Raw genomic sequence first — 255971 nt, forward strand, 5'->3', positions numbered from 1 at the left:
GGTAAAACAATTCTCCAACAGAGAAGACAGTACTCCAAAATATGTAGGTGGCAGAATGACATCAGTGACACATGATGACAAGTGAACCTACTGATAGAGGTGTAATTGATCTTTATCAGTACAGAAACAAAGTCCAAAAAAGAAAAGCTGCACTCATCAACATTTTTAATTGAAAAATGATTAAATGATGTAGTGTGGAAGGTGTAGTGACAAACTGACAGAGAATTATCACCGGAATCTGCATTTCCCTCAGCAGCATTGAGCATTTTAGTGTCTTTCAGTTCATTGTTTTGGTTTTCCAACTGACAACTTCACTGTTTTGGTTCAGTCTCTTGTTTTGTGACCTAGTAAGCAGTTGTTGTCAATGAAAAAGTATTAATAAACCTATTGTACAATATCTTTACACCACTTAATGGCGGACAAAGAAAGTTGGCAACTAGCTGGTAAATATCGTGAAGCATTTCACAGTTAAAGAGACAGATGTCGCTCAAGAATTGGTGAAGACCAAAAGACAGTTAGAGGGAGTGTGAATTTTGGACTAACTTTTGTGGCCAGAAACATATCTTAGAATAAATGCTGACTTTGCTCCTTGCCTGCTGGATTGTGTTTGCTAACAAGGTGGTGATATGTCAACGTTGTGTTTAAAGCCTGTTTTGCTGCCCCCAAGTGTAACTTGCAACTGTGCAACTTTAATACGATTCTGGTCTTATGACATAAATTGGCCTGGTAACATTACCAGCAGGAAGTTTAGGGTTTGTTCATGTCTGACGCCATGATCCACATCAAACCATATAATAATCCGTCCGTCCTTCAAGCTCAATGAAACTTGTCTATGAGGACAGTTTCAGTTCATCTACGTGACAAATACCTCCAGCTGCAACCACTCAAAGTAGTGTATGACCGGACAGAAAATCTGGGTTACAGCCTCGCCTTCTACTCATGTATTGTAACCAAACACCCTCCAAAGCTCAAACTCTCAATGGTCCCATGTATGAAAGGGAAGACCACACTGGGAAGGTGTTGTGGGAATGGGACACAAGAGTTCTTGTAAATTCCAATCCACCAAGGAATTCACCATAGATTTGCAGATTAAAACTTCTAAGAGGTCCACTTAAAGTTCCCCTGGAGCACAACAGGGGTGAGCGAGTATGATACTTATATGTCAGACAAGCTGGTGGCCATTCACTCCGCAGGGTCACAGGATCTCATGGTAGAGAGGCTGGAGGGAGAGTGAGAGGCCCAGCATAAACTGCAGCCAGAGGATTTGAGCCATGACTGTAGGAAGGGTCTGGGGCTGAGTCAGAATGACTCAGGGTGCCAGTCAAACCTAGAAACCTCATGTGTTATTACAGCTCTTTTAGAAAGTGTTAGTTGAGAGAAAATCTTGACACCATACACAGTGGACTCTGTGTGTGGTTATTCTATTAGCACTGTATGGCTGGCTTAGACATTGTTACTTTATCCATGCTATCAACAGTGCTAACGTGTGGATGTTTCCCATGTTTACCATCTTAGTTTAGCTTGTTAGCATGCTAATAGTTGCTAATTGGCACTATTTGAAGCACTGCATAGACTGGTGAGAATGCCATTTTGCAGGTTGGATCATAAACCAAAGTATTAGACAAATGGAGACTTGTTAATCTGTGCTGGAAGAAAAGTGGCGCTGGTGATCACCCAAGTCATTAGGACTTATCCTCTTGGGACCGTGAATGTTGGTACGAAATTTAATGGCAGTCCACAGTCTACTGACAGACTGCCATCCTTAGACCCATGCTGCTAGTGTGGCTAAAAAAAGTTGATCAATTCCAAGTATTCATGACAGGTGAAGGGCTCATCCTCCAACACTTGTCCAATCAAATCTCATCTGTCTCGCACCGCCTCATGAAAACAAGCGAGAAGACATTTATGTTATCTCGCATGGCAGTGATTTATATGTCAACATATATGATGTACCACTCTAAAGGTGACTGGGGCATCTTATAGTTACATCTTCTCCCCATTACTTGACAGATTACAAAGCCAAAGCACTGTACCTAACCCTCTGGGCTGTTTGAACTCACTGAACCCTTTAACATTCAAGCAGGACTGCTTACAGCCATAAGAAGAAGGAGGGGACTCATGTATCATTGTGTTGCTATTTTGCAGCCGTGATGACTCTGGGGGTTCTCTGACAGAAAGAAGAAGACTGCAGGAGACCTGACAGTGTCAAAACACATTATTATAGTGCCTGCAAGGAAAACAGCAACTGGACCGGACCTCACAGAGAGAGAGAGAAAACACAGACTGAGAGAGGAGAAAGGCTAAAGAGAAAAGGACAGAGACAGAGAAAGATAAAGGCCAGGGTGGAAGAGGAAAACATGAATAAAGACAAAAAATGTTTTTGTAAAGTAGCCCTGGGAATCAGCTCTGATCTCCTGTAAGATGAGTTACTCTTTCTGTTGGACTCCTCTGATCATTTCTGAACTCTTTCTACAGAGGTCCTAACAAATGAAGAGCGTGAAGTGAGAAACAAAAGCACTTGAGTCCCTCTGGATGGCAGTAATGGAAAAGAGTAATCATCTCTGACTATTATGTCTTCAATATGCTGTACAGCTGTCTGTTTCAAAAGAAAATCATTGTGTTGCGCCTGTTAATCATTTTTGGTTCATTTTCTGAAACGTTTTGGTTTGTTCACATCTCTTTGTCTTTGTCTCATGTTTTTTGTCATATTTTGCCTGCTTCTGTTAAAAAAAACAAAAAAACGGTTGACCTCATCTGTTCTGAGTTTGAAACAGGCCATTCATTAGTGTATGTGTTGCTTAACCTCCATGCTAAATGCTCCATATTTCCACTGTTTAGTAGATGTCTGAATGGCTTTGAAACTCTTTCAACTGTCAGTATGCATTTCCATTATGCCCCCTCACCCACCCCAACTCCTCACCACTACCCCCACCCCTTGGCCTGGATCTGAAAAGTATGGCTCAGTCCACCACCCCGTGCTCATAGATAAGCTGTGCAAAGATGATAACCACCACTGTACACTTGGGGAAAAATCCCTGAGTACACCCCGGTGACTTGTAATCAGGTGTGCCGCACGCTGTCCACTCGACATGCACTCAACTCTTTCTGTCACACTCCACATTCAGCCCCGTGTCACCATCAGCCTCGTATTGCCTGCTGCCAGTTAGGTCACCTCCAAACCGTCAGTCACACCCATCTACATCCCAGAAACACCTCCTCGCCTCCACAGCAGCAGGGTGTAAATCAGCCGGCTGCCTGTGCTGCAGAGGGGAGGCACGAGAAGCAACAGGAGTGGGTGACAGAGAGAGGTCATCTAATCTGTGGGACAGATCCCACACCCCCCTTCCTTCCACCATCTGATAGGGCTGGAGATGACTGGACCACCTGAAGCTGTATCCACAAACTGGGATCACAATCATCACAGCAGGGACTACAGTGTAGGAGAGAGTGAAGCTGGCGCCCCTACTGCTGTACTTTCCCAGAGATCTGTGACTCAGAACATCATTAGCACACACACACTACAGTTATTAAGGCCCTGCAAAACGCTTTTCACTGCCCCACCTTTTCCCTCTGCTTGCTCTGTTCAGAGACTCATGCAAAGTTACCAACACCCAGGCACATGGCATAACAGATCATGCTCTTGTTTTGGAGACCACGATACAAAACAAATCTAATTAGCTTTGTTTGGACCTAATTTTGCACTTATTTGAACATACATACAAAGACAAAATGATGGATGATCTGACTGTGGTGTTTGATGTCACACTTAACAATTGGTTGGCTTAACAAGAGGTTGTTCCAAATACCACATTCATGCAATGTTTGACACAGGGCATATGCTCAAAGTGAGTCTAATGAGGGTGTATTCTAGTTTGGTGCCAGTCATTGTATCGTTTACTGCTGCCCCTGAGAGGAAGACAGGCTTCTTTCATGATCCACTATAGCATTTACACATCTAATTACTAGTATAGATAGAGAGGCCCTCTGAGAGAAGCCCCGTTTGAAAGCCCATCGCTCAGGCATATAGGTCAGTGCTGCTGAGCCACAGTCTCAGCAAGTGAATGGAAACCGAGGCTCTCCAAGGTCCTGGTCTGATCTGTCGTCAACCAGCAGTGGGTGTCCAGCCAGCGGTCAGCGGGTCGACCCATTTGACAAGAGCTTTAAGGAGGGGATGGAACGAGAGAGGGTGGGGGCAGAGCAGGAGGACAAGAGCCGAGTTGTGTTGCAAGGGCTGATTATGCGTGCTGCAGGGCTGGTTTCCTGGATGTTGTGTTTGTGTTGGAGCGGGTGGCTCCAGGCAGATGTTGCAAATGAAGGAGGTGCTGTTGTGTGTTGACATTGTGGAGAAAATCATCCCAGATGACATCTGATTGGTGTTTGAAGAGGAAATGATTCCAGTGACAGTGCAGAAAAATCCCTGATACTGGATCATCTACACACTTTTGACATGTTATATCTTGCATTAATTGCTTTCCAGTAATTCTTAGTAGTTGCTCAGAGTTGGCAGCAACCTTCATGTAAAGCAGCAAGTGTTACTATCACACTTGACAGGTTCTGAAACATGAATGATCTGTCACCTGGGGAAAAATGTCTGCTTTGTTTCTTACTCACTTGTGCAGCAGGAAAATGGAACAAACATAATTTCATATATATTTGAAGCAGTGTTGTTACCTCCGTATTTTTAGTACCAGTGGCACTGTCACATTCAGCCTCCAGCTGTGCCCTCTGCCCCCCATGTAGACCATCCATCTGCCAATATAAGCACACAAACACCGCTCCAACAAACATCAGATGACCTTTTACCCTCCTAAAGCCACCTGCATACACAATCTAACACCTACAAACACAAGTGAGCACACACTCATGCACACACAAGAGGCCGAGCTGTCGAGTGATATACGACCTGGATAATGCCTGATACGTTTGATTAGGAGGCTTTGACAGACTTTATGACTGTATTGTTGACCTGAGATAGAGAACAAATGGCACAGTGGTGACAAGAGCCTTACTGTAAATGCACTGTAATATGACATTACTAATATATTCTCATTCCTTTGCTGTGGTTTTATAAACTTTTATCGGCTAAATTCAGAGGGGGTCTAACCACGTTTACTGGCATATGATTAAATTTCATAAATTCTATCATGGTCTGCCCTGGATTGAGTAGTTCATGTCGTACTTTATGGGTGATTTCAACTATTTTAACAACTATATCCGCTCTTAAATTGGCAAGTTGCCCTTAAAATCGCACAACGTTTCTCCAAATCACAGAATATGAAGCAGAAAAGGGAACTTGCATTCAAGGCACTCAAAGTTGCATCATTGCGCAACCCGGAGACGAGTAGCGAGCTGAGATAATTCAGTTCAAACACGCCCTCCTTTCGCTTCTTGTGACTGGTCGGCTCCTGTGTCACTCAAGGGTGGGGGGGGGGGTACGCCGCTAATTTCTATATGCCTGTATGTCAAATTAGGACTCAGATTGCGTCCTGGTGTGTGGCTGTCAGCAGCAGCAGCAGCAGCAGCAGCAGCAGCAGCAGCAGCGAGCCTCTCTGGGATTTCTGCGTGTGTTTCAGTCAGATGAGACGCTCGGGACGTGCGTGTACCTGCGCACACTGAGCCACTGCCTGTGGATATTTGCTGCCGCTCAAGACGCGTCCGCGCACTTCACACCCGCAATACTTCTGCTCCCGAAGCGAGCTGCTGCGTTATAAAGAGCGCGCCCGAGGGAAGACCCATCACCAAACTTTTAAAGGAGACTTTGCAACTTTGGCAGCATCCAGTCGTGTGCACCGCTGTGAGTTCATGTGGCTTACTGTTTGACAGAAGCGGGAACATTTCTCTGGGAAACTCACTGAAGGCTTTTGAAACATGTTCGGCAAGTGCTGCGTTGTGATACTGAACGTCCTCTTTCTGGTGCGGGCGCTCTCGGCTCATGAGTGCACGCCGTGTGATCTGCGGACTTGTCCAGTCAAAGCCCCGCACGGCTGCGAGGGTGGCCGGACCTTGGCCAGGGATCCGTGCGGATGCTGTGACCAGTGCACCCGGCTGGAGTGGGAGCCCTGCGGCGGACGAGACTGGACGCACGGCTACTGCGCCTTGGGGCTGACCTGCGCCTCCGTAAACAGAACCGGAGCTGCCACAATCCCTGAGATTGGAGTATGTAAAGGTAGGTGAAAGTGTGTCGTCTGAACTTTATTAAAATGCTGTTAATATTTTTTTTTTTTTTTTTTTTTTTTAGCAAATCATAGGTATTGGCCACCTCAAAAGAGAGGGAACATTTTAAATGCTGTTGATGGGTGTGTGACAAAAAAACTGGAGGCAACCGTCCCTTTCCTTAAATTGGCTTGAGGCATCACTATTCAGCTGTCAGTCCAGCGCTGCCTGCAGTGACTGTGTCGCTGCTTACCTTGTCTCTGGCTGCCTGGAGCAGCTCCCCAGGTCTGAGGGGCTCTTGACTGCCAGGAGAGGAGTCATGTTCTTCCCCTCAAAGCTTCATTCACTCTCAGCTCAGAGGCACGACAATAAGTTTGGCAGCAGTGATTTGGCACCAGGTTACACTTCAACTCTAGTGGGTCCCGTGCTTTTTGTTTTACAGCTCAAAGAGATATTTCTAAGAAGGCAGTGAATTGAGGTGCACCAATGGTGTGACCAACAATGATGACTGAGTATTTAAACTTGGAAGACACTAATTTGATAAATAAGCTGCCCTTTTGTTCTCTGTATTGTTTTGTGTGTGTGTGTGTGTGTGTGTGTGTGTGTCAGAGCTGTATTGGTTTGACAGCATGATTACAAAAGTTCCCAGCAGATTTTCCTGTGAATCCACAGCACTGTGCTCTTCTGGGCTGTTATACTGTGGATGTGCTCATTTTATGCACTATTTGAGCGACTTTCTGAACTTCAAAGAGATGCGCAGGGTGTCAGGTTCTGCACAGTGAGTGAAGTAAGTAGCAATGGCCTTCCCCTGAGGAGCAAATAACCAGGAGGACCCCGCCCCCCAGCCCTTCCACCTGCACTCTGTCCAGCCTGTTTTGGGATGATTGAAGAAGACTGACAGAACTGTAGGAGAGCAGCTCTCAGTGGGTGTCTGGATCCCCTGACCCTGCCCTCCCATCATCCATCCATGGGGTGGTCTGAGTCAGGGCTCCATGAGAGTTTACCAGGGGTCTGCAGCCCCAGGCCATCCCAGGAGACGCTGCTGCTGATTGTGCCCTGTGTACAGGTTAGGCTGGCGTCTGGAGGACATCTCTGCAAATTAACAGCTTTGGACCAAGTAGGAGGCCTAATGGCTCCTCTGATTGAGTCGTGCCTCTGGTCCTGTGACTCCAGGGGCCTCAGAACATGCTGCTGACCCCTAAATCAGATACATACACACACAACCTTAATATCCCAGAGGGTCTAGGTGGGGGTAAATCAACACCTCCCAGTGTGTTTTCAAGGACCACAGTAGGCAGGCTGCTGGAGGCTGATCCCAGATTTCCCTCCTCTAGCTGCAAGGGTCTTAAAGTGATTAGACCCGCAATCAGGAGTAGGGGGTAAATGTTTCCGCTTTCTGATCCCCTGCCTCTGCTCACAGTTTTGATTTTCTGGGTGGTCAGAATCTCTTAGTGTGGGGATGCAGCAACCTCAAAACACAGGTGACATGTTGCATATTATATGAGAGGAATAGCTTGGTAATGCGTCCGCAGTCAGTTTTTATTCTGTTATTGTTCATTGGCTTGACAAGATTGAAAAACATATTGGAAACAACAGTTATAACCACTCAGGGCTCCTGCTGCCAAGGGGGAATCTGCAATAGTCATTGCATGTTGAGTTTTCCAGACTTGGAAATGTTATGTAAGAAACCGATATCAAAAAGGAATTGGAAATGAACTGTTAACCCTGTTTTTTTACACTGGGGAAGTATTTAATTCCATAATTTGTTTCCAGTAATCTAAATGCTTTTGAAAGTGAAAAACCAAAAATAACTGCATGAGGCCCCTAGCTTGCCAAGAACAATACCTGGGATATTCATATCAAATTTTCTCATGAAAGGAGTTTGGCATTAGAACACAGAAGCTGACAAAATATGTTAAAAAAAGTCGATAAAATGTAGTGGTTTCAGGTTGTGAGTTGTATCTTTTTCTTTTTGCTATTGTCTCCTGAGCCATCCAGGCACCTGTTTTCTGAGCGAGACCTTGGCTTTTCACCTTATTGCATCTGCCTCAGCAATCAGCCTGTCAGTCAGGTGAAATCATTCAGTCTTCGCAGCTAAATGATTTGTTGTGATGTTCTCATTGTTTTTCTTTGTCAGGCTTCCCACACCAAGTTTCCCCAATCTCCAGAGGCACTTAACATACCACGTAACAAGAGTGTCTGTCTTATAGGGACGCTATGTCCACTGCACTCCTTCACATGCCTACTACTTCTCCCTTCCTCTGGTATTATCTAATGTTTCAAAGACTTCCTTTTTAGCTCGCTATCAGCCAGAGGGCCTCTAGAGGTCAGCTTTCCCATCCTGGCTCTGGATGCCAAGACAAGCAGTCTCAGTGGCTGAGAGAGGAGTCCCCCTGGGATGAAGCCACAGACCTTGGCTAGAGTCATGCCAGGCCAGAGAGTAGATAACCAGGGTAGACCAGATCAGACCAGGGCTAAAGGGTACAAGGCTGAGACAGACCAGCTCAGAACAAACTTGGCCCACTGGGGTCAAGCTAAAATTAGTTAATGAGACAGTGTTTTCAGTGCTCAGGCTTTCGTTAATTGTTTTGACTCCTACCTTGTGCCAGAGTTAGCACCCCACACAGACTACCTTCATCTCAAATGAAAATACCCTCCCAGGCACAGGAAAGCCTCAGGATGGAAAAAATGTGGAGGTGAGGATCATTTTAAGGTGAGAGGAAATCACAGGGAAAGTTTTGGTGCCGCTTATTGAAAAGGCTTCTTGTGCTTTGCCAGTCTCACTGACTGTCTGGGAGAGCTATTAACGGCACCCACTGGCTCAGGTTAGAGGTAGAATAACCTTCATGTCTTTCATTGGCTGCTGTTTACCATATGGCTGGTAAGCATCCTGCATCACCCAGGAGTCATCCACATTATTAACCCCGAGTTGGGGAAAGTGTTTCCAAAGATTCTTGCTTTTGCAGTCATATTGAACAGTGAAATTTATTACAGCGAGAGTCTGGGGCTGGTTGCACAAAACATCTTAAGTTTTCTACTTATTTTGTTTTCTGCTTATCCATAGCTGAAGGAGTTACTTAAGGGTGTTGCACAGAATCTCTTAAAAGGTTTCTTAAGTTAAGTAATTTACAGCAAGAAAATTTTACTGTTTCCATGGAGACTGTTTGTTTCCTGGCATTGGCTTGTGATACCTGTTATCACTTTTGGGATTAAAGGAGTATGCTACTATTTCATCTTCTTGTTGACGGGAGCTTCACATTTCTCAGCAGACGGATGGTGAATGACCCGGCACACCACTAGACGGTCAGACAAGTCATAAATTGACTGCAGGGCAAATCTGTAATGTAGAATCAACTCCTCATCATTAAGGATGTCCATTGGTTTCTCCCACTCTTCTTGGGATGCGTTCATATTCTTGACTGATCACCATAAACTTAGTCATGTTGTAGTTAAGATAGACTCAGAGGTACCTTAGTTTTTTTTTCCTTAGTTGGGTTGCAAAGGTCTTTTGTGCAACAGTTTAACTGACTTTAATGATTCCTTAAGTGTAAGATCAAGATAATTGCTTAAGGAGAAGACTTAAGGGTGTTTTGTGCAACCATTTTTATTTTAAGGAAACCTTAACTCAGACCTTAAGGAAAATCTTAACATAAGGTGTTTTGTGCAACTGGCCCCTGACTTTTTCCCATAGTGGAATATCTGTTTTAAATTAATATGGATCAACAGATGTGATTTATTATGATTTACAGCGCTCAATTCTTTCCGATCCCTTTGGGTCATCCCGTTACTGTTTTTCCGACCCCTAACTGACAATGAAAAGGGTTCTTGTTGTATGAGGCTTTATTTCAGGAAGGATCATGACAGTAGTCAGGTAAATATACTATGAAGTGTTCATGTTTATCTTGGACAGTTAAACCTTTTCCTCTTGTGCATTGTTCTGGTGCGTAGCTGTTTGGAGAAGAAAGCCAGAGTATTATGATAAGCTCCAATCACGCTTCCACACTGTTGATTTGAGGCCTGGGACCTAAATGCTTGGGAAGGGGTTACTCTGTGTTACAGTTGGTCTCATCCTGTTTACTCTGCTGCCACTCTTACTGCTCTTGAACAGAAGGAGGGTAATTTGGGGGTATACGAGTGTTTATTTATGTATGAATGTGAAAGGAATACTATGAGTGATGTGTATGTTGGGGCCCTTTAATCCCAAGGTTTTGGCAGTTATTCAGCTCACATGGCACTAACATTATACCTTTATACAATTCTTCTTGTTGTAAAGTTTCGTCCCAGTTGAGCTAAGTCTCGAGGTGCCACCTCAGGAGGTTAGGCTCACAAGGCCAAGGAACAACATGTGGGTATGGTGCAAGTGGCGTTGGTACAGAAGAGGCGTTTCGGTAACCAGCAGAGATGGAAACCCTGGGAGGGCCCCATGCTGTGGAACAAAAGCAAACAAATGGGCTCAATGGCTCAAGTAGTGTGGTACAATGAGGAGGGAGGAGAGATGGCAGCCCTGACATACACTGGTCAGTTCAGTAACTGTTGTGTCAGGGCAATGTGTTGCAACTGAGGCTGTAAGCTGGCTAAACCTTCAGCACTTTTGGGAAACAAATCTCCGCTTCTGGCACATTTTGCCTTGTGATTACACTTCACCTTCAACTTTGTCCAGTGCCTGTTTAAGGCGAGTGAAGTGGACAAGCACATCCAAGTGAGAAGTTGATGTTCTTTCCCTATCCTAACATTATCACTTCGGTCACCCACAGTCCTCCCTGACCATCCAGAGGCAGGCCTCGAGGACGAGCGCTGTCCCCTTGTGACCGGCTGCGACAGAGCTGGAGGACAGTGTGTGTGTGATGCCCGTCACTCCTGCTTGGGCTCGTTCACCCACCCAGACCAAGAAACCTGCATGAAGGCCACTAAGTCAGGTGAGCCCCTCTCTTTCCATCTCACACACTGACACACACGTGTTGACACACAGATGCGTGCACACACACAAGCACAGAAAGGGGGGGGGATAATGCTGTCCATTGAGAGGAGCTAATCCGTAACAGATGTGGCTCTGAGGTGACTAATGCTACTTACATATCATAGTGATGACACACATGCTAAGGCTTTGTCTAGTGGTTCCCCACTCACCCTTCAGTGGTGCCATTGTATGTGACTCACTGATGACTGTGGTTTGTGTGTGTGTGTGTGTGTGTGTGTGTATATATGTGTGTATATGTGTGTGTGTGTTCATGGCTGAATTTCAGAGGGTCGGAAACACGAGCACCGGGAAAGACACAGAGAGAAGTATGTGGGACCATCCAACCCGGCCTGCATGTTCTCTGGGTGTAACCTGACCGCTGAGGGCTGTGTGTGCGAGTCTCAGAGCTGCCACCACCACTTCACCTACATCAACCGCAGCCAGTGCCAGGAAGCCGCAGGTAACCTTCAAATGACCTGCAACTGGAAGTGACAACCACAGTGATTCTACTCAGCTCATATAGAGGTTTATACCTGAGTCTGACATAGATTCCTGCAACTACAAAGTTACTTTTACATCACAGGATTTTATCTTTCTCTATGCTTAATACAAACAGTGCGCTACAGCTTTTGCCCTTCTCTTGTACAAATCACCTCTGAGGGGAACATTCCTTATGTCCCAGCTTGTTATGTCTGAGGGGAAGCATATTGTCACTGACCAATGAAAACCTTGTGAGCCTAAAGTTAGTCAGCTTTAATTTTAAACAAAGGGGTCCTTTAAAGTTCATGTGCTAAAAATTGTGTGTGAATCTCTTCTGTCGTTCTATCTGAATATTTGCGTGGAACCACAAAGCTTAATGTGGACAGCACTTCCCATTGTAACAGAGGGTGGGAAATGAAATGGAGGAGGAGGAGGAGGAGGAAGAGGGAGAGAAACAGATCAATAGCACAAGGTTGATGTCATGAAAAAGAAAACAAGGCAGAAAGATGTAGAGAGTGAAAAAGAGACGGTGTGAAGATGATGGACGGTGTAACAAAAAGAGAGAAGGTCTCCATGTAAATGTATAGAGTGTGAATGCTTGCCCCACACTAGAGGGGGGGGGGTCCTTTTCAATGAACTGCGAGAACAGAGGAATGTGTGATTACCTCCACTCTCAGCCGGTTGCCTGATTGACACTTTTCAGTGAAAGATGTTATTGGCACAGTGAGTTTGGTTTCCTCATTTGGATTGTGAGGTGTCTGGTAGATAGGCAGGCGTTAAGTGTAGGCTGCCTCCTGAGTGACATTTGAAAAATAGAACAGGATTGCCTCGGAGTGAACTCAGTGAACCACTGTGTATGCTGGGTAAACCTCATTTTACTCAACGCAGCTTTTTGAAGAGTGGGAAACTTTATTGAATTCGGGAGGAAAACAGTTTGAAGCTGTAGTGAAGATTAAGTCCAAAGCATGTGACCGCGCCTGCTTGTGTTTTTCTCCACGTCACTCTCCTTTAGGTTCCCCCTCTTTGCAATTTGCTGACATTTCAATTGAAGAAGAGATTGAGATTATTTAGTCTGAAAATAACCCAGAGGTTATTACAGAACATTTACGGCCCAGCTGTGTGGATTCTTGTTCTGAAGTAAATCCCACGGAAAGTGTGTTCATCAAACATTATATTGTTTAGACGTATCATCATTGAAGTCTAGTGTTCCAATGAAAGACTCACTGTGAGTCTGTGTTTTGCAACTGCCTCATCTCGGAGTCTGAGCCCGATGGATGACAGTTTAAACTCACACCAGTGAAAACTGTAAACAACATTTTTCAGCAGCTTATGAGTTCTCACCACAGCACACACCCACCCCTTTCTGATGGCCCCTCATTAAGCGAGAGACCAGGATGTGTGTGTCTGTTATGTCTGTTGAGTATGCATGTGCAATGTGGAACGGTGCTACACATGCGCACGCTCACATGTGTTTTCTATACCATGGCACGCGTCAGTGCGTGTGTGTGTGTGTGTTTAAATGAGCATCTGAGCCTGCGTGTCTGCATCTGTGTTTGCGCATGTGTCTGCGTGTGATAATTATCTTGTTTGTCTAGATGTCTCGGCAGAGATTTTTCCTTTTGTCTGTCATCAGCAGGAGCTTCCTCTGCCAGCAGACTGGGACTCTGCAGTTAGGAAGGATCTTCTTCGCTCACTCCTGCAGGACTCCATGGTGACGGTGTCCATCAACCCCTTGTTTTCTTCAGGCGCAAGCTAGTAATTAAGATCTGTGTTAACCTGCCCTGCTAGAGCTCGACAGTAAATATCCTCTTAACTCTGCCTGCACTTATCTTCTGTCTTATCACTTGAAGAAACCTTTTTCAGACATCACCCAGACCTTGGATTCTCTTCTTCTTCTTGAGGCTCACACATGGATGTAGTTTGGCCTTTCACTTTCCCTCTGACTCACTCAGCGGTCTTGTCACTTCATCCCTCCGCTGTGACTCACAGTGCTCTGTTAAAACTCAACATCATTTCTGTTTCGTCACCGCTGGTGCTTGATCGCCTAAAATTGCCGCTCCTGGTTTTAGTGGGATATTGTTCTCTGCTGGTATACAAGACGCTGATGTAATTTGGTGGCAAACGTTCAGTCAGAAGCAACATGGTGCGCCAGACATATCACCCACATGTCAAGGAGTAAAGAGGATGTGATAAGTGAAGGAGAGGGAGGGGGAAGGCAGACGCCGGAAGATAGGAAATCACAACAGAGGGCAAACATTTTGTTGAGGTATTTGTGTCAAGTACAGGCCCCAGACTGTTGGAAGGGTGGTGTTTGGTAATTTTACACTCTGGGATGGTTTACATATTTCATTCATGATAAGACCCCTAACGGCTTTTTTGGAGGAATTCCCTTGCTGTTGCTCACTGACGGGAACAATCAACAGCGGTCTTCAGCAGACAGGGAGGTGGTGCCTGCTATGATGTAACGCCACAAACCGACTTGTTCCCACAAATCTACTTGCCCACCTATGCCACCTCTCTCCTCTCCTCCCTCTACCCTTGTGAAAGGACTGTTAGTTCTGCTTGGCTGCAGCCTCTTTGTGGCAGGGCTATTACTGGCCGAGCCAGACCGCCACAGGCTGGAAGGGGTGCGAGACGTCTCAGTGCCGTGTGTGTTTGTGTGTGTGTGTGCGCTGTCTGCTGTGCGGAAGCTGTGGCCCCTGTTGTACTCTCCAAGCTGCTTGTTTCCCAGTGTGTGCGTATTTGTATGTGTGTGGGTAGTGATTTCAAAGAGGAAACAAAACTCTTGTGTGGTAATCAAGACAAAGAATTTCCCTTAAAGGCATGTTGGGATCGCTGTCATCCCACTCAAGACTCATGGTCAGCCGCGAACCAAACCAGCCAGCATTAGGCCAGCAGGGAAAGCCAACACACACACAAAGCCTCAGAACATTCCTCCATGTCCGGCTCTAACCTTCAGTCCATTCACTAAATCAAGGCTGAAAACCCCAGTTTATTGACCCAACCATGACCATTAATAAATCAAAAACACCTCCACTGCAACTCAGGCCAACTCCTGTTGTTCACAGACACATTTCTCCTATCATCAGTTATTCTTTTCCCTTTCCCCCTCAAAGGGAACCGATCCATATGGCCAGAATCCATATGTAACTCAACTGCCTCTTCCAGAATTTATGGAACAGCTGTCCTCACCCCAGCTCTCCCATAGAGTGTTTTCTACATTTGCTACAGATTATTTTTTTGAGGTAGTCTCCTCTGAGGGACAGTACACGTGACAATTGTTTAGTTTTGCTGTCCAGAGCTTTATGTATAGTACCCTGGAGCAGAGTACGTCCATATGCGTTCTGTGCCAGATACAGTGATGAGAGACCATGCCCTGTAGCCTGATAGAGGTCCCTCGCGCTCTCTGTCATTGGCCTAATCTTATTGGCCATCTGACGTTAAGGAAAGGGTGTGTTTCAATGGAATGCACACATGCTAAGTACACTCGCTATGCACACGCACAAACACATTCACGAAAGCATCTATGTGCAAATGTGCACCTACACGTGGACACTTCTCATTACCTCACCCAAACATGCTCATTCACAGCTGCAGCGGCGTTGCTCAGGACACTGAGATCACGTTTTTCATCTGCAAATATTTCACCAAGGAGGGAGACAGCAAGGCGTGCAGGCAGCAGATGCAGGCCGGCCGGCCGCCGCATGCCTACCGCCCAGACTACCTCAACCTTCTGACCGTGGTGTGAAGTTCCCACCGAGTGTTTCTCCTTCCAGGTGACCCTGTCTGTGCCTTTTGGTCTGGACCTCCTCCCAGACCTGCTCCGCAGTTCTCACACACGCTCACACACACACTGAACAATGGCGACTTTCTCAGCTGTAACTGCTGGCGGGCGCTGGGCCAGGCCCCCACAGCTTATGTGAGAGGACGGCCCTGATGTGTCCCCTCGCAGAGCAACTTTATAAAACCTGAGGACAGACCAGAAACCCACGGAGGGCAGCTGGACTGAGACAGCTTTGTTCTCCTCTGACTTGCTTCCAAAGTCAGTCGTTGAACAGAACTCACATTGTGCGCTTTTTCCATGAGTAAACTCAGGCTGTCAACACAGCGTCCTCTGCCTGGCTGAGCCGCTCTGGTTCGGAGAAAGACTGCGCTCCTTGTATCCGAGCTTAAAGGGAAGAAAAAACCCATTTAGAGAGGAGGTGTTTTTCTTTCTTCAATGAGCTGCTCAGATGCCAGAAATATGCATTGTTTACAATAGAAACTATTCTGTGGTAATGAAGCAATTTCCGTGTGCCATCTCTTCCAGACCAGCGTCAGGTGTGTGTGTGTATTGTTGCAGGTTGTACATTGAGGTCAAAGGCTTTCCATTCTTTGCTATCTTACAGTTGTACAAGAGCACATGTTCCCTAATCTGCAGAGAGAATTTATCAAGCATACCAAATCAGGCCTTTTGTGTTTGTGCAAGCTGGAGTATGGCCACCATTGTGATATGAAGATTGGTTCTGTGGTTGCTGACTCACTAATTACAGCCATTTTATGCTCTGCGATAGAACCCAAACAGCACAGGATAAAACCCATTTGCTGCTGACTTTTTCCATCCTCTCTGTCTGCCTATTGTGCTTCTAAATGTGCCCGCTAGAAAATTATATTAATTGGACCTGCAAGGGGCTGGACCATTTCCACGGATGGATACAATTCTATTCATTTGAATGACAATGGTATGTCTTGCCAGCTGCTTTTCCCAGCGCACTCTAACCCCAGCCATTATCACAACTGAAAGAGTAATCAGCTTTCTCTGGGACACATACAATACATAGAAAGTGTTTTTCAGTGCAGAACGTTGTGCGAGATCGTCCCAGAGCATTTTCTACGGCTTTAAGCAGTGTGAGGTTTTCATATGCAAAACCAGTCTTCAACTGAGCAGCAGACTGCGTTAGACTTTATTGGAAATAAAACATTTGCTAATCAGTGCTTCCAACTGAAGTTTATTTAACTCCAGCATAGGACTTAGGCCAAGAACCGTTAAAAGGGTTGTAGCCTCCCTTAATTCAGCGGTTTTTCCCTCATTTTCTATGACACTATTCAGCCACGAAGTTTATCAATGAGAGCTTTGTGGTGGCCCTCACTGTTCCCAGGTCGCTTGAGTAAACAGTACAGTGCAGATACCTCACACTCTTGCTCTATTTATCCAGAGCCAGAAAAATTCAAGGTTTCCCTTATCCTCAATTTCATCTGTCAGAAATCTTACCCCCACCCCCCAAAAGAGAGCATTCACAGTCTTACAGCCCCTCTTCTCAGTGTTTATTCTAGGTCAGGTAGACATCAAATGGCTACTTAACTACAATCCCAGCAGAGCATCAGGTTAGACCAGAGAGTTCGTCCTCTAAAGCTGGAACGGATGAGAGGTACAAAAGGTACCGCTCTGTTAAATTGAGGACTTGAAAAGGCAAAGCTAATATCAGGGGATCAAAAGTCTGGACCCCAAACTGCTCACCAGTTCAGTTTCCCCATCTGGTGGCAAAACTAAGAGGGATCCACTTACAGACCTTCAAATGTCAGGGATGAGGTACATCCTCCCAGAGACTTGTGTTGCACAGCAGAGCCAGCACCAGTCTGGTAAGACCATCAACAAAACTCAGCTTCTGGAAACACCACCAAAAACCCCAGCAGTGTTATGCAACCCCAGCTCTGTCCTCAAAAACCATATGTATGCAAATATTGAAGTATTCCACACAACAAAATCATAATCCACTTAATTTAATGTTCTTATAAGGCATTTGTTGACATGTTTCCTCCTTTATATGTTGTTGTATGATTCAAACTAGACTAGACTAGTGAATTTCCCCACTGTGGGACTAATAAAGGCTATCTTATCTTATCTTAAACTAGTCAATGCTGCCTTTGCATTCATCCCCTCAGCCATCAATGTGCTGTGTGTGTGTGTGTGTGTGTGTGTGTGTGTGTGTGTGTGTGTGTGTGTGTGTGTGTGTGTGTGTGTGTTCTTTCAACAGGGAATCTGGGAAATGACTTAGTGATTGACCATTATAGGACAGGACGCGGGTCTGCTCTCCACAGTCTTTCTCCGCTGCCTGCACTGTATACATTACAGTGACACTGAGAACCAAAATAAACACGTCCCTTTGGTTTGGGTAATCCAATCTTTGTAAGGTAGCTACTGTTCTCATACAATGTCTGTACAGAGGGGCGCTCCACTTTTCTTTTCCTGAACAGGCTCCAAAATACACCCCTGAACCCCTTGCCCAGATTTCCAGTACCCCTGCACCTCTTTCCCACCTAACAAGGGGTATCTGAGCTATTATGTTGGCTCTGGCAAATGAATAGACAAACACATCCTGGTATGCTAAGTGAAGGGGAGATTCTAAACTGGCAAGAAGAAAGGCCCTGTTGAAAGTTGGCTGGTATTAATGACTGGTTTTAGAGCGTGAGGGGCTGTTTGGATTGTGAGCCAGGCTGGGTGGGATCAGAGGCGCATAGACAGGATATGCAGAGAGCCTTGTCGTGTCTAGAGCGCCGCTCTCACTTCTCTGACAGGATGCTGTAAAGCTGTCACGCACTGAAGTGGGGAACTGATGACTGTGCACAGAGTTTGTGTTGGGTGACTGTGTGAACTCAGCTTTTGGGCCGTAACACGAGTAGCGCTGTTCAACTGACACTACGAGGAGGTGGCAGCCCTCACACACACAGACACACACAGACACACACGCAACCCCTCCTTCCTCTAGGTGAACAGTGTGGGCACTGTCAGAGCCCAGAGCAGTTGAAAGTGGCGTTATAGAAGAAAGTAAAGACGGCAAACCTGTGTTAATGGTTTTTTTGCGGGTTTTTTTTTGCATGTTCTGTTTGCTGCATACCCGCCTATATGTCACTGTCAACATGCATCCATATCTGTGTGTTTCAGAGGAGCTGAGGTGTGCTGGGGTGACATGTCCTGCCCTGCAGGTGCCCTCCTGCCCCCACGGTTCAGTCCTGACCAAGAGTTACACGCCCCCTGCTGGTTGCTGTCCTTCCATACCTCCCCAGTGCACTTGCGACCTCCGTGCCTGCCACAAGCCCCAGTGCCCGAGCGGACAGCGAGCCATGCCACTCAGCCAGGCCAGCGGTCAGCCAGGAGACTGCTGCGATGTCTTTGAGTGCCAGAAAGGTGATTACACTGAACTCCACAATACACATTCTGTTTCGATTGGTCTCCCGCTGGGGGTAGCAGTAGCACAGTTGGTGTAAGATTCATCGCCTTTGAGGAGGCAATTATTTTCCACAGAGTAAGGCTTTCCTCCCTGCTGACCAAATGTCCACAGATGAAAAGGAAAGTTGCTGATTGGATAATTACTGTTGGGCTGTTTATCAGGCTTGGCTGGTGCCTCCTGGGGGGGGCATGTTTCCAAGACATTTTTTCAGGGGTGTAGCCACAAAAATTTATATTGCTTAAAGGGATATTAAATATAATGGGTCTTTCTAAGCAGGTTGCTGGTCTGCAATGTGTTTGTGCACCATTTTCTTACCAGGTGAGAAAGAGACAGAAGAAACACAGGGAAGGAGAGGCGAGAGAGAGCAGATGTTGAACGTACACACACAGGGAGACTTCAGCGCTCTCTGTCGTGGCCCAGAGGCAACCAGGAGAGTCAGGAAGGCAGGGAGGGGACCTGTGGTATTGGTCTGTTTACTCTGCGCTCCCAACAAATATTCGCTGTTTTACCAACAGAACAAATTCCCATTCTGGCCCCTCCACATGTATAAATGAGTGCCGTGTCCCGGAATTAATGGACTTAACGAGCGCAGTGACCAGAAAAGTGCTTAGGCTACGAATTTGCTCAACAGAAGTGCAGTGTCAAAGGGTTCCTGTCTGGTCACACATCCAAAGGGAAAAGGTTCAACAGTTCATTGATGGGAATGCTTTTTATGTGCTCCAGTCTGCCAGTGGGGAGGGTAATCGAGTCCGGCAGGCCAGCGGGGGCTGAATGGCAGCCGTGGGGGCCATGGGATCAGTGTTTTGATAACAAGTGTCTGCTGCTCTTTGGGCCTGGGGCTTGATGCCTTTTGTGCTGCCCCCACTGTCTGTTAGACTTGCATGACTGCGTGCCGTGTCAAGCTCCACAGACAGGGACATGGACAAGGACATGCATTGGGCACCCTAGTCACCTCCCTAGTCCTGCAGCGCCCCCCCCCCCAAAGTACTCGCTACAAATACTGTAACTTACCCATACATGTTGTTTTCAAATACCATACCTATCCTGTAATGGAAGGCTCTTTAACACGGGCTCCCATTGTCTCTGAGTGTCAGGCTTGGACTGATTAAATTGTTTCCATTGCCCACTTGGCGATGGGCTCGTATTTAGCCAGGGTCAGTGTGTGCAGTGACAATAAGCTCCACCTGTGTGTTTTGGCCTCCATCGACAATAGACTCTTTCCACTGTTGGCTAGAGAGCAGCTGTATCTGGGTGGCAGAGCAAACCTGGCAGCACCGTGCTGACCTCACGTCATCTGATGTTACAGATGAGCCTGATGTTGATCAACACTTTCGCTGGCACATACTCTGCCCTGGATACAGAGCAGGTTCAGCAACGCATATGGTCCTTTGAGATTTACGCCAGTGTTGAGCAACAAGGCTGAGATCACCACTCTAATCATTCTCCAGGAGCTCAGCTTGAGTTTATTGTAAACACACAACAGCAGTGTCCTTGTTCATTGATGAATGGTTGTATTAGTGACATAAGTTAAACTCACATTCTCAACTGATAGTCTGAACTGATCAACCGCATCGCTGTAAAGTTGATTTTAATGAATCCCATCATTATTAATCTGTAGGCGTAAGTCCTGTCTCCCTCTGTGGTTCTGCTTTATTTGCCTGTAAACCACAAAAAGCGCCAGCATGACAGTCCATTATGAATGATTTAGCCAGGCTTAGGGTCAATGTTTTATGGTCCATCCATCTCCACATCCAATCCTCATCTCAATTTAGAGAAGACTGAACATCACAAAGCATGACTGGAATTTAGACTCAGTGCCGCAAGTTGTTTTAGGGATTACCATTAACAAACACTGCGGAAATCACATGTGAGCATCCCCTCATGTGACTTCCTATTGCTTCTGTGAGCGTTAAAAAACGTTGCCGTGCCTTTTGATTTCGGCCAGCTAAAGTGCTTATTGCATTTTCTCTGCTTGGTTTTGCTGCACGCAAAGCATGGCGGCAGGAATACTGAACGAGAGGGGGGGAAAGATTGAAAGAATGGAGCAGAGAGAGCGAGGAAGAGAATAAAAGATGAACAAATCCCCACTCTGCTTTCAACTCCGTTGGCCCACCTGCTTTGTATTAGGCTGCAGCGCTGGTTGTCGGGAGGCATGGGGTCACCGGCGCAGACGCTCAAAGGTATGGCATACAGATGCCGCCGTAACCTCTGCACTTATTTCTAGAAACCACTCTGCCCCACATCTGGTTGCATCTGTGCAATACATTTACTGGCTTAACTAGTGTAGCTACTCCTCCATGAGCCTGGAGACGTTCTTACATAACCACATTGCCTCACTTCCCTCATGCTGGAGTGTGTTTGATGAGAAGTTACTGTGTGGTTTTTAAGATCTTATAATCTTAAGCCACCCCAAGCCTCTGTGGTACATTTGAACATGTGATGTAGCATAACCATTGAGATGTTGCGCTGTAATCTTCCTGTTACTTTGGCCACAAAACCAGCATCATTCATTTCAAATGATTGATCACATTTGTTTCATTTTATAGGAATTGCAGCTGAGGATTATAGCTATTTTTTAGCTTTTGTCTTTGTTTTTCTCTTTTCCACACACAGAAACAAACACACACACACACACACACACACACACACACACACTCTCACACACTCTCATTCACTCAAACACCTCAAATGTGCAATGAGCAGGTCAATGTATTCCCGTACGTGTTCTGGCTTTACTGGGCCAGTTTTGCACACCCAAGATCAGAACTCGGTTTTTGGACGGTGCTGTAACTAAGCTCATTTTATTTCTTAATAGGTTTAATGCAGTTAAAAAAAGGTTCTAAGAGCCTGAATTCTTTTGGAAAAGGCAAGCCAGAGCGCTGATTCTCTCCACCTGCCACCAGCACACTGAGCCCAGATTCTGCCAAAATCCTCAGACCCACTACTGTTTTCTTTTACTTGACACTGCAAGAGTCCAGCGCCTTTTCAAGACTTGATAGATCCCTGTGAAATCCCTGCTCATGGACTTGGCCTCATTGTCTGATAAATGCCATTCCACCTCACAGGCTTAACTTCAGCCGTCAGTGTCTACCCCGGCACCATTTGGTTCAGATAAACATTTCCATCGATAGCAGAGGATGAAGGGATGTTGATGAATTTGTAATTGATTGTATACAGTAGCGACAGCCTCTCACTGATCAAGCTTGGCACTTGTGGTGAAAAGTGCATTTTTCTGTCAAATAGTCATGAGGAGGCAGATCTGGTGTTCACACCTGACAGGGCACAGTGCCCTCAGAGTATGTTAAGCATTATCATCCCCACGTGCTGTTTAGTTTAAGGTTGACAAGGCATCTGTTTGATTCTTCTTTTCCTGTCCTTCTCCTTAGTCTCTCCCAAGTGCGTCCACAATGGGAAGGAGTTCTCCGAGGGAGAGGTGTACCGCATGGACCCCTGCTGGCTGTGTCAGTGCAGAGGAGGAATCTCCTTCTGCTCCAAGGCAGAGTGCGCTGAGCTGGACTGTGAAAACTTCTACATTCCTGAGGGCGAGTGTTGCCCCGTCTGTATAGGTACATGTTTGCTTTATTGTTTTGCTAAGATATGGCGACTTTGTTTTTCATTTTGCCCAACATGACACAGTTAAAATTTGGAGATTCTTATTTACAATTACAGTTTTTGGGGTTTAAGCCACTGGTGATGTGGCATACAGGAGGCCTGTGTGGTTAGTTGCCAGTGTGGAAAGCTGATGCAGGAGAGGGAAAAGTGAAATCAAAATCCACCTTGCCTGACACTTACCTCCAATAACCCTACATTAATGGCTTCCTCATATAACCAGCTTCCACAGTTGTTAACACACCTGGCATACAAGAGGCACACTAAAGAGCCAGCCAAGGATTCATTTCCACTGGGGAAACCTAAGAGCATAAAAACCTTCTTTTAGAGTGTACAGCTTGGCTTTGTAATATCTGGCTCTGGCTTAATAGTGGGGACCCACTTGCAAAAACACATGTGCTCAAAGCCAGGTAGGGAGCTCCGATATGTGCACTTTTGGATTGTTAAAAAAATGTTGCAGCGCATATGGTGACCACATTACAGTCTGCCAGAGGGCTGTGGATGGAGACGGTAGCCAGCTTTGGCCTCTGCCTGCGTGGCTACACTCCATCGGGCGCATGAGAGAGAGGGAAGAAGACAAAGAGCAAGGCTGCAGAGGAGATCATGTTAGGTCAGTGTTGGAGGTACACCTGGAATGTGCAGGCGTTTAGATGGTATGGAATGCTTTCATCTTTTCTTATGGAAGGCTGCTGGTACTTTCTGCACGGCTCAGTGCAGAGAACATTGGCTGGAATAGTTAAAGTCTGGATTAAGAGATGTACCTGGTTGTGATTATACTTGAAGCTGCACTAATTAATAGTTCAGTATTACAATAGATCGGTGTGCAGGGGGTTGCTTGTAATGATAAACCCATAGGGATTTATCACTTCTCTGTAGCTCCCCTCACCTCTGCAGAGCACTGTAGCATCTAATGATTTTGGTTTTGCAGCCCACAACTTTAGTGCTTTGGTTGATTTTTACCCCATAGCATTGTTTACAGCAGGGTTAGGCAGCTGTTTTTAAAAAAAAAAAAAAAAAGCTTTGTATGCCACATGCCCAGCGCCAAATATCAGACAAAGTTAGCATTTAGCAGCTAGAGAGCCGGATGTTTCTCTTATGAGTTGATGGAGACCAAAAACGGAGCTAAAAGGAAAGTGAATGTTGGGTTTTGATTTATCGGGTGGCCAGAAACACAAGACCAAATAAATGCTAATTTTGCTATATGTCTGTGAGACGGGTAGATGTCAAGACATGCTAACATACTGACCATAACAAATTTAACAATGCCCTGTCCTTTGTGGCCCAAAAAAAATCAATGATTTCAGGTTTATTTAAGAAGTGACATACCAAAAGAAACCTGGTAGTCATCTATTACGTCAAGCTATGGCAATTTTTTCAATTGGGAATGTGATAGCATCTTTTGTACAAATGACTTAGCCTGTGAAAACACTTGTGGAGAGGATTTGTCAAGTCTTTGAGAATTAATTAAGTCTAATCTCGATTTGGGCTTAAAATATTTTTTGACAGAAAGTAAACTAAAAGAAGATATCGAGTTGCATTGCGGGAAATGTAGGGTTCAAGATAGTTGGAGTAGAGGTGGGATTTAAAAAGAAAACCTCTACTGCATCAGTTTCAGTCTTGAATCTTACAGGTCTCTCACCTTCATGGAAGTAAAAGGCTAAAATCCTGGAGTGACCCTTTAAAGTTTCATTATATGGGTCATGGTACAACATGTGAGGTGTGCACAGTGAGAGAGAGTGAATAGGAGAGAGAAAGAGAGATCCTGTTCAGGTTAATCGCAGCCAGATGGGTGGAACTCAAGCAGCCAAAACTCAGCTGGGATCAGATGGGGCAAATAGGACTCCAATGAATGTGCAACGTATACAGCACCTTTTCTCCCTCTGAGAGACGTTCAATAAACCACACTGGACACGTAAAAGCACTGAAACATCGACATACCTTCCTTTGTTTCACACTGACAGCCAGAGAAAATGTTGAGACCACCTTCTAACTTCTGTTGCCAATAAACGGTGTAACAAAAACAATTAAAACAGTTAAGATGGAAAAAAAAAAGGCTTCCACAAGGCTTCATCAGGCGTGATACATCACCTCATGCTGAGCACAGATTGGCTTTTAAACTGTCAAACTTTATGGTCTGTACTAATGGCTACAGATCTAAAAAGTGCTTTCTTTGCTTTGGAGTGAGATTTGTGGTATCAAACAGTGACCGAGCCGTTGACCTTAGTGGTCACAGCTGAAACTCTCATGGATGAGTTCAGGCTTTTAGCTAAAGGGTGAGTGGACACCGTGGAGACCAGCAGTTATGAATGTCAACACCCTCGCTGTGTTTCCAATTATTAAATCTCTCTCAGTACAACAGCGATATCCCAAACCTCATCTGTCTCATTTCAACTTTAATTCCTACATATGTTGTTGCGAAGTCCGGGACCTCTCCCCACTTATGAATGTAAATAAGTCGTCTAAATTCAAACACATTCTCTCCATAGCTCTTGGTGACAAGCCAGTTTCAATATCAGGTTAGCTCCCTCATGGAGTATCCTGCTTCCTTCAGCTCTACTCTCACTGGGTCTCCAGTTAATTCAGTTACAGTAGAAAGTGTTGTGTATGTATACATTGGACTGCAGCTTTGGGTTTAACTCCCAGTCATGGTAGCCAAACCAAACTATACATGTGACTTCATGTGGCTAAGATTCAGATCAAGGATTCTCCTCTTCTCTCAATTTATTCTTTAACCCACAATGTTGTATGTCTCTTTCCTTCCTCTCAGATGTGGAGTTACTGTCGATGGACAGCACTAAGGCCAGCTGCTGGGTGAATAATAAGCTCAGAGCTCATGAGGAGCAGTGGAAAGAGGACGACTGCACCTTCTGCCAGTGTGTGGATGGAGAACCGCACTGCACAGCTATGGCCTGCAAACAGAGCTGCCAAAACCCCGTCAAGATCCCTGGAGAGTGCTGCCCTTTCTGTGAAGGTAGAGAGACTTGTGTTGGCATTCAACCCCTAAAATGTATATTTATCACATGCAATGTATCAGTCATATCTATATGAAGTGCACACTAGCCCACATACCACATGTAGGAAGCTCCTGCAGCTTCACTACAGAGGCCATGTCGCCATGGGCTCATTAAAGAGGAGGCCACAGAGCATTCTTCAAGCTGCAGGGTTCTTTGTGTTCCTTTATTACCCTTGCCCGCCAAAATGAGACCCACCTGTGTGTGTGTGTGTGTGTGTGTGTGTGTGTGAAGCTGCGGTGTGCTTTTAACGCAGGAGGCAGCATAATTGAAGTGGATCCTTTTTTTTGTGAGCGTAATTAGTTTCGGCTCGTTGGGCTGCTCCTCCCACTGAACGTGGCGAGAGATGTTTGATGGGAATAGCTATGTTGCGCGCGCGCGCGCGCGCGTGTGTGTGTGTGTCCTCATTTATTGTGGCTTCTCAATAAAACTGGCCCTGATTCATGACGGTCTGGGCAGTGTCAGAGTCTGACTTCAGTCCAGGGGACGCAGTATGAACGTCACTGGTAGTCCCAGAGCTAAATGATTGGACACATTCAACTTATTAATGGGAAACGGTTCCACACAATAAGCTGGAGAGGTATAATCCCCCTTACAGTGCGACCCACCCTGGTGTAATTGCTCTACATTTATCTGTAATTACTGTTTACTCCAAAATAAGAGCAGTGTAAATAAGTAGCTATTACAGTTGGCACAAGAAGCATAGATGAGGTATTACACCTGAGGGGATCTTAGCACAAGCCAGACAGAATTCATAACACAATTGTTTGTTCTTTGTTACGGACCTTGACTACTGTGGCTCTCACCCTCCATCTTCTCTTTTGTTCACCAGAGCCTTCGTATGAAACTGTTAGCCCCATGCTCTGTCCTCCCCTGGAAAACTGCTCGCTAGCAGGGAATGAATGCCCCTATGGCTTCCAGCAAGACAAAAATGGATGTCTGCTCTGCCAGTGTCTCAACAGTAAGTTGACTTTCCTCACTCTATGTTGGACCCGAAGGGTTAAAGTTTCAGGGTGGACATGATAAATTTCCTTAGACATGCAGCTTCTTGCAGTTTTACATTAAAGTGTTGGACGTACAACACTGTATTTACCTGTTTGCTAATGCTGATGTAAAAAAAAAAAAAAGAATGGCCAGCTCTTGGTTTTGACATGTTCGTATTCTTCACCACATGTTTGCATCCGTGGCTACAGTCTCTGTCAAGGGTCTGTGTCACAGGAATGTTCCGGTGAGCAGCCCCATAGCAACTCATGCCTTTTGATGGATTGTTGTCCCCATGATCAGATGACCTCTGCCTCAACTCTTTCAGATGACTCCTGCCCTGAACTGGGAAAATACTGTTCCCTGCAATGCCCAATGGGATACGAGAGGGATGATTTTGGCTGTGAGGTGTGTGAGTGCAGCATCCCCATGTCCAGGTGCCGACCTCTGACCTGCACTAAAACCTGCCCTTATGGATATGTGTAAGTACACCGTGTGACCCTGTGGGTTTCTCATCCCTCAAGTATAGCTGCACTCATTTATCATCTGTGTTTTCAGCCTGTTTAAAGGCATCTGTGGCTGTCAGTGACATGACATGCAGCTACATGAACTGTACACTCTGCTCTTATGTACTCATGAGACAGAGAAATCTAAGCAGATACTACACTTTGGAAATTTAGTTATGACAGTGAGAAGTGATCATAATGAACGATGTACAATGTTACATGTACCAGCACCTATGTGTTAAACAGGCTTGTTTTCCCGAAGTCACCTCTGCTGCTATGGTTGAATAAGTACAATACAGCAGGGAGTACAATACTTATACTATCAAGTGATGCCCAGAGGCCAGTGCCTATTGAGTAAAGCTCAAATGGAAGCACAACAGTCTATTGCAACAGTAGTTTGGCACCAAGGATCAAAGTGCCTACCTTGGTGGCCAATCCCCGGCCTTTATATCTGTGTCTGCGAGTGTGTGCGCATGTTTGTGTGAGAGTAATTCACTGTGCGGTCCACACTGGCCTCTCAGCCCCCCTGCAACTCCTCTCCTCCTAATCCCATTTAACCCAATCAAACATCTGGAAGTGCTCTCTACTGGGATGCTTGGTCCCCAGGCACCACTCTTGTTTCATAAATCATCACCCCGTCTCAAAACAACGATCAAAAACACATCACGACAAAAGCAGCCTTTATGAAACGTATACAGTTGGGATTCTTCTGGTATCTCAACCATGCTCTCTGGAGCCACGGCTCAAGATGGGCCTGATACGTCTGCATAGGATGCCAGAGGAGAGAGGAGAAAGGAGACGATCCTGCGGGGAAAAGAGGAGCGGGAAGTCCAGGCTTTATCCTTCGTAAGCAGTTGTTTAAGTCCACCCTCAGAAGTCTGAAATCCTCTAAGAGCTTGCCAGCCTTCCAATGCAGATCTGTCTTCTCAGACAGGAACACTGCATGCAGCCACCACAAAGAAACAAAAGGCACAAAGGATCACTGTGTTCATACTGGTTGTATTGATGACATCCTGTGAGTACTGTAATGTACATATCCAGAACTGAAGGCGCAGGAACCTTGTAAAGTCTGTTGGAGCATTGTGCTGAACACTCCTCTTGTGTTAACAGTCTGAATGAAGGACATTCTCAGGGCTGTTCTTACGACTGAAGTTGTGTTTTTATGGGACATTGGTGTGTTTTCCATCCTTCATAGCTCAAAATCATCACTGTGACCACACGGGTCATGAATGGCATTCTTCTGGCCATCACGGTTGCGGCACACTGGAAATTGTGCAGAGCCAGCAGTCCCAGGGCCAGGGGCCCCGGAGCCTCCCCAAGCCCCTCTATCCCCCTGGAGCCCAAAGCGCTGCTTGGCATTCCACACACCATCTTTAAACAAAGCCTTGCTCTAAGGTCGCAGCACTCTGTGTCTCTGTATTTGTACAGTGAGGCACTGGCCAACCCCTCGCGATGTTGTTTCAAAAGCTGTTATTGCTGTTTCAGCATAGGTAGGGTCCTCTGTTTGCTGAGCCTGACATGCTCCGTCCACTTTATGAGACACAGCACCGCCCACGGGGTCGAGGGCTCCTTTTATGTACGTCACCCTGGAAGATGAAGATTAATTGAGTAATTACCCAGGCCAAATAAGGCCACTGCTTCTTAAAATGGGTATCATCACTTACCTGGAGAGGGAGACGGAAAGCGAGGCTGAGTGAGGATGAACGAGAAGGAGAGAAGTATAGATACAGGTCATTCTTTCATCTGGGTTTTGACAGTCCATCAACCTGCAGCTCATCCATGTTTTATTAGGCACATAATTGGATCCAACTGGTCTATTTCCAGCCTCTTCTTCGGCTCCGTATGTGAGGATAACGCTGCTTTGTCTGACTTCTGGTCTCAAGTTTCTTTTCTGGTCAGCTTAGTAAAATAATCACTTTATTGTTTTAGACATCAGCCTTCAGCTTACAGATGACCATAAGAATGCACTGTCTCTCTCTTTTTCTGTGCTTTTCTGTTCTCCCCAATCAACATACCTACATTTGTTCCTATCTGGCCCCTGCTTTTGTGTGCTTTTATATGTCCGCCAAAGGCTTTTGGACCAGTAAGGATGGCAACAGGGTGAATTGAAAGCATCTGAATTGGCTTTAGATTTCTTCTTTTGGAGTCTTTTGGGTTGGTATGATGTGCAAACCACAGGGATCTCACGTGTTGGCCTTTTATTTGGCCCTCTTCAAAGGCAGCTAGTACAGAGAGGGGAAAGCAGGTCCAGATGTTGATTATACCAGGCTTGAGCATCTGGGTCTCTGTATCACAACACCATGTTGTTCCGTAGACCTCTCTTCATCTAGCAGGCATCGCCAATGTGAGGCCAATTTTGACAAACATGCTCTTCAAATAATTGAGTTTAATGTGTGTGTGCTTCATCGTGTGTGTGTTTGTTGCTGCGCAGGAGGAACAAACATGGCTGTGAGATGTGCCGCTGTGTCAAGTGTCCCCCCTTCACCTGTGACAAGCACTGCAGTGACGGCTACCGACAGAACCGGAAGGGCTGCTCCATCTGCATGTGTAAAGGTAACAGAGCTTTATTCAGCTTTCACAGTTACACAGTTTCCACTTTTCACAGAAATGTTCTCATCAGATTTGTGTATGTGTATGTATATATTCATGGTCTCCAGAGAATGAGCCTTGCATACTGTTGCGAGCTCTTGACCTTTCATGTACCACCAGACCGTAACACACATTCATAGATTATTGTGACATTTACTGACCATGCTCCCTAAAGGATAAACCTCATCACAATATACTTTGGCGGTTTAAAGGGCAGAGGATGGAAGAGATTGTTGAATTTCTGCCACTAAGCCGCAGCTTTGATTTCCTGTGACCTTTTGCTGCTCTGCTGTGGAGACTTTTATGTCTGCTTGTTTGGGTTCTTGTCTGTGTTTAGCTTTATGCAGGGGCTGTGTGCGCAGCTCTAATTAGATTCCCTCAACCCTTAAGTTTGAAGCAAGTATGCAGATGCCGTATTTATGCTCCGCCACATTTTATGCGATGTGTTTATTTGGCCAGTTTAGCTGTATTATAAATATATCAGGCTCAAATATACTCATGGTTTTCTTGTATATTGACTGCAGCTCCACAAACAAAGGGACATACACAGACCAGTACCGCCTGCAAATAAACCGCTGTTTACCTGATTTTGAAACTCTCGAATCATTCTCTCTGTAGACTCTAAAAATATTTAAGGATAGGAAACTTTTTTTGGATGTTTTTTGTCTGTGTGCATATTTGAGCCATGCTGAGTTTAACACCTAGTTATTGGCAACTTGGGCTCTTCATAAAGCGTATATGTCCCTCGTCTATAGCTCTTTGGTTTTTTGACAAATGTTGTGGGAAAATTACTATTTTTATTTGTTGGATGAAGTATAAATTGATTATTGGGGATATAATACACAATAAAAGAAGATCAAATATTCCTGACTGGTAAATTCTCTAGTATATGGGACCATAACCACTGAGCTCTCACTTTAGCCTCTAATGAAACTGGACCTATATTGAAACTGGAATAATATTGACCGTTCTCACTGTGAAGTTTAAACATAATTCATGATATTTCCATTGTGACTTTACACTCTCTTCTTGCTGTAACAGGCTTCTCTTTCTTTTTGAATTTTATTCACAGCTATTCCACAAATCCTTTGCCCGTCTGCAGTAATGTCTGTGCTTTCATGTTTGTGTCTCCAGAAAGTGGTCATGTCCCAAGCACCACTGCCCCAGCCCCGACGCCCAACTATTGCCTCACCTCCAATGGGCACCGATACGAGGAAGGTGATGGCTGGCACGATGGCTGTCGTGACTGCTACTGCCACTCTGGACGGGAGATGTGCGTGCTCATTTCATGCCCTGTACCCAGCTGTTCTCATCCAGTTGTCAGGCCTGACCAGTGCTGTCCTACATGTGAGGGTATGTCTCTGAGATTCAAACATGACTTTGTTTCATATCCAGTATTTCCTGGTTTTTACAAATTGGGTCATAGCTTCTTAGTTTTGGTTTCATTCCTAATCAGTAATAATACACTGTACTCACCAAGTTAATACTGGAAATACAGTGAAGGAAGTCTGATGGGGCAAGAGACACAAGATGGTCAGACAGGTTTTGAACAATCCTCCAGGCTAGTTGTACTTATTTTAAAGAGTAAATGAAGAGGAATGCTACAATTACTCCCCAAGCTGTTCATTAAAACATCCACTCCAGTTTACAGACTGACTTTATGGTTCCCCTACTGACCATACACGTCGTAGTTGCTCTCACACTGTTTTCTCGTGCATTGAGTGATTATGCCATCATTACGTCTGCACTCACTTTCATGACTTCTTGAAATCAATCCTGCCATGCTCCAACATCTCAGCATTTACACCTTGCGAGTGCAGTGTTGCCATAACTTATAAAAATGAGGTCCAGAGGTAAGAAAATAATTCTCAAGTTTTAGTAAAGTGGAATAATCCTTTAAGAGGATAACTGAATCCAGTATCAACATTCAATACATCCTTTAGTTTAAATTCAAATAACGCTCAATTACTTCTTCAGAATTAGTTGCAGTTTGGTCACATGCTTGCGTCCACACACACACACACACACATCTGGCACGACGGAGTACACAGTCACCTAAACAGCTCATTCAGCCTGAGAGCTTTGGATCAGTAGTTGGCTTTTGGGCCTCAGACATGCTGGACACTTGAACTCGCAAACACACAGTCTCTGTCTGTTTCTCTAAAAATGGAAGGCACACTGATCCACACCCACACTTTTTTATCCACAACCCTCTAACTCATGCAGGATATTTATGGAGGAGTGACTCAGTTGGCTGTTCAAATATTTAGGAGTGAAAGAATGTCTACAACTTTCAGAAGCTACGCACACTTTGCAGTCAGGGGACAACAGGCTAACTCTTTGCAGATGTCTGCTGCTCAACTGGACAGAGATGTTTTCAAATAAGTTAGTGTCAAAACACAACTTGGACACCACCCTGCGCTGCCCGAGGCTTCTCTTTAATGGATAGAGGTCTCTCATGCGTCCTCTTCCCAGTAATCTATGACTGTGTTTACTCTCCGAAGATCTTTGTTTCCCTTCATCGTGTAACATGTATTGTTAAGAGCTAGATGAATGAATACATGTTTGTTTGGCACTGAAATCAGGCCACAATGTGAATTTGATAACAGAACACACACATGACTGTATCCACTCCCCCCCCTCCCCATCCTCTGTTACTGTAGATGAGTCGGGCAGTGGTCAGCCAGAGGGGATGGACATGGTGGTGTGCAGAGCACCTGGGGGGGAATTTTACGTGGAGGGGGAGACCTGGAACCTGGACGAGTGCACGCGCTGCACCTGCAGGAAGGGACGTGTCCTGTGCGACACTGAAGTGTGTCCCCCGGCTCTCTGCCAGACGCCAACCAGGAACAAGGACACCTGTTGCCACGTATGCCCAGGTAACATAAAAGTACAGGCTGTAGGAAAGAAGGGGTCTAAACATTTTGGGCTAATGAAGGGGTTGTCAGAAATTGGTGTAGTAGGAGGAGACTTATAAAGTTGTTTTAATGTGCTATCAGCATGTGGCTTTGGAAGGTCTTGCATGTTGCACTCTGTCGGGCAGTTTTATGTCAGGCCCACAGGCTCATAAAGAAACCAGCCAGGACCGGTTGGGTTTACATAGCGATCCTCCAGGCAGGCAGTAGCACATGTGGACTGCTTTCACCCAGCGGCCCACACCGGAGGTTCATCTAACTCTAACTTTTTGCAGGAAAGGGAAGAATGTAACCAATCTCACTTCATTTGTGCCGTTCTGACGGATATGGGAATACACTCTGACACAAATATCAAGGCAAACACAAAACCACACGCATATTTTATTTACAACTGCACCCAAACACTCAAGCCTCTCTCATACACTTAAAAACAACATATCCCAAGCACTCCCAAGCATGAGGCCCACAAATCAGCAATGCATGACTGCGTCTGAGAGCTGCTCCTTGGGAATGCCGGCCAGCCTTATCGCTGCATCTCCCCTTCACAAAAGCAGACTGTCAGAGGCCAGCCTTTGATATATGTATGGGCCTGGTCACCAGGAATGTGGAAATAAGACACATCTCGCTGACAGGCCCTATGATGTATGGGTACAGTAGGGTAATGCAGTGTGTACATGCTAATTAAGTCTTTGGTCATGAGAAAGGCCGTAGATCTCAGGCCTGCGCGGATCTGATGAAAGAGAAAGATAAGGTCTGAGGCTCAGCTGACATCTGCCATATGGAGCCGCTTATGTTTGTGTTTAACATACAGTAAAGCATCTTATCTGTAAAGGCCCAGTAACATCTGTGGATTCAGATGTTATACAGCAGGGTTGAATGCAGGAGTCATGTCCATGGATGTTATATACAAGTCAGACTAAGTTTGGTTTTTCCTTTGGAAATACTCTACAAGTTAAACTGTATCTCTAACTTTACATCACCAGGTTCTATTATCAGCTAAAAAAAAAGGGGGGGGCTGGGAAACAGCTGTATAACTCTTGTGTATTTTCACCATTAACCTTATTTCTACCTGTGTGCAACCACAGAGGAGACGCTGAGCCCCTTGCTGCCAGTCAACAACAGCCAGCAGGAGTACTGCATAACCAGCGATGGCGACGTGCTGCTGGCTGGAGACTCCTGGAAGGCGAACGCCTGCACCAGCTGCACCTGCAACAACGGCACCATTCAGTGTTTCTCTCAGCGCTGTCCGGCTGCCAACTGCAGGGTGCCCGTCTTACGCAAGGGCCAGTGCTGCCCACACTGTCTCGGTGAGTATTTTGGTGCGTCTCAGTAAAGAGAAAGCCGCCTTGTGCTGAAGTATTTTTATTGTACTAAAAATAAATGAAAAATACACATACTAAAATGTGGTTTATGTAACGCTTCCACATGCTGAGAAGAGCTGTCAAAGTTGTGCAGAACTACCATTCTCATTCTTTATATAACAAATGGTACCAGTGGAACAAGGCGCAGCCTGTCGTTGGGAAAGTTATAATTCATAATGCTGCATGTCAAAAAGAGGGAGTAACTGGGAAAATGCCGGACTCAATGTGTGTGTATGTGTTTGTTCATTAGACCGAGCCACTCTGGCGCTACATAGGCAAACACGACCATTCGCAACAACATTCCATGTGACATACACACACAGTCCACTCAGAGCGAAAACATTCCTCGAGCATCCGCACATTCACACGTGTTTCCTGTCCCCGGCTGAATCGGCCCGCAACAACTCTCTCTGTGGCGGCACAGGAAGGCAAAGCTCCATGTCAGCTTTTCCTATAGAGGAAAACCTTAGCATAGGCTCCCATTGTTCACCCTGACATGAAGCCGTTTCCCCGGGCCTTTTGTTTTTGTTATTTTCCCAGTGGAAAACAGAGCTTTTTGCGTAATGCCTTTACAAAGCGGTAGAGTGGAAGTTAAGAGGACAGTTCCTATAAACACAGCTTATCAATTGAGACACCAGGGAGTTCATACACTGACTCACAGTGAGATATGTTTATACACCAGTCACACTGGTCATAGTGATGTTGGATGTTAATCCTGTCCTGAACAGAAATTACAACGTCTGTGCCGGTGATGGTGTCTACCAATGCCCCCAAGACGACGGTTACTGCTACAGTGGAGAGTGCAGTGTGGGTCACCACTGTCACTGTACCGCCCATCATCGCTGACACAGGTACCTGCTTATTACATCACCACCCAGTGGGCCATCCCTCCTCACAGATATCCAGTTAATGTCTTCATTACTCCCCTCCCTACTCCCGTTCACACACTGTATTAGTAACTCCATCCGAGTTATTTGGCATCATTGCTATACTCTCCCTGCCAATCCCTGTGAGTGTTTATACTAATGGAGGGTGTTTGAATTGCCTTGATAAATCAGTTAAATGTAAACTAACTAAAGCAATAATGATAAATGGACATTTGGGAAACATGAGCTCTCTTGAAACCTCCAGCATTAATGTTTCAGGGTTGGGCACTGAGCTGGGATACTAAGCAAAGAAATAAGCTGTTTCGAATTTAGATTTAGTAAATTGGCAGGATAAAATAATATTGGAAATGAGGGGAAAAGCTTTTAGTGCTTGGGTGGATTTTCAGTATCAATGCTGTCTGTGTCCCGCAGATGAGCCAGGTTTGGGCGAGAATTACCCCAACCAAACAGAGATGGCCCTCATCTACCAATCAGCTGCCTGGATCCTGGCAGGTCTCCTCCTGGCCATCATCATCTTCCTCATCGTGGCGTTACTCATCAACAAGAAAAAGAAGTGGGTGCAGATGTCCTGCTACAGTGCGCCAAAGAAGGTGAGAATAAATTATGCAGACTCCCTCTTTATAAATAGCAGTGAGTGCAGCGCTGATGTGTGGATGGGTCAGGGAGAGCTTTGCTTGATCTTCCACCTTCTGTCACAGCCAGTGTTAAACCTGTCATCATGGTAGGATTAATGCAGTTTTCCTTTGCCTTGTGCTTTCAGCTGGAACAAGGTCATGTCTGTCATAAAATTTAATAACTCTACCATGATATCAGATTGTAGTATGGACTGTACAGAAGTCTTATTTTACCAAGAGAAAGCTAACATGAATTAGCAAGCTTACCTGCTGCCTAAACGTGCAGCATGAACAGGCTTCACTCTGAAACTAGTTGTCTTATCCCCCCCCCACTTAGACGGTGATCCTAAAGAAGCATGTAAACAAGAACTCAGTGGTGTACATGGAGCCCTCCAAGGAGAACAAATTTCAGAACGTGAAGAACGACTGCGGCATCATCCACTTCTCTCCAGAAATGAGCTCCCCCTGCGTGGACAAGATGACCATCCCCAGGGCCAAGCTGAGCATGGGCAACAACTGGACGTCGCGCTAGAAAACACACCACTCAGACTCTGCAGATCGGAGCTGTCCGGCACCTCCCACTCTCTCTTAACTGCTGTATCCGAGGTGATTCACGTGACTGTGCACAAACCTCGGGCACCGCCACGTTCCCACCCTTTTCTCTGTGTGACAGTAAAACCCGAGGACGCTCTGCAAGAGACGAAGCAAAGTGACCTCTGTTTCTTTTTATCATGTGTCCATATTCTTCTGTGTCTTGGGCGGAGTGAGGCGTCGGGAGGTGGATGGACGGGTGGACATGTAAAGGACACAGCCACTCTGGGCTCTGCTTTAAAACAGAGGAGGAGGCAGCCAGAGCGGCTCCTCTATCAGAATCAGACTTTGATTGTGAACAGTGTCATATTATTGCTTAATATTGCCTCCTTTGAAACTGGAACTTGGAGGCAGTAAGAGGAGCATAAAGAGCTTTAGGACAGGGGTTTGGGCTGCAGTTTAAAGGGGACAGAGAGGATACTGCCCCCCCTGAGTGCAGCAGTGCTTCATGGATGTAATCATCATCATCAGTAGCAATGAGGCCAAAGGAACTGATAATTCAGCAGCCAAATCAAGTCAACAGGCTTTATGTAGACCCCCAGATCCAAACCCCTGCTTTAGAATGTGTGGTTTCCATCTTAGTTTTTGTATATTTCTACAGTATTTGAACTAGTTGTAGTGTTGTTCTTGGCCACCTCCTTTTTTTTTTTTTTTTATCATGGGTGTCTCCATGGGGGCCAGATTGAATTATTTTGAAAATGCCCATCTAAACATTCCCCACCATCAGGATGTTCAGGAAGGACACGCTTCCAATATAATAGCCTTGTTTCTACCTTCAAATGAGCCGAGTCATTCCATCCAGAAAACCCCAACAATTGTGCGAAAGGAAATATGTGAATTCGCTCTCTAAACTGGTCCGCAATTCAGCAGCTCATCGTCCTGAACTTTCCACTCAGCCTCATCTGACCTGGGCTCCTCCAGAAGGAATCAGCCCTTGTCAGTTGTTAGAATTCATCATCTCAAAAAAATCACAATTGAGTTGAAGCTGAAGCGGAGTGATGTTCATCCAGGATGAATGTCATTTTACTGACAGTAGAGGAGGCAAAGTGGTGCCAGACGCTTCATCTGGACCTGTGTGGAATGGCTTTGATACCATGCCATGCCTCACTTCATTACTTTGTTCACAGCTCTGTGTGTGTGTGTGTGTGTGTGTGTGTGTGTGTGTGTGTGTGTGTGTGTGTGTGTGTGTGTGTGTGGTGGAGCTTCTGTTCACACAAAATGTTAGTGATGGTTAGTAATCATTCTTTTTAAAGCCTTAATTCTATAGCCTTAATGCATTTTCTTTGTTATCTTGTTTTCATTTAATAACTGTGTTAGGCCATATCAAGAAATCAAAACAGTAATTTATTCACCCATTTTTAAGATGAACAGATTATGTTGTTCAGTGCCACTGATGGTTCTCTTCATATACCGGTGAATTATGAGATGTTGAGTTTAAGGGGAGCCTGTTTGTAACTGTACATAATGGTACATATTACAACATCAGAGCATGTTAAAGAGACGTAGCACTTTTCTTTGGAGCCAGTGTTTTTAAGAAAGCCCACTGTAAGATTCTTGAAGGGATAAAGGCCCTAATCAGGGATTTGACAGGCATATAAAGCACACCACTTAAACCACTCAAGTGAACACGCTGTTGCAGCTAGAGGCTCCGCACCAATCTGATCAGTGCGGAGAAGGATGGAATCTGAGCAGCGTTACGAAACACACTGAGGTTTCATAGGAAAAAAGGTTTTGGATCAGAGTTGTCAATCCATTGCCAGTTTCTCAATACAAAGACCATTCTGATGCCAAAATTGGTTGGAGACCAATTAATATTGAAGTGTTTTAGTAACAGTAGATTTGTCTGTCTGATTCATGACCATGTGCTTTAAAATGAAGAGGTGACTGTAAAAGCTTACGCAATTCTTTGTTCTTCTATGTGTTTAAAAAAAAAAAGTAGTTTAAATTAGTAGAACAGAAGAGTACCTTATTTATTTTTTCACATAGCTTTATTTATTAATACTAAACTATAGTTTGAGATTTTTTTTTTTCCTTTTTGAAAAATGAACTTTTGGTAGCCAAAGCTGCTGTACATTGTAGACCATTTACCATTTCTATCTGCTATATTCTATACAACCTTATTTATTTCACTGTTGCAGATCCTGTAAATATGTTTCCTAGATGAACTGTAACATTTACACTTATTTTGAAAAATAAATGTGTGAACCAAAGTGGCCCACAGTGATTATACTGTAACTGGGTTGGAGCAGCAAGTCCCCTTAAGTGCAGTGATGTCATCCAACATGGCATCTGTTCGTGGTTTTTACGTCACTCGCACATTTTCAGACTCATGCACATCTGGTTCTGGACTTCTGCTCCAAATGGGAATTTGTCTTCTCTCAGTTTCTTTAAATCTGATCATTTTCTCTTGCTTACTGTGGTTGTTCTCTTATCTCAGTAGCACAAGCAGATGTGTTTAGTGTTGGTGGCTTGTTTCTTGGGGGGGGGGGGCACTCACAGATTTGAGCCCTAGCAAAGAGCAAGTAGACCTCATCTATCCAATGGGCTAATAAAACACCGGAAAACACAAAGACAACCAGCCAAAGCTGGAAACCTGGATAATCCTGAGTGCAGACTGCACTGTTGTTTTGACTTGTCCGTCAAAGCTCGCTCATAAACTTCAAGGTGAGGAAGCTTCTCCGGAAGGATCAATTAAGCAAACAGTAGGGTGAGTTTCCCAGAACTTGACAATGTAAAATCGTGCAAATCCTACAAGGCTTTGAAAGTAAAGTGAGCAATAACTGAATTCATAAGTATGAGTTGCAATAAGGAGATGCTGATTATATAAATAACACTGTGTATATATAGAGGTACATGTATTATGTAGACCATTAATCATCAGCATCCTCAGAGTGAAAACAGCTGTTGTACTCATGCATGTTTAAAACACACACATCACATCACAGCATGTGGAAAAAACTTATTTATTCTTACTATCCATCTTGTTGCTAATTAGAAATGTAAAACTTGTATTGACACTTAATCTTCAATAAAAAGCCCTTTCTTTTTCAAATTCTGCAGTTCTATTAAGGCAAAGTCCGGTAAACCTCTTTTTTACTTTTGTCTTAAGGAGACCACAAAAGACTGGAACTATGGGAAAGTTATGGAGTTTGGGTTGAATAGCTCCGTTTTATTCAACATGGTTTAAAAAAAAAATGTCTTTGGGGCTCATACTTTCCAAATGAAAAATATATGATTCAGTCTTCAAGGAGATTCTGTAGATCCAGGAGTGAAATCAGTCTCTGGAAGTCTGCTGAGCCTTGAGCAAAACTGGATGTCTCCCAGTTAAGTAGAACACCTTGGTTTTCACAGAAGGATTTTGTAGTAGTCGTCCTTGTAGCTGTACAGGACCACCACAGCCACCCTGCAAGAAGACATATGTCAATTTAAAGATTTAAAACAACAAAAAAACAGACTTGTGGAGGATGTCCAAATAGAACATCTCAAAATTAGGGCAATGAAATTTGGCTGGGAAGGTTTCCAAAATCTGGATTTCTGATTCCGTGGGTCAGTCCTGTTGAGACAGAACAGGATTCAACTCTGTCTAGAGAGAAAGTACCAAACCTCAGTGTAGAAAAGAAGATTAAGGTTAGGGTTAAAATCTAAAAAAATATTTTTGTGATAAAGTCAAAATTACTCCATTTATTTTTATTCTCACTTACTCTCCAGTTTTTAGCCAGGCTACTGTAGTGGCTGTGGTGATGGTGATGTCTGTTGGTTGGCGAGTCCACTACTTTGGTCCAGACTGAAATATCTCAATGACTTATTAAATTATTGTTAAAGTGTAATCGCTTTGTGGACAACTCGACTCTTCATCTATCAGCATCATCAGGTGAACAATTTGATTTGTCCACTACTTTGGTTTATGTGCAAATACCTGCAAAACTAATGACAATCATCAGCCTCAGCTTTACTCTTTGTTTAGTGCTAAGTAGCAAATGTTAGCATGCTCACACCCTAAGGTGATGAACATTGTAGACATTATACCTCCTAAACATCGGAATGTTAGCGTTGTCAATGTGAGTCGTGTTAGCATTTAGTTAGCGGTGCCTAATGCCATGTTTATGTCACACTGGACTTATAGTAATATTGACCTTCCAACTTCCAAGTGCAAACAGCCTTCACAACAACATCCGAGTTTTAATTACAACTGAGAAAGGAGGATTTTTTTGAAACTCTTTTATACATTTTACTTGGCACACACAAAAGAAAAAACAAAACAAATATGGATATGTCACATCAGTAAAAGTGTTGTCACTGTTGACCAGAATTAAATGGAAACTGAATAGATATGATGTTCTATTAACAATATTTCAATCCTCACACAACCAACTCTAACCATTCACTCATCCTGATTATGTGAAGATTCACAACACAGGACTCTTTTCCATTTGATGTGAATGTGGCACAAGCAAAATACTACCATGACAGTTTAAACGGTATTGGAGATGATGAGCTGGCAGGCAGCAGCTTATGGTATTGTTGTCAGGTTGTGCACGCAGGTCTTGCCCGCTGCAGTTCTGGCTGAAGTGGAAACTCACTGAGTACGAAGCCCTTGGGATGAGTTTAGTTTACAACCTTACTGCAGCCAAGTGACTACACAGGCCCTTCAGCTCACTCATCTGGCCGCAGTTGCCTTTGCCCCACATTTGACGAAAACAACCAAACATATAAAAACAAATGCTGAATATACCCATTGTTGCCTCCATGACGCTCATTTATCAGTAAATACCCCCCCCCCCTCTCATTGGCAAATCAAACACACAGCAGAGACAGGAAATTAAAACCAACTGCTCTGGAGAGGGAGATGAGAAGCCAGAAAGAGAGGCTTTGAATTTTTTCTTTTTTGTTACCATCTCATTCATGAAAGAAAATCCGCTGAATCCCTCACAGGGTTGCTCTCTATGGGCATTCACTAGCATCACAACAGCAGAAGCTCAAACACTGAGGATTTAGCCTGGGATTTGAAAAAACATTTCGCTTGGGACTATTAACCGCTCCATCCACAACCGCAGTAGTGGAAGACATTAACCCCCCCCCCCTGCAATCTCAGTGTCAATCAACTTGGGTGTTAAGACGCAGATATCAGACGACCAAACAAGGAAAATCCTTCTCAAGATTTCACCTCAGGAAATGGGATCAACTGAGGATTTAATGTGCTGCAAGGCGATAGTTATCCGTCTAACAGCTCTCTTTGAAGGGCTGACTGTCACTGTTACACCTGGAGTGTGTGGGCTTGGTGGGAGCACTGGAGTGGCAGCTGCCCATAAAAGGAAGTTTGCCTCTAAGTGGTCTTTAATGTATTTCACTGTTTGCCTCAGGTTTCATTTTAATAAAAACAAGTCAGAAGTGGCAGGAAATGTGGGAGTGAGCCGAGAGGTGAGGCTGTGGGTTTCTGGCTCATCTTCCACGAGGGCTCCAGCTGAGACGAGACGTCTATAACTGTTTGTTCGGAAAATGTATCAAGTTCCTGTTATTTCTTTACCTTTGAGGGGGAAAAAAAAGTTAAATACAAAACATTTGACGCTAAAGCTGAGCACGTGAAAAAGGAAAGTGCAATCTTCACTTTTGGATTTCTGTCCTTCATTTCCTCATTTTGAATTGTCTGATTTGTTCGAGACTGATTCAAGTGTTCTTACATATTAAAATCATTTCTTTCATTAATTAAAATCCTGAACTATCTCAAGAACTATTAGATGGATTGCCACATCATTTTGTACGGACAGTCATGGTCCCTGAACAATAAATCCTACTGACTTTGGTGACGACTGACTCACATCTTTGAGGTTTTGAGTGAAATGTCTTGATAACTTTTGGATGGATTACAGTCAAACTTGATTCAGATATTCCTGTTCCCCAAAATATGACTTGAGTTGTTATAACCTCGGTGATGCAATTTTAATTTGTCCATTGTTCAGCTTTGTGTGCAAATGTTAGCATGCAAAAACATCAAACTGTCAGCCTGTTAACATGTGGCTGTAGTCTCTCAGTTTTATAGCTAGCTTCGCTTGGCAAGAAACATAACTAAATGTGCAAGAATTTCTTGCCCCGAAATCACACATGCCAACGCACCTTTTCATAATTTTGTAATGGTGGATCTCATCACAGATGGATTTTAGGTAGCGCTGCTTTGGGAGACGAGACAGCAGAGTCTTCACGCTGCTGTTGAACTGCTCTTCACTGTCAAACTAGAAAATAAAGAGAAAGAGCAGAGTTTAAAACAACAGCGTGAGCAAGAGTGAAGGATATGTGACTCACTGAAATTGAACAAAGCCCAGTGTAATTTTGATTTAACTGTCAGGAATTGTGGCGACTATCCAACAATATGCCTCGCGAGCTGTCATTTTCTACATGTTTGTTCAGTCTGCCGAATCAAAAAGCAGACTGCATTTCGTAAGAATGAATGGAGTTCTTCATCTGCAGAGTATATTTTTGCATGTCAAGTGCAGCAGTGCAGTGAGGCTACAAAGCTTCAGTAGGTTTATAGATTTCCTTGGTTCCTTGTGTGACTTGGTGTAATTTGCCATATCTAAACCAGGCCTTTCCTGCACGCCTGGCTATACACACTGTGTATTGTCATGCGTTTTATACACCAAAAGTGTTTTCTTTAACACGTGCTATGAGGTACTGACTATATAGGTGGCCCATTCATTTATTGAGTGGAGGCTTTTTCTTATATAACAGCAGTGTTAAGAGCATTTTCTTCATGTTTCTCATATAATTAAAGTTTTTTTTTAACCTATGTTAAAGGGAACCCAGATTTTTATGAGTGCAGTGTTGGTCAGGAGTTTGGAATGTGAATATTAACACCCTCTTAAGCGTGCGTTTTGTTAACCGTATTGCATGTGTGTGTTGCATATGTTAGCCTTGTTAAAGGAGTGCAAGTTAGAGCCTCTAATAGGTCTCCCTGGCCATGGAAAAAGGGCCGGGGTGTTCCCTCACGCCACTCCTCATCAGACAGGACTGTAAGGAAGGAGACGGGATCCCCTCTTCCTGTCTCGAATCCTGACCTCTGTTGGCCGTTCTTTCCACTTCTCCCCCTCCCTCCTCCCACCCTTCATTACAATGCAGCTTTTTATTAACTCTGCAGTGTTCTTGATGAAGCCAGTAGGGCACTGACCTCCAGAGACAGGAAGTTGATCAATGTTTCCTTCAGCAGGTCCACCTGTGGGATATAAAAAACAAAAAAATAAGCAGGGTGACACAAAAACACAATGGACCCTTATCTCACGCTGCAACAATCCCACAAACCGTACAGAACAACAACATATTACGCATTTTGATAGGAAGTGGTCACATCACAGTGGAGCACTGCGTTCATGATCAAACTAAAAATATCAACCTTTGCACCCGCTGCCCAACAGGTTGTGTAATTCTTTCAACACAAGATAATCCAGGCCTCTCTAGCATCAGAAAATTACTCATAATTCAGCTTTCACAAAGCTCTCACAAGGCCTGAAAGCACTCCATGTCCCTTTTCCAGGAAGGGACTAACGGCCTCCAGGGTTTATCATTGGCAAATGAATACTGTTGTGTTCCATTCTGACGGATAGACACCAAGGCTCGTGACGTGTGCTGACATGCACCGACGAAGAATTACAGGCCTGTGTGACTGCCTACTGGAATCAAGGTGATGATGCCTGTTATGTTTCAATAACTCGATGCAATCCAGACTCCAACAGGGATGACAAATGTATTTGGAATATGTTGCAATATGGTAAATAACACAAGCAGGGATGATTTACATTGAGAATATCTGACCATAAATCTACAGTGCAACCACAAATAAACTCAATATGGCAGCCATTTACATCGCCTGAAATGACACGCTGACTGCCTCCTGTTTAGTGTGCATTGTTCTGTAGCCAGTAGAATGGATTCACAGCCATCTTACCTCCAGCTAGGGATTTTAGCGCAAGGCAAATAACTATAAAAGGGCTGCTCCCGGTGATGTTTACAGTTTTAGCTATCAAAAGCCCTTTTTCTCGCTCTGTGATTTCACACATGAATTCATGAGATAAGGTGGGAAAGCCAAAAAAAAAAGGGGAGTGGGATTGGGAGGGATAAAGGGGTAAACAAACAAATGACTTACCGCCAGAACCTCAATGTCATTGCTCTTGTTCTGCAAATTGCTACCAAGATTCTTTAATCTGGTTTGGATCTGGAAAAGAGAGATTTAGAGAAAAACAAAGGAAAAGAGTGGGAAAAAAATAATGATTGTTCCCATGATCAAAATAAAGCAGCAGGAAAAAAAAATCTTCACAAGCATTTTATAAGCAAACAACTGGCCCAGCCTCAAGTTTACAGGCACCATATTCTTTATGGCAAATGCTTAAATGTTTAGTACAGACACGCAGAGACACAAAGCACAGAGTGACTACTGCTCTGCAGAGAGACTACATAGCAAGTGCTGGGTATCCTGCATAACAGCTTTGCCTTAGTGGACTCCAATAAAGTAGAGTGCAGGTATAACAATACAACCTTTCTTCATATCTAACACAAACCTTTAATTGCTTAAGTTTAAATTGAGTTTTCACTTTACAGGCCTATGACTGAAACTGAGAGAGAGTAACATTTTTATAACAAAGTGTTGCAGTGTTTACTTCTTTTGTGATGTTCACTGTCAGTTTAAGATATTTCATAGACTTTTTGCCAGCCTTGTCTGAATGGCAAAAGTTATTTTGGATAACCACACCGAGACAGTGTTAGGATGATGGTTGGGATGAGGCATTTAGTTGTGATGATTGAGATTAGGGTAAGGGGCTAGGGTATGCATTGTGTCAATGAGCGTTCTCAAAGCTATAGAGAGACCAACGTGTGTTGTGTGTTTTGTGTGTGTTTTGTGTGTGTGCGCATCACAAACCTGAGTCTCATAGCGTCGTCTAGTACTGGAGGAAACCTTCTCCGGGCTGATGACGTTCACATTCATGTTCATGGTGCTGCTGCTCCCGTGCTGCTCTGAAGAGCCTGGACACCAAATAAAGGACCATTTCCACATTTTATCCAACTATAAGACTTTTTACATTTCCAGTTAACAGTTAATCACACCTAAAAGTCATGACAATAATGAAAATTGCTCAACACTTAAAATGGAACAGTTTGTTGGCTACCTGTGTGTTTGTGCCAGACGTGGTGTGAAATCTAACACTTGAGCTTATTCTTTTATTTGTTCCTCCCTTTGCGTAACAAATCAGTTAAATGCCAGAGGTCTAAATGCAACTCTAGCATCAGTCCTACTTTACAGATACCACATTCATTACAGAGTTCTCTACTCGTAATATAACACTTTAACTACATGGAGCGCTTTGGTGGAGTCAAAGCACAACTGTACAAAAACAGAGGGGGGACTGTTTTCACGCTGCACTAAGGCTTTGAGGTTACAAATATACAGCATATAGGAGCTGACTGTAAAGAGGAGGCTGGTAATCAGACGGGGCTGAATACAGTACCTGTGGTGTTGAGCAGTGATCCTTTGGGGTTCTGAAGAGACATGCTTTCAGAGATTTCTCTGCAGGAGCACAAGGACAACATTTATAAGAACAACCCCTTGACGTGTTCCTATCATTCAACTGAGCGGTACATTTAAACAAAATTTCTTTACCTGATGTTTCTCTCCTCACAGAATTTCGTCCGACATTTCTGAATGATGTGGTCCACCAAGTCCGACTCAGGAATCCGTTTCTCAGACTGTCTGTCCTTCTCGAAGGATTTCACCTGAAGACAGAAGATTTATTTAACATGCGCTTCTGTACACAACCTTCCCTCTAAACAGTTTGGAAAGCACAGTGATCTGCTTTGCTACTAGCGAAGAAAGGCTGTTTCTTTAGTGAAGAAAAGCTGTTTATTTGTTTTATTTGGTCAAAGAATTTCTGGACAGGATTGAACGATACTTTGCTGTATTGACAGGCTGGTTTACCTTCACATAGTTTCCCTCCTTGTCAGACACCAGGGCCATACAGGTGATGCCAGAAAGCCTGCAGTGGTCCAACAACGTCTCCTGAGACTGAACACACGAAATGACAAAAGGCTGAATTACACACACAAGCACACTTTGAGTGTTTTTTTTGTAAGCTTTCTCTGCTGTTGAACATGGTTTCTTTTCACAAATGGTCATGTGATTGTCACATGACAAGAGCTTTGGCAATTACTGCATTTACAAGACAAGAGGGGTTAATACGCCCTCTGAGCAGCGCTGCGTCGTCAGGGCAGATTGGAGGCGACAGTGAGTTGCTATGTGAAAGTGACGAGATGGGCCAGGGCTAACCGGTTAGCATGCTAACTTCAGTAGAAGAAAAGACATGGTAGAGAGAAGAATTAACATTGGTGTTGTTTTCCACAGCTGGAGACAACTCTTAATGAATAAAAGAATGAAGTTTGATGCTGAACTCGCAACATGTCCTCTAAACTGGTAAGTAAACAGCTGTTAATGCTAACGTTAGCTATGTAGCAATAGCAAAACTTACAAATAGCTGAAATAGGTGTATCATATTTTTTGACTACATACATAAGAATATTCATAGTGACAATACACTACACACATGAGCCATTCAGTGGAGTCTAGAGAGTCCTGCTAGAGTCCTGCTGCACAGGCTTAATAATGAACTTTCCTCCAGGTTTCAGAGCTGGATTTTTGAGAAACTCAAACTGCTGATAGCTTGCAGCCCTCATACAAGTTATACAGTGTTTCTTCCATTGATGACCAATAAAAGAATCACAAGTTAAGCTCGAAAACATTACATGCATTACAAGCTACAGGAATTTTATGATTAAAGTGTCACGGTTGCACATCAGATTGTGACTGATATGGTTGCTGAAAGAGCGAGAAAAAAGGCATGGTTGAGATACCACTCTCCTAAAGCATGAAAGTTAAAGAAATCATTTAAAGAAACTATATGTAACTTTTAGAAAACCCTTGTTATTAATGACACTGGTGGTCATTAAGTGAACTGCAGTCAGCATCATGTTGCTCGCGGTTGCACGCAGTCTGTAGTTAGGCATAAGCGAGCACTGAGACAAAGATAATCATAAACTATACAGACGATGGTTGTGGGATGAAGAACGTCAGACTGGATATAATGTACATCAAATCTACAAAGTAACAGGTCCAAAGGACCCTGTTCTGTGCTGGGAGCCGGTTGTTCATTATTATTAGCAGACTCCATTTCTAAGCAAACGTTAGCTGGTGGCTAGGCACTCGAGAGGAAGCATAAACATCACATCCTGGTTTTACCCAGAAAATGAATCCCGAGTTCTTTACAGAGAAATTAGTCCACAGGCTGTTAGAGGTAACCAAGAAAGTCAGGGAAGTTACGCTACATCTGCGCTACACTGAAAAAGTGATTAAAACATGTAAATTGCTTCACATTCTTGCGGATGGTACCTTTAAATATGAGGGCTTGTTCTGGGGGAATGCTGAAAAATTCCGCTATAGCAGTAATCATTCAGTTTAAGTAGAGTTTAGCTTGGAACAAAAAGAGTGTGTGCACAGTGTTAAGGCTCACAACCAAAGCCAATGTGTATTCAGGTAATGCATTCAACCATGACAGTGTGTATGTACAGTATGTACATGTTTGGCTCAGCCCAATTTGTTCTCATTAACTTCACTTTGGGTCCTCTGCAAGAGGAGCTCATGGTGGGACAGAACAAACACTGCAGTGTACCACAAGTGTGTGTATGTGTGCCAGTTTGCCACACCATCATGTAAACCTTAACACTTCCTCTTCTCCTACAACTTACTCATTGACAGAACAAATTAAGTCAACGGGAAGTCACTGCCTGGAAGCTGATGGGCAGCTCTGGGCCGTGCGCCTTAGCTGACCGCATGTGGAAGGTCTTTGCCATATTTGGCTAATAAAAGCTAAAAGAGTGGAACCGTCTCCTGAGGATGAATTAAAGCTGCAGATTCCGTCTGTTAAGAGGCCAGCATGTGAAAGGTGTTAACAAAAAGTCTAGCGAGGAGGTCCGAACAAGGCGTTCTCACCGATCTCGCCACTGGTCAAAGCACTGGCCTGCATACATAATCAAGAATGCACACAAACACCATTGACAGTTTAGAACTTAATGCTGCTTGTTTTCAGCCGAACCCAACCTTTCCTAATTGCTCTTAAGGGCTCAGGGGGAAAGAAGGCAGCCAATCACATTTGTCCTGGGCCAGAACAAAAGACAATGAAGACCATTAAAGCAAACACTTACCCACTGAAGAAGTGGAGAGTTAAAACAACAAGAGGTTATTAAGAGTAAAGGGAGGCAAAAACAAGGAGTATTAAAATGTGGGCACGGGACTATGCCAGCAGGGGTGTTTTACACAAACACACACAAACAGAGCTGAGATCAGTTTGTCACATAAACATGAAGAATGTGACAGAGGCATGGCATCTGGAGTTTTAGACCAGAGGATAAATAAGTTCACTTTGAAGGGACAGATCTCAGCTTGTTTCTTCTCTAATTACAGCACCATTTACGCAAACAAGAGCTCTACAAATAACTTTATTGGAAGCTTGTCTAACAGATGATGTTGTGTTGTTCAAAGTAAACACAACCGCAGCTCATTCTCTGGGATGTTCACTGTTTCTGATGCTGTCACGATAAGTCTGTTGCTGACAGACGAGGGGCTTTTTCCCTCCAAGAACAGAAGTCAGGTGTTGCCCTCTGTGGGTGGGATGAGGTTACTACAGGGGGGGGGGAGTTGTTGCTATTCAGGGATCTACAAACTCACAAACATGATTGAGTTTACACATGCAACAAACACGAGGGCTCAGTTACATAATCATTAGCAACACAAACTCAATGAAATCCTTCTGCTTGAACTACTGCATGTAGAGTGCTGCTCTATGTAAGTCCACTTTGTGGATTTTTTTTCCTTTCACAAGTCCGGAAACAACAGAAAGGGAGTGACTTAGTGAGCGGTGGACTCTGCTTCCTTTAGCTGAGATATATTTAGGCTTTGGCCTTAAGGGCTCTTACTTAACTAGGTTTTAAGAAGCTGCAATGCATTTCTACTGCATTATTCCTCATATACATGTTGACTGTCTGCATTCTGTGATATTTTTAATCATGCTTTTGTCACCACAAATGTTGCTCCATCTTTTGGCCAATCAGTGACAAGAAAAAAACCCAAAGATTTCAGCCTTTATGGCTAATGATTTCACACTATTGCAAAGATCTAAAGGAGGTGTTAACGTACTAAGGAAAAAAGTGATGCAGCAGTAATGGAAACAAAGAAAAAGCCTGCTAGGAAGTGAAAATAGCTGCAAATAATGCAGGTTTTTATGACTTCAAGGAAACACATGATACATTTTGGCACATAGCACAGAATGTAAACATAACTTTGTTAATAAGAAAACTTCATAGAGCACCTTTCAATCAAAACCGACACCAGTCAGACAGTGAATGCAGGACTAACCTGTGAGACATCGTAGGCGATGTCTGCAGAGACGCCAGTGCTCCACAGCTTCTGGACAACGCTGATGGCTTTGGACATTGAAGAATGTCCCACTGGGACCACGAGGGCATCGCAGGAGCTCACTGATGGCTGACATAGAGACAAAAACAGTCAAATAATGAAAGGTGTCGTGAACTCGAGTAAAATAGCATGTTTGTAATAAATGAGCCATTTCAAGGTTTGTCTCCCTCTTCAAACTATGTGCAGTTTTCACATTCTGAATCTGGAATATAGATTATGATACATCTCCAATAATAACTCTGCGGCGTCAAGATTTGCAGTGATCATAGTTATTAACATGTTTCTAAAAGTGGCTGTGTGGCGACCGCCTGCTGTAATAAGGCATCATTAAATATGAAACTCTGTCTGCTGCTCCTTCATTACAATAATCAAGAATGTCAGATCTCAGCATGTATGTGTGTGTGTGTGTGTGTGTGTGTGTGTGTGTGTGTGTGTGTGTGTGTGTGTGCCTCTCTCTTACTGGCTCCTCCATGTTGGCCATAGCAGCACAGACTTTGTCCAGGGCCACACTGGCCCCTACTGCAGAGGGGACTGGTGCTGTGGAAGCCGGCCCTCTGAACTCCAGGATCTAGCAGCAGCAGGCAGAACAAACCACATAAAGATACCACTGCAACTGCATCACCAACACTCCATCATATGGAATTAATGTAATACAGACAGAAGACCTATATTTGAGGTGGAAAAAAATATGGTTGACATACAGTACACGCATACGTGGAAGGAAAGGTTTTGACCACATTTTTTTAAATAATAGCTGTGGATTTCTGTCATGACTTGCAGCCAGTTTAATGTGGAATTTGGATGAATGGCTGTAAAAACCTACCAAGTGGTCGTAGCGTCCTCCAGCAGCCAGTATATCTGGTACAGTACGCTTGCGTTTCCTGATGAAAGCCACAAACTGGAAGATGACCCCAGAGTGGTGCTGCACCTTGTACACTAAGCCTAAGTTGACCACCACCTACAAAGGGGGATACGTCTGCGTTAAAAGGAGAGAAAATGAACATGTTTAACCTGCATTTATTCTGAATTTAACAATCACCTGCAGTTTAACTCCAAGTCTGCGCAGAAGCACCGTGAGCTCCTCCAGGTCCTTGAGGCCCTGCTTGGCCAGCTGGGTGACGGCGGTCTTATGTTTGGTGAGTGATGTCAGCAGTGGCGCCAGGTCCTGCAGATTTCCCTTCTGCTCTATGTACTTGTACAGTGTCTGCAACTGGACACAACAGAGGAGAGGAGAGATTTTGACGTTTATGAGCGAGTACAAGTGTGCTGTGGCACGACTGATTGTTTTTACAGAAGGTTCATGCACCCGGTGGACACTCACGCTGTTGGTTGACAGTGAAAAGTTGTAGAACTTTGCCTCCACCTCACGTTTGGTCAGCTTTTCATTCTAAAGCAAATACACAAAAAAAGGTCATAGAAATGTTATACTACCATATTTGGGGAAAGAAATACACTACTGTATATGTTTAAATAAGGATATCAACAACAGACACACAATGTGCACAACATCTGTGATGCACATGTGACCTGCACTGACCATGGCATCACACAGAATGCTGTAGGCCTGGCTCAGTTTGTCCTCAGGGACCCCGCTGTGGAGCAGGATGGCCTTCAACAAGCTGGTGTGGTTCAGGTAAATGTTATAGTTCCTTTCCTGCCATGACAAAACACACGCAAACACACCTTTAACCCACTCAGTTGCAATTATCAACAATACCAAGAACACTACTGCACAACGAGCACCTCAGTGAATAATGACTGCTGTGTCCGGCTGCCCTCTCATAAAGTCTGACTCACATATCCTTACAAGCTTTCACACGAAGAGCTGGGTGGTGGAGAGGATCTGTGAGAGATGAACTAGAGGCTAGACCCAAGGTTGACTGGGTTCGTGCGACATGCACAGGAATGCTGTGACTGGAGACTGACGCAGCACTGGGATGTGTGGACAGGAAATGGATTGTACTGGGAGGCAGGGAAGGAAGTGGACAGAGCTGCTCGTAACAGATTCACTATGTAAATAATAAATACAGTGTAAATCTGTCAGGGTTACACAGACTTTGGTATGTTAGGAATGTGAGAGGGAAGTAAAAAGGGAAAAAACAACAACAGCACTGGGTGCAATGATGGCATCCGTAGGAAAATAAAGAACAATGATGCATCCAGCCCATCAACACATTCTTCTGTTTAAGCGAATCAAGACGGGGCAGCGGAGCACAAACTGTCAGTTCACCGGATAATTTTCAGGTACAGGCCGTTCATGTGTGTAACCTGAAGTGCAGGGAATTCCTGGACTATTTCAGAGATGGTGTAAATAGTCTCAGCATCAGGGAGCAAGCTGTTGGTGACGGGTGTGATGATGTCAAAGGCACACTCCAGAAGCTCCCTTGGGTGAGCACGATCCAGCTTCTTGGGGCGGAACACGCGTTCGATGCTGTACCTACAGCAAGATGATGAAGAGAAACACATTACACATTGTGTTTATTCTCAATATGAATGTCAGGTTTCTCAAGAGATTCAGAAAATGGATCATTTTAAGTGATGATCTTGGTATGTGCTCTGTTCAAAACCTGCTCATGCATATACAGTGAATTTGTCAGGGTTTTTCAAAGTAATCAAAAAGGCACACAAGTGATGCTATAGTTAATCCAACTAGCCCTATTGGTGATAACGCTAAAGAACTTTTATTTGGTGGACATTGGACTTTGTATTCTCCAACAACACTGAAGAAACTTCATGATTGTAACTACTTACATTAAAAGATTTTTTTAAGCAAAAAGAAAAGAAAAAAACGCAACACAGTATTGAATTTAGCCACAGTTGCACAATTTCCATTTCATACAGTAAAACATACAGTGTCATTCATAAGTAAGTTACATAATGAACTTGTTTGCAAAGGACTGTGTAGGCCATTTCGAGAAGAGCAAATACCATGCAAATGGTGCTTATCATCACTAATGCATAAATAAAGCATGACATGAATATCTCTTAAGTCATAGAACTTTACCTTTTCAGATGTGTTATATTATTGCGGGTGACAAATCTTGCAAACGCCATCTAAGGTGAAAGGAGGGTTGAGACATAGGGTACACTTGTATAATGACAGTGAAGTCAGAGCATACCAGGCTGTAATCAATCACAGTGTGGAAACAACCATTTAGTCCTCAGGGTTTCCCGAGGTAGCAGGATCTTAAGGTGGCTGCTGATTGCAGCCTCACACTACATGTGTGTTTGCATTTGCTGATGCAAATAGTTGGATAATTAGAGCTTGTGTGCAAGTGCGGAGACGCACACCTGCATGTGTGTCGTATGTGTATGCATGTGTGTTGGGCTCACGCGAAGGTCATAGGGCAGTGTAACCAGCATTCCACTGTGGTCCATGAAGCAGGCCATCTCGCTGCCATCGTACAGCTTCCTGTTTCTGGGGAGGAGCAGTGGTGTCTGGAGACGCACTGCACCTGAAGACAAACACTGTGCATCACTGCAACATCTGCATACGATAACATAACCCTCACCCTGAAAGAACTGATGCATGTGAGCAGATACAAAGCGAGAATAAATAAATAAGTGCAGCTGGACATCATCAGCAGTGTGTGCACAAAAATAACACTTGCACCTGCACAGAATCTAAGCTGCCCAACAGTGCACCTATTGTTTAGCTGCCACTCGGTAGAGCAGATGTTGGGGTCCTTAAAAACAGGCTTAGAGCAGGTCAGGAGTACAAATGGTTTGCAGCAAAGGCTCATGTTCTCATACACACACACACACACACACACACACACACACTAAACAAGCGCAGTGTACTCACCATGCTTCTTGAAGATCCTGGTGATTGTTTCATACACATGCTGCTGCAATTTGGCACTGTTGAAGCTGAAGCTACCCTGGAGGGAGACCAAACAAACACTCTCTGTTAGGGATCAGGAGACATTGATTAAGCACTAACAGGCCTTCTGCTGCTCTGTTATATACAGACCAGATGCACGCAGCGGTTGGTGCAGCCATTCATATGACTGCAGTGACATCTAAAGGCAGAAGTGGGAAAGAGTCAGGTATAATTCTCTCAGATTGGTACCCAAACCACTAGAACTGAGATTAGTGAGTGTGAATTTAACAATAATTAACTGTGGTTCTATAGGTGCCCACCCACACACTCAAATAAACTCAAGCAGCAAGAAGATGATGCAGTCTTACCTGTGTCTCTGAAGTCAGTGGCACATTAAATAAATTCTATTTTTACCAAAATCAAGTGAAACCCTACATTTTCAAAGTGGTCAGACACATAACCTTGGCTTCTGGTTTTGTGTAAAATATGTGCAATATAACAGAAAAATGCTCTTGAATTAGTTCTGCAGCAGACATCCACAAGTCAAACCTCTCAATAATCTAGTTTTTAACACCAAATAAATCATACATGCTTTATTAAAATACATTTAAAACACTCCTAACGGTCCTATGTCGAGCATGGGGGAACAATAAATGGAGGAACAATAAAAGAAAATGGAGGAACAATAAAAGAAAAAACACTATCAAAAGCATGGTCAACTCAAACAACAGCCATACCTTATGAAGGTCTATGTCGTAGGTGTAATCCATGACTGGTGAGGTGTTCTGAGCAAACAGCTGGCTCACCATGGTACGGTAGGCCTTGCCGTTGATATTGGCCATAGTGTGCTGCAACACCTCGTGCAGCTCTGACTCCTCCATCTGAAGCGGAGGCAGCAGATCACTCTTCAGTAGCTCCTGGGTGGTGGGCCGCAGGGCTGGGTCGTGGTTCAACAGCCACTGTATCACTTTCCTCTGATAGACCCGGAGAAAAAAAGACACAAGGAGATATTCTACTGTTAGATTTGAATTTTAGGGAGGGAGAAAGATTGCTATCAGTTGCATGCTATAGCCATTCCTCACCTGAGTCCCTTGCTCATATGCAGTGAAGTCCTCAGGGAAGATGATGGACTCCTGCAGCATGAAAAAAGATGAGGTGAGTAAGACGCCCTGCACATCCTAAAGTACTTCCCCTGTTTATTTCTAGCTCTGATACTGGACGCACCATACGTAGCTGGCTCAGGACAGAGATGCGCTCAGCCCCGGTGGTCATGGGCCTGTAGGACATCTCAAAGAGGATGATTCCCAGGCTAAACAGGTCAACTTTCTGAGGACAGAATAGTAAAAAAATAAGCATTAAAAAAATTAAGGTGGTGTTAACTACAGAACAAACAGAAGTCACACAGAGGCAAATCTGCAAGGTTAAAATATACTGTATTTTGCCAGGTAACTCTGTGGTTATCAACTGATAACTAGATCAAAATTTTAAATTCATACCTGGTTGTAGGTGGCTTTAGTATTTCCTTGAACCTCCGGACTGACGTAGAGGGCAGTCCCAACCATGCCTGTCATGTTACCTGTAGACAGTGATGCAAAGGTAACACAAAGCATTGAAACATCCATCTCATGCACCACAGTTATCAAAGATCAGTGTTACGTGCTGAAACTCTCTGCACCTGTTGGGTCCGGTTTGGGCATCACTGCAGAACCACTCTCCTCCACTTCAAATTTACCTGCAGCCTGAGAGACATAAACATTTTCTCACAGGTTTATTAAATCCTCATCATTGTCTTTCTACATCTTTACAGTTTGGATAAATATAAAGAGAATCAATGATACAAAGCCACACAGTTTCAATGCTACACAGAAATCCATCACATTAACAGCTTCACCCAGCCTGTCAGCAGGCTAAAGCTGTTAGCTGCATACCACACTAGCAGGGTGGTCTGTAGCCAGGCCGAAGTCTCCAATCTTCACATGGTCCTGAGAGTCAAGGAAGATGTTGACAGGCTTCAAGTCCCTGTGAATCATCCCCTTTTGGAGAAGAACCAAAAAGAGCTGTGCTTGGTCATGGGTCATAAATTCGTGGCTTCTTTCTTGGTAATGTTTATGTCACTGGTTTACTGTACCTGCTCGTGGATGTAAGCGAGGCCGTCCAGTATTTCCCTGAACAGCCTCCATAACCGATTGTGGTCCTGATGCAGGCCGTGGTCTATCGTGTCTCTTAAAGTGCTCTTTTCACAGTATTCCATCTGTTGGGAACAGAACACATGATTTATATGTGGAGCAGAGACCTCTTGTGGTAAAAATTGAGCACTGAGGCGAAGCTTACTTGTATGTACAAGTAATATGGTATGAGGAGAGTTCGATCTGAGCCTGCGCTCTCCGTTGTTTCAGTCACTGGCCTTTTGCTCGGCTCAAGCTGAGGAAAGACACGTTGATGTTTTATTACACTGTGAAAAATGCAGACACTAACAAAGACAAACAAGAAAATAAATAATAAAGGGTCAATATTCAAACATGCAACACCTCATCTAGGCTTTCATCGCCATTGGAAAAGATGATGTCACTCCTCGAGTCACTATCTGATGGCCTAAATGCAAAGAAAAAAAGAAAAAAAAACAACAAGAAAAGTGGTGAATGAAAGATTTGAGCAGGAGCAAGTGTCAACATCAAAAAAAAAAAAAAACTCACAAAAAGGAGGCACCAAACACATCCTCTTCATCATCATCATCATCCTCATCATCACTAGACTGGTGTCCGCCACACTTGGCACTGGAGGATCTCTCGATGGAGGTGGACCACTCCACAGAGCTCGACAGGACCGGAGGCGGTGCAATATCCTCCACGTTGTCAGGGAGGCCGAGTTCGTTGAGGCGCTGCGGAGGATCTCTGCCCTGTGGAGGCTTGTCGGCCCCGCTCTGAGGCTCGGAGCTGTCGGTGTTGGTCAGCACCCCTGTGGAGGGCGTCTCGTGCCGCTCGATCCATGCATTGTAGTAGCGGACGATATTCTCATGGTTAAGGCGCGAGAGCAGCGTCACCTCGCCCTTGATCCGTCTGAACTGCTTACTGGCTGGGTTGACCTGAATGCGCTTCACTGCGTAGTAACAACCATCCAGTTTGTTCTGAACCTGGAGGAGCAGGAGAGGGAAAGAGTGACAAAGCGGACACTATGAAATCACAGCCAGCTGTCTCGCCAGTGTTATGTCATCTCACAATAAAGCTGTTGTAGGTATAAAGGTCGGGACCTTAATTACAGCACCAAAGGCTCCTTTTCCCAGAAGCTGCAGCTCCTCAAACTCATTGAAGTAACGTGAAAACTGCCTCTGCACCCCGGAGCTGAATGGAGCATTGAGGATGTGACTCCGTGGAATGACTGATGATGCAAAGTCCACAGCGAGATCTGAGATGACATTAAAAAAAGTTATGGAATATTGGATTGTCTCTTAAGAGTTGGTATTCTTATCGTGAAAAATTCAAGCTCGGCATTCATCATCGGCACGAATATTCTCCGCAACGATGAACGCATTAGTTGCTTGGACGCCTAATATTGAAAACAGTTAATTAGCTGCTGTTCTAGTAAATACTGCTTAACCAAAATGTTAGTTTTCGTAGAAACCTGCACTTGACTTGTTTGTTGAAGTCTAGGTCACATAGAATCCTTTTGCTTGGTCTTTTTTTTTTTTTTTTGGTGCTTGACCTATTTTCAAAGGTGTCTCTAGTATTTTGTCCACCTCATTTACATATTGTACATGGAGGTGTGGTTAATCACCTTCTGGGCTGGCATCCTGGTACTGTGGCAGGTTTTTAGGTGAGGGAGGCTTGAGGAAGGAGTGGTCCAGCAGCTGCTGGGCTGTCCAGCGTTCAGCATCATTCAGGCACACACACCTATAACACAGAGACACATGCAGTACAATGGACAGTTCCACTGGACAGTAGCCTCTGGCACTGATCTGGAATAAGCTCTTCTGTTGTGCTAATCCACACTGTGCTTGTGGTCTGCTGACAACACAAAGCAGACACACTGCATCTGATGATCTGAATGAGACCAACATGTTAGGTTGTTGGAGTGAAGCCTGTAATGAAAACTATGTATTAAAAAGAAACCATTTTTAAACAGCCAGCAATGTTAGCAGTCAGACAGCCTATAAAACACTCTGACCTAAAGGAACAAACCAGTCTTGTTGCGTGTTTAGCCTATTTACAACTAATCACATTTGTTTCAAATTACTGCGAACCACTTTCCAAGGCATAGTCCTCGTTTTGAATGTATTTTTCCTCCCTTCCAGGCACTCACTGCTTTCCATTCATTTCTGTGCCCTATGAAGATCAACTATGTGACCATTTTGAAAATTGATTCATTGGTAAAGTCATTTTTCAAGCCAGAATCCCAAACATATGGTGGTTCCAGGTTCTCACATTTGACAATTTGCTGCTTTTCTTGGTCTTACATTGTGGTAGGTGGAATAAGTGTCAAACAAGACACTTAATGATGTCACCATGGGGTCTAGGATATTATTATTATTAATCTGTTAATTGAGAAAATAATTGGCTGATTTATCAACAATGAAAACAATCATTGGTTGCTGCCCTATGAAATTACTTTCAGACTTTTTAAACCAAAACAAAAAGTACATTTAACAATAACATGATTGTAGACACGGCTGCCTGGAGGCCAAACAAAACAGATTTGGAGAATGCTCAGCACTAATGCGAAGTATACAGTACATGATTTACAGTAAACAGATAAAACTCTAGTAAAGTCATATAAGAAGCTGGCGAGGTGTCCCATCCATACATACTTGTGGAGGAAGTCCTGGAAGTCGGCAGGCAGGCTGGCTGGCACCGTCACTGGATACTCCTTCACTTCTTTGCCCTGACTCAGAGCGAGCAGCATCAGCCCCAGGTTCCACACGTCCCCCTTTTTGCCCGTTTTCGACGGCATCGCTGTGACCTCAGAGAAACGCACATGGGCTTGCTCGAAAACGTCCTCTTTGCAGATATCAGCAAATCTCTTCGATAGGCTGTAATCAGTCAGTCGAACGTTGCCCTCTGAATCCAACAGCACACTGGAGGCCCCCAGCTGCTTGTGGACGACAGAGTTGGAGTGAAGGTAGTCGAGAGCTGCGAGCAGCTGCGCCGTGTAATGGCAGAGTTTATCCAAAGGGACCGGGGTGTGGTTGAGCAGACTTTGGTTCAAGTTGATCCCAGAAACATGCTCCACCAGCAGGTTAATCATCAGGCAGTCCTCCTTCTCAGTAGAGCTCAGTGCCATGTAGTGCACCAAGTTTGGGTGATCCAGTTTCAGGAGGGAGTTGAACTCATTTTCTGCCCCGTGGATCTACACAGGAATTCAGATTGTAATTTGTGACAGTTTTGCGCAACTATATATATAATATATGGCTTTCAGGTGTAACAGACCAACTTGCCTGCTTTTTGCAGTTCTCAATCTTTCCTTTCTCCTGGGTGGTGAAGAACTTGCCCATCTTCTTGTTCCAGCGCAGCGACCATTCGTAGATGACCACAAAGTCTCCTGAGTTTGCCTCAAATCCATAATAGATGCTCCGGCCGAGTCTCTCGCTTACACCTGTCAGAAATATGAAGACACATACCAATGTACCAAGCAAGATGCCAGCAGCCATATTAGGCCACTTTGCACCATAATATCTACATCATATCAGGCAGCTCTCACCTAAAGTTTTCCCTCTGTGGACAACAAGTTCTCCAAAAGTGCTGCTGTTGAAGTGAAGAAGCTCCTGTGAGCGATGGTTGTCTTCATTAAATGTGTCGCGCCTGGTGAAACAGGACCATCTCTAAGCGTTATTATAATATTTCTTGAACATGAGAAGCATTTTACTGTACTTGGAATGCGCTCAGGTAGCTCGCTGTGTACCTGTGGCGTGTGCTTGAGGTAGTCCGCCGGCGGTTACCGACTCCTTTCTTAGCTTCAGTAAATTCAGAAGGAACTCCTGGGCTGGGCGGGCTCTTCCCTAACAGGGATGAGTTAGCAGAGACTGGCTGCTCCATAGTCTCAAGGCGCTCCTGTGAATATTAATGCCACAGAAAAGGACCATTACAACTACAAATTTGCAAGCTTCACTGCTTTTCTATGGAGAAACTGTGTGACTCAGGCACCTGTTTGGCCATTTCCTTTCTTCTCTTTTCCTCTCGCTTCTCCTCCTCTCTTCTTTGGATTTCAGCCATAATCTCTTTTTCCTACAAAAAGTGAAAAATACCTCAGTCAACATCCTGTTTAACCAGAACATCTGTAGGCAGTTGCAGGTTCAGTTATTTCAGGAGATACAAACAGGACGCATGATGTGTCATAGCATCAGTATTTATAAATAAAAGAAAACTAGGTTAAAAAGACACCAAAATTAATCCCATGTCAGTTTTTTTTCCAAAGAAATTATGACAAAGTGTGCAGCAGAATTATATTATTCTGTATTTTTATTTTTTATTTTTCATTAATTAGCTCATGTATTCTGCTACTTATGTGATAGTGACTTCAGCGATCGTGTAATGATTGGGTTTAAGTTGCACAGAAAGATGAGATAAACTGTGCTGCTCCCGGAGGAGTAAATTCAAGATCCTTTGTGAATGTGCCTGACAAATCCCTTAGAAGTAAAATTAGCACACAGCCCCTGATAAAACTAATCCAGCATGAACAGCTCTCTGTGTCTCTTCCTAACCATCTCCTCCTCCTGTCTGCGCCGCTGGTCTATCCTCTGCTGCTCCTCCAGGGCTCGTTTCTCCTGCTGCCTCCGCTGGTTCTTCAGCATCTCCTCGTGGAAGGAGCGCGATGGAGGCTTGTTGTGCTCACTCAGGAAGCCCTGGATGCAGTCCGCTAGCTCGTAAATCATCACCTGGGTGGACAGGTACAGAGGTTAATAGTAATAGTCTGTGTGTATATGTGTGTCTGTGCTTGTGTGTGTATGTGTATCCTCACCTCCCCACATCGCATCGCTGCCATCTTGGTGATTTTACTCTGAAGGGTCTGGAGGTTTTCGTTTGAGAGGCCTTTGGCATTCTTCAGCTCCAGCTCCGGAGGCCTGTCAGTGCCCCAGGATATTATGTTACCAAGACTGAATGATCACCAGTAAACACTGAGGTAACATTTAGAGCTCCACCCTGGATCTTTGTACTGACTGTGCCTGGATTACCAACAGGCACTTGAACATTAAGAGGCTCAGTTTTTTAGAAAAATATGCAGCATCTTTCGCACTGCCTTTATAATCATGCAAGGCTTTGGGGATAAAACCAAAATAAATTGTTTACTGGGTATACGCAGATTATAATATAAGTTAATTTATTTGCGGTAGAGCTGTCAATGACTTTCCTTCAAGCCATACTTTATGTAATGTGTTCATACATGTTTTTTTTTTTTTACAAAATTGTGCTTTATCTTCTAGTCTAAACCAGGGGCTCCCTGGCTTGTAAATAAAAAATGTATTCAAGCAGCCTTACAAGTATTTTTGCCTGATTGTCTAAAATCGTCTAAAACTAACAAAACTCAGATATGAATCTGATTAAAGAAAAAGTTAACAAGTGTTTAGTGCTTGACAGTTGTTGATATTGTGAGCTGCAGCCACATTTTGGTCAGCACCATTCCTAGACACCTAACTGCCTGGAATAACCGGTATTACATTAAATTTGATTTATAGATTAGATTACAGTGATAAGATTCCTCTGAAATTGGTCCGGTGTCATAAAACAGAAAAACTGTTTCACATACAAGAGACAAAATAAAGATCTATGGCTAAATGGTGTCAGTTTATTTCTAGTGTTAGAACATGTGAGTGCAAAACTCTTTTGAAACTACACCTTCATTAATTTATAGATAAACATCAGCAGTGTAATTTTAATGCTTCAGAGCTGTTGTGTTTTATCGTCTTTATTCCATCAATTCAGTTTCTACAAATGTGAATTTGGAGCTTTTGGGGGCAACTTCATTACAGAAAGATTAATAGTGAAAGGGCCTTTTTTCAGTTCAATTTTTGGAGCTGCTGGTCACTATGAGCATTGGGGCCTCGCAAAGCAGTGGCAATAATGGCCTTAGAGAATTCATGGCAAAGGTCAGGGGGTCAGTACTCACATATCTGGGTATGTAGGAGGACATTTGACCTGCAAGTCCAAAGTCACATAGCTTTCCTGCCCATTGTTCAGCCCGTTGGGCCGCAGGCAGAGGTGCACCTCTGGAGGCCTCTTAACCTGAAAGTAAAGCCAACCAATCCTCACTGTCGATCACTTCAGTTTAATTCGGGTAGCAGTGGCGTATACGTCAACTAACACCCACCATCACCTCACTACAACACAACGCTAAAATCTCTGGCTACCTTCCACGGATCCCTGCTCCGCAGATCCTGGAAGTCATCTCCAAAGATAGAGGCGAGGGCTTCTAGCTCATTTTCCTGCTGGACTGTGTAGTCGTCTGTCCCATCTGCTGGAGTGTGCTGACTGCTCATTCTTCTGCCTCAGCTACATGGCAGTCCTCCTGTCCCGTCACTCTCACACAGCCGTTCACAGAAGCAGGAAGAAGCTCCGCCGCTGCTCTCCCCGCCGCCCTCCGTCTCTCCGCGGACTCAAACTTCAGCAGACACGAACAACTCGCAGTTATTAACTACTCAGTGGCCACCAGGTTAACACAAGGGGCGACCATAACATTGCTGCTGCAAGTGGCGCATGGCTGTTGCTGAAGCAAGAGGGTTGTGTCGCAGTTGAAACGTCATCACGTTGCTAGCGTTTTTCCAAAATGGCCGCTAGATGGCGGAAATGAGTGAGGGATTATACATCCTTGCTTCAGACCTTTAGCCAAAGCAAAGATACTCTATACATTATTATTATTATTATTATTATCATTATTACTATTATTCTCAGCTGTCTCTGGCCAAAGTCTAAACGCCACACTGCGGAAATACACCAAAAATCCTGTAGTAAAAATGTTCTTCTGGTAAAAGTAAGTATGACTGACAAAATGTAGCCTACCTCTGGTATGAAAAGAAAAGTACCCAACTCAGTAACTGTGAGTACTAAATTATATTATTTATCATATATAATATAAAGCATTTCCCCTTTGTTTAAGTATCTTGTGTTATATATATAAATATGTATGTAGAGGAGTACAATATTTACATCTGTAGTGCAGTGAAATTATAAAGTGGCACCAAAAGTAACTGCTTAAGTAAAGTAACTTGAACTAAAGTCAAGTTACTTTAGTTCTCTACTTAAGTAAATGAACTCTGGCTCTTCTTCATACAAAATAAAAGAAATATTGATCATGCATCAGTGAGAGGGTCAAAGGTCAAGATTAATGAATGTTAGTACTGTAGCAGTTGTAGTGCTAACATTCATCAATCCTGGCCGTAGCTAGCTATTATAAGGGTATATAAATGTATAACAAATAAATATATAACAACCAGAGATGACATGGGCTTAAAATGCAATGTGATATTGCGAGTACTAGAGGAAGCACACTGCCAAACAGGAAATGTTGTAGCCCTTTGTGTAAGATGTATAATGAACAGACCGTGCCATCTGATTTGTGAAGGCTGCATGAAAATGTTGTCATGACTTAAAAGTACAATTTCATGTTAATTCACTTGTTGTCTTCAGGGTGTTAAAGTGGACTGCAAACTTTGCAATATGCAACATCCCGCAAAGGCTCCATTGAGTTGAGCAGGTTATATTGGCACAGTGGAGCAGTGGGGGAGAACAACATTACGAAGCCTCTATGCACATCTCATCAGGATGGTCATCTAGCCTTCGCAGGACATATATACACAAAATATATATTGGTCATCTAGGAGCCAAATAAGGGCATATTAGACTAAGCAGGTTTATTACCCATGTCATTCTGCTTTGGTTTTGCTGTGACAAATGTCTCAGTGATGCAGTAGATTTATTGCAATTGTGGGTCTAGAACTACCAATTTTGGAATAAGAACGTTCAGTTTTCTGAGGACTAAACAATGGTTGAAATCCAAACAGAAGAGGCCAACATAGGCTATCTTTTAACCTTTACTCCCTAGTGTGTTTCAAAGTCTTGGATCCTAAAATTTCCTACAATGCAACCAACAACACCTTTACTCACTATGTAGTAAATGTAGTTGGTGTAGTGTGTAGTACACGCAATCTTTCAGACCCACACCCTCAGTTTGTAATCAGACTTTCAGTTTTTATAGTCTCCATGCCTGAATTCAAATAGTCCTCATGACATCAACAGGACTATTTTTGTTAGACCTGACAAAACTCTTCCAGAGACAAATAAGACACTTTTCAATGGCATCTTTATCTACAAAGCCTCAGAGAGAACACTGTCTCTCACTGTTGCTTGGTAGAAAAGCCTGATCATGAATCAGACCTCTTTTTTCATGTATCAAAACAGCATTAATCCAATCTATTAAAGTCTTCTTTGTCTAGCAAATAACTATGAGATACTTAAGCTGTACCCAGCTTCTATCTGTGGTGATAGAGAGGAAATATAACTATAAATAGGTCTCTGCTGGGGCAGTGTGGAGCAGAAGAATGCTCTCACATACCTTCAGCTATGATATAACCAAACATATCATGTACTACTTTTCTACATCTGAGTCATTCTTCCTCAGCTTAAAGCCTGAATCATTACATTGATTTTGTCATTACAAATACATGATCTGCATTCCCTCTGATCTGACCATATATGATATTTTCTTTAGGAGTGATGCAGTATTAACAAATCATTTGTCAAATGTTTGTATAATTCCTGCATAGATGTGAGTATTACCTCATAAGGTACAGTGTACATCAAGGAAAATATACAGTTAAGTGGGTGGCACAAATATGGAGTTCCTCTTTGCAAACTCACAGCTCGTGAACCTAAGTGGCTGCACATTAATGACTCTCCTGCTCACCATAACCCTACAAGGAGACAGCTGGGCCAATCAGCACGTAGCACTGACGCCGACAGGCCACTCAGACAGCCAGATCAGACGCAGAGCCCGGTTGGCATTACCATCAGCTGTTCCACATGTTGAGGAGGCTCAGCTCACATACCAGCCGCGTGGTTCACAGACATATACTATGTTTTCATCTCCTTAACAAGACACCAGTGATGCTGTCCTGACTAGGTCATCATAGAGGGCCTTCTTAGTGGTTATGAGTGTAGCAGAAAGGTATGACATATGTGTTGCTTTTAGGCATCAGAAGAACAGAAATTGCAGTATTTTAAAACACTTATTGCTTTATAGTAACACTGTGTCTTGATCCTGACGTGTTATCTAAGGGGTATAAAGAAATTATACTGCCACACACATGCAAGCATACCTTTATGAAGTTACATATTTCAAAAGCTCACAAAATATGCTTTAATCTTTAAAAATGCAGAGTACTCATTATGGTGCTTTCAGAAATGGTATTAATATTAATGTTGCTTTATAAGATTAAACAATAAAATGAATACTCAGAATGAATACAGATTCCTATATAAGATCCCCCACACTTCCTCTTTTTTTGTTGAGAGCTATTGATAATGTTCCATCACATTATTGTCTCAACTTCTTTATTCCCTGCCAATATTTCATTAAACCTATGTCAGTGATGTGTTGTATCTGTAAAGATGCCCCATCCATGTATGTAAAACACACTTCTGGCTTGTTGATTTTTACTGGCAGCTCTTATTTGGACTTGTGTGAACCCCCGGCTCCGCCCCAGGTCCCTAGAACCAGTCCGGGTCTTATTTAAGGGGCTCTCCTCACTCTCAGCCTTTGTCCCAGTGGAAGCATCCATCTACAAGTGCACCTTGGTGAGTACATTTCACAGCCTGCTTCACTGTGTTCATCTGTGTCATTTGTGCTGTTCAATTTCCTGCATTTTGATACTCAGATCAATGAATGGATGCCGTAACTTCAGCTGATTAATGGTTTTCTCAGGTTGGGATTTCTAACTGAACTCGTGGATTATAGTTAAAACTGGAGTTACCAGCTATACTGGTTTGATTGCTGGGTGGATGTTGAAATTAACACTGTAATTATACGGTGATGTGATTTTCTGTGGTAAATATACTTCATGCTATGTTAAGAGTCTGTGGGAAAGCAGAGACAGATCTATGTATATCTCAAACAAAGCAGTGTTCAGCAGTGCTCAAAAACTCAGGAGAAGTTGGTCACATTCACTTAAGCTCCGATGAATGAAGTTGCAGGGGCACACCAGCCGCATAGTAAAACAAATGTTTCGCAGTGTGCAGACAGATGGGTGCTGCCTGGCTCTTTGACGACCTCTCTCAGACCTGAAATAGCAGGAGATCCATGTGTCAGTTGTTTCACTCGGTTAAGCACAGTGGGGGTGCTGAGCTTAAAATAGATGACAGGTCTCTCTGTTATGCCCCTTTTTGGTGCTACCTCAGCAGCTCTGAGAAGGCCCGGGAACAATCACGTCTGTGGAGATATGTTATCAGTAGATGTACAACAAGGCTAGGACCAAAATAGCATCCAAAGCCATGTCTTATTAGCTCTCTATAGATAGCACCCATTGAAGTGGGTTGTGTTAGTGTTTGAAAGTGATAATGCCTTAAGAACAGTTAAGAGAGTGTTGGCAGGCTGCGGATTACAGCTAATACATATAATAATCATGTGAGTGATTGATTGATTATGTCACTAACTCTTCCTGATACAGCAGGTGGGCACATCATTAGCCACTCCAAGTGTCTGTAATCGTTCAATTATAACAAGCCTTTGTGCTATGTATTCTATGTTGGGCAGTTTAGTCAGCTGTTCTTAACACCCAGCCTAAACCATCTCTCCTTGTGTTTTCACCCCCCCCCCCTCCCCCAAATTTTAGACCACCGCAGTAAAACCTAATCATGTGTGACGACGACGAGACTACCGCTCTTGTGTGCGACAACGGCTCTGGCTTGGTCAAGGCTGGATTTGCCGGAGATGACGCTCCCCGTGCTGTCTTCCCTTCCATTGTTGGAAGGCCCCGCCACCAGGTACGCTTAAATTTGTCACACAAAATCCTATACTTTATGTTATGAGTAACAAAAAGTAAGAGTAGCTTCATATATCTTATGTTGCTCTGATGCTTCTTCCCTCAGGGTGTGATGGTGGGTATGGGTCAGAAGGACAGCTATGTAGGTGACGAGGCCCAGAGCAAGAGGGGTATCCTGACTCTTAAGTACCCCATCGAGCATGGCATCATCACCAACTGGGATGATATGGAGAAGGTGTGTGTTGACAGTGAGATTCATTTACAACATTCATGGCAGCTCAAGCCGTCACATTCTTGAGAATTCACAGCCACCATCATAAAGGCTGCTTTATTTTTAGATTTGATGCTTTATTTAAAGACCTGGTTGTTATTTACTCAGTCAGTCCAGAGTTGCTTCCATCCTGACATCAGCTGTTGTTTTTGTCAGATCTGGCACCACACCTTTTACAATGAGCTGCGCGTTGCCCCCGAGGAGCACCCCACCCTGCTCACTGAGGCCCCCCTGAACCCCAAAGCCAACAGGGAGAAGATGACTCAGGTACATTTGAGTCAGTCTCTCTGCTCTGTTTTCACATACATGTTCTTGGTTTAAGACACACATTTGACATTTGACTTGCTTTTTCTTGCAGATCATGTTTGAGACCTTCAACGTTCCTGCCATGTATGTGGCCATCCAGGCTGTGCTGTCCCTGTATGCCTCTGGCCGTACCACCGGTCAGTACACTGCAGACTTTTTGCATGTGCCCAATTAAGTCTGTGGTCAATTATGCAACAATCTAAAATGAGAAGAAATTGCATCTCCTGCAAGGGAGACACTCCTCAGCATTGACACTCTGAATGTGCCAATCATCTGGATAGATTCCTGTCTCATTGTGAAGGGGAGGTGTTAATCCCTCTCCACCAGGGTGTATGCCCAGTGATGTCAACAGCATTGTATAGTTTATGATGTGAGACATAGCTGAAGAGGGCGGACTTGTATTTAACTGTTAACTGTCAGCCCTGTGCAGGCATTTATAGCTAACTGCTCCTTTTCTGCTGGCTAAAGGTATTGTGCTGGACTCTGGTGATGGTGTGACCCACAATGTCCCCATCTATGAGGGTTATGCTCTGCCACACGCCATCATGCGTCTGGATCTGGCCGGTCGTGACCTGACTGACTACCTGATGAAGATCCTGACTGAGCGTGGCTACTCCTTTGTCACAACTGGTAGGTCTATGCTTGCGTGATTATTTAGTTTAATGTGTATATGAGAGGTGTGCGAGTGTTGTTTCTCAATGCGTGAACTTTCTGCCCCTTAGCTGAGCGTGAGATCGTGCGTGACATCAAGGAGAAGCTGTGCTATGTGGCTCTTGACTTTGAGAATGAGATGGCCACCGCTGCCTCCTCTTCCTCTCTGGAAAAGAGCTATGAACTGCCCGACGGTCAGGTCATCACCATTGGTAACGAGCGTTTCCGTTGCCCAGAGACCCTCTTCCAGCCTTCTTTCATTGGTGAGTCATTGATTACATTTCTTTTTTTGTTCTGAGACATACAATATTTTGTCTCTGTGACAAAGCTCATCTGTTTTGCTTGTCCTCTACCAGGTATGGAGTCTGCTGGTATCCATGAGACCGCCTACAACAGCATCATGAAATGTGACATTGACATCCGTAAGGACCTGTACGCCAACAATGTGCTGTCTGGTGGTACCACCATGTACCCTGGTATTGCTGATCGTATGCAGAAGGAGATCACAGCCCTGGCCCCAAGCACCATGAAGATCAAGGTGAGAGAACTACAAATGTTATTAGTCATGAAGTTAATTTATCAAGTGAATCAACAATCAGTAAAACTTAAATTGTGTTTATTTCCTGCCTAGATCATTGCTCCACCTGAGAGGAAATACTCTGTCTGGATCGGTGGTTCCATCCTGGCTTCCCTGTCCACCTTCCAGCAGATGTGGATCAGCAAGCAGGAGTACGATGAGGCCGGCCCCTCCATTGTTCACAGGAAATGCTTCTAAACACACAATCAACCTCCTTTTGTCCATGCATTTGTACGTTGTTGTCTCCTGTATATATATGTGTATGTTCTATTGTAATAAAGATAAGCCCTTGTGAGAGTATCTCCTGTACTTTTTTTTTAACAGAAAGAAAATGTGAGCAGGGATTGGTGTGGCATTTTAGGTGCAGCTGGAAAATAAATTAGTGATAATTCGGAAGCATGTTCCAGGAAGGTGGTTTACAAAATCAAATATAAAACTTATATTTAGTTCATTTTGCAAATGAAGTTAGACAGCATGACTTTCTTTAAGCCAGAACAGAGGAACTTTGTGAAGCCAGTTTTAGGTTAAACCTTTTGCACAATACACAGTTGCTTCACAGTATTTGGTGTTGCAGTCCGTTGTATTATTTAATTTGGCGGTCCTATCTGCGAGGATTGGACCTGGACATCTTACATTTTCAGTCCATTGCAGTCCTCTCATTTAATTTTAAGGGAATATCGTTTAAAGGATACTGTTATATTTCATTTAATATGAGAAGGTGTACACAGAGATAAACCTCATGTGTCATTAAGTGCACAAAAACAGCCTGAGGGGAAATAATTAAGCTGATAATTAGAACCTAATCAAACCTTGGTGTATGGCTGTTAAAATGCACAGAACACGGTATGTGCAGTACAGTTGCATAATTGTGTATGTATGCGTTTACTATTTTAAAAGTGCGACTAATTCAAATTACAGAGTGAACCGGTTAACAAGAAGTGTCCAGTTGAACATTTATCTGGCTCAAAAGAAACCACCCCGCCCAGTGAGGCTGCGCTGGGTTATAAAACACACGCCCGAGGGAATGTTGTTCGCTTCCAGCCAATCAGAGCGCAGAGCGCAGGGAGCGCCGCTGTTTGAATGCTGTGCGGAAACAGACAGCCCCGCAACCGATCCGACGAGTGAGCCGCAGCACAATGCAGTTAGCTAGCTGAAGGATTTAACTTGGTGTATTTCGTGCATCTTAACGTCTCTGAAGAGGTAAACAGCAATTTTAAGTCGCCGACACCGAGAAGCTGTTTCGTGTTTTTGTTTTTTTTTTCTATTTAGGCTCGTTAATGAGCGAAAGTGACTTGCTAACCTAGCTGACTAACATTAGCTAGCTAACTGCATTGCAACCGGAGCATGAATTTACCTATGAAATAGCCGCTCCATAATGTATCGCTGGGCAAGTCTTTAACTTTGTAGTTGATTCTGTTGATGGTTTAGTTGGTAGACCGCCGTGGAAATCAAGCGTCTTGTGAGCTGTTAAAATCCACGAGAGGATGAGTTAGCACCAGAGGTTTGAAGGAAGTGATAAAGATCGAGAGGCTCGGGTCCGGACGGAGCTGAAACTGTCAGTTTAATTTCCTTACGGAAGAGAGTGAACGGATTGTTGCAAGGTTAATTTGAAAGTACAAGATAGACTGGTAAAATGAAAGTCATGGAGAAAAATGTGATGCGTTTAGTGGCCGTGCAGCACCTCCGCACAGCGTACGGAATAAAGACAAAGAACTGGAACAAAAACAAAGCAGCCAGCTGTAAATCGACAGTCACCAACTCGGTAAGTTTAAAGAAAACACATTACCAATGTATTGTACGATTAACTTGTGTTTCATTTGCAATGACTGTGAAACTTTGGACTGTTATTGCTCAAATCCACAAGAGTATCAGCCTTGGATATACTATTGTTTAGTCTAGTCTGTGGAGCCTAATTAGCATATTACTGAAAGCACGACCCCACTGATGAGACCCATTTGTTCGCATGCTGTTGTCACCCATGTCAGTCACTACAGACGCTTTGTTTGGCTGTTCCCGTGATTATTCACACCATAAATTTCCTTTCCAGCAATAGAAAACTAGGTCCAACAAGACACAAAAAAGGCAATGTTTTCTCCTAAATCTTTATGGCACTCGCTGTGATCTCTTTTGGACATTTAGAAAATGTATTCATGTGATTGAGACAGCGTAGTTTAAACTCTACAGGATATGCCATACTGAATTTACAAGCAATTCATTCGAAAATAACCACCGAAGACCCTGTTTCTTCCTGTATCCTGTACCCGTAATTGACTCACAGGAGTCACAAGATTTGTTGCAAGACTGACTTTTCAAATGAGCATTCAGCTTCTGCAGCTTCACCTTCCGTGGGGAGAAAAAAACAGCCCCAAACTTAAGCTCAGTGTGAAGAAAGAACTTAAATGAATGAAGTGATTGTGCTACACTGAAAAACACTGAGCACATTCAGATAATTGAGATCAAAAGCCAACATAAAGTGGGTTTTGCAGCTTTTACTGCTGTTCTCTTAAACATATTAATGTTTGGCATCCAGCCATTGCATGCAGCCATGAAAAATAGTAGAAACCAGAGTAGCCCCTGACATGTCACTTATTATTTTAATGAAAATGGAGAGATTTTTACATAGATCAATACATAAAGGCTATGATGCTGCTGATACGTTATTAATCAACAGCTAACAACTAATTCTGCCTCACTTTTTAAAATCTAAAATTGAGCAGAATTCATGTTTAATATTTTTTTTGTTTGATTGTTCCCCCAGACAAAGATTTTTGGGGTATCCCTGGAGAACTTACCGTACTATAATATGGAATGCGGGAGCGTGCCAAGGCAAGTGGCCATACCTATTTACTTGAGTTGGCAAGTTCTTTGAAGCCATCTCTACAATTTATACTGACATTTCTCTGCCTTCCTAGCTTTCTGGTTGACGCATGTATGAAGCTGCTGGCACATGTCGACACAGAGGGCCTGTTCAGAAAATCAGGCTCTGTCGTTCGCCTGAAAGCACTCAGGGTGAGTGATGGCTGAAGTTGACCTCGCTTTCATTGATGGAACTTGACCCAGGGGACCGTCTTAACACAGAGCTGTCTTCTGTCTGTCCAGGCAAAACTGGATGCGGGTGAGGAGTGCCTGTCCACTGCACTTCCCTGTGATGTAGCTGGTCTATTGAAGCAGTTCTTCAGGGAGCTGCCAGAGCCTGTGCTGCCCACAGAGCTGCAAGAGGCCTTCCTCAAGGCCCAGCAGCTCCCCACCGAGGAGGACAGGACGTCTGCCACCATGCTTCTGTCCTGTGTACTGCCCGACAGAAACCTTTGTGTTCTGCGTCACTTTTTCGACTTCCTCCATAATGTGTCTAAGAGGTGCTATAAATACCTTTAACTTAATTAGTTTATTGTTACATTTAGCATATTTTGTTTGGATTATTTACAGGCATCTATCAATCGTTTTAGATTAAAAAATAATAATAACAATTTATTCACGTTTAGTTTTCATATTTACTTAACTGTTTTTTCTTTTTCCTTGCTTAATCACAGGAGTGCAGAGAATAAAATGGATAGCAATAACTTGTCTGTGATATTGGCTCCTAACCTCCTTCACTCTGGAGATGGCACAGAGAAGATGAATGCCAACACTGAGAAGCGTCTCAAGCTACAGGCAGCTGTAGTACACTGCTTCATAGAGAATGCCCACAACTTCGGTAGGAGTTCAACCATATCACCTGCACCTTTTCTGTGCGTTGGTCTACACTGTTGCTTCAAACCACTAAAATGTTTGTTTGTTTGTGGCAGGTGTGTTACCACAGTTCCTTCTAGCAAAGGTTCCAGCCATGATGGGCTGTGAGGCAGGGGTTCTGTCCCCCACTCATGACGAGCTTGAGGAGCTGGACTTTAACTCAGGGATGAAAAGGAGACACAGGCGCAGCTTCGGAGGTAAGACTACATCATCGGAGATTTAATTTTCTGGTGAAAGTTATAACATGCAACTTCCTTCCATTGAGACAAAAAAACCTGCCTCTCAGCTGACCAGCTTTACTTTACATCCAGTTAAAAGCCACGACCCAGCTCAAAACAGCCCATTACTCATAGAGGCAGCAGTATTTTTGGAGTCCTGTATTGTAGAGGCTTATTTTGACGCAGCTTTAGACAGTCAATACTGTTTTAAATATTTTGGTTTGTCTCACATTTCAGATATGGTCAATGGTGCTCTGAATAAGATAAAAACTAATAGAACACCCACACATGCCACCCAGTCAGACAGTCTTGGTATGTACTGTGGTCAGATGAGATAACTGTATGTTGCTTGTCATGTGGCACGATGATTGTAATACACCTGCAATGTTCTTTAAAACGATAAGCTTGCTGTTCTTCAAACAAAAGCAAACTCTTTATTTCAAACAGAATTAAGCTTCTAAAATGCATAAATTGACTTTGATTAGCAGCTGCCTAGATAACAAACAATTGTTATTTAAATAGGAAATCATGCTTGTCTTTATCGGCTTTTGTTGTCTTTGCCTGCCTGCCTGTCATCTGCATGAATCTGCTAATTTCTCTCAGTGCATTGGCTCAAAATCATCTTTGGAATGATCTCAAATGTAAAAGAGCAAATACAACATATTCAGACATTAATTCTTTCGTGATTTTTGCCAGTCTTTTCTTCCGCAACGCCTGTGATTGCAACACCGACATCCAAGCGAAAGCTTCCTTCGGAATCCGGTCACTCTTTTGGATTCTCAAACAAGAAACGTAGATCTGTCAAAAAGAACCTTGGGATAGATTTACTTCCCAATACATTGTTCAGCGGAGTCTCCACTCCTGGATCAGGTAGTGATGAAGGTTTGATCAAATGGGCATCAACTATTCTGTTATCTCTAAAGCTTGTGGTTAAGTTAGCGTGTTTTTTTCCTTTTATATATTCTAGCGTACAGTGCCTCAGGGGTCTTGGACTCCTCCCAGAATGCCCTGTCCTCAGCAGGGAGGTCCAGAAGGCAGCCAGCTACCTCTGTAAGAAGGAAGAGTCGACGACTTAGTAACAGACATGCTGTCAGCAGGTACGCACTTTCTTTGTCTCACTGGGAGATTTGACATAAGTGATGCCATAAAATGCACAGTGCCACACAACCATGTATTTTCCACAGGTCCTGCATTTCTCTTTTAAAAGGTTAATTTAAAGAGAGATGAGACTTGGGAAAATATTAGCCTAAAAGCTATTGGGTATTCTTGACTTACCTTAATGATATTTGAATTCATTTCCTTTTCAGAGTTGAATCTGGAAAAGCTGGCTGCTTTTCTCCTAAAGTCGGCAAAAAAGAAGCACCACGCAAGTCTCTGCGCTTACGTTTTAGCCTGGGGAAGAGCAGCAAAGAGGCTGTAAGTGTGGTTGCCCGATAGACTTCACATTCCACTTCTGTGGTTCACAGATAAACGGTGAAAGACAGTGTGACCAAGTGCATTCAGGCATTTTCTGCAGTTAATTATACTAAAATTAAATAATGCGTTTGCACTTAGGGTGTGATGTTTAGGTAAACTGGTGCACAGTAGCACTTTCTTATTGTGTGACATTCAACGTTTACTTTTAGTAGCTAACACATTTAACTAACGTATGCATGGGTGTGAAAACAAATCTGTTTTTTCAGAACTTCTACATTTGTAATATTAAGATAAATGAGTTGTGTTCATACTTGTATGGTACAAAGTCATAGGATATTTCAGTGCTTTCAAGTGTTAAGCACTCAGGTGAAAGAATGTTATTATATACTATAAAGTATATACAGAGACAATATTGTAACCTGTTTTGGGTTCAGTGGGTGAACTGTTAAAGGTTTAAGGTGCGTAACTTTCTAATGCTCTATAGTTATATGTATATTCTTGCCTTTAATAAAAAGTTGTTGACCAACACATCCAATATCTTGTTTCTTCTGAGTGATTTTTATCATCCTCTGAAGAACTAACCACAAAAGTCATGGAATTAACATATTAATGGTAACATTTTGGGTAACATCTGCAGGGTCCTTTTTAACAAAAATAATAATCTAAAGCTTAACCCTCCTTGAACTTTCTTTCATCTTTCATTTCTCATTCCATGGTGGTGATAAAGGGATCTGAGTCCATTGGCTGGCGACTTGCCACTCAGGAGAGCACCACCAGTTTTCGTTTCACCAAAGAGACAGAGTTCAGTCCATCAGTTCTCCCTAGAAAAACTGAAAGCAAGAGTAAGTATCCACTAAGGAAACTAAAATTGTTCCTAATTGAAACTTTTTTCATTCCACTGTAATGTCATAAAGTACAAAAAAGGGTACACTGTAGTTGTTTTGAGTTAAAATATTTGTTAATGTCCCACTTGTTTTCATAGGCACCAAGCACATCAGTAAGTCTGAGGACAACTTGCTGACCCCCCAGTGTGGCACAAGTGCCCACCAGACCTCATGGAGTGGGGAGACCCCTGTAGGAGCCCAGGCTTTCAGCGGAGGGTCTTTCACAGATACGCCCATGAACATGTGCCTGAAGAGCAACTACATGTCGGAGCCAGCAATTGTCGTATCCAAGTCCCCAGCTATGAGCAGCCTTCCCAAGAAGCTGTGTTGTGCTTCCAGCGCCGAGAGCCTTGAGAGTGAGAGCTCACTGATCACTGAACCCCCGAGCCAAACCGGTTGCACCCTGCTGAATATCAAGAAGGCCGTCACAGAGTCGGGCAGAGACGTCCAGGCTGTTGTACAGAACTCCTTTACTGGAGCAAATAAGGCAGAGTCATCAGACAACGTCCTAGTCGCTCCACCGGGGACTCCTCCAGTCAAAGTTTCGTTTGTGGACACTCAAGCCTCCAGTTTCCCAACGCAGCAGAGCCTTCTGGCTAGTGAACAGAACCTTACCTTTGGCCAGATTGAAATTGCGGCTTTGTCTCCTTTGCATATTGATAGTATCATATTTGAATCTGGTGCATACTGTAGTCCAGCAGTAAAGGCTTATAAAAGTTCTCTTAGTGCAGCTCCGATCAGTAGCCTTAACAGCTCCATGGTGGGAGACAGCGAAAGTGAGGCAGAGCAGGTGAACTGCAGCAGGCTGATCGATGCACTGGACATCCAGAGTCCTGCTCACTTCACACTGGGTGTCACTTCTGGGCAACAGTCCACTCCATACAAGCTGGGCCTTGAACCCAAGCATGAGCTTGGTACACCTCCAAGAGTTGGTACTGAAATCAGCACGGTACATGAAAAAGATTACTTTTCCCCAGAGATTGGTACCAAAGCTCAAAACCAACAACCCCTCTCCCCATGCAGCTGGCAGACTGAAAAGTACCGGGTGGCGGATCACATTCAACACTTCAACAAGCTCACCCTTCATTCTCCCAGAGGCTCCAAGGCCAAACACATCAGGTCACCTCTCAAGTTCCAGCGCACCCCTGTACGTCAGACTGTCCGCAGGATGAACTCTCTTCTGGAAGATAGCAGGAGACCCACAAGAACTGCAAAACTCACCCCCAGCCCGAGCACTCAAGTGGTGAAGGCAGTGAGCCTGGAGAGCGGCCTCTCCCCTCACCCACAGCTTCAGCCTCGCCAAGGTGAGCCACAAGTGGGACGGGCCCGCAGCATGTGCCCCATCAAGAAACCACCTCCAGTCCCACCCAAAAAGCCAAGCACCTTGGCCCGTAAACCCAAGCCCTGTGCTTTAGGCGACGTGACCAACAAGGTCCAGCCAAAGACCAAAGTGGACTCTTGTGTCCCTGATCCATCAGGGGCTCAGAAGCCTCTTGTGCAGCAGGTTACAGAGAAAGACATGAACCATTACAGGGGTTCACCCAGAAACCCTCTCAACCAAGCACGCCTGCTGTCTGCCACCAAGCCTGTAGATTTATAGTTCTTATTCCTTTTGCCTTTTCTGTTTCCCCTTACTATGCAGATCTCTGTCTGGTAAAAGTACATGACATTAAACATTCCAACTTATTTTCAGGGTTTTAATTTATTTTTAGTTACAGTAGGTGCTGTTTGTGTTGTGTAAGGTTCTTATTGGGAGATGTCAAAATGCCTTATTTGTTTTACTCTAGTAAAACAGGTTTAGAAAACAAATATTGACACATATCAGCCAACAAGATTATGTTAATTAGAGATTAGACTGTAGTGTTGAGGCCAAATGATGTGATGTGATTGATGGTATGACTGGAAATATTTTGATCAAGTCTTATGCTTTTATTTATGCATTTTGTATCTAATCCTTAGGTAGATGTTTACTGTTCACTGATATTGAAGATGTCTTTTATTACAGAACATTGCCTCACTGTTTTTGTCATGAAAAGAGAACATGCACCTTTTGTTGGGTTTTATGAAAGAAAAACAAAAGCCAAGCAGTATTGATCAAATCATCTGTCTGTTGCAGTCCATTGATTTCAACACCATCAAACAGTACAATGCTTTGCCATGTGAACTGCTTCAGAGCAATAAAATCAAACAACTTATGTAACTTTCTGTTTGGTGAGCTCATCTGTTTGGAGAAATTATTGGCATTTGTTGGAGCCACAAGGGGGCGTCCTACAATCACTTCTCAGAGCAGAGCAGACTGACATGTTCAGTCACACTGTCACAGGGCTCGGGGGTTGATTTTTTTTTTTTTTCCATCACCATGAATGTGAAATGACTGCAGACTGGAAATAATGTACTCCTTAACTGTTTTTTCAGCATTCCTTTGAACAGAATTGGTTCTGGCACATTTGAAAAAGTTTAATTAGCATCTCTGGAGATTCCTTCACAATGTGGACATCTGGACTAACAGAGGAAAATAAACTCCCTGCTACTAGTTAAAAGGGTCAGTGCACTATGTCAACCATCTTAAAACTTATGTTGACATGAAAGAAGTTGGCTTTTTATTTTTATTTTTTTCATGTAAAGAATCTGAAAAGTTTCAAGTGATGGGGTGAAGGTCAAAATCATCCCTTGAGATTTCTTCTTCTCAGCCCGTCGGGAGGCTCTCCTGCTCTCCCTGTCTGTCCGTCCCTGCTCTCAGGTCACATACAGCAGACTACATAATGCTGTGTGAAGTAGAGGAGCTCATGGCGTGAAAAGATGATGCAGTGTTCGGTCACCACGTTTTTATACTTCTCTGAAACAGCAGGAATTATATAAATATTTATCGGGGAAATCCAGCAAGGGACGATGTTTAAATTAGAGGTTAATAAAAGTGCGGGGACATTTGATGTTTGGAGTGAAGGTTGTACTCCTGAGCCAACGGCATTGTGGGTACTAGAGTTTAACTTTCCAGATTATCGTAAACGGTTCAAACAAATCCGTTTTTCCACTTATCTCTAATTTAAAAAAAAAATGTTTTAGTTCTCTTCCTTATATAAGTGTAACAGATGGCTTCACATTCATTGTAATAAAACATTTAATAATGTTTTATAGGCCTTAATCCACTGATTTTGATTTGCCAGGTTGTGAAAAAGCAGGTTAGCCGCTGTTCGTTGTACTTCAGCTGGACTCTTTTCTTTTTGATCGTTATTTAGTTTATGAAGCAGAGACTCTGGTGGAACATTAACCTTGTAAAATATCAGAATTACCAGTTTACAATGTTAGGTTTATTTATTTAAGAGAAAGTGCAAGTATTTATTAACAAATTACCAACATTTCGACCTGCCTTATAACCAAACAGAGAGGTTAAGTGTGATCCAGAGGGGTTTTCCACAACCTGGCAACCGCAAAAAAATACTCTTGTTAGTGGCTTTAACTGGTTTATAAAGACTTGGTAAATGCTAAATAGTCAACAAAAATACTGTTCGTTACAATTTATAGTGCTTCATTAGAAAGCAATATCAATAAAAAAATAAAAGGACTGACTTCACGGATAACTCATTTGCGGAGCAGCCTAATTACTTTTTGCGTAAGGAAACGTGCAATGGAAGCGTAAATCCGCGAAATCCCCAATCTTCTGTTCGTAAGCAGAGGATGTCCCTTTTTATTTATTACGCAAATACGAGTCTAGTTTCCGTCGAGCCTGTGTGTGCTTCAGAAAGGCCTGAAACAATGACTTCATGAAAGGAGACAGCGTCTCAGCGAAATCACTTGTGCTCATTATTTAAATGAAGGTTTGAGAACAGCAGCCGATGAGCGCTGGCTCAGTGATGTCTGTCTATAATAAGTCCGCCCCGACTGTAAATGCTGTCTGCGCTGAGGATTCACAGGTGTGCTGTAATGTGACCGTCACCTTTTCTGACTGAGTTCACTCTCAGATCTGCTCGCCTGTCCGTGTTTCTGCTCGACGCCCCGTTTCAGTTTTAAAATGCTGATATATTGCACAGTATTATCACCACGCTCCTTGTGATGGAAAAAAAAAAAAAAAAAAAATTCAACTGTTTTACTTTTTCCATGTGCGCATAAACTTCAGGTCTGTCCGCTCTCAGCTCGCCCCCTCCTCCTCCTCCTCCTCCTCCTCCTCCCCTGCCTGCCCTCGCTGTTTCTCGGTTGTCTGTTTCCTTGAAGCGAGTTCAGAGAAGTGTTGAGGGGGCGGATAGTTTTGATTTTCTCTACATCGTGCTTAGCCAATAATGTAGAGGGAACTGTTGTGCACATCTCAGCTGGCAGACATTTAAAAGGGAGACAGTCCGGCGCTGGAGCAATTTGTATTAAACCCCCCTGGCCCCTGTCTATGGAGCGGTTAGTCTCCCACCCATCCACAGTCCCACCAGTGTACAGTCGACAGCAGTAGGTGCCTATCACCTCGAAAGGTGCCTTAGAGGACTGACAGGATCAGATCATTGCGCTTGTTGCAGCGGAGGCTCGAACAGGTGAGTGAATTTGGACTATTTCTGATCGCAAGATCCACGCTGCTTCCTTTTTAAAAAAAAAACAAACAAAAACAAAACTGTGTTTAGGTTTATTGATTACAGAAATGACAAGACTAACTGCTTGTTATCCACTGTTGTACATGTGTGGATGCGTAGTTGGTTTATTAAACATATGAGGTAGCTTTTGCTTTGGCTAAATATGGTAGTATTCTTTTGCGTAATAGATACTGTGCAGCTAAAAACATGTGAGCATAATTGTAATTATATATTTATATTTCTTCCTCAGATATCTAGACTGAGGTAATGCAGCTACATGGTGATTTTGTTTTTGAGCTTCAGCTTTGTTTTGCATGTGGTTAAAAGAAAGAAAAGAGCTCTTGTGCGTTTTTACGCAGCGTAAAAGCTTTGACAGCTGCGCCTAACCCGTCCCGAGTTGAAACGGTGTAGGTGATGAATTATTTTCTCCTTCTCCCAAAGGATGGCCAGCTCGACGCGTATCTTTTGCAGTATGGTTTTCATCATTGGGCTGATATCCTCTCCCGTGGATTCAAAAAGAAATCGAGGTTCACAAGGCGCCATTCCTCATCCTGACAAAAACAACCCAAACGAATCGGAGCAGCAACCGCAGCCTCCGCAGGCGGGCTCCGGGTCCCGCCAGAGGCAGGGCTCATCCTCACCGGCCGATGAGGTGCTGGAGTCCAGCCAGGAAGCTTTGCATGTGACGGAGCGCCAGTATTTGAAACGGGACTGGTGCAAGACGCAGCCGCTTAAACAGACCATCCACGAGGAGGGCTGCGTCAGCCGCACCATCATCAACCGATTCTGCTACGGACAGTGCAACTCCTTCTACATCCCCAGGCACATCCGCAGGGAGGAGGGTGCCTTCCAGTCCTGCTCGTTTTGCAAGCCGAAGCGTTTTACCACCATGACCTTTACTTTGAACTGTCCGGACCAGCAGCCACCCACCAAGAAGAAACGCATCCAGCGCGTCAAACAGTGCCGCTGCATATCCATAGACCTGGACTAAAAAAACACACAGAAATGTGTTGTGTGTTTTCCCTACACTTATTGTTCACGGGCAGGACTGTTGGTAGAAAAAAAAAAGAGAGGCTGACTCACAGCCAAGAGCACGTGTCTGTTTCCATCTGGGGATATGCTCCGCGAACACGACTTTAAGGCTGCCCACATGTACTACATGATTCTCTTCTTGCACAACGTGTGAAAAAAAAAAAAAATATGGACATGCAACTCATAAACCCATGTTGAACTGCTATTAACATTTTACTCCTCACCAGTTTGCCAAGTTTGAAAACAAGCATCACTGCACGGGAACGCTGACTTGGAATGGGCACGTTTTTACGCACGGCTTCCTCATCCCAGTAGGACTGCATAACCCCCGGTTTATTTAACAAGTCACTGCTCCAAACCTTCATTGTGACAGGAACACCTTCCTGTACAATTTTGTATTTTTTTTTTTTTTAATGTTTATCAAACTGGATGTTTCCACTGTGTGGAATTTGATGGATGGGTGGCGATATTTGTAAATGGAAAATGTGATTTTAGTTCGATATTCCAAGAATCCTTGGGTTAGCCTGATCGATATCTGTGAATTTCGAAGTCCATCAGTAAGGATTTTTTTTTTTTTTTTTTTTTTTTTTTTTTGTAAGCTGGTTGCCTACTCAGATGTAGAGACAGTAGGCTTCTTTTTTTTTTTTAGTAAAAACCGACAATGTACAGTGATGGTTTATACACTATAGAGATTAAATAGTTGTAAATGTAAAGCCATCGTTGATGTAACCGGTTTGTTTATTCCTTTGATTAAATTATCCATGAAAACATTAAAATAAAGGGATGCTGGAATACTGTGCATATTATTTACAACTTCACAGCTGTTAAAACTAAATGTGAACTTCTCCCTGATCTCATGCATGGAGCCAACATCTCGCTGAGACTTTCACACTCAGAACTTGGAATAAATATCACCGTAAAAATAATCGCTTTTATGAGGAAAGATGTGGTTACCTCTTCCAATTATCCACTGAAATGATATCATTTAACTTCATTGCGTTGTTAAAATGCAAATGATGAGGGATTTTCTGCATAAACTTGACCAATCCAACATTTAATTAATAGGTATCAAATGTTGGATTCTTTTTTAACGAAAGGCATTATTCTTCTTCAGCCACCCATAATGAATTATATATGTTCTAAGCCACAATCTGTGTGATTATTTAGGTGTTTGAATAATGACTGTTGGCATTTTTAGTGTAACAGCAAACAGGCTAAAACATTGTAATACCGTCCATCTCATTTAATTTCACATTTCTAAAATCTTACTTCTCTTAAAACAAACTTCCAACAGCATAACACATTCCTTATGTTAACAAAGCTAATGACTTTGTTTCCAGAGTTTTCCAGGAACAGGTTCTAAAGTCTGAAAATGAGGTTTGATTGAGTGATTTAATTCTGAGTCACAGTTTATTATAACAGCCTTGCCGACTTTTGAATCATTAAATCCTCTTTGATGACTCAGGTTTCCTCCATAAATATCACATTTTCTTGGTGCAGGCCTAATGGAGGCGCTGACAGCAGAACATTTAGAGAAATTGGTTTAACACATCATTTGTGCGAGCACGAGTCTTCATCCAAAATGAGTCTGGCCTGTTCGGCATCCAGTTGTTTATTCTTGAAATTTAAAACAATTCCATAAAATTACAGAGCACCTATATGAGAGCTACTGAAGGTTACACGAACCGACATACGTACAGTAGAGGCTACAACAATTCCTTGGTCAGTATCGTTTTTTTTTTTTTTTGTGTGTTGTTTTCAAATTCTCTGAAGTAGAATGTAGCAGTTTGAAGTTATGAAACATAACTTAAACAAAATTAATGGCACACATGAAAGACTTTGAAGGGTAAAAAAAGAGTAATTTAAGGTGCAGTTTTATGGATACTTTGATAATGGAAGTTTGAGGTATTGCAGATCACATGGCTTCAGGTGATATGGTTAAATATATAACCCTCATCTCTCCAACATACAAGTAACATCCACGTTAAAATATATCTTTCATCAGGCAGCTTCTCAGTCAATTCTATTATAACTCATAAAAATACAGCCTCAAAGGGGAAGAGAGCTGAGCGATGTTCTTTTGACATAAAATAAACCTCTTCTTACATAAATATACCTTTCTTGAATGATACAGGAGTGTGGTTACAGAAAATAAAACGTTGAGCAATATACTTTCTTAGAAATGAAGAAAAAATTTAACAGGATTTCATCATGAGGCAACACAGTTCATGAATCTTTTTACATGGAAGCCATACCCTTGCATAGGAAACGAGGTGCAAAAAAGTGCAAGATGTGAATCAAATGCACACACTGAGGATAACATGGGAGTGTGACTGATAGCGAGCTACAATATACAGCTACTGCAGGCAGGAAAGTGCTTAAACCTGTGCTGGACACAATGTGACGCACAGCACTCAATGAGGGACGAACAGCTTTGCATTTAGTACATTTCAATTCTCGGGTGAGTGGGTGCTTGGCCGAAACCTGTTGCGTTCTTCTACTGTTTTCTAAGTGAGTGTGTGTGTCTATATGTGTGAAGGGTCTGAGGCTCTGGGCCAGACTCGCTGCCAGGGCTTGCTCTTCTCTGGCTGTCACCCAGGAGAGGTCAGGCTGGTGCAATGAAAACACACAATGCGGTGAAACCTCCGCATTTATACACAACATGTCTTCATCTGCACTCGAAGCCCAACGCACATCATTTATCATACTCCTCAAAGCTGCATGGTCGCTGCCGATTCTGCGACATGACATATTTACAAGACTTTTAATGAGCCATGGTGAATGAGCAGCTATTCGCTGCAGGAGAGGACACTGGGAGCTGCTTCCTTGCTGCTGTTTTGTCAACAGGGATTTTCCTCTGAGCAGAAATCGCCAGGAACAGCCACACCACCTTCACACTCTGAATATGTTGGAGCATTTTAAATACATCTGCTGCGTCAGGTAATGTCTACCATTCTGAGAAGGATGGATCCAGAAGGAATCTCATGGATGTGTCAGCTGGCACTGCTGTGAATCCCACTGACCCACTGAGACCTTTCACAAGCTGGGCACTCAGAGGTCACGCCACGCTGGATGAATGAGGTCAACCTTTAGCCTTAAAGACTCTCATCACTGCGGCCGTGTCAGCCATGCATCCTCGGTGCAGGAGTTTTGCCGAAAAGGCTCCAGCGTGAGGAAGGGTGGGGGTGGGTGGGTGGGTGACGGTGTCCAGTGCTGTTAGTAGCATAGAAGTACGGCAGTGGAAGTAGTAAGAGTCCAGCCAGGTTTTATTGTGAGTTTGTACGGGGCACAGAGGGCAGTCCAGTGTTGTTGAGGCAGGTGGTTTAACGCAGGAGGGATGAGGCCTGCACACTTTCTCATCTGGCACCTTCTTCAACTTTCTCACCACCACCACTCCTTGTTTCTTCCTCTGCTTTGTCACTTGTCTTTCAGCTGGAGGGCACGCTGGCTTCCTTCTGCCGCAGCCTTTCTTTCTGTTGGCAAGAAATGTATAAAAAAAAAAAAAAAAATTTATTAATGTATTGATTTCAGCGCTGACACAAGAAACAGCAGCTCTCAGGAAACACAACTTCTCTGCTGAATGTGGACTAGTTCTTACCAGACTATTGGCATTGATCTTCTTGGTTTCAACTCTTTTCTCCGCTGTGATCTTCTTGATGTTTTCTTGAGCTTCCTTTAACCTATAGAAAAAAACAAAACCCACAAGGAGGTGATATTTGCAGGCCCTTTAAGAGCAGAAGCACACACTGAAAGCTCTGCTTTAACTTGTGAAAACAATATAAAGTCAGTAGCCTCTCATCACTGTGTCCTTGTGAAGTTGTTGACATTTAAGCATCTCCCTAGGGCACCCTGTCATGGACACTCACACACTCTCACACACACACACACATACTTGTACTTCTATCTTTGTGAGGACACTCATTGACATAATGCATTCCCTAGCCCCTTACCCCAACCTTAACCATCACAACTGAGTGCCTAACCCTAACCCAAACCCTAAACTTAACCTAAACCTAATTCTAACCATAACTCTAAAACCAAGTCTTAATCCTCAAAATCCCAAAATGTCCTCACTCTGTTAGTAAAATACTTTTTTTGGTCCTTACTATGTAGCAAGTGCAAGTACAAGTACACACACACACACACTGATCCTCTCAGGAGTTTGCGGTCAGTGAAAGCCCCATAAGTGAGAAGCAGTAGAGAATGACAGTGGGTTGATGAGATAATGAGGCAGCCTTTAAAAAACACTTGGCTTTTATGAGTGCACAAACAGTATTTAAAATAAAGTTAATTGTACTTAAGCACAGTCAGCTGTGAGTAACGTGGGACACGATTACCTAGTAAACAATTAAGGGAGAGCACATGGATCCGCAGCAGGACAGGGGAAAACATGAACTCCTAACACGAGGGCTCAGTTCAGAGAGCAAACGTGAGCACAGATTCACGATACAGACAACTTCACGGTGTGTGAGACCTGAAAGCACTGCATGATGCTTAGCACGGCAAGCCCAAAATGACCATGCCGTTTGGCTGGACAGCATCAACAGCTTCTGTCCTGGCTTCAGTCTCATGCAGACTCTGCACGTGCAGCTCTCCTGCCCTTTGCGCTGCATGTCCGGCATCATGACAGTGTTTATCAGTTCTCTCATAACACGCAGCCTTTAAAACGGCCACAGGCTCCCGTCCACTTGCTAGTAAAGCCCAGGCAGCCGCCAGGAGGGTCTGCTGTCCCTCAGTGGAATTCCCCCCCACCCTCCACCTCAGGTCAGAGGAAACATCATAAATTCAGGCTACTCCCGTTTGCCTCCTCTTTGATGGCCCCCCCCTCTTTACTCTAATTACACCCCAGCATCTGAGCATCACCTTCGCACAATTACTGCTAATTTGACCTGATCTCTAACTGCCTTTTAATGTATTAACATTCTGTAATTACCTCTCTATTATGGCTACACAATTAATCGAAACATGGAACATGGAAAATTCAATATCCAAATTGCAGGAGCAGCAATTTTCTTTTTAATAAAGGTAAAAATGTGTCACAACATACATAAATGCAGAGGTGCCCCTGGCCTACAAATCATATTCTCCACATGTAAAGGAACATGCTTGTTTGGTACAAGACCCAACAAAAATCACATCATCTTCATTTTTATGTTTTTTTTTTCTTAGTGAAAATGAAATGCAAAAATAACCATTCCAACTGAAATCGTGACTCATATAGCAAATGCAATATCTGCTGAAATGAGCACAATATAATTTTTTTGCATGTAAAATCTCGACCCCTCCCACCCTGGAGTCCAACTGCCTTCACATGAAACAATGCATGCATGAAATACAGCCTTGGTTTGTTTTTTGGATCTCTGATATCAGCCTCACTGTTTTCTGTTCACTCCCCCGATGATGTATAAGAGCTGTATAACGTTACTGCTTATGCAAAAGAACACTTCCTTTCAGCTGCTGCTTCACATTAACATTTGTCTGCACTGTAAACAGATACACCAGCTGCTCTTTAGCTGCTCGGAGAGTGGTCAATACAGCGTTTGACCACACTTGCTGTGGTTGCACAGTCACTTACCACTGTGATGACAGATATCAGCCAACCAACCAAACCAACGCATCAGGTTTTTACCAAAGATACCAGTCAGGTTTTCATGACCCTCACTGGACACAGTAAGAAAGAAATGGAGCAATCTCACCAGAATCCACCTCACCTCTCCTTGGAGATGTTCTTGCTTTGTCGTATCCAGGTGTTCTTGAAGTCATTGCAAAACTCGTACCAGAGCATAAAGACGTAACTCGGGGCCACTTCTTTCTCCCCGGATTTTGGCTTAGTACCAAAGTAGCTCACCATGTCCTGGAAACTGTCGGGGAAAACACAGCGGATGCATTGTCTCATCACAAACAAAGACTTATAAATGATATCAGACATGGGCAACAGTGTGTTTTAGAGAACTACTCTAAATTGAAAAGCTGTAAACAAGAAACACAGACACAGCACACACACACATACAAAATGATGGATGGATGGAGAGTGAAACTGAGGCCAGAAACGGAGCTGGAAGGAGAGTGTCCACCCTGCTGGGCGACGGGGGAGAGCCAGTAGCGGCGGCTCCATTATCACATTGACCTCCACAGCCCGCAGGGGAAGACTGCCAGAGGAGACAGAGACTAGCCAAGACCAGGCTGCTGCTCCTCCAGACACAGCAACACCCACACACACACACACCCACACCCACACACACACACACACACACACACACACACACACACACACACACACACACACATACACACCACTGTGAACTCACACCTACAGCTCCAGGAACGTATTTACTGGCAGACAATCAAAGATATGAATATGATATGATATATGCACATGTGAACTCACTCAGACAGCTGTGCACACAATAAAAAAAACACAGAGAAACATCAGCTCTGTGTGAATAAACAGGATTCTGGATTTTCTGTTTTCTGTTCACTGGGCCAGATTGTAGCACTGTTGTAGGCCTAATTCAATTGTAACCAAATCTGAACTCTTTGCAGGGCTCTCAGCAGCACACACAAGGCATGAAAAGCAGCCTGCTGCTTCAGATTCCCTCCCTAACTTAAACATGAAAGACATTTTCTAGCCGGGCCTGTCAAAGGGTTGATAAAGGGGGCTATGATTCAAGGGATGCTCCCTGTCCCATTGACACCCTGATAGGCTCTGACCTCCAGATGCTAGGTGGCTTTTTGCGACGCTAATCTAAGACATGCTCATGTTGTGTGAAATGGTGCAATATGCTGCCCAGACAGCCTGCTAAAAGCAGGGGAGAAAAATGGGATTCTGCTTCCCATTTCCCAAGGATGCGTCATTTTACTGGGATGCTCAAAAAAAAAAGGGGAACGCTGTAGATCATCCTGTACACTACAGAAGAAATCAGAGGCTTAGATTGACCAAACAGCCGGACCGTCCCAGGTAGCTTTGTTGCAGCCGGCCTTGTCTGGCATGATGAACTGGGCCTCCTCTCCATCAGCTCCTCTCCTGACCTTGGGTCATCATGTCAAAGCATGCACAAATCAAGCAACAAGCTTTTCCTTTCAGCCTCCTGAGCATATGCAACAAGCAGATACACAAACCTTCACTCAAAACAGATGCAAACACACTCACACATGCGAGTTTACCTACAAAACATAAACAAAATCAAGTGGAACTGAGTTCTTTTGCGAGCGCAGAACAATTACACTCGTGCACACATGCAAGCACACAAACCCCCTACACTTCTGTAATCCATGCTATGATGCCATTGCCGTGAGAGGGTTTACTGCGGCACCCACAGCCAGCATTCCTCACTGACAGCTATAAAAAAAGACCCATTACAAAACCATGAGCAGCCGTGAGAATCAGGGAAATATTTGGACAAGCAACTCTGCATTCCTTTGTTTCCCCAGTAAAAAGATTACAGAAGTAAACTGCACGTTGTCGGCCGAGTCAGCAGAGGCTCTAAGCCCTTTTGTGCCATTGCCGTCATATAATGCCAGACAACTATAATACACCACTAGCATCTATGAAACTGCATGGTGACTGTAGAGGAGGCAGCTGGGCCAAATGAAATTGAGCGTGATGTGGGAGAAGAGAACTTAATGAGACGGAACTGAGGACAGAACCAGAAAACCTCAATGGAACCCGAACATGAAGCAGACAAATTAGGACTGCATGTTGAGGACGAGGCTTCAGTACTTGTCATGCCCAGAAGCCCAGATACTGTTTAAAAGTGAAAAGCCAGAAATAAACTTGATAGAGCTGTGTTTCTCATTAGGATGACAGAATAATGATTTACAGTCAAGCTCAGTGAAAATATCACGTCATACAGTCTGGGCTGAGCGATAGTTTAATATTATTGTTAAATCCATTTTAGTGGAGTTGTATAGTGATCATCATCTGATCATTTTACAAAGTCCAATTGTGCAAATTAGGAATTTGGAGCTAACCATGATTAAAAATTTACTTTATAAGTTAAACATTTTATTTCATGTAACGCATAAGGTCAGTGTGCTAACATCAATTTAATTATTTTATATGTGATTTTACATACATTTGCCATACAATAATGCCATACATTTGATATGTATCAATACTGGAGTAAGGGGTCTAGAGCATAGACTGCATATAAAGATGGATGTAGCCTCCATGATGTCACTCATAGGTTTCAGAGTGGTTTGCTACACCGTTGCCAACTTGGCAGTGCCTGACTTCGCCTATTTCTGGCTGATCCAAAAACTGGAAAAGAGGAGTGCGGAGCCAAGACTTTGGCACATGTCTTGTTTGTGGCAAGCATACGCTTACCCGCCTGTCACTCAATGCAGCATGCCCTCAATTATGCATAACTTTAAGTCTTAATGAAGGTGAGTTATATACAAATTCACCCCTCCTATAGTCGTCATAAAGGGGGAAATTAGATATAGAGTACAAAACCGTTATTTGTACCAGGCTGTAAACATATTTATTTCTGCTGTGAAGTTGGGCATTTAAACATGGGAGTCTATGGGGATTGACTCGCTTTTAGAGCCAACCTCAAATGATCATTTAAGGAACTGCAGTTTTAGGGACTTCAATGTTGGCTTCATTTTTTGGCCCCAGGGGTTGCCACTTGGTGTACAGTAAGGCTAATGGCTCTGTGAGGCTGTGCACTGCACTCATTTGAGCTAAATGGTAATGCTGGCATGGCAACATTCTCACAATGACAATGCTAACATGCTAATGTTTACCAGGTATAACATTTACCACGTTCACCATCTTAGTTTAGTGTGTAAGCATGTTTTGCAGAAATTCCTTCACAAATATTGTATTGGACACCTGTACAATACAATACCTGAGCTGTGATAAAAATGTTTATCTACAAAACTGTTAAATAATGTGAAAACAAGCAGCCATAGCAGTCATACAACAACTTTTCCTAAACAAAATAGTCTTAAAATGGCAAAACTGTAATTTGTAACAGCAATCCGTCTGATCAAATAATGGAGTCCAGTCAATTTTATTTATATAACCCAAATTTGCACAAGTACGAGTACAAATCTGACTTGACGTTCAGTTTCAACTTCAAAGCTGAAACTATTTCTCAATTAATCAATAAGTTGGTTGACAGAACTATTTTGATTATCTATTTTTCATTTACTCACTTTTCCAAGTTAAATTCTTATGTGCTCATAAATTCAATATCTTCTAATATCTGACTGTTGGTCGGAAAATAGTGAAGAAAGTTTCACTATTTTCCATAGGCCATTTTACAGAACTGAGAAAAATAATCAGCATGTTCATCAATAGAATAGTTGCAGCCCTGTTTGACAGTTGTCAATACTGTGTGCTACGGACACATTTTTGTCAGAGCCAAGCAAGTCCTGAGGTTCAATACCCAGCTGGAATTTTGCCCACATCCTGATGCTGATTCATATTCACCCTGCTCCACTAACTGCTGGTTAACTTTGACTTGCAGGCGTCTAAACTCACGGACTCCTCATGAGGCCGAGGCTGAGGTATTAGGGAGCATGAAGGATGTGCTGTCTATTTCCTTTATTAACACACAGCCATAATGCTGTTGCCACTGCTGCTGTTGTATGTTTGTGTGGAGGATCCCTCAACCAGCGCAGATGTGAGAGCCCACCCAGGGCCCGCTGAGCCCGCTGACGCCCATATTCATCAACAGTGTGTCACTTTTACGAGGTGGCTCTGTGGGAACCTCAGAAAGAGCCCCCCACCCTCCTTTCCTCCTGCTCTACCTAGCGCCACTCAGCCAGCCCCTGTCTTTAGATGAAATTAAAGGAAAACTTCATTAAAGGCAAAGGTGCTGTCAGCTGCGGGGCCCTTTTGATCAATATTCCCCTCCAAGTTCAACGCCTTCATTACAGTGGTGTCACTCGTGCTCATAAGGCTGCAAACACACACACACACACACACACACACACACACACACACACACACACACACACACACACACACACACACACACACACACACACACACACACACACACACACACACACACACCCAGTCCCGTGGACAGAGATAGGTGAGGGCGGGGGTTAGAGACCAGGACAGAGAGTGAGAGGTGTAGCCAACCCTCAGCTTCCCTCTTGGCTTTAAAACAGCAACATGAAACAAAACAGTTTGGAACCATTCACTGAGTTATAGCATTGTCCAAGGCAATTGACTTCCTAATTGTTTATAGTTTCCATTTTCTTGTGACCGGTGTTTTTCACTTTCTCCTTTACGTGCTTTCGTGATTTATTTTGGAAGTGGCAGAGTTACGATATAAAGCAAACAATTCTGCTCTCTATCCAAACAAGGCAAAAATAATCTATTTGCTTTGTTTGTCTGCTCCACCATCTTTTTCCAATATGAAATGTTCCAGATATGATTTCCCTCGGACAGCGAGCTCAGCGGCTGCCAGTGTGTCTTATGCCTATAAATCAGATACCTCTCAGAAAACTCTTCTGCACAAAACATGGCAGATAAGAATGATAGGAACTGCAGGGGAGGAAGCACAGGGTGATCGGGCTTAAAAGACAGTATGCTGCATGTTACAGGTGTGTAGAAATTCACTGTCGTTTCTGTTAAGGATATGTATCTTTTATATTTGTCTTTAGACAAATTACAAAAGACCTAGACATTAGCACAGATGCATTTAATACTCAAAATATCTCCTTGTGCACATATAAAACTGTGCTAAATCCTTCAAAATAAATCACTTCATCCCATACCTTTCCAGTCAAAGTTGGACTGTCCCACCAAAGCAGTAAAACCATGATACTGAGAAGCCCCTACATCTTACCAGAAACTTAAACAGCTGCTCCTAATAACTGTATACAACTATACAAATGGCAAACATTAGTGCTGTCAGATACCAGCCATGTTATCTATGTGAAGCACGCCAAATAACGCAACACTGCTATGTGACGTTTGCAATCCATAAGACTTGGCCAAATTCCCTTGTTGAGCGTTGAAATCCACAAATATTTTCTGTCCAAACATGATATTTCATTCAGAATTTTAAATGCGTCTCGATGTGGGTTTGTTAAAGTTGGGTTCCTACCTTTTCTGTGCCGAATTGAGCCGGTCCTCTTCAGCGGCGTGCTCCTTTTGAGCTGCAGAGAAAGAAAATGTCAGATTACAACACATTATTATGGGTCTTTTGGTGACATAGACAACCAAATGTTTCAGATGACAGCTACTGAAAACTGATCCCAGGTCACTGGTGGAGTCCAGAGGGGGGCGCTGTGTGCATCAGCCATTCTTAGAGGTGTCAAATGAGCAGAGAAGAAGAAGGGCTCTGGGTTGAGATGTCACTGACACTGTGAGCATGTTATCCAAGTGACAGTTAAGCACATTGTAAAGTTTGACATGCTTCTGTGTGTTGACGCATGAGAGTGTGAGCCTGTGACGCCTGGGCTCGGGGCGGGGAGTGGTGGTCTGTTTGCGGAGGTGTGTGTGTGTGTGTGTGTGTGTGTGAACATACATGTGCATGTTCTAAGCAGAGCTGAAGCAGGGGCGCAGGGTTGAGCAGAGAGGCTTGGGAACTGGAGGCTCCTGTGGACTCCTGCCATGTAAAAGTGTCTAAATGCAAGGCAGATGTGTGCGGCGGGCCAGGCCGAGGTGCAAGAATTTATCTAGGGCCAGAGAGTGCCTGTGATCTCAGATTTATTGCATTTTTCCAGATTCATCCTTTTTACAATGATGGGGGACCTTTCCTACTTGAAGATTTAAGAGGGGGAAGTCTCCAAAAAATTGTTCAAAGGCAGGTTTGGGGGTCTTCTGGGAGAAGGTGAGCTTAAGCCTGCGACCAACTACCCTTTTTACTTTTACTTCTTCTTTTCTTTTTTTTTTTTAACATGTATGTGGGCAAGGGGGCGTTTTTTTTTACATGTATGAGGTAAACCTAATGAAGGGGGTGGTGGTCATGTCTGGGATAGAGGGACAAGGGGGGAAGAAGAGAGGGGCCGTGACCAATGGCGTTAGTCTCAGTGGGGGTCAGGCTGGCGCCTGAGGTACCCCTCTGGTGCGACTGTGCAGAGGTGGCACTGGAGCCGAGACGCTGAGGGAGAAAGAGGGAGAGGGAGGGAGAGAGAGAGTGAGAGGGAAAGAGAGAGTGCCCCTGAGTGAGAGGATGTGTGAAGTTTCTCTTCCTCCGCTCCCTGTGTAAACATGAAACCAGTAGTCGCTAACTAGAAAGTTATGAGACGTGCATGCTGAGAGGGACAATAAATTAGGGCTTTAAAACTCTGACACACTTTTCCAAACCGCTGCTTTACCTAGCAGCCAGATAACAAAGAGATGGAGAGCGATCTATGAGGGATGCTGAGGATTTCCATAAAGCATCCTCTGCCATCCCTCTGCACCACTTGTATTTAGGACACAGAAAAATCTCTGAGACTTCATCAGAAACAGGTTCCTTGGACAGCTGCCATCTGGAAATTTTACATGGGCTATGTAATTCAGTCATCTAAACAAGTGGAATCTTGGTTATTGGGTTGTGACTCACTGACAACAAAAAAGATGTGATGATTCACATGATTTTCCAAGGACAACCGGTGAAATGAGATTTACACAAGATGAGATTAAAAGCAGGAATTTGTTTTCAATTAGTCATGGCGTGTATTCAATGTGAAAAATATGCCCGTCAGAGGATCCCCAGAGGTTTCAAAGAGCTCCTATTAACAAAGGAAACAAAAAGGTCGTTGATTAGATGTTGAAACTACCGCAGTTAGATCAGGGACAGCTTTTTTTCAATTTTCATGAAACCTTAAACCTCCGAACAAGAGAAACAAATTGTAGTGGAAATACAAAACCACATTACAAAGTCAGTGAGCAAGATCAGATTAACTACGTAAAATATGCAAACTAAATAAAACACTCAGAATCAGATGCAAGAAAAAGGGGCGGATTCCAGAGCGTACATAAGAGCTAGCTTGGAAGAGAAGCAAAAACAATGGTGGGCCAGGGCCTTATAGGAGAAGGGTTCACTGGAATTCTGAAGTGTCCCCTGTTAGATCTGGGAGAGATCACACAGGCAAGTTTAAGAGACAGAGCGCAGGGCGTTCAGGTTCACCTGCAGGCCCTGCTGTGAGCCTCTCTGCTGCCTGGGTTATTGGTCAGTGCTACTCAGAAACACAACTCTCACTGCAAAGTTCTGTCTCTGTCTGTTCATTCGCTGCTATACTTTGATCCTTGTGTGTGAGGACGGAGGCTTCTGATGACGCATTCGTCCACACTATTTCCTAACAGTTAATTCTGATATCTAAAATCATGTGTCAAACACGTGTATCTGTGGTCAGCCATCCTGAGCGTTTACCTGGGTCCAAAATTTACCCATTCACTGATGACTCAGAGCTTAAAGAGCCTCAGCCACTCTTTGATGTGAGGACTCTTGCTTTGTTTATGCCTTTTGAAGTCATGGAATCAACATGAACGATGATTACACACCACTTCTCCCAAAGCATGGGCCGCAGCTCGAGGAATTCTGTTCATGAAAGGAAAGTTTACAAGTATCCCACTGGAAAGTTAATGTTCAAGATGTGGCTTTGCAAGTCAGTGGCATTTTGAGGCCAGTGGCAGACACAGTGGTTTTAAAAGCTTTTAGATATTCTGTGACACTGGTCAAAGCTCAAAGGAAATATTTAGCACTCAGAAGTAGTCAGTAGTCAAGGTGGATAAACTAACTGGAACAATGTCACGGCACATTTCCATCTCAAGAGTACATAATCCCAGCACAGACTCAATGCAGTGACAATCATCTTTTTGGGAATTATACAGCAGACATGGACGCTGCACAAATGTACACCCTGTTCCACATATGCACACCCTTCTCCACAAACCTCATACCTCATCTGACTCTTTTCTATAGAGAGAATCTATTGTTTCACTACTCTGTGCCCTGCTGCACATATGTACTGTGGACAATGAATTAACCTTTAATATAGGCCACTTGTTGCATGATAGGGGCTCTTGACTTGACATTGTAAAAACAGTCTTTCACTGCAAAAAAAAGTTACACCTTGAGTGATATCTATTCATGCAGATATTTTGGTTCACCTTGGAAATGCCTGCAACAGGACAACAGGACATTTTTTAGGGCTGCAACTAATGGTTATTTTCTGTGACAATTAACCTATCCTTTTTTTTTTTTTTTTTTTTAGAAATTATCAGAAAATAGTGGAAAATGCCATCAGAGCCAAGGGTCTTTAATTTTATTTTGTTGTACCAACAGTCTAAAACCCAAAGATACTGAATTCAAAAGGAGACTGAGCAAACAGAGGATGAACGGCATTTTTGCAATTAAAAAAAAATAAAAAATTCACAGTTTGACCACAAATGTCCTTCTACAGCCATTGTCCCAGTAACTCTGGATTATTAGTGAGAAGGCCTCACTTTTCATTAGAACTACTTTGTACAGAGAAAATAGTCCCTCTGAGCAGTGCAACTCCTGCATTATCCAGAGTAAATGCGATACTTCTTCTGGAAAAAGAGATGTTGCTACTTAGTGCTTTGAATACCACAGATAAAATCCCATTCACTTCCACTGTTTTGAGCTGGAGGCAGAAATGTTGAAAGGCAGATTATTTGGAAATTTGAAAAACCGACCCTTTAACACTTCAGAGGTTTCCTTTTATGCACAATGATCTACTGTATAGACCCCACACTGACCTGTTGATTTCATGTCCACAGGCTGCAGCCCCAATAAACAAATAGTCACATTCTCTGTGTTTGATATCTACGCATTGAATATTCAGTAAAACCGAACAAACACAGTACATGGAGCAATATGGACCATAGACCACGCCACATGTGTCTTGGTCGTCACGCATTTTTTAAAATTGGCACCAACAAATGTGTGGGTATTATGACCAAATGTCAAATCAACAACAGGCAAAACGCAAGTAACTGAGAGAAACTCAGATCATCCTCCAGCCTGTTACACTGAAAAACACCCGTCCAGATGTGTTCATCAAGAGCAGTAAGACAATAGTTTATATTCAACATGTGCGTTGGTGATGATGGGATTTAAAACAGACAGTGATCCACTTGTGTGGATCAGATTATGTAGATGTGTGCATGGCACGTGAAGGACACAGAATGGATCAAAAACTCTGGCATGTATCTTCGAGCTGTGCTCACTGCTGTTGTTGGGTGGTAGAGTTCAGTGAGCATCCAGTGTGTTTTGACTTTGGTTTAACACTGAATATTGAGGGGACCTAATTAGCTTTATTTCAGCATTTGGAGATCTGATGATGTGTTCTATGCTGCAGGCCTCTTTGTGCTGCGCAAAAAAGGGGGAAGATTTTTGCACAGCAGCAATGAATGCAAAGTAATCAGGACAGAAAGTGGAGGAGGAAACGGAGGCTTGCCTCCACCACTTTTAGCGTTTTTTATGCACAACTAGATCTAGTGATGTGACAGCAGCAGAAAGAGAGGGAGCCCTCTGTGGCAAACTTAGACGTCTTAATGGCATTCACTCAAATACAAAGGAAGGCTTGTGTATAATAAAACTTAAGTGAAATAAGCAGATGGTTGTCTAATAGGCAGGATGGACCATCACTTTAATGATATGTGTGCCATAACTCATGGAAATGTGTACACAGTCACTTTCAATAATGAAACTACCACTGTAGTTGTGTTCAAAAAGTAACAAAGGTTGAAAATGACTTCGAATCAGATCTGCGTGCCTTTATTCAGTAAAGGCACGCAGAATAAAGGCTGATTCTTCTTCTGTTCATTTCAAGGAATTCTCATCACCCAAAGTGCAGTGTGTAGACTTTTCCAGGAAGAAGGCACAAATGGAGGACATTATAACAGTATGTTACGAATTAAGTGGCAGCTACTACAACTATAGGGTAGGACGGGACAGAAGAAAGTAGATCACTTGTGTCTGAGTTAGAAAGGAGACAGACGGCAGGATGGTCAGAGTGCGTCGGGGAAGCTCTGCTCCCGTCCCGGTGGTCCCCAGGCCTGATCCACTGAGGTCGGCCACTCTTTACAAGGCCGCAGCCAGAGATGTCCCGCCAGCTTTATGGCAGCCGAGAGTACATGAGAACCATGTTAGAGGCAACGTGATCCCTTCTACAGCCCTGTAGACTCCTGTCCTCATGCTGTCTTACAGTGCACTGAGACGCCCTCTCGCAGCAAGAGCTCAAGTCTACACACACACACGTACACTAAGAGACAGATCCTGCACCACCCAGATCAATGGCTGAAATGGCAAAAAAAAAAAAAACAACCAAAAAAAAACATAATTATACCTTCCTCTTTTTAAAGGTCCCATGCTGTGTGTCTGGGTGAAAACAGGGCTTTTCTAGTTCTGTAAGCTCGGTTTCATGACTATCTCCTCGGCTGTCTGACTGAAAGTTTCATCTTTGAAGTCACTAAGAATTTTCTTAACAACTTCACATCAGTGGGGTCAGCCTCTAAGCAAAAAAAAATAAAAAAAATAAAAAATGTAAAACGTCTCAACTCAGTATTAGCTACACCATTAAAGGGACATTTATTTGCATAAAATCAGTGCCGAGCTTTACATGTTTTAGGAGAACATATGGCTGATTGTGTATTTGCAGGCTCATAAAAGTAAATCTACAATGTGAAGATCAAAGCTGACATATATTTATAACCAACATACCTCATGTGGAAAAATGAATTTCTCTAATGACCGTCGTCTACAGGTTTGATATGGAAAAAAAAGAGGAATCTCAGTTTCACTCACCTGCAGATATAAATTTCTCCATCTTCTCCTTGAATGGCTGGAGGTGTTCCTCCGATGAGTTAGCACACACCTTCTGCAAATCCTTCTCACAGGCTGGAGGAGAGAACAGACATGATAAATGGATTTCAAGTGGGAAGAAAAAATACCAAAAGTAAGTAATTAACAACATGATGTAGTTAAACATGTGAAATTAGGTCATCGAAATATGTTGAAGAGAAAGACGTGATCACTTCAAACAAGCGTAGCCTGTCTTTAAAGTCAGAAATGCTCAATACAGTAAAAATCTAACTTTATCTATATTTCATAGCAAAAAACAGATTTTAGTTGATATATTCTATAATGCTGTTATCTTCCCTTTATGTAATTGCCTTCTTTCTTTTTTTTAAGTGTATGGATGCACAGGGTGGGACACACTCTCCTACTTAAATTAATAAAAAAAATTAGAAGGACAGCAATGGGAGGAGGCAAAACTGATTTTAACACAAGGGCTAAAAAAGGACATTTCAGTTAAAGTGTAAACAATGTGCGCTTTCAAGTGGAATGTTAAACATGACGTTTCATTTATATTTTGGTTATTTGGTCATTTCCACACCATGGTTTACATATCAATAATACTTTTACCTTCGCCCACAATATGCCTAAATGTCCACTACGGTGGACAATAACGTTGTGTTGTTTTGCAGTGTATTCAGCACTATCTGTACATGTGAGTGCAGCAGATGTGTTTGCTGTTTGTGGATTGGTTTTTCTTTGCGGCGCCAAATGACCCAACTCACACAAGCTCAGAGGAAACAGCCGTGACTGAGCATGTTCCAGCCGAACCTTCCCCATTTCCTCTGCAACTGTAAGCCTGCGTTACTATACACACAGACGCCTGGTGAAAGAACTCTGCCACATTCCTCCAACCTGTAAGTCATTAATGGCTGCAATAAATACCTTAACTTGCTTATGACTGCATAGCTAAATTGTTCTGCAACACAACAAGCGCATTAACAGGTCTGGCCGCTGTCTCACTTCACTGCGTCGCTGCTTTTAGATCCGAGTTTGGCTCTCACATGTTTGCATGTGGAGCTGCTGCACCTGCAGCTCGGTAAACTCACTCTATGACATCTTTTATTTATTGGATGTCTTAATAAATCAGGAAACACGAGGCCTGAGCATTAAAAGTGAGGAGTAACTACATACAGCCTCACAGTCTGGATTCCAGGACACTTTTTAAATTGAAGTATAGTGAGAACCAGCAGTTATCAAAATAAAAAACAGAAATCAGCAACCATACAAACATGACAACCAAAATATCCTGTTTGGAGAAACCACGTTTCCTTACCAGAAATCCCCCCAACTCAAAAGGACCCATTAAAACAGTGTTTAAAACAGCAAGTCTACAATTTAGAGGCGGCTCTCTTCCAAATGTGGTCCAGACAGCAAAGGCCGCAAGGAGGAAGCCCACAAAAACACAGCAGCTGTAAAGTATAAAAACTAAAAGCTCCGGTTTGAGACATTGTCTTGAAGTGATAATACATTTTTTGGATGGGGTGCATTCAAGAAGAGGATTCTCCTGTATAGGGCTAGACGCGAGACCTTAAAACTTAAGGACCTTCGCTAGAGAAATTTAAAGTTCTTTCTTTGCCACAAATGAAGCCGAAATGTGTGTTAATGGAGCAGTGAATGTTAAATGGTTTACAGAAACCATGGTATCCTTTGCACAAACAGTCCCATAAACTTTGATGGGACAACACAAGAGAAATCAGATTTAGCGAAAGAGAAAGTTGTTGTACTGCTCTATTATGTTTTTATGTCATTTTTTTAATATGTAAGTATTTTAAAGTAAAGTTTTTTTTTAATGCTCGGTTCGGATCGGTTGCAAAATATTAATTGTAATTTATTATTTTATTTTCTATTTTGTGTATTCCTTAAAATTTGAACCAGAGCCTAATTTTCATGTATTATTCCTTTCACGGGTTTATTAACTTTTTACATAAAAATGCAAGAGTAAAAATTTGTATCAGTCTATGCATATGTCCAAAGGCCCTCTGACTGCTAAAAACTGTAATATTAAATATAATTTAATCAGTTGCAACTCCATTTTGGATATCTAAAACTCAATTTTGTCTGCTGCACTGAATAACCTTTGATACAACAGTAAATGCTGTAATTGCATAATAATTTGTGTAAAAAAAAAAAAAAAAAAAGTTGTTAAAATTAAATAATTCAAACAAAACTAAATAAATATATGAGGGAAATATATGTATGTAAATATTACACATACACACACACACACACATTGATAAATAGAGAACTAACTCATCATATTTGAAATGCAGATATAGTATAACTAGTCATCATATCATTAATATACAAAATATATAAGTATATGCAATCAGAGACTGAATGGAAGTCAGTGATAGTTTTGTCTTAGTCATCATCAAAATTTATATTTTGACTAATTAGACCTGAATAATGCACATCTATGATTTATATTTCAATTAATTAGAAGTTAATTACACAATATAAAAATGAAATTACAATCCTGAAATATATACACAAATTAATTATTTAACTAGTCAGATAATCTACAATAAACATTTTTAAGTACAGTAACTCATATAACAAAAATCTCATACAAATATCTAATAACACAAACTTTATCACCCCTATTTGTTAAATGTTAAAATATCTTGTCATACGTTTCGTCAAGGGAACAATTCTGACCAGTAATTTCAGTATCAAAGGATATCATGTAGTTGCTTTGCTATTTGTGCTCAGTGAGGCAGTGATATGGTGGGAAACACAAAGGTGATTGTTCATTTTATAGCAACATTGGCTCCGATGCCGTCTTGACTCTCAGCTGCTGGTGGCACAGTTTGTACCATCAGACACTTTGTCCAGTCATGCAGCCACAGGGGACTAGTTTCCCACCACAGACAGACAGGATAATGATGGGAGACAGAGCTCCGATCATTAATGTCCCTCCACTATTACTACAAGGGGAAAACAGATGAGATTACAAGCAGCGGACTCAGCACCTTCAGAACTGGGGTGCATAGTGGTTGACTGACACGTGTTTTTTGGATGATTTTAACCAGTAAAACCAGAGGAAATTAGAGCTTTGATTTTAGCAACAATGTGCAAAAACATCCAAGAAGAGTCACAGGTACAATAGGATAAACAGAGTGTATCAGAGCTGATACCCTCAGGTGGTCGAGCAACACTTAAAAACATGCATCTACAGTATATCTCTGAGGGAACACAGCACACGCCTTCACGTGTGAATGGAAGAGAGTTGACTAGCTTTTGCGTAATATGAGGGGGCGATGTTGGTGGTGGAGTAAACGGGAAGAAAAACAAACATGAGAGCCAGATTTCTGAACCAGGATTTACCCAGAGTGGTTTGCAAAAATGGGAGATTTTGATGTCAAATATGTACTTTTGATTTCACTGTAGTGAACAAGAGCTCCCACTGCAGCTACCAGGAAATCACAGCACACCCAAACAATACACAACTGTGTGTGTGGATTGCAGGAAATGCTTAAACAGTGCATGGGGACCCTGTGGAACACCACAAAATGAGACAACTAGCTGCTTGATGAATGTTTCTGTCTCATAAATGAGACCATAAGGCCAAGCTCATCATGAAGCATAAACACAGAGGGAGCAAACAAACGACAGCAACTACAAGGGGGGTGAGACAGAGAAACAAATAAAACACAGGTGACTCCTTTTTTTTTTTTTTTTTCCAGTTGTCTGCTAAAGTGCAATCAGCTGGAAACTGACCACTGTATGTAAAATAATATGGTGAACTTCTTTATCCCTGTAGTACAACATTTTAACAACATATTTTTAGATTTCATCAGAGGTTAAACCGGTACAGTGCTCCCGCCCAGGCATATTCTAGTTATTTATACATGGAAAGTGAATTCTCTCTCTGATCCCCAACTATCTTTGGTCCCAGCAGACTGTCAGGCGTGCAGCCCTCCTTTATGTTGGGATGAAGTCTACTAATTCCCCTCTGTGAGGCCAGCCAGGAGACTGCCTCAGCAGCGAAAGGTAAGGTAGACCTTCTCTCCACTTCGTGCTCCTCATAAATCAAACAATATGCCATCAGACTCAAAACCTCTCCTCAATCTTTGCTGGAGAATACAGTGTTGACAGTGTTGGTGGAGACAGCAGGCAGAATTTAGAACATGAGGTGGAGCATTACCTCTTGTTTAATTTGAATGCAGGGAGCATCACAATCACAGAATACTGACAGATCATAATTGAAATTAAGAAGTGAACATTCCTGAACTTTCTTGCATCATCATTTGGAAACAATCAATGACAGAAATCCCCAAAGTTAACATTATTTTTGCCTTGTTTGGTCAGACGGGCAGTGACAGTACTTCAGCCCGCTGACTTCACACATGGCCCTTCAAGCTTAGCCTCCATCGTAAAACAGACCTCAGGGTAAAGGCCCTGCCTGAACCTGACATTAAAGGCCATTTAAAATCAGGACACTGTCTGATTTGCCACGGTGATGAATGCCTAACCTGGGCCAGGTCTTCTGTGAAACACTAAACTCCCCTGAGCAGCAAATGAGCTCTGACTGTTTCTTTTTATTTGATCCTATTTCATTCGGTAGCGTCCCTGCCTCTCTGTCAGGCCCAATTATGTGGCAGTTAAAGGGATCTTTATGTAGATCCTAACTGGTCTTAAAGAACGAATCTGTAAATGCAACTTCAAGTATGAACAGCATCTCCTTGTGATAAAGCCAAATTTGTGCAGGATTTTAAAGATAAACGTTATCCTCGGTTTAGGTGCTGGGTTCCAAAGCTAAATGCGCCACTGTGCACGATCGGAGACATAAACAGAGTAGAACATATTTATCTTTATGGGAGCTGAGAGTCCTACAGTAGGTTTGGGTCCCTGTGGCCTCCCACTCATCCCTCTCAGAGAGCACACAGAGGGGTCATCACCCTCTCCCCAAACAGGAAGCCCCATCAAAAGAGGATCATGTTTCTGCACAAGCCAGTGAAAGAGAGGGCAGCCAAGCGGCTGGGGACCCGCTCCTGAGCATCACTGTTGACTAGACGCCGGACACACACGCAGGAAAGAGCAGAAAGTCCGTTTCAATTGCACTTGCAGACTTGTGTATGAATTTAAATACAGTACACCAAGATTTGTACGTGAGAGGCACCTATGAATCCACAGAGAGAAATCCTGACAGAGGAGGGGGCTACGCTAGGAGAGATGAATTTCTGAGTCCCAGCACCAAGTCTCCTGACCTTTGACCCAAGGCTGGAGGGCAAGTCACAGCCAACAACTGCAGTCGCCACCTCAGGATCAGGTGAGGGGCAGACGGCCTCGCTTGCCTCAGTCAAATCAAAAGTGTGATTCAGTGTTAGCTTCTCTGTGTCACACACAATGTGGATGGAAGTGATCTGTGTTAGCGTTATAATTAAGACCAGTTGCTCTCTTTAGGCTGGTTTATAATAGCCAGGCATAAATATTTATTCCTGGCGGCTGGAGAGGATAAAAATGGCGGGAGTCATAGGTGGAGCTCACCAAACATCCAGAATCCAACGCTCACCCTGTGATGCTAATACCCCCGAGGACTACTGTGCCAGACTGTGCTGCAGCAGAGATCAAATACGAGGGCCCTTATGTTGCATTTATTGTCTTCGGGTCTTCCATTTTTCCTAATAAATGAGTGACAGCTTGAGGTAGGTCTGGGTACTTTAGTAGACTCTTTGTATTTTTCCCCCAGGTCAGAGAGGAGAGGGCTTTAACAGCGATCTGAAAAACGTAGGGGAGAGCTGTGGAGCATATCTAATTGCTTTCATATGCCGTATTATTGGTTGATTTAAATAACCACAGACACCAGGGGCACTAGGGGGCATCGCCTTTAACCTCCGCATGGCCCTGGCCAAGACTGACTGGCTGGGTTGTTGCGTTACTGAGTAGCTCGACGCCCGAGACACTTTGAGCACAGAACACCACAAGTGTGTTTACCAGTTGTCGCTCTGATGTTCCCTCAGTTAGCAGCTTTTGGGGTAAAGAAATGAAGATGCGTCTTCACTGTTGTGTTATGACCACACCGATGTTGGGATACAATGTCAAGAAACTAGGAAAAGCCACCTCAGGCCAACCAAGGTCTTGAATACACCCACAACCCACTCTGCTCAGGGTAGTAAAGATGTACGTTTACATTTAAACTGCTCTGCTGAAAGACACCAATGTATACTATTACAATGACTAATTTACAATCAAACTAAAAAGCAATAAAAATACAATGTGGCACGCAGTTTAAGTAAAAATTAATGCAATCATAAAACAGGGTATGTCCTACCAGTTAGGTCTCTCTTCAGCTTCCTGATGTCCTTTGTGATGTCTTCAAACCTAACCTGAGCTGCCTGGAATAATTCCTGAGGCTCCGGCAGAGGAAACACACTCTTCTCTGTACCAGCAAACTGAAACATAAAAGTGTGTGAGTGTGTTGAGAGGCAGAGGTTTTAAGAGTGTACCATTGTGTTCATTTGTTTGACAGCACCTTACCTCGTCAAAGTTACGTAGGTAGTACAAAACCACATAATCCACCAGATTCATGCGATTGTCCTGAGGAAGAAATAACATCATGATAAAGATAAGAGTGCTTTTTAACTTAATATTATATCACTGTTATTGACGAGTTTACTTAGCTAATATTCACATGAAATCATAAAAATTTGGTAAGATTTTAAGAATAAATTTTTAAGACTTATTACCCTGCTCTTGACGTCCTTTAGTTTGGGGAGGATCTCCAGTCCAAAGCCATCAGCCTGACCTCTCGTCCTGTTCCCACCATTCATATAATTTCCAAAGGCCAGAACAAGACCCAATACCTCCCGCAAACTGTCGCACTCTAGCAGCTCCTGACACACACACACACACACACACACACACACACACACACACACACACACACACACACACACACACACACACACACACACACACACACACACACACACACACACACACACACACACACACACACACACACACACACACACAGTCTTTGAATGAGTAAACCCTCATGTGACTTAATGACAGTTCAGAAGCAGTGTTTGTTGATGTGATGTTCTTACTTTGCAGACATTGGATATAATCTCCACCTTGCGACGGATGGAGGAGATAGTATCGAGGAACACTGACTGGAAGATGATGCAGTGGGCCCGACCTGCAAAATCAGGAATCTGGGAGAGCTCATAGAGAAACCTGGAAAACAAAAGGGGAGGAGGAGCAGAGGGAGGAGGATGGGGTGTGATGTGTTATGACAGAATTAAACAAAATGTCTAACAGGAAGAACTATTTCGGGGCCTTGGCAGGCCGAGCTTCCCCACGCAGGCCGCCTGAGTCAATGTTGATGCTCAAAGGCAGAGGCAGCTGATAGTCATGAGTGGTGCTGCTCGGCTGGGTTTGAGAGGTCCATGGGGTCGGGTGGAGGGAAAGCAGCGAGCGGCGCACAGAGACTGATCAAAGGTAGCTCTGGCCTGATGCAGGACGACTTGTGTAAACAGTGCCGTGTCGGAGGGGAGCGGAGCGGTAACATCCTGTGTGATTAGGCCAAGCTGATGGAGCTACACACTGAGTAGGGATGACTCAGGCAGCCTTAGTGACAGCTCTGGTCAAACATGGAAATAGGAAGGCCAGGCTGAGCGGCACCACTGGGTCCAGGCCTCGTTAACCGGCCTGAACAACTTAACCCTGATAGCAACTACTGATGTTCATTAAATCATGTTTGCCCAAGCACAGTTGCAGAATTATATTAAGAATATAGATATTAAGTTGAGTTGGCTTTTTCCAATATATAAAGTATATAACATAAACTATATGTTTTGGTTTAATTAGTTTGACCAATAATTCATTCAATAATTAATTACCAATGATTACATATTTTTATTGCACGATATAACCAAAGACCTAATGCTCTTTTTAAACAAATAAACTAATGCTTTAATCATTGAATAATAATAATAATAATAATAATAATAATCATAATCTTCCATTACTTCTTATGTTCAGTGAAATCTGAGAAACCCATGTTAATTCATTCAATTTAGCTAATTTAATGGTTGCAATATCATGCACATCAATACAGATAGCACTGAACTCAATATTTGAGCTCAACTTAATTCTTAATACTTAATCTTAAAACTTAAATCTCTAATAAATACAATAAAGATTAGACATTAAATGCAGGAACATTTGGTGGAAGCGATCTTACTGTTCAGGTTTGTCCAACAGTTTGACCTCATCTTCTTTGGACTTCTCATAATGTCTCATTATCTTGTCCATCTCATCACTGGTTGCCCTCTGTCAAGAGTCACAACACAAAGTGCACAATCAAGATGTATACTGACACAGCTACATACAGCTTCAAATCTAAGTAGGCACTGCAATTGTGAGATGCTAAATAAGAAAAATTTTGCACTGATAATAAGCCACACACTTTAATTGGTAACAATCACAATAATAAGGTTTTATGCATTTTCTTAAAGCCTTATCCTTCTCACTACTTTACAATGCCACACAGGCCTCTCCTTCATACTTACATTTTCATATAAAGCCTCAATGGTCTCCAAATCCACCACAGAGTTGTCCACAGTAAGAACCGCTGGAACAGTAAAGATGTTCATTATAAACAGTCCGTCTTATAAATGGATAAGATCTTGGCCAAAGCATGCTGTCTTTTAAGTGCTGCCAGTGCTTGAAGAACAAACTTGTTTTTCTGTCTAAGGATGTAAACTCATGATAATAATGCTCTGTAATTTTGTAAAAAATTGGCTAATGGAAAAGTATATTTGTGGAAAACTGTATGTAAGTCATGTTATATATTAAGGAGAAGAAATAAATAGCAATGACCAAACCAGAAAATATTTGACAAAAATCAGGGGGCAACTGATACACCGAATTTGGAACATTAACTTGAGGTGGTGAAGCTGGAAGTGTGGCCAGGCTGTGGAGGCAGAGGTCTGTGGGGCAGACTGGGCCAATGCTGTCCCTCTCTCTGGAGAAAGCAGACGAATGCCCTCGCTGTGGCTCAAAACGGAAAGCTTAAAATTGCTTAACCGCTGGGACCACATTTAGAACCAGAGATTGTAATGATTTTTAGAGAGAGGCAGGAGAAGGTGAGCTGAGTGAGAAACAGAGAGTGCTGGAGGAGAGAGAGAGAGAGAGAGAGAGAGAGAGAGAGAGAGAGAGAGAGAGAAGGGTATATAAATGCTGGCAGAGATCATGATTTAGACACTTTCACCTACAGGCTGCATGTTTGTTTAGCTTTACTGAAACAGTAAAATCCGAGGCGTGCAAAGGCGGCACAAAAAGAGAAAGTGACTCCTGTTCTTTGTCTGAGAGGTGTCACAGGTTTACAGTTTAGTGAGGGAGGAGGGGAGGAGAATACGATGGGGGGGTGGGTGGGGGGGGTGGGGATCAGCTGACAGCTGATCGGTAGAGCAGGGCTGCACACAACCTACTGTTCTTACATCAGTCACTCAATGTGACAAGCCATTAGTGTCCCGATTCAGAGACAACTGCATAGTAAATTGATTCAGCGTTATAAAGTCTTTGTCAATGTATCAAACCTGTGATTGTGAAAGAATCAGCAAGAAACCAACACCTCTCTAAACCTGTTTCAACAAAAACTGAACATTATAACCTTCATGAATGTGGGATTTATTGCCTGGACTGCTGCATTAGACTATATCAGTTTTAGCTAGCTGTACCTAATAAACTCCAAACTGAGTATATCTAGCTTTTACTAAATAACAGCCACAAGTGACAACTACTGGAAGACTGATAACAGCACAGGTGTGACAAACGAACTTCATTAGCTAAAACTACATTAGCATCTAAATGTATAAAAATTAAAGTCAGACTCTGTAACTTTTACTGAATAACAGCCACAGTATGACAGTAAAGGGTCAAATGTAACAGTCACACAAGTAGAGAGATAACTTGCAAAATAACTGTGGCCACAAGTGACAATTATGTGATTATGGTAGATGGGAAAATAGCTACACAGCATCTAGCTATTGTTTGCTAACATTAGCAACCATAACTAGTAGTCACACCCAGTAAGACCATAGTAGAAAAACAGTATCGCTTATCAATTAACTTAATTTGTAAGTTGAAGAATATGTTATCACCTCCTTCTTGCTTTGTTCATTGTCTTTCATTCGTTCATTAGCCATTCGGATTATCCTTTCAGGGTCCCAGCTGACACTGCATCAGCAGAGATCATTTTTTTATTCAGACAAAATTCATAGTGTATCAAACACAGGGATGTTTGGAAAAAGTCTCAGCTAGAAAAAACACAATACTACAAAAAAGGGGAGTTTTTGGCATCAGTACCATGTATCATGAATTAACAGGCAAATGCAGCAATTTCACAACGACACAGCCCTCGTCTTTTCAGTCTCACTGCTTCCAGCTAACAAGGTAATACTTTGCATTCTGGTTCCCAGCTGTTCCTGTTGCAGGGAAGCTGTCAATGTGGTCCCAATGTCTGGATCACAGAGAATGCTGGAGGTCCATTTCCTACATCTTATTAGAGTGGATTATTCAGTCCCTCAGCCATGCAGCCGTCAATCACACACCAAAGGGGGGCCTGCTCCAGTGTGCACAGGAGCACTCTGATCCGAGGGGAGCCGGATATCTCTCCACACCGACAGATCAAAGCCTGCCTGCCAACCGCCTCACACCCTCTCCTTCCACTTTTCACTCATCAGCTTTGGTGTGGAAGGGCGTGTGTGGTGTGTGAACATGTGTATGTGTGTGTGTTTGTGTGCGTGTGGTGAGGTGATGTGTGGGGGAGAGCCTCCCTTTGCCCTTGAACCATGGTGGCCCTTGAGGTCCCCCCAGTCACTCCGGCGGGTGCAGTTGACCCCCTCTCTCGCTTAACCAGAGTGCTGCCTTCTCTGCTCCCCTCCTTCCCGCTCTCTCCCTCCCTAGTAGCTCTAATTACATTACATGTCCCATGTCCTTTTAATTTGGCAACAAAGGGGAGGCAAGCAGGCGAGGCAAGGGACTAGAGCCCTTAGAAGTGCTTATTAAGGTGCTGTCCTTCATTGTCAAATTCAAGTTGTCCATTTCACAATTCACCTCCCATTAAGGCACAAGGAAGCAGCCTCACGCTGGGTGTGATCAGGCCTTTTTACCAAACCACCTTTACAAACTGACAATCAAACAGAGAGAAAGGGATTGAACGGAAAAGGAATAAAAAAAAAAAAAAAAGTCTAAACAAAATGGGCGTCCTGGTGCAATGTGCTGTTTGGCTTGTGTTTGAGGTGGTTTTATGTGGTAGGGCAGTGTCTGCTAACTGCAGAAGGTGGTTTTGTACATGCTTAGATCATTAGTGGGGTGTCAGTCCCATTAGGCTTGTGGAAACCGTCACTGGCTACAATAAACAGATCTGCTGGCCGCATGCTCAGACTAGCAGGCGGCAGGCGCTCTCCGCCACAGTCCCAGGACAGGACCAATTCCTGGCCCATCTACGCTGTCCCCAACACACATATTATGTGTTTACACAGACATACAGCCATTTCGGCACACACACACACACACACACACGCCTCCATTTTCCACAGGCCTACCAAGCATGCAATCAATCCATGCAGCTCTTCATATGAAGAAGATGGCAATTTGATTTTAACCAGTGCCTGGGGGATTCCGAGCAGCCTGACAGAAACAGTGAAAGGCTGCTTTCATCCCACTCACATTTTGAGAAATCAAGAGATTTTCTTTCCCACTGTGGTAACTGGAAAAATCATCCACGTTCCACTTGAAACACAAATTAATCAAAAAAAAAAAAAAAAAATGTGTCTCTGGCTACAAATTAGTAGCTGTCAACTGGTGGGAAATTATTGTCTGCTGCAGGGCTCTCCACGCTATCTCTGCCCTAAAAATAACTCCATCTGCATTTCATCACGAGTCATCCTCAATTTATTGTTAAATGGGACTGTAAATTCAGTTTATTACTGTACAAACTAAATAAGAGCTCCTTCCTTGAAAGGGATCAAAATGATATCGCACTGCAGTGTGCACAAGCTTCTGGAAAAGTTGAACTGACTGACATGAGAAAATAGTTTTCACCTTGCTGAATGTCCTTCATCTCCAGATGCAGGCTGGATATGAGGATGCCAACTGCTTGTGAACGCTTCCCATCCAGCAGCTTGACAATCTAAAAAAAAAACAAACAAAAAACAAACAGATAACAAATAAATTCATATTGTTAAGCTTTGTATTAATGAAATTTAAAAGCAATACACATTTCAGTTAATAAGGTTTAAACTGACTAATTACTATATATATTACTAAATTAATTTCAATCTATACTACAGTCTGATCAAATTTCAACTAATACCATTGTTAATTGCACTACAAGCCTACTATTATTTGCCATGTCATTACTCTTCAGACATTCCCTCAATTCAGTTATTCAAACACTGACAGAAGCAAACGGAGGAAAAGATGATGAATAAAAAGTTCATTTCTGTAATGAGAGGCTTGGTAAAAATCACTTAGTCACTTCCCCAGCTGTGGAAGCAGATGATAGATGATGAGTTTGACAGACTGCCTGAAGCCCCAGTGAGTCTAAGTAGCCTGGGAATCATCTGGTTTGACCCAAACGACCAGAATAATCAACACACGTTGTCATAACCCATCATCGTGACGCAAACGGCTGGGAAACGCGGCGCACGCACACATACACAAAGCCGGGACGCGTTTAGTTAAGTTACATCAATGAGGGAGCAAAGTTAAACAGAAAAGCACCTCCTCCTGTTTGCCGAAGAACATGTGTGAGATATAATCAAAAAATATCAAGTCGCAGTGAAAGTACAAAGGCAACAGTGGCACCATAAAAGGACAGTCTAGAAGAGCAAGGCAAGGAGAAGCAGGGCTTTTATAACAAACTATAAATTCACAGGATTTTTATTTGTGCCTACACATGGTCACAATTACTTATGACTGAATTAGCCGTAAAGCCAGAGAGAGTTTTGGCAAGGTAAAGCCCTGCTCTAAAAGTTAATGTGTCAGGCTTCTTCATTAGGTATTATGGCGTTGTCGGCTACTGGGCTGTCCAGTGGGAGCTGGAGAGCAGAAGCCTTAGAAGTGGGTATTGCATTACAGGGCGTTAGTGGGTGCCATGCTGCTTCCAGGTCTATTACCTGGATCACTGGGGATCTCCCACTCTGGGGACTTGAGACGGCTGAGTACCAGGCTTTCCCAACACCTCTAATTAACCACTTTGGACGGGCCACACTAAAAGCAGCCCAGGAACCCTTCCCGCTCACCGTGGCTGCAGAACTCGCCAATTAGCCTAAATAGTTAAGTTAATGAGAAAAGACAACTGATGCCGGACGCTTGGTTTCAGACATGCAAACAGTTTGGGTAAGGGGAGGGAGCCGTGCGATGCTGATGCTGACACAGCCAGCTGTTTCCTCCTGTTTACAAAAAGACAACTGGAGGCACTCTGAGGATTTCATCTGAAACTGCTGTGGACACTTGAAAAACAGGTCAAAGCAAAGAGGAAGGAGAGAAAATGAGCAGCCTAAGAAAATAAACAAAATGATGGAGGCAGACACTGGGAGTGTCAGCGTTTTGAGGCGAAGCAGGTGGCTGATGTTAGGCAGTGTGGGCAGGGTGATGCAGGTTCAGAGCTGAGCGGATAGTTTACACAGCCTCGGCCGAGCAGCCAGCATGCTCCGCGGTGACTGTCTGTCTGGCTATCTGTCTGGAATCACCCAGGCAGATGTTACAATAACAACTGGATCTGGACTTCCCATCAATAACCACCTACGATACACTCAACAACCCCATCTCACCCAGTGGTGTTAATCTTACACCCACTCTCCCACGTCATAGCCATGGCTTCAAAAATGTCTTTAATAAACGCAGTATGATTGCTCATAAGTCATAACTTCCCATAAACCGGTTAAAGCTGCTGTTTGTTTAAGGAGATCAGCTATGTGTAAACCTGATACATGTTTGATTTATGTGGGTAGAGGAAATTGCCATTTTTGTGTTTACTGATACACATTTTTGCACGCACACAAACTGAACAGCACATTTAGCTTGAGTGATTTCTTCATCCCCATCGCCCTCCCTGCTCGTCCCTCCATCAAGAATTCACCGACATGTCCGCTCTGCGCTCCCGGCCCCTCCCCACTCCCATAGGTGCCCCGTCTTCATTGCCTCCTCTAGCCAGTGGAGTGGAGCCACATGCCTGCAATTACACCCCTGGTCCAGTCCGGTCCTCTCTGTTCTGGTCTGCTGGGGCGGAGGAGCTCTCTTCCATGTCATCTCCTCTGCTTTGATATGCTAATCAGCAGAGAGAGAAGGGCTCCAGAGTAAACAAGAGCTTTGATTTTTCTATGGCACACATGATAAAGATTAACTCACTCATGTAGGCATCGGCTGCATGCCCCGAGTTGAAACTTTTTGGCGTGAGGACTTGTTGGAAAGCGGGGAAATGGCTCATATGCATAATGTACACACACATTCCAATCCCTCCCGCTCATCTTCCTCCCCCTCCCCCCGGGGGCTGTGGCGTTAGCATGATCTGGCAACACTTTCTGAGCAAGTGTATAATGACTCGTGAGGATGTGCTGTCAACACACACACACACACACGTGCACTCAAGCACACTGATGTGCACACGCAGAAGCACACACAAAGAAACAGAAACAAACACGCTCTCCCTCACACTGATACACACACAGATTCACTGGCAACATTACGAGTGGAGTGTTTGTTCGGACGTGGAGTGTGCGTCAAAACACGCCGGAGGCAGGTAGTGTGTGTGTGTGTGTGTGATAGCTGACAGGTATTTGTAGTCGTGCAGAGGGGCTGAGACCACTGAGTGAAACAGCCATGTGGAGGCCCCAAACCTCTGGCCTGGGCACACGTTCATCAAGCTTCTAAAAATGGCACTATAACCACTCTGTGAACAAGTTCTTCACTAAAATGTGAAAACAGTTTTATCATGCAACTTACTACAACTTACAGAGAAGCGTAAGAGCAGCTCTTAATTGACTGATCACATGAGTGAACCAGGAAAAGCCTTATTTCTCAAGTTAATTTTCCTTATTTTATAAAAGTTCAACTGTAAGAAAATTAATCATAACTAGTTCTAAAAATGATGAATGTATTAATAGTTGCAATTTATTAAACAAAAGTGGGAAAACACTAATTCTAGCTTAAAAAATGTGAATATTTTATAATGTATCTTTGGGTGCTGGACTGTTGATGGGCCAAGACATTATAAGACTTCACCATGGACTTGTGGAAATTATTAAAAAATTAATAGATTAATTAAGAAAATAAGCAATTGTGAAAATAATTCTTATTTGCAGCTGTGAAAAGTATAAATAATGACGAAATTATTGGAAATTGGCTGAAATAGTAAGAAAAAGAGAAGCAGAGTGGAGCAGCTGGGAACGTCTCCAACTGGAATAAAATGAGAAGGAGAATAAAGCAGCACAATGAGTGCAGTCAAAAAAGATGCATGAAAAAAACCTCAAAGCAATGCAAGAAAATGTGGTGTGACATCCTATCAAAAGCGTGTCTGGAAGAAACAACTCAGAGCAAAGCAGCAAAAAAGAACGTGTATATTCTGAAATGTATTGTTCATGACCGGTGCATAACTGTGCAGAGAAGGTGCGTGCCGGCCTCTGTCTCTCTAACAGGTTATTCTTAACTTTAAAACAAAACTATGATATACTGCTTTTATTCTGAAGTTTGCAAAGGATTTTAACTTTTAACTTTCGGTTAACACCAAATATTTGCTTTCGATAAATAAGGACCTGGCTCTCTGCTGAGTGTCTGAGTGACGCCTACACATCCTCTCCATTTTTCATCACATTTTTTTGCTTATTCTCTTTCTTTCCAACCTCGATGATCCATGCTTCCTCAACTTAGTTGAAACTAATCTCCAACCCCACTCTTATTACTCCCCACCCTCCCCAAAAAAATCTGTTTCTCTTCACTCCATGCCTTCCTTCTCCGCTGCCTCTTACTTTCCCCACCTTCTAACCAGCTGAACTTCTTGGAAGCCATCGTCAGCTGGTGATTCCGATGATTTCTCCTTCAAATGATTTCTCTCTCTTTATCTTTGAGTATAAACTTTCAGGGATAAAAAATTATTGCGTAAACAAGTTTCTTTTATTTTGACGACCTTTTCAGTGAGTTGGAAATCTAAGCGGGTTGAAAACAACCATGCCTTTGCGTATTCACTTTCCTTCTTTAATCGTAGGGTTGGACTCTGACTGCTCTCACTGGCTCTAAACACAGACCTTTATATTAAATATAAGACTCCTGTGTAATCAAAGTACTGTTTACACAAAATGTCTTAACATAGATATAAACTTCAGCCAGTGTATCATACAGGTCTTTCTCTCACATAAAAAAAAAAAAAAAAAACTAAACATCAAATGCTATGTTGGACATGGCATTTTTTGATTGATAGAAATTAGTTTCAACAGTGTTTCCATTAGTGGGGTCAAACATCTTGCAGGCTGATGTAAGCCCAGACAGGAGACAGTTGGCAGGATTTGTGTCTGGATGTGGCTGTCTGACTTGGATCAGTTTGCTGCCTTAGAGTGACCAGACTGAACGGAGAGATCTAAGGATGGAGATCAACCAGACACACACACACACACACACACACACAGCCACAGTCTGTGGCCCTCAGGAGCGGAGTGGAGCCTTTACAAATTGATCAGAATAAGGGATGTGTATGGATTTAGAGGGGACAGACTGGGGCAGTGGCCGATTTTTAACTGCTTGGACGCCACAGTGAGGACCACTAGGCAGCCAGGATGCTGACGCGGCGCTGGCTTGCAGCAGGAGGTGCAGAGTTGCAGCATTTGACATGACATCAACAAGTGTGTCTTTGGTGGGGAGGGGAACAGTGGATCAATCTGGCAGAAAGCAGAAAACAAACTTTGAAGCCTGCCCAGGAGGGAAAAACAGCACAATCTTGAAGCTCTATCTACATTGCAATCCTGCACAGTTAGGGTAGTTTGCCAAGGGAAAAAAGAAAAAAATCAAGGGAGTAAAACTCATAAACTGATAGCCTGTGTTGGCCCAATGCAATACCTGGCAACAGCCTGGAGGAGGACCTGATGAGAGGCGCAATCCATTTCTTTCCGGTTCACCTTTTATTATTTCTTTCTTTGATTTATTATTGAACACGACAGCAGCCAAAAAGCCTTTTTCAAACAAAGCTAGATAAGAAAACACACTAACAACGCCCTCAGGTGGTTGCAGAAAGAGACGAAATGAACAAGATAACCATCGACTACAAACACGTCAAGGAAAAACTGAGACAAAAAGAAGATATAAGCCAAGCAGAGGAGGAGAGAGTGGAGCAACTGAATCTACCTTCTTTGTTTTGGCTTTCTTCTCATAGGTGTCCGACAGGGGCTTCTTCTTCGGCTGTAGCGTGGCCTTAGAGAAGAGCTCCTCAAACTCATTGGTGTTGACGATGTTTGGTTCCTCCAGACACCCCCACAGTGTGTTGTTGCTAGAGAAACAAAGTGAAGATGTTAGTATGTGTTGTAATTTATTATATATATAGATCAGTGCATCTAAGCTAAGGTTATAGGGTGCAAAAGATTCGATCACAGTCACGACGACGGGCTAGTGGCTCACAAGGCAGGCTAGAAACATCTTGGTTTCTTGAGCTAAACAAATTGTGTGTTCTATTTGTGGAAGATTATTTGATGTTTATTCAACCTTCCCACTGTTTGCCATTTTCCATTTCACTGTCCGACAAACACTTGGCAGGAATGGCTGCAAAATCTCAGCTTTAAAAAGCCCTGTTTATGAGCTAGGTGATAAAAATAACAAAAGTTTAAGACAAGCTTGTTTCTGTAATAAAGGACCATTTCCAGCAAATGGATAAGAATAGGGGAGGCGATGTTGTGTTTCAGAAGTTGCTGAGTAACATGAGAGAAACAAACAGAGACAGAAATAAGAACAAGAGGTGTCTAAAGTCAAGAGGACGTTCAGGAACTTCTCTGTTCACTGAAACTCAACACATCTGTCTCTACTTTCCCTAAGAACATCAACAGACATGGTAAATGGTTCGCTAACAAATAAACTTATTCTAAAGAAAGTCTGTGGCATGATGAGCTGTAATACACTACACATGCCTAATTACTGCTTTAGTCTTTCCCCCTGCTATCTTTCCACACGCAGTTGTCGACGCAGGTCATAATCTGATGACATTATTCAGGTCGATCTCCCCAAGTCAAGGCCCGTTTATAATGAGGAAGAGAACCTGGATACAACACAGGAACACGAGTGCTGGCAGGCTGGTCATGGCTTCAATATCAGAACAATCAACTGCACTGCCAGTGACTCAGTGAGGGTCAAGTAAGTCCAATTTTTTCTAAATGCAGTTGGCCTCCTGTTGCAGCGGTGAGAGTATTTATCTGGGGCAGCCAAGAGATTTTCAGTTGAGGACATAATGGTACTGTCCTGAAATCCTCCTTTCTTTTTTTTTTGTAGATTTTGCACTCCTTTCCTGAAAGCCCGGAGGAAAATAAGTCCAGCAAACAGCCTCCGACTCTGAACCCGACAGTGCAGGAAACTAGCTTGGAAAAGAAAATTACATCCAAACCCAAGAGATCTTTCCATACAAGATAACTTTCTAATTGACCAGATTATGACTATAATTGAAAATCCCTCCCTCAAAGTCCCCCGCCCCTCCCGTTTTTTTTTTTGTAATATTTAATGCAGCTTCCCAAGAAAGTCTGTCCTGTGTGCTGCCAACTGTACTTTGTGTGTCAAATTACATTCAGGCACCTGGCATCATTTCAAACCTTACACTGCCCCCCCTCATAACTCAGAAGCTCACGCCATTAACAGAGATCACACAGCTGATCCACCTATAGTTAAACATCTGACCCATTTAATGCCCCTTAACTTGGCCCTTTACAGTTAAATTTATAGCTGACATGAAACTGCTGTAGTGTAGTCAGTCAGTCCTCCAGCACTGGCCAGGACCAAAGAGAGAGTGCGAACCACAACTCAGCTTCCTCCACTAACCCAGCCATGGAAATACAAGGCCATAAAGCTGAAAGCCTGGCACTCTGAGGCAACAACCACAGCCACTGTAAATGGGCTGGATAATCCACTCACAATTACAGAGTATCTCAATACAGCCTTTAGATGTGGGAGCAGCCATATCTCTGATATCTGCCTGAACAAGCATGTTCAGGTCTACAGTTAGACCCCATTAGACCAGAGTCAATGAAGCTTAGAACTTCATTAGCTATAGGATACCTGTAGTTTAAATTTTTGTATCTTTGCCTATTAGATATGTCCCCCCAAAACCACAAGTAAGGCAGGTCAAGTCGAACTGGGACATGAGCAACATTATTGCAAAACTATGAAAATGAGATTTAAGTTGTCATCACTTTTCCACAGTGTTGTACGTACTTATTGTCCTGTATCTGTATCCTGGTCCAGTACAGAGGCTTCATGGGACAGGCTGGCTCGATGGCAGGCTTCCGTGGGGCCTTCTCCACTTTCTGGCCAAAACTGAACCCCCCCATAGGAGGGGGAGGCGGAGGCCCGGAGCCTGGAGGAGGGGGAGGAGGAGGTGGACCAGCTCCAGGTAGGCCAGGAGGGGGAGGCGGAGGTGGTGGGGGTGGTGGACCACCTCCAGGGAGAGGAGGTGGTGGAGGGGGTGGTGGCGGTGGCGGTGCTCCAGCGTTGCCTGGTAAAGGGGGGGGGGGAGGAGGGGGTGGTGGTGGTCCTGAAAGGCCTGGTGGGGGTGGAGGAGGAGGAGGAGGAGGAGGAGGAGGAGGAGGTGGCGGTGGTGGGGCAGGTCCAGGAGCCCCTGGGGCTGTTTCACCTTTTAGAGCCAGACCAATAGAGTCTAAGTTGAGTTTTTTCGGCATGTTCTGGTTGGGGCTTTGAGCAAGACTGCCCCCATCACCCTCGGGGCTCTTGATGAAGGTCTCCCTGTCCGTCTGGATACCCACAGTGCGGTAGGTCTTGCTTGTGGGGTCATCTGCCGTAGACACAGCGGCATCGCGGACCTCACTGTGCTCCTGACCTGTATTGTATGACTTGTCTCTTTGCATCTTCGTGATGACTCCCTCCAGGTGCGATATTGAGACAGCATGCTCACCTCGCAGCTGGAACATCTGAAGCTCAAAGTCAGACTTTAAGGAGAAAGAGCAGATACAATGTCAGATACAATACAAATCCAGAGCATCACAAACTTCAGTTGTTTCCCATTATATAATATAATAAACCCATACTAGGTGATTGACAATATTTGAGATTGACTTTGATTGAAGTGTATAATTATTCTTCCAATTGGCTTACATGAACGTGATTATTTGTTTAAAATTAAAATACTCATTTGATGCAGCTTTGTTTTAAACTTATTCCCAATAAAATTTCCCCCCAATCTGAGGTCAATATCTCACTCTTATTGTGAAAATCTGGTAAGTGCAGTTTTCAGTTGACATTTCAAACAATGAAAAACAATCCAACTAAAGCAAAGTATTGATTTGAGACAGAAAGGAAATCGTTTTGCAATAAATCTTACACATGTTCCTTATTAACTCATGTCAGTTTAGAAATAGCATTAGGCACGTTCCCACCCTTTCTTGTGGGCTGACTCAGCATTAGTCCTTTAAAGTTCGACGTCAAATTAAAGGCTTTAAGTAGACAGGCTGAGAAACCAATTTCTGAGGTCAGACTTTTCAAGGAAATGGTCCATAAAGCAATTTATCAGTGGTACAAGTTATGCAACATGGCCAGAATTATGTTCCAATTGCTCTTCCAAGGTTATACAGTAAGATTGCAGTTGAAAAACACCTGCGAGACACCGCTCCAAACCTCTGCTTTTGATGAGTTAAACACTGACACCTTTAAAAAGAATCTGGAATGAGCCATTACATTGGAAAGGAAAGAGATGTCCATCACAGGGCCGCGTGTGGAACATTTGGAAGTCATAAAATCAAAGATAATTCATAAAATATGAAATTCTGGCAAGTAGAAAGCTCTTTCAGAATTTATTTTAATTGACATGGTACAGGCTTTGCCTCTGTTTTGATTAACTTCATTTTCACTTTTGGTGTAAAACTGCTAAAGGTTACATAAAGAGTCAGATCAGGACGTTAAAAGAAAATATGTCTCCACTGGTTAACTTGCTCACACACTGGTATAATTTAATTATTTCTATTTTTGTAATCTACATTTGATAAAGTGCGATTTAATTTTTCTATACTGTTTCTTTGAGCATGTAAAAGTACAATTTGAGGAAAATTACTATTCAACTTTTAAAATGAACTTGATCAACAAGTTTAATGACAATTTTTGTTCAGAAGAATTACATCAAGAATACCTGGCAACATCAAAACCCGTGGCATCTAAAAAAACTCGCAGCGCTGCCATTAAATGCTGAGCAGAGTTTGCACCAGATTAGCTGCTGCACTGGAACATTTCATGCTTGCTTAGCACCATCTTGTGTTCACGACAGTTAACTGCTATAACAGACTAAACATCCACAAGGGCCTCATAAATGTAACTACATTTCATTTTATGTCACATACACAAGAATTACTGCCATGAATGTCCTGCTAAGTAGCCTCTGACCAATATACATTAATATATTTGTTTCTGTTTCATATTGTACGTCAGAATCTTCTCACTTTCTCTAACTAGTCTGCCCTCAGAGACTCCTGCTCTCATTTAACTCCAGTGCACAATATGTTTGCCACCAGTGTTTGCTCCGGTCATATGATAACTTACATGCATCCTCTCCAGCTCTTCTTTGCACTCTCTCTTCAGCTGCAATAGAGCGGCCTGGTGCTCTGAAAGCGGGCAGAATAGGGACAGTGGCATGGAAACACAAACTCATTCTGATGATAGGTTTGATTGATTAAATGTACAGTGGAGTGTGTGGTCAATTCAAAAATCACAGCTCATTGCTGGTACTATTTCATTTATTGATTGAGGGGTGGCGGTTGGAGTTGTACTGCCTGGAACTAGTGGCTGAAATATTTGCATGTTAACTCACTATCAAGCTGATCTGTAGGACAAGAGACACAACAACAACATTTACTGCTGTCCTTAGTGGTTGAATTCTACAGGAGGGTGGGTCATCATTTTTACCACTCAACCAACCAGTTTTAATTAGACTGCTGGCTAAAGGAAAAGCCTAAAGAAAATACTTTGTTAGGTTAAGACATAAATACAAAAAGGGCCTATCTGTTATTACCAGATCAAGGAAGTGAAAACGTCAGCTGCTGTTGACTGCTTTCAGTTTGTTTGAGGATTAGCCTGTTGACTTTTGGCTGTCATTTCTGAATCTCAAGTTTTTGTTTCTGCTGAAAATAAATTAAGACTAAAATCAAGAGCACACGAAGGAGATGATCCTGTTCACATTATCACTGACAAGCTGTTTATCCCACTGTTGCAATGAGTAACACTATACTGTGGTAATGATTAATCCAAGTCAATGATTAGAATCAAGCCTATCTTAAAAATCAATTAAACACTATTCTTAATAGATATCGTTATTTATGCAACTTCATTGGTAGCATGATACAGGGTCATAAATGTGTGTTTGGTAAAAAAAACATGTTTGAAAGGCGTGTATATGATTTGCATGCACACACGTGTTGGTTTATCTACGTGGCTCACAGTCTGGACTTTTGCTCTGCTTCTCAACTTCCACACACTATTCTTTTAGACAAGAGCAAAGCCTGATCCTCGAGTGCACATCACCGGAATAATCCACATTTGCTAGTTTTAATCTATTCTCAGGGACGAAGCCGCACCACAGAGAACATCCAACAGCTGTCGCGCTGCTGTAGCAACACAGTTCCTCTGCACCTAGAGCATGAGGGGAAAGCTTTTTACTCTGTAACTCAATCAGTCCACAGACAGCCATGTGTGCTTTTGACCTATGTGTGTGTCCCTGTGCCTTTAGAGAACAAGATGGGCCAAAGTTAGTGTGCTGCAAAGAGTGTACTCGATTCCATTAAACGTTTTTACTCCACTGACCCCCACACATGCTCCCATGCGGTGCCACAAAACTGCAGAGTTACAGGACAGACACAGCCTCACTGTGTTCTTAAATGACTTTAAAGGATGTCTTACACCCTGCTGTGGATACTTAGCCAGCTCTGCATGATTCGTCTCAGAGGTTTAGAGTAATGTGCGAGTGCTCAAGCATTAGACAATAGTGGTGCTTTTGTTTTAGCGTTTTACTTTTTAAGGCTCAATGAAGGACAAATACCCCACATTTGAGATCCATTCAAAAGATACAAAGATAATATTAGCAACTGCCCTTATCCACAAAGCCAATCAGCGTGGGGTGTGTCAGTGTAAGCTTGACTGGCATGGTCCTCTGTCAGCATTCCTGGTCTTAGATGTAAATACAGGCAACAGTGTCTAAAGCAACACGCTTGAGGTTCTTACCTGCCTCAGTGTACTTGAGCCCCACCTTCTCCTCCTCATCTTTAGGTTTGGGTGGGGGCCACACAGCCTGCAGCCGCCCTGGAGTCCGGTCTTCACTGTCTGTTGGGGACGTGAGCTCTGTCTGTAGGAAGAAAGCGGAGGGAACAATTTTAGCATATATGTGGGTAATGCAATAACAGTAATATTCTGATTTAAAGTGCCGGTTTGTCTGAAGTAAGTCCAGGGCGCTTAAATGAAACATATGTGCTTCAAAATGATTTAGGGGTGTCAGTACATACATTAGCCTCTGTGGGACTACTGATTTCCTTCACAGGAGATTTGGAGGTTCTCTCAAAAATCGACCTCAGGTTTTCCTTGTCATTCTTGATTTTCTTCTTCACTGCCTCCAGATCCACATCTTCTGTTTTTTCCTTTTTGACAGTTTTAGGGCCAAAGATGTTCCTGAAGGTTTCATAGGCCAGGTCTGAGGTCTTCTTTTTTTCCGGTGTGGATGTAGGAGTTTCTGGGACTGGAGTTCTCTCTCCTGCAACCTCCTCTCTGTTTTCAGACTCCTTTTTGTCATTTTTGAGTTCAGCACCCGGCCCATGATCTGACTGTTTGGTCTCATTGTGGCTTGGTTCTTTGTTAAGCAGATGACTGAGCTGTCCCAACACAGTGCTTCTGGTATCTGCAATGGGTTTCGGCTCTGCGTGTTTTTTGGCTGGAGAGGGTGTCTTCTGCTCAGGGAAGAGCTTGGCTTTGTTTACCGTCTTCTTCAGGCTGAGCAGGGCCAGGTCAGCATCCTTCTCCCTCTGCTTTATCTCTGACACCGTCTCCCTGTCTTCACCCACTGCTCCTTTCTTCAGCACCCTGAACCCACTGAAGAGAGCCGGCATGTGGAAAGAAGGGGGCGAAGGGAGCGCCGCGCCCCTGGACGGGGATGAGGTGGAGGAGGGTGCAACAGATGATGCTGGAGGTGGTGACTTCATTTCAGGAGTCTTTGGAGCAGTTGTGCGATGTGAAGTAGGACTGGCACTTGGCTGAATGTCACCCAGAGGTTCTTCAGATGCAGATGATGGCGACATGGGTGTCTTTGTAATAGCAGCAGTGTCTGATTGCTCCTCTGGCCTAAGGGATGATTGGACTGACACTTCGGGAGTCTTAGGACTGGAGGGAACATGTGTCTCCTCCTTTGGAGTACTATCTAAATCCTCTGTCTGCTTGGATGGAGAGGCCGAGGCAGCATTATGACCTGCAGCCTCTGAAGCAGGATGTCCCGAGATGAGGGAGGGAACAGATTGAGAGCAATCTATGCCTGCATTTTCATCACCCTCATTTGTTACCACATTTTTCCTACTATTCTTGTCTGCACCCAACGTTTCTGCAGCCACAGACACTGTGGTGGTGCTCTCCTTGGTGGTGCAGCCATCCCCCTGTTTGGAAACTGAAACTGTCCTAGAGCTAGTCCTGCTGTTAAACCTATCTGAAAATAGAATCGCTTCTATGCGGGATCTCTCCCTAATATTGTGCGTTCTAAACACAGGCATTTTAAACTCTGCCTCTGCAGCATGTTGTCGCTCATCCCCTCCTACATGGTCCTCTGTGTTACTGTCCCCCTCAGGTAGGACGGGCTCCCTGGTCTTGGCAAGCTTCTCTGACGTGCTGGTGCTGCCATGGGAAGCCTCCTCATCCTCATTTTCTGTGTCACTATATGTTTCCACCTTCGTAACCTGGACCAGGTCTGGGTCAACTTGCGCTCCAGCTGGTCCTTTATCCATCCTCCCTTTTAGTGAGTGCTCACTGTTAGTAGCTTGACCACCTTCAGGAGGAGGATTCTTGCCGTCTGGCAACTCCTTGAAAGACATCAGCACCGCAGACTCCATGTCTGAAGAGGCAGACCTATCCCGGGTTAAGAAACTGCTGAAGGCATTCAGTATGGAACTAGAAGGCTGCTTCCCCCGCTCCTCTGAGTTACTACTTGCACTGTCCATTTTTTGCTGAAGTCGTCACACCAACGGAGGCAAACCAAAACAGGCAGCAGCTCCAGCAAAGTGTCCGCTGAAAGTGTCATAAAAGGTTCATCTCCCCACCTCCAGTTATCCAAGTGGCTCCTATTCCACCTCTACCGTTGGCTGAGAACAAAAAGCCTTTGAATGGACAAATTTCCCCCAGCTCCTCTTACCGTCTTTAGGAGGGTGCCAGTTGTAACAACACTATTCTGTAATCTTGTTGAGTGACACACAAACAGGCTGCATAAAGCAGACTTTCATTATATCACATACAGACTACTGCTGACTGTAGTACAGTTGAGTCTCCTCTGTGTGAGCATGATTCCCACGACGCCGCAAGTGAAGTCAAGCTGCTCAGTGGCTGGAAGCATGTCCTGCTGTAATCTCCGCGGGAGAGCAGGAGAACAGAGTTCACTTGCCGTTCACAAAAGCGTTTCCAAATGTTGCGTCAAGCTGAGCGGTATTATCCATGAAGTTGTTTGCTATCTTGCTCTATGTTGACTCCATGACTGAACTGTTTTTCCAGTACAAGTCTGTCTCCTTTAGCTTGTCTGTCTCACTTTACGTGAAAGCCCTGTGTGCGCCTGTGTGAGGGGAAAAAAAAACTCTCAGGTTGAAAAGAAAAAAAAAAGAAAAAAAAAAAAAAAAGTGTCTCACTGGTCGACCCAGTCTGAGGACGCCTCCCCTCAGGTCCCTCCCTTCCTGGGAGGGGACCTGCAGAGCCCGGCACCACAGGTGTCTGATTACCTCTGCTCACTTCCGTAAAATGGCTGCCGAGGTAACAGAGTAAACACAGAGGAGAGGTGAGTTCGTGGTCAGGTGGAGAGCTGCAGTGGTCCAGTAAACCAGCATTGCACCATTAAGCGGTGAGCTACTGCAATACAGGGCTTAAGAGGTGGTGATTAGGCAGCGTGGCTACAGCCAGCTCTGGCTAACCGGCTCAGTGGCTAATGTGTGATTAGCAGCTCCTGGAGTCTCAGACAGAACAGGTCTGAGCTCAGTTAGAAAAGACATGACATTTTGATTCACTTACCTCAGGTAGAGAGGCAAGGTCAACTTTCTCTACATACTGAGCTGTGTCAGTTAAGTCCAGTTTTGACGCCCGCTGTTTCTAGGAGGTTTAAAAAGTTTTTAAGCTAGCAACAGGCAACAGCTAACAGCTAACAACAGGCGATACAATCTATGTGGGAAAAGGGAACAAGTGAATCGTTTTAAGGAGAAAATTAAAAAGCAGAGAGAAATAACTTCTGTGATGTTTCAACAATCTTAGCTTATCTTTGATTTAACCAGATCTAACATTGGATTGATTTTTGTATCGGTGTCAGTGAAGTGGTTCTTCAAACTGTGGTTGCCCTTAACAACCAAAGGTCAAGCTTGTCGAACGCATTCCTTCAGACTGGCACACTGAGCACAGTCTCAGCTGAAGCCACAAAGGACTCGCTTATACAAGAAGTGTGTTTGAAATTGTGTTGCATAAATGTTTCTGTCCAGTTTTATGACCCAAATTAAACAAAAGATTGGGAGGGAAAAAGTGGAGAAATGGACATTCAACAAGACTGGAAGTGGACGAACTAATGAACCCAGCAAAAGGGACTGCACGAATACTGGAAATATTGTTGTAAATGTATTCACAAACAGGTGTTTCCTTGTTTCTGTTACAATAATAACCAATAAAAACCTAAAAAAAATATGCAATTTTTTTCACTGCATTTTGCTCAGATTGGATATTTTTTTTTCTTTCATCAGAAGAAAGCCATAAATAGAGAGTGGGTTTCTGTAGCAGAGGAATTAAGTTATGTAAGAGCAGTGGTATTTCATACACACACAGTAAATCCCCTCAGAGGTTTTACTAGAAAGAGGCACCGCTGACAGACAAGGCTGTAATGTGAACTGATATCTGGCACATATCAGTTCAGTGGTGACATGGCTCAGCCTTCTGTTAAAATCGTTTAAATTAATTTATCCCCTCATCAAGCTACACTCAATACTCCAAAATAAGAAGGAGAAAGCAAAATTTTAGATGTTTTCACGTGTATTAAAAAGGAGAAACTGAAACATCACATTGACAAGAATTCAGACCTTTTGCTACGACACTTGAAATGTAGCTCAGGTGCCTCCCATTTCTCTTGACTGTCTTTGAGATGTTTCCTCACCTTGACTAAATTCAATTGATTGGACATGATTTGGAAAGGCACACACCTGTCTATATAAAGTCTCACAGCTGAAAATGCAAATTAGAGCGCAATCCAAGTCACAAGGTTGAAGGAACTGCCTGCAGAGCACAGAGACCTGATTGTGTTGAGGCACAGATCTGTGGAAGGATATAAAAAAATTCTGCTGCACTGAAGGGCACAGTGGCCTCTATAGTTCTTAAATGGAAGAAGTTTGGAACAACCAGGACTCTACCTAGAACTTGCCAACCAGCCAAACTGAGCAATCTGGGAGGTGACCAAGAACGGGATGGTCACTCCGGCTGAGCGCCAGAGACCCTGTGTGAAGATGCAAGAAACTTGCAGAGGGGACAACCATTACCGAAGCACTCCACTGATCTGAGCTTTACGGCAGAGTGGCCAGACAGAAGTTCGCAAAAAAAAAAGCACCTCAAGGACTCTCAGACTGTGAGAAACAAGATTCTCTGGTCTGATCAAATCAAGATGAAACTGTTTGGTCTCAATTCTAAGCGTCGTGTCTGAAGGAAATCAGGCATCACTCATCAACTGCCCAATACAATCCCAGTGGTGACGCATGTACAGTGCATGCTTTCTGAATGCACATGTTCCTGATCATGTAAACACTGCAGATCTAAAAATAAAAAAACTATCAAATCCAATCATGTGTTTGGATGGTGTCATCGCATTGTGAGTTCAGCAGTTAAACACTCTCAGAATGCATCATTTACAATTGATGTGTGTTTTTCTAGTGACATGAAAATGGCGACAAAGAAGCCATGCCCCAGCCAAGTAAGTGAGACGGCTGTCACTTTCAAAACAATGCACAGCGTGGCCTTTGTAATGGTATGTTAACTGATTAATCTCACAGTCAGTCGGCCTATTGTGTCTTGGGGAAAAAACAATTCATGGTATTGCATTGCTGGACTACCCACCTACAGCCACACCCAGTTTAACTGCCTCATCTGCCAAAGGAATGAATACCTTTGCCAGACAGCAAACCTGGACAGACTCAAAGAGAGTTACAGAGATGGAAATCGTTTTTTTTAAATTAGATGATTCATGGGTGCAGTTTGATTGCACTATTTATTAGCATAATTAAAAACTACAAACATCTGGAAACAAACTGCATTGTTAACTGCAGGCTTTTTGGAAGACATGCATACAGCAGGATTACTGTACATGAGCCACACGTGCTGTGTATCTTGTGTTGCAACCTCAGCAACAATAATAATACGGAAATCCCTCTAATTACTCTCTATGGCCTAAACCACCCTGACTAAGGTTACAGAATGATCAAAAAGGCCTGCAGGAGAGGGTGAGATTTTTCAGTTTTTTGCTCTGAACAAGAGAGGCTTGAGTGGAATGATCGCAGTCAGTTTTGGCTTAGGAACCGGGTCTGCAGATTAGAATCCCTGACCTGTTAATCCATCTCTAAGAATTCATGATCAGGTGATTAAATGCCCGACTGGAGAGAAATCCCCATGAGTCCCAAGAAGGGGAAAAAAAAAAGAGAAGAGAGTCCCATGGTACGCTGCTCTGGGTTGGGAAAATGTGTGTTACAGCCAATTTTGATAAGTGTGCTGCTCATGAGGGCCCTCACCGTGCACTCCAGCTTGGGATAGTAGGGTGTGTCCCCGATAATGTCATCCTCGGGTGGCGTGATGCGTAGGAAGTCCAGGTGATCAGGGCGTGGAACGCGGGAAAGCGGCTCCTGAGAGTCGTCTCCATCCAGCATCCAAATATCATCCTGACGCAACAGGGAATCCTCTGCAGAGACACACAAACAAACACATATGACCACAGGGTAATTAAGGCTCAATGTTGTGCAAGGAATCATAGCATGGAAAAACACAACAGGTGTTATCAGGTGTGACCGGGCTAAATAAGCTGCGCAGACTGAGGCAAGTTATTTTCCTGTGTAGCCTGCATGGGTTACGAAAGTGGAATGAGGTAGAACGCAGGCATCAGAGGCTTTTAGCATCAAACCGGCAGCAAGAGAGACCCCAGTTTAGCTGCAGCTGGAGGACACACAGCTATTTTTATCTGCACTTAGCCAGCACTGTTCCAGTCGTCAACACCAACAAAAAGGCACACTGATCCAATAAGAAAAAATGGTCTCAAAAAACAAATACCACTGTCTAATATAGATTCACGTTCAAAACATGTTCACTGTAATAAAGCCATGACATTGCTCAGCCCCACCACTGCAGTACAAATAAAGTTAATTGAAAATATGCATGTGTGAGCCTGTTCAGTCATCTAAAGGCCCTGCAGGGTGCAAATACAAAACTTCAACTTAATTTAGATTGGGAGAGACTGCCCTCTCCTGACTAAGAACACACACACACACACACACACACACACACACACACACACACACACACACACACACACACCATCATGCCACAGGTAAACTTTAACACTGCTAAAGGTGGATAAAATTTAAATTTCAGCAGGAACTGCCCTCTCTGTGCTGCTTCTGCCACAGTTCGCTGGGGAGTTTGAACTCATTCTCAGCATTTCAGAGCACCTGGCCTTTAATATTTACTGCTCACTGACACACTACAGACACAGCCTGAGCCTGCAAAGACTTCCTTGTGCATTATGGCCTGAACAAATCACATGGCATTAACTTCAGGAAAGAGGCTGTTGCTGCCAGTGCCAGCACAGAAGCAAAAACGCTGTTTCATCAACTACCTCTCACATGGGCAGAAACATGATACATCATGCCTTGATGCATGCACTCACTGTCAAGAGCGTGAGTCACGCAATAAAAAGGGCTGAAAAATACACGTTAGAGACACGGGGCCAGGACAGTGAGGTGAGGGAAGAAGAAGACAGAGAAGAGAACACACCGAGGGCGAGGGAATAGCTCTTGAAGCTTGGTGACCTGAATTTCATCCAGCTGTAAGACAACACCTTGACCTGTTTGGGCAGAATTATGAGCTGGAAACTGAGAAATGCAGATGACTTCCTGTTCAATGAGATGCTAAAATATCCCATATGCTCAGTATGTCACAAGTGTCCTTGAACAGGGCGTGTGGCATTACTGTATTGCAGTCCAGCAGCCACTTCTAAGGACTTGGAAGTCCTCTTCAATAGATCCCCAGAGTCGAAGTCTCAGCCAAATGCTTTTAAATTCAGTTATGGAAGCCCACACACACACACACACACACACACACACACACACAGGACCAACTGGGGGGGCTTCACTGAAAAATGGAAGCATTGAAATTCAGCTTCGGTGTTCTACCACAATCAGTCATTATGAGACAGCAGCAATGCCTGCAGTCGCTCCCGTTATCTGGGACTTGGACAGCAGGAAAAAAAAGCAGGATTAGATTAATAACTTTTCATTATGATAATGCTGCGCTGCATAGTCCCGCAGTGGGAACTGCTGACTGTAGGCTGGGACACTTCCAAATGCAGACTTGGCCCAGCCTGAGCCAAGGAAAAAAACTACTGATCAGAAGCAGCACTCTCCTCAGTTCCTTATTTGTGTGTGTAAAATCAACCAGCCACAATCTATTAAATATATGAAACAGTCAAACAACACCCACTGATATGTTCCGTCATGCCCCCAAACACATAGTGGTTAAGTCAGTCTTGATGTTTGCTTGTGCATGTGTGCCTACGCTTCTCCTGATTGACAGCCAAACAGTCACCAAATTAAATATGTATAAGGTGTTCCACACTGCCACCATCTGGACAGGAAGAGGAAAAGGCATGTCTTCTTCCCTATAGTCAAACACACTGCAGTGAAGGTAATGCACTACACTGCAATGTATTAACTGCAAACAGACGGGGGGTAGCAACTCTTAGATGCATTAGGTAATGAAGGTACCACATTTGTTTATTTGAGGTTTATTTACCGCTCTCTAACGTGCATGTACAGACACACACACACACACACACACACACACACACACACACACAGTGAGCTTAAGTTCAATGGCGCTGGGGAGAATTGTGTGCTTACTGACATTTAATCTCTCTCCCCGCTGCTCTAAAAGCCAAGACTGAATCACAGTGTCCGTAACTGAGCGGACACAGAGGGGGCAGAGGGGATTGTGTTTGTCTGGTGGCTGACACAGAGTTTGATTTGACAGAAGGTAATGTGTTCTTAACTGGATCATCCCAACCCAAGATAACATCAGTGCACCAAATATCATCCCTTTGGCAGAGTCAGCAGCATGCTCTGACAGAGACATCTACAGTAAATACAGGTGTTTCCTTGGTGCAAAGCCTGCAGGTGTTGACCAACAGTGCAGTAATTTGACAGTGAAAATCACAATGTGTCTGTGAGCAGCTGTCAGACAGCGTGGGTGTTTCAGTGGCACTGTAAGCATTATCATTTTAACAATGACGTGTCCTGGCTCAGATGCCATCTGATGTCTGATTCTGAAAGGTGGGTGTTGTCAGGGGTGATAGATTAATCCCCCTGTCACTCTGTCAGCTAGTCCTCACTCATCCAGTGGCCACAGGAAGCTTTGGTCAGGCTGTATTCAACACCGTAAAGCAGACATGAAACCACTAAGAACAAAGTTAGCTTTCAAACGCAGCAAACAGCAATTAGTGAAAGTGATCAATATTATGAACAGACTAGACAAGGTCAACATATGTATATGCATTTCTATAGATAGAGATTTCACACCACTCTACCTCCTCCCACTGCACCGTTTCTTATTCTTATCAAAGACACACAAAACAGCTTTGCCCAGTGTGTCCAGTGCCCTATTTTATCCACTAAAAATCTATAACCTCATCATTCAAAGTAAAAGAACTGGGCCATGAAGCATGGTGAGTGCATCTGGCAGCCTCCACCCCCTCCATCACTTTCAGCCAGGAAGGAGGATCATAGACTTTTATATAAATCATGAAAAATGCAGGATTTATAAATCACCCAGCTTCTTTTGCGCCTGTCACAGCCGTTTTTCCACGCAGGCTTGTTGGCCGTGCATCGTTGTCAGACTGGCTGACTGACTGACTGGCTTGGCTGTCAGTACTGAGGTCCATGTAAATAAAAGGCAGCCACAAGAGGCAACCCAGCAAAGAGCACTGCGGTGCCCTGAGGGCCAGAGAAGAGATGTAGCATGACATGATGCTCGGAGAGTCATCATTACTCATTTGAAATGCAGTTCTGGAGGCTGATGGGATAATACAGAACTGAAGGAAGAGGGAAGAGCGCTTTCATTGGGCCTGGCAGGCTGCAGACTAGGAGACAGGAAATTTGGTTAACTTTGCTTCAGTGTACTGGTGAGTGTAGCCCAAAAGCATGAGATGGGACAGCTAGCATTTGCTAAGATGGCAATGTAGCAGAGTCGTTTATTAAAGAAAAGAAGCTACACATTATATGAGAAAGACCTTCGTGCCCTGGGTCTGTAAATAGTATTCAGCTCAGAGAAACAGTGCAAGACAGACTGAGAGAGAGAAGCTCTTTTAGCCTGTTTAGGCAGAATCCTCTTCATTATCTGAATAGAGCTGGCCCTTGTCCTCATTGGGTGAAACAATGATGCATGGCAGTGCACTCTGTGCTGAATGACAGCTGGAAGGGAGAGCGGGGTGATACGCTCTTCTGTGCTCTGTGCTGATCAGTTTCATATGACCTTGCTGGAACCTATTGGGTAATCTGATTATGGTATTGCCTGCCATATGTCAGACAATAAAATAAGTAAGGAATTAAGGGAGGGTGGGGTAAAGGGAGCGTGTGAGAGAGAGAGAGAGAGAGAGAGAGAGAGAGAGAGAGAGAGAGAGAGAGAGAGAGAGAGAGAGAGAGAGAGAGAGAGAGAGAGAGAGAGAGAGAGACACACTAATGGCTGATTGGCCTGATAACAGCATTTTTTAAAGTGGCTGTAATCAATATTTTCATCACAACTACCATAACTATTAAATGACTATATGAAATGTGAAAGGGACTGTGATCACTTGAGGTTACATTTTCTCTCGCCTCTACAAAGAATTACTGCATCTTTTAACTAATTGTTGATTTTGAATTAGTGACTAGCTGGAGTTTCTTGTGCAGCTTTAATATGGTGTTGGGGTTGACTGCTTATTGAGTATAAGAGAACAAACAACACAAATGCTGACATAAAAAGAAACAAATCGACGTACATTACAAAGATACTGTGTTAACAAACATAAAACCACCACATACACACCTTAAGTAAATGCATCAAGTATCCTCTTACACAGAAAGCAGTGCAGGAGCATGAGCACTTGAAGTAAACAGGAGAATTTGTTACTGTAAAATAGCCAGTCCTTTTTTGCATAATCACACTCCTTAATAAGCACTGAGCTTCAATAAGAGAGCACAGATTAAAGAGCCCAAATCATAATTAGTTCGACATTTGCAAACCATGAAGGGCCGAGCTTCACACTGACCCACTTAGCCCTTTTGGCTTGGACCCTGTGATGTTCATTTATCCGTGTTAACATCTGAAGTGTATTCAATTATCAAGCAACACAAGGGTGATTCAGTAAATATTCCAAGTGCAGCAGAATTGACAGAGGGATTTTGTTAAAGATTAAAGGTTTCAGCCTGCGTTCTGAAAGGCTGTGCAGCATGAAGCATGTGGAAACCACGTAGCCAACAGTGTAAGCGTATCTTATTCTTTCAGAGCTTCATGCAGATAACTAGCTTTAATAAATAAAAAAAAAATTAAAAAAAAGAGGTACAGGGGTTTATGTGCATGTGTGCATATTAATGTACACCATGTGAGTGTGCTGTTTCCATGTGCATACCAAGGTGTGAGAGGGCACACAGGGACAGTGTCATTTCAGTGGGAATCGATCCAAATTATCCCCACATGAGTAAAGCCGGGTTATTCATTCCCCTATCCTCCAGTTAGCTTAGCTCCACAATGGTCAGCACTCATTCTCCCTCTGGCTGCTGCTGAGCTGAGCATTGCTGGCTGTGTTGCTTGAGCTAGTACTAATCTATGATGTAACAATTCAAATACTCTGGAGCTTCCTTAAAAATGAGACATTGTTCTTAAAATAGGGATAAAAGTGTTCACAGTGACATTAAAAAAGTCCACCCAATATCCACAGTCTATAAGTAAATTACATAATCAATGGCAGGCCATCTGTTTGCAAATGCACAGTACTGCAAATGAAAGCAAAGATTGCATGGCACTGTCCGAAAGGTATGATTAACCATGTTACAGAGGTAGCTAATGTAATAAAAATAACCTCACCGAAGCATCAGACCAGCGGCAGCAAAATCAACTTGGACTGAGCACTTACAGTAAAGGTGCATGAACTTTAAACCAACACAGAAACCTATTCTCCTGATCAAAGGGTAAAAGTCAGAGGATGGCCTGCTGAACAGAAGCTGGAAAGAGAAGAAAGACTGGTCAGTGGTCATTGATGAAAAGTCACACTGACATCCCTGAACTAAGCTTGTGACATTATTGTGGCTTTGCGAAGATTATGTATGATGTGAGTGTTTAAATCCATTTATTCTGTCATTGTAAGCATGACATACAATAGGCCAGATTATAAAAAAGAGGAAAAGAGTTCAGCAAATAAGGAACTTCTAATCCTTTTTTCTGTAACCCTTGTGCCTGCTGGGTCCCTGATCCTTTGTCAGCTTCCTGTGAAAGGGGGTAGGAGGTGGGTTTAGAGGAGGGACGGCAGATCCCTCAAGAGTCCAAATTGGCAATGCTTCAGTTAGCACTGTGCTCACGAGAATCCTGGTCAGGTCGAACTTTATGTCAACTTTGAGTCTTTGATCCGGGACACTGCCACTAATCTGTGCCTTCCACGAGAGAGTTAAAATGGATCATCAGCGAAACTATTCTCAGGCCCTGTTTGCCCCATGTTCAACTCAGTTGGGGAGTTTTTAATTTGTGGTCACATGTCATACCAAAGTGAGAGCACAGCAGTTAAAAACTTACAGGACTAACAGAGACATTTTGCAAAACAATGTCCATTTATTGGTCTAGCTAGTTTACCAGATAACAGCTGGAGTGACAAAGTAAAACTCCTTGCCTGGAAAATGTTTGTCAGTTACAATGCTGCAGAGTAATTGCTGGAGCATTTCAAAAACAACCTCAGGCAGTGGCTCTGACAGACAAACACAATCTCTCACGGCATCTTCCTGTTGTTCTGTTCTTTGAAAGCCGGCAGCGGCAGTGCCAGATGAGGGGCACATTCTGACAAACGTTTCATGCTTCTCAGATGATAAAAGCGTGGATGTCAACATTTGCATCAAGGCAGGGAGCTCGAGCATGAATCAATGTGTAGGAGCAGCGTGATTTCTAATAACTCACCTGTTGTTGTGGAGTTGCTGGAGGAATTCCACTTGGAGTTGCTCGGCCGCCTGCCGAGGTTCAGATCCAGACGGGTGACAGTCCGCTTGTTGCCGTTCTTGTCGATGACCTCCGAGAAGAGTTTGGGCTCGTCTGTGTTACTGGAGTTGTCTCGATCTGGGTCTATGTCCTTATCTGACAACAGCACAATACGGTGGTTGAGCTGGGGGCTTGCCTGCTTGGAGGACAGAGGGGACAGGACGGGGGACATGCTCTGGAGGCTGTTTGAGGCAGGGAAAGATGTGTTGAAGACCCCAGCGAGAGAAGGAGAGGAGGGGCTCTTTATGTGGGACTTAGCTGGGGGTGCAGGATTGGTAGTATTGAACAGGGGCAACTGTAGCCCCTCAGAGAGCTTGGTTCCTGTCTTTTCTCTACTGACTCCCAGCAGGTGGTCTCTGTTTGGCCCTCTCCACTCAGCTGGCCCTTCCCTGTCTGGGCTTGTATGGCTGACACGTTGCACTTTCCCCTCCACATCCTGCACCTTAGCCACCACCGTGACCCCTGTATTCCTCTGATTGATTTCGCCGTACAGCTGCTGAGCGGACTTCACTGTCGATGCATCTTCCGATAATGTCTCGGCCGGAGAATCAGACCTCTTAATTGGTCGAAGGTTGCTCCCACTTTCCCGTCGGGTCAGTCCTTCCATGAGGCTACAAGAAGACGACTCATAACCCAGTTCACTGTCATACTCGGAGAAGTCATTACAGAAATACATGTCAGGGTCAAATGCCCGGTTGTCTTCCATGAAGTCCCAGCCTTCACGAGCGATCTGGAAGGGTTCCTCCATTGGCAGGATGGGATTACTGACTGCGCTGACATAAGACCCACTGACTGAGCTGTCAGAGACATGGACAGAGGCTGGGGTACCAGGGATCTGCTCCACTACTGAGGCTACTGATATGGACACACTCTTCTGAGCAGGAAGTTCAACACATGAAGATCCACTTCTAACTTTCTTCTTCATCTTACTGTGTAGGAAATCCTCAGCGCTGTCAAGTGTCTTGCTTCCCAACTTTTTCAGCTTCTTGCTCCTGGATGTAGCCCTCTTCTGCTCTGTAGACACAGCGAGAGAATAGTTGCTGCTGCTGAGAACCTGACCTCCAAGGTGAACTTCCTGGCCCTCCATGTAATCCTGGAGTTTCCCGTCCTGGTTACCCATCCTGACTTTGTTGGTGCAATCCCTACACAGCGATAAGAGATCCGCCAGCAACTGGTGGTGCTCCGCCGCCAGCCAGCAGAGCTCTGCAACAGCTTCCTTTGTTGCCTGCTGGGAGTTGAGGAGTTCGCCTGAGGAGTCGGAAGACTGGCCTCTTTGTTCGGACACCGCGAGATCCTCCTTTCCCCAGTCATGGTCATTAACAGCCTTTTCTGAGTGAGGGGCGCGGCTCTTGTACTTGAAGCTTGGGGCCCGCCTCTTGGGAAAATACAGGCTGATGTTGCTTAACTCACGGATGGGTGCGTACAGGAGCAAGACGGTGTGGGTGCCCTCCATGATGGGTGCCATGTTAATCACTCAAGCACTCTGAGAAAGTGGTCAATCCCCAGACAGATTGACGGGGCTCGGACTGCAGAGGAGGATTTTTCTGGTTATTCATCACCTGGCCTGTCCGGATGCTGAAAGTAGCACACAGCAATAAATCTGAGTTTGCAGACACAGGATGTCCGATTAACATCACTTTTGTTATATTCTTATGAGTTCAAGCTTTGACTGAAATATAATCTGTAAATGTTCAACATAGAATACACATTCTCTCACAACAGCAGGCCCTCCACATCTCACTGTCAACCACAAATAAAAACTAAAGAAAATCCAAACTAGAACTGATTCTATTGTACACTTACCGTCCTGACCTCGTCTAATCTTCATCCTCCTCTCCTCCAGTGTTGTACAAGAAGAGGGAACATTTCTAAAACCGCATTTCATCAACATTTCACAAGCTGCCGCATAAAACCTGCCGGTGTCACAGAAGGTGACGGCACATGCAGAGCCCCGTCGGATGTGTTTACAAGCAAAACAGGCTCACGTTTGTCTTTACTGCTCCAAACCATTCCCTGAAACATTTCACAACATCTCTCAACTGTTTACATCGCAACACAGCCCGCAGTAATAATCCCGTGGGCTACTGTCACCTTGCAACAAGCACGGGCGCATTTGTCAGTGTTAAGATGGCAGCAGGGATACACTGCCCGTCAAGGCTTTGGGGTTTATTGCTGCCCACTACAACTGCAATCGACAAACATTTAGCTACATTTATAATTAATTCAGATTTAATGCACAGAAAACTCCGCATCAGCCTCACGTCAGCTTCAGTTTGATGTTTTCCACTGAGGAGGAAGAAGCTGAAAGTAGGTTGCAGACACATGCACCTGCAGCAGGTAATGGCAAAGCAGCTGTTAGTCAAACATACAACAGTTACTTACCCGATTCAGTGGCAAGGGATATTTCTTCACATCTCTGTGCTGCAGCCAGCCACCGCTCACCGCTGCTCCGCTGGGCTAGTCCGCCGTGATTGACGGGGGGCTCGGCCCAATGGACGCACTCAGCGCCGGCTGGCTGCGCTGTGATTGGTCTCCCATGATTTCCCCCCCCCTTACAGCCCACATTTAGAGCCAGTGCAGCTGCGGCTTGCAGGTAGGCCGTGTGATGGGGTTTGAGTGTGTGTGTGTGTGTGTGTGTGTGTGTCGAGCAGGGGAGAGGACGGAAAGCAGGGGACTGTGAAGTCGAGCTCACTGTGGCAGCAATTCCCCTTGTTTCAAATGCGGAAACAGGCGTTTTGTTTTCCGCGCAGAAAGATGAGTGGGTGTTTCAGTGTGGCACCTGCTGTATGAACCATGGCATCATCGCTTACAAAACAGGGACACCTAGCGGCTAACGTTAGCATCGTTATCATTTGGTGGCAGTTGCAATTATTATTATTATTATTATTATTATTATTATTATAGGATTCCAGCAAAAACTGAAAGTTAGACTTGGAAATAAGATGTTTAGAGACACTGCAGTAAGTTTCAGAAATGATTACCCTTGTAGATTTGTCAGTGAGCTCATAGAAGCTTCCAGATCCATTCAGACCCATACAGCAGTTCATTTGTTGGTAACGAAATCCTACTATCAATGAAACACTACAGGCTGTGTAAGCGATCTGGTGTTCGCAGTTCTCACAAACACCGCAGAAATCGTTTGGATTAGACGTGGCTGTCATTTTGAAGTGTCACTAAGACAGAAATGAAGGGAGAATAAAATATTTAACTGAGGAGAAGTGGAGGCACGTGACAGGAGGCGCGTGGAGTGGGGAGAGATCAGGAAATGAACTAAGCCAAAGGAGGGAAGGGAAGAAGGAGTTACGGAAGGAGACGTGCAGGAAGGTGGAGCAGGTCACAGCATCTACGCTAGAGGGCAGCATCGCCACACAATAAGGGATCATGGGATTATTTCCTGAAGTTGAGGCGATGAGCTGGGCATTGGGTCAAATGTGACAGTGGGTAATCAGGGCTTAGGTCACTCTTTTTTTTTTCTCCAGTGGAAAAGCGAAAGTCTCACTTTGCATTTGGAAAGATTTAACTGAGTTTAATCACATTCGATGAATCATTTCATAGTGATTCATCCTATAAAAATAGATAGTTGACTACATGATCAATAAAATGTCAGTATCGCAGGGTACAATGGGTTCTTTGGCTTTTTAATTTAAAATATTCGTTAATTGAATCATAAACCCACCTAAACCCACTCACTCAGCTTTTTAACACCCACCTCAATTGAGATTTTCTCACACAATGCATTAGCATAGCTACACCAAAGCAAACACCAGTGTTTCAGGGTGAAAGACATATCTGAAAATGTGTCAATGCTGCTTTATGTTTGCACAAAGATCTGCTTTTTCCGTGTCAACAGTGGTAATAATAGGCAACATGCGTTGTATAGAAATATGTGGCAAGTAATGCCATATGCCCAGCTTTCCTCAGAAAAAATATATTAATACTATATTAATAATTAATAATAATAATACATTATATATATATATATATGTATATATATGTTATACATTAGCTTGCACTGTATAGTAAATGTAAACCACATTACTAAATGAACAAAAGATGCCTATGTGGAGCATTAGACGAATGAAACAAAAACTCAAAACTTCTCTCTAAACCATGGCTGTAAATTAGCAAAGTGGTCGTTGTCTGACAGGTGAGGCAGAGACAGTTCAAATGGGACAGGTATAATATTATCAGACTGGAATGCTTTCCCAAATCCCCCACTTGACAGAGCTACATGGCAGAGAGAAGCTGCACGGTATGCGGCAGCATGTCACAAACTGAGGGACACGCCACGAAAACAGCAGCGCTGGCGATCATCCCCGACACAGACTATTATACATATGAGACACGCAGACATGCACGCACGAGCCGGAAAAGAGACGTGATTACTGATACTGCTTTCTATTTATTTATTTATTTATTATAGGCTATTTTACTTAACGAATTACAATCTTCCGCTCATCTCATCGTTGGATTGCGTTATTACCGATAAAGCCCCAGTGAGTCGGGGCCCGAGTCGGTGCGGCTCTGCCACGCAGGACCGTGTGCGCGGTGGGGTGCTGGCCATGGTGCTGATCTGGAGCGACGCCGTGGAAACTGACGAGACACCCGTCGGACGGCGGTGGTTTGGCTTTATATGAGACACCCGTGTTTGAATACTCGCGCTTCCACGGGTGTATTCATAAGGTCCGCCGGTGACGTCGAAGATAAAGACCCCGCTGCTGTGTCTTGGCTACGCGACTTGGCTTCTCCCCGCTTCCCCGCCACACCGTCCCCACTCGCTCCAGCCCACCGATGCTGACACGCACTCCTCCTCCGGGCGCTGAGCACAGGGACCTGAGTGACACATGCTGCGGTAGTCTGCCCCGCTGTACGGTCCGCGGATTAGCTATATGCTAATATCGACAGGAGAGAGGAGCCAGTGGAGGCTTCCCGAGTCTGAGCAGGCTCCTTTGCAGCCATGGCTGAAGGTGGAGAAGGAGAGGATGAAATCCAGTTCCTCAGGACTGTAAGTACATTTCCTGCCGCTTGCACTTGAAGCGCTGCCCTGGTGGCTGTGGAGATATGTGTCTCTTTTTCACGGTACCTCGTGTGTGGGATTATTCCCGTCAGATGATATTGTACCCTACAGCCTTTGATAACCCCGTGTCTTCTTGCAGATGTTAGAGGCGGTGATCGTGCCCTGTTGTTTTTGCGCATCGCTCGCTGACAGCTATTGTCTTTTCTGCAGTGTCCGTCTTAAGAAGTTGACAGCGCTAACTGTTTTCATTGCCGTGTAAAAACTTGCACAGGCAGGTGATCAGGCAGATTTGTCCACAATTTGACAGTAGAGACAACCTGACTTAACTTGGTCTTTGAATAACTCGGCATTGCAAGGCTTAATTGTTCATGTAGCATCACTTAAATCTCTTTGAGGATGAAAGGAGTTTGGGACCAGTCTACATGCTGTGTAATGTATTCAAACGTGGTAGCCTGGCAGTGTAGGCTGCCGTCCAGACAGTCGCCCCAGGGTTCCTGTGCAGCAGCAAAGGTCTATGCAAATGAAGTGAGGACAGTATTTTGTAATAAATGTAGCGTTGATGCACCCAAACCAGATTACTTGTCGGATACAAAGCCAGTGTAGACAGACTCCACTGCCTGCCCATAAAGAAAGAGGCTGTATTTTAGGATTAAACAGGCTGGTACCAGGCTAGTACACAACTATGAAAATATTTGCCACTTAGCTTGAGAAGAGTGTTGATGCTGGGAAACATGTGGCGGTGGCTGAAAAACAGTTGACAAAGATAGATGATGGCGTGATCGGCTCATCTATGGTAAAATGCTTTTGAGAGGCATATCATGTCTCAAAATACACACTGGTCTAGGGTAGATGAAGGAGCAGGGCGCTGGAGGACTTCCAGATGGACCCCAAGACAGTAGGGGGTGTTTGGTTGCACATATCGCTGGAACTGCTGCTTGTGGTTTCCCTTTATTAAGCTGATCGCAGATGCACAACCAGCTGTACTTTGAAGCAAACTGAACAGAGGCGTTCTCATTTTTGTGTAAATTATAGCAGCCCAGTCATTTTTTTGAAATTGAATTTTCTCATTAATGTGTATTTCTTGAGGGTTAATTGAGAGGCTTCAGAACACATTGTGCAAAGTTCACCATATTTTACCGAACAAATAACAGTGTCAAAATGTCAAAAGAGATCCAGCCATACTCAAAGTAGGGCCGTGCCACTGCCTTAATGTACCAGAAAACCAATAAACAACATAAGGGATGGCATGGTGACTTAGTCAGATTGTGCTGAAAGGCTTTCGTATCCCCAGGAATGGCAGTGATCTTTAAAATCCCTTCCATGCTCTCAGAATAAGCTGATACCTCCTCCTGCCGCAGAACCCCCCAACCTTTTAACCACAGCACATAGAGGTCACCACATCAGCATGCCTGCCACTCCAAAAAAGAGCTGACATTTCACCACCACTTCTCCTCTCTGGGCTTGATCTTAAATACCACCATTCCGCGATCAGGATTTGTTGTTTATTTATTTATTTATTTATTTATTTTTACAGAAAAGCTTCATAAGAGTTGTGGATTCTGTGGTTTTGGCCCCATTTGTTGGATTCACAGTGAACATTTTCCTTCCTCCAGATGTAACTGTGGGAGAAGAAGTGAGATGGCACCGACAAACAGTAAACTGCTGTTGCTTTAAAAAGGGCTCAGCAGCTTGTTGCATCCCTCCACACAGGGAAGCAGCTGACAGGCTGGATGGTGTTGGGATGGGGGCGCGCAGTGAGCGAGCTTGGTGTTCATGAGTGTGAAAGTGTGTGCGTGTGTGTGCGTTGAATGCAAATGCAGAGCTGTAGCTGTGTGGTGCAGTCAGGCTGCACCAGACGTGCCACAGCAGAGCACAGTGCAGAAATTATTCATCAGCCCAAGCAAGGCACAGCTGAACTACTCAGTGTACAAGAACAGAACAGATACACTCACGAGTATGAACATGCCCACACATATGTGTAGAGACTCATATTTATCTAGAGTACATGCCCAAAGTCAGTCCTGCAGAAACAAATCCTCAAATTGAACACGCATATGCTCTTTTCAGCCACATGCATACACACACTCTGGCTCTAAACTTGCCTTCACGTCGTACCAGTTACTGGCAAACGGCCTGTAAGGATATGTAGAGGCAATATTTTGTGCTGGCATCCAAATGCTGCCTGTTATTGGAGTCAAGGAGCTTGATAAAGCAGTTCACAAACTGCCTTTTCTCTAACAACACAAAGTAATTTCCCTGGAGCGGCGGCAGAAATTACCCCTGCCGGACTGCTGCTGCCTATAAACCCAACTCAGTGGGAGGAAAGGGAAGGAAGAGAGGGAAAGAGCGAGGATATCTCAGCCATGGGTAATTTGATGTTACAGGAAGAGGAACGGTGCTGATTGTGAGCCAGGAGACTCAGAGAAAAGCTTCCTCCAAACTGCTGCTTTATGTCAGAGGGGGCATGGGGCTAGGCGGTGAGGTGGATAAGGCTGCATATTCTATAGGAACATTGTTGGTCCTAGTTGGAAATGTCCTCAGATGCACCGGCTCTAGCAGCAGTAGCTTCATAATAAGCAGTATAGTGAATAAAATATCAGCTTATGGTTACATGGCTCAGGCTGCTCATTATGTAAGAGTGGTTTTCTAAATGAATTGCTTTACCACTGTGTGTTGTGTCATTAGAGCAGACAGCAAGTAGAGGAAGAGGAAGAGGGAATAGTAACAAGAAAGTTTTGTTCTTGTCTCATTCTGCTTTCTTTTTTCTTTGTTTTAATTCATATACCCATCCTGACAGAAGGCCACTTATTAGGGAAAACATGATACAGCATGCAGTGTGATCATCCATGCACAAGCACACACGCGCAACTTTTCTGTTGTGAGGATCCCTGCCAGGCGAATATCAAATTCTGGTGATCTATTAGCAGTTTGAGTGGGAGTAGCGACTTTGAAAAGGCCAGACTAAGCCTGTGACTAATGCACTGTGGCAGCGCTCGGCTTGTTTATGTGAAGGCACCGGTCTCACTTTGCATCCAGGCGATGACTGTCAATGCGGCAACACAGTAGAAGTCATGCAAACAGCCAAAACAAGCAGGCGAAAAAAAAAAAAAAAAAAAAAAAGTTCCACATCAGAAAAAAAAGCACAAAAAAGATTAAACAAAAACAAAAAAACACATAAGACTGTACAGCATTAAAGCGATAATTTGGGCTGTGCTGTGTGCCAATGGCAGTGGTGCCAGAGCTCGCTGCCTCTTCACCCACTCATGTTTCTGTGAACACCCTGCTGGGGTGTCTCTCTTTCTCAATCCCTTGTTGCCGTTTCTCTTGTCTGCTTTGTATTGCTCTTTTCTTCTTTCTCTTTCATCATATTTCCTATTTCACGTCTCACTTTTTCCTGCTTTCAACTCTTATCTCGTTCTTTTATCTCCCTTTGCCTCCCGTGCTTCTCTTATCCATTGTGATGTGCTGTGGCTTTGCATGTTATTGACATGTGCTAGTATATGTGTGAGTGTATGCTTTGAAAATGGTGACGTGAGGGATCCTGGGAGGGTGGAGGCTGTATCTAGCAGCTCCACGCTGGCCCAGAGGCAACCAAAGGTGCCCTTGATCTGCAGTGAGCAGTCAGATATAGATTATTTTTTACCATAAAACCTTATGGAAGCATCTTTCGTAAGGCCGCATTACTTTAGCAGAGAGAGTGAAGAACACGTTTCCAGGTTTTTGCCAAGCTTTCATCGCATGCCTAAGAAGTGGTTTTTCAGTATGTCATATCTAAGTTGATACTGTGATCTTCGCGCCACTAGTATGCGTGACTCGCTTCATGTTAGGCTCCTCCTGTTACTCTGTCACTTGCCCTGCGTATAATTATTAGAGATTAGCATGAAATTATTCCCGCTGATGGGAATTCAGTTCAGCACATCAGTGCATTCTACTTGACACTAAGGAGGGGAGTTTTAATGTTATTATGATGAGGTCTGCTGTCATTTCATGCTTGGATTAAAAAAGTAATAGCTCAGTTTCATTAGTGACCAAAAGGCATTTTTGGCGTAATAGTACTGATTTGAGTGCAGATATTGACTCTTGAAATAGCTTTGTCATGAAAATGAGAAATTTTCATCGTATGATGCAAATTGTCACAGTTTAGTGTTTTTGAAATGTGTTTTTACCAGCTGTCACTGAATTTGCTGTGAGATGCAGAGAAACTACCATGCATGTGAATACTTCACTTTCTTCAACTTTACATAATTGATTTATTTCTGACTCACTGTTTTGGGCAAAAGTTAAATCGGATTTATTTATAGTGCTTCTTATCCTTGACAAGTTGCATTTCAGCTTCTCAAAGTGCAAAGTGATGTCATGTATAAGGCATGGTATTGATCAAAAAGATACTCTCTTTTTCTGTGCTGCACATAACCTATATTCCTACTGCAGTATTGATCTACCTCATATCTCCCATTAGCATCACCTGAGACTCATTCACAATCCTCAGCGCTGCACTTTCTGAACCTCAGACTTGCAGAAAAGTAAGTTGGTGTTGGGTTTAAAGCGGAAGTGTTGTTCAGCAGAGGGCTGTGTCTCTGTTTTTGTGTGATGAAAATGGACAGATAAGATGGGCCTGCGATGTGGAGGGAATGAAGTCAGCAGGCCTGCCCAGAGACAATCCAGTGTAAAGCTGCTGTAATGAGATATTGATCGTGCCACCAAATGAAGAAATTTCCTCAGTAATGTCAGTGGCATGCAGTAAGCGGGCCTGATTGATCTGGTGTTTCAGAGCATGAATATTTAATGAACTAGTATAGGAAGCTTCCTCCTAAAGAAGAGCCTGTTGTTATTTTCCTCTTTGTTTGAAGACCTCTTGACTAATGTGGACTTTTGTCTCATATCCACTCACTATTGTCATGCCACTGTGCTCCCAGGATGCACTTTGATAAGTTATTGGGTATAAGGTTGCAGAAGTTTAGTGCCACAACTATTTATTTTAATTATTAATATATTATTTTTTTTCAATTACCAGACCCATAGTCAATTAAATGTTAACAGGGATCACAACTGCTCATCGCAAATTACCACAGCCAAGAATTTTAGACTTTAAATGGCTTACTACAACCCAATATCCAAAGGCATCCAGTTTATAATGATATAAAACAAAAGCAGCAAGTCATCACACTGTGGAAGGTGAAATATTTTGTATTTTAACTTGAAAACTGAAATCAAAAGGAAATAATTAAAATATTACATACATTTCATTATCATATTCCAGTACTTCTCTAAATCTCATACGTCAGCTCAACAGACACCTTACCAAAACTCTAAAAGGTTAATTATTCCATGTATTGGCAGTCATTTAAAGAGAAGTTCACTGACAACTGATGATATAAATAACATAAATAAATAATATAGATAAATAACACCAACTACTTTGATTCTCTAATTAGTGTCTAAATATTCCTGCACAACACCTCAGTTACTTTCAAAAGCCACATCTTCTGTTACGTCGAAGCAGGGATGGAGACTATATAAGCAAGTTGTTTTGGTTTTCAATGAGTAGTCTGTGCAACGTCGCATAGCCCAATAAATGTTGAAACATACATGTCGATCACAATTAGAAACTCAATTTATTTAGGAGACATGACATTAGCCAGTTAGCTCCATGTATCCTTGCCCTGCTGCCTTCTGTTCTACTTCCTCTCTTGCCATCTTGTTTAATTTTAACCTAGAAATGCTTTAACACTATAAGGCTATCATACACTTGCCACATAGCCTCCACCACCGCCAGCGACTGTTAGCCCGCTGTTAGCCTCTGCCTCCTCCATAGCTAGCAGGGCCATTTCTCATCTACCATCTCTATGTCGGCTCTGCTCTGCCTTTGCTTCTTGGCAGTTAATGTTGGCTCACACATGCAAGGCTGTGTTTCTGAATCTTCTATACTACTACAAAAGCTGTGGCTATCCTTTAGTCACTGGTTGTGGAGAAACCGTGCCATCCACATATTTTTACTGGCATGTTCCTTTCTCACCTTTCCCTCTAAAATAATAATAATATTTTGTTTTTGTTTTTTTTTTTTACACTGTTATCTCTCAGAGCAGTTGAGTGCATGTAGATTAGTAAAACCAAAACATTGCCTTTGCTGGTGTTTTAGCTGTAGTTTTAAAATACCACATAGTTTACAGAGTGATGTCACATCCTATGATTGTATTACCTGCCAAGGCCTTACAGGATGCAGATAACCTCGGCAACGTATTCCTTTTTTACCATGTCTGAACCAGACGTTTGACAGGTAGATGCTAGGAATAAAGGAATAGTTGTTTGCTCATCTGCTTTCTCGATTGATACCACTCTCATATCTGTCTGTTACATACATATTTTTTTATTTTTTACCTTTTGACAGAGCCAGGCTGTTTCCCCTTGTTTCCAGTATTTGTGCTAAGCCAAGCTAACCGACTACTGTCACTAGCTACATTTTTAACTGACAGACACGATGCTGCTACCGATCTTTGTAATTTGGCCGTCGTCGTCTTGTTTTTTTTTTTTTGAAACCAGAAGAAACTATATTTGGATGAGAAGGTGCAGCTGAGGAGCAGTGAGGGGTGGATCTGGCCTGCTCTGCACTCTATCCTGATTGTCAGGCAGGTCACTGTGTATGATGTAGTCTCTCAATCACACTGTAACCACACCCTAATGCATAACCTATTTTATTGTCTATTTTTCTCTGAATGGGACCATAATTTAAAAAAATGAACATCATGATGTATTGAAGAAGACTTGAAACGAGTGATTGAAACCATAAACTCATTAGGGAAAATGCTTACTGAGGTAATAAATCAACTGAGAAGTAGACTTCAACTTCTTTTTGCAACCAGTGGAGTCACCCCCTGATGGTCATTAGATAGAATGTAGATTTAAGGCACTTCCGCATTGGCTTCACTTTTCAGACCTGGAGTCTATGTCCATTTTTATACAGTCTGTGGTCACTACAAGGCATGATGGGATGCACTGTATCAATTATTTCCTCCTCCAAGGTGTCTTCTGGCATTTTACCCAGTACAAACCAAGGGCTCACTTCTCTTCTGATTAGCTGCAAGGATGGCACCAAATTCATTAAGGATTTCCCTACTTGTGCAACCATCAGCCCTGTTACCACAGAGACAATATCAGTTTTTCCAATATTTTACCATGGATAAGAATCATTAAAATTCTTACTACTTTTGGCTGCGCTTGTGAATCATTCTCCTCCTACATAAAAGCAGCTCTGGTATCTGCTGTAATTATATCCAATGTTCTGTCTTCCCACTGTGCCCCTAATAAGCCATTTAGAGGAGTGTTTACTGCTGCAATCTGCTACTGTTGAGGCTAACTTTATAGGAGAAAGCTGAGTGTTTTTCCTCTGGGTTTACAGAGATTTTGAGAAAACCTTGACAGTCTTCTGAAAAAGTATTGCCGGATCGTTATGCTGTGATACTCCCAGTGCCATCACTGCACATTGGTGAGGAATCGTATTGACTGGACTGAGAGTGTGTAACTGAGTAATATGTAGGATCCTTACAAATAGGTGCATTCACTGCTACACCAATTATTGTGTCAAGAAATTCCAGTGATGTTCCTCTTTGGGCGGTTGCCAAAGTCTCTGTCTTTTCATCTGATATTGACAACAGTGGCGTTTCCCGCCTCATAAAAGATTCATTCCTCTTTAACAACCTCTGCATCGCACCACGCCAACACAGACAGGGAGATATCACCCTCTGTATTGGGCCTTGTTGCAAAGTCAACGATGTATGTTATAAAGAAATACACTGTCCTGCCCGCCTGCCAGCATGAGCAGGAAATTTAATGGGGGTTGCATGTAGAGCTAAGATACTTATAACTGCATGCACACCCTCATCAGTGCTTAACGTGTTTCAGTTTTAAGAGCAATCACTAATAACAGGGCGTTATACTTTAGCTTTTCTTGTAGCTTTCTACTCGCTTGTGATACTCTGCAGTGCTTCTTCAAAGAGGAAACTTTTATAGCTAGGTCTATGTCTAGCCCTGCAGGTGAGGGAATGCATCGAGATGGTGGAGCATTTTTTTACCCCTCCAGTGGGCTGAGTATCTCTGCAGCAATGCTCAGTTTTTCTCAGCCCAAAGTAGCACTCCCTCCCAACTCAGAAGTGTTACCCTGGCAGTATAGCTGAGGAGCTGACACTTCAAAAGTACCTCACCAAGTTCTTAATGGCCTCCTCCCAAAATGTATGACAAATCTGAGCCCTACAGGTTGATATTTGATGCAGGAAAAATTGCCCTACAAGAGACAGTCTTCCGACTGTGCGCCTGGATGGGGTGAGATGCCTGTTTTTTCAGCATCACAGCTTTTCTTTTTCCCACCTGCTTTTTTTCATGACATGTTGCTCAGGGTGATATGTCCCTAAATTTGGCAATTGTAACTAAGTCAAAATATCTCAGCACTCTCTCTCTCTTCTATCTGCCTTCTCTTCTATGAGCCTTTTCTCTGAGTCTCAGCTGTGCTTTAGCTTCAACACCACAGCCCTTCACCTGGGCATCATCACCAGTCCCTGAGCAAATAGAGTTTGACACGGCGGTGTCTCAGCTGTAGTTCAATCTCAGCTCCCTCTTCTGTGCCGGGGGCCCGACACAGCTACACTCACAAGCATGTGGATCAGTGCTCTGAAGAATTTTAGTCAGGTCAGGCCTTGAAGGCCAATGGATATTTTTATCCCAGAGAAGATGACACTGTGATCACCTTTATTGTATTCTATAGGGGATACGTGTAATATTGTTGCACTGTCCAGATCTTTACAGAACAAAGTAACAGAACATAATACTGGTTATTTCTCCAATGTGTGAACAGGTAATCTACAATATAAAATTATGTCTTTCTTGGCAAAAGCCAAGTGTTGAGGGCCATGTTCCTTTTTGAGCTTTAGAATTGTGACATATATGATTATTGGACACATTTATCTTATCATAATGACTTTGCTTTGCAGGGGAGCAAATGAGATACAAATTAGATGTAACATGTGGCTGTGGCCCCCGGCTTTGAGAAAGGCTCATTTGCATTCCTACCAAGAGTTAAGTTTCTTCTAACAAGTTCAACGTAGTCTAGCATGAAGCAGGAGGAAAGAGCTAGCCTGGCTCTTTCCAAAGGTAAGAAATACTTGAACCAGCACCGCTGAAGCTAGCTAATTGAAATGTTATAAGGTGTTTGGTCAATTTGTACAAAAATTTGAAGTGTGGTTAATACATATGTCACTGGCCAAGAAATAGTTCAACACATAACCGCAACCACAAGTTGTCGTTGTTGTACTTTGTTATTTTTGTACAAATTAAACAAGGTTAACTGTGTCCTCTATTTCCAGTTTAAGCTAAGCTAAGCTAACCAGCTGCTGGCTACAGCTTTATATTTGCAGTACAGACATGAGAATGGTATCAATCAACTTATCTAACTCTAGGCAAGAGCAAGAAAGCACAGAAGCTTATTTCCCTGAATGTTCAAACAATGGCAGGTAGACAACAAACTGCTGTAGATTCATTTCATTTTGCCATAACATCCTTTCTTTGATAGATAGGACACAGGCCTTTAGCATCTGAAATACCTGCAATTACTGCTGCCTTTGATATTCTAGGTCACATTTACTCTTTCTCCACTTTATTGGCCTAAAAGCATGTGTCATCTCCACCCCTACACCACTTGGGTCTTTCTCTAGCGTCACAGATGAAATAGTGAGTCAACATTCATGCTTCACTTCCTGGATGCAGGAGGCTCACAAATGCACCTGTTAGTGCTGATCTCCCTTTGGACCCCCAAGAAGACTCTTCCCCTAAAAATACAACACACTGCTTGTCAGGGAGCAGAAGCAGCCTATTTTCTCTTCTCTGTGTTCTGCCACAAAAAGCCTCAATTCCCTCAGTAAATGAGGCTACTTTGCAGAGAGGAAGCAGAGCGGTTTGTTCCCTGGTGCAAGCCTCAGCTCCCGTGCTACAGCGCTGCCACACGTCGCCCCTAAGCATCCCCACTGCTATCATGTAGTTAGGGGAAACATCACCATACCACCCCAATCAACTCCCTTAATAATTATATTACCTCATTGCAAAGCAGTTAGAAACATTACAGAGATGTTCCATTCCTGTGCTTACCTTTTTTTGTTCAATAGCCTGGACAGTGGAAGCCTAAAGCAAGGAAATGATGAAAATGCTTACTTAGCCTTTCACATTAAAGCCACCGCCAGGGAGGCAAAGCAGTGCTGCAAGGTGCAATGAAACACTTTATAGCCTTCCTCCTCTGCTCCTCCAATATGGAGGCATCCAGACAGGCTTAATACCTCCAAACCTGGGAGCGGTTTGATCTGCCTGCAGGGCTCAATTAGTAACACTTGTTTTTTAAACTTTCACCACAGATTACCTGTAGCAGCCCCCATTCTTTGTGGGCTGTGACTTTTTTGTAATATCTACGCTCTAACATGCTCTTACATTGCGAAGCCAACAGCAGCTACAAACATTCAGTGTCATTTAAGATGTAGCTATTTTTCACCCCAAGCTATTTGGTTCACAGTGATCGCCATACCTGTCCAATCTTCAAGATGGATTGCCTCGGTCCATATGGTTGCTGCTGTTCACGGCTGTATAGCGTAGAGTGTATGGTGATTGGGTAATTAGATTGCCTACAGTGATTAGACAGTCTGGGGCTAGAGCACAATATGTGCCAGATGACTGTTACACACACACACAAACAACCTGAGAGGATCAAATATGGATGGGACTATTGAACCACCACAGATTAGATTATCTTCCAGTGCTTTGGTGGTATTTCTGGTTTATGTATTCTTGGAAAGAGTAAAGAGACAAAATTGTAGTACAGCTATTGTCTTTGTGGAAAAATCTGTTGATACTAGGAGCTGTGAGGTGTAGAAAGATTGGCTTAGGAATTCAAGCTGATGTGGGCCTGAATCATACCTCAGGACACTGCAAATGCTATATACGAATAAATGTAACTTACCTGGCATGTTATTGCAGATTTTAATTTTACATCTAGAACACACAGTCTACAAATGGGAAGTGTCTTTGATGATTGTCCAAACACAGTGTATTCATGCAATAGCAGTCCAGATTGCAGCTGCATGCATTTTGGGCCAGGGAGAGGCCACAGACACTGTTCAATAACAAGCTGTAAAGCTGTCATCCTCAGCAGCCTTAGCGAAGCCTTTAAAGGAGGCTGAAATTTTAGCGGATGTCGAGATTAATTTATAGTGTCACTCTGGCCTGGGGATTTTAATGATGTGTGTGTTCCTTGTTCCTTGTGCTCTCTATAGCTCTGTTTGTCTTTCTTTCTGTCTGCCCCCCCTCTGTCATTCTATCTGTACTCTGGAGGCAGCATGTTCAGCCTCAAGATGAGCATTAGCGCTCTACACAGCAACACTGAGTCACGGGAACAAAGCACTCTCTCCTCTGGTGCAACTTTTTTTTCACTTCCTTTTTCCATCTCTGCTAGTGTCATACCACAGTGTGATCAGCACTGAGCTACAAGTCTATGAATCACTGCAACAGTAAGCCAGCAAAGAGCATGTGTAATCTTCACCAGAATATTCTGGAACAACCGTTTCTTATCTTACACTGCTTCCTTTGATGCTGGGGCACCATTACAGGAAAAGACGGTCTTACAGTTATGGTCATGTGGTCTCAGCTCAGTCATTGGCGCGAATAAAGTCACCTTGATTTGATCCTCATTAACAAATACAGTGGGCCTTCTATTCATAAATCCTGTATTACATTTGTGTGGAAAGTCCTTCTGTAGTTTCCAGTAACCTTACAAACTAGTGGTTTCCGACATCATGTTGTACCAAAGAAATGTTTGCATTGTCTTAACTAGTAAAGATGTTAGTAATGTGTAAATTGGTTGCAAGAAAAAAACACCACACACTCCAGCAAAACTGCTAAAAAAAACTTTCAGTGACATATTGCAACTTAATTTTATTTATATCTATGACATACATAAAGAAATCAGTAGTATTCCTGCAGTTTGGCATGGGTGGGTTTCAGTAAACTAACCGATCTTAATTACTCATTTAGCATGGCGTAATGTTTCTTGATTTGAGGTGTCTTATGTTATTTTCGTGATATGTAACTTAAAATCTTACCAGCTCACGTAATTTCCAAACAGATCTTTATCAAGTCAGCTGTGTGACTCTTCGTGTTTCATATTACCCTTGAGTCGAAACGGGTCATCTATTAGCAAGCTCACGTTAGCTTTGCCAGTTGCTTTCATTAGCTACACAGTTACACCTGGCAATTAGAAGGTGTAAATATTTGGTAACAACTGATCTTTACATAGAAATAGTGTTTAGTTAAAACTATTTTACTTGTGATATGTAAATGTAGACTTGGTAAACACTTATGTTTTGGCTAAGCTAAGTTTTAATTTATGAAGAGCTGGTGCAGCGGACTCTAGGGACTAAATCCTCCTGGATTCTGTTAAATACAAACATTTATCATCTCAAAGTTCTTCCTCTGACACTTTGTAAAAAGATGGCAAGAAAGGAATGGGGTATTCACATCATGCTTACTGTATAAACTTTCCTCAGAAAATAGTTTCAGCCTGATTCCTGCTGTTGATCAAAGAATTAAGTCACCTTGACTTGGTGACCAGCCAAGTCCTAAATCCTTTTGGATGCTGATGATTTATGATGATGCCCCTCTTGAAAGGGATGCATATGTACTGTACACATCATATTTAATATGTATAATCTACATCCAACATGACCAGGAGGCATTAATAGATGATTAGGCCAACAACTCCCTAATGCTTTAATAGTGCGTCATTATAGACTGCAGTGTGCTCTCCTCTCCTCTCCTCTCCTCTCTTCTCCTCTCTTCTCCTGTTACTACCGTGTATAGCCTACTAATAGCCCTGGGAAACACCTGGTCTTTTTCTGCAACTACACTGTGTGAGTGGCTGTGAGAGAAGAAGACAAGGCGGAAGAGTGTGCTTGTAGGGGGTGCAACCGCTGCCCAGCTGTATTTTGTTCTGCAGTGCCCGACCAGCTGTATCAATCTGTCCAGAACAAAGTCTTGGTGTGTGAGCCAGCCTATATGTACAGTGTAGACTGGCAGCGGGCCCCTGGTGATGATGGAGACTTATTACCCAGTACACTGTAGAATGGTGTCACATGGGGACAAAGGCAAGTGGAGGCAAGTGCTGCGGTCTGCTGTGCGCTGTGCATTTGCCTTTGTTTGCTTCTGTGAACAGGATGTTTTCCATTGTTACTCTATCTACTTCTTTCCTTTCCTTTCCTTTCCTTTCCCTTCCTCTCCTAGCCTCTCCTCACTCCTGCGGTGTTCTACCTTTCAACCTCCTCTCAGAGGGCCGCTCGGTGCCACCCTCGGATCAATTTGCTGTTCATTCACCAGATTCTTTGGCACAAGATCAAGCTGAAGAAGACAGAACAAATCTGACCTCAAAGAGCGAAGCAGAGAGCAAAGAGCTGCTGCAGCTGCAGGACTGGAGTCTGGATTTTATCACCACACATCTTTACTTTGATGGGATGTACTTAGCAATGGCAATTTCTTCTTAACGGGAGGTGTAATTGTCTTTTCTTTATGAACTCCTTTAGATATTTACACACCCTCTTGCACCAATGCGTCTTTGTAGGCATGTACACAGAAAGCTGGTATTTTGGGTGAATGCAATTTTTGCAATTGAGCTTTATGTGCAAGTTCTATTTACCACATTTTAAGGAGGTGACAGAATCTGTTGTCAACATTGATCCATAGCTTGTGACTCCGTCGGGTGCCAAGGCATCTTAGAAGCCAAAATCGGTTTCATGGATTTAAACCGGAGACATATTAATGATGACACTACTTGTCATGTTGTTCCTGTCCTTTGGGAGTTGTAACACCGTACCCCCCAAGTGTTTATCATGCACTGTTTGTTATTTTCTCTGCAGCACTGATGCTTTAAACTTGAGGCAGAGTATTTTATGTGAAGAAGATGAGCAGTGCTAATATCATGATTATAGAATGCTTGGTGTAACATGGTGCAAGCAGTGGTAATACAAGCCTCACAGGAGGCATTGGAGCAACACATGAAATACTGGAGCAATTCAGCTGCCATCACACCCAGGCTCATAGTGCTCGAAAACAGGAAACATTCTGCTTTACTGTGGAGGTACTTTGCTCTTTTCCTCTCCTCCTCCAGCTTGTTTGTGACTCTAAGATATTTTGTGACTCCGGCTTCTAAAGTAGTAACTGTAGAGCCTCCAGGATGTACTTGAGAATACATTGCCAAAGCTCTGCAGCCCTGCGCAGTGCATGATAAGGTGGTAAGAGTCTGTTTCCATGAGCTGATGGCATACACTGCACTGCACTACCTGCTGAAATGCTGTAGACGTCTCTTCAAACCAAAGGCTTAGATACTCCAGACTCCTCCTGAGAGCATTTTGCTGCTGCTTATTCCAGAATAACATCCGATTACACTCCACAAATTCAGGGCTTCTCATCTTTGTTGTCTGCAGGGCTGCATTCAAAACTATGCAGCAGTGTACATTAAAAAAAATCTCTAATGCCAGGATTATTGTTCCAAGAGCCATAACAACCCATTACGTGCTAATGTAATCACTCTTTGCTATCATCAATAATGATAATTTATTCAGAAGCAGTATTGTGTTTGTGTGAATAAGTGCAGGCCCTTGTAGTGCCAGCAGCACTACAAGGTCTGGCCTGTAGGGCAGCACTGGCAGTGTTACACTCTGAGGACTTTGGTGTTTTACAGGACAAAGTGTCTCTCATCTCAGCCTGCTTTTGTGTACAGTTGAAACAGTAATTGGCTTACTGCAGCTCTGTTAGGGAGACCTTTGGCATGCACACCTGTCACGACGCAAAAATCTCCCCCAATGTCATCATCCCGCCTTGTGCTTCAGGAGAACATGTTTGGTTAAAACCAAGAAAAGAAGCTGACTTGTCATCAAAGCCCACTCACTGATATGCTATAGCGTTAATCACAGAAGTCTCAATGGTGGAGTGTTGCACTATTGTTTTAGAGCATACACACACTGATACACAGTGGAGATGACAAATACATGTGGGAGAGGGGGTATAATGATAGTCAAATTCAATCTCAAGGTGCCCTTGGAGACTCAGTTTACTTCACATTCTTCTAGACAGTTTAAGGAATTATGTTTTCTTTACCGAGAGCTATAGAGAGCTGAACTTCGGACATCACATTTTGGCTGTTTTCCACTAGCTTCTGTGCTCCAGGGTTTTTTAGCCTCGGTAGTGGTGTGACTTTAGGGATGGCATCTATAGTCCTGTGGGAAATAGTGCTTGTTGGCTGCTAGAAACAGAAATATTAAATGAATAATGATATTACATCATTTTTTCAAACTTTCTATCTCTGTCTAGACAAAAAACTGAATTATATGACCTGTTTAATTTTTGCCATAGAGCTACAATACAGAGGTCATTCTATACAGACGACTGAAAGCATCAGAATGCCTTGAAGTCTGATGTTTTCTGCAGATTTTGTAAACTGACCCATCCTAAACTAAAGGAGAGCATCTTCCCTTCCTGCTTTCCTGACTGACATCACTTAGTGCTTCACTTTATGAATGATTGGTAGCAGTGAGGGTCCCCTCCTCTTTTGGAGCAGTCAGGAGGATGAGCGAGAAAGAGAGGTTGATGGTGACAGAGGAAAGAAGAGAGAGAGAGAGAAGGAATGAGAAGAGAATGTCAGATGCTTAATTGTACATCAGTGCGAGGGTGAGACGGGGAAAAGGGCCAGCTGTGGGCTAGACAGAGGCAGAGACATGAGAGTTAGCCACTCTGATTAAAGAGATGCTTGTGTGTGTGTGTGTGTGAGAGAGAGAGAGAGAGAGAGTGTGTATGCATCTTGGCACTGAGACAGGCAGGAATGTGATGCGTGGATCGATACTGTCCTTATAGGGCTCAAATCAACCATACACCCGCTCCCTCAGCACACCGACTGATTGCATGTTCCAACCCAGTCAAGTGTTGATTTGCCGTAGAGGGCTATTCATTTCAATCTGCATCTGAGTTGAATAACATTTTCATATTGATCCAAGACTGTTAGCATCATCCAAAGTCTTTCCTATAACCCATGAAGGGAATGTATCAGTTTCAGCAGTCAGTATTATCTCGAGTGCATCTGCTTCCTACTCCTGAAAATTTCCTTTGCTAAGAAGGTTTTGTCAAACTACTATTTCCGAGGCATTTCAAGTAGTACCCTGATATGAAAAAAATGTGATCTCATCAAAAAATAAACTCCCCTGCACACACTATTTTTCTTTTTCTTTTCACTTTACAGTAAAAGTCTTCACAGACTGAGATTCACAATGTGCTCTGAATACAAAAACGGAGACAAAGTAATGGTGTCATGCTGTGTTTCAGGGGCCCTGAGGTTCGTCATATAGATTTCCATGCAGTGCTTTTAATCTGTACATGCACATGCACACAGATCCGTCTCTCTCTGCATCATGCTGCACTGTAATGGAGTGCTTTAGTGTTACTACTACTACTGCTCTAAGCACAATCCCTCTCACATTAAATAATGCAGCTGGCCATTGTGCACAAGCAACCTCCCTCCCCCCCACCCCCACCCCCTCCCGTCCCATAGCAGCCCATATCAGCAGATTTCCGCTTGCTCTGCTATCGCTACGAGCAACTGTCCAATTCAGCGTTTACAGGGCCAGCACTATAAACACAATCAAGCCATTTACACAAGAGCAGCATCAGATGTTTGTTTTCAGCTGCTGTGCCCCCAGAAGAATTCACCTGCCTTTGCTGACATATGTAATTGCTACAGTTTCACAACAGACAGAAAGCGGGCTTACAGCTCCTGGTTCATCGGCATTAAAGATTTAAACCATTTATTTATTAATGCAGCCTATTTATGTTTTTTTTTTTTTTTTTTACATAAACACAGTTTTGAAAAGCTGTGGAAAATGCTGACGTTAATCACTGATAAAATGCTTCCCGTACATGACAATGCATATATGCCGCTGATGCTGATTTTGTATTAAAAAGCTTGTCTCATAGCCACTTACTTACTGAACTTGGATGCTAGACATCCAGCAAGACATTTCTCCAATAATATATATGCTCAAATATATGCAAATACAATCTCACATCTGTTTACTAATGCAGCATCAAAGCCATGTAATTCATTTCTTTTACATACATAAATGTGTTCATTTACTTTTACCATTATTTCCCTTTAAAACGTGAAACACTCCAGTCAATTGCCTCAACCTCATTTGTACCATATAAAGAGAGTAAACAGCCTAGAGGATCAGCCATGGGTAGTCTCCCTTTGATGTCACATTTAGAGGGGAAAACCCCCCAATTAGCCGGGCAGAGTCAGAGGAAAGAGGATAACGTGTGTAGGAAGGGAAGTATATGTTATTTATTAGAATTAACTCCTTGTGGTGTACCTGACTGTTCAGTTTTATATTTTGAGTATAGCCTGATATATTACATGTGATATTTTACTGATCCTCATGAATATTTTCATCTTCTCAGGTGTCTTGCTCGAGGACACTTTTGTGAAACCACTCGTCAAAACGAAATGATTTAAAATGCACTGCTTGTTTTAAAGTAAAGAAGCTGCATCATTGCACAGCTTTTCTTCTTTGGTTGCAATTTCTTTCTCTTCTTTTGAAAATACCTCATTACAAAAAATTAAGAGTGACACTGCTGCAGGGACCACACAGCAGTTCCTCAGTAGTATAATGATTATATTTTGAAGTAGTGCTCAGATGGGCATGAGCGTGTGGGTGAATTGGGGTTCTCTCAGGACATGAAGCGCACACTCGCAGTGTCTGCACTCATGCATGCATAGACACAAAGACTGAAGTCTGTTTTCTCTTGACAGGATGATGAAGTGGTGCTCCAGTGCGTGGCCTGCATCCAGAAGGAGAATCGCAAGTTCTGCCTGGCTGCTGAGGGTCTGGGGAACCGGCTTTGTTACCTGGAGCCTACATCTGAGGCAAAGGTAGGCACACTGACTCCAGTGTTGCACTGTTTGATTCTCTCTGCATGTATCTGCTCAGCTCCTTGATGAAAAATCATCTACTTAATTTGAATGAGTTTGTTTTCACTGCAGTTATATAATCAACTTTATTTTCACACATGCACATGCAGACGCTAATATACCCAACAAATGTCACGTGAAGCAGTTTGCAGAAAAGTGAACCGGATGAAAGGACCCATTCACGCGGGCGAGAGCTCCATGGAGACCAAACATCCATTTAGTTCATCCTAGTTTAGGTCCAGCAAGCAATCAGTGAAGCCAAGCGGAGAGGCGCAGAAAGGCAGCTCAGCACATCATAAAAACAGGAACAGCAGCTCACATCCACCTCGGTCTCCTTGATGAGCTTTTCTTCCAAGGGTTCAGGGACAACTCAGTGGGCCCGCTGTCAGATGATAATTCCCTGAAATTACGCCCCTACACGCGCTTGATGGATTGTTTCATAAACAGTGCTGTCGTTGGCTGTAATTGCCTACAGCTTTATTGCATCTGAGCAGCACGGTTGTAGCTGTGGACACATTTGCTGTTTTTTGCAAATAAGTGCAAAGTTCTAATGACTTTAATTTAATTGTTTTCCATTGTAATCAGTGGGCTGCCTCTGTAATGCATTTTTGAGTAACTCATCCAGATTCTAAAGCACATCCTCAACCTTTTTTTCTTTAGCAAGTGATGAAGCTATTAGGCAGAATTGTCTAAATGATGATTGGCTGTTGGAGAGAATTGTAACAATCCCAAGGCACCCTCACCTTTCACTGGCCACTGTTGCTCTGCTGCTTATCTGGAGTTTTCTTGCAGCAGCACCTTTTGAAAGCAGGTTTAATGAGCTTTTTTCTGCACTGATTTTCTTTTAATCATAAACCAGAAGTATTACCTGAGATTATATTTTCTGCATTGTGTCTAAAGAGATACAAAGATGCTTTTCAGGCACAATATGAGGAGGCTCAAAGAGTAAGAACGAATGGTGTACATCAGAAGTTGTTTGTGCATTTGATCAAAGATCCATGTGCTCCTGGTGTTCTCCCCTTTCAGCAACGCCCTCCTGCCCTCCAACAGCTCTCAAAAAGACTACTGTATGTGTGTCTATGGCGGGGGAGGGTGGGGGGGTGAGTTGTGCGTAGAGGGAGGTGAGGCTTTCACCCCATATTGAATGGTAATTATACCCGACAGGTGTGATGGATGTTCTCCCTATCTGGCACTTTGTCTTCATTGCCTGGTGTTTTTATGAAAAGGCATCACCCCACCCCTGGGATCAACGACAGAGAGCTTGAGGAAACCCAAGTTGGCAATTTAGAAGTGGGCCCGGATAACTGAATAGGATGCCTCCTTACCTTGGTGAACTAGTCCAGTAATGGGGCGCAGAGCCGGGGCGACAGGATGAGGTTCATTTAAAGTGTGCACAGTTTAAATGGCAACATCAATCAGCCTGTGAGAAGCTGGTTGATTGTGATACACGACCAGCAACTCTCGCCTGTCAGTGACTCAATATTATGACCACTGGAGGGTAGATGCCCACATACCATAATGGCACACTCTGTTGTCTGTACAGTATGCGAATCAAGAAACTAGCCAATTGATATTTGCAAATGGTTTGTTTTAGTTATTTCTTTATCTCTTCGGTTGGCAGTTTTAGCCGCTCTCCCAATTAAGCTGAAAAGGAATGGCGGCGTATGAGGTCACCTTTAACCCTTTTTGACCCTGTCTCCGGAGAGGTGATCTATCTTGGCCAATCATTTAGCTACGCTCTCTGCCTCAACACACGATTGGTCATAAACCAATCGTCAGGGCATGGACAAGCTGCTGTAAAGCTGTCTCCCTGCTCTGCCTAGTGAGAGGACATCCTGACAGGGCTGAGCACTCATCATCCCCTCCACGTCTTCTGGGCCTTCATTTCACTTCCCTGCTCCGTCAAGGCAGCTCCCTCCCCTTCAAATGTTACAGTCCTGCGCCTGCAGAGAGCAAAGGTCAGCCATTAGTCACCTAGAGAGATGAGGGCTGGCGGGGGTGGATTGCTTCCCACCAGACCCTTTATTAGGATTTCTCAACAGTGACACTGCTAGAGACAAAGCTAGCTAGTGAAGAGGCAGCCTCGACCCAAAACAGCGTGCTGCCACATGGTTTTACACACTCAGATTAAAGGATGTACAAGTGCGAATAGTTTCACATTTTGGTATTTGATTCCTGCCTAGATTTAGGTGAGAAGACCAATACCACTCTCATATCTTTCCATTAATGTGAAACTAGCCAGGACACATTAAGCTTAGCTTAGCTTAAAAAAGGTGAGAGTGAACTAATCCAATAAAGTTGTGGGTCAGAAAACCGAAACTGAGAGCTGGAAGTTTCTGTAAAGCCCCATTGATGAGAGAAAAATGAGCAACCTCTTTTTATGTACAAGTAATTATGTGAAATTATTAACCTTTGTTAATATAAAAATATTGACTTCAATTGACAGAAATTAGAGTGGTACTATCTTCCCATTTAAGTCTTCGCCAGAAAGTAAATATAAAGCGAAAATTATTTCCCAAAATGTCAAACTATTCCTGTGCATTTGTGGGAATTTCTTTTTTTTTTTTTTTTGGACAACCAGAACATGAATTTGGTAGACATTTGGCATTAAAGTAAAAAACATTCCATCTTGCAAAAAAAAAAACAAAAAAAAAACAAGTAATTAAGTTGATGTCTAAATTAAGCAAATGTGGCATCTGGAGGTGTGTGAATAATGAGATTATCTGAGAACAGCATCATTAGATTCCAACACACTGGCATGTGTTACTGTAAATCCTCAGATTCAGCACAATAGTGATCAGAAGCTGAAACTGTGCTGTGTGAAGTTTGCAAATGAGGTTAGCTTTACCTGTGTGAATGATCCAGTTAAGGAGAGGTTGAGATATACTCAGTAAGGAGGCCAGAGCGGATGTTTAGGTTGGCATCATTTATCTTGTAGCTGTACCCCACAGTATCTCCATCCCTGCTTCCCTCATTCTGTCAGTGAACTTCCCCTATCCTCTCTTGCCCTATCTGTCACTGCCCTGCTTTGGGATCCCATTTGGCATCTTCTTCATATTTCTAGTGTTCTTGAGTGTTCTTGCCAGGACATGGCTTATCTAAGTGCAGATTGACCTTAGAGCACTTAATCTGTTTATAAAGTACCTTTTAATGAATATCGCCCACTCGATTAAGACGAACTTGGTTCAAGTGTAGTTAAAAATGCAGCCGTCCGCTCTGATTTTATGAGTGGGTATCTAATCAGAATATCCCCATAGGTTCAGGGAGGAGTTTTCATTTCTCTGGTTGTATTAGGATGTTTTTTCTCATATAGCAAAAAGTTCTTAACGCGTTAAATCAAAATCAGCATGGACAAGTTTACTGTGGTGATCTTTAAACTGATGGTGCTTTGCTTAGGTAGGGGACATAGCGGGTCAGTGTAGGGTGGGATTGTTTTTTGAGGCAGCTCCTGTCATGATGGTATTCGTGGAGCTTTAATTCAGACATCAGTTGACTTCAGCACTTCCTGTACAGCACATACTGCACTGTAGATGGGGCTTCACTGGCCCTGTATTCCCTGCACAGCAAGATCATACACCAGACATACACAGTCAGTCTTGCACTTTAAAGGAACGGTTAGACATTTTGGAAAATATTCACTTTCTTGCCAAGAGATACCACTGAGAAGATACCACTCTCATGTCTCCCATATGAATCTAACACCAGCAGTCATTTAGCTTAGCTTAGCAACTGGAAAGAGGGTGAATTGAACAACTTGGCTATGTGCACCCAAGGCCTGTAAAACACCATAATTTTGTTTTTGGACTTCTTTTTTTTAGTGCTGATTTAACAAGCAACATATGATGGGTTAGACCACACTAGATGTTTTCCCCGGCTTCCAATCTTAATGCTAAGCTAAGCAGTGACGCCTACTTAAAGCTACACAAGGTTATTTTGCATTTTGGTGGCCTGAAGGACAGCATGATGTGACTGTTTCAAAGGTTTTTGTATCTAGAAATTAATAAACTACACATTTTGTTGAACTTAAATGCGTTTTATTGTAATGGTTACATAATGGTTATAAATACAGTACAAACTATGTGCAGAATCCCTTGCGAACTTGTGAACTTTTTGTGGAACCAAGTCCTCAGAGAGAGGCAGTATTTGTGTTTTACTCTTGTCCTCTGTCGCCTCAGCTTCTCATTTAGCCTGAGAAGACAGTTGCATTTTCATAAGGTTCAAGAATCTCATGCAGCTTGAAACTATTAAAATGAAAACACAGAAAAATACTACATGTAAAGTAAATAAAAGTAGCCTTAGAAACTCCTATGTTGTGTTGAAATTTAACCCGAGACCCACTTTTTCTGTTTTTGTTGCAGTATGTTCCTCCAGACCTGTGTATCTGCACCTTTGTGCTGGAACAGTCTCTGTCGGTGCGGGCCCTGCAGGAGATGCTGGCTAAGAGCGGACAGAACAGTGAAGGGGTGAGTGATGGTACACACAAACACGAACACACACATAGACACACACAAGAAAAAGAAACACAATCTATACTTTTCTCTTCTCTTTTCTTCTTCATAAGCCATCCCTGAGTCATGTACTTTATGTCACCAGTGTGTTCAGACATTCAAAAGAGGAGGTTATAAAACAGTTTATTGTGTATTGTTCAGTCAATATAAAGAGATTAATTGTAAAAAAAAAAAAGGCCTGTTACAGTGGCCTGGGGACCCCAGTTGCAGAGAGGTCCGGGGCCTCATGAATATCAATGAGGATGAAGGGGATACTCTGGCATTAATGCAGCCGTTCCTCAAGCGCAGCGGGCACTTTTGCCCATTTGATTAACACCAAGCCTGGAAGGAAATCAGCATCATTTAGCTCCATATTTGCCTTTGTAAACTTCACAAACAAAGAGAGCAGGTGCCAGTAGATTTGTCTTTTTTCAAGAGCTTCCAATATAGTAAAACTAAAGAGAAGTGTCTGGCAAAGGGAATCTGCACATGTAATCAATGCTGTTTTTGCTGAGTTTGTAATCAACACTCATTCATCACTGTATTCTCTGATGTTGTTTCAATTGTCTCCTTGGAAGTGTGTATCCTTCTCTTTCCCAATGCTGTGACAGATGTGTAATTCTCCCATCTTTATCTTCTATTTTCTGTGTATAATCTCCATCTTCCGCATGATAGACACGCGGCCCGGATCGATGGGTATGTTCATCCCTCATACCATTCCCCTCTCATCCCTAATGCATGACGCAGTAGATTACTCACAATACGTCTCCTCAGTTAGTTCTCCTGTTCTCCCCTCATTGGCTTTCTATGTCTACTATAACACGTCACCATCCAACATTTGTCATCATTTACATCAGAAATTTGTTAGAAATCATGGTTTATGCAAACACCAGAGCCCACGCTTTGAAATAACAGATGATCGTATGGATTTTCTGTGAACACTTGGTGAGTAGATTGTGCCCGAGCTCCTGCTGAGCCGGCAGAGACAAATAGAGTTTGCTATAGACTTCCCAATAAGGTTTCCCACAAACATCAGCTCTCACACAACTCACCTTCCACCGCTGGAGAACTAGAGTGGCACCGATGCTGGATTAGCGTCAGATTACCATTAGTCTTGTCCTCGGGGGATTCAGATGGCTGTTCATTGCAGTATCATTTGTTCTGTGCGACCTCCCACGTAGGATATGATATAAGATGCATAGAGATGATGCAAACAGCTGAGGCCAAGATTCCTGCAATGAGACAGAAAATGATCGTGAATGATTTAGTTTAAAAAAAAAAAGACAGTTCATGGTGAAAATAAACCCTCAGTTGTTCAGGATCATATTCACTGACTTGACTTCTGGGATAAATGGATACATCAGAGCTGGAGCTCTGTGGCCACAGCGGACTATCTGTGCAGCATAATGATGGAAATCAAGACCATTGGTTCCACTGCTGTTGCAGGGAGTGAGCAGGCAGGGAATTCTGAGCCACAGCAGAGAAAAGGGGTGATCAAAATATTAACCGCTAAATTAGAGCTCAAATTGACATATTTAAATGTTAGTCCAGCTTCATCCCTCTTGCATCAGCACTTCTTTAAGGCCATAACATCACACTTAAAATAAAATGAACTTTTTCTGCTGCAGCGTACAAATCTGCTCTGTCAACCCTGTTTCCTAGAAATTAATGTAGATATTACTGAATTGTTTTCCCAGTTACATTGTGGTGACCAATGTAATGGCTGGCTGGATTTTGCTCAGAGGCAACGTTTTGTTTTTTGAGGGTTGTTTTTTTAAAAGTATTTTCAGTTTTTTATGTTGTTCAGGTTCGTATCCAGATTGATCAGTTTAAACATTTCTGTGGTCCTTACTCTTCAATACCACTTCTAACAACACACTGCCCATGACATCTGACCTTCAGCTTAGATTTGTTTACTCTGTCTTGCGTTCCCTTGCCGAAGCTCAGCCTGCCAGCTGCTGTCAATCAAACGCAGGCACGCCTCTCCAGCAGCTGAGAGTAAAAATGACCATTTATTATTTATTTTTTGGTTTGGACTTTATTGTTGTTGGGTTTCACACTTCGTACAGTTGGAAGATTTACTCATCTCATACTTTTTTCTTAACCTTTCACTCCTTTTCTGCCTTTGCAGCAAATTCTCCAGACACTTTGAGATGGTTTGGATTGGCCGTTTTAACTGTGTTACTTCAGTGCGTTTTCACCATTCACGTTTATCTGTTTTCGATATTGTCTACCTATTCATCATTCTTCGCCTGTGCTGAAGTGTCACTGGAGGAAGCACCATTAAAGGGGAAATGGAGGTTGAATATGTCCCGGCTGAGTCTCTGAAATCAATACGTCTTTGAACAGATGGGCTTATCAATAGACAGTGGCTGGAGCAAATCGGCAGTTCAGGTTGTTTTAGCCGGAAGGCACAGACACACAGAGAGGACCTGTAACACACACTAACAACTAGTGTAAATGCCAACCCCTGTTTAGCTCAGTATCCACCAGTGACGGCTCTGTGTAAATTATTTGTCATCTCATCCAAAATGCGCTGACCCGTTTGATTTGGGTGTTATTGGGCAAATCAGTCAGTCAGAGAGCCAGAGCTGCTCTGATGACCCCCTGGCATGCTCGTGTTTCTCTGCTGTCACTGCCACCTCTTTTTCTTTTAGCCTGGTGTTGGCTTGTGGCTCTTCCCTCTGTCTTTTGCTGAGAGGAAACCACAACAGTGTGGCCACACACTGCTGCAGGGCTCACACACCAGGAGGCTGCATCCTGCTAAATGTCACGTCTTGAAATTGTTATGAAGATGTCACTTGTGGTCAACAGCTGGACCAGAGATACAGCTCATAGCCTGTTTTCATCTCTTACACCTCTTTGATCCAAGTCTTTGCCTTAATGGTTCAATGAGCCAAGGGTAATACTGTTTACAGTACAGCTTAAGGTGTATTGAATTCTTGCTGCAATGTGTCTCTGCATGTAGAAGATTCTTTTTCTCACTGATATGAGCCATCTGTTTAACACACTGCCCAGCCACAGGATAAGGAAGCGAGCGGGAGACTTAGGTTTATTGGTTGTGGTGATTGCAGCTGGATGTGCCTCGCCGCATTAAGCTCAGTACCTCAGCCAGCATAGAGCAGTAGCCAGCAGCACAGAAGAAGCCTGGAAGCCGGTGCTGCAGTCTGCACGACACAACTGCATCAAATCACAGGCCAGCTATGGTCCCAGTAGCCAATCAAGAGGGGGATAGAGAGAGAGAGAGAAAAAAAAGAGAGGCAGAATGAAAGAAAGGCTGTGCATGGTGGGATGTTCTCTTGAAAAGGTGCCATGATTCATATATCTCTCAGATGATATATGACTATAATTTTGTAAAAATCTACAGATACGTATTATTAGTCTCCTGCTGTGCCTGTAGTTTCAGTTTAATGTGACATTTTTATGGTTGGACTTGGCTGTTTGGCATTGTTTCAGGTATTATTTCAGGACCTTGTGCCAGAAGCGTTGCTTTGTAAAATGCCAAAAAATGGTAGTCAACTTGTTTTCCTTTCGCCCTGTCAAAAAAAGAATTTTTGACAATCATTTGTGCCCCTAGGAGTTTAATAATTTGTACCAGAGATTACAGTAAAGCAGTGGCAGGCAGAGAGGCTCAGGAGAACAATAGTTCTTTCTGAATAATGACACTCTTTCTTACCTTAATGCTTCCTAGAGGCTCATAAGGAAGGTGAGTAACACTGGAGTTGCTTGCCGAAGAAAAACAACAAAAACTTCCCCTTATTCCCCTTGCATCTCTACCATTAGAGATATCATTTGATCCCCCTCCTGCATCTTAACCCAACCACATATGGAGTGGAGTCATGCCCTGCTAATGTTGACATTGCATCGGAGACTGACAGTAGTTGTGCATCCTTCCCACATTCCTGTAGTCGGAGTGCTGGAAAGATGACCCCGTATCCTGTTTTGCTCAGGGATACAGGAGCCAGAAACACCATCTCCTGTGGCAAGTCAGATTGCATGTCTTCACTGGCGAGATGGGGTCTCAAACCCTCCCCAGGAGATATGTGCCCCCAGCTTGAGGTCATCATCGTTGGCGAGGAGGTCCTTGCTGAGGTCAACATTCAGTGCCAGAGGTTGGCTGTAGCTCGAAGAAGTGGGAGGGAGACCACTGGGGCTGTTCTGTCTGCCTGAGCTGACATGTAAATATGTATTTGTGTGTGTGTGTGTGTGTGTGTGTGTGTGTGTGTGTTTGTGCGTGTGAATGATCTCTCTAGGCAGCACAGAGCGGCGGACACAAAACTCTTCTGTATGGACACGCCATCCTCCTGCGGCATTCCTTCAGCTCTATGGTAAGAAATTGCGCACATCAATGCCATCATCATTAGAAACATTCAAAGTGGAGTATCACCGTAGATGGATGTACACATCATTAGCAATTTAAATCAAATGAACAGCATCATGTGAGCAAGATCACCTGCAAAGGAGCGTGTGTGTGTGTATGTGTGTGTGTGACAGCTCTGTCTCATGTGGTTTGATGTGTGTGTTGACCACAGTACCTGGCCTGTTTGAAGACATCAAGGTCACAGACAGATAAGTTGTCCTTTGATGTCGGCCTGCAGGAGGACTCAACAGGTAAAAGAGAAGCCCTGGTACAGTTTGCTTTTATCGTCCTCTTTCTTCTCTTTCAACCTTGCCGCCTCTGTTTTTTTTTGCCTGTCTCGTCTTTGTTCCTCTGTCTCTCGTCTGGTTCTTTCACTCTGTCTCTCTCTCTCTTTATCTCTCTCCCTGCACCTTATTTGTTCATGATAGAATTTCACTGTGTGTCTCTTCAGCGTCTCAGTTAATATTCCCTGTGGAGCACTGTAGACATACAGTGTGGTTCTTTTGTCAGTGCTGATTACATCTCTGCAGCTCATTTGATAGTCTTGTTGGGTGTCCTGATACCTGGATCCACTTCTTATTAGCATTATTATTTATTTCATGCCCTGCAGTAGATGAGCAGCTACCTCAATATGACATCAAAGCATTGTTGCCATGGTGCATCCACATTAGTACAAGTTTTAATTTCAAGCGACTCGAGCCTTATTACATTATTAGTAATTACAGAGTACATTTGGATAGTGACAGTGGGGTGTTATCACAATCACTTTGCTTACATTATAATATAGAGGCGGCATGTATACGTGTATGTGTTTCTGTGCACCATTAGGTGAGGCCTGTTGGTGGACCATCCACCCTGCCTCCAAACAGAGATCGGAAGGAGAGAAAGTGCGCATCGGCGATGATCTCATCCTCGTCAGTGTGTCCTCAGAGCGATACCTTGTAAGTCTGTTGTTTGCCGTTTGATTCTTGACGCTGCAGCTAGTGTGTGTGTGTGTGTGTGTTTGCATAATGTAGAAGTCTTACGAGGAGAGCATCAACTCTGCTTCCCCTGATGTGACAAAATTTCAGATTATCCCAATCCTGTTATCACGCACTGCACTCTCCCCATGACCTCCCTCATACAGGAGTCTTAACGTCCAAAGCGACAACTTTTTCCTTCTGGGTGACTGTGAGACTGTGCACAGTGACGCTAAAAAATTTTGATCTGCAGTGGAAATGTCTGGTTTGGATTATGATGTCGTTGGACTGCTACCAGAGCCAGCTTCTCCTGTTATTATGCTCGTCACATTCCCACATCATTAATAATGATGATGTACCTGTTACACGTCTGAGCTGACCTTCTCAGCAATTGGCTTTTTTACTATCAGACCATTCAGCCCTGAGAGCTTTAGCATCATAGCGCTGTCCTATAAAAACCCCAGGAAACATGTTCCATGTGATCCATGAAGTTGGTGACAGCAGCCAGGCGGTGTTTACCCCCTGATGGCAGGAGGGGCACAGCCAGATGACCACTAGTGCCTTACAGTTACCAATGGCAATCTGGTAGTCTGTCCCTGCTGCCACACACACAGTGGTATGTGGGGACAGGGAACACCCAAGGGCTGCAGAAGCACTCTGGATGATTAGGACACAGCTGCCCCAATTTTTTTTTTTAAGACAGAATTTGACACACAAACACTGTGGGATGTCACACCACTGCACACACACGCACATATGCATACATGCACAGCATTACAGCCCCCCAGATGGTATAAATCTCTAAACTCTCAATGCATCTGTCAGTCAGTTTTACTGTTCCCTCAACTCTCAATGATAAACTTGAGTTTTCCTCTGGATCAGTGATCACAGATCTTCAAACTTCAGTTACTTTTCATGTTGAATCAACTGTGTTGATCTGTCCATAGAAACGAAACCTAGATTTAGTCATTGCCACATTGTTGTCAAGAGATTCAGCTAACACAAATGTTTCATGTAGTCTTATTGTGACAGGTTTATGGTGATAAATCATTTTATTCAACTTTGATAATCAAAAGTAAAACCAGGTAATAGTTGTCATATCTTGTATGTACAAAAAAGTAAGTGGTGCATGCAATCTCTCCTTGTGTACCGCAGCACTTATCCATCTCCAATGGAAATATCCAGGTGGATGCTTCCTTCATGCAAACCCTTTGGAATGTCCATCCCATCTGCTCTGGTAGCAACATAGAGGAAGGTAGAGACTTCACACAAAATAACAGCTTCCACAATGTCTTCACAATTTTCTCTAAAAGACTCCACAGTTTGTTTTTTTTTCAAGTTTTCACAGTTCATAAATAGCAAAGGAAAAAAAAGGCGGTCAGATGCACAAGAATTAGTAAATATATCTTAAAGGAGCTATTTGTGCGTTTTGCTTTCGCTACAAAGCCAACGTTAGCATTAACAGCTGTTTACTTACCATTCAAGAGGAAAAATTGCGAGTTCAGGATCAAACTTCATTCTTTTACTTACTAAGAGCTGTCTCCTGTAGTGGAAAGCAAAGTCAGTGTCAACTCTTGTCTCTATCACGTCTTTTCTTCTACTTAGGTTAGCACGCTAACTGGCTAGCCCTGGCCTTTCTCGTCATTTTCGGATAGCGACTCACTGTAGCCTCCAATCTGCCCTGAAGACGTAGCGCTGGTCGGAGGGCATTTTTTAACCTCTTGTCTTGTGAACGCAACGATTGCCAAAGCTCTTTTTCAGTGACAATCACCACCGCCCGCTCCTGGCAAGAAACCACATTCTGCAGCAGAGAAAACTTAAAAACAGCCCCTTTAAGATGGTTTTAATTCAGCCAGTCAAGGAAAAGCCCCAAAATACTTCTTAGCATTAATAAGCATTAATTCTTATTGGTGGATATATGGTAAACACTTTGTTAGAATTGGATCTGGGTTTCTTCATTGAGGCTTTCAAAAACCCACCTAAAATGCAAAAGTGCTCCCTACATTTATAACCCACTTCCAGATTGCATCTATCTCAGGAAATTACATGTCGAGAGTCACCATATCTAAATCCTCTGTCCTTCCTCTTCTTATAGGCTACCTGCTAGGTGGTCATGTGATGCGGCTGTTTCATGGACACGACGAGGTAGTGACCATCCCAGGTTCTGACCAGAGTGAAGAGCAGCAGAGGTGTGAAGCACAGCAAGCCTTGAACAAACAAGATTACACTGCAGCATTAGGGGTCACGGTTTAGTGAAAGCAAAGCTGCTGCATAGCATATGAGAAGCTAAGTGACCTGTGAGTTACCCATGGTTCCTCAGCTTCCACCTCCCTTTATAAAAATGTCCGTGACTGCTGTAACACTCGGCTCTCCAGGGAGCCAAAATGGCAGCTGTGTTATTTTTATCTCTAGTATTGCTGCTTAGTGCCAACATAGATGAGGTAGGGCGCAGAAAACTGGCACACTGGGCTTGAAGTGGGTCAAAACAGCGGGCAAGGCCCATACACACTCAGTCAGGTGCCAGGAGATGTACATACATCTACACACACACACACACACACACACACAGACACACAGTCTATTTTTAGAACAGGGCATGGCAAGAAAAAAGGGGCGGGATTAGATATTAATTTCCAGCTTTAGCTTTTCTCCTAGTGTTGCCCTTGAAATTCAACAGGAGCATGTTTTTTTATAGGTCTTATGTTTTTCTGGGGAAGATCACACACACTCCAAGCTGTCAGCAGGAGGGATGATGAGCGATTTCTTTTATCTTTGGACCCAGTCACCCATATCACTGATAGACAGTGTAGCTGTGAGTTATCAGGGCGCACATGTCTCTGTTTGAAGGATGTGATGCTGTAGTCTGCAGAGTAAATACAGCCCATGCTTCAGAGTGTATGTGTGTGTCTGTGTCTACGTGTCTGAATTGAACATCCTCCCAGTGAATATCAGTGTGACAAATGAGAGTAAACAAGTGGTATTCTTCTAAGCCAGGATGAATGACCTTGACTGTATCAGTGGTGGCTAGACATTTAAAGCATCCACAGACAGACCACCCACTCATGCTTCTCTGGCATCCCCAGGATAGTCAACTATGAGACTGGTAAAGCTGGCGCCAAGGCCAGGTCCTTGTGGAGGCTGGAGCCACTCAGAATCAGGTGGGTTGTGTTTCATGTGATCTGTTATCTGTTCCCTTCCTTTCTGCCTCTCACTCCATTTTTTTTTTTTCATTTTCCATCATTCTCCTTTTTTTTCCGTCTTACCTTTTTCGTGCTGTCTGCTGCCTCTGCTTTCTATTTTTTCTCTCCACCCATTTGTCCTTTCCTCTCTCTCTCCCCACCTATGATTTAATGCTTCACTGTGGCCTCTCTGTCTGTTTTCCCTCGATCTCCCTCCCTCTTTCTCTTTCATTCTGTCCCTCTTCCTGTCTCTTTCAAGTCTTTGATCCTGGCTTTTCTACAGCCTCACAGGGATGCAGCCTTTCCTTTTTTCCATTTCACTTCTTCTGTCAAATATGATATTTGTCACATTTATCATGTTTTTTGACCCTTTTTTGTTTTGAATTTCCTGAATAGAAACAAAGAGAAATGATTAGAGAAATGATTTAAGTTATTTGCTAATTATTCTACCACAGGGTGCGATAGATAATTAACAGCTTGCAGCAATGTTTAGATCAACTAATTACCACGGATATTAGGCTTCAGGGCTTATGAAGTACAGTGTTTTCTCCTTGTATGTTTGCATGTGTGCTTCATTTTAATATGTGGGTGTGACCTTGACAGCTGGAGTGGGAGCCACATCCGCTGGGGCCAGCCTTTCCGACTGCGCCACCTGACCACTGGTCACTACCTGGCCCTGACCGAGGACAGGGGGTTGGTGCTGCAGGACAGAGAGAAGTCTGACACCGTCGCCACAGCCTTCTGCTTCAGAGTCTCTAAGGCAAGGACACACAGATAGAAACACACATGAAGACGTATGTACTCGACTCCCCGCTGTTCTTCAAGGTGACCTGTGTCACACAGGATCCACCACACACTTCCTCATTAAAACACCACTGAGAAGGGGTTACAAAGGACCTCCACTTTACAAATGAACCGCCCACTCCCCTTGGACTGGAAAATCACCATTTTTTCAAGGACAATGAAAATTACAAGAATTATTGGACCAATAAAAGCTACACCACAGAGGTTAATTTAGTTGATCTTGCCGACTCTGACTGAACCGACCATTTAGCCGTACTCTGTAATGGAGTTTCTAGATATGGCCAGTGATTGTGAGCCAATTAGTGACCCTTCCAATGTGGATTTAAAGCAGGTATTATAGAATGTAAGTGAAGTCATTTATCATTGGACTTTTCTTGTCGATTATGGGTTGCAGTGATCCTAACAGCAGAACAAATATAACCGCTGTGATGAATAGAACCATAAACAGCAGATGCTGTTGACATTTGGTTGGTGGTTTGATTAAAAACAAATCTGCGTGCGGTATCTCTCTATGTGCACATGTTTGTATTGTACTAGCGTGCTCATGCGTCTCGCACTGACAGCTTTGACATGTTCATTTTCTCGTCCCCTGTGCAGGAGAAGCTGGAGCAGAGCCCCAAGCGGGACATCGAGGGCATGGGGGTGGCGGAGATTAAATACGGGGACTCACTCTGCTTCATCATGCACGTGGCCACGGGACTCTGGCTGTCCTATCAGGCACCTGATGTCAAATCTGCCCGTCTGGGTCCCCTCAAGAGACGAGTGAGCGGAGACAAACACAAGCACACACCGTTCTGTCTTCAACTTAGATTGCAAAGCGTACACAAAAACAAACAAAATTAATAAATGAGATTCCTTGGAGCAGATAATTATTTTCAGGGTAATGAGCTGATTGAGTTAAGGTGATTGTCTATTAGTTCGTATCTCTGCCTTGTCCCTTGGCTACTGTGATAGAAGCGTGCACATGATAATGTGCATGACAGCGTGTCCTCCATGTAAACACAGCCAGATAGCCTGTAGTGTCAGCACCTGTGTTCCAGACATTGTGGCTCATTTCTGGCTGAGGACGACTGGAGGCTTTCTCTCCATTAAATGTCTTCCTCTTCCTTTTTTTGGATCCTTCCCCCCCTTTCCCATTATCGTGTGTCTCACAGTCTTTCTCTCTCCGTTATGCCTTCTCAAGGCGTGTCTACATTCTGAAGGTCACATGGATGACGGGTTGACCCTGCAGCGCTGTCAACATGAAGAGTCCCGCGCCGCACGCATTATCCGCAACACCACCCTGCTCTTTAACCGATTCATCAGGTATGTTGGAAAAAAAAAATGCCACTAAATTCCTCACTAGTGCACTGTGTGACGTGATCGCACAAATTGCCCAATTAAACCAAATTACAGTCCACATTTGTCCTGAGCCATTTATTATGGTAATAAAGTGTCCTGTCACTGGCAGAAGTTACGTAAGTGCCACAGTGATGATGGTACAGCATAGTAAGTACAAGTGATAAAACAAAGCATCCCCAACGTCTCCTCATCACCAAATTATAGCTGAAACAGGAAAAACCAAACATCTCAAAGCCCCACAGACTTTCACACAGTCCACACAATCCTGATGTAACATCCCTCCAGATTGTGAACGCACCCACCGGAGAGTTAAGCTCTGGGCCTGTGAGTTTTGACTGAGTGGGGTGCCAAAGCCCCAGACAGCTCACTCAGTGGTCCAGTCATGCGTTTCCAAATGGCAAACACTGAAGCAGCGTCACAGCCACGCACGGCCAGCTTTGGAAAAAGGGAGCCATGGAGCACGTAAGTGGATGCTTCCAGCACCCTTATTTGTTATCAACTGGCCTGCTGTCCCCTGGGTTGGGCTCAGGGGCACTCATGGCGGGAACATGTTAGAGTCTGTCAGCCTCCCCCCCTCGGCTGTGACACATACATCCCCCCACACCCCTCCCACGCGTACCACAGGAGCTATTTTTAGCAGGCCAGCGGAAATCAGCATTTCAGCATGGATGAACCTGTGGGCTAAACATTGTGTTAGTCATCACAGCCTCTACTCAAGTCTGCTCAGACTCCCAGTCAGAATGTTTACTTGAGGTTAAATGCATTTGTGATGAATGGGAGTATTTTGAAAACTATTCATGGTCACAAACATCAGTGGTCATGTTTGCTGTCATGTCTGAATTTGTTTTTTAGTTTTTTTTGTTTTTGTGCATATTGATGTGTCTGTGCTGTTCCTGTCTCCCCCTCCCAGAGACCTGGACTGTCTGGGTCTTAAGAACAGGGCACTGGTCGCCCTGCCTGTCGAGGAGGTGCTCCAAACTCTCAATGACCTCATCACCTATTTCCAGCTCCCTGACGCTGAGCTAGAGCACGAAGAGAGGCAGATCAAGTTGCGCTCGCTCAAGAACCGACAGAACCTATTCAAACAGGAAGTGAGTTTCACCACTGAGGAAGGCGTAGCAAACTAACGGTCCATGAAATATCAATTAGTAATACCATGAGCTGTTCTGCAGTGCAGCAAAATATTAAAAAACCCAGAGGGAAGGGCTGTGATTGAGGTAATTCTAGTAAGCAACTGCACATAGGAGTGAGGCGAGAGCAGTGGCGAAGTTGCAAAAGGGAAAAAGTATGTGAAAGGCTAAAGCAATTGATTCTTTGAGGTGTGTTTCAATGCCATCTTGTATTGGGAGGCATTGCATTTGAAGGTGTCAGCAGGTTTGGTGATATAAGTTTTCCTGAGGCTGGCACAAGTGCACTGAAGCTTTCTGTTAAGCCTTTAAGACCTAAATTGCTTTCATCAATTATGAAATGTCAGCTGACTGCCTTACTGGAGGGAGGCCTATGATGTCAACTATCCAATCTCTTCTTGACTCTAATAGGCAACAACAATGTGTCACCATAGCCTCAAGACAATATGAATGAAGATTAGCTAAATTGAATACATGTATTTCTTTTTTTATTAGCATAAAACACAGTGGGCTTAATATTTGCAAATGATGCATATTTCAGCAGTTCAGCTTTCATCTTATTTACCTGTCTTTCTCTGCTAATACACCAAAATAGCACATCTCTGTCCCACATCTAATATATTACATTTACAAGGTCAATTTGTCACTGCAGACAGCTGACTCGTGATTTTTCCTGACATTATAAATCATCTGAAATTTCCATTTTGTCTTTTTTATGCCCTCCATTTAGCATTTCTGATCACTATAGATATTTCTCTGTAGCATAAATCACCATGACACAGACACCAAATGAGACAGGAGAGAGCCAGAGGGCCGCGTTCAGGATGGTCAACTAATTTAATACAGCAGGAAAAGATTTCACCAAATTAAGCTCTCATATTAATGCCAGCCTGTCATTGATATCAGATGTATTTCAACATTTAAAATTCATTTTCTTTTCATGTATATGTATGTGGATATCTTATAATCAATCAATGTTGGATCCTTGTGTATTTCCAAGGGCATGCTGACTCTGGTGTCCAACTGTATTGACCGTCTGAACGTGTACAACAGTGCAGCCCACTTTGGGGAGTGTGCCGGGTCTGAGGCTGGAGCAGCCTGGAAAGATATTCTGAACCTGCTGTACGAGCTGCTGGGTAAGACGTTCCTCTACCCCGCACGTACACACACACACACACACGTATGTATGTAGAAACACACCACACCGATTCCCTACTGTAATCAATCACAGAGACGAGAGTCGTCGTTTGAGGATAAAGTAGCTGCGAGTGCGGCGGCTCAGTGGTGATGAAGAACTGTGCTGACCTGGTATTTAACTGGCCATTTACAGACGCCTCAGACTGGAGCATTGAATTCTGAGGCTGCAAGAATTCAAACAGCCCAGCAAATACACAAAGACACACAACACACATGAGCACACACCATAAATACTCCATCTCTAATACTCTCACACACTCTCATTCTCTCATTGTTAGAGAAAGGACTTGGTGGCATGTGGCCCACTGCATACAAAAGAGCTTTTCAGTTTATGTGATGTGCTTCCAGGGCATCAGCCCAATAAGATCAGTCGTCACACACCCCGACACACACATACACACAAACACTTTGGCTGTTTGGCCATTGTATGTCATTTCTCGTCACTGTCTGTGTTGTTTTCCGTTTTGTTTACTTGTTCTTCCTGTGCCCTTTATGTTCCTATAGCCCAATGTCATCAGTCCTGCCCTTCCAAACTCACTTTAACTTTTTACACTGCTAGCATATGCTCTGTCAAACACAGATGTATCTCACTAAAATGACCTGGCAGGGGCAAAATATATATATATTGCTGTCCTTCTCTGTCTGAAAATCCTGCTGTCTTGTATCTGATGAATACAATGTTTGGCTTGAACATTTCCACTTCACTTTATTTGTCATGGCATAAGAGATGCATTTTTGAGCAGAAAAATATTGAGAAGGTGTGATTTTCTTCCTGTCATGTTTCAGATATCTCACATTTTGGATAGCCTTTAAGTGAAGTTTATCTTTCATCCAGCCACGATGAAGCCCCTCTGCCCTCCAAGTGTGTCCTTCACACTCTTATTTACACCGATTTCACCTCCTGGCTCGTATTAGAGTTCCAGCCACGTTCCTCTCTTCCCCCGTTCCCTCCTCCACACACACCTGCTCCGACGCAACGCTAAGTGGATTTGGGATGCCTCCCTCCTTTCTTCCCCGTCTGTCTGTGTTGGGTGACCCTGTCTTTTTTTTGCTAGGACATATGTGGGTGTGTTTGTCCGCATGTGTTTATGTCTTTTTTCTCCTTGTTTCGCTCCCTCTCTCTCTATCAGAGGCATCTTTTAAATTAATATGTATAAGGGTGTCAGAACCTCTCGCTTTCCTTGGCTTTGAGTGTGCATTTAAGGTGTCCACCTTTGGGTGACATTGTTTTTGCTGTTGTGTGAGAAGTGAGATTTGGCAGTGCACTGAAGGGGATCCATCGAACCACTTTAAACAACAACACTGCCATCTTTGCAACAAAATTTGAGTCATGCACACTTTTCCCTCAACCCCGCAGCGGCGTTAATCCGAGGGAACAGGAACAACTGCACCCAGTTCTCCAACAATTTGGACTGGCTGGTGAGCAAGCTGGAGAGACTGGAGTCTTCTTCAGGTATGCTCATTATTATTCTCACACACACTGAGCCTCCAGTTCCACAACATAGTAAGATACTCTGCATTTTCTCTGACTGAGACATCACAAAAGTATCAAATTCCTTTGATGACAATCCAGCTCTCCTCAACTGGGACACGATTCTTAGATGATGTAAAAAGATGACACTGCTTCCTTAAAAAAATGATATAGGTACCTCTGCTTTTTAAATGCACAGTAAGGAACGTACCAGCAGCACTGAGTGTTCCCTGTTGATCCGCATGGGTGTCTCTTTGACGAGTGTCCTCTGTTGTGTCTTTCTCCTCTGCGGATGTTAACTAATTGATGAATTTGCGGTTGTGCAGGCATCCTGGAAGTTCTGCACTGCATTCTAATTGAGAGCCCTGAGGCCCTCAACATCATCCAGAGAGGACACATCAAGTCCATCATATCACTGCTCTACAAGCATGGACGCAACCATAAGGTAAGCCGCAAGTAGCACTGCTACGGTCAAGCATTAATGTGGGCTATTATCTAATGACACATCTGGGCTCCACCTTTGTGTATTTGGTTGCACATTGAGCCCAAGTTGTAAATAAAGGTGAGAATAAGTTGGCAGTAGTGGAAAGACACTAGATAGTGAAAATACAGAAGTGCAATTTAAGATAAAATAATAAAAAATATGGGAAACTCACTTTCTAGCTGAGAGTCTGACAAGATCTATGCTACACACGTGTCTGTAAGGTAAATATGTAGCTGAAGCCTGCAGCCAGTTAACTTTGTTTAGCATAAAGACATAAAGACTGGAAACAGGGGGAAACAGCTAACCTGGCTGTTCAAAGGTAACAGTATCTGCCAACCAGCACCTATATCTTGATCAGGACCAGTAACTTCCAGGACTCTTAGCTGGTTGCCTGACAATTGTTGTTTATATATTTTGGTTTTTGTACATATTAAATAAATGAAATATGAAGTGTTAAATTGTGAGCTTTAGAGGTGCTGGTAGGGTGGATTTTGTTACCTACTGTAACTTTGACAGAGCCAGGCTAACTATTTCCTCTTGTTTCCAGTCTTTAAGCTAAGCTAAAACGGGCTGCTGTTTATTTTTACCTGAAAGTGCGACCGGTATTAATCTTCTCATCTAACTCTTGGCATGAAAGCAAATAAGTGTATTTCCCCAAATGTCAAACTGTTCCTTTATGACGCATACTGTAGTAACTTGGACGTTGTCAGAAATGTTTAATTTAATTTAGTTTTAAGACAGCACACGGCATGCAGTGAAAGTGGATTCTGCCTGTTTGTCTTGCATCCAGCGCTAGTTCTTTCCTCATTAGGCTCTCCAAAGCAGTTCACTGGATGCACATTCATTTCCATAAGAGTTCCCTTTGGGCCTCTTTGTCACTGATTCTTCTCTTTAGCTACTAATTCATTGAGCTTACTCTCTCCTCCAGCATACAAACTTCTATTTTTGACAGAAGCTTCCTGGAGGTGTGGTCGTGGTGCATCCCCATCATTAATCAGTCAGCTTAACAGTGAAATGAGATCAGGAGCATGCAGTCAGCTGGCCAGGGTCATAAATCAACCTAAATGTATAATTTTGCCGTAGAAGCAGGAGGAAAGGGCCAGTGATAAAACGAAGGTGCTCTGGCCTGTCACCCTTGGCTGAGCTTCCCGGCCCATTTAATTCTACGGCTTTGTTAACATCAACATCAAAGGGATATTATTGGGCATGTTTTTGCTCCCAATAAGCATCTCAGAGTAATTATGTAGTGGTTGCATGAAAAGAGGCTGACCCTAGAGCAGCAACCTGGACAGTGATTAGACACAAAGATAATTAGTCATTTCTTGAAAGGTATGGATTCATATCCAGGGTTTAATAGGGAAAATTGGGTCAGCGTGATCAGTCATAGAGGGGAATTGTTGTGCTCTTCCTCCGGTTATTGTTGCTCATTTTTCTCCCTTGGTGCCTCCACTTCCTTTTTCAGATTCTGGATGTGCTCTGCTCGCTGTGTGTGTGTAATGGTGTAGCTGTGCGAACCAATCAGAACCTTATCTGTGATCACTTGCTGCCCAAGAGAGATCTGCTGCTGCAGACCCAGCTGGTCAATGATGTGCAGAGGTTAGAAAGCTGTGCATGGACCATTCTCTCTTTCAACATTGTGTTCCTCTGATATTTTGATTTTTAGTTGTTTTTTCATTTTAAAATTACACTTGAAACATCAATTGTTAAAATAAGGGAGAAGAGTCTCATTTGAAGGAATAACTGAAGGAATGTCAAGTCAGCAAAGACTAATCAACAAACAGGAAGTCAATGTAGTATCACAAACTCCAAATATAATTTCTAGGGTCAATTTATATTGTATATATTTTTAAAATATATGCTTCATAAGTGTAGGGATGGTTTTAATACGCATACAAACAGAAATATGTGTTTTTCACTAACCTAGTCGAGGTTATTTGTTCATTTAGCCTAACGTTGTTGGCACAACATTTTGTGCATTCTTTATTTCAAGTATATTGTGTTATTTTTGTTAAAGAGCATTTGTGTCAGGTCAAATCTGTTGCCCATATTCCCTCTTTTACCCTTCAGTTAAACCAGGCTGTATATTAGCTAGCTAATGTTAGCATTGTCATTTGGTTGAGTTAGCTATAGTTATACCAGTTATACAGTTATACCTGGGAAGTACTGGGTGTAAATATCTAGTAACAACTTATTTCTATGTAAGATCTAGTTTGTATAGTGCCAATAATTTTAATTCAGTGCTGTGTAAATCTCTCACGCAAGGCTAAGTTTGAATTTGCAAAAGTAACCATCTCCAGAGCACTAACCATTTTATTCTGCACATTTACCATTCCTGCCTTTGGATCATGTAATTGAGTGTACAAGGTACATGTCTAAAACAACAAGTGTGGACTAAGTGCACTTAACAACATGGTCTCCATGAAGGTTCAGAAAATGGAGCACAGTATACTGAGACTGCACTGGGCCTTTAAATCTCATATTATTTCCTACTAACAGTCAACCTTTAGTCCTTGTACAATGAGAGGAGGCATTTTGGTGAGGATGAGATAATTTTACTTAGATTTTATCTCAGATCTAATTGGATCATTTTCTCGACAAAGCAAAGTGATCTGCTTTACTCTGCCTTGTTTCAAGATATCTACACTTTCTAGGAATTTCCTGGACCAAATACATTTGAAGCAAATTGAATGATCTAATCCTAAGGGTAGACTTTTTCATTAGGTTTAAGAAAAAAATAACACATTACAAATAAAAATGAGAAGATTTTAAATTGCTCTGAGGGATGCCTATTGATTTTATGTCTCACTTCATTGCCAGTATGAGACCGAACATCTTCCTGGGGGTGAGTGAGGGCTCAGCTCAGTATAAGAAGTGGTACTATGAGCTCATGATCGACCAGGTGGACCATTTTGTGACCAGCGAGCCCTCCCACCTGAGAGTGGGCTGGGCCAACACCAAAGGATATGCTCCCTACCCTGGAGGAGGAGAGGGCTGGGGTGGCAATGGAGTTGGAGATGACCTCTATTCTTATGGTTTTGATGGACTCCATCTCTGGTCAGGTCAGTGTGAGGAGGAAAATTCTGTGTTTTTGTGTGTGTAGCTGAGATTATAATAAGCTCATGCATTAAAAATGAGAGGTAACCCTGGTTATAGCCAGGTTGTGTCTAGACAAAATCACTACCCAGCAGGGGCGATCTCCTTGCCCAGAATGTGTGTAACTGTGTGTACAAATATGTGTCCTGTGTGTATGTCTGTGTGTGTGTGTGTATGAGAAAGACGTGATATGTGCCAGCATCACTCACTGGGTGATATTTCACATTACTCTGTGTGTGCTTGTGTGTGTGTGTGTGTGTGTGATAAACAGGTCGTATCCCACGGGCGGTTGCGTCCATGAACCAGCACATCCTGACCTCAGAGGATGTGGTGAGCTGTTGCCTGGACCTGGGAGCACCCAGCATCTCTTTCAGGATCAATGGACAGCCTGTCCAGGGGATGTTTGAAAATTTCAACACAGACGGCCTTTTCTTCCCTGTTGTCAGCTTCTCGGCAGGGGTCAAGTGAGTGTTTAATTGTTACTCCTGTGTGGTGACTGAGGCAAAAACACTCCCTGAAAATTTGAAATTCTTTGATGATGAATGAGATACATACAAAGGTATACAGTACAGTATTTATGTATATATATATATAATATATATGCACACACCTTGAAATCCATGTTATCCACCCACTCATTCTGATCCAAATGCATTAATCCCAGAGGCCTTCAAATTGGGCATAGGTAAAATATGCTGGCTTCATACTCCCCTCTGTTGCCATGGTGACCACAGATAGTGTGATTGACAAGACTTTAAAATGGAATTTCAGGCTCCAGCAGTTCTTCCCATGATTCCATGATTGACTCTTATTTTGTAGAGCAAAGAAGCATTTTGCGTTTACAGCTTTCACTCTCTGAGACACTTGACACCAAGAGACTAGTGTGATTTCATTTGGTCATGCAAGCGCTCAAAGAGTGAATTCATTTCTTGCTGTCTGATGAAAATGAATTCTCAAAAGGTAATACCATACCTGATAGAGTATGTGCAGTGGAAAGATAAGTTTCCTCAGAGGTGTTAGAGCAACGTGTCATTTTCCCCCAGAACATTCTGGATAGTGCCCTGCGTCTGTTCATCCTTGCCTGTTTGGGCTTGTTTTCATTTATATGAGGAAAGAAAAGCTGTGCATTGCTTTCCACTCTTTGCTATCACTTTCTCATCTGCTCTTCTACAAACTAAATCACATTTAATAGCCTCATTGTTCTCCTACAGTATTTAAGATTTACAGAATAGATTATCCACTGTAGCCAAAGCTTCGAGAGCTCTTGATTCTCCTTAAGAAGTTTTTTTCAATTTGGAGTGAAAGATGGGGCTCAAGTGTCATTCTGCCCTTCTCGGCTGCTCACTCTTTTTCCTTTCACCTTGGCATTTCCAACTCCCCTGTACTGCAGTCTTTGGCGCTTCTAACTCCACTGTTAGTATTGAAAGTATGAAGACAACTATATGCCTCCTTCAATCCCCACGGAGTTGCCAGATGCTTATTTTCACATGTCAGGAAACCAATACTTTATGTAATCCTGAATCCCGATGAGTAGCATAATAGTATTAAACTGATGCCTACATGACAGCAAATCACTCGGCTTCACTGTCCCAGGGTTCACATCACACTTCTGACTCTGTTCTTGTTATCACTCAGATGTCCCCATAACACAACAGCAGATAGGAACTGAGATTAGCTCGAGGCAAGTGGGCATGAATAAGCAAATTAAATGTTACACATCAACCACAGTAATTATTCCGTAAATGATAAAATAATAACTAGAAGCAATAATGTTAAACTTAAATCTGCAACAATTCAGAATAACATAATGGAAATTTCCCAATTAGACATATATAATTTATAAAGTGAAATCACACAACATAAATGACCAAGATTATTTATACAGACTATCATTAAATTAATTGGTGAATAGGCTAAATCACATGCAAGCAGTGCTCCATCATATTTTGTCTTTAAACAGTCTAAAAACACCTTAAAATAAACAAGTTTAATGCAGTCATTAGAAAAGTTTCTTTCTGTAGCATCATGTCCACTCTTCTTCCACAGATTTACAATTCATAAATGGTCATTCACATTATTATACACTGCAAGTTGTTTGCTTCATCAAACACAGATGAACTCAGTGTCCTTTTTCCAATCTGCCTGTATTTCACATATCTGAGTTAATGTGCAGTATTTCACATGGACAGTTTCGCCTTATAACCAGTTGTGCGGATTGTGACACTTCTGAGCTCGTACTCAAACCTGACCCAGTGAACAGGGTGAACATCTCTGTGGATATGAACGTGCCAGAAAATGACAGCCACACATCACATTCACCACTCAATAATTGAGGGGCTGCAGTCAGAACAGGCCTGGTTGCGTCACCACTACTACTTAAGTAGCTATTTTGGGTGGTCTCAGGAGAGTCTCTTCACAGTGATGGCCTGAGACGATTTTTTCAGTCCCAGAGCTAAACCTGTCCCTGTTAGAGCAGAGGCTGCAATTGATTGAAGTGGATTAAAAAGAGGAAAAGTAGTTACGTTTAACTGCATGGTTGCTTTTCTTTTCACTGGCTGCTTCTTTCATTTAATAGCTTTCTGATTATCACCTATGATTAAATATATAAATTATATTTACACCCCCTATTAATTAACTTTTTTCCTCCTGCATTTTTTGTGCAGAATAATAGAATAGGCCACAGATGACCTACATTTTATCTTGTTAGGGTGCGTTTCCTTTTGGGTGGTCGGCATGGCGACTTTAAGTTCCTGCCTCCATCGAGCTATGCCCCATGTTATGAGGCTCTGCTCCCGAAAGAGAAGATGAAGGTGGAGCCGGTCAAAGAGTACAAGAGGGATGCGGATGGAGTCAGAGATCTACTTGGCACCACCCAGTTTATGTCACAGGCCTCCTTCATACCTACACCTGTGGAAACCAGCCAGGTAAGCCAATAGGAGTAGAGCAGGGTGGTGATTACTGATTACTGTTTAACGTTTACATCCAGATTCATGCTTCATACCTGTTTCCTCAGGTTGTGATGCCACCTCATTTGGAGAAGGTCCGGGACAAGCTGGCTGAGAACATTCATGAACTGTGGGGCATGAATAAGATTGAGCTGGGCTGGTCGTACGGCAAGGTGAGAAATATGCAGGTTGTTCCTCTGGAACAAGATTTGAAAAGCATAATCCATGCATTTTGCCATGTTTGTGGAGAAATAAACATCACAATTATACGTTTTCTAAACAAATTTCAGTTAAAAACCAGCTTGAAATGCGTTAGTCCTTAGTAGTGTTAGAATTTAACCATCACAAAAGCCTGTACGTCATCTTGCTTTCTCTTTTATAATTTGCGGTTCACACCAAAAAGAGGGTAAGTGGAAAGAACACTCATTTTCCATGTTCAATGCTTTTCATACCACTCATTTAGATGCTTCATTCCAGTTTGTTTGTAGGTAGCAGAGTCATTGTGTTTGTGTTTTAGTATACAGTAAGTCATGAATAACAAAGTATTGTTTCACCCAAGGGCAGAACAGAATGTTTTGGCAATTTCAGCGCAGCAATAAACCAAGAGGAAATCCTGTGTTTGTGTTGTTCTAACTATTGAGCTAGAGGCAAGAGATGTTAGCTTAGCTTAGCAGAGGGAAACAGCTAGCTTGGCTCTGTCCAAAGTTCAAAAGACTCTCGGAAACCAAAACTCCAGGAAGTTTCAGTTTGTGTAGAGATTAAAGGAACCACATACAGTGTGTAAACTGAAGAGCTTCAGAGGTGTTTGTAGGATTTTTTTGTTTTTACTTTGGACAGAGCCAGACTAGCTGTTTCTCCCGCTTTCAGTCTTTATGCTAAGTTAAGCTAATCGTCTCCTGGCTCCAGCTGCATATACTGCATTAACGGGCAGATATGAGGATGATGTGAATTTTCTCATCCAGCTCTCAGCAAGAAAGCTAAGTACTGTATTTTCCATTATCGTCCATTGAAAAACACATTCTTACCTGCTAATTTATGTCGTGAAAAATATCCATAATTTGTCCTTTTTGTAGAAGACTCAGTGAGGACTTTCTTGGTTTATTGTTTATTAGCTAAAGGATGAAGCCAAGTGACCTGTTCTGCCCATAAAGGAACAGATAACAACACAAACAACAACAAGGAACACAGCTCTTATGTCTATAATACAAACATATATATGAGAATCCTCCCTCTATTACCAATGCCGCCAGCTTTTATACAGGCCTTCACTTTGGCCAACACAACAACAGAATCTTTAATGTAGTTTGCAGATATATTGTAAAATGTGAGACCTGTTTAGGAAATTGAAATCTGAACATTAACTTTTATTTCCAAGACGTTTTCTTTGCTTAAGCCAAGGGGGGTCAGAGCACTAACAATGTGTCAAATAGTTGTAAAACTTGTGAAGAGCCAGCCAAGGTGCACATAGTATTAGATGTAAAAGTGGATGTGTTTCGGCTGCAGCTTATTGGATGTTTAATTACAGTAGCATTCACTGTAGATGTCCTCTGGCAGAGAGAACAAACAAAGTATTGTCTGTTATTTAGTCCTGGTTGCATATAAATACCTTTTTCATTTGTTGTTTGTTCCACAAATATAATTCTGTAAGAGGAAGAACTGCCAGAGAAGAGATTTCCCATTGAGTTCTTGTACTATTCACAAAAGAGCTGGCTGGTGTTCATTGGACCCACACACACAGCTGCATATCTGTACATAGCCCTGCATGTTTTCTTGGTAAACATCCACCATTGCCATACCGCCTCCTCTGCACAGCATTGCCAAGGGATTATTTGGCATAAAGTGCAGCTTTGAGAGAGGCATTACACCTCACTTGGTATTCCAGTTGTGCACCTTTCTATCTCCTCCAAGAAAACATGCTCCCTCTCTCCTCTTTCATAACATGTTCACTAGAGTAGACTGTCTTATCACTGCAACCAGTAGCACCCTCTTTTCCTGTTCCCTTGTTAGTTCACAGTGACACAGTGACTTACAAGGCTGTGAGTTTCATATACATATAATTAGTAAACCTTTTCCACATGGTCTACATACATATGGATATTGAAGATGCAATGTTGAAGGCTACAGAGGAAAGTTGAAATATTGTTTGTGTGTTTCTTCTTTTTCCGCACAGATAAGGGATGATAATAAGCGGCAGCATCCATGCCTGGTGGATTTCTCCAAGCTGCCAGAAACGGAAAAGAACTACAATCTGCAGATGTCAACAGAAACTCTGAAGTATGTTGAGCATTATGGATTGATTTTCTCCACGGTTCTTATTTTTATGTTTGAAGAGAAGAAGAAAGAGAGTGTGGGAAGGAGTCAAATACAGAAGCAGACAGATTAATTACAGACAGGATGTTTTGTTTGATTCAAATAGTTATTTATGAACAGTAACGAGGAGCATCACATACATGACTAGAGGTAAATATAAACCCTAGTTTAGAATAGGTCAGTCAACTCACTGAAGTCAGCTCACTTGGAATTTATTACCATATCAATGCAGAATATTTGCAGTGTGGCGGCAGGTATGCAGCAACAGTATGAGCAGAGCACTGCTCTAACTAACTACCGTGCCATGATAATAAGGGTGCATTGGATATATACAGTGAGAAGAGTGTGTCATGTGAATCTAGCCTCATCTGCCTGAACTAGCTTGCAGGTTTTGCCTTATTTTTGACTTTGATGTTACACAGGGAAATAGTGAATATTATTAAGTGTGACCACTGTTTGGTTAATACAGTAATATTGAAATAAATTAAATAGCTTATTTAATTTCATTGTGACAGTATACCCCAGTCTGTAATATACTGTCTGTTTGTGGAACATAGAGTGAGAATTTGCTAATGGACAGCTAAGGTTGTTGCTCAGCCAATTAAGTTATTTAACATATATACTTCCACATGTACAGTCAAGTTTTCCCATTCAAGTGACTTTTGATTGGTACATTATTTTCATTCTGCCCAACTGGAAGAGTCAAGGACAAAATGAAAGGGTTAGACTTGAAGTTTTGGATATTCCCATTTCCTTTTTCACTGTTGCAACAGTAAACAAGTCTTACTTGTGGTCTGTGATCCTTTTCCACTTGTCAGCACTCTACACAACATTTGCTTGTGCTCATAACAGTCCCAGTGAGACCTATTACGAGTGCTTTACATAGATGCTCTCTAAATGAAAAAGGAGAATGTTGAGGTTTGCCGTGATTAATCTTGATCTGCAGCAGTGGAAGACACATCAGGTGATGGGTTTCTGAGTGACATCAAACTCATTTTTACTGTCACTTTGTCCTCTCACAAGGTGTGAAGAAAATTTGTCAAATGCACTTCACACCCAGCATATTTCCTCTGGGTGCTCTTTGGCCTTTCTCTCCTGACAGATTAGGACATGCACAATTTCACCCATCACAGCTCTGTCTGAACACTCCCAACCACTCTATTGCTACTCTTGGAACTACATGTACTGTCAAATCAAAAGTGTGGATTAAGCACATTCTGAACTGTATGTTGTTCTTCCCCACAGGACCCTGCTGGCATTAGGCTGTCGTGTGGTTCACGTGAATCCAAATGCAGAGGACTCCCTCAAAAAGATAAAACTTCCTAAGAAGTAAGAGTGCATGCTCATATTTATTGTATGCATTTCATCAGAAGGCACATTTCTTATCTAAACATAGCCCAGTTCAGACTGCTAGAGATAGAGTTAGGGATTATAATTAAGAGGAGACAGTAATTGGTAAAAGACATTTATATTTTTAACCATCAATTGAATCAAGCTATCTACAAATGAAAAGGTGCATAAACCCATTGAATGATCATCTGAAAATGTCCAGCAATATGATAACATTAATACTGTCTGTGCTGCCATAAACACTTACATCAGGCTATAAATGTGGGCAAACTAGTCTTGGTGAATTTATCCTGTATTACAGCCATAACTGAGGGAAAATGTTTTTATCTTTTTTTCCTGTAGCTACATGATGTCCAATGGCTATAAGCCATCTCCCCTGGACCTGTCTGACATAAAACTGACTCCAGGTCAGGAGCTGCTGGTCGACAAACTGGCAGAGAATGCACACAATGTGTGGGCCAAGGACCGTATCAAACAGGGATGGACCTACGGCATCCAGCAGGTACGCTGGTGTGTTCATGTACAGTATGTTGGGACCAAAACAATCATTTGGTGAAGACAATCTCATGCTAAAAGATCCCAAGATGCTTGTTAATGTTTAAGTTTTACTTGTAAAAACAATTAAGGAAACAAGGATTTTTTCTTAATATATAAAGAAAAAGGGAAAATGTTTTTACTCTGTCTCCAGTTTTGCTACTGTGTTTTTAATGTACTCAGTTTCTCCCTGATGGCTCATTAATTCACCTCCCGCACAGTCTATACCAGTGCACATGTCAGACAGTTTGTTTAGTCTGACATTTCCTAGCTATAAGCCATTATTCAATAGACAGTGAGATATTCTGCAGTAAAGGGCAACAAGCCACAGAACATATCACACAAAGTTTATTAGATACAGTGTGTCCCTTCTCATCTGTTGGCCAAACAAAAGCTAAAACTGTATAGACTGTATATCTGTTTTTTGCTGCCATGAAATTGGATGTGACACATTTTCCTGAAATGATAAATATTTCACTGTTTCACCCCCATTCATTTTTCACTGCAGTATGAAATGTTTGAAAAACTAAACAGGTTTATAACATTTGAACAGTCTTACTGCAGTTGGTCCTGGAAAAAAAGTTGATGCTTTTTACTTGAAAGCCTTATTTTACATCTACATAGAAAAATAAATTATGAATCTTGCAAATAAAGGGGAAGAAAAGAGAATTTCTGTTTGAATGCTGAAAGCAAGAGTAAAGTGAAAATAATATATCATGTTGAAAATGCTTCAATCATATTTGTGTGAACTTTTCATTTTTCCTGTTGTACCTGCTGTGAAACTTAATACTTAATTGACTTTACATTACCTTGGTGAAAGCTGGAAAGCTGATGTTTGTCCGTGCCCTCTTCACAGTTTGTAGATCCAAGTCATAGTTGACAACACAAGACCAAACGAGTGAACAGCGCTTATGAAAAATGTCACAAGGTTTTCATGGAAGCCCTTTAGTAACGGGGAAGCTGCTATGCCAAACTAAACACACAGTGTGTGATTTGTAAGCAAAGCAGAATTTCAAATGAACTGCTAGTATTAATATGTTACTTGCATGTTTTCACCCTGCTCCCCAGTAGGAGTACTTTGAAATGGGAAACGACCCAGGAAACATAGAGAAACGTGATGAGCAGCAGTTGCCCAATGGCAATAAATGGCCAATTAACTTCTCCATCACTGGGATTGACAGCACAGTCATAGCAAACACTGTTGTACCACTGAGCTGGCTCTCTTGAGTTGGCCTGTGGTTGATGAACTAACAACAATCCTTGGGGGGATGTGTTTGCTGCGTAAAATCCTCTCAAATTGCCTCCTCTCCCGGCAGGATCTGAAGAGTAAGCGTAACCCTCGCCTGGTTCCCTATGTTCTGCTGGATGAGCGCACCAAGAAGTCGAACAGGGACAGCCTGCGGGAGGCTATCCGTACCCTGATTGGCTATGGATACAACATTGAGCCCTCAGACCAGGAAGGCGGTGAGTTTGAGTCATCCATTACTCCTTTCCTTATTTGTTGGAGGGGATTCTGATGCTTCTGAAGCAGCAATCTACAATTTGACAATGGCCATTCTTTCCACCCGGTAGGACAAGTGGTTGAGCGTCTCAGCATCGACAAGATCCGCTTCTTCAGAGTAGAGAGGACGTATGCGGTGAAGACTGGGAAATGGTACTTTGAATTTGAGGCTGTGACGGGAGGAGACATGAGAGTGGGCTGGGCCAGACCTGGATGTAAGCCAGATGTGGAACTTGGCACAGATGAACTTGCTTTCGTCTTTTATGGATACAGGGTAAGCTGTATCCAACCTAACCTAACTAATATCTAAATGTTCATTTGCTTTGCATTACACTGCACTACACAACAGTTGAAATCTCACCAGAACTGTAGGGGGTTGAATCAATTATCATTTTCTGTATATTATCAAACTGACTTGTCTAATCTCTTTATTTAAATACTTATTGAACTTCATGACACAGATGAAGCTGACATGATTGGTTTCAAGAAAAGTAACTGGTCTTAAGACTGAAAATTAAGATTTAATGATATGTTATGTTGGCCACTTTTTCTTGTCCATATGCTGTACTCTATTTCTGAGTGTCATCTGTGTGCTGTTATGTACATAGGGCCATTGTCTGAACATGGGCAGCCGTTTGTTTGGGCGGTGCTGGCATGCTGGGGACGTGGTGGGCTGTATGATCAACATGGAGGACAAGTCCATGATCTTCACCCTTAATGGAGAGATCCTCATCACATCCAAGGGCTCTGAACTCTGTTTCACCGACTTTGAAACTGAGGATGGTGAGAAAGTGTGTGTGTATGTAATTGCAGATGTAATGTGTGTGGTTACAGAGCCAGTTACAGAAGCTGAAGGTCAGGGAATGAATGACTGATTGGAGAAAGAGTTGTTGGTCGTATGTCCTCGACCTCGTCCACTCATCTTTTAATAAAGCCTTCACATGCAGAGCAGGGGGCATTAACCTGGAATGACCATGCTGGGCATATAAGTGAAAACTAAGTGCCTCCCTGTAACAAAATCACCCTTATTTAATGTGACACTTGTAAATTGCCTTTTTGCAAAAGCTGGATTGATTTTCCTTCCCCTCCTGCTGTCTGTGTTTTTAGAGGCTTTTTACTCTCTCTCCTCTTCCTTTCTTTACTTCCTCTGGCTGTCCTTCAGGATTCATTCCAGTGTGCAGTCTCGGGCTGGCTCAGGTGGGTCGTATGAATCTGGGGAAAGATGCTAGCACCTTCAAATACTACACTATGTGCGGCCTTCAGGAGGGGTTTGAACCCTTCGCTGTCAACATGAACAGAGAGGTCACCATGTGGTTCAGCAAGCGTCTGCCTACTTTTGTCAATGTGCCGAGGGACCACAACCATATCGCAGTAAGAACAGAGGCAGAGAAATACTTATTTTTTAACAGTGATGAAATTGGTGCTTGGATGAATACGAAGACTTTCTCAATTCTTTTCAGGTAACCAGGATTGATGGCACCGTCGACAGCCCCCCATGTCTTAAAGTGACCCATAAGACTTTTGGCACCCAGAACAGTAATGCTGACATGGTGTTTTGTCGACTCAGCATGCCTGTAGAGTTCCACTCCATCTTCAAGTCCAGTCCAGTTGTAGACATGAACGGAGTGCATGAGGAAGACACCCTAAAAGTCAAACACAGGTGCTCACCTCCCCAAAATCATCAATTTAAGACTACGAGCTGCTTTTTTGCATCATGTTTTTTTGTGCTTGTCGCTGATCTGAAAAAACTCATGACATTGAGCAGATCATTCAAGCTGAGTTTCAGCTAGTGTGTTTGATTTGAAATAACATATGTGTGGCTTTATCAGATTTTTTATAATGTCTTTGAACATTACTCAGCCAGTCAGATCAGACCAAAACTCTTAACCTTACTAGGTGTAAAATGGGCCACACACTCAACACCCCATAGTCACACAATATATATTTACTAATATCTATCCACTAGATACAATTGAACAGTTTTGTTGCTAATTTCTGATGCCATTTATAACTATGTTTTGAAAAGGTATCCATTGAGATCTGTGAGGCACAGTGATGAAAGCAGACGAGTGGACTACAGCAGCATCACTATGGTACTGACTCATTTTTCGTTGGTAGAGTTCATTGTGGTTGCAACACTTACAGCGCTGGCTAACTCTGTTGTGTGTCTTTACAGTACTATCATTCAGTGAGGGTTTTCGCTGGTCAGGACCCTGCTGGTGTGTGGGTTGGATGGGTTACCCCCGACTACCATTACTATAGCAACAATTTCAACCTCAGCAAAAACAGAACGGTGACTGTAACCCTGGGTGACGAGCGAGGACGAGTCCATGAGAGGTGAGGCCATTTCTACGGAACTTTTACAACACACTTCTTCTTGTGGGTTGTAGCTTATGTCTCCTGAATCATAATAACGAATGAAAAGATGTGATTACCGACTTATATTTGCGCTCTGGTAGTGTGAAGAGGAGTAACTGCTACATGGTGTGGGGGGGTGATGTGACCAGTGCCGCTCACACCTCGAGTCGCAGCAACGTGGACTTGGAGATTGGCTGTCTGATAGACTTGGCCACCGGCCTGGTGACATTCACTGTGAATGGCAAAGAGATATCTACATCCTACCAGGTACTGAATGAATGCATATATTATACAGAGTATAGAAATAAACCAGGGAAAATCAAACCATGTCTAACTAAATATAGCTATAGCTTTATACTGTAGTCATAAAGCCCAGTTATGTTTACTTAACAGTTAAGTGTATGTTTATGTGAATAACCATTTTCTTTAAAACTCTAAGAATGGACATGCAGTAGAAAGAAACTTTTTTAGTTTTTATATTTTGTAACAGTAATAGTCACATTGTAAGGACTTGTAGAATATGCAGTTTTACTTTAAAGCTTGCTTGTGATTTTGCCACTTCACCATTCTTTTGTACCTTTGACCATCTTGTTTGTTTACTGTATACTTCCATCCACCCATAAGTCATATCACAACCCATACCTGTCTATCTGTCCACTCTGCTGTCTATCAATTCATCTGCAGTTCATTCTGTTGACCTTGAGAACAAGTCATCTTCTGTCTTTGTATATTTTCCAAACAGAGCAGTGACATCTGTATTGTTGAATTTCAGACTTTGAATTTGCCTGTGCAGATTGACTCTGTGAACTAAATCTTAAAGAACCTTTCGGAGGGTTTAATCTTCTTATGTTCCCCCTCTCTGAAATACTGTGAGTCTTCACCAAGTGCTGAGTCATCTCGCCTTGAAAGATCATGCACACTCTCTCTCTCACTCTCTCTTTCTCACTCTCTCTTTCTCACTCTCTCTCTCTCTCTCCCTCAGACACACACACACACACACACCTACTCACTCTCACTGGGGTTTCAAGATGCACCATTAAGCTGCTTTGCACAAGTCATGCTCTCTCGCTCCTGCTCAAGTTTTGGATGTGTTGTGCTTCCTGTTTTGACCTTTTATTAACTTGCTGCTCTTTTTTTCCTGCTCCAGGTGGAACCAAACACCAAGCTCTTCCCTGCTGTGTTTGTGCGACCCACCAGCCCAAACCTCTTCCAGTTTGAGCTTGCTAAAATAAAGGTATAGTCCCCTAACTGCTCCAGTACAACGTCCTTGTTGCATATATATTGTCTGTAGCACTGTGTGGAGGTCAGGATGGTGAATGAGTGTGCGGAGCTTTTTAATCACCCCACCCATGCATGTTGGTTTGCCCTCTCCAGAACGCCATGCCGCTGTCATCAGCCATCTTTAAGAGTGAACACAAGAACCCGGTGCCACAGTGTCCTCCCCGTTTAGATGTCCAGACCATCAATGCAGTGCTGTGGAGCCGCATGCCCAACACCTTTCTGACGGTGGAAACAGCCAGGGTCAGTGACAGACATGGCTGGGTGGTCCAGTGCGTGGAGCCCCTGCAGATGTTGGCTGTACACATACCTGAGGAGAACAGGTACAAACAAGAACAGACCATTTGTCCATTAGTTGATCCACAGCAACTCCAGTTTTGATAATCACTTTTTCTTTACTTTACATAATTGTAAAGTGAATATTTTGGAATGTGGACTATTTTCTGATATTAAGTTGGCTAAACAATTAAATGATTAATCAAAAGACATTAAAATATTATGAAGCAGTGAAAAAATAATAACACACTAGTATGGTTAGGTCTGTTGTGCTTGCAATGTGAGATACATTGTTATACTCAAAGCTAAGCAGATTTAAAATAGTTTTCTGTGGTTGTGCTTGTTACAGCATTTAACTATACTAGCAAGCCTCAATAGACTAAACCATAGCATTAAAATGTATTTTGAGACACTGTCTTCCTTCATTCCAAAGATGCGTGGACATCATGGAGCTGTCTGAACAGGAGGACATGAGGACATTCCACTACCACACTCTGAAGCTCTACTGTGCCCTCTGTGCTCTGGGCAACACCCGTGTGGCCCACGCCCTCTGCAGCCACCTCGACCAATCTCAGCTCTTATATACTATTGACAATCAGTACCTGTCAGGCATGCTACGTGAGGGCTTCTACAATGTCCTGATAAGCATCCACCTGGAGACTGCCAAGGAGGCTCGACTCATGATGAAAGACGAGTTCATCATCCCCGTCACGGCTGAGACGCGCTCCATCCGTCTCTTTTCTGACGCTTCCAAAAAGCACCTCCCGCCAGGGGTGGGGCTCAGCACCTCTCTCAAACCTCGCCTCAACTTTGCTCCGCTCTGTTTCATCAGCAACAAGCGGGAGCAATATCTGTATAGTCCCCAAATCCCACTGGATGCTCTGAAGGAGAAAGCGATTTCAATGTTGACAGAGGCCGTTCAAGGTGGAGGGCACCACATCCGAGATCCTGTGGGAGGATGTGTGGAGTACCAGTTTGTGCCAATCCTGAAGCTCATCAGCACCTTGCTGACTATGGGCGTATTAGAGAGTGAGGATGTGCATAAGATCCTACTGCTCATTGACCCAAATGTGTTCAGAGAGACACATGAGGAGGGGGCCACAGGGGCCACAGACAAAGAAGGACTCACAGGGACAGAAGATAAGGCGGTGGAAGCTGGAGAAGAGGAGGCAGCCAAAGAGGCTAAACAGCCAATGAAAGGCCTGCTGGAGAAGAGGCTGCCTGAGCCTGTGAAACGACAGGTAATAATGAACACACATGAACAGATCCAGCATTACCTTAAATGTGTTAAACCTTAATATAAACCACTGCAAATCACCAAAGCATGTAAAATCAATGAATGTTCGTCTACAAGTGCCAATTCACTCGCTAAAGACTAACACAGCTGTGCTCTCAATCACATGCTCCATAACTGCTCCACTGTAATAGACCCATTCAGAAGTCAGTCACACATGAAACGGCTCCATCTTTGTGTTGAACAAATGATCTCTTGGGTAAAAATGTCTTTTTAATAAATGAGTTAATGTGAAGCCATAAGGCTGTTTGTATGTATTCCTAACAGACTTACTCCTAACAGCTGCAGCTAGGCGCGCAACAGTGATGCAACAACATTTGCAACTGTGTTTGTCTCCTCCCCTTGTCTCTTCTCAAGATGTGCGAGCTGCTTCACTATTTCTGCGACTGCGAGCTGAAGCACCGCATCGAGGCCATCGTGTCATTTTCCGACAACTTTGTCTCCAAGCTGCAGTACAACCAGAAATTCCGCTACAATGAGCTGATGCTGGCCCTCAACATGTCCGCTGCTGTAACGGCAAAGAAGACCAAAGAGTTCAGATCGCCCCCTCAAGAACAGGTGAGATGATAGTCACTGCTTTGAAGGATACAAAAATGGTTGGAAACACTGATACACATGAGTTTCAGGTCACCAGCTACTCTGTGGTTCCCAGAGTGGTTAATGCAAGATTTCTTTCCCTTTTTTTCATTGTACATTTACTATGAATTAAAAAATAATAATAATTAAACATATCTAAAATCCGACAGGCGACATTTACATTAACTACATTTTCCTATTTGGGAAAGTGGTCTCAGATTTTTGGACCCCACTGTATTATATAAATATATACATATTTTATAATGTGGAATGTATGTACTATTCTATTTACAAACATAATCGAAATGGAAGAAATAAACAATAAACATCAAAGTTTCCATATAAGTAAAGCAACACAAATCAGTGCATGATGCCATGTGTGTCTTTTGGCTTTGATTGATGCATCAGATTTAAACCATAATGATAGACTGCAGGTGCTAAATGATAAGTTAGGAAGATGTATGTATTCAAGCATAGTCTGAACACTCCCACACAGAAGAGCAGGAATCACCTGTGTGGGTATACTGTAGGTGAGCGGTGCCTTTTTTTTCATAATTTATCTTAAATTCAATTTACTTGCAAGTCTGTATGTCTGTCTGTCATATGGTATATGGTATTATTTGAAATCACACTGTTATTAGTTGATGTGTCATAGGTGACATGGATAGTGCTGGTGGGTACACATGAAGGGGTCCTTTCGTGAACATGTGTTGCAGATTGAAAAAGTTGACAAACCACGGATCTATTCTAAGCACAAACACAACACTGCACAAACAACACATGTGTCATGGCATCTATACACTGTTGTTTACTCATTTATCATTCACTCTCCTGTGTGTGATAAGAAGGTATCTGCTGCTCTAGACTGGGGGGTGGGGGGTGGGGGGTGTCAGGTAACACCACTTTTCACCTACTCACTGCTCCACTGTGACAAGTTGCTCCTCTCTTCATGTGATTCACACAACTCTCACATCTGCCGTGTGACCTTGCTGACGCTCATGTGACATGAAGGTGCAAATCAGCAGAGGGTAAATGGGACTAGGAGCTATGCATCATCTAGAACTGATGAATCTTACAGTGAAGTTCACATGAATCTAAAATAACTAACCACGAAGAAAGCCTGCTGGCTCGCTGCTTCAAATGATGCATGTAACTAGATAATTCATTACATCACATCTGTAATCTTCCACATACATGGCTAATTTCTTTCCCCATCCTTAGATTACATTTTTGTTTTTGTGTGCTGAACTATGTTATTTTGCCTCAAGAATAAGAGCTGGTACTTGCTCCGAATATTCCTGAAAGCACTCTCCCTGTGTGTGTGTGTGTGTGTGTAAGTGTGTGTGTGTGTGTGTGTGTGTGTGTGTGTGGATTGAAGAAAGCCTCAAGGTGAATTTCTTGCTCTTGTCTTTGGTGTCATGGCTCTAGTGAGAGTTTACACTCAACTGCACACGCACATGCACATGCACACACACACACACACACACACACACACACGCACACACATACACACAGTACAGTATCCCTTTAGGGTCACAGCTGGGGATAGAGTTCTGCGCTTCACAGCTCCTTTAATGATTTGTCCTGGTGTCCTTCAGTCTGTGAGTACTGAAGGAGAACCAGCTGCTTTAGCGTTTTTTTTCTACCTGTGAATCCTACAATGAGACACACATCATGTTCAGATTTATGTTTATACAGTTGACTGATTCCACGTGTGTTCATATTTCAGATCAACATGCTGCTGACATTCAGTATGGGTGAGGATTGTCCATGTCCGACGGACATCCAGGAGGAACTCTACGATTTTCACAACCAGCTGCAGCTTCACTGTGGTGAGATGCAGATCTTGCAAAACCTTTAAGAACTGCTTTATTGGTTATCCTTATCATGAAACATTATTGTATTCAGTATGATACATTATTCTAATATTGCTGCAATTGATTTTAAAACTTCTTGCAAACATATAGAGACAGAAAAATATGGAACATACTTGTACAGCAATTGTGCATTTTTGCCACTGTTGCTTGAGCTGCTATTGTGTCAACATCAGCTGACTACTACCAGAGAAATGCCTTCTTTTTCCCTCTCTACATCTCTCTGTGTCCTGGCAGAAGAGTTATAGTTCAGTGCCTCTTGATGTTTTGATAAGTAATTGAACTTTCCAACCTTCTGTGGTACCACCAATCTAATGGCAGTTTCAGCTGTGCCTCATACCGCTGACCTGTCATGGCGTCCTCCACACAGAGAACAATAAAAAAAAAAACAACAACTTGAAATTGCCACAAAATGGGAGATTCTGTAAATCCTATACAATGCATCATACAGATGACATACCTAACCCCACAGGAAGCCAAGCTTGGCAGAGATATTGCTTTAATATGCTTCATGTGCGCTGTGTGTCTATCTGTTTGTGTTGTGTAGGAATCCCTATGGAGGAAGATGAAGACGAGCAAGATACATCCATTAAAGGTCGCCTCCTAATGCTGGTGAACAAGATCAAAGGCCAGTCTCACAAAGCAGAGGAGCCGACAGAGAAGGAGCAGGCCGCACCATGTAAGCAAATCACTGTTTTTATTGCAATACTTCAATTATTACCGGTGCCCTCTGTGTTGCTATCCTTGAACATGGGTTTTTTCACCCATCTCTCTTGTGATTGGCCTGAAATTACTTACATTTAATTCATATTCTAGTCAGAAAGCATCGATCCAATCATGGCCTTGTGACCATGACAGCACAACGAAACAGCAGCAAACTGTAAACCTTTGGGAATGGCAAACGCTCTCTCTTCATGAGCTTTTACTTCACAATCCAAATGTCCAAAACTTGCTGAGGAAAAACGTGTCCTTGAGCAAGACATTAAAGTTGTTGTGTTCAGTTTCTATACAGTGTTCACAGTGTTTGTTTCTTTCCCTCCTGTGAAAGCACAAGCTGTGAACTTGCCTTTTCCATTTAAAAGCCAGTCCATTCTGCTTGTTTACTGTCTCTCTCACCTCTCTTCTTACAAGCACTCTGCCTCTGTTCCTCACTCAAAGGGAGGGGAGAATAGCAGTCTTGCCTCAATCTGTTTGCCAATGTCAGTTGGACTGAGTCACCGGGTGGTAGTCATTTCCATTTCAATTTCTTTTCAATTTCATTATGGTAATATGGAGCCGGGTGGAGAAGAGACTCCAGAGTGAAGATCTTCCTTCAGCTCCCGCGGGAGACGAGAGATGGCAGGAAAAAAAAAACATGGATGATAAAACCAAATCCTTCACCTGATTAAGTCCACAGACACACATGTACATGCGAGCGAAAAACTACACAATCATGAGCGCACACACACTCGGGTACAAGAACCATTTCGATCACAGTGCACAATAACCATGCAGAACAAGTTGTGTCAAATTTTTTATCTCAAGTACCACTCTATATAAGGGACAACCAATCAAGTCGCTGATTGCAGATTATTACTTAATGTTAATAGATACACTCTACCTTGTTCTGTTGGCCTTCAAAGTAGAAAACCGTGTGTCACTTGAAATTGCTTCCCATATGTTTTGAATTTTATTTATTAGCATATGTCTCCATTTATGGCAGCAATTTTTCCCTTATATACAACCTTTCCTGGGAATTACACTGTTGAGGCAATAAAACAAGACATGTGTGTCTGCCTTTTATTGCTAAGATGGAGACTAACCAATGTGAAACAGGGTATTTTATTACTCCTGTAAACCCTTCTGAGAAATCTTGCCACCACCGTGCCATCACTGTCTATTCTTGAAAGCAATGCTGGAAACAAGAAGTGGCCAAATTGCAGATGGATAAATTGGGGCTGAAATATGTGTTGCAGACTGCAGACGCTGAAAGGCGATCTCTCCGCTGGGATTTGGTGTGACCCTGACGTGGAGCATATAAAACTACTGCACTGCTCTCTGAGGAGCGAGGCGGGATGAAAATAGAGGAGTGTATGTTTTATCCTTAAAAGAGTGCTTTGGGTGGTGGCGTCAGTCGTGTCTGCAGGGTGTTGTGTAAGGGCTGATTGATCAGAGGACTGGTTTGTGGTGGCAGCTGCAGTTCACGAGCATCACTTCTACTTCTGTCACAGCTGGAGAAAGCGAGGGAAAGGAATGAAAGGATAGAGTGAGAATGAAATCACACACAGACAAATTCTCTCATCTGCTAAAATAATTCTTTGAGTAATTTTCTGCCTTATGGGCCCCACTGTATCTCTACAATTTGTTTTTTGGCATTGAGCCTATGATTTGATGAGAGTGGCAGGAAACAAAGGCGGGGGGGTGGGGTGGGGGGTGGGGGGGGAGAAGAAGAAGAAGAAGAAGAAGAAGAAGACAGCTGGCAAGCAAACACGAATGCAAGTGTTTTATGAAGGAATACATTTGTTAAACCTCAACGATACACGCCATTAATTTTGAATGTTAACTTTTGATTCTCCACATGACACCTGATATAGCTGATATAGTTTTTGTTTTGTTTTACTTTGTTTGGAATTGGTCATATTTTCTTTTGCAGGTGCAATATATTAGACGTGTTTGTGACAGTTGGTATGTTTTTTGAAAACCAAAATAAAATCTTATATAAGAAGAGGATCTGCCAGGAGCCTGGAGGACGCCTGGAGCGAAGACGACATGATATATTCTGAGCTGTTGCTCCAGCTATAACTTCTCCTCCTCCTGTCACATCATCTGGCCCTGTGAGACCCTGAAGATACAGAAGGCGCCATCGTCTTTGCCATTATTTCACAGGGATGAAGTAAAAGGAGCGTCAAAGTCATTTTCCTCATCTGATGAATGGTTTATCCACCAGAAGCATTTAATGCTCAGACATGATGACTCGCCTTGAACAAATCTGTGTGTGTGTGTGTGTGTGTGTGTGTGTGTGTGTGTATGTGTGAGAGAGAGAGAGAGACAGAAAAGGAATTGTGTATGAACACTCAAACCATAAAACCTACTGCCTTCTTTCAGTGTAACTCTAGACAGGTCAGATTTGTTTGTTTGGGATGTAGGGGGAAGAGGGGGAGGTGCTGGAGGGGTGTATTCAAGACAGACAGACAGCCGGGGAACAAGCGAGTGTGCTTGATAGTGTGACAGAATGAGAGTCAGGTGTTGTGAAGCATGTTGGCTGAGGGGAAGAAATGTCGCTTCTCATTTTGGACCAAGCTGGTGCTACTGCCCTTTCTCTGACACCCATGCAACTCTCGGCGGCAGGATCGGTTACTGCTGACGATGACATTCTGCTTGCTCCCCACCCATCACACAATACACTGATTGACAGCCTGGTGTCAAATAGTCTTTGGAAAACCAACACATCCAATCAGCAAAACAGACACAGAGGCCTTAAAAACACAATCACCTAATTGCAATACTTTTAGGGAAATCAATTGTGTGTAAATTGCTCCATCTTTTATGGTTTAATTGATGTCTTTCCATCCTTGGTGTATGCATACCCCCATGAGCAGACACAAATATGCTTGCACACCCTCACCCACACACCCTATTGATCCAGTTTTAATGAAGCCTTAAGGGTAACCCACATATGAGCTGTCCAAACAAATGTCTCCATTCAACCACAGAAGCAGAATATCCTACTGTAGGAAACTATTAATAAACCATCCACTACCACTTTCTTATTCTTTACGTAGCACGACTTCCTTTCTTTTTTTCCACTCCACTGAAAATGTCACGAATGAGCTTGCAAACTGTGTTTTCTCTTCCACAGAATAGAGGAAAATAACTCTGACATTGCTGAAACACAAATGATTACCTCTCCTTTAGAAATAGAGGCTTGTAGAGGTGGCTGACACACACCTACAGTCCTATTTGCTCAACTGAAGCCACGAGAAAAACACCTTGAATGAGCTGTGCCTTATTTATTTTTTCTTCTGTCCTCAAGGTCTTATTTGCATCACTGAGCCAGTGTGGGAATGCAACCTTTGAATTGTGTCTTTTTTTTTCCTCAAGTGCTCAAGCATCGGTTGTGTAAAAATGAGACCACTCAGTCAAGTAGAGTCCTCTTTAAAATCAGTCTAATAGAACTTTGTGTTTGTGTGTGTGTGATAATGTGTGTGTGTACACTTAAGTGCCTTAAGGGGGATTGCTGTGTCTTGGTGTGATCCCAGTTAATGGAAGGAAGGTTTCAGTGATATCAGCAAGCACTTCACTGCCGCCCCCATTTTTGTGCCCAAGCCTGAAAATAATGTACCCAAAATAAGAGGATCGCTATTCTTCAGCTCTCAGATTACAGTCATAACCCTGGTTTCCTTTGAAGGTCACTCTTAAAACCAAAAAATCAGAATGAGTGTAAGAGATACTGAACCAAAGTTACAGAGGCACAAACATAGTAGAAATGTAAGGGGTTTTTTTGCCTCACCTGCAACAGTGGTTGCAGTGATGTTGGAATCCTTGAAATGCCTTGCAAAGTTAGAATCAGGAGACGTAGAGGTTTCAAACAATATATAATTTGTCAAGGTTGTGCTGGGATTGTGCCTTACCAGCACCGAACGACAGAAAGACACAGTGGAGAATTTACCAGCCTGGAGGAGAACTCAGTGGAGACCCAAACAGAGCTAAAAGGAGAGTCCGTATTGGTTGACCATCAGAAACATGCCTCCAAATGAATACTTGCGTTGTTCCATGTGAGATGACGGTTTAAATATTGCTAACGCATTCACCACAACAACCTTATGAGGCCACTATATGCCACTATTGTTTGTTAAATGATGATTCTGACGAGATGCATAATGATGAAAATAACTTTCTTTCCAGCCAATCTGAAGGAGCTGATCTCTCAGACCATGGTCAGCTGGGCCCAGGAGTGTCACATCCAGGACCCAGAGCTCGTCCGTAAGATGTTCAGCCTGCTGAGGAGGCAGTACGACAGCATTGGGGAGCTGCTTCGGGCCATGAGGAAGACTTACACCATCAGTGCTGCCTCGGTGCAGGACACCATCAACCTCCTGGCCTCTCTGGGCCAGATCAGATCTCTGCTATCTGTCCGCATGGGGAAAGAGGAGGAGAAGCTCATGATTGATGGACTTGGGTAGGTCAATGAACTTTTGCTTGTTCCCCTAAAAGATACATGATTTAAAAAATGCATATACTATATATTTCTGGTCTTAATATCCTTATCCTTTGTTTTATGCCAATTTGGTACTGTTCTTTAGTGAGCATTTATTATTCAGTATTTCTGTTTGTGTCTTTTTTCTCTCCAGCGACATCATGAACAACAAGGTGTTCTACCAGCATCCGAACCTAATGAGAATACTGGGCATGCATGAGACTGTCATGGAGGTCATGGTCAATGTGCTTGGAGGAGACAAATCCCAGGTTTAACAACATCTATCTCTATATTTATCTCTCTGCTTCCAGAGGCACCCATAGTGCTCGCTGCACCACCTCGCTGGAAATGATGTTGCTTACTAATAGAAAGTTGTGCTTTCAGTCCAGTTTTGTGTGTCATCATTTGTGTGAAGCATGGTTGCAGGGTGAATGTGCATTAATGAAGATGTGGTCACAGTAGGTGGGCTTTCTCCTTAGGACGAGACAGGGAGTGGGGGCAGAAAGGGCAGAATGTGGCTGTTTGGCAGCGTGTGAAGGTGTCAGGCCTTTTAGACATTAATTAGGAACAGAGACACGGGGGAATTTATAGTAACAAGCCTGGAGGAAGTCATTACAGTAAACTCAGTAAACCTGAAGAAAACAACAACCTCTCCAAAACCACCTGTTATCACATTACTGTTTTTTTTTTTTGAGTGACAATTTGTTAGCAACATGTAGACCTGAAGATAGTCTACTATATGTGTGTTCACTGTTCGTAAATACAGGAGACCGTCTGTCCTGGTTGTGATCTTGCTACAATTCTCTTGTTTTAAAATACATCCAGGTCAAATGCTTGACCCTACTTAGTCTGTGTGTGCCATCCTACAGGAAATCGCTTTCCCCAAGATGGTGGCCAGCTGTTGTCGCTTCCTGTGCTACTTCTGCCGGATCAGCCGTCAGAACCAGAAAGCCATGTTCGACCACCTCAGTTACCTGCTGGAGAACAGCAGTGTGGGTCTAGGTGGGTACAGCTCTCTATGTCTTGGATATCAGTCATGCTACTTGGCGATTAGCCCAATAACTACTGATGCTAAGCTACTACATCTTTACCGGATGAAGACCACACAACCTGAACAGGAATCAAGCAAAACCTTTGAAAAGAGAATGAAATGAAAACGAAGATGTCATATGGTTGTTGCCGTACTGTGTGATCATAGGACTTCTGCACCTCTGAGCCCACACATACATTAGGCTCACACCTTAGTGTGTGTGACTGTGAGTCTAAGTGCTGAGAATCTATCAGCAAAGAGTGTGACTCATCTCCCATTCTGTTAGAAGATGGTGATGCCACAGTCTCAGTGAGCACCCCGCCGGTGCGAGAGAGTGTCTCCCTTGGATGCATGCACACACACACATGCACCCAGTCAGGAAGGCATACACACACACATACTTCACAGATTGCTCATTAACCAGGCAACAAGGACAAGAAGTTATGTGATAGTATAAAAAATAAGAAAAAAAAAAAAAGTCTTTAAAAGCTTATAAGATGTAACTACAATACGATAGATATTGTGTTGGTAAGCACAGTGCTGCATAAACTGGTTCCCATAACCCCTTGTGGAACCAAACAGGACTGAAGTTTCCAGTGAAAACTGGTGGAGGAAACTTTCCTTTAACACATTAACCAATCACTATTAACCAGCTGTTGGCAGATTAGCTGCAAGTGATATTTGGAAGGAGTGGAAACACCACCCCCTGCTGTTTATACAGCATTTTGTTGAAATGAGAGACACACATACATGCTGGGTGAGTAGACATTAGATAACTTAGAAAAGACAGTAAGCAGCTGGTCCTGTGTGTGTGCTTGTATTGCAGCTTCACCTGCTATGAGGGGCTCCACTCCTCTTGATGTGGCTGCTTCCTCAGTGATGGACAACAATGGCCTGGCTCTAGCACTGGAGGAACCTGATCTGGACAAGGTATGACTGTTTTTTGGGAGTTACAGATAAAATATGAAGTCAATTAAAAGTATGGGATACACATGCTATGCAAACCTGTTTCTAAATAGAGTAGCTAGGATGAACAGATTAAAGCTGCATATATGTGGGCTATAGGTAATGTTATGTATGTACTACATCTGTAGGTGGTCACGTATCTGGCAGGGTGCGGTCTCCAGAGTTGTCCAATGCTCCTGGCTAAAGGTTATCCAGACATTGGCTGGAACCCCATTGAAGGAGAACGATACCTTTCCTTCTTGCGGTTTGCCGTCTTCGTCAATGGTAAGACTGCAGTTGCCATCCCCAGTCTTTCCTTTCCCTCATTTACTCTCCCTTTCTGCTTATTCTGTCACTATACCTCTATTTAAACCTTAAAACCTTGCAAAATCCCAACTGAGACCTGGATTCAGTTGCTTTAAGGCAAAGTTCATATGAAGTTTTGCCTGAGGCTGTGTATTAGAACTATGTGCCATATTTTCCTGCTGACATTAATGATGTATTTTCTTTGCTGGTCTGTATTTAGTCACATCCACCCATATTATTTGTGCTCTAGGTGAGAGTGTGGAGGAGAACTCCAGTGTTGTGGTCAAGCTGCTCATTCGTCGTCCGGAGTGTTTTGGACCGGCCCTGAGGGGCGAGGGAGGGAATGGCCTGCTGGCTGCCATGAAGGAAGCCATTAAGATCTCTGAGACACCTGCTCTGGACCTGCCAGGCTCTGTCCAGGGAGTCTGCTCCGACATGTAAGCCACAAAGAACAGGCAAAGCTTATCAGATCAATGCTGAGGGCTTACCCTCAAGATTAGCTGCTCATCCCGCTTGCCTTGCATATTTGCCATGATGCCCTTCAAAAATGTTCTTCCCCTTTTCTGTTTCTGTTCTTCCCCTATTCTCTGCTTTGTTTTCTGTCAGGTCTGCTGATGGTGATGACGAAGAGGAGGTGGTCCACATGGGCAATGCCATTATGTCCTTCTATTCTGCGCTCATTGACCTTTTGGGACGTTGTGCCCCAGAGATGCATGTATGTCTCTTTTGACACCGTGAGTTTTTTAAATTGCTTTTATTGGACAGATTTTTCCTCTATTTTCACTTTTTTTCCCTTCTTTAGATCATCAACAAAGGGAAAGGTGAAGCTCTGCGTATCCGTGCCATCCTGCGCTCTCTAGTGCCTACTGAGGACCTCGTGGGAATAATCAGCATACCACTCAAAATGCCCATCATCAACAAAGGTACTGGTCAGGATGTTCACTTCAAGAACTCATAGCAACAAACTATACGGCTTGACACATTTTCACACTTTCATCAGAGGACACATCATATTCATTTGCATACGACAGCAGAGTGTCTACCTCACATGCAGATACAATGGCTATGAAACTCTACACATTCAGTGCAAAGCGGAAGGTTATTGATTTCATTTCACTGCTCATGCCCTTTTAATCAGCACAACACTTTACTGCACACTCCCATAGCTCTGAGTAAGCCAGATCATTTCTATAGCGAGCTGTCTTGCTCTATTGATTGATCTGCATAAGCATGGCGAGACTCGCCTCTTAAATTTGCTGCTGCGAGCACCGCCACACAGGCTCTGTCAGCGGGCCAAGAGTGAAGACAGCACCAGAAAACTCTCATCCACATGCTGCTGCATGCTGCCTAATGAAAACACATGACTCCCCTAATCAGAAAAGACTTGCCATTATGTACTGTAGGCTTTTCTCTGGGTATTTCACTGCTTCACACCTGCATGAATTACCTGGTTGAAAATGTTGTGCCTTCCCCTTTTTGTCTCAATCTCTCTCAGATGGGTCAGTGACAGAGCCGGACATGTCAGCCAGTTTTTGTCCAGACCACAAGGCCCCAATGGTGCTGTTTCTGGACAGGGTGTATGGTATAGAGGACCAGAGCTTTCTGCTTCACCTGCTCGAAGTGGGCTTTCTCCCTGACCTGAGGGCTGCTACCTCTCTGGATACGGTGGGTGAAGCGGACAGGAATACTAATAATGGGAATAATAATAATGGGCAACCTTTTATACTAATGAAGAGCCACTCATTACGCCCTGGTTTAAGTTTATTTTCAGGTGATTGATTGAATTGTTTCTTTGCTCTTATTTATGAACAAACAATTTATATGGAGCTTTGAAAAAATATCACCGAACTAAAAGCTTTTAGAAATATTTTTAAAAAAAAATTAAGTACACAGCAACTAAGTGACTCCCTAGACAGCAAGGAGAACCCATAGCAAAGGCTGGAATATCGGACAGCTCTGTTTACGCTGACAGATATCATGCTAGTTGAATCTATGTAGTGCATGTGACAGTAAAACTTCTAGATAGAAGTCTCACTTTTAAAAAGGTAGTGTCACAACTGTCAAATCTTATATGACCTGTGACCCTTTCTTTCTACAGGAGGGTCTGTGCACCACAGAGACAGCCCTGGCAATGAACCGCTACATTGGCTCAGCCATGCTACCCCTCCTCACCCGCTGCGCCCCTCTCTTTGCGAGCACTGAGCACTACGCCAGTCTCATGGACTCCACTCTTCACACCATCTACCGACTTTCCAAGGGCCGTTCACTCACCAAGGCCCAGAGAGATGCCATAGAGGAGTGCCTGCTCGCTGTCTGCAAGTGAGGAGCACAGGAATCTCTCCATTAACAGAGTTAAAAGTTTTTCTAGCCAGTGATAATGCATCAAATAGTTGCGGTATCTCAGCTGGCAGGGATAGCAACAATCAACATTGCATATTATCAGCTTTCTTGCAAAATTTTACTGTAACTCAGAGCCTGCTTTCCTTATATATTCCTCTAAGACTGTGTGATGAGAGTGGTCAGAGCCTGAAGACATTATGGTTAAAAGCAGCCCTGGGCAGCAGTGCTCTTATCTCTCTCACCTTATTCTGCAGACACCTTCGTCCCTCCATGCTGCAGCAGCTCCTGCGCCGCCTTGTCTTTGATGTGCCCTTGCTGACTGAATACTGCAAGATGCCTCTCAGGGTGGGCAACAATTTCCTCACTTTTTCTTACTTTTTAAATCCCTTTGCCATCCCTTATCTTGCCTTTATCTCACATTCCTTGTTGCACTGCCTACATACCTTCGTTTTAGTTCTTTCTTATTATCAGTTGGTTACTTTTGATCTCCAACTTTTCTTTTTCTTTTCTACATAACTTAGCCTTTGGTTTGCCTCTGTGTGGTCGCTGCATGGTCACACTTTACCACCTCAGTTTATTAGATTGTCAGCTTGGTGGTGAGCTAACAACAGCTTATTTCCACCAGCTCAAGTGCAGGTGCACCATACAAACACACACACACACACACTCACAGGTGCACAGTTGTAGCACACCCATGGTGTTAATCAAAACAAGGGGAAGAAGTATTGGACTGTGTGATTACAGGCTTGTTGGCTCCACTGCTGCGCTCCATTCGTCTGGCCACAAGAGAAAAACTGGAGTTGTAATAGATTGTGACTGGCCCGTGATAGTGGACACACTTTATTTTCATGTACATTTCATTTGTGCTGAGTGTTGGAGAACAGACTTCCTTTGAGGAGCTGTTTAGAATGCATGCATGGCCTAGTAAGTAAAAAGTAAATACATTTTATTTATATAGCAACCTTCATGTGCAGGTGTCACAAAGTTCTTCCCAATAAAAGAATAGAAATAACAAATAATATAACACAACAAAAAAAAGTGCCAGCGTATCGTGAGAACATACATAGGCTGCATGCTTCTTGCCTGTCACTGAAAACGTCCTGTCCACTAAATTCAGTATATTTATTACTTACTTTGTCTTGCTGTTTGCCCTCTGTGTGTCCTCCAGCTGCTAACCAACCACTATGAGCAGAACTGGAAGTTCTACTGCCTCCCGTCGGGTTGGGGCAGCTATGGCACAGCATCTGACGATGAACTACTGCTCACCAAGAAAATCTTCTGGGGAGTGTTTGACTCTCTGTCCCAGAGGGTAAGGGTCGTTTTTTCCTCAGTAGGCATTAACATCTATCTGCTTGTTCTTAGAAATATTTTCTAAGAGAATGTGATACCACAGATGCTCAGTAAAAGTGATAAACATTAGGCTTGGACAATATCCAAAATTTAATATCTCGATAGAGTCAAGCCCAAATATTGTGATATATGATATTGTGTGTGTGTGTGTGTGTGTGTGTGTGTGTGTGTGTGTGTGTGTGTGTGTGTGTGTGTATTTTTTTTTTTTCCAATTTAATTTTTTTATTAATATATAGTCATATTATTGTATTGTATTTTACAGGTATAAGCAATTCTGCCACTAAACAGCAGTTCAAAGTTTAATATGTCACATGCTAAGGTACAATGTACAGTAAGCAAAGCAGTGAAATGAGGGTCAGGCTCAGCATCAGGCTGTGCAAAACTCCAAAACTGCAAAATGACATGAAGTAAAATAGTTTTTATCACAATATTTTATATTACTGAATATCAGCCCAAGCCTAATAAACATTTAAATTTATATAAAAGTCATCTAATTTGTCACTGTCTTGATTAACATGCAAGGAACTCACAGGCACAAATATCTTGAGGTGTGTTTGTGATGCAGATGGCTGGACTCAGCACATCTCTCTAAATGCACACTCATGAAAGGAGGCTGTGCAAAGGGCCAGCATGCAAACATCAATATCTGGACAGCCATCATTGATCCAAAGCCTCCAGCACACTGATTCCTCAGCTTTTAGAGTGATTCTTGATTAACATCTCTTCCACTGGCCCCTCTTACTCTCAGGCTAGAGTGGCTCTGTAGCTTTATTTAACTCCCAGCTAAATGAACGACTAAACACATTGCTTGTGTTTGTTAAATAAAAATACCATTTGCAGAACCTCACTATAACAAAACATTTTGATACATTTTGCATTTAACTCTGTCTTTCCCCATGCAGAAATATGATCCAGAGCTGTTCAAAATGGCCATGCCTTGCCTCAGTGCCATAGCTGGAGCTTTGCCACCTGACTATGTGGACGCCTCTATCAGTACGACCATGGAAAAGCCTGTTTCTGTAGATGCTCAGGGCAATTTTGACCCCAAACCCATCAATACTGCTAAGTAAGCCATGTTGGACCCAGACGTCGATGACTGTATATGCTGTATATTTATAGCCTCACTTATCGTATCGTGCCTGTGATGAATTACACAGCACATGACTGTACATGACTTCAGTGACATGCATTTGCATACGCTGACAAATTGTCACTCTCTCTTTCTCCAGCATTGCTCTCCCAGAGAAGCTTGAGCACTTTGCCAACAAATATGCCGAACATTCCCATGAGAAATGGTCCGCAGAGAAGGTAAGGCCAAAGATAAGAGTCTCCACCTTGGCAAATGGAGATTAAATGGTGCAGTGTTATAAGAAAATGAGAGGACACTAAAAATGTCTCGCCTTGAAGAAATACAGCACACGACCATAATCAGCTGAAAACATGGAAGTGAAAAAAATCAATTCAGATCAATATCTTGATATTGTTCTTTTTTCCATTATCATAGCACTGTTCCCTTTGGTGTTGGCTCCTTTTTGTTATAATTGAAAGAGATACTCTGGGCATGCTGACAACAATTGTGCTGGCCTCTGTCTAGAAGGACCCTGCTCTCCTTTGTGCCAACTGTTTATCCTGCTTTGTTGCATCTGTCAAAAAAAAAAAAAATTCACAAGAGCTGAGAACAGCAAGAACTGAATGTACCATGACTCCTTAATGTGTTATGCGTAATTAATCTCTTACCCAGTCTTTCAAATAATAAATCATGTCCTTAGGGACTCTGAAGGCAATGAGGATTGTTTTCACTCTTGTCCACCCCTCTGTGCTTGTGCCTCAGGTGCTGCTGGGATGGAAATACGGAGACTGTGTGGATGAGAAGGCCAAGACTCACCCTCAGCTCAGGACCTACAAAGCCCTAACAGAGAAGGTGCAGTATGTCGAATGTGAGATTTGGGTAGAAGATGAACACAGAGATAACCTAAATATTTGTTCCCCATTTCTATCTCTGTGCCGCAGGAGAAGGAGATTTACAGATGGCCAATTAGAGAGTCCCTGAAGAGCATGCTGGCAATGGGCTGGAGCATTGACAGGACCAAGGATGGAGAGAGCATGTCTCAACAGAGGGAGAATGAGAAAATGAGAAAGATATCTCAGACCTCACAGGTACAGTACAAAGAATATGTTTTTTGTGTGTTGGAAAAGCAAAAAATTGTATAGCTGTTGCTCCACACCATATCATTGATAATGTGCTGTAAAAGGTTCAAATGTGTGGAATGGACATAAAATCAAGTCTATTTCTCCTCAAAAGTGTCTGTGATGAAATATGATGACAAACAACAAGTAACATGTGTTGAAATATGTTACAACTGACTCAGGCTGATAGACAGGCTACTGGTCATTATAAATATAAGTGAAGTTCACCATGGCAGCAGTTTGACTGTTTGTTTTCCCCCTTAACACAAGTGTGTGGATGCTTTTTAACATATAAGTTTTATTTCTGACTTTAGAAATGGCTGGTCAAGGCTCACACCTACTCTCAGATTGTATTTTCTTTCTTTTGGGACAGTACCGTTTGTCAGCAGTCACTAATGCAGTTGTAAACATGCAGATCAAAGAGTTATTTATTGAGGAAAGTTGATTTTGTTGCTAATCTCTTAACCGTGGCTCAATTGAAGGCCTAAGGACATGGAATAATCCTTTAACATATACTATTGTGTTAATCTATAACCAATAACACAGTATATCTCACTGTAAATCTGCATCCTGTTCAACATTTCCAGGCAAATGGGTTCAATCCGAGCCCAATAGACATGAGCAACGTGGTTCTATCCAGGGAACTGCAGGTGAGTGACCCTACATTGGTTCTGTTGTACTTTTTTTTCTTTCTTACATTAAACAGTCTCTCAGTGTGAATACGAGATGAAGAGCAATATAACCTGAATGTGGATGAGTAACGTGGGCGGGACATCTCACTGAGATGTACTGTTTGTCTCTTTTGTCTTTGGTCTAAGGGGATGGTGGAGGTGGTGGCTGAAAATTACCATAACATCTGGGCCAAGAAGAAAAAAAGTGACCTTGGAAGCAGAGGTGATTTGCTAATGAAGTCAATCATAAACAATCGTAGCGGAAGAGACTGTGTGTTTGTGTATGGGTGGGTGGATGTTAAGTGCTACTCGGCTGTTGCACAGCTTATATGTGCCTGTTAACATATGCATGCGTCTGCCTGGCTGCTCTTGACTGAATAGGTTGAGCTGAGTGGTCCATCCTCTCCATTTCACCATTTGCCTTTACTCATACACTGAGTAGAGACCCATGACTGATCAAGTCTCCCTGAACACTGGCCTGTCTGTGTTTTGAGGTGGGGGAACACACCCTTTGCTGGTACCCTATGACACGCTGACAGCAAAGGAGAAGGCCCGCGATCGAGAGAAGGCCCAGGACCTTTTTCGCTTCCTGCAAATCAATGGCTACAGCATCACAAGGTCAACACACACACACAGCGTGTTACTGAATATATTATCATGTTTATGTCTTGCAGGAACTTTACACGACCTCCTAACTTTGGCATTTAATAGATGACAGTGTCAGTGGTCAACAGAGTCCTTTATCAAATGCCATTAAGAGAGAATCAAGTGTTATTTACAGCCAGTATCTTATTGTGCTGCAGAGGTTTGAAGGACCTGGAGCAGGATTCCTCTTCCATGGAGAAGAGGTTTGCCTATAAGTTCCTCAAGAAGCTGCTTAAGTATGTTGACTCAGCTCAGGAGTTCATCGCCCATCTAGGTATAATATATTATATAGCTCATGATGACAAAACATGTATATATAGTTGTCTTGTTACTCAATATTTAACACATATTTTCATGTTTTCAATTCAGAGGCCATGGCTGCCAGTGGAAAAACAGACAGATCCCCTCATGAACAAGAAATCAAGTTTTTTGCCAAAGTAAGGATGTGATACCGATTCAGCCACTATACACGTATAAATAACTTTTAAACATTATGACCATCAGCCTAATTTGGTCTTATCATTATCTGTGTCCTCCTTCAGGTTCTTCTCCCTCTCATTGACCAGTACTTCAAGAACCACTCTCTCTACTTCCTCTCCTCCCCTAGTAAGAACCTGAGCAGCAGCGGTTACGCCTCCAACAAGGAGAAGGAGATGGTCACCAGGTACCCGTTCACGAGATGACATTCAGCAGCACAGCTTGACAATAAATCTTTACCACTCTTTGCTTAAAATCTTAATCTCTAATCAATTAATCAATCTTTCATTCCTAAACTTCTCTCCAATGATTTCCTGATTGTGGTTTTCTGGTTTCCTCCCCTTTTCTAACCTTCACTCCTCCAGCCTGTTTTGTAAACTGGCAGCTCTTGTCAGACATAGGATTTCACTCTTTGGTAAGCTAATTTACTGCTGACTGGTCAGGAATGTATGTGTGTGAATGTGAACGTGAGTGTTTGTCATTTTATCATGGCTGAAGTTATTTGATATGTACAACACACCTTAGATATTTGATACACTAACATGGTGATTCATTATTTGACATTTTTTTTCTAATCAAACCCTCAACATACACATTTGACTGGGGGTTGTACGTAGCCATGAATTCATGCCATGAATGCTATGAGAGACTCAATTCAGATCAAGACAGCTCTTAACAGTGAGTGACAGTATGGATGTTGACATTGCACTGATTGCTTCTGTGTTTCGTGGTGTGTTGTAGGGAGTGACTCCACCACCATGGTGAGCTGTCTGCACATACTGGCACACACTCTGGACACCAGGTGGGTGCAAATTTGGCAGAAAAGGGACCTGACACCTTTTGAGTTTTTTGTTTTTTTAACTTTAACTTAAAAAAGAGCTCAGTTTGATGTAATGATGTGTTTAAACGTTAATTGTTGGAAGAGCCTTTTACATTTTCCCAGCATAAAGCTATGGCTCAAATCTGCTGGGCCATCAAGAGGAGCCTATCGTCATGAACTTTCTTCATCTCTTATTACTCCAGTGTCTTATAGGAGGCACTGGCATTAACAAAGAGCATCCTCTGGCATTTAAATAAGCAAAACAAATTTCATGCAGCACATGTTGCCCGAGGCTTATAGTGTTCTTTAGAGACAATGTACTGTTTGTTAATGCAGCTCACACCTAATGAGGCTAAATCAGCAACATATTATTGTGTCCTGTTTGTGCTGGAGAGCTACAGCTGATGCCCACAGACTCTGTCTTTCATTTCTCCTTCCTTCTGGGACACATCAAGGCTTAACAACAGCTAATTCATTCAGCAATGTTATGAACTGTGAAATGCTGAAAATGGACAGACTAATCATATTAATGTGTTGGGCTATTTCAGCGTGTCATACAGTATTTTTAGGCTCCAGTGTTGGCAAACTCGATTTGGATTTAAATATGCACCAAGTTCATTAAATAAATCATTTCTGCTGTGGTGTAAGGGCGGTCAGGTTGATATTCACATCTCATATTTCATGACTAAAACCTTCACAGCCTGTGAGAGTGAAGTAATTGCATATGTGAGCATGTCCCACTGTTGGTAAACAGTGTTGTCCTTTGCATACCAAGGGGTATCCAGTGGTTTATTATAGCCCCGTCCTTGCATATCTCCTCGTGTGGTTTCAGTCGTTTATCATGCTCTCTTTCACTCCAACAGGACGGTGATGAAGTCGGGCTCAGAGATGGTGCGGGTGGGGCTGCGGACGTTCTTTGAGAATGCCGCAGAGGACCTGGAGAAGACGTTTGAGAACCTGAAGCTGGGGAAGTTTACTCACTCCCGCTCACAGATGAAGGGGGTTTCGCAGAATATCAACTACACCACTGTGGCTCTGCTCCCCATCTTAACGGCTCTGTTTGAACACATCACTCAGCACCACTTTGGAGTCGACCTGCTGCGTGAGTCCTGACAGCCAAAGAACGATCAAACATGTTGTTTGAGAGGCTGATAAAGTGTGTCAATGTTAAGTTTATATGCCTTTAGCATCCTGACCATCCAATGGAGCATCATGTCATTGTGTCACACAGTTATTTACACAAATGTACATCAAAGGATTCCCTTATAAATATACATCAGCACACTAATGAGGGATTCTACATTGCTTTAGAATACTGAGTTATCTCTTCAGCCGAATTATTTAACTTATGCTGTATTGTGTTTGACAATATTGTGTTAGAGGAAGGACCTATACAAAAATATTGGGTAACTAAGGCACATCTTTGCTTCATTAATGACCGTGTTAGCACTGGTAATTGGGTTTCTATGTTTTTTAAACCAGGTTTTAAACATTCTTTTTATTGCTTTGAAACTTAATATAGCATAACTGGGTTTTGTTAAAATGTCATGGTGGTGATCTTAAACTGTGTTTTTGTTTGTTTTTTTGTAGTGGATGATGTCCAAGTGTCCTGCTATCGAATCCTGACCAGCCTCTATGCACTGGGCACTGGAAAGAACATCTATGTAGAAAGGTATCCTAGCTTAAACATTCATTCTAATTGATTAAAACCTCAGTGAAAAGACGCCCACTGATATTCCATGCAGCTCTCACCATCTCTCACCCTCTCTGTGTCCCTCAGACAGCTGCCAGCTCTCGGCCAGTGTCTGGCCACCCTGGCTGGGGCCATGCCTGTGGCCTTCTTGGAGCCATTGCTCAACACGTACAACCCCTGCTCAGTTTTTAATACCAAGAGTGCCCGAGAACGAGCTAGTGAGTCATATGTAATTATTCTAAAATAAGAGTTGTGGTCCGAGGTGGCAAATCAAACAGTTATTATTATGGAGAATGAACACTTCTCTCAGCACACTGACTGTGCTTAAGTACTATTCAGTCTGTGAAAGATTCATCTCCTTCACAAAACCATAAAATATGTAATAAGAAACATAAACTTTGATGACATAAACATTGTTGCACTATCATAAAAATCCTCTGTGGTGTTTTCAGTCCTAGGCATACCAGACTCAGTGGAGGAGATGTGTCCCGGGATGCCGCGGCTGGATGGCCTGATGAAGGACATCAATGACATGGCTGAGTCTGGAGCACGGTACACAGAGATGCCTCACGTTATCGAGGTGGTGCTGCCCATGCTGTGTAACTATCTGTCCTACTGGTGGGAGAGGGGGCCTGAGAACCAGCCAGCCAGTGGGGGCAGCATCTGCTGCACCACCGTCACCTCAGAGCACCTCAGCCTCATTCTTGGCAACATCCTCAAGATCCTCAACAACAACCTGGGCATTGACGAGGCCTCGTGGATGAAGAGGATTGCAGGTGGGCACTGATTCATACAAAGTGTGAATACAAATGAGGAAGATTTCCTCACTTTCTTTTTAGTTTTACATCAATACCACACCCTGCTTAATTTCTGCACCGTATCTAGAAGATACTGTCCTTTTGATGTTTTTATTTTTCTGAATTTTTTGTCGTACCATCTCACATGAAACCTGCATGAACCACAGGACCTGCAAAATTACCAATCCACTGTCAGCCCACATATGCAATTTAGCAACCTTTGTATAGTGATGAATCACTCCTCATGTGGGTGACCCTGTTTCCTTCATTTATAATGTTGCTGCACTAGAAATGTTAAATGCAACAGGAAACAGCAGCAAAACAGCTCCAATTTTGAGTTAAAACTTTAGACTAAACAAAAAAAAAATTAACAAATATAAAAGCTTGATGAATTGCTAATGTGGGAGACTGTTGTTTTGAAAAATCTCAAAAGCAGGCAGTGTTAATGTGAAAATGTTACTTAAATACCATCAACTTTTGTCTCTCAACAAAATTGAACAACTGCAATAAAGTGACTTTTTGTCTCTCTTCTACTTTGCAGTGTATGTGCAGCCCATTATCGGCAAAGCTCGTGCAGACCTGCTGAAGAGCCACTTCCTGCCCACACTGGAGAAGCTAAAGAAGAAGACGGTGAAGGTGGTGGCTGAGGAGGAGCTGTTGAAGGCGGACAGTAAGGGAGACACCCAGGAGGCCGAGCTGCTCATCCTGGATGAGTTTGCTGTACTCTGCAGGGACCTGTACGCCTTTTACCCCATGCTTATCCGCTATGTGGACAACAACAGGTTAGCTTGTTGAGCAACAGATGATGGAATTCTTTCAAAGGTGTATTTAGGGGAAAATGGGGCAGACGTTAGTGTTTGCAGAAAAAGTGCAAAGGAGGTATTAATCTCCCTCTGCCACTGTAGGTCCAGGTGGCTGAAAGAACCTGATGCTGACTCCAATGAGCTCTTCAAAATGGTTGCTGAGATTTTTATCCTCTGGTGCAAGTCACATGTAGGTTCTTTCATCTCCGATTCATACATATTAAACTCAGACAAACAATGAAACCATTGATTCAGAATCATTACAGTGTCATTTGTCTTTCTTCAGAATTTCAAAAGAGAGGAGCAGAACTTTGTGGTTCAAAATGAAATCAACAACCTTTCCTTCTTGACTGGAGATAATAAAACCAAGATGTCTAAGGTGGGTTTTATGTCTTCACATTACGTCTCACCACTGTCATCTTTATATTCCTTATTATGGAGTTTCGCTGAGATTCGTCAAGCAGCAGATTATCACCTTTGTAGACATACATGATACCTGCTAACATTTTCTCTGCGATGTTAACACATTGATTTTTGTGTACATTATGTGCTATTATGTTAACATGCAAAATGCCCCACACACACATGTGACAAACAAGATTATTTTATTGAAGCTTCCCTGCATCAACCTCTTTTCAAACAGCATGACTATAATAGAATGGATTTTGACTCATGGCTGTGTGTGTGTGTCTGTGTGTGTTTGTGTGTGTGTGTGTATGTGTGTGAATTTATACATGCATGCTTTTAACAAACCTACCTCTGGCTCCACCTTCAGTCCTTACAGGGGTTACAGCTTTTTTTTTTTCTTGTCTGCCTGGTTGAACTGTTTTAAAGGCAAACAAACGTTTTTCATTGCAGTGCACGTCCATGTGAGGACCGTGAGCCTCCATGAATTGCCCTCTCATCCTTCTCTTCTTTCTTCCTTTCTCTCTCTATCTCTCTATCTCACACAGTCCTCTAAGGAAGAGGTAGAGTGATGCAGTGCATGAGCTGTTTACCTGCCATCTTATTGGCTTATATGCTTCAGTTACCAAGCAGAAAAGCCAATAGCTTGTGCCGCTGTGCTATATAGTATTCTATAGCGTAGTTATATATTAAGTCACCTGATTATTTGTGGCCTCTATTCATCACCCCATGTAGCATGGTAACTTTGGTCATTCCTCATTGTCTTATGGGCGGAACACATCTCATCTGGAGTAATGAAGCCCAGCCCCTCTGTAGCAAATCATGTGATCACATGCCACCAGTGTGTTTGTAGTTGATGGATTGTGGTACCCTAGTGTGTTTGGCCAATAGTTACCTCAAGCTAATTATATTGTGTTCTAGTTGATGTGTGATAAGGCTGTGTGTATGTGTGTGTGTTTGCGTGGCAGTGTGTACATATGTATTAATATGGAAATGAGTGTTTTCACTGAGGCAGCTGCTTCAGTTTGGCTCAAAAGTGCATTTGTTTCTTCCTCAGTGGTAACATCTTGCTGTTCACACAGAGGCAGCCTGCTAGTTCTGCTTTTCAGCTGAGGTGTGAGACTTCTTAATACTTCAGTGGCACAGATTTAGTCTGGTCACAGATTTAGCCTGGGTTTAAAAAGTAAATGCCTCAGTTGCCTCTGGCTTTTGTTCAAATACAGTATGAGTGTTCCCACTGTTAAAATAAAATACTCTCAAGGTATCAGTTTAAATGTTGAAAGGACATGCATTAGTGCAACTTTAATCTCAGCAAAAACAAAAAAAACTGTATGTATTACCTTAAAATACCAGCTTATTAAAACCTTTTAGCTTTTTTTATTCACCATTGTGAGTTGTTTGAAGTTGATATCCCAATTTCTTGTTCAGTCTGGAGGACAAGACCAGGAGAGGAAACACAAGAAAAGGCGTGGTGAGTTCTACTCTATCCAGACCTCGCTGATTGTGGCTGCTTTGAAGAAGATGCTGCCAATCGGCCTCAACATGTGTACGCCAGGGGATCAGGAGCTCATATCTCTATCCAAGACTCGCTACCTCCTGGTGAGACTTTAATGTGACCTTGCACTGGTCACACATTTGACCCACGCAACAAATGTAACCAGCTGCATTTCGCAATTACAAAGCTTTATATTTGTGTCCTATTTGTTGGTTGTAGCAAGTTCTTTTATTTTGCCACCTGTTGTTTAACAGAAAGACACAGATGATGAGGTCAAAGACCACATCAGGCAGAATCTGCATCTTCGAGAAAAGGTGAGCAAATTGACACCAGTATTCCGGTAAATGGTTACTGGCTTCCCTTCCATAGCCTACAGGCTGGTATTTGACATCCTTCTTTGTCATACGCTCCCAGTCAGAGGACCCTGCAGTGAGATGGCAGCTAAACCTGTACAAGGACATAGTGACGAGGAGTGAGCTGCCTCCAGACCCTGAGAAGGTGGTGGACCGTATCCAGAGGATCTCCGCTGCCGTCTTCAACCTGGAGCAGGTCAGGACTAGACATTTATAGATTCCTAAGCACATTATGAGCTGCAAATGAAACTCAGGGTGCTATTTTAACTCAACATTTTTGCATCAAGCAGAGCGCATTGAAAGGCTCACAGGGAATGTAAAGGAACAGTATCAGTCACCAAAATACAAAACACCAGTGCTGCTGAAAGTCCCAGTTTTCAGTTCTTAGCAGGGATATTTTTTTTGTCTCAGGTAGAGAATGACACCCAGTGCAGTGATTTATCTTAATCTCAACACTGACTTCTTCTCCTCCCATCAGGTGGAGCAGCCACTGAGATCCAAAAAATGTGTTTGGCAGAAGTTGCTGTCCAAGCAGAGGAAAAGAGCAGTTGTAGCCTGCTTCCGTATGGCACCACTTTACAATCTACCAAGGTATAACTGTATACCGTTACATCTCCAGCATTCACACATCACCCCTTCTTTTTAAGGTTTCAAATGATGCTAAACAGCCTCATAATCAACTAGGATAATACTTTATATTTGACAGTAGCAGAAGGCTTCCTGTGAACTCAATGTGAAATTGTGTCGCAAGGCGCTGTGGCATCACCTCTATGTTTGCTAGCCAAATACCACCACACACTCTTCTTCTTGTGTCTGACTCACGACTCTCATTTCTCTCTTCCTTGTTTCTGACCCTGCATTAATGCACAGCCTCCCTCCTGCTATTTGTAGGATGAATGTCTGGCCCGCAGCTGTTATCAAGGAGTGGGAAAAAAAAGGGACACTAGCAATTTCATGCCCTGCTGCTCTGTAACTCAATCACTGGAAGTCAGGCAGAGAGCTACAGTAGGGAGGAAAACAATTATGAGGCCCAACCTGGGGGTGGTCATCTTCAGTATGTGCTCAGACGATGCCGCCCGCCTGCCTGACAGCATGACTCATTTATTCAGAGTTGTTGACAGTGAAATATGACACAGCGTAGCTAATGATTATTAGACAGTATTTTACAATGCGGCCACAATTGACTGTTTTTATTTGCAGCAGTAGATTCTTGTTTGAGGGATGGATGTGCAGATTCTGGGTGATGTCGACTCCGCCTGAGTTTCACGCATTCAGATGTCATCTTCTCTCTTTTGTCTCTCTATTTAGCCTTTTTTCTCTCCTCAGTGTCACACTCTATTGTACCTCATCCCCTCAGGCACAAAAATAATAATTACTTCCTGAATGCCTACCGGCATATTTGGCTGGAGATAATGCATGAGAACGCAGACTATGACAGTCTGCTCTCCATGCTGACGGTAACGTAGTGCTAATCCAACATTGCTACTGTTTGACCTCGCATACCTCTCTTAACTACTGCTCGCTTTCCTCCAAGCACGGTTTGTGCTACAAAATTTAACTCCCATTCAGATATTTTCACTGGTATTTCCACTGGTCCATACACTTAAGGTCAAAATTATTAGCCCCCTTTATGAAATCAAACAAAACCCTTAACCTTTCCATGGAAATGACGATAACCAAAAGTGTTTGTAATTGAATTGCTCCCAAAAGAACAATGACAAAATCTCCACTAAGCTTGATTAAGATATTTTACTGATGTGCTGAATTGAAACAAGAAAATGACAAAGGCCAAAATTATTAGCCCTATGACAATTAATAGTCAATAGTATAACCTTTTTGACTAACAACTGACAACAACCTCTATTGGTAGTTCTTAACTAGGTTGGCACATGTCTTGTGAGGGATCTTGGCCCATTCTTCCATAGTAAAGTGTTCCAACTCATCCAAATTGCATGGTTTTCAAGCATGGACATGAACCTTGAGCTCCCGCCACAGCTTCTCAATAGGATTGAGATCTGGGCTCTTAGAGAGCCACTTATTGTCCTTCAAAAAGGTTTAGAGCAACTTAGATGTATGTTTCGGGTCATTGTCTTGCTGCAAGACCCAGCCGCGACCTAAAGCAAGAGAGGCAGCACATTTCTTTACATTATTCTTCAAAATGTCAACATAATCTTTTTTCACGATCGCATGCACCCGAACAAGGTTACCCGTGTCTGAGGCAGCAAAACAGCCCCACAGCATTATGCTCCATCTTCATGTTTTACTGTGGGAACTGTGTTTTTAGAGTTGAAGGCCGCTCCCCTCCTTCGCCAAACAAAGGCAGCATCCATGTGCCCAAACAGCTCAAGTTTAGTCTCATCAGACCAAAGGACAGACTTCCAAAACTCATCCCCATGTTTCAAATGTTCATGGGCAAACTTCAGTCTGGCTTTGATGTGCCTTTGTGTGAGCAATGGAGTTTTTCTGGGTCAATGACCTCGAAGCCCACCACGATAAAGAGCCCTCACAACAGTCTTCCTTGAAACATCAAGTCCAGAAGAGGCCAATTCAGCAACTATAATCTTAGCTGAGATCCGGGGATTCTTGTTAACGTCTTTTACTATTTTTCTCTCCAAAGTTTTGAAGATCTTGCGCTTTTAACCACGCCCAGGTTTGTTTTTAACAGAGTTTGTCTCTTTGTGCTTTGCAGTGATGCAATGCACAGCTGTTCTAGACACTGCAAAACGCTTGGAGATGGCAGAATACTCTTCCCCCTTGAGATGAGCGTCCACTATCTTCTTTCTGAGTTCCAGACTGATTTCTTTACTTTTTGGCATGATGAAATTATTTCTTACTTCTTACCAGTAGTCCCTCTCAATCAAGTGTTCAAATGCCACAAGCCCTGTTCACTGGAGTCCCTTAAGTAGATTTCAGTGCTGATTGCTCAGCTGTTGTTTGAAAACTGATTGATTGCTCAGGTGTGGTTTGAAAGCAAAAAATTGCATGGGAGCTAATAATTTTGACCCGCTCAATTTTCACTACATTTGGTATAAAGCAAATCTGAAGATTTATTTTAGATTCCCAGATGTACTAAATAGAGGCCTTAACACTGATGAAAGTTTGACTATGAACAGTTTTATGAATGATGCAAACATTGGGCAGAATTTTAGGGAAATGTTCCATAGTTCACTGGGGGCTAATAATTTTGCCTTGAATTTCTACCTGCTGATGAGAGTTGTAGAATATATATATATATATTTATTTTTAATTTGTGACTAGATCAACAGTCTGGCAGAGAGCATATTCATCACAGCTCTGTATTTATAATCAAAATGATACTTTCCTCTAAGTTGACCAACTGGATGTGCCAGTACCCTAAACTAACCAGTATTAACCTCTCCTAAAGGGACTTCTTCCATCTTTTGCTATCTAACCCAGGCTAATCTCCTCTCACCCTTCCTTAGGCATCGCTCTATTAACCTCTTCCTCCTGGCCTATCAGAGAATATGGATAGAAACAGAGGAGTACTCTTTTGAGGAGAAGCTAGTGCAGGATCTTGCAGTAAGTACCCGTGTTATCCCCAGGCCCATCTTGTTGGCTGGGGAGCTGAGTCAATGCCCCCACCACTCTCCCTTTACTTGTATCATTGTAAAGAGTGCCAATCCCACCATGCGCCACTGAGTCATACTCAGTCATCCATACAGTGTTTTTCACATGTCAGTCAGATGCCCATTTTTGGCAAGCATGACATCACCATTGATGTCAGAGCCAGCTCTGAGAGCAGTAAGAGAGCATCCAATCACAATGCTTTGACTTACGAATGAAATTTATGAAAGTTGCGCTGCCTTTCCTAAATTTTCAGTCATGAAATGTCACAATCATGTCTTGAATTTGTTGTGGTGGAAGCAGAAGAAATACAGCACGTTCCATATCTGCTTCCTGCGCAACTTTATTTTGCACTTTGTAGCCCATAAGAATCTACGATTTACTGTGCATAGATTGGTTTTACAATGCTTATAGACTTTTAAAGTAGAGTTCATTTATCTCATCTAAAATAAGAGGCTATCACTGGAATGCAATAAACCCTACTGTGCCAGTGGGTGTTTTTTTTTTTGTTTGTTTTTTCAATGAAGAAATGAAGATGTGAATTAATACCACTTTAAAAAAAAAAAATCGAAACTTCCTTTAGCCCTTTGAGTAGTTATATCTTTTTCACATTATTTGAAATTAAAGCCACGGGGCATCACAAAAGAAGTTAATGGTGTAACAGATGAAGGACTTTATGATCCAGCCAACCAAACAGCAGCAACCCCCCGAAGAAAAATAGTCCCAATGTGTCTGATATCATGAGTTGTTTCGGCTCCAGGATAAAGTGAAAAGGAAATTCATGAGAGAGTAAACCTAGAGAGTCACCCTCTGTATGCATGTGTGTGCATGTGCCTGTGATTGTGTCTGTGCTTGTGTTTGCGCATGCTGTCAGTGTATCCAATCGCTGTCTTTTTTCTGACACCAACTGATTCTCTGAAGGTAAGTAGTGTATAGTTAGGTGACAGCTACACGACACTGTACCTACTGTTTACACAAAGTGTTAAAGTTCAGATTTCTCAGTTTAGTCTCTGATATCATTGACGTTGAGGGTTCATGCCTAAGCTCCAGTGTTATACGGCTTTGTCTAGAAAACGCAGCCCAAAGTGGAGGAAGAGGAAGAGGAGGAGGTCAGAAAACAACCAGACCCACTTCACCAGCTCATCCTGCATTTCAGCCACAACGCTCTGACTGAGTGCAGGTAAATACACACTCACTGTTACACATCTGGCTGCCTGGCACCAGCACGCTTCACTCCATCTGTGCTACATAATAGCTTTGGCTTGCCTCTCAGCTAATAAAGAGCTACATTAAGCTAAATTATGACCATATATTTTATGATAAGTGAGAAACACAGCATTTTTTGCTGCTTACTGTGCATACATCGCATTGGCTATAAATACAATCACTTCAACTTGCTTTTTATTCAAAGATGAAATGTGATTATATGCTATACAAGGTTTAACCTCTGGATATTTATCTTCCTATTTTGTTAGTTCTTTGGAAGAGGATCCCCTGTACATTGCATATGCAGATATGATGGCAAAGGTATTTCACTCTCTAAATAGCTTTTTACTGAGATGTTTGCTGTTCAGCAATTTTTTGCAGGTTTGACTTTGTTTCCTCTTTCAGAGTTGTGCTGAAGGTGAAGAAGAGGAAGAAGAGGAAGGAAAAGAGAAAACGTTTGAGGTGCTATTGAGTTCTCAGGGATATTGTTTTGCTTTTAACTTTTTTAAATTTTGAATAATACTCAGCCATGGTGCCAACTGTATTATCATTTCCTACAGGAAAAGGAAATGGAGAAGCAAAAGATGCTGTATCAGCAAGCCAGACTTCATGACCGAGGGGCTGCTGAGATGGTGCTCCAGATGATCAGTGCCAGCAAAGGCAGGAAAACACACACTCCGCCTGTCTGCCTTCCTACAACTGTCTCCTTTGATCTAACTGTGGTGTCTGATTTGTGATTATCAGGTCGACTCACTGCTATGGTGACGTTCACCCTCAAACTGGGCATCTCTATTCTGAACGGGGGAAACACACTGGTCCAGCAGGTACGCAGCCCTCCTCATGTAGAAAATGTACAATGAACACCATCAACCCTTTATTAATTGTTCTTTTGTTTTAATGCAGAAAATGCTGGACTATCTGAAGGAAAAAAGGGATGTTGGCTTTTTCAAAAGTTTATCTGGACTGATGATGTCCTGCAGGTAATGGAGCCATTAACCCATCAAAATATCGCTATGTTATTATATTTACTCTTGCGAGTTCTCTAGTTTGGTGGAAGTACAATACTAAATTGCTGTAGAACCTCTTATAAATACAAATTGCTGAAAAACAGATTAGAGAAATGCAACATATCATAGTTCAGTCTTTGTCTTTCATCTCTGTCAGTGTCCTCGACTTGAATGCATTTGAAAGGCAAAACAAAGCTGAAGGTCTTGGGATGGTTACTGAAGAAGGATCAAGTAAGTGAGGATAATAAACATGGTAAACAGAACAGTCTGAGACTATTTGTCCTATTTGTTGCTTTACCAACAGTGTGAATAATTGATTTGCCCTCTAACAGGAGACTTTTAACCAGAGCAATAGACAGTGTATTTGTGACCTTAATGTAAAGCTGAATAAAAAAACATCAACGTCAATATTTGCGCATTAGTATCATTTTGCAGTTTGCAGTATGTAGAACCTCAGTACTGAGTGTCTTTGCACACTGACAGTGAAACAGAGCTTATGATCTTTTCCCTAAGCAACAGCCACTCAGTGTTACAGCATGGGGTCCAGACCTCAGCTGCATTCCACACTTCACCTTAATGATATGACGTCTCTGAGAAACATGTGGAACCCTTGTTGTGTCATGATGCGTCTCATTCGGGTTCATGGCGTTAATGTTCTTTGGTCAGGCTTGTAATCAGCCTCAGGACAAATGGCGCAGCATTAGCTTAATGAATCATTTGAACTTTTATTTGTTGACATTCAAGCCCATCTCCACGTCATGTTTGTCTCTTGTGTGTCACGTTGTGTGTCATTGTCACGCAGGTGAACCTGTGCTACTGTATGTTTAAGTCCTGTCTGGGCCTTGTCTGCCAGTTTAAAGCTCACTGTCACAACCACATCTGCATTTAAGTCCGCTTTTAATCAGAGGTGTCTGTTTATAATGATGGGTTGCATACAGTACAGAAATATGTTTCTCATGCATATTCCAACTCATTTTCACCTCATAAGCTCAGGCATAAGTGATGGTAACTGTTAGTCTGTTACTCTGTCTAACCTGTAGTCTAAACACCTGCCTAGTGAGCAGACTTTCCTGTAAGACTGTTTAACTGCAACCGCATGTCAATGTCGCAAATCAGTGTGAGTATGTAAAGATATATCTATAGCGCTATCACTCTCTCCTGTTCCTACTCCTTCTGATTGAATCTCAATGTCTTCTCCTTTGCTTATGTCTGCTTTTGTTTTGTTTGTTTGTTTTCTTCTGATCATGTTTTTAATCTCATCGGTCGCAGTCAACGTGAGTGAGCGGGGTAAATACATGGTTTAGATTCTACTCATTCAATGCAATGCCGACATCTTGATTGCTCTCCGTTCAGCTCCTTCCTCCTTCTCCTCATTCCCTCCTAATCCCTCTCTCCCCCCTCCTTCCTCCTACTCCCCCTCCTCCTTCCTCCTACATCTCCTTCTCCCTTGCCCTGAATGCAAAACAACCACCTTCTTTTTACCCTGGACTGAAGGAACGCATGCATGCTCCTATGACATCTGGATAGATTGTTCAGTCCATGGCCAGGTGCCTCAAACTGACTCAAATGTCTCCACTTCTTCTTTTATATAAAGTCAGTGCTTGTCATTTGTGTGGGACCATTTATGTTTCTTAATTTTAATGATACTAACCAGCGTCTATTAAGAAATAAATATCCCAAAGCTTTGTTTGCAAGACACAACAAAGCTTTGCTGGTCTTAAACAACAGAGCTCAGTTTCATTCCTGTTCTAAACCTTATTTTCATTTGTGATATAATGCACTATATCTTCTTTGTGTGTTCTGAACTCTCAGTATAGTGCATATAATTTGCTGCTGTTAGACAACTAGACAGCAGCTTTATGAGAAGTGAAAGCTATGTAAGCTCTGATGCCTGTACTGACATTAAAATGATGGGGCTCTGACCTTTGTAACACTGAAAGTGACAATTAATCTCGTTTCCTGTCTTCAGGTTCCAAGGTACTGCAGAATGATGAGTTCACTAAGGATCTCTTTCGGTTTCTGCAGCTTCTCTGTGAGGGACACAACAATGGTAGGTGGACGCTTTTCAAAACAGCAGTTACCCTAAGGTCCATCAGCTGCATCAGCTCCTCTGCAACCAATTATTGTTTTAGATTTTCAGAACTTCCTGAGGACGCAGACAGGGAACACAACTACAGTCAACATCATCATTAGTACTGTAGACTACCTACTAAGACTCCAGGTGTGATATTAAACATTTAAAAAAATATATTCATATATTCATTGATCTTCTTTAACATATTTTTCCATTTTTCCTCTATCAGGAATCCATCAGTGATTTCTACTGGTACTACTCTGGTAAGGATGTCATTGATGAGGCAGGTCAAAGGAACTTCTCCAGAGCACTGGCAGTGGCCAAGCAGGTCTTCAACTCTTTAACTGAGTATATACAGGTACAATATTATTGTGCACTGCAACACAATGAGAACTAATTAAAATCTTAACTACAGTATATGAATAATCTGAATTTTTGTTGCAGGGTCCATGCATTGGGAATCAGCAGAGTCTGGCTCACAGCAGGCTGTGGGATGCTGTGGTGGGCTTCCTGCATGTTTTTGCCAACATGCAGATGAAGTTATCCCAGGTATCTGCTGTTTGTCTACATTAAAGTGTGATGGTGTTGCTATTAATTTGTCAGTGGTGGATAGCAATGAAATACATTTTCTTAATCATTGTTTCTGAGGTACTTGTACTTTACCTTAGTACTGAAGTTCTACTTCACTATATTGTACTACTACCTGCTACATGTATTTCACAATCCGAATAGTTAGTATTTACTTCACAGATTAAGATTTTCCAAACAAAGCATGTAATCATCCTATATAATATGATTCAATATTACAGAGTTATATAAAGTGGTAGAAATTTGCATCAATTGATCAACTAGAAGATAAAATTATATATCGGAGACATGTGTCGCCAAGTGGTTACAACATATTCTATATATGTGGTTTTATGGTTTAAATTCCTTCTGATACATTAATGCCTCAGGTATTATAATCCAGTCACACAAAACATGTACAATAATAATGAACACCATTTTGCACAATGAGCACTTAAACCTTGGATACCAATGTACATTTTCCTGACGTTACTTCTGTACTGTATTTGTTAAGTGAAATTCTAAATATAGAACTGAGTATGTTTATATGAAGGTATTGCAACTTTTAAGCAAAAATCAGAATCCATCATCCACCACTGTTATTTGTCATTGTCAACCAGAGGTTCCTTTAAAATATATATTGCCACTAGAGGTCTCTCCAGGCTAAAGAATAACCCCAGGCTGCTGCAGCACAATTACAAATGTAATTCCACTCAGCTGTATGATATATGACTTCATCCATGATATTTCCTCCATGCACAATAAGGCAGGAGTGGGATAAAATCCGAAAACCAAACCTTATCCTGATTTGACAATAGAGACCAGGATGAAGGGGAGCACAGGTGGAAGGGTTTGAATTGAGCATAAGAAGTACGCCTCAGATTTATGGTATGCTAAAAACAGGCTCTATAGAGACCCTAAATGAGTCAGTCTGACCAAGCCATCTGCTGCTAGACAGTAAAATAACATTAACCCTGGTTCTGATGGATGGATCTCTCCTAGAAGGGCCTTCAGGGCATGAGCAGCGCCACTGTGGGTCCCCACAATCTGAGGCAGCCTTGATCTCTCCAAATGCAACTCGGGGATATTAGACAGGGTGGCAGTGCCCTTACAGGGAGGCCATCAGTAATCTGTGTGATATAGTGTGGTGTGTTTCACAAGGTTTCCTTTTTCCCTCCTCTTCTAACAGGACTCCAGTCAGATTGAATTATTGAAGGAGCTGCTGGACCTACAGAAGGACATGATCGTTATGATGCTTTCTCTTCTCGAAGGTGATAACTCACTGATGCCATATGAGTTGTACCAGCAGCATTAATTACAAGGATGTTTTATGACTTTTATTAAACAGATTTATTCGCTTGGGATATAACCAGATATTTTTTTAAATTTACAGCAACAGTGTGGCTTACTCTCCATCTGTATGGAGATTGTTGCTCTTGTTTGCTTACTGACTTTGATTTTAACAATTTCACTTCACAGGTAATGTTGTAAATGGTACCATTGGCAAACAAATGGTGGACACTTTAGTGGAATCTTCTAGCAACGTGGAGATGATCCTAAAATTCTTTGACATGTTCCTCAAGTTGAAGGATTTAACCACCTCAGACAGCTTTAGGGAGTACGACCCTGAGAGCAAAGGGATCATCTCAAAGAAAGATTTCCAGAAGTCCATGGAGAACCAGAAACAGTACTCCCAGTCTGAGATTGAGTTTCTTCTCTCTTGTGCTGAGGCTGATGAGAATGACATGTTCAACTACGAGCAGTTTGTGGAGAGATTTCACGAACCTGCCAAGGACATTGGCTTTAATGTAGCGGTGCTGCTAACCAATCTCTCCGAGCATATGCCTCATGACGCTCGCCTATCAACGTTCCTCGACTTGGCTGAGAGTGTTCTCAGCTACTTTGAGCCTTTTTTAGGTCGTATTGAGATCATGGGTGGAGCCAAGCGCATTGAGAGAGTCTACTTTGAGATCAGCGAGTCAAGTCGTACCCAGTGGGAAAAGCCTCAGGTGAAGGAGTCGAAGCGGCAGTTCATCTTCGATGTTGTCAATGAAGGTGGAGAGAGTGAGAAGATGGAGCTGTTTGTCAACTTCTGTGAGGACACCATCTTTGAGATGCAGCTGGCCTCTCAAATCTCAGAGCCAGACCCGGTGGAGCGCCCAGAGGAAGAGGATGATGACAACCAGAGTGTGGTGGAGAACCAGGAGGAGGGAGAGGAGGAAAGCATGATGCTGGAGTCTTCCTCTGCCTTCACAATCGCCTGCATCTCTTTGAGTAAAAGTCTGTGCCACTTCCGCCAAGTACTAACTCTCAAGAGCATGAGGCGGCAGTACAGAAAATTCAGAAAGATGAGTGTGAAGGAGATGGTGCGAGGCTTCTTCTCTTTCTTCTGGATGATCATCACAGGACTCGTCCACTTCGTCTACAGCCTAATTTGGGGTTTCTTCCATATCTTGTGGACCACTATGTTTGGTGGTGGCCTTGTTGAAGGAGCCAAAAATATGAAAGTGACAGATATTTTGGGAAACATGCCAGATCCCACTCAGTTTGGCATTCATGGAGATGTGTTGGAGACGGAGAAGTTGGAGGCGAGTGAAGCATCAGCGTTGGCAGAGATGGGTCAGATGGCTCAGGGGGACGCAGCAGAGGCAGACCTGATGGCTGAGTTACTGAACATACAGCCCAAGAAGGAGGGGAAGCACGGTGCTGAGCCTGGGTTGGGGGATGTGTCTGAGGTGGTGGTGGGGGATGCTCCATCTATTGCCAGTGCTGTCAAGCAGAAGAAGGCACAGGTCAGTAATGATGTTAAATCAAATGGAATGATGATAGCTTCATTCCTAATCATGCCTTAACTAATAGACACTAAAAACACTACAACATTAGTATAGACAATTTACACAAAGCACATTTGTTATTATACCAGAACAACCTGTTATAGTAACTGATGGGCAAACAATGCATTTGTCACAGCTGGCTGCAAAGAAGAGGGCTGCAAATGGAGACTACAAATCTGATTCGGAGAAAGGAGAGTGAGTGTTGTTCATTTATTCATTGTTCATCCTCAGTGGACCTGCAATGATGTAATTCTTTTGACATATTTTGATGGGATAATAGGATCTTTAAACATTTTCTGATGACACAGAGCACATTGGTGTGTTTTGCTATCTGCCACTCTATCTTTTCAGATAGTCGCCAATGTCAGAAACCTTTAAGTATGAAGAATGTTTAGCAGCATTTACTGTAAGTTAAGTCCTGATGTGATGTGAACTGAGGGCCAAGAGTAGACTGGGTATATTTCCAAGTGTGTGTAAATTCCATTATTTGTATAGGCTATAAAATAATTATCTGTACTTCTAAGTACTTCTCTAGTTTAATTCTTCTCATATGTCACATGTATGTATATGTGTGTATATCTATGACCTTGCAGTGGTAGTATCAGTGTGTCAGTAAAAGAGAATTTATTGTTGTAGTTCCGAAGACGGTGAGAAGAAGGACCACGACAAGGCCAAAGATGAAGCCCCTCCAGAGCACTCAGCGGAGGAGAAGAAAGCCCCGAAGAAGAGGCTTGGTCAGAAGAAAGAACCACCAGAGGCCTTCATGGCCAGCTTCTTCGCTGGCTTGGACGTGTACCAGACTAAGATGCTGGTCAGATATTTCCCTCACAGCTGTCATAAAAAAATTAATTTGATGCATTAGTTTCAGCATGTTAAGACAGCACAAATAACTTACATATATACAACTAATATCCAAATAATTGTTTTCACAGAACTACCTGGCCAGAAACTTCTACAACCTCCGCTTTCTGGCACTTTTTGTTGCCTTTGCCATCAACTTCATTCTGCTTTTCTACAAAGTAAGCCTGTAATAGTACTCTATATAGAGTCCAATGATTACAGATTGTTGAAGGTACTTTGGTAAAGATCTAAAAATGTCTCATTGTCTCATTGTCATTTCAGGTAACTGGGGATTACTCAGATGATGAAGACCCCTGGAATGGTCGAAGTAGAGCTGGGGAGGAGGAAGATGAAGGGGCGCTTGAGTATTTTGTTCTGCAGGAGAGCACAGGCTACATGGCGCCAACGCTTCGCTGTCTGGCAATACTACACACCATCATATCTTTCCTGTGTGTAGTGGGATACTACTACCTGAAGGTGCAGTATCACCAACTGACAAAAAAAACTTTTTTAAAGCAGTTTGTGCTTTAAATTTAGAAATGTCATATTCTTAAATGTGGTGGCTTTTATTAATAGTGTAATAATTTCAAAGATGATTTTGCTCAAGCAAAAATAGGAACATACAAATATTTTACAAGGGTATTTTTTCAAAAATGTTTTCCAGAATGATCAAATACATACGGACACAGTCCTGTACTTCCTGTCAGAGTCACAGACTGAATATACAGCACAATTTGATCAACTGTACATTATATCCTTTACTGGAAAGATGATGCAGCCGTATTGTGTGCGTGTCAAAGGTGCCACTGGTGGTGTTCAAACGTGAGAAGGAGATAGCGAGGAAGTTGGAGTTTGCCGGCCTCTACATCACTGAGCAGCCGTCTGATGATGACATCAAAGGACAGTGGGACAGACTGGTCATCAATACTCCGTGAGTCACCTACAATACAGCTGAGTCATAGTCTTGTATAAACAAAGGTTTAATTGTCTTTATCTTTTTTTTTTTTTTTTTTTATCAGTTCTTTCCCAAACAACTACTGGGATAAATTTGTCAAACGCAAAGTAAGTGGCTTATGTAATTTTTATATAATCTGTTATGCACACAAAGCAAAAACAAAATCTGGTGATATTTACTAAATGTCAGTGACAGTGTCAGCCGCTCCCCTGTTTCTGTTTTGCTGCTGTTTGAAGGTGATCAAAAAGTACGGAGACCTGTACGGAGCAGAGAGGATAGCAGAGCTGCTGGGCCTGGATAAGAGTGCCCTGGATTTCAACCCTACAGAGGAAGCTGTCGCCAAGGAGGCTTCACTGGTGTCATGGTGAGAGATTAGACTGATAAAGCGCAGACAGGCTGGAAGTCCTTGAAGCAAAAATGGAGGTCAGATAGAAAATGTGAACCTCTTATATCAACCTGTCTCTGTTGCCAGGTTGAGCTCAATCGATACAAAATACCATGTCTGGAAAATGGGAGTGGTGTTTACCGACAATGTAAGTTTAAACGCAAGTTTGGCTGATGAATTGCTCTGCTGGGGTTTTATGGGAATCTGAGTAAATGGTTTGATGTTTGGATGGTTGCATGAGTTGATTGATGATGCTATGACTGGACAGATGGATTCTGATAAGCTTCTCATTTTGTTTCTTTACCAGTCTTTCCTGTATCTAGTGTGGTACACCACCATGTCAATTCTGGGCCACTACAACAACTTCTTCTTTGCTGCCCATCTGCTGGACATCGCCATGGGCTTCAAGACCCTCCGCACCATCCTCTCCTCTGTCACACACAACGGCAAACAGGTGAGGAGGATGAGGAGGAGGGTGCAGGTCTTCTTCTAACCAGCAGGGGACACTGCAGAGTTAATGGTTGAGGTTTGATTCCCTGGTGTGCAGCCACAAGCCAAATTTACCACAGGCTTCATGTTCCTGCCCCACTGATGGCATCTTGGGTAATACTAGCATCAAATCTGTGCCAACCAAGCCTTGACATTCTTTTGTCTGTATGAGTGGTTCTAGCTAAGGCATTAACAAACTGTAACCTATTTACACATTCAACAGATACAGAGCAACATTCACAACCTATTGGATTTATGTGTCTTTCAAGACAGGACCCAAAAATAATGGCCTGTAAACGTCCATCCAAATTTTAAAACCCCTTTGCTTGGATGCCACCTGTGTGTGTGTGTGCGTGCATGTGCGTGTGTGTGTGTGTGAGAATATATGAGCAACATTCCTTATTATTATCATTATCATTATTGTCAACATCTTATCATGCATCCATTTACATTGACTGTTTGTCTATTATGTTTTGTGTTTTTTATGTCACCATGTTTTATTGTTACACCAATAAAAAAAAAAAGTGTGTTTGGTCATGTGACTAATCTTACTCAACGTTTAAACTATGATGGATGTTCCACCAGCTCCTGGGAAAACGATCTGTGTGTCCACTTTCTCTACATGATTGTAGACTGGCTTGTGTGACTTTCTGTGCAACATGTTTAGTGTATAATGGATGTTAAAACAATCTTTGCTTCTCTCTGTCATGAGATAATTGGAGGAACTAAAACAAAAGGAGGAGGTGCTAGTGAAGGAATTGATGGTGCATACAGTACACAGAGGAGGACTTCAGATTTACTCAGTATTCGTAGACATTTTAGTTCAAATGGCTCAAATACTTTCATTAAAATCCCATTTCAGGCTGTCAGTTCTTGCAGGGATTCTCATGTCAACTGACCAGAGGCACAAATCAAAATTTAATGTCACCTCATTCTCCAAGGGTAGAAATACGCCCCAATGACGAGGCTGCAAGGAATCGCCTCCCACACCTCCCACACTCAGCTGCCTGTGGGCAGATCAATGGAGCTGTCAATCCAAATGCAGCTTACTGCTGCTCCCACTGTTGTTGCTGTTTAGGTTCACAAGGAAATCAATGAGGGAGCTGTTTCAGATGTAAAAGAAAAGGCTAGAGTTTACCTTTACTTATTATAAATAACTGAACTTTCCTGTCAGTTCCACTCATTTGAACTTTTCCCTCCTCACAACCTGCTCTTCTCTCGCCACAGGCAATCCCACCGTGTCCCTCGTGAGAGTTTGCCGCTTTTTATAGCGGCATCTCTGCCCCTGTTGTGTCCAGTGTTTCTACATAAGGTTTAAATGAGACTTAACTGACTGATGCCTGTGTTTTTCTGCGTAGCTGGTGCTGACTGTGGGCCTGCTGGCAGTCGTGGTCTATCTCTACACTGTGGTGGCCTTCAACTTCTTCAGGAAGTTCTACAACAAGAGCGAGGATGAGGATGAGCCAGACATGAAGTGTGATGACATGATGACGGTAAATATTAGTCACATATTTTTGTGAAGTGCCTGTTGTTTAAATTCATCCTCAAACTGGGGTTTGTCCTGACCCTCCCTCTGTGTTTGGACAGTGCTACTTATTCCACATGTACGTTGGGGTGAGAGCAGGAGGAGGCATCGGCGATGAGATCGAGGACCCGGCTGGTGACCCTTATGAGCTTTACCGCATCCTTTTTGATATTACCTTCTTCTTCTTTGTCATCGTCATCCTCCTGGCCATCATCCAGGGTGAGCTCTGGCACATTTTTAGAGCCCTTTTCCACCAGACTAAACTCCTTCTACCTGATTTTTAAAACTTACTTTATGAGCACTTACATGAATCTGATGTCTTTGCAATACTCCACATCCCAGTAGTAGGTAGTGACTGGTGTAAGATTGTTGCTGTATTGATTACACAGCTACTGTACATTATATATGATATGCTCACAGCAGTTCCTTTGATGTTGCAGGTTTGATCATCGATGCCTTTGGAGAGCTGAGAGACCAGCAGGAGCAAGTCAAAGAGGACATGGAGGTGAGAAGAGATTTCATGCTCACCTATATCTGCTAATCTGTGAAGTGCTGAAGTGGTGTCCAGAGGAAGCAGGGGTGTAATGAGGATGGGGTTTTATTCTCTGAAGGAAATACTGTCTTATGGTGACCTTTTAGGCATACAGCTTAAAAATACAGCACAGAGAATCATGTTATTTTGCCCAAAAACATCAACCAAAAATACTATCAAATACCTATCATATCATATTATACAAGTTCATTTGTATATGCAAAGGTGACTAAAACCACCATATACGTATATAACAAAAACATACCTGCAAATTTTGTCTCAAATTGCAGGAATCAGTCTGGAATATTTTTTTATTAATACCAGTATTAACATACCCCATTACTTAAACACTGTTATGAAAGTAAATTCCTTTCCCACCCAGACATCTTGAGTTCAGACATGTGGACGACTTTTGTTTTTTGAGCTCTTCATCTCTCTTCAGAGTTTCAGTCAGTCAGGCCAAATGAAGGTCAGAGTGCAATGTTTGCCAGTCTTTTGGTCCTTCAGAAATTTCAGTGATAGTGGAAAATAAACATTTAGTTTAAAAAATGAAGTGACACAAGGCTAATTTTGGAGAAATAAATAAACAAAAGGAATATAAAGTTATGGCACTCCTGGGATGGGAAAAAAACAGGAGAATAGGCAAGTGTGGTGGTCTCACTTAGCCCTGATAGGCCTGATGACATCATGAGGGTGATTTTCTCAGACTTTAGAAAGCTCCAGAGACATTATACAACTGTCACAGACTGAGTTATACTGACCACAACTGGTCAACTGACCTTTATGTGTAAAATCAGTGGAGTGCCCCTTTAAAATAATGCAGAATCTATTGATAACTGTATCTCATACTGTGAAGTACAAAAAGGAAAACAAAAGAGAGCATGTGCCATAATCACCTCTTCATTTTCTGTCCTCAGACCAAATGTTTCATTTGTGGGATCGGTAATGATTACTTTGACACAACACCTCACGGCTTTGAGACTCACACCTTACAAGAGCACAATTTGGCCAACTACCTGTAAGTATCTGGCTTTGAATATTTTCACATAACCTTTAACTACAAATATATTAATCATTATCATCATCTTTCCCAAACGTGTTGCCTCTTTTCTGTAATTTAACCATCTGATTGATGGCTTCAGCACATTACCACAGGATTAGGGCCATAGTCACTAATAGCCGCAATGATCCAGAACACTACATCCCTTCAGGTACTCTTTCCATCTGTCTCAGAGTTTCCCCTGCTGTCTCTGCTTATCCTGTGTTTCTCTATGATGCCAGTGACAATAGAAAGTCTCAGTCCATTTGCGCTCACAGTCAGCTGGCCAGAGGATATGAGAGCGACCTCATTATGTTGCTTCATTACTATTTAATGCCATGAACTTTAGTGGAAAATAGGTTTACGATAGCGTGCTCTCATACAGTATTCATCATGATTTGGCATGCTGTGATGCCCACAGAGAAACAGCGGCCCGTTGCCATTTGCACTTGATTTCGGAAACAACAGGTGATTCCATGATGGAGATGGGATGGAGTTAACTTTGCTTAGGTTCAGAAATCATGAAGCTTCCCAGTAACACAGAATGTGACATTTCTTGTGAATATGGAGTTGTAGATATAAAGTGTGCCTCAGTAAAGCTTTTCTCTCTATCCTGTGTTTTAACTGTGATAAGATGGAGATCGTGATAAGGCAGGAGAATGTGAAAGCTTGCTGTGACATTTTTGTTGTGTCTCATGGGTCTACGTTTCTTCTAAAGGTTTTTCCTGATGTACCTTATCAACAAGGATGAGACAGAGCACACTGGCCAGGTACAGTATGACACTACACCGGTGACCTTTCTCTGAGGAATCTTCCACCAGTCACAAACAATGAAACAATTATTATCCTGTCATTGTTAGAGATACTGTAGGGGTGTGTGCATGTAAATATTTAATCATACTGACCAATATTATGGTTGAATTTAAGTCACTATTTAAGTTAAATAGGATGACTGTACCAAGCATTACCACCAACCTGTCTTGTTACTACACAACCTTGACTTTACTATAATATTCATGACGTTCAAAAGTACCATTGTATTTATTGATAACAATTGCATAACTATGGTTATGATGCCAAACTGCTGGTAACATTTCAACGCTGATGACATCCGATGTTAGCGGGACAGACCGACAGACTAAAAGTTCTCTACTGCTCACCAGCTGTCTGTCATTCATAATTGACAATTGCTAAGCTACTTGCTAGCTACATGTATGAAACATATGTAAAAAAAAAAAAGATTTAGACTTGCCACGCAATTGGTCTTATATGAGGACTAGACACAGACAGTGCATCAAAAACAGGTACATATTGAGGTTTCTTCTTCTGCTAAACCATCTTTGACCAACCATCTTTTTTTTTCTTGTTTCGCCAACTCCCTGAATTAACATTAATTAACCACAGCTGATTAAACTTGACACAAACTTGTCATCATTGCAGTTGTCATTATATTATCATGCACACTATTTCCATTGGCTTAAACTTTCACGTCCTGCGGCTTGTTGAGACAGTGTTAATTATGCAAATTATAATTAAAATTGGGACTCTTGCAATTTGAAAATTACACTTTCAAATTGTAATTTGTATATAAAAATGTGCAGCCCTAGTTTGTTCATGTTTTGAATGCATGAGTTAATGTAAAAAGGTTAATAACTTTTTTGAATAACACTTTTGTGTGTGTGTGTGTGTGTGTATGTGTGTGTGTGTGTGTGTGTGTCCAGGAGTCATATGTGTGGAAGATGTACCAGGAGCGATGCTGGGATTTCTTCCCAGCTGGAGATTGCTTCCGCAAACAATATGAAGATCAGCTTGGATAGAGCAGATGCATCCTCTTTACCTCTATCCATATTAGGTGGACTGCTGGAATATGTAGTCCTACGTGCAGCTGCTGAACTCCAACACCACACAGTCATCCCACCAATGCTTTAGACTGGCCTGAGGAGAGACAAAGCAAAACTACTTTTTATCTAAAATAAGAGAAATATCTCCTACCCATGTCAGATGTACCTTTGTCGCCGTTGGTACAGTGCCAGTCTGTGAGGAAATGACCTGTAACTTGCCCAGACATTTTGATTTTTTTCAGTTTTAGGACTCTTTTTTGACAGCGTGTTGCCTTTTACTCCACATAACCCCAAATCATTGCACAATTTTTTTTGTCTTTTTGAGAAACACTGGGTTGTGTGGGGTTATGGGACAATGTGTCGGTCACATTATGCACAAGACCCCAACTTCAATATTTTGAGAATGTTGAACTTGAGACTTAATGCCAAAAGAAAAGCAGAGGAGTTCAGTAGATTAATGTAGTGTGAAAAATGTGATATGGAAAAGTTTTTTTTTTTTCAGATGTTGTAACCTCGCATATTGAGATGAAGTTTTAGAATGAAATGGCAAAAAGGTTTATTATGTAGGATAAAAAAAAATGCCTAAATTTTTTCATGAAGTGCCTTACTGTACTGTATCTACATTACAATGAAGCTATGCAAAACTTTTGTTTTTTCTTTATTGTATGTAAGTACAGTAATTTTCTTGGAGCAGTTAACAAGTAGCTGTCCAGATGTGTAGGTTGTGGCTGAGGTTTCTCATTTGAAGATGGAAGAACAGCATTGGTTTGATTTATTTTTTGCTGAATGCAGAATAACTGCAAACGTTCAAGGTACGAAGTGTATAAATGACACATCAGAATTTACTGAACACCTTCAAACAAGAACAAAAACTAAATTGCTATTGTATGGCCATTTGTATGTAGTAGCTTTGCTGATCTGTGCATTTCTTTTGATGGAAAAAATAAAGAAATCAATGCAAGAAATGTTAATATTTACACTGTTCATTGGGTTCATTATTTGATATTCCAGATATACTTATCAAAAATACACAAAACTTGTGTATTGAACCTGTTCAATTTTTTTGTAACATAATTACACAAAGTTACTCCAAGTCTGCAAGCTCTGAGACACTGAGTCATTTTAGTCACCTCAGCGAGATGCAACAGTATCTAAATCTTTTCAAAATAAGATACCTACTGTGTGTAAATAGCCTTTGGCCTTAGTTCTAAATGAATCTGACTTACTCAAAACCTAAAAGCTATATCATAACTGTGACCTTCCTGCAGCTTTTAATTAAAGTGTGGTAAAGAAGCAGTGACTGAGATATGAACTTCTATTTGGTCAAAGAGGTAGGACAGGGCCTCAGCAGGCTGCATGATGGGAGTTTTAGTATTATTACCCATGATGCCACCTGTCAGCTCACATCATGTCACCACACCTCAGGCACCACACAGTGCTGCAGCCTGCTGCTGAGAGCAACTCTGCCTCCTCAACTCCTCAACATACGCCTGTAACAGCTCTGGCATGTTGACTTGTTTTTATGGTCCAAGCACAGAGTGAGTGAAATACATTTTTAAAAATGAAAAAGACACTCAATGCCATTATTCGTCCACACATTGAGCAGTAACTGAAAGTTTAAAAAGCCACGTTTGTCACTAATTGTTTTGAAAAGCTGTGACTGGCATAGTTTTTGTAATATTTTGTAAATATTGTTTTGCATGTAATGGGTAAAGCAAAGGCATTATCACAGGAAACTTAATTTAAAGTTTCAGATATTATATTCTATTCTCTAACAAAGGGGCTCCGGTATTACTTGGAATATTATGTGGCTATTATGGCAACAGCAGGAAACAATAATGTGTGAAATCACTGATATGATCATTCTCAGTAATTTGACATATTGAAAGCTGCGGTAGCCGCTCTCAACATGAAATAGCAACAATTAAGCCATCGAATAACTGCAGACATACAGTATTACACCTATTAAATTCTCATTTCCTATTGTTAGGTTTGGTGGCAGCAAAATGAGGTTAGGCCTTTAATTTTCATCTCAAATGGCTTGTTGAGATAATTCATGCTAACGCATAATCATGATTCAGGAAATATTGTAGTACCGTGGTTACATTCTATAACAAACCAAACAAGCCTGAAATATGTTAATATGCTGCACAAGGAGCCAACACATAATTTGGTTATGCGTAATTTATCCTGTGTGGGCTCTGTTGTTCACTCATCTTCCATCTAGACTAAAATTATAAATCTACAAATACAAGAGAACATTCAATCATTTCTCTATCTTTAAAGGGATAGTATGACATTTTGAAAAATATGCCTGTTTTTTTCTTGAAGAGAATTAGATGAGAAAATTGATACAACTTTCATGGGGGTCCACCGCTTAGTCTGGCTAAAGACTAGAGGCTGAGGGAAACAGTTAGCCTGGCTCTGTCAAAAGGCATAAAACAAATCTGCAAACCAGTACCTAAAGTTTACTAATTACCATGTTGTATCTCAGAGGGGATGGAAGGCATTTAATTTTAACCTTTGGACAGAGCCAGGCTAGCTGTATCACCCTGTTGCTAACAAAGAACGAGTTCATCTCGTGGCTCTACATTGGCTTCGTATTTAACAGATTAAGATATGAATGTGGTATAAGTGTATTTTTCAAAATTGAGAAACTCTTATTTTTTTATTTTCGTAAAAACAACTTTTATTTAACAGTGAAAAACTGTATTCCAATCAATCAAAACCTGAACAGAGCAAACTCCCAAGAGATGAACTGACATGTGTTGAGGTACCTTTACAGAGTCACTCCATTATGTTACCTGTTCATAGAAGAAAACAGGACAAGGTAAGGAGAAGGGTCATTTAGAGGGCAGCTTGTTGCTAACGGCTCCTCACACATCCAGTGTGCTCCAGTGGCTTTAGGTCCATCGAAGAGCCCTGATAGAACAGGGCACATGGCCAGTGAATGACACAACTCAGGGGAAATTTTACACTTCATTCCACCACTGTCGTCTTCAGATGGAAGACCTGACAGCTACTACTCTCAAACTTCAACAAAATAATCATTTTTCCCTTTGTTTTTTTGTTTTGATACATAAAATAACCATTAGACTGAAATTGGAGGAGGGCTAATTTGGAGGTACTGCCCCCCCCTATCTGTGTTGCATTCAGTGTCCAATGTTTTTTTGCATAATCTCACGTCAAATGCCAAATGATTTGCTTTGCTGCAATGTCTTACCTGTGTTCTCCTCACTCTATGATTCCTGCAAATAACCTATTGCTAATAAAGTGCTGCTGAAGGCTGGATCTGGTCTGTCATCCCGCGCCCTGCATGGTGGTGCACGGTGCTGTGGCATGACAGACAGGATATGGAGAAGAAAGAGAGCAGCTTGAGTCACAATCCGTGCCGTCACCTGCAGCCGGCGACCTGCAGAGAAACCTCCAACTGGTGACAAGACACTGCATATGGTGCCATTGATGCATCATGTCAGTGTCTGAGCGTTTTGTGCAACATCACACAACAAACAACACCTTCACAGCTGAGCCAGGTGTGCCGAGAGAAGAGAAAGAGCGGCTAATATAACATGCTTAATGACCTCTGATGACACCATTAACAGGAAACTAAATTTCACTTTGTCTTATAGCTTTGTCGGACAGCATGCCACCTACCCTCAACTGACATTTTAATGTCATTTAAAAAACTACTAAATGTTGTGTGCCATCTGCGTGAAATGATTGAATGGTGGTTTCAATTAGTCCTTGACTTTTTTAAGTCTCTCGAAAGCACGAAAGAAAATGCAGACTTTGAAAACTGTAGTGTGACAAAACAGTGCCAACTCAAGGTCCACTCACTTGCTCTTTCCTGTTCCTTCAACCACATCACACATCAGCAGATAGTGTTATCTCAGTTGTCATGGAGACGGATCTATTGATATATGTGAGCTAAGCAGCGTGATGATTTAATGCATAGATTTTTCTTGGACACTCGGTGCTGCCTTAAGGCTTATTCACTACACAGCTGAAAAACAAAGGTTTTTCATTGTGTGTTTGATCGATTCAGTATTTTCCACCATGGAGCTCCTGGTGGCGGATCACCACCCCTGTAGCTACAGTGCTAATGTAGCTAGCAATAGGGCATGCCTTTTCAGAGACTGACATAGAAAAACTTTGCTGCATTTCCATGCTGATATTTTATGAGGTTTTTTTCCCATCTGGTTTATGTTATAAGTAAATCATTTTACATCTATCATTCAGTTCAAGTACTGGTCAACACTGATGCAAAGGTCGGCACAGCTTGGTCAAATAATTGAATGCTTTAGTCAGATAGCCACATAGAGCGATCACAACACACCACATACACAAAAGCATTTTCTATGATAATGTCAAGCAGTAGCATGAAAGTTCATTTTTGACCTTTGAAATAACACAATTGTTTAATTGCTTTGAACAAAATGTGAGAAAACGCTGAAAACATGAAAAACGTCCCAGAGCCAAGAGTGCACTCATAACAGTCAACAAATATATTCACTGTGAAAGACTATAAAACAGAAAAGCAATAAATCGCTTGTATTTGGAACATACAGCTCCCGCAAAGTAGTAAAGTGTTTACTGATTCAGCATTACACAAGTAATGCAACGTACACAGGGGAGCACACTTTGAACAACTAAAAAAAATCCAGATTTACTGTAAAGCATGATAAACACTTTTGCATTAAATAAGTGAGCACTTTCACCTGTGTGTCTGAGTGTGTGAATGCAGTAGCTAACACAAAACCCCCTGTCCTCAGTTCACACACTGCAGTACTGGCATCCACATCTTTGACAGATGTGTTCCTCCCTGAAGCACACTCTACATCAATAACGTTTATGTGTGATTTTAAGTGTGTGTGTGTGTGTGTGTGAGAGAGAGAGAGACAGAGTGATAGAGTAAGACTGATGGAGATTGAGAACAAAGGCGAAAAGTGAGCTAGCACTGAGTGGATTTAGAAAGTCACTGGCAGGAGTAAAAAGAGAGTTAAAGGACTAAAACCGTTAACGTTGAAATTCGTGACCTCTTCTTTCATTCCTGCAGACAGTAAATCGTGACATCTGCAAGTGAAGTTGTAAGACATAAGTGAACTGAATTGCAGCCTCAAGCAAGCTTTAATAAGAAGGGTAAATCAGTATACTATATCTATTGGTGTCTCAGGCCCCTATTGGCAAGTTTGACACCGGGTCTAACGTGGCATTCATTATGTGAGGACCATATTTCTTTTCACAGCCCATTGGAATAACACCATTTTCTTATCTTCAGCATCTAAGGCGTTCCTCTAGCTGTGAAACTATTGGACTGATAGATCTGGGTTGTTTAAACTGTCTGTTATTCTAGGACATGCATGCTGGACTGAGGCACTTTGCAGTGTTTTGGTTTAGACAGCATGTGTGGGAATCCCTTCGCTCTGTTGTCTCAGAGACAAAAGAGCATCTTCTGTCAACTCCTATTTAATTCATCTTCCTAAGACAGATTTAGACAGACAACCTACAAGATCTAACGTGTGTCTTATGTGTCTGCACATCTCTTTGAAAGTGTCTACTGCCAAAACAATGTTCGACAGCAAAATGAAACCACAAACCCTCTTGTACTGAAATCCTTTTATATTTCCAGCACCTCACAAGCACCTGAACATCATCTCTGCTTTAATGGACTGTGTTGTCCTTGGATTTCGGCAGAGAACCAGGTCTTATGTTCTTGTCCAGAGGATCTGTTACATGTCCAAGGTCAGACAGAGGAACTTCAGCCCGTGACTGTTGAGTAACTGAAACGCTGCTGGGCCAGCAGTGCAGACAGACATGCGAGGTGAACGGTGCTGAGCGAGGTTGGAGTCAGCTGAACAGGCTGGGTCGTACTCTGTGGGTGTTCTATTGCGCTGATACGGCAGGGAACAGGTCAAGTACAGATCCAGCTCTGACACCAGGCCAAACATACCTGGAGAGGACGAATGAGAAGTGAGAGGGGTGTGCAAAAGTGACACTTCAGGCTTGTACAGAATATTATGTCTACAGCTGAACTTTTGATTAAAGAATTTATTAATCAACAGGAAGATCTGTATCGTACCCCTTATACACTTTTTGTTGAGAATATGATGAAAAGATCAATGTCTGTCCATTAACACTGAATTTTAAGCTAAATCTAGCGGCCGGTTGGTTTCGCATAAAGACTGGCTTCATCCAAAAGTAACAAAATCCAGCACGACAGTGTGTTCGGACAGGATATGAATTTTAGAGGCAGTGCTACTGCATACGAAGTTAAAGATGCAATTAGACTAAATTAATTGGGAAAGGTGCAATTGAAAGCCACTATGTAAATTTAAAATGTTTCAACTTGAGCAAAAAAAAAATTGGCATATGGTCAGTGTGTCCATTGTTAGCTAATTACAAGTATGACCCAGAGCCAGGCTTGCTTGTCTCCCCATTTCCAGTATTCGTGCTAAGCTAAGCTAAATGGCTGTTGGCCAAAGCTTCATTTTAACAGACAAATGTAAGAGTGGTATAGAGCAGTGCCGTGCCGCCAAGGCAAGCAACGCATGCAGTGCTTGCCCTGTTAAAGCTAAAAATAGTCATCACTTAGAAGTTGAAGCGATATCTCTCCCTACGTCTGATCTCAGAACAGCTTTCTGTCTTATTTCGGATCTGATGCCTGTTTGCATTCATCGTGTAATTTACTGCCCTCTTGTGGTGGCAGCAGGCTATTGTCTCTGAGAGCTCGCTCGACCTTTCTGTTAGCAGCGTGCATATGCAGGATACTCCTGGGATCTTTGATGGGTGATTAGCTGCGGCCAAAGTGTGCTAGGCGGGCTGTCCTCGACTCGGCTTCTGAGTCAAGAATCTTGATCCTGATCCTGCCACCATTTTCTGCAGGCCACAAATCATCAGATATGAGATAAGTGAGCTTAAGCCTGCAGATGAATTGGAGCGCGGAGGAGAGAATCATCACACACTGGAGCAGACACAACATGAGAAAGAAAGAACATGTGTGTGAGGCAGGGAAAAGTGGCAGATGGCTTAAAGCATGTGGAGGATATCACCACCTTACTTTTAATCTCACCTCATGCAAACTCCATCTGCCGTTTGCCACCAAAGACAATTTCTGCTACGCGGGGAACCATGACAAAAAAAAGTTTTGTTCCAGTTAGTGCACAAAGCCTAAAGAAACATTTTAGAGTTCTAATCTACTTGGCTGAGAAACAAATGGATGGCTCCAATCAAGGTAATCGTGCAGGAGGTTGAAGTCAATGAGGGTAAACGTGCTGTAATTAGCCATTTGTTTCCGATCACCAGGTTGTCATCAAAGTGCTGCAGGCTTCCTGAATATAGTTTTTCAAAGCGGGATGCAACCTCTTTACAAAGATGAATATAATTATGCTTTGATCACACCATGTGATTCACACTCGGAGAATAGCAATGATATACTGGAAAGAAAATTTGTCTAACATAAGCAAAAACAGATGATTGATGATGACAATGAAGACAGTGATTGTATAATTTAATCTTGAGTTGTTCCTCCTGTGTATGAATAATACATGTTTTTACCAGGGCAGTGTATTGAATGGGGTTGACACTGATGCTGACGAATGTGAGTCAAGGAAGGAGACAGAGGGAAGTCTCTCAGAAGCTTTTCAAGATCTCCCTCCATTCTTTTGGATTGCCACTTCATGGCCCATTAACCTTTCCTTGGATGTTCGCCAGAATCAGCGTGCGTCATTTGGAGCGTTGAAACCTGGGAGTATTCAAGAAGGGGAAATGGGAGTCCCAGTGGACCTTCTGTCATAGGATGTAGACCTGTGCATAGCAGTGGATAAAAGCGTCTGCCCTTTGACTGCTTGTTCTTATAATGGTGGTACAGGTCACGGAGAGAGCAGAGAAAGTTTGGTAGTTAAAGACTAAGTGTATAACTAATCCACACACACACAAGAAAAGGGTCACTCCAGGGGTTATATGAGGCCGTACTCAGGCACAGTGGTACTTCCAGACAAATGCTAATGTGGTGGAGTATGCTCATCTAGTGAAGGAGAATACATTATCATGTGTAGTGCTAGTGAGCTCAGCCCCAGGCCTGACTCCTTCGCCAACCAATTCCCTAATCAGGGCCAGGTTATATAAGGCACCTGCTGGCTCTGTTTCTATTGTGGTCTCATCACTTAACATTGATAAGTCAGCCTTTTAACACCGCATACTCTGGCTTCTGTTCTAGCATTGATCTGATGTGTTAATATTGTGTGTTGGCCTGCCCATTGTTGCCCTGACCACCTTGATCCGCCATCCTGTGTGTTAGGTTCACCTGCTGCTGTTTTGCTCCTTATTGTTCTGTTTGGTCGTGAGGTTTGTTTTGCATGAGATGTTATCCGTTTGTCTGTATTGTCAAAGCAGCTGGGTTGGTTATTTGTTTGTGATTCTTTTTCTGTTAGTTCCCTTCCTCCTTCAGTGAAGCAGTTGGGGAGGGCAGGCACCCATGGTGAGGTCCCTACACATTATGCATGTGTGTAAAAGCACTGGGACATGAATGTAGATTGCACCATTTTCTGCAGCGTGGAGTGCTGTATTGCCCCTGAGGCGAGTCAGTGGTAGCACCCTTGGGCACTTCTCACTGTAGTCTGCCTCTCCACAAGTGGCCTCAGCTCAGTTTCCACAGTTTTGCTCCCCATAAATATTCAGTTATGGTTTCTTCCTGTGAAATAGTTTCAAATGTTCGATGACTCGTTTATTAATTTTGTGTCCAATGAAAATGTTTTTGCAAATTTTTATACCCTATTGGGATGCATCACCCCTGTCATGGGGGTGTAACGCATTATTGTCAAGTCAAATATAGTCACATTTATTTCTACAGCACATTTAAATAGAGATCAAGCTGACCAAGGTGCTGTGCAAAGGCCATTAAAATAACTAGAATTACCACCTTGCAGTTGTTTATCCAGAGTCATATAAAATAACCATTTGTGTGAAATTTTGTCATAATTGCTGTGTGAAGCCGTGAGTAATGGGTAAAAGTGTTTTGTGACTTCACAATGACCTTGAGTCCTTGAATCCAAGTGAATTTGAAGGGATTCCCTTGAGTCATTCTCAGGATATTGTGTTCACAAGGCCAAAATCATGTGTTGTGAGGTCACTGTGACCTTAACCTCTGACTTTTAACCAACAAAATCTAATCAGTTCATCCTTGAATCCAGGTGAATGTTTTTACCAAAATTGAAGAAGTTCCTTCAAGGTGTTACTGAGATATCATGTTCACAAGAATGGGACGGATGTATGTACGTACAGACAGACAACCTGAAAACATTCTCCCACTCCAGCTCTGGCTGGAGGCATAAAAAGTAAGTAAAACAAATATGTACATCACAAGGAAAACATACTAAGTATACTAGATACAGAAACACAAAAACAAACAAGGATGAAATACAAATTATGGACATGACAACAGCTGAAAAGGTTAGTCAGTTGAAAAGGCCAGTGCAGAAAAAGGTGTCTTTAGCGTACATTTAAAAATAGAGATGGAGGAAGCTCATCTGATATATATTGGCAACTACTTTCATCATTTTGGAGTGGTAACTGCAAAATCTCTGTCATTGGTATGCATCATCCCTGACAGCTCCAGTCCCTTGATTATTCTATTTAAATAAAACTTTTGGTTTATGGTAAAAATGCATCTGTTTTGTGTCAGTAATGAGTTTGTGTGTCTTTGTCAATTTTCTGAAGAATATTCAAGGTTCTTGAGACGGCATTCTCTGGGAGCAACTCCTCAGGTAGTATTGTCAGTCTTTTACCTATTCTCTCTTCACTTCCCCCGCCACACTAATATCAGCATGCTAACATGTTCACAATGACAATGCTGACATTTAGTCAGCATTAAGTAGCACTAAACACCAAGTGCAGTTAACAGGGATGTCATTAGTTTTGCAGGTATTTGATCATGAACAAATGAACCAGACAAAATAAAAATGATGATGGAGTTTGATGAAAAGTCATGGATCCATTGATGAATTTTGTGGCAATCCATCCAATAGTTGTGATGTTTCACCAAAAACATAAACAGCAACCCCACAATGGTGGGGAGATCACAGGTCATTAGGATACAGACACAACATCTAGGAACCATAAGTGTCTTAATCAAAATTTGTGCCAATTGATCAAGTAGATGTTGAGATATTTCACTGGATTATTAAAATTTGGACCTGCTGGTGTTGCTGGAGGAACAGTCGGGAACCAACAGAGTCACTGGGATTAATCCTCTGGGAACCATGTGTGAATTCATCCAATAGCATCATCTGGCATTGCCGTCCCTAGAGCCACAGCAGTAATGCAGCTAATAAAAATGCAGGCACCTTTGTGGTAACATCTAACTTCTGTACCACCACCTCACCACATCTTATTCGCAATCACCTTTGTAGCCCTGGTCTAGACATTTTCAAAGATTTCAAACACGTTTGAGTGTGGAAACAAAAGGAGTTGCAGTTGTTCAACCACCTAGGGGCACGACTGGTGAACCTGATGATGTTTGAAGAGAGGCTGTTGCAGCAACCTGAACATGGAGTGGAGCAGCTCTGGCACATGGCAGGCCTCTATATCTTCTTGTTGCCCTGAGGTTAATAAAAGCGTGCGATTATGTAATTTTGCTCCTGACGGCACTGAAAAGGGAAAACAGATACAATAATGTCATTTGATCCTATGCGGAATCCTCAAGTGCGTTCCACAGGTAATTTCAACATGACATAAGCTTATAAAAGCAATTTACTGTTGTTTTTTTTACTCAGCTTTATCAAATTTTCTGCCCCAAGACTTGGCTGTTATCTTAGACAGCTTTAGGTTATTGTGCACATAAAAACAATACAAGCTGTTGCCACCAGAGTCCATAGCCAGTATTATCTGTTATGGGTTTTACAGCATGTTGCCACAGTTGGCTTGCACTGAGATAAATGGAACAATAAGTTATTGATTAAAGATACGATCGTGGCCGTATAATCTACTTTGTGAATCTTGTGACTGCAGATGAAGCAGTGGGGTTGTGATAAGACCATCAACTATGAGGTTGCAATGATGGACCACTCTCATCCCTGCAAATGATAAATTACCAACAGTGACTTCGCTTGTAATAACTGCTACTCTGGGTTTGCTGCATCTGATTTTGACCTCAGCTGTTCTTGACCAGTACATGCAGGGTGACAGGGAGACAAGGCTGGCCACGAGTGTCCTTTCATCCACCATGTTTGAAAACAAGCAGTAGCTCCATTTCTGTCCTCTGTCACTCATGTAAGGTTATCTGTTTTTTGCTCACATGTCCAACTGTAACTGCTGCATGTTTCACATGAAAAATATGACTTCTACACAATGAGATCAGAGATGGTGAGTTGTGGAAATTTTGCATTTAATTCCTTCTAAAGATGTCCGACAAACTACATGTAACCATGCAACCTCATGCATTACCAAGTTATCTAATGTGCTACCTTTGCTTTATTCCCTTATCACTCAACTGTGGAGCTTAGTGTATCTTCAACCAATTAGCACACAGCACCACAGGAAAGTGAGTCTCATCAATAAACCATGAGACATTATTTAGGATGGAAATTAAAGATTCATGCTTGAGAATCCTAAAAGGACAAGTATGGCACTTCAAACCATCAAAGTGCACTTTATGAATTAGCCCTGGTTCCTCCTCAAACTTTTGAAGAGATGTCGGTTTTAATATTTACTCAATGGCTCAGCTGTATGAGGCCATACTTCTCACAGCTGATGCATCAGGAGTTCTCAGCAGCTGGAGAGGCCATGTGTGTTTATTTTCCATTACGAGTGGCTCTCTCATCTCTCATCTCTCTCCTCATCAAGGATACACTTTACATTCTGCAAATTAATTAATTATTCAGAGATATTGATATGGGCTGATCTCACTGATGAACGACAAGGAATGTAGTGTGCTTACTGATTTATATTTCCTAGCATGCCGATGCACATATTCAGCAAAAGTCATTCTGACTCATTCGTACCCGAATCATCTATGTATGAGACAAACTGGTAAAGCTGAAACAATATGGAAAGACTTACTTGGGGCGAAATACAGCATGGTTCACCCAAATGGGGAATTCAGCAGGGCTTGTGTGATTTAATGCCAAATTCATGAGATAGTCTGTGTATGTGAGAGCAAGTAATTTGTTGGTGTATGGTGGGATGCTAAATTGTCTGTGTGGAGGATGAGGGACCACATGATGGGCACTGGCTGTACGCCCAAAATAAACACCTTATCCAAGAGTTGGTGCTGGGTAAACGGCCCACAGGCATCAGCCTGCTGAGGACTCCTGACAGACATCTCACCCAATTAGCATTCGGCACCTTGCCTACTGCTTTGGGCAACAAACACTATTTTAATGTAGCGTAATTTTCATCAAGAAAAAGCAGGGTGACTATTGCCTGTTCTAAGTATAGAAGGAAGTTTAGCAAGTCCAGGCATGGCCTCAGCACACACACACACATGCACACAGACCCTCAGTTTTGAGATATTTCAGTTAACTCTCATTAAAAGTCTGTAGATTTTAAATATGCACAAAAACACAAGCAATATTTCCTTGGTGGATAAATTGATTAAAATAACAATGACATTATTCAGGGTGGATTAAGTGTTTTTAAGAGTCCGCAGGCGCATGAGGGTCAAGGAGCTTTTAACAGGCCTCTGCCACAGCATCAAGGACAGGTCTCATCAGGTGTCCCTGGCACCGGTCCACTTCCTCACAGCCTCACATCTTCTGGAAGCCTGTGAAAAGATGCTTTTGTCACTTCTTCACCTCAGTCACTGACAGGACATCACCTGCATTAACTCCATGTACTGAAGTGACAGCGCTACAAAAAATGTCTTGTGGCACCCATGCAGAACCAAGATATCAATGACTACATTTGTGCACACTCATACAGTATGTATTTGTGAAAATGGTCATACAACTGTGAACCTTATTTGTTTTGACAGTTATGGTATTGTTACATGATAATGCAGTTGTGAGATGGGACTGTTCTTAAACTGAAACTGGTTGTAGGGTTTTTAAAGCTGTTCCAATGACTAACTTTATATTAGTGTACAATGTGTATTGTGTCAGGTGTAACTAATGACTAACCCATTAAGAATCAAACCCCAAAAAGCTAATTGGGAATTTTGAAAAGCAATTTCTTATATTAAACTTGCATTGTTATGCAGGTGACTCCCAAATGTGATGATAAAGTGTCTATAAAGACACCAGTAAGTATTCATTCTGCCTGCACCACATTACTACTGATAACAGAACTTTCACTAAAGTTAAGTAGACCTACAGATCTCTGTGATGAATTGCCTGTCTAAATGTTTTATATCTCAAGTCAATCCTATAAGTTATGGTCTGGAAAGTGCTCATCAGTAAAGTGAAATATAGAATTTGTAAGTAAATGGATAAAACATCCAAAACCACTGCTATAGTCTGAAGGACAGAGTCCAAGGTTAATCTACTGTATGTTAGTGGTCAGATCGCATGGAAATTATTCATATGTCTGTGCGGTGAACTGGACAGGATAGGAATAGGTATTAGTAGCATCTCCCATTAGGGCAAACTATGATAGCTTCTTTAACACAAAGCCTGCAAACCAAAGCAAGTTAATTGATACAGCCCCATTCAGACAGAAGGCAATTTTAAGTGCTTTACAGAGTAATAGAAATACATTAAAAATAAGACATCAAGAAGACAATGAGATTGCATTTAAAGACAATAAAACAAAAACAAAACCATTACAAATAAGACATTAAGAAAACATTAAAATTACATTTATAAGGAAATAGAAACAGAAACAAAAGCAATAGCAAGCAAATAAATTGTTTTAAAAAAGCATCGGCAAACAGTATTTTAAGGCCTGGTTTGAATAAGATGACAGTTGTAGCAGATCTCAGGTATTCAGGAAGCTCTTCCCACAGGTGGGGAGCATGGAAACTAAAGTCTGCTTCACCTTGCTGGGTGCTGATTCTGGAATAAGGGGTCCGGGTGCTTTGTAACTTACAAGTAAATCAGACATGTATCTGGGCCTGAGACTATTTTCATAGCATACTTCATAGATAAGTAATAGGATTTTAAAATCTTGCCTTTGACACACAGGAAGCTAGTGCAGTGATTTCAGGACTGGTGGAATGTGTTCCACTTACTTACACTTACAGCAGCATTCTGGACGCATTATTATGGTAAGAGATGTTATAATATTCCATAATCTGAGCAAGAAGGAGCATGTCGATGTTGAATGGAAGAGGCCCCATAATAGACCCATGGGGAACTCTGTATGATTCATAATTAGCAATTGAGACAATGTAGTCCATACATGCAATCCATATCTTGTGATTGTGATTTGAACCACTTTAGCAGGAAAAAGTCCCACCTGAATATCGAATTCAGAATCACAAATTTCAAAACTAAATCTTGCTGTAATACAAGTACACTCAGAGCTGTGGTGTGGTTGTAATCCAGACTGAAAAGCATTAAAGAAATAGTCTTCTACCAAGAAAGCGTTAAGTTGCTGAAAAACCGCCTTTTTAATTTAAAGGCAGGTTTGATATAGACCTATAGTTACTGAGGCATTTATATTGTTCACACAATCCTCTCCCTTTCCTGACAAATATGGAAATTATTTCATCCCTTTTTTCACTCATTACCTGACTCTTTTATTTTCATTCTATTAAGGAGAGTAACAAAAAGTAACAAATAGTCAGTGTGTTCATGAAAATGAACACACGAGAGATGGGAAATGGATTGCAAAAAAATATGCATCATTGTTTGATGATCAGCTTTTGTTTGAAAAATCCAATTCTAACTGGGTTCATTCTCAGTTAGCAAAATAATAGCAGGGTTAATTAAGGTATTAATGTAAAGAGCTTGGGTAAAATAATCAGGTTTAAACAAGAAACAGATATTTACATATTAAAGTTCATTCAAATTTAAAAAGGTCAATTGAAGCAACTGAGGGAAAACAGCAGAACAGGTAATGAAATATTCTTAATCTGACTTTAACAGACTGTGAGGCATATTAATTTGACTCTGCTGATGATATTTCCATCCCTGCTGGGCTTTGCTGTTTTTAAGCTGTCCCCGGGTTAAAAATTCGGCCACAGTCTTGGCATGTCTGGGGGAACCTTTATTTTCAGCTAACTGTGCTGGCAAATTACTGCCAAACAAAATGAGAGAAAAGTCACAACAGAGGCTGTGCTGGAAGGAGAAAGTGCTGCCCTTTTGTGTCAGAATTTACTGAATATGTCCACTCAATCAATGGGAACAACGTTCTAAATTCATGCCTCGCATCTCAAACTTTCACTCTAATGGGACTGACAAAGGAATCGTCTATTAAGTTTTGGCCAAACATATGTGTATGTACAATTTTGTGTCTCTCGGGTGCCATTAGTAAGGGCAGCTGGGTTGGCCTCTAGTCCCAGTGAGGGGCTAAGCTGCTGTAATTTGTGGCTGCGGAACAGTTAGTGGAGGCAGTCCCACAGTGTGGCTGTGTCAAGGCCTCACAGAGCTCCGATAATGAGGCAGGTTGCCTCATTAAAAGCCATAGGGCCTGCACACAAAAGAACCTGACATCAAAAGCTTCCACGCTGCCTTTAGTATGCTTCTGCACACATGCTTTTGACCACAGTATGAACGCCTCAATATTAAAGTCGCACAAAAAAACCTCTCCGCTGCTGCAACCACTGTTTTGGTGCTGTCTGGCACCTAAAGGCAGCTGTGTGTTTTGCTTCCAGAAATAATTAATCATTCTTTCATATTCAAAAAAATAAGAGAACAAGGATGGCCTCTTAAGTCTGTGGCTGAGCAGAGATGATAGAACTTCTGGGGGGGCTTGCCACTATGCTGTCTTAACAGACTCTGTTAACATAGGTGTGCACTATAAAGGACTGTGTGCTCTTTTTAACCATGCTAGCTGTGAGGCTGTAGGGCTCGGCTGCTCCACCATTTTGGTCCAGGTTGAAATATCTCAACGATCATTGGATGCAGTTTAGTAAAAACCTTCATGGCCCTCAAAGGATGAAGTGTTATGCTTTTTTACTTTTTCATTTTTCATTTATTGTCATCATGAGGTCAAACTTTTGATCAGTCCAATGCTTGATAATGCTTTATTTTATGGCTTCATGTGATTCCAGAATCATTGCGGTGCCCCAATGAGTTATAGTAAGTCTCCTATTTAGTTCTAATCATGGGAAAAATACTGTGCTCAAGTAGTATATTTCCAATATAGAATAAAGAAAACACAGGTTTTTCCAGGAAACTTCGTAGGAAATAATATTACAGATGTAAAAATAAAGAATCAGCCCATATTTTAATTTGTGACCAATTACCTGCAAAACTACTAATTTCCCCATCAACCTTAGTTGAATCTTATGTTTATAATCAGCGGCACAATAACATTGTTATTAAGTGTGTTTCTATGGGCAGATATATGTGTCACTACAAACTGATTTTGAATTGTTCAACAGAAATAATTACATTTAAAAACAAATTTGAATGAAAAATTGCAACTACATAGTTATATATACTTCCACATTAAGTTCTTAAGATTCAAATTCAGTTCTCATAATTCAGTTTCAGTTTACTGAGGCACACATACGGTTGCAGGTTCACTGGGTTGACTGACTCTGCACTGGCACCAGTGTTTATTTGTTTTTTTGAACTTTCTATTTATTTCACATACATAAACATACATAACATACAGCACATATGGAGATGCATGCATAGTTTCCCCTGTCATAACTTTGATACATATTTTATACTTATTATACAAATGAAAATACAAACAATAGAATAAAGAAAATTAGAGCTCTGTCATTGCCTGTATGAGTGGTGACCATCTTTTAACAAACCTGTCTGGCCTCAGCTGCAACCTTGCTGTGATTTTCTCCATAATAAAGATCTTTTTTTACCCTATCTCGCCATTGCATTATATTGGGAGCCTGTGGCTTCAATCAGGAAATAGCTATCATTGTCTTTCTCAGTAAATAGATCAAATCTCTATCCACCCTATTTTCAGGGAGTATACCCAGTATGCAGAGTGCTGGATCTGAATCAAAGTTGACATCCAAAATCTGTTTGATCTCTTTTTGAACACATTTCCAGAAATCTAATATCTTTGGACAATCCCAAAATATATGTGTGAAATCCCTGACCGGCCTGCAACCCCTCCAACACAGTTCAGATGTGCTACTATATTTCGAGGTGATAGAAGGAGTGTTAAAATATCACATTTTACCTTCCAATCAAATTCCCTCCATGTCGGGCTGTTAGTTCATGTCCTGCTTTGAATGCTTCCTCCCATTTATCATCTATTATTATAATATTTGCTCCCAGCTCCCATTTTTCTTAGACACCCATATTATTATTGTTGGATTAATATTGCAGTGCTTATATTTTTTGATATCATCCCTTTTTTTGGACTCTTCCTCTGTAAATGACATTAACAATTCTTCTAATTTGGCTGGTTCTTTACAAATATTTTCCCATTCCTCATGTGCCTGAAGGTAATGTCTTAATTGTAGGTATTTATAGAAGTTCTGTGCTGGTAGTTTAAATTTCTGTTTAAGTTCTTTAAACGACTTAATATTTTGACCATTGAACACTTGTGCAATATATATTAACCCTTTGTTTGTCCACTTATCAAATCCTGCGTCCATAGTAGATGGTAAAAAATCTGGGATTTTTGCTATTTTAGTCGCCCTACAAATGGAATCTGACAGTTTTCATTTCTTTTCTCTCAGTGACCATACTTTCATCGTACTCCTTATCCAGCCATTACCAATCTTAAGCCTCTTTCTTGCCACTTCATTCATAAATGCACTTGTTGTTCCATTCCCACCCATACCGCAGCCTTCTCTTAAGTTATCCACATTACTAGAGCTCTAAGTTGCGCTGCCCAATAATAATAATAACATTTTAAAAGTAGAGGCAGGAATCACAATAGGCAGTGAATGGAACAGAAACAACAGTCTTGGCAACACCTTCATTCTTATTGTTTCTGTTCTCCCTGTTAGAGTCAGAGGCAAAATCTCCCTTTCTCTTTCTAAATCCTTCTTTATCTCATTTATCAATTTCCCATAGTTTGCTTCAAATAACTGCGATGCAATAGGAGTAATAATTTTACCCTGCTGTCTGAACCCTCTATTAGTCCATTTAAAATGCTATTTTTCTTCTAGTTCTGTTGAACATTCAGCTGAGAGCATTTTAGCTACTGATTTACTTTCATTGGTTAAATACCCTGATATTTCTCCATATTGATTGAGACTATTCAACAGGGCTGGTATTGATAAGGACGGTTCACTCACATATGTTAACATATCATCTGCAAACAGTGGTATTTTGTGTTCTACCCCCGCCCCCCTGTCTGGCACCAGTTTTTAAGTAAGATGGTTCAAACTATGACAGAGACTTAAAGGCTGTGTAATGAATTTTTGTCAGACTTTATTTGACTTGTATTTAGAGTTTCAGTTTGGGAATCAAGGAGGAGCAAAGTGATGGCTTTGGATGGAAAATGTGTCATGGACTTGTACTTCTAAATACAGAGAAAAACAAAACATGTGATCAGAGTCTCTTTTGTGAGCCAGTGTGGCTGATCAATAATATTAATGAGATCCTGTATTGACACAGTCTCACTGGAATATGTTTCGTGATGACAGAATGTCCCTCAAAGGTTGCGTGTGATTAAAAAAAGGTTATGCAGCGCAAGGATGAGTGTCACACACAGGATCACCCCTGAATGTTATTTAAATTTTTTTTAAGGTTATTTTTTGGAATTATCTGCTTTATTTGATAGTATATTAGCAAAGAGAGAGACAGCAAAACCAGGAGAGAGAGATGCAGCAAAGGACCTGGGCCAGATTCAAACCCTGGCCACTGCAGTAAGGACTCAGCCACAGGGTTCCCAGCAAGCTTCAGATAGTGAAAATGATAAGTTAATATAACATTGTGGAAACATGCTATCTACCCCCCAGCTGTGGACACATCCCCAACTGTACGTACACAAGAAACCCATCTATACAATTTTCTTTGTGATTTTTTTCAGCATCTCCACCCTGCTGCTCACCTCACTAACATGAACAGGATCTCTCACATGCTTCATAACACAGAGTTTGTATGAATGAATCAGGAGATAAAACATCACCGCCAGCCATTTGAAAGCATGAAGTGCAATGTGCTGGTTGAGTCAGGGATGGTGTGATGTCCATCATTTGTTTTGTCCTGATTTTTTTTTTTGTTTTGTGTCAGATCAATTATACAGTGCGCTGCATTGCGGGTACTCCACGCTGCTCATTTAAAACTAGCAAAGGGTGTCACTGTCACTGACTGAGCCATTAAATAATTACTCCTCTTGTCCTTCCTCTGCAGGCATTTTGCCATTGAGCTGTATGGAGTCACAGGGGGACTGATGGTGCATGAGTGTGACAGGAATCAGATGAAATGTGCCCTGACAGCTCTGCTCCACCACTGCTGGACAGCAAATGTCAGGAGCCAGACGTCATATGTACAGACAAGAGTGGGAGAGAGGAGCTGTGGTTTTGTGAGAGTATATGTCTGTGTGTCTGTGGTTTTGAGATGTGTACGTGTTTAACTGTATGAATAGTATGTTGGAATATCCAGCAGGGCTTCAACGTCCCTAGGTGCATCAGCGTGAACCGAGGTAAGCCTTAGTGGGTCTGTCACCAGAAAAATTTGAGGCCTGTGGACCTCAGGCCATGAGGAGGGAAGTGAGGTATGGATGAGGATAAGCAGATGCTCAGGCATGAAATGCTTTCCAAGGAACGTGGACAGAGATACAGACGGAGGGAAGAAAGACGGAGAACAAAAGTGACAGAAAGAAGCAGAGGAGGCAGAAAAAGTGAATGAGTCACCATCCAGAACACAAAGTATATTCTTTTGTTCTCATGGAGATGAGTCACAGTGGATTAATGTACAATGCTTTTTCTTTTTTCGTCATAATGTCTTATGATCCGTGGCAATTTGAAATCTTGGTCTGTAAATCCACCGTTGGAGACATACGGCTTGATTTGCCAGGACTAATCGAGACTTTGACTCTACCTCTACTTCTTTGCAAAATGTGACAATCCAGTGAGCCCACGAGGCAAAGAGTAGCATGCGTGACAAGGGCCACCGGGGCAACAGCGTACGTAGTGAGAAGCCTCCTTATGGCTTGTGATTTGCGTTTTCAACACAAACTTTCCACTGACTGCTGGAGCTTCTTAATCCAATTCAGTATTAAATCAATATCACAGTCTTTTGATCTCAGGATATTTCTGGCTTACTAAGTCAGTCACTCATATTGATAAGTAAAGAGAATCCATAATTTCCCAAAGTATGTTGTTCTGTCTTTTGGTGTTTTTCATATTTCAGTAATTGAAACCAGTCTAGCTCCACACAATGGTACAATGTGATTTCATCGTTTTAGGTTTTTCTTTAAATATGGCATAACTCTGTGGTCAAAACACAATGCAAATCTTACCTTCCAATGTCTATGACTCAGACATATGTGCTATGATGCCTGGGGGCCTTGTAGCTTTTTAAATTGTACTTTTCCTCCTCTCTCCTTCCCTTTACTGCTGGGTTGTCTCTACAGGTTTGCTGATGAATACTGATGTTCCAATGCCTGAGGCTGGATCTGAGCCTTTTAAGTAAGCAGTCATAGTTGTCCATGCCTTGCCATTTTCATCAGCTGCTTCCTGCTGAGTTGAATGGCTGGTGAAGTCTGTGTTCTTTTCTCTTATAAAGTACTTCTGCATCTAATTGATTAAATCCTCATTTAAGCTTTGCTGCCTTTAGTTGAAGCACAAACAAGGAGCATAAGTTAAAAACTTCTTTGTAACTAACAAATATAGGAAACTCACCATGCTACATACTGATTTCAGGTAGTATTTACTAGCCGAAATACTTGCCAGCATTTTCTATATTTTTTATATCTATAAGTTTTAAACGTAACTAGTTATATTAGCTTAGTCTGGGTGTCGCTGATATATTAAAGAAGTAGTTCTTGTTAGCACAGAGCCACAACATGTACACAAATGCTTTATATGACTATGACTAGAAAATATTGGCAAGCAAGAAAATGTTTTGCCAGCATTTCAAATAACCATTCAGGCATCTTTTTACATTTTTTTATTGATCAGCACATAGTACAGCAGATGAACATAAAGGGAATGAAAATGTCAAAAGATAAATTCCTTAAAGGAAAATAAAGACAAGAAAAAAAAAACACAAATATTTACTCAGAGG

The 255971-nt window shown here is 42.7% G+C and overlaps 7 protein-coding genes and 1 long non-coding RNA gene across 11 annotated transcripts; 5 read left to right on the forward strand and 3 right to left on the reverse strand.

Annotated features, from left to right (window-relative positions):
- Positions 1-5475: 5475 nt before the first annotated feature.
- crim1 (cysteine rich transmembrane BMP regulator 1 (chordin-like)) lies at positions 5476-38072 on the forward strand. Its single transcript, XM_071497468.1, has 15 exons — positions 5476-6166; positions 10908-11069; positions 11397-11570; positions 18513-18755; positions 22185-22364; positions 25175-25378; positions 26251-26379; positions 26728-26881; positions 29337-29458; positions 30629-30847; positions 32158-32373; positions 33495-33716; positions 34499-34621; positions 35069-35247; positions 35609-38072. Exons 1-15 carry the CDS (start codon positions 5869-5871, stop codon positions 35801-35803), a joined length of 2820 nt encoding a protein of 939 aa, XP_071353569.1. The 5' UTR covers positions 5476-5868; the 3' UTR covers positions 35804-38072.
- Positions 38073-38809: 737 nt separating this feature from the next.
- On the reverse strand, positions 38810-61884 carry eif2ak4 (eukaryotic translation initiation factor 2 alpha kinase 4). The gene is made up of 39 exons (XM_071497467.1): positions 61522-61884; positions 61281-61396; positions 60135-60237; positions 59878-60051; positions 59321-59401; positions 59079-59227; positions 58878-58978; positions 58615-58772; positions 57988-58526; positions 56958-57073; positions 56434-56588; positions 55880-56316; positions 55715-55778; positions 55518-55607; positions 55315-55437; positions 55115-55219; positions 54862-54925; positions 54683-54762; positions 54411-54512; positions 54269-54319; positions 53924-54160; positions 53169-53244; positions 52697-52818; positions 52368-52417; positions 51632-51800; positions 50901-51017; positions 50685-50750; positions 50403-50573; positions 50187-50321; positions 49824-49931; positions 49304-49432; positions 45818-45904; positions 45503-45615; positions 45351-45409; positions 44765-44868; positions 43994-44062; positions 43022-43066; positions 41974-42089; positions 38810-39265 (listed from the first exon to the last, which is right to left on the reverse strand). The coding sequence occupies exons 1-39, from the start codon at positions 61648-61650 to the stop codon at positions 39208-39210; spliced, it is 4968 nt and encodes a 1655-aa protein (XP_071353568.1). The 5' UTR covers positions 61651-61884; the 3' UTR covers positions 38810-39207.
- A 2936-nt stretch (positions 61885-64820) lies between these two features.
- LOC139632541 (actin, alpha cardiac muscle) lies at positions 64821-68252 on the forward strand. Its single transcript, XM_071497469.1, has 9 exons — positions 64821-64963; positions 65998-66148; positions 66254-66382; positions 66575-66685; positions 66777-66861; positions 67193-67354; positions 67447-67638; positions 67732-67913; positions 68007-68252. The coding sequence occupies exons 2-9, from the start codon at positions 66020-66022 to the stop codon at positions 68148-68150; spliced, it is 1134 nt and encodes a 377-aa protein (XP_071353570.1). The 5' UTR covers positions 64821-64963; positions 65998-66019; the 3' UTR covers positions 68151-68252.
- Positions 68253-69017: 765 nt separating this feature from the next.
- arhgap11a (Rho GTPase activating protein 11A) lies at positions 69018-76399 on the forward strand. Of its 2 annotated transcripts, XM_071497884.1 has the most exons (12): positions 69018-69714; positions 70711-70778; positions 70865-70961; positions 71052-71308; positions 71483-71646; positions 71738-71878; positions 72137-72211; positions 72596-72769; positions 72867-72996; positions 73207-73315; positions 74043-74157; positions 74298-76399. In XM_071497884.1, exons 1-12 carry the CDS (start codon positions 69586-69588, stop codon positions 75797-75799), a joined length of 2961 nt encoding a protein of 986 aa, XP_071353985.1. In that variant the 5' UTR covers positions 69018-69585; the 3' UTR covers positions 75800-76399. The 2 variants fall into 2 exon arrangements, with proteins under 2 accessions (XP_071353985.1, XP_071353987.1); XM_071497886.1 differs by lacking the exon at positions 72137-72211 and having other exon boundaries at positions 69019-69714.
- Positions 76400-76746: 347 nt separating this feature from the next.
- On the forward strand, positions 76747-80573 carry grem1b (gremlin 1b). The gene is made up of 2 exons (XM_071497887.1): positions 76747-78713; positions 79191-80573. The coding sequence occupies exon 2, from the start codon at positions 79192-79194 to the stop codon at positions 79738-79740; it is 549 nt and encodes a 182-aa protein (XP_071353988.1). The 5' UTR covers positions 76747-78713; position 79191; the 3' UTR covers positions 79741-80573.
- A 791-nt stretch (positions 80574-81364) lies between these two features.
- LOC139632726 (formin-like) lies at positions 81365-136221 on the reverse strand. 2 transcript variants are annotated; one of them, XM_071497882.1, is made up of 19 exons: positions 134876-136221; positions 132416-134068; positions 125743-125909; positions 119984-120104; positions 118310-118371; positions 115979-116709; positions 113915-114056; positions 108623-108710; positions 105085-105146; positions 104757-104845; positions 103618-103747; positions 103255-103401; positions 103046-103105; positions 102840-102960; positions 96512-96604; positions 90854-90905; positions 85493-85642; positions 83380-83461; positions 81365-83254 (listed from the first exon to the last, which is right to left on the reverse strand). In XM_071497882.1, exons 2-19 carry the CDS (start codon positions 133956-133958, stop codon positions 83210-83212), a joined length of 3885 nt encoding a protein of 1294 aa, XP_071353983.1. In that variant the 5' UTR covers positions 133959-134068; positions 134876-136221; the 3' UTR covers positions 81365-83209. The 2 variants fall into 2 exon arrangements, with proteins under 2 accessions (XP_071353983.1, XP_071353984.1); XM_071497883.1 differs by lacking the exons at positions 125743-125909; positions 132416-134068; positions 134876-136221 and adding an exon at positions 120262-122942.
- A 423-nt stretch (positions 136222-136644) lies between these two features.
- LOC139632809 (ryanodine receptor 3-like) lies at positions 136645-235685 on the forward strand. Of its 2 annotated transcripts, XM_071498015.1 has the most exons (103): positions 136645-137498; positions 155386-155505; positions 159903-160007; positions 164285-164359; positions 164564-164642; positions 165220-165332; positions 166506-166605; positions 167446-167539; positions 168434-168508; positions 169133-169289; positions 169931-170095; positions 170517-170638; positions 171585-171765; positions 172802-172937; positions 174356-174451; positions 174796-174914; positions 176416-176549; positions 177771-178012; positions 178318-178510; positions 180754-180970; positions 181060-181164; positions 183162-183265; positions 184547-184630; positions 184994-185153; positions 186502-186649; positions 186758-186960; positions 187295-187469; positions 187849-188057; positions 188147-188346; positions 188713-188779; positions 188863-189023; positions 189146-189311; positions 190192-190278; positions 190419-190645; positions 191032-191839; positions 192250-192450; positions 194198-194300; positions 194890-195021; positions 199227-199500; positions 199673-199787; positions 200388-200520; positions 201375-201478; positions 201643-201778; positions 202050-202236; positions 202406-202514; positions 202602-202722; positions 203295-203464; positions 203898-204118; positions 204394-204484; positions 205308-205448; positions 206392-206555; positions 206719-206797; positions 207321-207410; positions 207500-207646; positions 208264-208326; positions 208495-208570; positions 208842-208965; positions 209151-209266; positions 209362-209429; positions 209535-209656; positions 209835-209884; positions 210211-210271; positions 211153-211391; positions 211880-211961; positions 212070-212200; positions 212435-212758; positions 213321-213561; positions 213685-213772; positions 213869-213961; positions 215416-215586; positions 215737-215796; positions 215897-216031; positions 216314-216426; positions 217193-217292; positions 220491-220600; positions 220896-220947; positions 221032-221088; positions 221187-221286; positions 221371-221450; positions 221530-221606; positions 221791-221864; positions 222903-222920; positions 223603-223683; positions 223766-223854; positions 223937-224065; positions 224152-224256; positions 225464-225545; positions 225754-227066; positions 227245-227303; positions 227745-227919; positions 228041-228127; positions 228231-228425; positions 228749-228879; positions 228968-229010; positions 229140-229267; positions 229376-229436; positions 229596-229742; positions 231136-231270; positions 231365-231521; positions 231743-231807; positions 232752-232852; positions 233592-233643; positions 234595-235685. In XM_071498015.1, the coding sequence occupies exons 1-103, from the start codon at positions 137451-137453 to the stop codon at positions 234688-234690; spliced, it is 14649 nt and encodes a 4882-aa protein (XP_071354116.1). In that variant the 5' UTR covers positions 136645-137450; the 3' UTR covers positions 234691-235685. The 2 variants fall into 2 exon arrangements, with proteins under 2 accessions (XP_071354116.1, XP_071354117.1); XM_071498016.1 differs by lacking the exons at positions 217193-217292; positions 222903-222920 and adding an exon at positions 219279-219375 and having other exon boundaries at positions 136646-137498.
- LOC139632811 (uncharacterized) lies at positions 180822-183154 on the reverse strand. Its single transcript, XR_011693628.1, has 3 exons — positions 182017-183154; positions 181048-181119; positions 180822-180953 (listed from the first exon to the last, which is right to left on the reverse strand). It is a non-coding gene; the product is annotated as an uncharacterized lncRNA (long non-coding RNA).
- Positions 235686-255971: the final 20286 nt, after the last annotated feature.

This window comes from Trachinotus anak, unplaced genomic scaffold, assembly GCF_046630095.1.
Source record: "Trachinotus anak isolate AG129_WGS33_773 ecotype Australia unplaced genomic scaffold, CSIRO_AGI_Tana_v1 ptg000015l, whole genome shotgun sequence".
NCBI lineage: Eukaryota > Metazoa > Chordata > Actinopteri > Carangiformes > Carangidae > Trachinotus > Trachinotus anak.

What these genes read in the sequence shown, in the direction of transcription:
- crim1 (XM_071497468.1), top strand. Translation starts at nt 5,869, where the DNA reads ATGTTCGGCAAGTGCTGCGTTGTGATACTGAACGTCCTCTTTCTGGTG. An exon ending in GCTCTGCCAGTGTCTCAACA is followed by an intron (nt 26,380 to 26,727) that starts GTAAGTTGACTT and finishes CAACTCTTTCAG; the next exon opens with ATGACTCCTGCCCTGAACTG. An exon ending in CTCCATCTGCATGTGTAAAG is followed by an intron (nt 29,459 to 30,628) that starts GTAACAGAGCTT and finishes TTGTGTCTCCAG; the next exon opens with AAAGTGGTCATGTCCCAAGC.
- eif2ak4 (XM_071497467.1), bottom strand. Translation starts at nt 61,650, where the DNA reads ATGAGCAGTCAGCACACTCCAGCAGATGGGACAGACGACTACACAGTC. An exon ending in TCCTGAGCCAGCTACGTATG is followed by an intron (nt 54,320 to 54,410) that starts GTGCGTCCAGTA and finishes TTCATGCTGCAG; the next exon opens with GAGTCCATCATCTTCCCTGA. An exon ending in CATATGAGCAAGGGACTCAG is followed by an intron (nt 54,161 to 54,268) that starts GTGAGGAATGGC and finishes CGGGTCTATCAG; the next exon opens with AGGAAAGTGATACAGTGGCT.
- LOC139632541 (XM_071497469.1), top strand. Translation starts at nt 66,020, where the DNA reads ATGTGTGACGACGACGAGACTACCGCTCTTGTGTGCGACAACGGCTCT. An exon ending in TTGGAAGGCCCCGCCACCAG is followed by an intron (nt 66,149 to 66,253) that starts GTACGCTTAAAT and finishes TTCTTCCCTCAG; the next exon opens with GGTGTGATGGTGGGTATGGG. An exon ending in TGCCTCTGGCCGTACCACCG is followed by an intron (nt 66,862 to 67,192) that starts GTCAGTACACTG and finishes TGCTGGCTAAAG; the next exon opens with GTATTGTGCTGGACTCTGGT.
- arhgap11a (XM_071497884.1), top strand. Translation starts at nt 69,586, where the DNA reads ATGAAAGTCATGGAGAAAAATGTGATGCGTTTAGTGGCCGTGCAGCAC. An exon ending in GAATGCGGGAGCGTGCCAAG is followed by an intron (nt 70,779 to 70,864) that starts GCAAGTGGCCAT and finishes CTGCCTTCCTAG; the next exon opens with CTTTCTGGTTGACGCATGTA. An exon ending in GGAAGAGCAGCAAAGAGGCT is followed by an intron (nt 73,316 to 74,042) that starts GTAAGTGTGGTT and finishes GTGGTGATAAAG; the next exon opens with GGATCTGAGTCCATTGGCTG.
- grem1b (XM_071497887.1), top strand. Translation starts at nt 79,192, where the DNA reads ATGGCCAGCTCGACGCGTATCTTTTGCAGTATGGTTTTCATCATTGGG.
- LOC139632726 (XM_071497882.1), bottom strand. Translation starts at nt 133,958, where the DNA reads ATGGCACCCATCATGGAGGGCACCCACACCGTCTTGCTCCTGTACGCA. An exon ending in TTGAGGCTTTATATGAAAAT is followed by an intron (nt 104,846 to 105,084) that starts GTAAGTATGAAG and finishes GACTCTTGACAG; the next exon opens with AGGGCAACCAGTGATGAGAT. An exon ending in TTATATCCAATGTCTGCAAA is followed by an intron (nt 103,402 to 103,617) that starts GTAAGAACATCA and finishes TGTGTGTGTCAG; the next exon opens with GAGCTGCTAGAGTGCGACAG.
- LOC139632809 (XM_071498015.1), top strand. Translation starts at nt 137,451, where the DNA reads ATGGCTGAAGGTGGAGAAGGAGAGGATGAAATCCAGTTCCTCAGGACT. An exon ending in AGAACCTATTCAAACAGGAA is followed by an intron (nt 171,766 to 172,801) that starts GTGAGTTTCACC and finishes TGTATTTCCAAG; the next exon opens with GGCATGCTGACTCTGGTGTC. An exon ending in GGGACCACAACCATATCGCA is followed by an intron (nt 188,058 to 188,146) that starts GTAAGAACAGAG and finishes AATTCTTTTCAG; the next exon opens with GTAACCAGGATTGATGGCAC.